General features: G+C 42.6%; 5 protein-coding genes across 18 annotated transcripts; 1 reads left to right on the top strand and 4 right to left on the bottom strand.

Moving 5' to 3' along the window:
- Positions 1-16,408: 16,408 nt before the first annotated feature.
- On the bottom strand, positions 16,409-82,139 carry LOC121867202 (protein amalgam-like). Of its 12 annotated transcripts, XM_042367016.1 has the most exons (17): positions 81,751-82,138; positions 56,692-56,724; positions 48,759-48,797; positions 39,124-39,147; positions 32,093-32,248; positions 31,421-31,500; positions 30,848-30,989; positions 28,025-28,146; positions 27,512-27,653; positions 26,669-26,840; positions 26,272-26,394; positions 24,642-24,744; positions 23,207-23,399; positions 21,978-22,178; positions 18,389-18,521; positions 18,071-18,083; positions 16,410-17,118 (listed from the first exon to the last, which is right to left on the bottom strand). In XM_042367016.1, the coding sequence occupies exons 1-15, from the start codon at positions 81,785-81,787 to the stop codon at positions 18,400-18,402; spliced, it is 1,689 nt and encodes a 562-aa protein (XP_042222950.1). In that variant the 5' UTR covers positions 81,788-82,138; the 3' UTR covers positions 16,410-17,118; positions 18,071-18,083; positions 18,389-18,399. The 12 variants fall into 12 exon arrangements, with proteins under 12 accessions (XP_042222960.1, XP_042222950.1, XP_042222949.1 ...); XM_042367015.1 differs by lacking the exon at positions 18,071-18,083 and having other exon boundaries at positions 16,411-17,118; XM_042367026.1 differs by lacking the exons at positions 18,071-18,083; positions 21,978-22,178 and having other exon boundaries at positions 16,409-17,118; positions 81,751-82,139.
- A 7,074-nt stretch (positions 82,140-89,213) lies between these two features.
- LOC121867200 (beta-1,3-galactosyltransferase 9-like) lies at positions 89,214-96,111 on the top strand. Its single transcript, XM_042367012.1, has 8 exons — positions 89,214-89,459; positions 90,138-90,246; positions 90,499-90,777; positions 90,912-91,130; positions 92,047-92,157; positions 93,301-93,457; positions 93,930-94,055; positions 94,318-96,111. The coding sequence occupies exons 1-8, from the start codon at positions 89,411-89,413 to the stop codon at positions 94,624-94,626; spliced, it is 1,359 nt and encodes a 452-aa protein (XP_042222946.1). The 5' UTR covers positions 89,214-89,410; the 3' UTR covers positions 94,627-96,111.
- Positions 96,112-96,578: 467 nt separating this feature from the next.
- LOC121867201 (beta-1,3-galactosyltransferase 5-like) lies at positions 96,579-115,055 on the bottom strand. 2 transcript variants are annotated; one of them, XM_042367014.1, is made up of 6 exons: positions 113,233-115,055; positions 107,628-107,746; positions 106,646-106,873; positions 103,911-104,021; positions 103,575-103,797; positions 96,579-100,958 (listed from the first exon to the last, which is right to left on the bottom strand). In XM_042367014.1, the coding sequence occupies exons 2-6, from the start codon at positions 107,735-107,737 to the stop codon at positions 100,629-100,631; spliced, it is 1,002 nt and encodes a 333-aa protein (XP_042222948.1). In that variant the 5' UTR covers positions 107,738-107,746; positions 113,233-115,055; the 3' UTR covers positions 96,579-100,628. The 2 variants fall into 2 exon arrangements, with proteins under 2 accessions (XP_042222948.1, XP_042222947.1); XM_042367013.1 differs by lacking the exon at positions 113,233-115,055 and adding an exon at positions 111,466-112,563.
- Positions 115,056-115,109: 54 nt separating this feature from the next.
- On the bottom strand, positions 115,110-125,865 carry LOC121867199 (prostaglandin reductase 1-like). The gene is made up of 9 exons (XM_042367011.1): positions 125,726-125,865; positions 121,799-121,912; positions 120,691-120,793; positions 119,953-120,135; positions 118,586-118,704; positions 118,173-118,324; positions 117,625-117,751; positions 116,332-116,450; positions 115,110-116,042 (listed from the first exon to the last, which is right to left on the bottom strand). Exons 2-9 carry the CDS (start codon positions 121,902-121,904, stop codon positions 115,932-115,934), a joined length of 1,020 nt encoding a protein of 339 aa, XP_042222945.1. The 5' UTR covers positions 121,905-121,912; positions 125,726-125,865; the 3' UTR covers positions 115,110-115,931.
- Positions 125,866-127,235: 1,370 nt separating this feature from the next.
- On the bottom strand, positions 127,236-249,910 carry LOC121867198 (protein APCDD1-like). Of its 2 annotated transcripts, none has more exons than XM_042367009.1 (8): positions 249,836-249,910; positions 248,931-249,345; positions 238,340-238,496; positions 152,854-153,057; positions 151,938-152,022; positions 149,225-149,521; positions 132,946-133,112; positions 127,236-132,398 (listed from the first exon to the last, which is right to left on the bottom strand). In XM_042367009.1, the coding sequence occupies exons 2-8, from the start codon at positions 248,956-248,958 to the stop codon at positions 131,822-131,824; spliced, it is 1,515 nt and encodes a 504-aa protein (XP_042222943.1). In that variant the 5' UTR covers positions 248,959-249,345; positions 249,836-249,910; the 3' UTR covers positions 127,236-131,821. The 2 variants fall into 2 exon arrangements, with proteins under 2 accessions (XP_042222943.1, XP_042222942.1); XM_042367008.1 differs by having other exon boundaries at positions 248,931-249,423; positions 249,836-249,905.
- Between the last annotated feature and the right edge of the window lie 8,261 nt (positions 249,911-258,171).

Genomic DNA, 258,171 nt, shown 5'->3' with positions numbered 1-258,171 from the left:
TACCAGGTGCACCTGTGACGCTCCAGGTACTGCCTCAGACCTCCCAGGTACACCGCTAACCTGCTCCATGGTACACCTCTGACACTCCCAGGTACACCTCTGACTCTCCAAGGTACACCTCCGACACTCCCAGGTACACCTCCGACACTCCTAGGTACACTTCTTACACTCCTAGGTACACCTCCAGACACTCCCAGGTACACCTCTGACACTCCCAGGTACACCTCTGACACTCCCAAGGTACACCTCCTAGCACTCCCAGGTACACCTCTGATATTCCAGGTACACTTCGATACTCCCAGGTACACCTTTGACACTCCCAGGTACTCCACTGACGGCACTCACTGGTACCTCTGACACTCCCAGGTGCACCTCCGATGCTCCCAGGTACACCTCCGATACTCCCCAGGTACACCTCAGACACTCAGCAGGTTCACCTCTGACACTCCCTGGTTCATCTCTCTGACACTCCCTGGTACCTCTGACACTCCAGGTACACCTCCTGACATTTCCAGGTACAACTCCGACACTCAGGTACACATCCTGACACTCCAGGTACACCTCTAACACTCCCTGGTATACCTGTGATATGCTCCCAGGTACACATCCGACACACCTAGGTACACCTCTGACACTCCCAGGTACACGTCTTACACTCCTGGTTTCTCTGAACTCTCAGACCTCCCAGGTACCTCAGACACTCCCAGGTACACCTCTGACACTCCCAGATACACCTTTGACACTCCCCAGGTACACCTGACATTCCCAGGTACACCTCTGACCTCCCAGGTACACCTCTGACGCTCTCAGGTACACCTCAGACACTCCCAGGTACACCGCTAACACTCCCAGGTACACCTCTGGCCTCCCAGGTACACCTCTGACTCTCCCAGGTACACCTCCGACACTCCCAGGTACACCTTCGACCCTCCAGGTACGCGGCTGTCAGACTCCCAAATTTTTACCTCTGACCTCCCAGGTACACCTCTGAAGCACTCCAATTGCCTCTGACACTCCAGGTACCTCCCAGGCCTCCCAGGTACACCTCTGACCTCCCAGGTACACCTCTGGCACTCCCAGGTACACCACTGATATTCCCAGGTACGCGATACTCCCAGGTACTCCTCGACACTCCAGATTGCTCCATTGACACTCACTGGTACCTGACCTCCCAATTTTAAAACACTCAGGAATTGCCCTCGGACACTCTCAGGAACACCTCCGACCTCCCAGGTACACCTCAGCACTTCCAGGTACACCTCTGACACTCTCAGGAACACCAATGACACTCCCAGGTACACCTCTGACACTCCCAGGTACTCCTTTGACGCTCCCAGGTACACCTCTGACACTTAGGTACACCGCTGACACTCCCAGGTACACCGCTGACACTGCACGGTACACACCTCAGACACTGCCAGGTATACCTCAGACACTCCAGGTACAGCTGAGACACTTGCTCCAGGTACACCTCAGACACTCCAGGTGCCTGTGACCTCCCAAGTGCACCTCCTGACTCCCAGGCACACCTCGGCACTCCAGGTACACCTGTGACACTCAGGTACATCTCGACAGCACCAGGTACACCTCTGGCTCACCCAGGTACACCTCCGACACTCCCAGGTACCTCCGACACTCCCAAGGTACACTTCTCACACTCCAGGTACACCTCTGACACTCCAGGTACACCTCTGACACTCCAGGTACCTCTGGCTTCTCCCAGGTGCTCCACTGGCTTCCCTGGTACACCTCTGACACTCCCAGAGTACACCTCTGACACTCCCAGGTACACCTCTGACACTCCCAAAATTGCTCCTTTGACGCTCCCAGGTACACCTCTGACACTTCCAGGTACGCTGGCCTCCCAGGTACACGCTGACACTGCACGGTACACCTCAGACACTGCCAGGTATACCTCAGACTCCAGTACAGCTCAGACACTCCCAGGTACACCTCAGACACTCCCAATTTTCTTGACATCCCAAGTGCACCTCGGCACTCCCAGGCACACACTCTGACACTCCAGGTACACCTGTGACACTCAGAGAATTCCGACACTCCAGGTACACCTCTGACTCACCCAGGTACACCTCCGACACTCCCAGGTACCTCCGACACTCCCAGGTACACTTCTCACACTCCCAGGTACACCTCTGACACTCCCAGGTACCTCTGACACTCCCAAGGTACCCTCCTGACACTCCCAGGTGCTCCACTGACATTCCCTAGTACACCTCTGACACTCCCAGGTACACCTCTGACACTCCCAAGGTACACCTACAACACTCCCAGGTACTCCTTTGACGCTCCCAGGTACCTCTGACACTTCCAGGTACACCATGACACTCCCAAATTTACACCGCTGACAGCACTGCACAGTACACCTCAGACACTGCCAGGTATGCCTCAGACACTCCAGATTTGCAGCTCAGACACTCCAGGTACACCTCAAGACACTCCCAGGTACACCTTTTGACATTCCCAGGTACACCTCTGACACTCCCAGTTACACCTCTGACACTCCAGGTACACCTCTGACACTCCAGGTACACCTCTGTCACTCCCAAAATTTCTTAGACCTCCCAAGGTCACCTCCTGACATTTCCCAGGTACTCCTCTGACACTCCCAGGTACACCTCAGACACTCCCAGGTACACCTGACACTCCCAGGTACACCCCAGACACTCCCAGGTACACCTCTGACACTCCCAGGTACACCCCAGACACTCCCAGGTACACCTCCCCAGCCTCCCAGGTACGCTAGACACTCCCAGGTACACCTCTGACCTCAGGAACACCTCCGCTCCAAGGTACACCTCTGACAGTTCCAGGTTCCTCTGACACTCCCAGGCACAATGACCTCCCAAGGTACACCTCTGACACTCCCAGGTACACCACTGACACTACCAGGTACACCTCTGAAGCACTCCCAGGTACTCCTTTGACGCTCCCAGGTACTCCTCTGACACTCCAGGTACCTCCCAGGTACACTGACACTGCCAGTACACCTCAGACACTGCCAAGTATACCTTAGATACTCCCAGGTACAACAGACTCTCCCAGGTACACACCTCAGACACTCCAGGTGCACCTGTGACCTCCCAAGTGCACCTCTGACACTCCCAGGCACACCTCTGACACTCCCAAGGTAAACCTCAAGACACTCCCAGGTACAACGCTGACACTCCCAGGTACACTTCTCCACACTCCCAGGTACACCTCTACAGCACTCCCAGGTACACACCTCTGACACTCCAGGTACACCTCCTGACCTCCCAGGTACTCCACTGACATTCCCTGGTACACCTCTGACACTCAGGTACCACCTCGGACACTCCCAGGTACCTCCTGACTCACCCAGGTACACCTCCAACACTCCCAGGTACTTCTCACACTCCCAGGTACACCTCTGACACTCCCAGGTACACCTCAGACACTCCTAGATACACCGCTAACACTCCCAGGTACACCTCTGACACTCGCCAGGTACACCTCCGACACTCCCAGGTACACCTCTGACTCACCCAGGTATACCTCCGACACTCCCAGGTACACCTCCGACACTCCCAGGTACACTTCTCACACTCCCAGGTACACCTCTGACACTCCCCGTTACACCTCTGACACTCCCTGGTACACCTCAGACCTCCCATGTACACCTCTGACACTTCAGGTACACCTTTGACACTCCCAGGTACTCCACTGGCCTCCCTGGGTACTCATCTGAAGTACTCCCAGGTACCTCTGACACTCCCAGGTACACCTCTGACACTCCCAGGTGCACCCCTGACCTCCCAGGTACCTCAGACACTCCCAGGTACCCCTGGCACTCCCAGGTACACCGCTGACACTCCCAGGTACACCCTTGACACTCTCAGGTACACCCCATACACGCACAGATACACCTCCCCAACACTCCAGATTTCCTCTGACACTCCAGAATTGCTCCTCTGACACCTTTTGGTACACCTCAGGCCTCCAGGTACACCCCAGACACTCCCAGGTACACCCCAGACACTCCCAGGTACACATCGGCCTCCAGATACACCTCCTGACACTCTCCAGGAACACCTCCGACACTCCAGGTACACACCTCAGACTGCTCCAAGTACACCTCTGACACTCCAAGGTACGCCACTGACACTCCCAGGTACCTCTGATACTCCCAGGTATACCTCTGACACTCCCAGTTACACCCCTGACACTCCCAGGTACACCCTGACACTCCATATACACCTCTGATGCTCCCAGGTACACTACTGACCTCCCAGGTACACCTCCGATACTCCCAGGTACACCTCCGATAGTCCCAGGTACGCCACTGACACTCCCAGGTACTCCTCCTGACCTCCCTGGAACACCTCTGACCTCCCAATTGCTCCTCTGACACTCCCCAGTTACACCCCTGACTCCCAGGTACACCTCTGACACTCCAAATTTACACCACTGACACTACCAGGTACACCTCTGACACTTCCAGGTACTCCTTTGATGCTCCAGGTACTCTTCTGACACTCCCAGGTACACCTCTGACACTGCCAGGTACCTCACACACTGCCAGGTACACCTCAGACACTCCCAGGTACAGCTCAGACACTCCCAGGTACACCTCAGACACTACCAGGTGCCTGTGACACTCAGGTACACCTCAGACCTCCCAGGTACACCGCTAGCACTCCATAGTGCACCTCCCTGGCCTCCCAGGTACACCTCTGACTCTCCAAAATTGCACCTCCGACACTCCCAGGTACCTCCGACACTCCTAGGTACACTTCTTACACTCTAGGTACACCTCTGAAACACTCCAGGTACACCTCTGACACTCCCAGGTACACCTCTGACACTCCCAGGTACACCTCTGGCACTCCCAGATACACCTCTGACATTCCCAGGTACACTTCCGATACTCCCAGGTACACAGCCTCCCCATGTACTCCACTGACACTCACTGGTACACCTCGGCACTCCCAGGTGCACCTCCGATACTCCCAGGTACACCTCCGATACTCCCAGGTACACCTCAGACACTCAGCGGTTCACTCTGACACTCCTGGTTCATCTGACACTCCCTGGTACACCTCACAGCCTCCCAGGTACACCTCTGACATTCCAGGTACAGCTCCGACACTCACTTGAGTACACATCTGACACTCCAGATTTGCACCTCTAACACTCCTGGGTATACCTGTGATGCTCCCAGGTACACATCCGACACTCCTAATTTTACCTCTGACACTCCCAGGTACACGTCTTACACTCCTGGTTCTCCTCTGGCACTCCAGGTACACCTCAGACACTCCCAGGTACACCTCAGACACTCCCAGGTACACCTCTGACACTCCAGGTACACCTTTGACACTCCCAGGTACACCCCTGACATTCCCAGGTACACCTCGGCCTCCCAGGTACACCTCTGACGCTCTCAGGTACACCTCAGACACTCCCAGGTACACACTTTAACACTCCCAGGTACCTCTGACCTCCCAGGTACCTCTGACTCTCCAGGTACCTCCGACACTCCAGGGGCACCTCGACCCTCCCAGGTACACTTGTCAGACTCCCAGGTACACCTCTGACACTCCAGGTGCCTCTGACCTCCCAGGTGCACCTCCGGTACTCCCAGGTACCTCCGATACTCCCAGGTACACCTCAGACACTCCTTGGTTCACCTCTGACACTCCCTGGTTCATCTCTGACCTCCCTGTTGCACCTCTGACACTCCCAGGTACACCTCTGACATTCCAAATTTTAGCTCCGACACTCCCGCAGGTACACATCCTGACACTCCCAGGTACCTCTAACACTCCCTGGTATGCCATAATGATACTCCCGATACACATCCGACACTCCTAGTACACCTCTGACACTCCAATTTTGCATCTTACACTCACTGGTTCTCCTCTGGCGCTCCAGGTACACTCAGAACACTCCCAGGTACACCTCAGACACTCCCAGTGCACCTCACAGCCTCCCAGGTACACCTTTGGCCTCCCAGGTACACTGGCATTTCCCAGGTACACCTCTGAGCACTCCCAGGTACACCTCTGACGCTCTCAGGTACACCTCAGACACTCCCAGGTACACCGCTAACTCCCCAGGTACACTCGGCTTCCCAGGTACACCTCTGACTCTCCCAGGTACACCTCCAAGCCTCCCAGGTACACCTCCGACCCTCCCAAGGTACACTTGTCAGACTCCCAGGTACCTCTGACACTCCAGGTACACCTCCTGACACTCCCAGGTACACCTCACAGCACTCCACAGGTACACCTCAGCACTCCAGGTACACCTCTGACACTCCCAGGGCTCTGACACTCCCAGGTATACCTCTGACACCAGAGTACACCTCTGGCACTCCCAGGTACACCACTGATATTCCCAGGTACACTTACGATACTCAGGTACTCCTCACGGCCTCCCAGGTACTCCGGTGACACTCACTGGTACACCCCTGACCTCCAGGTACACCAAAACACTCCCAGGTACCCTCCCGGACACTCTCAGGAACACCTCCGATTCTCCCCAGGTGCACCTCTGACACTTCCAGGTACACCTCCTGACACTCTCAGGAACACCAATGAGCACTCCAAGGTACACCTCTGACACTCCCAGGCACTCCTTTGACGCTCCCAGGTACACCTCTGACACTTCCAGGTACACCACGCTGACACTCCCAGGTACACCGCTGACACTGCGGTACACCTCCAGACACTGCCAGGTATACCTCCAGACACTCCCAGGTACAGCTCAGACACTCCAGGTACACCTCAGACACTCCCAGGTGCACCTGTGACACTCCCAGTGCACCTCCTGACACTTCAGGTACACCTCCTGACCCCCCAGGAACAGCAACACTCCAGTACACCTCTGACACTCCCAGGCACTCCTTTGACGCTCCATTTTACCTCTGACACTTCAGGTACACCGCTGACACTCCCAGGTACACCGCTGACACTGCACGGTACACCTCAGACACTGCCAGGTATACCTCAGACACTCCCAGGTACAGCTCAGACACTCCCAGGTACACCTCAGACACTCCCAGGTGCACCTGTGACAAGTGCCTCTGACACTCCCAGGCACACCTCTGACCCTCCAGGTACACCTGCCCAGGCACTCAAGTACATCTCCCGACGCTACTCCAGGTACACCTCCTGACTCACCCAGGTACCTCCGACACTCCCAGGTACACCTCCGACACTCCAGGTACACTTTCACACTCCCAGGTACACCTCTGACACTCCCCGGTACACCTCTGACACTCCCAGGTACACCTCTGACACTCCCAGGTGCTCCGCGGCATTCCCTGGTACACCTCTGACACTCCCAGGTACACCTGACACTCCCAGGTACACCTCTGACACTCCCAGGTACTCGCTGACGCTCCCAGGTACACCTCTGACACTTCCAGGTACACCGCTGACACTCCAGGTACACCGCTGACACTGCACGGTACACCTCAGACACTGCCAGGTATACCTCCAGACACTCCCCAGGTACAGCTCAGACACTCCAGGTACCTCAGACCTCCCAGGTACACCTCTGACGCGACAGGTACACCTCTGACACTCCCAGATTCACCTCTGACATTCCCAGGTACTCTCACAGGCCTCCCAGGTACCACCCCAGACACTCCCAGGTACACCTCTGACACTCCCAGGTACACCCCAGACACTCCCAGGTACACCTCTGACACTCTCAGGAACACCTCCTCTGACACTCCAGGTACACCTCTGACAGTTCCAGGTTCACCTCTGACACTCCCAGGCACACCAATGACACTCCAGGTACACCTCTGACACTCCCAGGTACACCATTGACACTACCAGGTACACCTCAGCACTCCAGATTGCTCGCTGACCTCCCAGGTACTCCTCTGACACTCCCAGGTACATCTCTGACACTTCCAGGTACGCTGACACTCCCAGGTACACGCTGACACTGCCCGGTACACCTCAGACACTGCCAAGTATACCTTAGATACTCCCAGGTGCAGCTCAGACTCTCAGGTGCACCTCAGACACTCCCAGATTGCACCTGTGACACTCCAAGTACACCTCTGACACTCCCAGGCACACCTCTGACACTCCCAAATTAAGCCTCAGACACTCCCAGGTACAACGCTGACACTCCCAGGTACACTTCTCACACACTCCCAGGTACACCTCTGACACTCCCAGGTACACCTCTGACACTCCCAGGTACACCTCTGACACTCCCAGGTACTCACTGACATTCCCTGGTACCTCTGACACTCCCAGGTACACCTCGGACACTCCAAGGTACACCTCTGACACTCCCAGGTACACCTCAGACACTCCCAGGTGCACCTGAAGCACTCCCAATTGCACCTCTGACACTCCCAGACACACCTCTGACACTCCCAAGCACACCTCTGACTTGCTCCAGGTACACCTCAGACACTCCAGGTACACCGCTAGCACTCCCAGGTACACCTCTGACACTCCAGGTACCTCCTGACACTCCCAGGTACACCTCTGACTCACCCAGGTGCACCTCCGACCTCCCAGGGACTGCTCCAGGTACACCTCAGACACTCCCAGGTGCCTGTGACACTCCCAAGTGCACCTCTGACACTCCCAGGCACACCTCTGACACTCCCAGGTAAACCTCAGGCACTCCCAGGTACAACGCTGGCTTGCTCCCAGGTACACTTCTCACACACTCCCAAATTTTTACCTCTGACACTCCCAGGTACACCTCTACAACCTCCAGAGTACACACACAACCTCCCAGAATTGCTCCACTGACATTCCCTGGTACCTCTGGCCTCCCAGGTACACCTCTGACACTCCCAGGTACACCTCCCCAACCTCCCAGGTACTCCTTTGACGCTCCTAGGTACACCTCAGCACTTCCAGGTACACCATGGCCTCCCAGGTACACCGCTGACACTGCACGGTACACCTCAGACACTGCCAGGTATACCTCAGACACTCCCAGGTGATGCAAGCTCAGACACTCCCAGGTACCTCAGGCACTCCCAGGTACACCTCTGACATTCCCAGGTACACCTCTGACCTCCCAGATTCACCTCTGACGCATTCCAGGTACTCCTCTGACACTCCAGGTACACCCCCAGACACTCCCAGGTACACCTCTGACACTCCCAGGTACACCCCAGACACTCCCAGGTACACCTCCATGCTCTCAGGAACACCTCTGACACTCCCAGGTACACCTCTGACAGTTCAAGGTTCACCTCTGACACTCCAGGCACACCAATGACACTCCCAGGTACACCTCGACCTCCCAGGTACACCATTATTTTCTAGGTACACCTCTGACACTCCAGGTACTCCTTTGACGCTCCCAGGTACTCCTCGGCCTCCAAGGTACATCTGACACTTCCAGGTACACCGCTGACCTCCCAGGTACACCGCTGACTGCCAGTACACCTCAGACACTGCCAAGTATACCTTAGATACTCCCAGGTGCAGCTCAGACTCTCCCAGGTACACCTCAGACCTCCCAAGATGTGACCCGACTGCCAAGCCGATCAATGGTGAAGAGGATAAAAGTACACTACAAGTAAAAGTTCACTATTCTCCAACACCATATTTGCCTTCGTTACATTACAGTATCACTAACAAATCAGGAAAGTACCTGTCAAAACTTTAAAGAAATAAGGCAGCTCCTCTCCCTTACACCTTTATCTAAAATCTTTGCAACAAAAATCAATAACCGTTTCATAATTTTCTGTGACAGGTGTGCAAGCTATATGAATTTTTAGTACATGCCTATACAATGTACTGTACTGTACAACATTTTCCATTTCAGTTCTGAAATGTCAACACTAAACAATTGTACCAAACTCTGTTCAACTTCTTTGTATGTTCTGGACAAAGTGGTCATGTCTGTGTATCCAAATCATATCGGCTAGACTATAATTAGTATTAAATTGGGCTAATAATGATATTATACATTACAAAAATTAAGATGCATAACCACAAAAAAGATAAATTTTTCAATACAAAGTTTGCTCAGTGAAAACTACATTTCATCATTATATATTGATTGAAATTTGTTGTGATATCTAATACAACATATAAACATTGAATGTTCAGCATATTTTCAACATCCAAAAGACAATTTAAGTAAGATTTTCTTTTTCTTCTCTGCCAACAACCCAAAGTTGAAAGAGAGAGAGAAGGAATTTAGTGATATTCCACCAAAATTTTTTGGGTGGCTGTGTCAGAGGAGAAAGATTTCTCAACTACCCTGTAATTCAATAATGTTCACCAACCAGACGTGCCACAGCCCTCGGTTCCTATTTCAGTAGCCAGGTGCACGATGCCTTACAGCTCTCCAGAAATACTTATACAACAAACTTTGCAAAATCCACTTATGAAAACATAACACATTTAACTGTACAGTATGTCAAAATACATACCATCCTTTTGTAGTCATGTAAATATCATAATTAATAATACTGTATATGAAAAGGATACAGGACTACTTAATTTTGTTGAGCCATTGTATGATGTGTATCATTATACAGTATACTACACCACCATGAGGCCTTTCATTTATACAAAGGAAGATCTAGCATTTCAGATTTTGAGGAGGTGCAAAACTCGAGGTACTAATAAGGCAGGAACCCAAAGGTCCCCTAAGAATTTACTTAAGTTCAAAGCAGCAAATTAACCAGTATATTGGAATCTCCATTTGGTTTAAAATTATGGGAGGTTACTTTGCCATTTATAGAACAAACCCACCAATTATAATTCTTAAAACTGCCATGCAATTGAGCGAGTATAAGTGATTTATACTTATGGGTATTTGCAAGAAACTTTGTTTATTGACCATTGCAGACAGCTGTACTCGGTGCTTTTTTTGTCGCAGTACTGTACTGTACTATAAAATATTTCTAATGTACAGGAAACAGTGTTCTCACATTACATTCACTACACATTTTTATTATGACTAATAACCATTCATTAACAATTTCTGTCAACTTAACTACCTGTTACAAATTACTTCCCTTATGATTTATTCGTCAGTTATTGTACTTCTGTCTCTGATCACCTTATAACTATTCACCAAAGATATGGGATCTTTTTTTTTTAAGATTTGTATGTCAAATATGTTCTCCATTGTTGGTCATCAAACTTATCCACTCAGTAATAAGTAATACATCTGCACCATTTTAACAATCAGCTTCCTAATGCACTGTTTATGAGACTGTTCAAAGTCATTGCACACCTGCACCTGAACAAAGGACGTAAATGAAAGTCTGACGCCTGGAGTTTTAATCACCCTCTTCCATTGACTGGGGTCATCGTGTTTACAACCAGTTTTAAAAAAGTTTGAGTCACAAAAGACATCACACTACTGTGAAGTGCTTGACAGGGAGGTGTGGCAATAAAATTAACTAATTCCAATATTATTAGTTAATTTTACTGCCACACTTCCCTATCAAACACTGTAGTGCAGTCCTTTATGACTTAAATTTTTTAAAACTCGGGTTGTAAACATGACGACCCCAGTCAATGGAAGAGGGTGATTATAACTTCCGGTGTGAGACTGACACACTATGATGTCAGAGGAACTTCATACTTCTTCAGCAAGAAATTAAAGAATTAAACCTCCCAGGAACTGAACTCTTGTCTTGCCAGGACAGTGCATTTATCATCACACATTGGACGAAATTGTACTCGTATCACCTGCACTCATTGCCAAGCAGTCTTTAGTTCATATGGGACTAGGCAGGGTAGTCACTCCACCACACAACATACAGCTGCTCACTGGACATTTAGAGCAATGCCTGTGTTGATGCTTTCAATGTTTGTATAGTGTCAATGATCTATCAAAAGATAATACATTGAAGGTTTGAATTTTAATGATTGCATAGCACTGTTGTTGAAAGGTACTCAGGAACAAAGTAGAAGACAGATGAATTGAGATCAACTTGAGTACTTTACTGTACTGTATGACTTGCAGCAGAAATTATCACAAAGAGTTCCTTAAAATTATAAATTTTCTGAAACTCCATATGAAAGTACACTGTACTGTACATGCATTACAAGGGAAAATGTAATCTAAAAGATAAATTGCATAAAGAGTTGTAGTGTGTCCAAGTAGCACAATACAGTATGTTGAAACAACAATCAACACCACCCCCCCCCATACAAATATAAAAAATTTGAATACTTTGGGTGAAATTGCAAATGGAATAACGGTTAGTGTCAATCTGTTTTGCATCACAGTCAGATACCTACTTTTACTTTTATCCTCTTCACCACTGATCAGCTCCTTAGCCACTTGTGAGAAGGTGAATCAAGCAACAAAACTAGTAGGTCTTATAATAAGGTCATTTAGATATCTGGATGGTCCGTCCCTCGTCACAATCTTCAAAAGTGAGGTGCTTCCCTGTCTGGAGTACTGTCACCCCATCTGGTCAGATAATGCACTAAATTATAGAAACCTCATAAGAATAATTGTTTTGTAAAGCTATACTGGATGAATTATACAGGTACAGTAATTCCAATATGCAGCAGATAATAAATCCCTCATTTTTGAGTCCGCAGAACACACAGATTTGTGTGCAGCAGCAAACTGAGATTTTGTAAAATTATCTTGTGCAATATACATTTTCTTGCGGTGATTATGAAATATATACATAATATTTAATCATCCACATTCTTACGGAGTAATTTTACACTCACAGTGACAGAATGCATTTTCTTTCTATCACTAGATTCTCTCTCTCTAATCTATACCAGTCATCTATGTATCGACAAGAGGGATCCAGTTTACTAACCTTGTGCCACGTCATAAAAGTTTTTGTAACTTCAGCAATGAACATATCATATGCACAATCCTACAGTAATCCTCCACAGAGATAAGTTGCATACAAATATTCAAATCTTGCATAGTTTGTACTCTCATATACTGTATAATCTTTATTTTATTATCACTAATTGAAAACCTATCAAATCTATGAGAAATTTTATCATGCTGTTTACAACTTCTACAGTATACCTGTATGTAACGTATTCAGCTAAGATGTCTTTACTTATATAAATAAACTCAAGCTGACTGATATGTCATGAGTGGTTCTTTTTACATTAAATGGACGGGGACAAATTTTTACATTCAGATGAAAAGACACCATTAGCCAAGTAGCTGTAATTGATTCAAGTATGTGACACTGAGTTTCCAAAGCACACCTAACGTCACCCAAACCAAACCTAAACTACCCTAAGATGGTGTGATTAGGATTCAGTTAGATGGTTGGCCAACAAAGCAATTAATTGACGACTTTATCAGCTATTCTTGGTCAAATTGCCTTGCTGTTTATAATTGTTGTATACCTGCACTGTCTAGGTACATTGGAACCTTTATACTGTACTGTACAGTACCTCCACAGTCTATGTACAGTCTCGTTTAAGATTCTTCGTACACTGCTGGAAACAGCTGGCAACTCGAAGCCATTTGTTTACTATAGTACATAGTATAATATAATATGAAACAACAAAGCCCAACCATTAATTAAGCAACAGGGAACGACCTCGAGTTGCCAGCTATCTCCAGCAGTGTTCGAAGAATCTTGAACAAGAATGTACAACATATACAGTACAGTACCTGCATTGTCTACACACATGCTGAACTGTATGCCTGCACAGTCAATAGATTCCAAACCAATTGTAAACCAGTGTGATGATTTTACCGAGTAATATTAATCATAATTATTGTTACTACTGTATTATAATTTTTTGCCATACTTTGAAATAGGGTTACCATATTTGAACACTCAATAAAGGGGACACTTTGCTGAAGGGGAGTGAGGTATTTGTACAAGACTATCTACTAACTTTCACTCTATTAATGCTATACTGTATACTGTACCCTGTAATAAATTATATACCCCTGTACTGTATGCTGCAGTATAAGCATCCTCTAATTTGGTGCTTGGCTTTACAAATTATTCTGTCAATTTTGCTGATGAGCTCTATCCTCAAACTGCTTTCTTGTGCTTGTCAGAGTCCACAGGAGTTTGTAAATGATTTGCATCTTTATTTGCCACAGAGAACTAAGTACAGTATACCAGGTCTACATACCAAGCACTCGGCTTCCCATTTTTTCTACCATTTCGTAAACACTTGAATTTTGTCTTCAGTTCTGCAGTGTATTTACTTTCATTTTGGCATTGCATTTACGAATAACAAAATAAAGTATCAGGGTTCAGGTACATTCAGGAGCCGGTGCATGCCCAGTACTTGCCAACAGTGCATAACAGAGACGTGATCGATCGCTCAAGCAGCTAATGAGCCGATGTTTTGGTGAAGAGGGCAAAAGAAAAGGAAAAGTAATCAGAGACGTGACCAATCGCCCAAGATGCTAACGAGCCGATTAGTGGTGAAGAGGATAAAAGTAAATAAAGATCTCTTGAAGAAACACTACTGTGCACAGTACAAACTCAGATAAAACACTGAAATTAGGACCGTGGCTGAGCCAGGGAGAAGGCTTTGGAAAATCATACCTGTCCAGGACAGAAACTAAACGGTACAGTAAACTAGACAAGCCCTGAACCAATAATTAACACACGCTCTCTCTCTCTTCGTTGGTCAACGCTCTCTTTCTCCCAAGAACTAATGAATATTTTATTTCTAATTTTATATGGTCAATTTCACATAGAAAACCTCTGTGGAAAAATAATAAGGGCAAAATCCCAGACGTTTTAAGATATTTAAAAATTTCTCCTGGATGGAGATTTAAGGACCAAAAAGGAGGTCAGGTCCAGGGAAATATATATGTATGGTAACCCTACCTTGAAAGACATCAATAAAATCTCTGATAAGTTTTTAAAGGCAGAAAGTTACAGACTCTAGCTGATGGACACTTTCCAGCTGAGTGCAAAATTTTCTGCTGCCATACTACACACATACCAGTCTTACCTTTGAACCAACACTAAATTGAACGTATAGCATCACTGCAACATCAGTTTAATTGTCAAATAATGTCATGTAAAAACTTGATGCAGTGATCAAGTGAAGGCCTTTATACTCATCACAAACAAAACATTACCAGCTTCTGGACTTGATGTTTTCTCTTAGGAAATTCTAATATTCTCAAGTCTTTTTCATGAAGATATTAGTAATTAAGTATTGTAATTAATTCCAGCAGACCATGACAAGAAACAAGAACATTCTCATGAGCTTGATATAATGGTACATACAATCTCACTTTCTTCTTTTGATCATTTGAGTTCCAGTTTATAAAGCATATTTTAGATACCGTAGATTATTTACATATCATTTTCATTCACTTATGTCTTCAATATGCCCTGTAATATTTGAAAAATTATTATTGTTAATAACTTTGCTTAATATAACAGTCAAAAAAGTTTTTTCAATATTCGTTTAAGGGCAGTTTTCTTCTTTAAATTAGTACCAATATCAATTCACTAATTCACTGTATATATTCCCCCTTCTGGAGACACTTTAACAGGATTCACACAAGTGAGAATGTTCACAAATGTTTAGTTTCTTACAAAAAACATTACAACCCAAGTGATCACACTCTCTGGCAGCATATTATCCTTCATCTTGCAACAGATTTAAATTTGTGTGTACAGTAAACCCCCAATATAACAGGGGGAAGGACGATCTGTTAAAGCTGAAATAACAATAAACTCAATCCATTATATACCAACATAGTTTGAAGTGACCAACACTTACCATCACCACTCACCAACACTTGCCATCACCACAAACACTCGCCACCACCACAAACACTCGCCACCACCACAAACACTCGCCACCACCACAATCACTCGCCGTTACCACCACAATCACTCGCCGTTACCACCACAAACACTCGCCACCACCACCACCACAAACACTACCACCACCACCACATACACTCACCGCCACCACCACCACCACCACCACTGCACCACAACACACACCACTTCGCAGCACCACCACACAAACACTCGCCACCGCCACCACACAAACACCACCATCAACACTCACCGCCACCACCACCGCCACCACAAACACACCAACCACTCGCCACCACCACCACTCGCCACCACCACCACAACACTCAGCCACCACCACCACAAACACGCCACCACCACCACCACCATACACACTCTCGACCACCACCACCACAAACACTCGCCGCCACCACTCACGACCACCACAAACACTCACTGCCACCACCACCACAAACATTCACCACCACCCACCACCACCACCACAAACACTCGCCCCACCACCACCACAAACACTGCCACCACCACCACCACCATTAGCACTCACCACCACCACTCGCCACCACCACCACCACCACAAACACTCGCCACCACCACAAACACTCACCAGAACCACCACAAACACTCACCACCACCACAAACACTCCCCACTACCACTCGCCACCAACATTCACCACCACTCACCTTCACCGCCAACACTCCCCATTAACAACACCACCACCACCACCACCACCACTCACCATCAACATTCACCACTCCCCTTCACTGCTAACACTCACCACTACCACCATCACCACTAACACTCACCATCAACACTCACCATCACCACCAACACTCACCACCATCACCAACCACCATCACCAACACTCACCATCAACACAAACACTCACCACCAATGCTCATAACTACCAGGGTAATTATTTCTGATAATTTGGATATGAATGAACCCAAGTCCATTATTTTTTTACTTTAATGGGCCCGAGTCCGTAATATCTATATGAACCTAGTCCGAATGGGTCAGTGTCCGTTAAAGCCGAGATCTGTCATATCGCGGTTGTACTGTACTGGATTTACACATGAAGTCCAAATAAGTTTCATTCCTTTATTGTGACACGTAAACATGACTTCCAAATCATTTTATTTCTGTAAGTGTTAAGTTCAAATGAGTGGAATTTTTTATAAGCCAAGTCCAGTAAGTGTGATCCCTTAAATGTGACATCCAAATGAGTATGATTTCTCCTTTAACATGGCATCCTAAACTCATTCACTAGGGATGGTCTCCCAGAGGTAGTGAGTCAGGCAATTGGGAGATCTCCTGCATCTCCAGTAATGTACATTTCTAAGCCGGGGATGAAAACAATTCTTCTCACAGCCTGAAAATAAATGTAATATGTTATACTTATCACTGATTTAATGCATATTACTGAGTTTATAATATAAATATTTCTATAATTGTTTATATATATATTGTATAGGGGTTCAATTCTTAAAGGATCATACAATGAATATTCTTAGTAACTGACGATCTAAGAATATACCTTACTGGTTGAATCAAACTAAAAGACAAATGAGAAATACAAAAATATCACCAGAATTAAACCAAGGTTCATCCTTAAAGCGCACATACTCATGCACGCACGCGCACACACAAACCCTGGGTGATTACTGATTACACTAATACTCAACCAAAAAAACTAATCAGAGATAAGAGGTGATTAGAATTTTCACTTAATACAGTACAGTACAACTATGTCTTTGTCTATGTACAGATACAGTACTGTAGAGGAATAAAACATGCCATTTTATTCTATTACAGCTGCTAACAATTTAATGTCCTCTTCAACGCTTCTATGTCTGCAGCTGAATACTATACAGCAGGGTATATGAATTTCTTGTAACTTATCAACATACAACTACACAGTCTAAGATGAGACAGAAGCCTGGTCTCCTTGTGAGAGTGGAGTCTGGATGCCACCAAGCCATCACCCACCCTCAAAGGGAATAGTTAAGGCACAATGGTAAGTACTATTTCTGCCACTCATGGAGTCTCTTCTAATGAAATGACAAGAGAATTTTTTAACATGTACGGTCTCTGTTGGTACTGGTGTTGGAAAATTATCCCACATCATATCACCATCTCATTTACTGTATACATGTATGTCAGCATAAACAACTAAAACTTTCAACAATTCAGAATTCTGAAATCAATACTTTAATAGTGTAATCAACAAAATATCAGTATACATGTGTAGTTAGAATTATCCATTCCTTTAGTAGGTATAAAGTATCTATACTTAAACTAAAATCTATACTGTAATTGCTTACTTCTGTACTCACCCTAAGATGCGTGAAAAGAGAGAGGAGCATTACAGTCCAGTATTTATATATATTACAAGAAGAATTTGTATACACTGTACAATGATTTTTTTTCATCTGCAACATTAATAAAAAACTTAATCATGAATAACATGCTAATTTAACAAATGACTTAAAAACTATTCATAAACATTTTAAACATTGATATACTTACTGTACAGTACTGCATAAACTTCCAAATCAAAACATTATTACCTGAACAAACAATTCTTTTAAGAGACTAAACTTTCAGAAAAATCTTTAATTCCAAGAAAATTTTACACTCACCTCATAGCAAATTATAAGAAAAAACAGGATAGACTAATGGCTGTGACGAAGGCCACCATCTGAGCGCGCTTCTCCGCAGGTGTGAGAGTAAAGGTGAATGCTCCTGATGAGTCATCCTGTACAGCCATAGTCTCTGTTAGGCAAATAATAATAGTAGTAGTAGTAATAACACTACTACTATTACTACTACACGTACTACTAATAATAATACTGTAATAAATATTTGTCATCAACAATAATACAGTACCCTCTGGTGTAATCTCACTTCTATCTTATGGACTAAGAGATAGTATATACAGTGCACTGTATTTTGTGATTATATGTCTGTATGTAGTGTACAGTAATAATTATTTCAACTGTGGATGCAAAGTCCCTCTTTCTATGAGTGCTCTGTACCACATGCCTCCTATGCGAGAATAAAATTGAAGTATTTCCAGCGAGTTAAGGCTGCAACCATAAGAAATGCACAAACTGTATAGTATTGCAAAAATCATTAACGACTTGTGCATGGGGTCCCCTCTCTATTTAACAAAATCATCTGGCATTAACCAAATAAAATACTAAAAGTGGCATCCCTGTAGTGACGTGGTTAATGTATTTATATGTATTACTACAGACATCTTAAGTGACCTTAACATTTTGTGTTTTTCCATTTTTTTGTAGAAATTGGGGCACCATAGGAATGTTAGGGATATTGCAGGTATTGTGAAAGTGACAGTAGGTCCCATAGGGATAGTATGGATACAGCACACTGTATACTAAGCCTACGGTACACAAGGCAGCATAGCCGGTAATGCACTCAACCGCATTCGCAGCTTAGGGAAGTGAATGTGGCTCAAATGTAACATGATTGTATTTTTCTATGAAAATTAAACCCCCAAAAATATCCCACTTCATCTGTGTACAGCTAAGGACTACAGTGAAACATTACAGGACGATCTCTGTCAGCTTCAGGAATGGTTAAGGGGAATGGCTGTTAAAATTCCACATTACAAATGGATCTATCCCCCACCACATCCCAAGGAGGAAGGAGCACTTTTCAATTACAATACTAAAACTTCTGACCTCACCATTACATAACACAGATTTTAAGAACTGCATCCACCTGATGATCATTCATTAAACAAATGTTTGACTTTTTCCAGGTAACAGCTTACTCCAGGCACCATACTCATTAGTATCAACTTGTCAATGGAAGTTCATATCTACTCATAAGAGGATTCATTACCCTTACTGATGGCATATAAGACACATTTGTATGTTATTTCAAGAAAATCTAGGCTTATTTACAATGAAATGTATATAGCATGCTAAATAGTGCCGTGTTAAAATACATGCGAAACCTTGTGCTTCATGTTACCACATACGCAGTGTTGTACGCGTCAACCAAAAAAAGTGGCGCCGCCAGCGTCAGCATAAACGGCCGAGAAATTTGATGCCATCAGCATCGGCGTTATTGATTTCATAAATTGAAGCCGTTAACGTCAGCGTCAACACCTAGCATCAATGAGCTTTCAGTGACGTACAAATGCAGGCCCAAAACGCATATTCTCCTGTGTATGGGAGTAACATATGCAAAATAAAAAATATTCATTAATTTTTAATCATTTATTATGATAAATATTATATTTTAATTATTCATTTGTTCCCCCTCAAGAATACTAGCATCTCAAAATTCTTGTCGCTCATTCTGCTGCGCTTGGGCCTCAAGACGTCCTTGCCCATGGAGAACATGCACTCCACGGCAGCACTAGAGGGGATGGAGGTGTTGTATTTGATGAACAACTCCCTCATGGCCTTGTTGGGGAAGGTGTCCTTGTCGAAAGTTTTTTTCAAAAGTTTCTCCCCCAGGAAATGCCTGAAAAGGTCACTGTCTTTTTCATTCTTGCAAGTCATGGTCTTTGTTGTCTCCCTCACTGCTGCTACTGCTCTCAGTCTCGTGCACGGACTTCTCCACCAACCTGGACAGTTGGTTGGTGGCCTTTTTCCTGATGAACAAATTGACGCTTGACGCTCCACTCGGGTGACAAGTTGACTGTGTCACCCGTAGCGTCAAAAAATTGATGGCATCAGCGTCAACAAAAAGTTGCCGCTGTCCATTGACGGCGTTAAATTAATGGTGTCAACGTACAACACTGCACATACAGTACACGAAGACAAGTCTCGTGCACTAAAATATGAATAGTGCAGGAAAACACTACTGTACTGGCAGCACTCGGCAGCATCTGAGGGACTATAAAAAATGGAATGACGGTCAAACCTATAAAGAAATTTAAGAAAAAAAAAAGCTTCATATCCAAATAAAACTCACTGTAATGGAACACCTTATGACCAAATCACTATAATCTACTATTCCTGTCTGCCCCCGTAGCCTAAAAAAGAAAAACTGTGAACCTTTCAATTAAAATGTTTTCCTGGTGAGTGATTCTCTAGCTTTTGTAAATACTGTACTGTACTGCACTGTATAGCAGTCAGTTTGACTTCATTTATCGGACTCCAGTCATAACCATCAAATTGCATAATTCAGGATTACAAGTTTATGGAGTTTAATTAAATGTAAGAAGCATTATTTTCATCCAGATATTCTATTTCTTGTCATTATAAAAGAATACATTTTAACCCTTTTCACCTGACTAATCCAATTTTTGCAACAAAACTTGAAAATAATGACCAATGTCCTCCCTACATTCAGCAGTAGTACCAGTTTCATGTTATTTAAGATATTACTGAAGCAACTCCCTTGTGTAAAAAATGTGATGTTGATAGTCATATTTACCTAGAGGCCATACTGAGGGAAGGAGGCCAGTGGACTGTGTCATTCCTTATTGCCTAGTAAAGGTACAGCCAATAAAAAATTATCAACCACTCTGCCATGCATAACTATATGATACACCATAAGAAAACTGTACACATATACCTGTGGTTACCGGCATTAGTTGGTTGTCATATATCATTTTCTATTCCACTGACCTTGGGGTGGTTGATACTTATTTTACTGCACTACCTTCATTCCAAATCATCTGTCTTTTAGGCAATTGCAATGTTAGGTTCAAATTAACCTACTACCCATCATAATGTGAAATACATTTCACAGTTTATTTCTTGCTGGATATTTTTACAATATCCTAATCTAACATTAAGCATGAAAAGTTAGTAGTCAGTATGATGGTTAAGTATGCGGCATAAAGCTCCTACTGTGTTGACAAAGATTCACATGCAGAATGACAGACTGACTAGCATATACAGTACTGTGTAATTTTGAAGGCTGCATGACTGGTTAACACAACATGAGCGTCGAGTGAAATATGATTGTTAATTACAAGTACGAAAGATTAATGTGCAAAGAGACTGGCCCTACATACCAACATGCAACATGCTGTACACACATATACCATTATGGAACCTTGCATGTAGGGTGATGGGTCTTGATATAGTGTGACAGACCAAAGTAGTGTGTGAAAACATTATATCCACTATGACAGATCACCATGCAACAAGGAAGACTGAAGACCATCCTTTAGATTTTACCGAGAGACTTACTAAAGCTCCTGGTAAGAGATAACGTGAGTTGAACTACCACTGTCACTACCTGCATTCGGAACCTTCTTTTTGTGGACTTGCTCCCCCTCAGTCACACTGCCCATCATCCTGCTGGGGTCATCGGAACTGTCTGCATCATCTACACCAGACATGGGTGTCGCCTGGGACTCATTCACCCCGACGACCTCTGAAACCACGCCCTGAAGTAGATCGATGACGAGGATTGTGTCCTTCTCCTCAGCTTGATCACCTTCAGGGGAGTAAGTGATGGCTAGGAAACAAAGGACTCATGCAATACATGGAACACAAAATATGTGCTGTTTGAGCATGCTAACTAAATGTTAAGTCAACAACAGATTGGTAGAGACGAAGTAGTAAGCCTTTACTTTGGACAGCTATATTAATCCAGTAAACATTCAAGACAGTAATGAAGCCTTTTTCATAATCCATGTACTGTATTACTTATCAGCAACTTAGAAATCAATAAAAAAACATGCAAGATTTTTAGAAAGATAAACACTTCAACATTTATGTTGAGGACACTTTTTTGGCACTCCATAAATAAGCTTTACTTGCATATTACATCCTGAACCTCTAGAAATATGAATGAGTGAATTAGACATCATAATCATCAATTTACTACCATTTTCCCGGTCATAGTATTTCCACCTTTGCTAAATCGAACAAAATTGACAATTGTTAACAAACTTACTCAGCTAATGCAAATGTCACAGATGAATCTAAACTTGAAGACAGCCATCAAACGTCTTCTTATGCTTCACCAAGAGATGATTAATGATAAATATAGGGAGGCTAAATAAAGCTATTTGGACTGTAGATTGTACACAATGTAGGGTCTAAGGACAGACAATGAACAGATGATGGATGATGAACAGATAATGGATGATTGACAAATGATGAATTACGGACAGATGATGGGCAACAGACAGACAGGTGGTGATGAACAAACAACAGACAGATGAGAAACAACATAGAGCAAACCAAAATGATAATGATATAGCTTTAGTGTCAAAAGGTATCTTAGCTAATAAAAGTTATATTGTATCCATAATTCCATGTGCAGTATCAACAAAGCTCAACATTCATGATCATCAGAACAGAATGAAAGAACAGATGACAACACACAAAATATCTACATGTTGTACAAAGGCTAAATTAAAATGGAAAAAATATCGGTTAAGAGTCTCCATTTACATACAGGAAGATGCAAGTCCATTTATCAAGTTTGTCCTCCATCTCAAACACCAATTCACTTACTTGGATCAAACGTGGTAAAGGTGAATGTTTCGTTGTTATCACACTCGCCAAACTCATTCTTAGCAGTAACTTGTACAGAATAAGAAGCTCCTGGTTCTAACTGGTTGAAGGTGTGGCTCATGGAGTGGTAGATGGAGGAGGAGGTTGTGCCAGGAACTGTGAAGTTCACCCACTGTTCCTCCATGCCACTCTCCTGAAGGAAGGATCGATTGATAAGATCAGATAGAAATACTGTACCCCCTATAGTATACATTCTACATGCTGTTGCCTATAATCTAAAATCATGGGGGTGATGTCCGAGGTTGTGCGCTAAAGGAAAATTACTACAGGTATATCTTACTATAATAATGGGTTAGGTTCCTTGAAAACCATTTAAGTGAATATTTGTATGTTGAGTAACAGCATATGGAAAAAACAGGGTTAAGTTCACCAATGACAAATAACTCCAATATCATGCCTAAAAATAATGAACTTGATTCACAAACAACAGAAATGTACCCAACTTCAGTACTGTAATAATAATAATAATTACTTTATGGAACCATATTTGTATAAAGAAGACTAGCTTTCATATATTGTAGTGAGAAAGAGGTATAAGAATAGAATATTTGTACAGTACAGTACAGTACAAGCGAATATTCATAGTGAACATTCATATACCGAGGGATACATGTGCAGTATTCATCTTTCTTTTTTTTAACAAAGATGACAGAGAAATTAACACAAGAGGAAAGAGTCTCTTTAATATTCATGTGTGAAAGCCAGAAGCTACACATCATTCAGTTGCAAACAGATTCAATTGAAAACACCCATATGCCTGATTTGGGGGCACCAGTCTCCTGCAACAGTCTCTTGCTCACCCTCCCTGACTTATCAGTACAGTATTTGAAAGGCACTGTTAGATAACCAGGGTTGATAACCTTGCAAATATTCTATAACTAATGCAGCCAATAACCAAGTTGATGGCCAAACTACATAATTTAAAGTATTTATGCTTTGGGTGAAAGGTACAGTTGTGTACAGAAAAAGGATAACAGTTTTGACAACTGTGGCCTAGTCCTCTGCCTCACCATAGTTAAGTTGGGGAGCCATAACTCTGAATAGTAAAGACAGAAATTACGGATTATCAAACCAACCAGACATATTTTTATGGCACACCCATACACTAAATTTGAATCAAATTAAGTATCACAGGAGTCAATGTGTTAGGTTGAAGTTCACCAGCACTGGCATGCATTCAGGTACATTCAAGAGCCTGTACTGTACATGCCCAGTACTTGCCAATAGTGCATAACAGAAATGAACAACTGACTGGCTTGAAAGCTAATAAACAGAAAAAATAAACACCAATAAGTAAACACACACACAACTGCCTGCCAAATTTTCATACACTAAAAGGATGAGATAAATTAATTCCTCTCTCTCTCTGACTTACATTTCTATAAGCAACATTGTAGGACAGGATGGGGGCGTAACTCTCCACTTGCCACACAAGGGTGTAATTCGTTTCCATCTTGCCCTGGTTGGAGCTGGTGAACCTGCACCATATACATGACATTAATAAACATCAAACTGGTCCATCAATAGCTGTTCTGTCCACCTGAAGAATTCTGTGATCACATTATAGTTACAAGTGTTTTAAAATAATGGAGTTTAAGAAGCCATCTCACACACCCCTTTAGAACAATGATAACCCCCAGTAACTGTACAATGAATTAACCCAGTGAAGAAAATATCTTAAGTAAGATGACCTAGTCCCTTGAGCTCGATGACTTAATCCATTGAGGATGATGAAAGAATCCAAAAAGTAAAATGACTTAATCCAAAAAGAATGACAACCCATTGAGTACAGATTTAATATTCTGAGTTTGATGACTTAATCTATCAAGTACAAAGATGTAATCTATTGAGTATGAAGTCCTAACCTTTGAATATGATGACCAATTCCTGTAAGATAACATTATTTTGCTTTATCCTCTTCACCACTGATCGGCTCGTTAGCCACTTGGGCAGTCGGTCACGTCTCATTATGCACTGTTAGCAAGTAGCTACTAGGCATGTACTGGCTCCAGATTGTATCTGTACCTGCACCAGTGTTGATCAAGTCTAGCTTTGAATGAGCTCACACTCGGTGCTGTCACAATGCTCCCTGGCAGATTGTTCCAAGATTTCACAACCCTCACTCCAAAAAAAATTGCAGTAATAGTTTTTTGATCTTGTGGCTTCTTCAACCTTAAGTTGTGACCCCCTAGTGGGGAAGGTGTCCACTAGCTCCAGGTATGAACATTTTACTGAATAATGTCCTCCAAGGTGTCTATAAACTTCAATTACGACACACCTCTTCCTCGGTTCTCAACCTGTCAACATTGTGGTGGTGATCTCCTGGCACACCTTCAGTCCAGCTACCATGCGCTAAGTTTCTTGTGAATTAATTTCTCTCGAGTTTAAGGACGTGTTAACCTTAAGACAACTTATTTATGTTAACTTGTGTCCTACTTGTGTGCTTTTGCCATTGATTCGTAATATCCTGGACAGTGATCCTGCACTACCTCAGTCAAGACCATCAGTGTTCATTTGATATTACTTTGTACATTTATTAACTTAACTTTTGTGTAATTTTCCTTAGTGTAACTTTATATAGTACAAAGTACTTGTATATTAATATTAAGTATAGCAGTTAGAAATTACCTACATGTTTAACTACCCCCATTCGTGATACAGTATCTGAGTCTATTGACATTACAATATAATATTTATGGTAAACATTTTCATGGGAATGCTAAATATTTGTTCTCGAATAGAACTTATATTAATTTTTTAATTCCTTCCTCTTCACCACTGTGAGTATAATACTGTTTTTGTTTAAGAGTATCTTTATAACTGCTGTTTATATCTTAAATTGTTAACTATAACTTCTACCTTGAGACAATAGCATAAATTGAGTTGAGCTGAGTTACTCAGGTTTGGTTTGTGATTTATATCATGATGCTTTTTAATGTAACTTTTTCCTACATTCTCAAGAACACCCTGAAGGCCTTCCCCCACAAAACTGCCAACATTCTCACCTGACGGGTTTTGGTCGTCCTGAGAGACGGATGACAGTGGAGGAGTTACCCATCATGTTGGTGGCATTGCAGGTGTAGTCACCAAAATCATCGAGATTTACGTGATCAAACTGCAGCGAATACCTGCAAGATGTGACAAGCTGCAGTACATGATTGTAAAGAAAGGAAGATTGTGATTTCTTGTGACAACAGACAAGTCAAGAGATTAAAAATAAAGTATTTTCTTGTAACAGTAGGCAAGGAAAATACTTATAATGGGTGAAATGATACTTATAGAAACAAACTTATAAGTAGCATGTATGTGAGACAAATTATATATACATTTGTAACCATTGTGTGTGTGTGTGTGTGTTACATTATCATGGCAGATTACACAACACAACACTCAAGATCTCACCGCATCTTTGGGTTGACAGTTCTAATAAGCCTGAGAGGGTCAACAGGAATGTCTCCTACCCGGTACCACTTGACCTGGGGTGGTGGTTCAGCATCCACATAGCAGGCAAGAGTGGCATCGTAAGTCACACCCGAGAATACCTCCTCATTCTCAGCCCAAACCTTCGGGGGATCTGTTCAAAATACTGTACATAGAGACTTATAGATAAAGATACATAAAAAATATACATATTGTACTGTACATGCACACAGGAAATACAAAAATGAGAACATACTCGGTAATTGAGTACGGTAAGTACAACATCAACAAATACTCTTTTCCATAAAAAAGGGAAGTGCTCAGCTTTAAAGCACTCAATATCAGAGAAGGTACTTTATGTAAGATAAAGTATGCAATATAAGATAGAGTACGCAACGTTAGAAAAAGTGCTCATCATGAAGTACTAAATATCAGAGAAAATACACTACTGAATATCAGAAAAAATACTCAATACCATAGAAAGTACCCGGTACTGAATAATATAGAACAAGTACTCAATAACAGAATATTACAACATTTTGGGGGGAATAGTTATACAGAATTGAGAGAAAAGTAGTCAAAAACAAAGTACTGTGCTCAATAATGTAAACTCGATAATCGATACAGGACTAAAAAATTACAGAAAAGTAAGTAAATATTATGGAAAAAAGTATTCAAGCCCAAGGGAAAAAGTACTCAATCAAGGAAGAGTTTTTCCCAGAGTTAGGGAAAATACTCATGAGTAGGGATAAAAGTTTTCATTACAGTATACAGTACTTTATTTCATCCTCTTTGCACTCAAGAAATAGGAAAAACTGTACTCACGCATGACACTTAGGGTGACAGTAGCAGTAGCAGGCTTGCCCACTCCATTATTTGCCATACACATATACATGCCATTGTCTTCAGGCACCACTTCATCTAGTGTCAGGCTGGCTCCATGTGCTGGCCCGGGCAGATTACCTCCCTGTGGGTAAATTTATTAGACAGTAACCAGGTGTTTTAATGGGAATGTTATACTGTATCTGCCCAAAAGCCCATTACTTTACAGGTAGATAGATATATAGATGGATAGAGTTGTACAGTAGCAATAAAAAGAAATGGTTATCCCTATTTGATAAAAAAAAAGTATAGTGTGTTTTAAGGTTTAAATGAATATCCCTATTAAGCATAAGACATGCCCCCCCCCCCATCACACACACTAACCTAACCTGCCCTGCCCTAATCTAACTTGCCTTATACCGCTCCACCCTAATCTAACCTAACTTATCTTACCCAACTTTAACCTAACCTAAATTAACATTACTTGTAGGTCTGGCAGTCAGTGTTCCGCCTCACCTTACGACTCCAGGTCACCTTGGGTGTGGGGTTGCCAGAGGCCTGACAGCTGAGAGTGATAGCACCACCCATCTTGACAGTCACAGTGCTGCGGTTGTTGATAGGGTATACTGACGGTGGCACTGTAAGGGTACAACAGTAGAGGTATAACTGCAAAAGGGTACTACTAGAGATACAACTGTAGGGGTATAACAGTTGGGTATTTGTACAGTATAATACTGGACTAAAGGTGAAAGATACATAAAAGATCATTTACGAAACTTTGTGATGGATGGTTTTGCTTGAGCTAAAGCAGTGCAGAAGATGTCAAAATGGAAGAGATTTAGTTTGATAAGTAAAACTTTGTACAGTTCCTGCTGTCCCTAAACATGTATAGTTGCTTCCATTTGTAACAGGGGGTACAGTGGCTGACATGTTTTGTGAAATATGGCACCATCGTAGTAAAACTAGTAGAATGGGCCGAACTAACCCTCACTATAGTAACCAGACCAAGGATGCTAAATAAGCAGTCCCTCCTCTTTATGTGAATGTGTGGATGTCCTTCCATGATTATAGCTTTAATATAAATTACCAAGTAGAACATCATCAACTCCTATCTGTTCATTCTGTTGTCTGGTAGGCAGTGGTGCCACATCTCAAAAAACACAACAGCAACTGTACCAGTTATAAATGGAAGCAACTGTACATTATTGTACTTAATACAGTATACCATAATCCCATTCATTTACATTGATCTGACTTCTGGTTATGATTGTACTTATCAACAGATGTTTCTAAGTTCTCTTTTACATTCTCTGAGAAAGTTAAGTGACTTAGAGAATTATCTGAATGTTGTCTGGGGCTCCAACACTGTACAGTAATTACAACCACACTCTTGAATCCTAGAGTTACAGCTAATACCATAATAACATTATCAAAAATTCCCTTCCCCCTTTGAAGGAGTAACCAGGGCTGTGGAGTCGGAGTCGGAGTCGAGGAGTCGGAGGAAATTTCGGCTTGTGGAGTCGGAGTCGGTAAAATTGTCCAGACTCCGACTCCGACTGAAGCTATTCTGTTCCTAAGAACAAATATATGAACTCAGGCATAATCATTGCAGTGATTCCACTGATCCCACTAATTTTCTTAAATTATTAAAAGAATTTATTTCCATTTTATAAGCATTATTATGAATTTATTGTAGCAGGCACAGTATAGCACTATAATTTTGGACGATAGTCTCTTCTTTACCATTTGAAATTTTGAATTATATCAAATTTTGTTTCGTTGAAAACTGCACAGAGGCTCTCAGCTACAAAACAATTAGCTACAACCTGTTTTTGGTGAGATTAAGGCAAATTTAATTTAATAACTTAATCATGTAAGGTTTATCCATTTTCCTTAATAAGGTATTCATTTCTTTAATGTACATAAATATATAACTTTACTTTAAAAGGAATTGTAGGATCATCATTTAGATCCACATCAGATTATGAGCTTAAACAAAATTCATATGCTGAGATCGAACTTTTAGATATACATGTAAATGGTGTTTTCTAGTTAATATCTTGAATTCTTAATAAATTTATTTTTCTTTTGATTGAAACTTTGAAAGTCAAGCCTATCATCTTTTTGTAGTTCTTAAATATCGTCCAGATCATTAATAAAGCTGTAGCAGTATAGCCACGGTGTTTTACTTTTTACCTATGCAGGTTACAACATACAAATTACAATTAGGATGGTAGAAATAGTTGTTACAAATAGGCCAAGGAGTCGGAGTCGGAAGCATAAAAATTTGAGGAGTCGGAGTCGAAGGTTTTGTCTTCGACTCCACAGCCCTGGTACCTATACTGAAATTTTGAACAAAATCCATTTTTTGGCCGAAAATGACAAAAATTGTAAGTCTAAAGCCTTAAAGGATTTTTGGCCAAAAATACGTTTTCTCTCTGAACTAAAATTTAATGTGCCTAACTATTTAAGTACATCCAGAATAATACACAAGCACCAAGAAATGACCTCGAAAACCCATAAGTGGCGAGTAATTAGCATTGCAAAAGTAATTAAAATATTCTAAAAATCATTTGAACATTTTCTAAAAGCCATTTGAACAAGTTATAATCAAGATATCAAATTTTGGTTAACAGATCCTTAAGCAGCACATTCAGGAGTACCTATACTGAAATTTTGAACAAAATCCATTTTTTGGCCGAAAATGACAAAAATTGTAAGTCTAAAGCCTTAAAGGATTTTTGGCCAAAAATACGTTTTCTCTCTGAACTAAAATTTAATGTGCCTAACTATTTAAGTACATCCAGAATAATACACAAGCACCAAGAAATGACCTCGAAAACCCATAAGTGGCGAGTAATTAGCATTGCAAAAGTAATTAAAATATTCTAAAAATCATTTGAACATTTTCTAAAAGCCATTTGAACAAGTTATAATCAAGATATCAAATTTTGGTTAACAGATCCTTAAGCAGCACATTCAGGAGTACCTATACTGAAATTTTGAACAAAATCCATTTTTTGGCCGAAATGACGAAAATTGTAAGTCTAAAGCCTTAAAGGATTTTTGGCCAAAAATACGTTTTCTCTCTGAACTAAAATTTAATGTGCCTAACTATTTAAGTACATCCAGAATAATACACAAGCACCAAGAAATGACCTCGAAAACCCATAAGTGGCGAGTAATTAGCATTGCAAAAGTAATTAAAATATTCTAAAAATCATTTGAACATTTTCTAAAAGCCATTTGAACAAGTTATAATCAAGATATCAAATTTTGGTTAACAGATCCTTAAGCAGCACATTGAGTACCTGGTAACACACCTCATGAATGACCAACCTTTGACAGTGAGGGTGTGACTGAGGGTACGGGGTGGCTGGGTGGCAATCTCACAAGTGTAGATACCCTGGTGGTCTGGCTGCACCTGCGACAGTGTGAGGGAGGTGCCATTCCGCCCCAACCGATGATCCTGCGACACTGCCTGAGGACACCAAAACAAAGTCTGATCAGGACATCCCAAAATAATACAGTACTGATAAATTAACCATTAGAACTATAAATAACAGTTTCTTAGTTCATACGACAGACATAGTTTCTTTATAAACAAACATGTTGGACCTGGTTACCATGAAAATTATCAAAGGTGAATGTGAATTTCTTGACAGCTAAAGATGAAAGAGACGTTTATAGAACTTGCTCTTTTATTAAAGAAATGGGGGAAAACCTGCCTCTCTCACTATCTAATCAAAACTTCCTTTATATTAACTTTCTCATCCAGAAAATGCTTCAACACCAAAGAAATGAAGAAACCAAGAGCTGTAACACCCTGAAAACCAAAATATAAGAGGTTTATGGCCCAAGAGCTGTAGAATCCGAGTCGGACAGAGGAAGAAAAGTTTTAGTAGGAAATACCTGGAGAAGGGGACCCTCAGGCTGCTTCTTCAGGACCCACAGCGTCTCTACTCCACGACGCCAGCTGAGGCTGATGGTTCCTGCGGGAAGAAACATAGGATGTATGGGAAACTTGTGAGGAGGTGACGAGGAGGAAGTTGGTTGGAGTTTTGTGAAATTTTGGGGGGTGATCAACCATCATTCATGTTATTATTATTAATATTATTACACAATCTAGAAAACCATTTCCCTTGAAGGTGAAGGTTGGTCATTGACTCTTCTTTCATTTGGTATCATTCAATTTCTCTAATACCTGTAATTAAAACAGATGTGTTCTGCTGTGGTGTTCCTCTTTCACGACACAGCCCCTGAGAGTTTGACCTGGTTCCACCTGGTTTAGCTTCTGTCACTACACACTTAACCAACATCATCCATCACCAACAAGCCTCTCCCCTAAAAAATATCACACGCCGCCATGTTATCCACTCGTTCACGCACACCGCTGTTTTCCTGGATGTTCAATCTATTCATTACTAGGTCATCCTTCACCCCCATCCTTCCCCATGTGCCTCGGTTCTCTTGCCTCTAATTTGTTTCTTCCTCTTGTATTCCGAGTCCATGTTCGCACTTGCATGTTAGTGTTGGACTCCAGGATTCATTGCACGTACGTACGCACACACGCACACTACTCACCCAGGTTATGTACATCACAGGGCAACAACACAGGGTCGCCCACCATCACAGCCAAGGTTTGACTGGTGGAGGTGATCGTTGGTAAGGTCTCCTCTGGGTCCAGGGTGTCATGGTAGTAGTCATCACCCCACGGTGACCCCGAGTGACTCAATGACACTGGAAGAGGAAGAAAAATGAGGTTGTTCATCGAGAAGTGAGAGATACCATGAAATAAGTTTTAAGCGTAAAAAGATATAGGGTTGTGTAATACTTTTATAAGTGGGGAGTTTAACGAGTCGTTAATACAGCATTTTGAAATTAAAATGGGGTTGTGAAATATATTTTTAAATAGGCAGTTTAATGAACAGTTTAGTATAATTTAAGACGATTTCATTCAGCTTTGGGAAACCTCAAGGAGTAGAAGGGTTTAACATTTTTTTTAATTAAACATGTTAATTACATAGGATTCTCACTAATTAGTTAAATACGATAATTACTTATTCTTATGAATCCGTATACAAGTACAATTCCAGAACGACGCATCAGCCACACTATAGCGACTTCACCCTAACACAACCAACACCACCACACATTCACCAGTCTGGGCCGTGTACACCAAAAGGCAAAATCCACATTTGCAGGCATGAGGTGCAATAATTGGCCCTTGCCATAGTGATGTCAGCGAGGTATCCGTCCAGGAATGGCCTGGGTTTGGCTAAGTTCAGCATAGAGCTACGTTATATTTTGTAAGAATAGATTGACAGTTTTAATTATTTTAAGGTGATGATGTCTTTGGTTAAAGCGATGAACCAATTAGTGCATGCCAGTCCCTCATACACGTGGATTTTGTTCAAATGGTTCCAGTATGGCAGTCAAGTGTGTGCCCACGACTGTTGCCATGGAGGGTAAGTAACACCACTCCAGAGTCATCCGTCACCCCTAATAATTAAACCCTTCAAGTGGTGCATACACACCATAATGGTGTCATGGCAGAGACAAGGCCAAAACAAATAAATCCTGCTTTATTCCTGCCAGTGTGGGTGTTCCTAGTTGGCACCACTAAGGTATAATGGCGCCAAGTGCTGAGAAAATGGATGTGTTCCACGCCCTTTGCTTCACCAGGCAAACACAGCCACTTCCACGATCGACCAATCAGGTGGCTCTCATTCCATGACCTCGTGGATCTAAAGTGGTTTGACTAACAGCCATTTTTCCTGGTTTACAAATCGGGTGACTCCATCTACATGATGTCATAAGTGTATACGCCATGTGACTAGATATTTATCACGTTCTTACACGGAAAAATATTTATCAGATCATCAGTATATGTCAGACGAACGCAAGAAAATGCCCCAAACGTCGTTTTTAAGCCGATTAACGGCATTTACAGTATTTTACATACTTTGATTTTTTTTTAAATATTGTCACACCCGAGGATGACTGGTCCTCGATTACACTGTACTTACATACAGCCATACACACATACATACACAACTACATACATACATCAAGCAATCCCTACATTGAATAAATGACAAATTTCAGTTGGAGGGTTAAGGTGACAGTAGCGACATTCTTTTGTTTTACTAAGTTGAATTAGAAATTCCCTCCCTTCCCTCCTTCCCCTCATCCCTCTCCCCTCCTCTTGACAGCTGTCGTGTGCCGTCATTCATCTCACTGTCACTCGTCTCTTCCTGTTTAATGGCCGCGTTAATTATACTGTTACTGCTTTTGTTTACGCTGTTACTGTGGCCTTTGTTACCGTTAAAACTATGATACTGTTGTTACTGTTAATGCTGTCTTGCTGTTGCTCCGTTGACGCCGTTACTATGACTTGTTAGCTTACTGTTAACGCCGTCTAACTACTGTACTATTTACGACTTGCAATGTGATATTCACGACCACTAATATATATTTACTCCCCCATAGGTCACATTTAAGACCTTTAAAATCATATTCACGACCCCTAAATTCTACTTTCATATTCACGACCTCTAAAATCCTCCTGAAGCGTCACTCCCTCATCAGTCACTTGCCACGTCACCTTCATCACCAGTTATGTCATCTTCTCTACACCTCCCATTCGCCGTTTTTTTTTTTCTATGCATTAATCTTCGTTTCACATTTACTTAAGTTTTACTGCTAGTTTTCTGTTTGGATAAATTCTATTGAAGCTTTTTTAATGCCACTGAAAATTCCATTGGTTAAAATTCCGTCGGACTTAATCCCAGGGAACATAAATCCATATTACAATATTTAACTAACCAGAAAATCACAAACTTAATCTAACCAAAATATAAAATTATCTCGCGGGGATTTTGTATATAAAGAAATTTCATTGGTTCGTTTCCACTACAGTAATTAAAGTTCATGTAGCTATATATTGTTATTTTATCTTCCTTCACACTAACCTTCCAACCTACCAAGAGGAAATAGCTAAATTAACACAAGTACTAGGGGAGGGAGAGAGAGAGAGAGAGAGAGAGAGAGAGAGAGAGAGAGAGAGAGAGTGAGTGTCATAGTATCTCTCTTGGCAAAGTTTGAGTAATATAAACCTTGCACACGTGTCATGTCAACAAAACCAACCACACAAGACAAATACGTCCCATACGACCTTCAAAACTCCCTCTTCGACCTCCAACACTTCCTTTACCACCTCCAACACTTCCCCTACGATCACCAACACTTCTCCTACCACCTCCAACATTTCCCTACCACATCTAATACTTCTACTACCTCCAACACTTCCCCTACGACCTCCAACACTCCCCTACGACCTCCAACACTTCCCCTACGACCTCCAACACTTCCCCTACGACCACCAACACACCCATACTACCACCAACACTTCCCCTACCACCTCCAACACTCCTCTACGACATCAAACACATCCCCTACTACGACCACCACCACCACCACCACCCTTACCACCACCAACACCTCTCCTACCACCACCAACACACGTGGGCGAACTCTACACAGTGTATAGGTGGACTTGCTACCTCGTGACCTTCGTTGGATAGCATCTTCTTGACCCTGCTGTCACGATAGAGTTAAATTTCGCGCCCCAAAAAAAACTTGGCGGGAAAGATTAAAGAGGTTGAAAAAGCCCAGGAATCGTAATGCTAATTTATGTAATCGAGTGAAGGAGGAAGAGGAGGGGAAGAAATGAAGATAGGGAAGAAGAGGAAGAAGGGGGGGCGAGGAGGAAGAAGGGGAGGAAGAGGGGAAGAAGAGGAAGAAGGGGGGCGAGGAGGAAGAAGGGGGCGAGGAGGAAGAAGGGGCGAGGAGGAAGAAGGGGGACGAGGAGGAAGAAGGGCGAGGAGGAAGAGGGGGAAGAGGAGGAAGAAGGGGGAAAAGGAGGAAGAACGAAAGACTAGAATAACCAGGACTAGAGAATGTTTAGAGGAGATGAAAAGAACAGAAATTAAACGAGAAATGACGGAGATAAACAATAAGGGCAGATGAAGAGGGAAGAACAGAAGAGACACTAATTTAGGATTGTGAAGAGAAGATAGATAGGAAGGAAAGCATAAATTAAACCGTAAAGGGTAAAAAGCGAGACGAAAAAATAAGGATGGAAGGAAAAGGAAATATACAAAGGAGAATACGAGAGAACTGGAAAGAGAGATAGAGACCGACAGATAATGAAAGACAAAATACCAAAGAAAATAAGACTGGTGTAGAGACGGAAGGAGGGGGAGAGGGAGGAGGGAGGAGAGAGAGAGAGAGAGAGGAGGAGAGAGAGAGAGAGAGAGAGAGAGGAGAGAGAGAGAGAGAGAGAGAGTAGTATTCCTACCCTTTTCTACCTGCTGTTGTGTCACCCTAAGACGTGTGGGCGGTTTGCACGTTTAGTAAGAAGTGTTGAGGGAGGGAGGAAGGAAGGGCGAAGGAAGGGGTGGGGAGGGAAGGACAAATGCTGTGTAGAGGGGAGGGGAGGGGAGGGTGTGTGAAAGGGAGGGGAGGGTGGAAGGAAAGGAGGGAGGGTGTGGAAAGGGAGGAGGGGTAAGTGAAAGGGAGGGAGGGGTGAATGGAGGGAGGGGTGGAGAGGGAGGGAGGGGGGGAGAGGGAGGGAGGTGGAAAGGGAGGGAGGGTGTAAAAGAGGAGGGAGAGAGGGTGTGTGAGAGGGAGGAGGGGTGTGTGGAGGAGGGAGGGTGTGAGAGGAGGAGGGGTGTAGGGTGCAGGGTGGGTACACAGTCACCACAAAACCGGAGTAGTTAGATATTATTAGTGGTGCAACCTGGCGACCACCACCACCACTACCACCACTACTGCTACCACCACCACTGCCACCACCACTACTGCCACCACCACCACCACACTACTACCACCACTACTGTTACCAATTAATTACTGCCACCACCAATTACTGCTACCACCACTACTGCCACCACCACCACCACCACCACCACACCACCATCACACCACCACCACCACCTCACTGCCACCACCACCACTGCCACCACCACCACTGCCACCACCACCACTGCCACCACCACCACCACTGCCACCACCACCACTGCCTCACCACCACTGCCACCACCACCACTCACCACACCACTGCCACCACCACCACTGCCACCACCACCACCACTGCCACCATCACCACTGCCACCACCACACCACCACCACTGCCACCACCACCACTACTGCTACCATCACTACTGCCACCACCACCACCACTACTGCCACCACCACCACTACTGTCACCACCACCACTACTGCCACCACCACCACTGCCACCACCACTACCACCAATACCTCCCCTCCCAGTACTCTATATAACAGGCCTATACAACAGCATCTCCTCTCCCTTCCACTAAGCACCTCGAGTCCTCAGTGTCTGGTAGCCTTCCTTGTTGACAGTGTGACCCTAACCTAACCTAACGTGGCTCCCTCTATCCTCGTCGTCCTCTGATGTACCGGATAAGAAAGGGAGAGATGATAGCTAAGGAGGGGAAAGAGATAAAGAAGAGGGAGAGGAAGATCAAGTAGTAGACATGAAGAAAAATGGAAGATGATGAAGAAGAGGAAGGAAGTGATGTAGGAGGAAGGGATGAAGTGGAAGAAGAGAAGATGACGATCAAGAAGCACAGGAAGATGGAGAAATAAAGGAATAGGAAGAAGCTGAAATAGAGAAAAAGAATTAGAAACATAAGTAAACGAGGAAAGGAGGAAGATGATGATGGTGGAGTGATGAAGTAACAGAAAAATATATATGTGTGTGTGTGTGTGTGTGTGTGTGTGTGTGTACGAAAAGACATTTATATCGCGTCTGGGGCCATAAAAATCAAGTGTCAAGCCAATTTTAAAACGTCAGAGATGAAAACATGTAAAAAGGACAATCTGGTGCGCTGAGAAAATATAAAATAGAACATAAATGAATCTTCGTGTTTACATGTGTGAATTGGCCTCTCTCTCTCTCTCTCTCTCTCTCTCTCTCACACACACACACACACACACACACACACACCAAAAAAACAGTATCGTGGCAACTCCGAACCACTGATCCGAAACGTCACCCACAGAGATTTCTTTCCTAACCTAAACTCACGGTAAATAAAATGAACTTAGAGAAGGTGTGAGAATGAGAACAGCCAGTCCGCGACAAATAACCTGGGCCAGGGATTATAAGGGGAGATCCTTCTTTTCACCAACACAATCTCAGGTCCTAAGCTACTGTACCTACAAGTCCACCGCCCCGATAAAATCCTGATATATCTCACGCCATATATAGAAGACTCGTCTATATAGGTTAGATCCGGCTTCCATGGTACTGAATGTATGTCATCCTTACTCCACCTCTAACCCTACAGAATATCCTACAAAAGTAAATATAATATCCTAGACTAAACTTAGAAAATTAATTCACCAGTACTAACACATCCTATACCAAATATCCTAACATTGAGATATCCTACAATAAGTACAATACTCGCATCCATCAATCCTAGGATTCTTGAGAGAGAGAGAGAGAGAGAGAGAGAGAGAGAGAGAGAGAGAGAGAGAGAGAGAGAGAGAGAGAGAGAGAGAGGTCAGCTGCAACGAGTATGACGTCATCCTCCCACACGTTCACACACAATAAACCCAACAAGATACTTAATAAAAATGCTCTAACTCTTCACTGTTGATAACCATTGTGTGACGCTACCCACACCACCACTCTATGCACACATATTTACGGCCACTGCACTTGTACACACAGACACACACACTTGTAGTTAAGTATGTGAACTAATGTCTACAGAACCACCTGTACGTAACACTATATATTTAGTGAGTGTGAATCATTATTTACAGTACTATATTATTGTACAATTTATCGTGGTAACTATCGTGTACAGAACTACCCCTGGGAACAGAATTGTATACTTCATGAGTTTTTACCTACTGCAGTACTTCAAATCACTTCTACAGTACGTACTTCCTAACATAACCCAAGTCGTCACACACAGTACCAAACCAACTTCATTCATGTCCCCTATGGTCGAAATACATCATAATTCCTCGCACTTCTTGTCTGTTGTCATCGCTGTCCACGTTAGGTTAGGTTAGACTTAGGTTAGGTTAGGTTTTCTTCACACATGTTTCCATTTTCTTCTTATCTAGAGTGTACTAAGTCTAGCTTGAATATAGGTCACGGGTCAATTATATTACACTACAGGTCACACTAGCGGATGCAGGGGGGGAGAGGAGGTCACGGCACCCGACTCGTGCAACCCAAGGTCATTTATGTGGATCTGACGTCACATATCCCCTAGTATGTGGATATATTGTGAGTCATGCGAGTCAGTTAGGTCTATACAAGCTGGTAGTGATGTGGTTATATTACTGGTACTGACTCACAAGATTATACTACTGGTACTGACTCACAATATTATACGACTGATACTGACTCACAAGATTATACTACTGGTACTGACTCACAAGATTATACTACTGGTACTGACTCACAAGATTATACTACTGGTACTGACTCACAATATTATACTACTGATACTGACTCGCACAAGATTATACTATTGGTACTGACTCATAGAACAAACTCTTACCATCAGAGAGGTGACTCCCAGAAACTGAAAGAAACAGAATAAGGAAAAAATATTATTAACAACAAACAGAAAAAAACCAACAGTAAAACGGGAGGGACGCGAGCCACCCAGAGCAACAGTAAGTTAAGGAACAGTGAAAATATTGAATAATAAAACGGAAACAAACTTGCAATATGAGATTAAAATATTATAGAAAGAAGGAAGAATAAAATAGAAGTAAAAATAGGGGAGATTAATAGAAAACACGGAAGAAAGATGGAATAGATAAAATTGATAATATAATGTGAAAAAAAATGAAAAAATGCATAATAAAGATGGAATTAATATAATGTATAAGATATAAGAATGAAAAGGCAAAATATAATAAATATTAGTATATGGAAGTAGAAGAATGTCAGGATAATGTAGATTAAATGATGAAAAATATGGATGGAGAGAAAAGCTAAATAAAGTAGGTAGTAAGGTAATAAAATAAGTAGAAGGAAGTAAAGGAAAATAAAGTCGATAAATATAAAGAATAATGGAAAAAAGGTAAAACTAATAAAAATATACATTAAATTAAAACACAGGTAAAACACAAGTAAATATTATGTAAATACGTAAAAAATTAAGCGAATGAATAACTGTTTTATTATTATTGTTGTTATTATTATTATTATTATTATTATTATTATTGTTGTTGTTGTTGCTGTTTTTTGTTATTGTTAGAGTTGCTGTTATTATAAATTAAATATCGATTATTATTATTATTATTATTATTATTATTATTATTGAAAGGGAGAAAACTAGCCATACATATAAACAAACATTGGTGGACTAGAAATTCTCACTAATATTATGAAATACACACACACACACACATACTGTATACATATTACATCCACACCCACACACTCTCCCACACGTAGACTCTCCCGCACGTACGCACTCCCACACGTCCACCCTCTCACATACATACACCCTCTCACATACGTACACCCTCTCGCATACACTCACCCACACAAGGGGTTAGCGTGACCAGTCAATCCACAGTGAGACCAGCAAATTAAACAAGCAGCGGAAATGGAAGGTTAAATTCATACAATTATCGCCAGAAAAACTTCCTTTACATACTGGGGTCAGGAGAAGCGTGTGAACCTAAGTCTGAGCGTATGTATGTATGTAAGATCATGATTATGTAAAATTAAATCGTTCTAGCTAGTTATTTTCCCACACAACAGCACACAGTAACAAATTCATTCACCCTTCATAGGACCCGACGTCTCCAATAGGTTTAAAAATTATTCACCTGTCACGTCCGTCACACCAACCCTTACACTGGGCCTCGCATTCCTATAAAAACAAAGGGAACAAAAACACAATCAACTGGGCCGTAAATCTAACCCTGTGGGAAGCGCGGGAAAAGTGTGGTACGTGGCGTCACAACAATAGCACGTGACCTGGTGTTTTTGTTTACATCCGGTGTGTGCGCTCCACTCCCGCCCTCACTCTACCTTGTATACCTGCTGTAGCAATAATTATTACAGGATAGTGATAATAAAGTAGAGTATATGATAATAATAATAACAATACAGAAGAAAAACAATCAATAATAATACTGTATCAACAAAAATAATACTTCAGGAAATTTTTAGGCACGTAGCAAGATCAATGGCAGGGTAAACACACACAGACACTCGGTATAGGGTATACACGTGAGAATGGTCTGGGTACGTACACAAATTTAATGGCATGCAGTAGAATGATTGGTAAAAACAGCCTGAGAACGTTAAGAGTTGAGGACTGTGGCCGCCAACCCCCAGATAATGAAGACAGTAGAACGATTGATGAAGTAGAATGATAATGTTAATATTAATGTCTGTGCTGTACCATAAATAGGGCGCCTGGTGAATGATCCCTTCCACCCCTTATACACATGCTTGTTGAACTGACGCCAGACGAGCCTTCCCTGTACCTAACACTCATGGAAGAAGCTACGCCAGACTAACGTTCGACACTCCTATGCTTCCGTGTATGCATTGACGGATAAATAATTTGTTTTATTTCATCTTTATATTACCCCTATGTAATTTCAAAAGCTAATTAAGCACACTATTACACCTGAAAAAATTATACGTTAAAAATCAATGCGGTATTACCTTAGCGCGCACACATACGCACACCATGTACACATACTAGTGGATGCGTCAATAATGGCGTGTGTGTATGCACGGTTTTACTCGACAACATGCACGGTATAACCCGGTTCAAGTCTACGCACTGTAAAAAACAGACAATTTCATTTTACTGCTGCATAAACTATATCACCTGGACACTCCTGATTCGTCAACACCACCAACAGTTTGACGTTTATTGGTCGGCATTATAAAACATCTTGGCGATCATTGGCTGCCATACCTATCTCCTTGATAATGACTGGCCAGCCATATGAAGAGACTGATGGTCATTGGTCGGCAATACGTGCATATTAGTACTGATTGAACGAAAATTTAAGCACCTTGACACTGATTGGGCAACAGTATAGACTTCTTGACATTGATTGGGCAGGATTAAAGAGTTCTTGACAATGATTGGCCAACAGTATAATATTCTTGACATTGATTGGCCAACAGTATAAAGTTCTTGACATTGATTGGCCAACAGTATAGAGTTCTTGACGTTGATTGGCCAACAGTATAGAGCTCTTGACGTGGATTGGGCAAGATTAAAGAGTTCTTGACGCTGATTGGCCAACAGTATAAAGTTCTTGACATTGATTGGCCAACAGTATAGAGTTCTTGACGTGGATTGGGCAGCACAGAATAAACCTTAAAGTAAAATCACACAGGAACAATATCCCCCAATGATCCTGATGCGTGACGTCATCAGAGGTATTCCTGAACATAAGAAATACCACACCACACAATGACCTCTTCCTTCCTCTTCTCCTCCCCCTTTCTTCCTCTTCCCTTTCTTCCTCCTCTCCTCTTCCTTTTCTCCTCCGCTTTCCTTATCAATCTTCTCCATTTCCCTTTTCCTCCTACTTCCCCTAATCCTTCCCTTAGTCCTCCTCCTCTGCTCCTCCTCCTCCACCCACCTACTAGGTAAGTAAGTCTTCCTCTATAAATCCATCAGCCACCGTCCGCTCACTCATCAGATTCTATCAACTGGCTAGCGTGTGGTCTCTCTCTCTCTCTCTCTCTCTCTCTCTCTCTCTCTCTCTCTCTCTCTCTCTCTCTCTCATGATCCTATTTTCCAGTTTTTCTCCCTTTTCCACATAATTCCCCTTCCCACCGGAACTCCCTCCTTCCCTTCCATCAAGTGTCTGTTAATGATGGAGTGTTTTTTTTGTGTGTGTGTGTGTGCGCGTGTGTGTGTGTGTGTGTTTCATACATACAGACGAACAGAAACCGGAACAGATTAAAAGAGGGCGGTGCCTCCCCCTCCTTATATATAAACTCCCTCTTGTCGGGAGGGGAGGAGAACGAGGAAGGGAGAGAAGGAGGGAGAGAAGGAAGGAGGGAGAGAAGGGAGGAGGGAGAGAGAAGGAGGGAGGAGAGAAGGAGGAGGGGGGGAGGGAGGGGAGGAGGGGGGAAGGGGAGAGAGAAGGAGGGAGAGAGAAGGGAGGAGGGTGAGAGGAGGAGGAAGGGAGAGGGGGGGTGGAAATATTAGGATGATGGCGGTAGGGGAGTGAGACAGTCCCCCCCCCACTCACTACCCAAGGGCCAAGGAGACTTTTAATCAAGTTAAGGGACTGACCACCACCACCGCCTCCCTCAGTTAAGATAAGATCCTATCGGGGTAATCACCAATAACTCCTGATTTAAATCCTAAGGCCTTTGACCTTCTCTTCCTCCTGTACCGCCATTTGGATTCACAAAACTTCCTAAGATTTTCCCCCCACTACATAACTACAGTAATTTAGAACCAATCTTACCTAACTCATACGACACAGATGGATTCTCAATGATTCGTATATTTTCGCTTTGTAATTTAACCCTCAATAAAGAACGTATCAAGTTAGGGTAGTAGAGTCTCAGGGGAATTTCGACGACATGTTGACAGTCTTCTTGGGTTACGTGAGTCAATGTGAGGAGTCATTACTTCACCAGTCAAGGGATAGGGGGGGGATTAAACCCAAGAGCCTTTGAGAATCTGTCCTCATGTCGTAGTTTAAGTGAGTCAGATGCGGTCTCGTGTTTCCAGTTAAAGTGGTAAATTTTGACGTAAGAAACTTTGATAAGCAGTTCTTGTTTCGTAAATAAAGAAAGACCGTAAAATATATCTTTATATAATTTAAGGAGGAAAATTTAACGTATGGGCCTTTGAGAATTCAGACCCGTGTTGTTACTTCCTTATACAACAATTATGACATTCAACAACAACAAAAAATCGAGAAACTACTGATAAAACTGGATAATTAATGGGCAGATCAAGATATCATGCTTGATTCCACAGTACATGCTATTAAGCCGCTATTTCCCCATTGAATATTTATAACACTTAAATAATAAATTGTGCCATATAAAGTTACAAATAGCCTAAAATTTTAAGCTGATTTTCTTTAAAGGGTAACATTAATATTTTGCTTCGTGGACAACTGTGTATGATTCTTGCTGTTCATATTGTCGTCTTTCTCTCTCTCTCTCTCTCCCTCTCATTTCCCCTTCAAATTCTCTCCCCCACGTTTCTCACCTCTCCCTCCCTCTCTCCCACCAGCATTATCCTCACCACCACCCCTCCCAAAATCACCACCACCACTACCATCTCTTTCCAACCACTATCACCACCAAAAATATCCCCCGACTTCCTCATGCCATCACTACCGCCCCCCTCCTCCCTTATACCCCCCTGAACATTCCTGGAATTAGATCAAGTCTCGTTATTAATAATAGTTTCCCCGGAGTATTACATAATAGGAACTATGGCGAGCCGACCGTGTGAGAGAGAGAGAGAGAGAGAGAGAGAGAGAGAGAGAGAGAGAGAGAGAGAGAGAGAGATTATAACACAACCAGAGTCCATGTTCCTTGCTATTTGCTTTAATAACTTCATTGACAAGATTGGAGTACAATTTTGCCTCATCGAAGTAGTTGAGCCAATTTTTAAGAACCAATTGAAGACCCTGGGCCACTGTGTACTGCCAGGAAGAGCGGCGAGTCTACACATAAAGTAGTGACGACTTCTTTACACGGTACAAAATTGGTCCTACTCGTTAATGTTACCTCGCAGATTAAATAATGTTGGACAGGTGAGCTTTGGGAACACAGTGTCAGGGTGTCTTTAATTTCGCCATGACCACACACACCTGTCTGCCGCGTCACTTCCTTATGATAATCTCTCTCAGCTCCTAACTACAGGAACGGCTGAAACGGAAGGAGGGAGCGTGAGTGCGAGAGGCTGGAGGGAGGGAGGGAGCGTGAGTGCGAGAGGCTGGAGGGGGAGGAGGGAGCGTGAGTGAGAGGCTGGAGGGAGGGAGGGAGGGAGCGTGGGAGGAGGAGGCTGAGGGGGGAGGGAGGGAGCAGGCTGGAGGGAGAGATGGAGCGTGAGGCGAGAGGCTGGAGGGAGAGGGAGGAGGAGGAGGGAGCGTGAGTGCAGAGGCTGAGGGAGAGAGGGGCCGTGAGTGCGAGAGGCTGGAGGGAAGGAGGGAGCGTGAAGGCGAGAGGCTGGAGGGAGAGAGGGAGGGTGCATGGGTTAGAGGTTGGGGAGATAGTGGGTGATAAAATGGGAGAGGGCGGATGAGGGGTTGGGGAGAGAGTAGGGTGATGAGCTGGGAGGGGGTGGGTGAGAGGCTGGGGTGATAAAGTGGGGAGAGAAAAAAGAGGGAGAGTGAAGGTGAGATGCCAGTAAAGCTCTCAGTTTATTGCCAACAATATTATGGTTATGACAATCTCCCCTCTCCTATGCCCCCCCCCCCCCCCCTTCACCCTTTCCTCCTACCTCCCTCCTTCCATCTCCCTCACCCACTCTCTCCCAGGAATAGTGAGAAGGAGACCCTGAACACATCACCAACACACATCTTGTCCCCCAACAGATCTTTCTCTCAGTGACCATCGTAAACACCCCCGTCACAAGTAGTGTTTTGTCTTCTGTGGTTTTCATCTTCTTGTCAGTGTTGTTGTGTTGTGAGGGCCGCTTGTGCCAGGACTCTTTATTTTACCTAATGAAAGATTTATTGATGTGTTTATAATTATTACTCCTACTGACGAAGGCCCCAGCGGTGGTGCGTGAGTAGAGTGGACAGTGAGTGCCAGCTTTAAATGCAGATGAGGTATATATTTGGCCTGGACAAGCCTTAGAGCGCTTTCATTTGGGGATCAAGAGGTCAAAGGTGAAAGGTCATCACTCAATATGCAAGATTGTCGTCATAAGTTAATAGACGGTGAGAGATCCGGTGTCCCTACTAGTTATTCATATATTAACTTCTTCAGTGTGTGTGTGTCAAGGGGACGGTCGCCACTCAAACTCCTGATATTTTGGGAAGGGATTTTCATGTAAGTTTGTTTTGGCTCACAGGACAAAAGCTGTCAAGAAGCAAGGAAAACAAAGAGCGTAAACTTGGGACTATTTTTTCAGTGTCTCTACAAGGAGGCGTCACCATCTTATATACTGTGGTTCTTCAGAGACTGCGGGGTTATATAAAGTATTCACCGTGAAACAAAATTTGAGACAGCCTAATATAGCCAAAACCTAACCTAACCAAGATATCATCGATTTACTTTGTTTTATTTGGGTTAGGTTAGGTTTGATTGGGTTAGGTAAGGTTAGGTTACAAAAAGTTTCGTTAGGTAAAGTTAAGTCAGGTTAGGTTAAACCAGATTAAGTTAAAGGCCTTTAAAACGTAGTGCTGCAGGAGAGGGTTAAAAAAATAACCTACAGTATAATGAAAACAAAAATGAGGAAATGCTAAATTACCTAAAACGACGAGAAAACACTTTGAAATTTACAGAATAAGAAAAGTGAGACAATTTGAGCGGGTTATTAGGGGTGAGGAGATAATGGGTCGAGATTATTAAATGGTTGAAATTGTGAAGTAGGAGGACCAGGGGTGGAAGACAGAGATTGGGACAGATGAACGGGATAACAAGATGTGTGGGCTCCGGAAAGATACATAATGTGGGAGGAGTGAAAGACGAAATATACTCTCTCTCTCTCTCTCTCTCTCTCTCTCAGTATCACCATGGAGGTAACACAGCCCAGAGAGAGAGGAAGGGAATGTCGTGATATTTCAGACTGCCACTTCAGGTCTTGTTACCCTGGCCTGCCACACCTCAGGGAATGTTCACGAGAGAGAGAGAGAGAGAGAGAGAGAGAGAGAGAGAGAGAGAGAGAGAGTACTTCCTCCACTCAAAGACCAGCCCCCCCCCCCTCTACTACACCAGCTGGCTAAATAGGGGGTACACTCGTCTTTCTCTCAAACACACCAGGATCAGTGACCAGCCTGGCTATGGTCGGGTTAGTCGGGGGTATATTGGCATGACCTCTGACCCTGTAGGAGAGTAAAGGAATGAAAGTAACTCCCAGGAACTAAATAAGATTCTTCAGGGAGGCGAGACAATGTGCCTACAAGAGTGTTCCAATATTCTGTAGTTTCAGCCCTGTTATCATTGTTGTTGTTTACTTTGTATGTGTGTTAGTCGGAGTAAATAAACTTGTTTCTTGTTTGTCTTGTATCTATTTTTTTCCTGGTTAAATAAACAGTGAACTCGATAACTAATCTGCCACGGTTACTTATCTCCTGCCAGAGGATACGAGATGACAGGACCTAATGTATCTACAGTAGCTGACGGAGCAGTCAAGAAGCTCGAGCAACTACCTCTACCACCATGGTCTTCCATCCACCATCGTCACTACCCATCACCACCACTCGCCACCGCCGCCACCATCACCACTACCACCACCATGATACACCCAGAAGACATCCCCTATGACTCGTTCTAAACCAAAAATTCACAGAGGACGCCATTGCTTCCCCTCGGCCATACTTGTGGGTGTATTCAGCAGCCATTAGTGTTAATACCGGGCCCCCACACACACCCTCAAAAGACCCCCTACGCACACACACACACACACACACACACACACACACACACGTACGTACACGTTTTTCCACGTTTATATAACATGATAGAAGATAGCGTTACGATATCAGAAAATGAACAACTTAAGAGGGTACCTAACCTAACCTAACCCAACCTAACGATCATTAACCCGTAAACGAGATAAAACAGCACACTCCCTTGCCCTATAGGAAACAAGTATACCCACTAACCCTTTAAGTACTTGCTGAACTCGGCACTGGCAGCTAAACTTAGGTTGTGTTCTCAGTATTCGTCAGTGTTCATGGTGTGGGCCCGGTGACGTCATCCAACTGGTAAATATTAGTGCAATTGTTTGACAAGTTTGAGGGGTGAGGCAAAGGGGGAGGAGTAGGTAGGAGGATGAAAGGGAGGAGGGGGAAGGATAGGTAGGAGGGGGAAGGATAGGTAGGAAGGGTAGGCGAGGGGAAGTAATGGTTAATGGGACACACACACACACACACATAGGTAAGAATCCTTCGAGACAGATAAAAAGGAAAGGAGAATGGGAAAAAAAGAACCGAAAGGAACAGAGACAAAAGAAGGGATAGTGGAGGGAATGAGATAAGAAGGGGAAGTCGAGAGAATTGGGAAGTAAGAAGGAGGAAGGGAGAGACAAGGACGGAAATGCAAAAAAGAAAGGAAGGGAAAAGAATGGAGAAGTAGACAGAAATAATTAGAAAGACCAGAGAGAGAGAGAGAGAGAGAGAGAGAGAGAGAGAGAGAGAGAACATATCTGCTGCTGAAGACTGAGGAAAATGGGAAGGAACGATAATAGTGACAACATACAAGAGAAGAGAGGAAGTGAGCAAGACGGAAGGAAAAGAAACAAATATGAAGAGGAAAGGAACCAAGCAAGCATGGAAGAGAAACAAGAAGGAAGGAAGGAAGTGAGGAAAGAACCAAGGGAGGAAGGAAGGAAGGAAGAAGGAGGAGAGACATAGAGAGGAAGTGACTGAGAGCAACAGCATCAAGCAGGGTCGACCAGCTGGGCTCAAGAGCTATTGTTGGTAATACTGCCATTTCCTCTCCCCTCCCTTTCTCAGTCATGCACCCCCATTCCCTGTTCCCTATAGCGTACACCAAACACCACCTCACCACCACTACCACCACCACTATCATCCTCCACTAGTCATAAACAAACAGGTGATAGCTATTATTACATGATCAACATAATAACAACCCACGTCACAATCTTAACGACCCGACAAATAGTTAAGATGAATCACGCACGACTTAAATGTTTGTAAAGGAGCCGAAATTTGTGGACGACTTGTAGAAGATAAAATAATTCGGTGAGTTTTGTTTATCTTGGCGGTGTTTACTGTACGTGATACTAAAGCGTTACTACTGACGAACGTTAGTCTGGCGTACGAATGTGTCATTGTGGGGGTGAACGGAAGGCTGGCGAATGTTAGTCTGGCGTAGCTTCTGTAACTGTATCATTGTGGGGGAGGAGTAAAAGCTGGCGAACGTTCGTCAGAGAGGAAGAAGGCAACAGCACCAAACACTGTTGATGACAGCTCATGCTGGCGATGCGTTGCTCGTGCTGGCGTAATTGCAAGTTACATCAATACATACCGTGTTGGCTGCCAGAGTCTGACGTCACACTTGACTCACCTGAGGAGGAGAAATACAAAGTTTAAATGTGATGTACTGTAACTCTTGTCGCTGTATTATGTAATCTTGTAATATACTGTAATTCTTTGTAATATAGAATAACAGCCCAACAAAACCACCATCCTGTACGGAGTTACCTCACTACAGTTCACCAGTCGGCAACATTACATAAAAATTCAATGAAAAACAATTTGCTTAATTTTTCAGTGTCTACTAAACTAAAGCCAAATGTTTACAAATAAATATTCAATAATTGTTTTGTCTGGTGTGGCAACTGAACTGAGGAGGGACCAACACACACAAAACACACACAACCGCATCCAGCCCATACGTGCACGAACTGATCGCTATAAGAACAGCCCAGTCCCAACCATTGTAAAAATTATCAATAACTTGTAATAGACCAGTGTATTCACTCCCAGTAAACACTACTCCTTGCACTGTCACTATGTTGAAATGCACTGTAGTTTGAGCTTTTCTCCATCTAGTTATCATATATCTTATTTATATCACTTATGTTATTTGTATATTATTTGTAATTCGAAACCCATTCCCCAAATATGTAACTGTATATTTTGAGCCTTCTGGCTGCCAAGCTCTTTCAATAAACCGTTAATTTTTATTATTATTATTATTACACACACACACACACACACAATGCACGTAATTAATTATCAATTTTTATCACTCTCGTACACCATTTCCCATGAAGACGGTGGGTGAGCAAAAAATAAAAATAAATAAAATAAATAAAGAATGAATGAATGAATAAATAAATAATAAAAAATATATAAGACTCCCCCTTTATTATTCATCATTCATCCATACACCCAGTTGTAAAATAATTATAGGCCTATAAATCTGGATGAGAGAGAGAGAGAGAGGGAGAGAGAGAGAGAGATATTTCAGTAAACTGCACCAATAAGAAATAAAAGACTTATTAAACCACCTTAAGTCGCACACCGGGATAACTAATCTCTTTAATCACAAACAACAACAACAACAAAAAATGAAGAAGAAAATCAAAAGGAAAGATGAAGAAAAATGAAAAAGCTGATCAGTGGATATATTCAAAGGTTTATTTAAATGTAAGTGTATCAGCTGATCTGTTTGGGTACCTACACCACCTGCTACTGAGAGAGAGAGAGAGAGAGAGAGAGAGAGAGAGAGAGAGAGAGAGAGAGAGAGAGAGAGAGAGAGAGAGAGAGAGAGAGTCAAACGCTCAGAGAAACAACAGATTGATACCGTCACACACACACACACACAAAACAATCTCAACAATATATTAAAACACCTGTATAAACTAAAACACCTGTAGGACTTAATACTTAATAAATAAATAATACCTGAGTAAGGGCGGGGGCAGAGTGCCACAGTTTACGAGCAAGAAAGGAACATGGCGAGATAAAGCTCAAGTGGGGCTATTTTCCGACTCTGGGTAGTGCGACGCTCAGCCTTATACACTGAACCCCAGCATGTTGTTGTGTTTTTCCCCCCTCCTCCTCACAATACCCGTCTCTAGGGCACTTCCGGGTTGTGATCAGATGGGTGAAAATAACCAGCTTTATAAGGAAATTCTATAAGGTGTTTGAAGTAATCCTCTCAAATTCCAGACTTCTAGAAAAACGTACCATTATTTTTTACTTAGTTTGGCTGCCGTCTTAAGTGTTGTAAAAGTATATAACTAAACTAGTTAAGTAAACGTTCACAGGTCATAGCTTGAGGGAGACAGAGTGATGGATCTTGAGACTCCATCTTTGTGTCTGAAAGTAAGTGAGCCACGTACTGTAGAAGGAGGGAGGGAGGAGGGAGGAGGGGAGGAGGGAGGGAGGGAGGGAGGAGGGAGGGTACTTACAGTAGGAACGTTTAAGGATCGTAAGGAAGGAGGGGCACAGGGGGAATGGGGGCGTGAGGAAGGGATGAGAGGGGGGACGGGGATGAGGGGATGAAGGGGGATGTGGGGAAGGGGAGGAGAGGGGGGATGTGGGAAGGGGAGGAGAGGGGGATGCGGTGAAGGGGAGGATAGGGGGACGAAGGGAGGGGAACGTGGGGAGGGGAACGTGGGGAGGGGGGCGAGGGGCGAGGGGAAAGGGACATTGGAAGGGGAACGTGGGGAAGAGGGACTACCAGAACGACCACGAGAACGACTACCAGAACGACAGGAACGACGACATGTTGGCAGAGGATGTCACCATTTGGGCCGGCAGAGGCAAGATAGTGTTAAGAGTTGAGTACCTCCAAACTGGTTCATAAAGTGTACTTCAGGCACTTACTGAGGGAAAGGTAGAGATGGGGGGGGTGGAAGAGAAGAGAAGAGTAGAGTAGAGTAGTAGAGAGAGTAGTAGAGAGAGAGAGAGAGAGAGAGAGAGAGAGAGAGAGTGCGCTTGGTCCTCCGGTATTATGGTGAATAAAATCATGCATTGCTCTCCGTAACAACAAAAATAACATCATCTTTGTGTGTTTACAGTCATGAGGCGCGACAGAGACCTAAGCGCTATAGACCAACTGATAAATCAACGTTACTTTGATCCCTTGTTTATTCCGTCTGTTTATTTCTGTTAACTTACAAACGACGCGAAGAAATATTAAAAAAAAAATATTTCACCTTATATTGTTGATTAGACTTGATGTTTTTGTTAATTTAATTGTTCTTAATCTCTTGAGTACGCTGGTTGATTACCTTGAGTTTACGATGATATTGTACTCGAGGAATTAGGTCATCGTACTCCAGGGGTTAAAGCAGTTTTATCAAGGGGTTAACTCACCATCCTCAAGGGGTTAAATCATGTCCTCAGGGGGGTTAAGCATCGTACTCAAGGGGTTAAATCATCGTACTTATTGGAGTAATACTCTACATAACACAAAGTCCTAAAATTAATCATATTTTTCCTTCATGTATTATTTATCAACTTAGCCAAAGGAGTAACAACAACAAAAACTTAATTCATATCTTTGGTCTAAACTAAAAGAGATCATTAGCTAGTTGGTCAAACACACCTCAAAACACCCGACACATGTTTAGTGATTTTATACTTCTACCCATGTACCCTACTATTTACAAAACCATAATCTATAATCCAGCGCCACTCATATGTATAATCACGCGAAGTTTTAAGTCACAGATACGATTTACCTCTCTATAATCCAGAGCCACTCATACGTATAATCACGCGATGTCTTAATACTGTCACAGATTTACTTCCCTATAATCCTATGATAGTCTTTTAGTTTGCCTTAGTTTACTGTGTTTAACTGAACTGATTGGTCACAAATACACACGGAGACTCGAGAGCCCACATATGCCGGGTCAGCTAGTGCGGTGACAAATGGCGAAGAGGATAAAGTAAATAAACAATATCTGGTCTACTAAATATTAATTGAAGTCAAAATGATTGAAGTCAAGACCCCATAACCTGACAGACGCTCTATGATCACGTGATATGTGTTGTGGTCTCGTCAGCAGTTATTTTTTGGATGACAACTCAGTCCTTGTCGAATTGCAACCCCGAGTAACTTTTATATATCAAGTCAGTCAGGAAATTATGTACTGTACACAAAAACAGACACTATTGCATATTATTTATTATGGCGAAACGTGGATAGCATGTACTAGATATGTTGTTTAAAAATGTCATATATTAGGTTGGGTCGACACGATGCGGGGAACTCCTCTACCGACTGCGGCCGACTGTAAACACACTGTGACGTTATCGCGAGAGAACCGATTCAGGTGACCGCTTTAAAGTGGGTCAGAACCTACACACAGGCAGGGAGTAACAGATCCACGGAACAACTGCCAAGAAATGAAGGAGGTTTGAGGAGGGAATAAATATATTGATATAAGTTATCCCTTTTAATGGCTTGTCGGTCTTTGAAGCCTGTAAGATACTGTGACTTGTGTAAAAATAATTAAAGGTTTATTGACAATTACATCAGTCATAAGTTGATGATATACAAATGATATAAGAGGTACATATAAAATGCATACAAGGGAGACGGTTGTGTGTGTGTACGTATATTCAGCTCTGTAAAAAGTACGCATGTCTACATAGGTGTAAGTTGGCTAGTGTGTGTGTGTGTACGGATACAAGTGTACATTAAGCTTTTTTCACAAATACTCCCCAAGGGTGACTGGGTAACCCCGTTTGACCTGACCTGGTTCCAATCTCCGTACACTAGGCCAGGTTGTCGATTCCTCACCGCCCGTAACACTAACACTGCCACTCGGACCTGATCTCACACCTCTGGCCTCTACAAACGCCATGTCAAGGAGACCATTATAAATTGCCTCAAATGCCATAACCATCTGGTCATTGTATACATTGTCTTCTAGCAGGTTACTCTGTGATTTTATCGGTGCCAAAAGCCAGAGGTGTAATAAGAACGCCTGCACGAGCAATCCTCTGGTGACTAGGCCAGACTATACGTTCGTCAGCCCTCCTTCCACCCCACAATGACATACTTATAGTTAATACGCCAGACTAACGTTCGCTAGTCTTTCCTCCACCCCACAATGACCCACTTCTGGAAACTATACTACTAACATTGGCCAGGCATCTGCTCACTCTGGCGCTCTCTTACGGCGGGAACATCATTAAAAAGTCAACATGAAACACACAGGAAGAGGACCTACTTACTACCCGTCAGCAGAGTGTAAACAAAAACATCAACAACATAACAAATGTCTTCTGATAAATCTTGACAGTAAAATTATAGTGTTTACCGGAGATTATTATATGTCTATGTTGTACACTAGAAGAGGGCGTGTGTTGGCGACCTCTCAACTCTTATTTAACATCATCAGGACATTTTAGGACATATTCTCTCAGGTGTAACGCAATTTAGCTTAGAAACCCGTCAACAGGTAGAGTCTTTGTGGTGGTTGGTGATTGATCGTTCCGCTTTGTCCCACTTCTTTCTGACTCGCTAATATTCATGCGTCATTTGTGCGTCATGCGTCATTTGTTTCCACTGTATGAGAATGTGACCACAGTACTAATTTACTTAAGCAACTCTACATAATTCATTCTCTAATACTGAATTACTCTCTTAACTGGGGTTGTTAAGAGTGCATCTGACGGACTCGCTAAGCTACGATACAAAGTTGGTTTCTCTAATAATCTTACGTTAATTCTTCCTCTTAAATGAGTAAGAGTAAATTGCAGCTCTCTCTTACACACACACAAAGTAACATGACCTCTCGTTCCTCATCCCTGACGTCAAGACTTCACAAGCAGCCATTGTCCTGCCAGCAAGAACTATACACACACACACACACACACACACTGTCATGTTAAGTGTGTGTTTGTGTGTGTGTGTGTGTGTTTCATCACTAAACAAAACCAGAGAATTAATTATACTTGTGTACGGAAAGCTAGTGGTGTGCGGCGGTGGTGTTGGCCAAGTGGATTCATCACTCGGCTCCTGTCCTAAGAGTCGTTGGTTCAAGCTTGGGACGCCCCCTATAGTCCACCCAGCTGTAAATGTATACAGAGGTGAAGCCGGTCGAGTTCCTTAGTTTGTTGTATCTACACTGTACTTGCCTGGCCCTGGAGCCTTGATACCCACTTTTACTTTTTTTCTCATAATGTCAATAGATGAATAAGAATTCCTCATATTAATGTATATATCATGAATGAATGAGTTGATGTGTATGGTTGACTTTGAATGAATGAGTTGATGTGTATGGTTGACTTTGAATGAATGAGTTGATGTGTATGGTTGACTTTGAATGAATGAGTTGATGTGTATGGTTGACTTTGAATGAATGAAGAATGGTCAGTATCAATGAGTGCGTATGAAAACCACAAATGAATAAGTTTGCGCACGTGAATGAATGTATAAGTGAGTGAGTTTTGATATGTGTACATTAAGAGGGGCATGAGAGAGCCGAGTAAATGGTTCACACTCACGCACACTATTTCAGTACTAGTGTCTGTTCGTATGAGTCTGTTTAACTGTCTACGTCTCTGTCTGTCTGTTTGTCTTCTAAACATTTTACACCATTAATCAGAAGGACGAGATTGGTATTTGAATGACACTTAATATCCCCATCTTTAACAGTTAACAGCTATTAAATCTCAGTTCATTCTTAAGGGCCTAATAGTAAAGGTCAATTGAGCGTGAAGCCTTGGCTGGTCAGGAGGTTTGGTAAGATTGTTCTAGATTCGGGTAAGGAGGTGAATGAGATCTGGTCGGGGTATATGTGTGTGTGTGTGTGTACCGTCAGTTCTGTCTTCTGGTTGTACCTGGTCTGGTGCCTGTTGGGGTACGTGGGGGTACAGTGGCCTTCAAGATGACACTAAGGTACGTATTGTGTATCCTGTATCGTAAGGCCAGTAACAGTGTGAAGGTCTGCCCAGCCTCTTCTCTCGGTCCCATTTCACCTACTGGAGATAAGTCTACTAACGACCCCGAGGACGAAGATTTTTATCATGGATATTTGTATAACCTTTTTTTCCAGGAGACTTTTGTGCCAAACTAAATCAAAGGTGCCAGTGTTAACCAATGGAAAAGTTCAATTGGTTCTGGAGTAATCAAATGCCGGGTCTAGTGCCAAATAGTTGATTGGTTCTGTCTCCGAAATTTCACCAGTGACTGACAGCAGCGATACTGTCTCTTACACGACCTTCACACCTTTTCCCACAGGGCAAATCACCCACACTATGTCAGGCAGTCTTGGTAAAGTACAACAACAGGGTGTGCTAGTTGGTCCTCTTGGTGAGCTTGTGAGGCCTCTAGATTTTATCCGTATCCAGTTATGTTAAGGATGTGGTGCATATCTTCCTGTCCAGCTGTTACCTCGTACAGCCTCGATGCGGCTAGCACAGATGGTCAGGGAGGAAAGGCAGCCACACCACCACCACAGCCACCACCAAAATGAGGAGCGAGTAAATCAGCTCTTTCTGAGTTGCAGCTGCAGCAGTTCCTTTGTGGAAGTTTAGTGAGCTCTGGAGAGTAACTTTGGCGGTGTTTAACAGGAGACCAACAGAAAATAACGCCATCAGTTTCTCCTAATTTTGTCTTGGCATTTGCTTCCCACTGAGAGATGGCCCAGTGGTGTACTTGTTCTAGTCACCGACGTACTCACTGCTGTACTCGTCGTTTCATTCACCAATATCTAATCCATGAGGGTTCTTGTTATGTGTATGAACCGATAACTTCTGTACTTCACCTCAACTAAGTACAGTAATTTAGCATCAATCACCTCTTGATATATAAAATCAAACTGATTAAATACGAGTTTTTGTCCCACACCGATGATGGACGATGTATCCAAGATAAGTAAATAATTTCATTTATAAATACAAAAACGGACATCAAGTACTCGAATACGTGACTTACGTAAGGTGGACATTGGCAGGAATGATGATGTCACTTGAATCACCATACGGAGGCAGGGAAATAATCTTCCCGTTTATTCCAATTCATCAACAAGTTATAATGTAACGTTAATAGTCAATTATTTTAAAGTATTTACAAATCAATTACGTTTTCATATATACAGTACTTACTCTTAATTGTGTTTTTGTATTGTAATAAATAAAAATTAATTCAATTTTGTTTTAATGTACAATCAAACCAACACACACTTGACTATTTTATGTCATTGTGAGTTAGTTAAGGCATCAAAATAAAATTATTATAGCCCAAATTATTAGTTAAGTAAATAAAATTAAATCAATAAAAACTCGAATCAATATACTGTATTTCACTCAATAAAATAACAAACACGTCATCGTAATTATTCTCTTCACTTAAAGCACACCAATAAAACTCTTAACTTTAAATACCAGATTAATCTCGTTTTAGTTGAAACAGCCCACTCGGGTAAATTAATAGAGAATACCTGTTCGTTAATTCGTAAGAGGCCACCAGATTAAACACTACATACCATAATCTGTCAGCATATTGGCGCTAGCAGAGGCTGAAATAAGAAAGAGTGATACATTAACTAGAGTTAATATATGTATATATGTATGTATGTATGTGTGTGTGTGTGTGTGTGTGGTTAATTATCAGCCAAGACGGGAACTCAACAACCACACCAGTACCCATAAACAATATCTACAAGAATAAGAGACAGGTGGCAATTACCGCGGGACTTTGCTGCTGTCCAAATCTGGTAACATCCTCCCGCGAGTCCTCAACAGACCTAAAGAGAGAAACTTTTTCCCAGTATCTTATGTGACTTTAGTCCACCCACAGTACCACTGACATGACCTCTCCTGCCCGTCAGATACAGAAGTAAAGAACAGCTCCGTGACTTGAGCATGGCCTTCATTGACCTTACTAAAGCCTTTGAGTCAACATGGAAACCCTCGTTTTGGTTGCCCACCAAAATTTATCGCCAATATCAAGCAACTCCAAGGTGGCATGTGGGGCAGTGTCCTTCATAATCTCACCCAGTTGGATTTCTCTCCCACCTAAACAGGGTAAAGCAGGGAAGAATACTGGTACTAACTCCCTTCAATTTTCTTGGCTGCCTTCCTTATCCACTCCAGTGCCAATCTAGCCGGTGTGGTGAGCATCCAATACCGGATGAAGGGTCTCTTCAACACAAGACGACTCCAGGCAAAGACAGAGGTGTTGGATTCCATCACCTAACTCCAATACGCAGACCTCACCCTCGTCACTCTTACTGAATACGATCTACAGGAGATCCTGCGCACCTAGTCGGTTACATATGCACACGACTACCTTAAGGTCCAACCACGCCCCACCATCTATCCATGTTAACGAGATCACCCTCCCCAACGTTAACCATTTCCAGTACCTTGATTCCCACCTGTCCATCACAGCAGACATCGATGAAGAGATCCAACATTGCATCAGATGTGTCTCGAGCCTTTGGCAAACTGTGTAACCATGTCATCAGCTGCATAGATATCAGTGGTCCTTCCCATCCTGCTGTATGGCAGCGAGACATGAGTTACATACAGGAGACGCCTCGAAGTACATGAGAACTTTCACCAACCTATTCTACGTTCCATCCTCCGCGTCTGCTGCGAAGACAAGAGAACAAATGCCAGTATTCTTGGTGACACCAACTGTAGGAGTATCGAGGCTGACATTAAAAGATGAACAATTCATTGGACCAGTCATGTTACTCGCATGGACGACAGTTACATAAAGAACAGCAAACGTAACGTTGGCGGGCTACGAAAAGGGTACAGGGACAGTCTTAAGACAAACCTGAAAAAGTTATCAAATCGACTCCCACGTGGGTGACGATCACTCCACACTGTAACGTTTGGATGATCATCACAAGAGTTGTAAAATTTTCGAGTTAGTTCGACTGCATACTGAGGCGAACAAGCACCAGCCTCTCATACTACTTCGGAGCCCACTAACGAAATGTGACGTAACTTATAGCTCATATTATTGTGCCATCCCTGGATGATCGTCACCTTGATTCTGAGTGACAGCAAGTGGTTTCTAGTATTAGTAGTGCGTGCGTGCGCAAGTGTGTGTGTGTGTGTGTGTGTGTGTGTGTGTGTGTGTGTGTGTGTGTGTGTGTGTGTCGCCCGCTTTGGTCCTGCCAGACACACTATAACTCAACAGTGAATCAACAAAGCGAGAATTTCCTCCACATTTCACCGTAAAACACTTGTACCCAAAGATCAGGCAACGTGTCACCAATCTGTTTTTTGTCAAATCTAATTCGTGCAAAGAACATTTACAACAAACAGCAAAACTGATAAAATTATGAAATAAACAATACAACATCCAATAAGTATATAGGAAACAATTTATAAACGAATAATAAAAAAAAATAGGTTTCGAGTCCTGAAGGAGGGTCTTGGCGAGTCTTGCCAGAAAGCAGTAAACTCCACCAAATTGGTATTTCCTACTTACTCAAATTGCTGCACCCCCGTCTCCCTTAAGCCATGAGTCTAGATTCTCAAATATTCGGAAGTCTAGTTTTTCAGCCAAATACTCAACCATTCATAAGTCTCACCCTCCACTCCCCTCCTCACAGCCGTAATAGTTAAGGGAACGTATCTAGTTACGATAGATTTTCCTCGACACCTGGCAGATCTAAGAACGCATCTACCAGGCTGCCATAAAGCTTCACATTATCCAAACATCCGATTACATCCTAAAAAAAAAAGAAAGTCCCACTGGCTGCCCAAGTGCCCATCCCAACTCGACCCTTAACAGAACGTCTCAGTTAAGTCTCACAGACCCTCACCAACGCCACAACCGCTACAGAAATTTGTAAACAAAAACACCCATACACCATAGCCCTCACCCGTGACTCAGCATTACCGTGGCTGAGGAGGGGGTGCTGCAGTAGTTACTCGGGTCGTCACGCAGAACGCAAGAACTTGAGGCGGGGACGATCCATCTTCATCCCGGAGGTAAACTGGAGCTCAAAGGCGACTCTGTTGGTGTGATGCTGTGAATGGCGATGACTTACAGCCCCGTCCCGCCACACTGAGTGAATAACGCCCGTGATGATTGTCCTCGTTAGCACCGCTCTGTCATGGTAACCTATGTTTATGTGTCGCGTTCGTGGGCTCCTCATCCGGCTTGAATCCAGCACAGGGACGACTTCTAGCCTCTCGAGAATCAGCCTTGAATCCGTTTTTACAGCAACTGGCTACATAAACTCAGGTCATAAGTGTGTTCGTAAACTTACATAATGCTGCATTTTTTATTACTCTCTCTCTCTCACGAATATACGTGAAGAAAAAATTAATGACCAGCTAAGACCAATACTTTAGCTTCCATGAATAACGTGGGGAGAGATAGATAAATAAATACAGAGAGAGAGAGAGATTTCGTACACTCATTCTATCGTCCTCTTTTTACTCTAATTTCACAAAATTGTTAAATGACCAGCGGGTGTGTGACGCCCCCACCTGCAGCCCTGACCTCGCCCTTCCCTCTCTCTCTCGCTGCGTGGGGGTAAATATGACTCTCTCTCTCTCTCTCTCTCTCTCTCTCTCTCTCTCTCTCTCTCAATGAAGGAAATGCCTTTTTTTTTATTTTACTTACACTGTATTACACATTCACATGGGGTGAGCTGATCGAGTAAATAAATTGCTCACCACCTAACTAAACCTCAGTTGTGAATAGGTACGTAACTTTACAGCTGAAGAAAAAGAATGTGATCAAGTGCAGTGTCGGTCAGTTTGTCTCTATGTGTATGGAAAGAAGACGTAGTTTACAGTGTGTTGTATTCCCGCGTTTGTTTCTGATGGTGATAAGTTTCCGAGAGTCATTTTCCTCTTAATTAAAAATGGAACGAAACCAACTTTTTTTTTCGTACACGTTTTAAATACGAAACACAATAATCATCTTCTCTTTCTACACACACACAGACAGACAGACACACCATCGAATCGTCTTTAAACCCAAGAAGTAAGACCCGAAGAAGCACTGAAGACTTACAAGACCAAAACAACAGCCTGAAGACACACCTGGTGAAATGAACAACACATGATGGGCAGACTAACGGGTCACTCTTAGCCTCTTGAGCTCGATGACAACCCCTCTTAATACAGTCAAATACCCCTCGTATCAAATGCCTTCCTTCAGTTCAATATCAGTCCTACAATGACCTAATCTCAATATTGTACTCTAGGGGTTAAAATAAATCACATAAGAGTCAAAGTAATTGTGCGTAAGTCTGGTGGTAAGATTCCCCAGTTAAACACGGTCATGGCCTCGGCTTGATGACTTCCCCTGTACATAATCTACCAACTAGGGAGATGATCTGACGGTATATTTCACCCTCAAGTTCCTCTCCTGGATGTCGGGTGTAATTCAGACACTCTCCCCACTCGCTCATAACCCGGGACGATATACTTCAATACACTTCTCTGGTTTAAAGGACAACAATATGAAGAGGAAATACCACCAGTAATCCAAGAAGATCAAGACAGTTTCCCTCATCACTTGGAAGACCACAGCGTCGGTTTACAGAGGCACATCGAGTGTTTACGAGGTAGACGCTTGTATGGGAAAACAAGACAGTAAATACCGATGTCAATAAGAAGAAAAAAACAGGAAAAACAAAATAAAAATACCGTAGATAGTTTATAAAAGGTGATCTGTGCGTTCTAATGTAACTATCCTACAACCACCATCAGTCAAAGGCAGAGTAAACTTTTTGTTTGCGACTTCCTCCCACTTCCAACGACACTCACCAGCTCAGCTCAGCCTACCTCGGATTTTTACCTCGTCCTCCAGCTGAGAGTTAAGGTTCAAGGAGCAACACCTGACTCTGAGGGTGAGGTGTTTTACTGCCATCACAGCTAGCCCCCCCCCCCCCACCCTGGCGGCTCGGGGTGGCATCATGTATTAGGACGAGATGTGTTCATGTAATGGGGAATCTCTCTCTCTCTCTCTCTCTCTCTCTCTCTCTCTCTCTCTCTCTCTCTCTCTCTCTCTCTCTCTCTCTCTCTCTCTCGTGATGCTTCCTTTTATAGTCGAAGTGAGAGGAGAGGAAGTGTAGAGAGGAGAGGAAAGGAGAGAAGATAACTGGGGAACAGAAAGCGGAAGTGGAAGAGGAGGAAAAGGGAGGAGTTACAAGTAAGAAGATTAGAGACGATGAGACACACACACAGACTGACAGGTGGAGGAGGGGAAGGTGAGAAGATTGAAGACGATAAGAGACAGAAAGACAGAGAAGGGTGGAGAAAGAAGACAGGAAATGAAGGAAAGGGGAAGAGAAGGTGGGAGGAAGAGAGGAAGGAAGAGGGGGAAGGAAGGGTGGAGAAAGGGGGGGAGGGAAGGGTGGAAGGGGTAGAGGAGAGTGGAGAAGGGGAGGGGAGGGGGAAGAGAAAAGGGAGTGGGGAAGGGGAGAGGGAGGGAGGGGGAGGGCAGCTGTCCAATAAGGGAGCGCCAGCACTAGGTCGTAATTCAGGGTGATGAGGGAGTGAGTGTGTGTGTGTCAGGGTGTGGGCGACCAAGGGTAATTGCCCCGACCAGTGTGTTTATATATGTGTGTGTGTGTGTGTGTGTGTGTGTGTGTGTGTGTGCTCTCTCTCTAACTCTGTGTGTGTGTGTGTGTGTGTGTGTGTGTGTTTTTCTCCTCTCTCTCTCTGACTGTGTGTGCTTCTTCTCCTCTCTCTCTGACTCTGTGTGTGTTTGTGTGTGTATTAAGTCAAGATCGTGTGCACGTAACAGCTGTTCCTTTATCACATACATTATAATCCATTCATGACGAATCCTATGGAAGTCCTTTATAAAGACTTGGGATATATTAGTACACCGATTCGCTAATCACCATTAACCTAATCTTCACAATCTAGAAAATCACAAATTATCACGATCACACACTCGATCCAAACACCATCACAATCGTCACCCTTCCAATCATTCACAATCATTACAATCATTCACAATCGTGTCATTAACTCAAGAGGTACACACGGGAGGATAAACTACTTCTCTTTCCACCAATAAAATACTTCGTGACGGCAATTTATGACATCACGGACTGGACGAGGTTCAGTCATGTCAGTAAGTTATGACTATCAAAGGAAAGAACGAGGTGTGGCATAAACTGGCGTATCTGCAGTTTATGACAAGGGCAGGGCGAACTGTCATTAACTGTCATTTCAGTAGTTTATGATTTGAAGAGGTGTGTGTGTGTGCTCGTCGTCTACTGAGTCTCTCTCTCTCTCTCTCTCTCTCTCTCTCTCTGACCTAACTCATAAGCTGTTGGTCAGGTCATTAGGTCACATTAATGGACGGGCCAGCTGCTACCGACACCATGTCAATTTGTCTGTCTGTCTGTCTGCTTGTGTTTGTCTCTGAGTGGCTGTCTATATGCAATTCTCGTAAATCATTTGTGAGAATTCCTTACCCCCCCCCCCATACAGTACCATACATAGTGCCAACACGAACAATCTGTAGCGCCTGGCGTAAACCTACTCTAACATTAAAGACCCGTGGATGGAAGCTACTCTAGAGTATCGTTCGCCACCCTTCTGCCAGCATGAGCGATCAAGTAGTGGTCGAGATGGGGGGAGGGGGAACTCTTGACGATGTTATTCATGGTTGTGTGGGTTCGAATCTCTCTCCATCACGGTACGATTAACAGCTGTCGCAGGATGTAGGAGTGGTCTAATAGGGTCCTTCTCAGATCCTTCATCACCTCCTGGGGCTTAGCACTCAAAAGGCTTCTATCCTGACCTTTTCATCCTCCAGTAACTGGGGGATCTAAGAACACTGGCCAACTTGAACAGCAAAAATTACGTTAAAAATGGCATCAAAATTACACTGACTATACTTTAACTAAACACGTTCACATGGCACCAATCCATCCATCCATTCAACCATCTATCTACAGTAGCTGAGGCACACCCAAGGAAAGAAGGAAGGAAGGAAGGAAAGAGGGAAGGGGACAGGTGGGGGAGAAAGGGAGGAAAAGGGAATGGGGAAGGGAAGGGAGGAGTAAAGTGCCGAGCTAATGTAAACCTTTATGTGAACTGAACTGAATAAAAAATATATATGTCCCTCTATCAATTAATCTATATAGAGTAGTTGAGGTACGCGAGAGGAGGGAAGGAAGGGGGCCCAGGACAGGTGGATGGAGAGAGGGAGGGTGGAGGAGGGAGGGGGGGGGAGGGAGGCAGGCGGGAACTAAGTACCAGGGGGCCCCAAACCTTATTTGTTGACAGCGACGATGCAGGAAGTTAGAGATTAACGTGCCAGATTGTTGACTGCCGACCCGTGGCCCCTTGATGCCCGTTCTGCTTCTGCTGCTTGCCTCCCCACCTGTTGGTTCTGTGAGGGTGTCTGTTGGTTCTGTGAGGGTGTCTGTTGGTCTGTGAGGGTGTCTGTTGGTCTGTGAGGGTGTCTGTTGGTCTGTGAGGGTGTCTGTTGGTCTGTGAGGGTGTCTGTTGGTCTGTGAGGGTGTCTGTTGGTTTGTGAGGGTGTCTGTTGGTCTGTGAGGGTGTCTGTTGGTCTGTGAGGGTGTCTGTTGGTCTATAAAGGTGTTCGTTGGTCTCTATAAGGAACAGTAATACCTAACACCCTTGAGGAGGCAGGAGTCGCGAGCTGGTTACACACTATACAGTATTAAACATCGTCAGTTAATCATTATGTTCTTCTGCGTTAAATAATCGCCGGGCAGCATGAAGTCCAAAAGGCCATAACTTTATACATTAACGACAATTGTACACATTGTTTGCCAGGTGCCTTCAAGAGAGCTGCAACACTCGAAAAGAATAATAATAATGTTGCTCACTGTCTTCGGGTTGTTCCTGTTCTCAAAGGTTCAAAAGGGCACATCGGGCCCCTGTTGAAAGAGGACCGTAAGGAAATCAGGGCCTTGCTTCTAGAAACTGCAAGGATAAAATCGGGCCCCCTGTTCTCAAAGGTTCAAAAATGGGTAAATCTGGCCCCTATTCTCAAAGATTCATAAAGGCAAATCGGGCCCCTGTTGAAAGAGAATCGTAAGGAAATCGAGACCCCGTTCCTCGAGATTACAAGGATGTATCGGGTCCTGGAGGCTGGCAGCACAGAACAGAGGCGGAACTGCTAAGAGTCGGCCAGTGGCTTCACATACAATCTCGGGCCAGCTCACGAGACCAACTCCGGGCAAACACCTTAAGCCCAGCGTCTCTCTCTCTCTCTCACTACTCTCTCTCCTCTCTCTCTCCAACAAATTTCACCCAAGTCGCTTCAAACACATACCGGAGATATTTCTGCTAATGGGCAAACACACAAACAGCAACAGACGGGGACGGGGCGGGGTGGGGACGGGGCGGGGTGGGGACGGGGAGGGGTGGGGACGGGGAGGGGTGAGGACGGGGAGGGGTGGGGACGGGTTAATAAGGTGACACATGCTATTGCTTTGTTCTGTGTCTGTGTCCGAGTGTGTATTATTTATGTATTGATCAGTGTGTGTGTGTGTGTGTACAAGTATGTGTTCTCTCTCTCTCTTTCTGTTGACACATATACCAACGTAAACGTTTATGTCTGTCTGTCTATGTCTGTATGTATGTATGCGTAAAAGCACTCGTCTGGGCGTGTGTGTTTGTTTGGGAACACTAAACAAACTTCCTGGTGATTTTAAGCTTTTGTCTCCCTGCCAAACAACCTTCACATAGTAAACAAACAAAACTACAACCCTCTCAATAAGTAAACAAACAACCCTTTCGACAAACAAACAAACACACACACACACACTTTACACGAGGCGGGGATAAAAGGAACCACGTCAATCATGCTTGGTTTAAATATAAGTAAAAGTAACTAAATTAAAGTAAGAATCGTATTAAAGTAGTAAATAAGTAAAGAATAAAGTATGCAGTATAAGTATTTAAACCTTTTAAATACCATATAAAGTATCAAAATATAAAAATATTAATCATTTAAGTATTACAGTAACGAAGAATCAAAGTTATCAAAAGTATTAAAAGTAGTGAAAAGTTAAAAGATTTAGAGCAACAAAAGTTTGTCAAATATAATGGGTTTTAAGTCTTATTGAAGTCTTAAAAGATAGTTAAAAGTATTCAAGCATTATGAATGTCAACAAATTTACGATAACAAACTATTAAAGGTATTATTATAGTGTGAAAAGTATTAAATCACGTGTCATGTTAAGTTCTGTATTGACGGGTGAAGCTTTAAGTGAGAGAGAGAGAGAGAGAGAGAGAGAGAGAGAGAGAGAGAGAGAGAGAGGACAGACAAGACGACAGACACACAGAACTTACAGCTACAGGATGAAAGTAAATGAAAAAGTCTTACTAATAGTGGCGAGGTGGCTGAGCAGTCATAACACTCACCTCCCACCTAAACCAACAGTCATCGGTTCGATTTTCTTGGCCGGCCAAAGAACTAGGCTCCCCCCGTCGACCCAGCTGCAGAATGGGTACCTACGAGTATTTTCACAGCACGGTGCCGGGATCATTCTCCTTATGTACCGAAGATTTAATTTTTAGTGTTACGTCCACACAGCCTCTGACAGGCCATTAAGCCCCTGGGGTACACTTTTACTACTAGTCTACGGCGGTCCAGGCAGCGATGTCGTGAGGCTACAACACAACACTGGTGATTTACAGCGTATACTGGTAAACTAGTAATTTAAGCTGTAAACACGAAGAGCGTACAATGTAAACACTCTTAACTCCGTGTGTGTGTGTGTGTGTGTGTCGCCTCCCTTACACAACATCACTAACTAGTTAACACATTTACTCCCTCCTGTGTAGTGAGGGTAGCGGACTATCTCACCTGTCACACAGTATTACTTCATTGTTGTTAAACGGAGGAACACAGTCCGTATTATGTCATTTTTATACCCCATTTATAAAAATAATACACACGTCATATTCTATATTTTGTAACTGTTGGACTTAACTCGTTATACACACCATAAATATACATTCATCAAGACACAATACAATACATACAGTATATAAACTATTTATATACGACAGGTTTGGGTTTAACTTGGTCTTCGAATAACTTAAACCCCGAAAAAACAGGAAACAGAAATATAATTAAAACACCCACGAAATAAGCTAAACCCCTGACCATTCAATCTGCCTTTTGTTTACAATGTAGTGGTCGTTTGTACTCCGATATCATCATGGCAGCAGGTACAATATCCCCAGAAGTAAACCCTACTATACTCATTGAATTCCAGTTTCTCGTCACATATCCAAAAAAAAAAATATACGGTTCTGAATCATTGTATCTGGAAGGTTATATATCACCTAGACACACACACACACACACACACACACACACACACACACACACACACACACACACACACACACACACACACACACACACACACACACACACACACACCTATAAATTCTGCAATGTTGTTTTAAATACCTGACGCCTTGGTTCATCGAGGGTTGTCAAGACCACACTCGAGCATTACCTATGGGAAAAACAATTATAAGTATATAGGAATAATTACCTTCACTGATTTAAGTATATAGAAAATAATATCGATATAAAGTAAAGGAGGAATATATGAACTATGTGTGTGTGTGTGTGTGTGTGTGTGTGTGTGTGTCCCTTATATTTTCTCCGTCTTACTCTGTTTTCCTCTTACTTTGTCTATCTACGTCTCCTATAATTACCTCATTCTCTCTCTCTCTCTCTCTCCTACTTCCATCATCATCGTGTGGGGTAGGGGAGGGGAGGGATCTCATAACTTCTGTTGACAAGACGAGTGTCCTCAATCCTCACCCTGCTCACCCTCAAAACTTTAACATTCGCTCTCTGTCTATGTAGCTCCTATAAATACCTTGGAATTAATGTTCATTCAAACTTCACCGGCGACATCTTGTGCCAAATTTCAAAAGCCAATCAAACCTCTCAGATCCCTAGTTGGTAAAAGCTATGGCACTCAACATTGCTATATTCATTACCTTCTATTTTTTCATTCGCTTTGTAACTGACTATCACACCTTGCATCTTATTACGCTTCTTTACAAACAACTACACATCATATAGGACGCCCAAAATTTACTAGAATTGTAAAGATGAAGACAGAACTCAGGCTGCCATCTTTATACACGAAGAAGAATGGCTCTCCCGCTTACCCTGACTTGACATTCCAGTTAAGTAACCCCTGACCGTCTCTACAACCTCCCCACAAAGTATCTCGTCAGGGTTCAAGCTAAAAGTACCAACCCTTCCCTGTAAGGCTTCTAGTCCTATTGATCCTTCGCCAGATGTACAAGATGTTATTCATTACGCACCTGTTAGTAGTATAAGCAGATGTTAAACAGTGAATTACCCAGATGCATAACAAATGAAAATACAGACTGTAACTTTGGCCTATCTAATGCAGTTATTAAAAGAGCTTCAAGTTAAGATCATAACTGATTTTTGGAAAACCTAAAGAAAAATACACATCCACCTGGCAGTTATAGCATTACCAAATATGACGAATGTGGCGGCCAGCACAAGAACACAACTAGACAAAGAGTTGTAACCACAGATCCAGAATTAGGTGAGGATACAGGCGCCTCTGGCAACTTAGTGAGGCTGTCATACCAAAACACACGGCATGAAAACTTTATGACAAACCTTAGACCCATTTTCTTGATCATTATATCATAGAATGTGACACTGGCAGAGGCTTCAGACCACCTGTATATTAATGTCATAAATTATTTAAATGCTTCACTGAATCAGGTGTTCTTGAAGCTACCCTGACATCTTACCCTAAATTACCTCTTCCACAATGATTTTTCGGTGGGTATTATGACACTAACGAGAAGGACCAATTTTATTATCTCCTGTGTATGAAAATCTGGCCTGCGTGGCACTGAACAATGACAGCATCCTCAGTGCCAAGACCTGACTGAACCACTCGGATTAGCCAAAACTGTGCTTCAGTCTTATCAAGAACGATAAACTAACTAACCTTACCACCTCTCTCTCTCATTCCCACCCTTCTCTCTTTCTTATTCCTACCCCTCTCTCTTTCTCTTTCCTTTCCACTTACAATTACTCTATACCCTCTCCTAGACTCCTACAACACCCCCCCCCCTCTCTCCCTCACCCCACCTCCCTCATGCCCACACAAAGAGTATCCAAGAAGCCTCACCACACCGGCTGACGTAAGAATACACTACACGACGTCACAGCCCAGTGTTAGAACCCCCAATATTTGTCTTGGTAGAGTCGAAGTCTGCTAATGGCCAATGTTTACTATATGTCTTGATATCAATGTCGGATCTATCTAAAGTGAGCAGTGTGTGTGTCTTTCTCTCTCTTGAATTACTATTATTAATATTATCATTATTATTGTTGGCACCGTCGTTATTACTGTGATTGGCATTGTTATTGATTTTATTTATATTAACTCACACACAAAGAGCCTGGAGACACACACACACACATGCACTCTTAAAGGTCACTCAGTCAGAAGTAAGAGGCAAAGTTTATCCCTCAGGAGGTTGGCTGGTACTGGGGAGATAACACAGTCTGGTGATCCTTACTCATCCATCTCAAAGCTTCCTATCCGTGACTCTTATCTCCTAACTACTGATAAGAGAGTCTAGTTACGGTAAAGTCTCAAGAGGTATTTAACGTAATATACGCCACCAATTTTGTAGTAGTAGCGGAAGTAAGTCATTATGTTCCCAGATCTTTAGTCAGGAGGAAAATTTAACACACAGGAAATTGAGAATCCATCTTTATGTCGTAGATTAGGAGAGTCAGTCAGATGCGTTCTAAGAGCCTCAGTTTAGGGGAAAATTTAACGTAAGGGCCTTTGAGAATTCGCCTGTTTTATCGCGAGTCAAGAGAGTTAATTTGTTACGTTCTCGGATCTTTAATTAAGGGGTAAACTTAACGTATGAATCCTCCAAAATCTGGAAACCGAGAATTCTAGGGACTTTTGGAGAGTCGACGAGATCCTCTGACCGTTCCATATCCACCAATGACATTATCGTTTCTGTCCGCCCCAGGATAAAACTGAAATGTGATTGGGGAATATCGGTCAAGTCTCCGCCAATCATCTATGTTTCCAACAACCCAAGGATAAAGATGAACGGTAATTGGTGGATATCACTCGTCTCCACCAATCACCAGTCCTGCATATAAGGTGTAATAACGACTTTCTTCCTGTAAACACGAGTAAATTTTTTTTAATTATCTATCATTACAGGAGGTGTCGGTGGTACAGTGGCATCGGGTTTTCCTCTCAACACCATGACTTGGGTTCGATCCCTCCTTTGGTAAAGTGTGAGGATGGTGTTGTTCAATGTGACTATCCAACCATGGCAGAATATCTCCAGTAGTTTCTCCCTTTAACAAAACCAGTTATCTACAATTGACATAACTATCTAGAATAAATATAACCAGCAATTACTCACCCACCCATCCACCCACCAAATCCCAATTCCTATCCTCAAAACCTAACTAACACTACAACATCATCAGTATACAATACCCCCCCCCCTTACATCCGCCACACCATCGCTCAGTCTTGCCTCCTTCATATCAGTGTTGGTCCGTTCATACTTGCAATAAATAACGATGGTGACAACACACGCCCCTGACGCACTCCTCTAGTTATTTTCAGATCACTCACTCACTCACGCCTCCGTCAGCTGGTTCACATGAGCTGCCTCCAACATAAAGACTCGTGACAGCTTTCAATAAACTTCCGCGTCGCTTATAACATAAAAGATCATCATATTTCTCAGGTCTCCTTATATTGATCTTAACTTTAACCTAATACTTTAATTTTAAGGTAACTAGCTTTAAACTAATCCTTAATCTAATCTCGTCTAAACCTAAACCTTAACTTAAATTTCGTCCCCGAATTTGTACTAAGTGAACGAATCTATTTAAGGTCGAATCTCAGTGTATCTCTGTCTCCTAACTGGTACAAACTGAACGTATAAGGAAAGACACAGTTCAGTCTTGATATCTATTCATAAACGCCATCTTAACTCGACACTTACGACGAAGCTTCATCAACATGAACCTTTCTGAATCCAAGCTCGAGACGCTCCTAAGAACACGTTAAGAACACTATTATGGAAACACTGCATAATCTTAATTTTTATGGTATGGTCGCCCCCGTGATGAAGACGAGCGCTGATTGGTGTTTATCACTTCAAGTCTCCACCAACCACAACCCTTCGCGTTGTTCCTCCTCCTGCCTAGCCCCCCCCTCCCGAGTCCTTCCCTTCCCTTCTCTCTTTCTCATACTGTTTCTTTCCTAACCTCCCTCCCTCCTTTACCTCCCTCAATCTACCCATCATCTCCCTATCTTTTTCGCTCTTTCCGTTTCTTTCCCAACCTCCCTAAATATCTATCCCATTCTCTTAATTTATCCCATCTTCTGTTCATTCTTTCGCACCCCCCTCCCTCCATTCTTTCCCTCCCTTTCTTTCCCACTCAATGTCCCTTTCTTTCTCATCCTCACTCACTTCCTCCATCCCTCCCTCTCTATCATCATCCCCCCTCCCCCCATGTGAACCAACTGGGACAGAAGAATCAACAAACGCCAGCTGAGTGGTTCTTTGTTCACAGCGGCTCCCAACAAACCCCCATACCACCGGACCCCCCACACCACCTGACTCCCCATGCCACCTGACTCCCCATACCACCTGACTCCCCATACCACCTGACTCCCCATACCACCGGACTCCCCATACCACCGGACTCCCCATACCACCTCCCTGCCTCAGGTAAACAACTGTAATTATGTTGCCTTACTTCATTTTCCAAGAGCGATTTTACCTTTCTAGCCTTCTGGGGTAGCCAATCAACGCAGAGCATGCCCGCAAACGAGTGGATTTTGCTTGTTAAGTGTCCTACGTGCGTCAAAGGGTATTCTTTAGCCCTTGAAGTGTGCGTGATGGAATTTTACCTGAGCAGTCATGACCAAGGTGCCTTACTGCGTTAATTAACCATTTAGTATCGACGTTACACACGCTCCTTGTTGCTTCTGTCTGTCTGTGAGTTTTTAGTTGCCTGTCCGTCTGTCTATCTATTTGCCTGTCTCGGTCCTTTTTACTCATTTTATGTGTCTTCTCTAATCACATAATGCCTATCTGCCTGTCTTTCTTTATACGCTTGGTCTAGGAAATTCTAGATGCAGTGGCAGAATCAATACAATACGTCTGAATGTCAATGTCTGTCTTAAAATAAACACAGCCAGTTCACTGTTAAGAGGAATCAATAGTTAGTGTTGTAACCTTTGTAATGCTAGCGTGACATTCTCTATTTTACCTTGTGTACTGCGACTCTCTCTCTCTCTCCCTCAACCTAACCAAACGCTAACCCAACTTAACCCCTCAGGTAGCGTTAGGGTGTTTAATCATCAGGTAAAATAAGTTGGGGGGGGGGGAGGATCTAATCATCAGGTGGTCCCGGATTTCTTCTGGTGTGATGTTCCCTCGTCATAACAATGCTCCCAAGTATCTACCGTGTTTATTCCTGTAGCCTCGTATAAAACCAACATTACCCCGACCACACACACACTGTACCAACACACAAGGGAAGAGTTGCCATATACCGTGCCAACACTTTAACCCGGAATGTCAACACACACACACCTACATTTTGGTCTTTGCCTGACAGGGGGCCAAGCTTGCCAAAAACGGGCTTGGCCAGAAGTTACTATAGGCTGCACTGGTCTGGGACGAAAGATAGCTGGCCAATATTAGGTCTGGCGAAATGTTACTAAAGTTAGGGCCAAAATGGCTAAAAATCATTAAGGGCCGAGATGGCCAAGGAAGGGCCTGGCCAAAGGTGAGAACATTACTCTCTGTCACTTTCTACACTAGCCCTGTGCAAGTTGAACACACACACACACACACACACACACACACACACACACACACCTGACGACGTGTTTGGATCTTTAATTCACTCATAAGTATAAACACAAAGGTGAACGCCCCTACATCCTCCCTCTCTTCAGTACAACACACCTGAAGGAGACGTTTACTGCCACCTAACACTCTTCCCCGGGAGTGTTAACTACTTCCAACACCCATGTGACGTTACTTACAGGAAACAGAACAAAAGAGATGAAAGGAGGAAGAAGAAAGAAGGAAAAAGACAGAAGCAAGAATGAAAAGGAAGGGAAAAAGGAAGCAAAAGATGAAAGAAGTAAAGAAAGCAGGAACATGCAAGAAAGTAAAAAAAAGAACGAAGAAATTATGAAAAACAAGAATTTTTTTGAAAACAATGAGAAGAAAAAGTTATTAAAAAGAAAACAATAATAAAGAAAGGAGTAAGAGAGAATAAGGCGAAGTAGTAGTTCCCTCCCCACAAACAGTAGGACAAATACAGTGCTTTGACACACCCACCCACCTGGGGCCTTTACCTGCACGCTTACACACTCGCCTAAAAAAATACAACAATAAAAATAAGGGAGGAGGAGATTAAATAACCAATCTTATTTTACCTTGAGATTAACCATCCTTAAGTTACCCTAACCTAACCTTACCTAAGTAACCCTAACCTAACCTAACCTTACCTAAGTTAACCAAACCTAAGTTAACCAAATTTAACCTCACTTAACCTAACTTATTTTAGGGACCACGTGAAGATTAAACACTCCATCTTAATTCACCTTAAAATTAATCACCCTTAAGCTTATTTAACCTAACCTAACGCCATAAAGTAACATTATGGTGTTTAATCATCAGATGATATAATCTAGGTTGACTAATCTTCATGTAATCAACAAATATATCATCAGTCTACCTTTAATTCATGTCCTAATTACATCAACCTAAAGTAACACACAAAGGTAAGTTAACATATTGAAAAGCACAACACCTTTCATGACTGACTTTCTGAGAGATGCTTTTTTCCTCCTTCCAGCCAGCATGTATAAGAACCCTGCAATCGTACCCTACCCTGTCCTGCCCTGTCTCCCCACACAGCTATAACCATCTCAGTGACCTTTCTCTTTACTTAAGTTAATGAATATCAAGAAGTGCATGACACCAGCGGCCAGCCACACACTGTAGCATATTAAATTTTCGGGGAAATATTAATTAGTGTTATGAGGTTTATGTATGAACAAGTGACAACAACAAAAGTAATAGCGATGATGATGATGATGATGATGATAATAATAATAATAATAATAATAATAATAATAATAATAATAATACCGTACTCTGCACTCCGTTGAAACAGTCAACTTCGAACGCTCTTGAACTTCCGATTCTGGATGTATCAACGGACTTACAGTACATGTCTATACTAATACTAAACGGGTCGCCAGTGAAGACGCCGAGCTGTGTTCCTGAAGGCTTTTACTTATATTTTTATCCTTTTACGAGAATTGGTATTTACATTTGCTTGTAATACCCAAAGTCCTAAACTAATCAAGCCGACATTGTGAGGTGTACAAAACGCACCCAAGTGTCGCATCAGTCAAGCTTTGGCCCCCACGTACACAAAAATTACTAAGAGGAGAATGTGGTGAGGGTGACGCACGCCAGCTGCCAACTAGTATTTGTGAGTTGGTGGAGGGGCAGAGAGGGAGTGTGTGTACCGCTGCTGCCTTGGCATCAGTTCATCTCTACTCTGTTTATGTCTCATAATGCCACTCAAACATCTCTTCAACCACACGAAAATTATTTACCAGATGTGGCTAAACAGATGATTCAGGATCAGTGTTACCCTAACGAGGTCAAAGTTACGAACCAGATGTGACTAAACGAGTGATTCTGGATCAGTGTTGCTTATAAGGCCAGTAATTTATCTGAATAACACTCATGTCTTTCAAAATTCTGTTCACTTCTTAGGCCTCACTTTTAACAAACGGCTCACGCGCAAATGCATATTACTAACGTATAGATTAGCACCTCCAATTCACTTAACATAATGAAGTACCTATCAGGTAGATCATAGGGAGCCTTGTACCCGTACGATAGCTTAACCTTGGGGTGCGGTAGGTATTGCTTGCAGATGCATGCTGTATGCATAGGCAAGCAATACCTGACTATAAACTGACAGTCGGTGTTGGATCTCGTGACTTGAGGTGGAGTACCGCACCCCAAGGTTAACCTATCGTACGGGTACAAGGCGGCAAGGAAAAGTAAGACCTCTCACCCCGCTTGTAGAGCATTGGCCCTTGCGGGGATAAATTCCCTTTCCGCCTACTAACACAACAAAATGAGGTCTCGCTTACCGAGATCAACCACCTGGTATCCACCAACATCCCCCCTTGGGAAGCCACGTGACCATTTGTCTCCACTGAGCGGCCCCCAAGGAAGCAGCAGACCCTCCTCTCCCTCCCCCAGGAGGGATATACATATAAGATTCTTTGAACTCCTCCTGTCGTTTCGTGACCAAATGCGTCTTTTCAGACGGGTCCAAGACTGGTACTAGCGTCAGTGCAGGTATTTGGTAATAAAACTAGGATTCGAGATATCGCCTGCCAGACCTCATTATTTTCAGCTGAGTTGTCTGCTATAGAGAAGGCCATTTAGATAACGCGAACAGCTGTGATAGAGAAAGATTTGTTATTTTCTCAGATTCAATGTCAGCTCCTCAGGTAATTAAAAGCGGCTAAACAAATTAATGAAATACAGGACAGCATTAACAACAAACTTCACTCAACTGGTAAAAGCATCTGCTTGGTTTGGGTGTCCGGATATTACAACATTGCAGGCAATGAAAGGACAGACCGGTTAGCCAAATCCATGTTGGAACTCGAGGGTACCGCAGGAGGAGCACCCAGCATGGGAGCTACTGCGGTCTCTCTCCCTCAGTAAACTTACAGTGAAATGATAAACAATGACAAGACAAGTGGATCGAGCTAAACCTCTATTTTACAGTGAAGCCCAACACTGAACACTGGTCCACGGGAGACAGGGACAACAGGAGGAAAGAAATTGCACCTACACGGCTGAGAATGAATGCCACCTTCATTCCTCACTTGGGACCTTAGATCGAACAATCCTTCCTACCGCAGTGTACTATATACCGCAACTATTTACCAGAAATAGCTAAAAGAATGATTCCAGATCAGTGTTGCCATAAAGAGGTCAACAATATATATCTTTGATCTTTGGCGCGGGACGACACGAGGATCTGATCTCTCTTATCTGATCTCTCTCTCACCTTTTTATTGGTAAAAGAAAATTGCGTTGACACAGAAACGAAATTTAAGACTGAATTTCGAGTTTTGTCATAAAGAAGTTAAAACAAATTAACAATATTCTAGAATACTGACATAAATAAGAAGATTAAACTAAATATAAAAAGGTGTTCAGTGGAAGACTTTGGTGAAATATTAACAAAGAAATCTAAACTATTAAGTAATTTCTGGTGAGAGAGAGAGAGAGAGAGAGAGAGAATAATCGTGAATACTGATAAACAAAATCAATAAATATCTTCTTTTAACACCCCCACCACCTACCCACACAGACAGATGCTGGGGATTAAAGAAAAAGAGAAAAATGAGAAACAAAAGACACAGATAAAAAGGAAGAAATACCAAAAACATAAACACTGACAAACACAAACAGTAAACAAGCCATGGTTACACACACACACACACACACACACACACACACACACACACACACACACTACAAGATGCGCCCCCCCACCCCCCTTACTCCGAGAAATGTCACCCTTATACCGGGAAGTGGCAGTGTTGGTTGGTGGTGGAGGTAGTTGTGGTAGTGTGGTGGAGAAGTTGGTGGACACGTGTGTTGGAGGAGCTGGGGGTGGTTAAGTAGACCCTCTCCCTCTTGGTGGAGTTGTTTCTCGAGTGTTGAAGTAGAGAGAGAGAGAGAGAGAGAGAGAGAGAGAGAGAGAGATTGAAGTGGTGTGTGTGTGTGTGTGTTCTGTTTATCCCTAACGATGCTTTATTATATCAGAACCGATATTAACTGTAGGATCTCTCTCTCTCTCTCTCTCTCTCTCTCTCTCCATTACACATTACTTAATATGAGAGTGACAGTTTTATTATCTCGAATAAGCAGACAAGAGGGTTTGGGTGTACATGTTGACCAATCAGCAGTCAACATGTGTGCCCCAGCCAATCAGCAGCTAACACGTGCATGCCCCAGCCAATCAGCAGCCTACATGTATGCCCCAGCCAATCAGCATTCATTAAGTTTAAACCCCAGCCAATCAGTAGCAAACAAGTTAATTGTCAACCAATGAGCAGCCAAAACGTGTATGGCCCAACCAATCAACAACCAAGACATACCGGATATTACCCAGCCAGTCAGCAGCCAAAACGTATATTCCATAGCCAATCAGCAAACCTAACCTAACCAATCAGCAGGCGAAACGTATACTACTACTACTAATAATAATACTTACTAAATTAACAATAATAATAATGGCACTGATTACGGACACGGACGGACGGACAAGATCACTACAAATCAACCTGTGGCACTCAAACAACAACCACAACAAAGAACAACACCAGAACACCTCAGGGTTATACTACACATCAGATATAACCACAGACAGGGGTAGAAAGGGAAGGATATAACGTGGTATACCCTCAAAAATAATGTAATATATTCATGAGACTTCTGCAACTATACGAGGGGACGGGGGAGGAATAGGGGAATAGGGAGGAAGGGAGGAATAGGGGGGAATAGGGGAATAGGGGGAGGAAGGGGGAGGAGGTAGGGAGGAAGGGGAAGGGGAGGGAAGGGGGGAGGAGTAGGGGAGGGGAAGAGGGAGGAGTAGGGGAGGGAAGGGGGAATAGGGGAGGGAAGGGGGAGGAGTAGGGGAGGGAAAGGGGGAGGAACAGGGGAGGGGAAGAGGGAGGGAGGGGGGAAAGGTATGGTGACGAAATTGTATCTGGACTCTTAACTAAACTCTTTCTCGTATCACCAGGTTAAGTTAGGTTACGTTAGGCTAGGTTAGGTTAGATTAGATTAGGCTAGGTTAGGCTAGATTAGATTAGATTAGGCTAGGTTAGGTTAGGCTTGGTTAGGCTAGATTAGATTAGCGTTAACTCACTTTCACAACTATTTTTTTTACTTGTTTTTGTGACAATTCATTTTAGAGAAAGTATAACGAATAATTGGAAAATTTTGGGGTTAGAACTGACCTTTTAAGCGAGTTAGTTAATATACGCCCTTACATCACCAGTTGGGTTGAGAGATTAAACACGAACTTCTGAGAATCCATTTAGGGTCGCAGTTTAATTTCAGTTGATATGCAAATGTTCGTAAATCCAAATCGCGGTCAATACATAACACTTACACACACACTTACACACTTACCCACACACACACACATAGTCCAAATTCAGTAAGATTCGTAAAATGAATAAATCTCCTAAGTAAAGATGTAATAACGTACCTACGATTTGGGTTGACTTAAAAATAACGTACATAAATAACGTACAGACATTCTAAAATAATCTGTACGTTAATTTTACCTGATTTTATAAGAATGTGATAAGTTAAGGTAGAGTCTCAGTGCAGTTTTGGTGTCATTCTTTAGCGATATATTTTTGTTTCTTTTGTTAAGATTTACTTGTACGTAAATTTAAAAACCTCAAAGGGGACCCAACGACTCTTTACCCAAGGACCTCAAGAACCCCAGAGCCACCGCTGGAGAGGAGGAGGAGGAAGAGCTGAGAGGAAGAGGCGGGAGGAGGGTGGGTGGGTGGAAACCGGCAGGAATCGAACTTACGAATCCTTGAGAATGTACAGTAGTATCCTGAAGAGCACTCATCATCCCTGCACCCCCTTCAGGTCCCGGATGTACCCATTGAGCTGGACTTCGATCGAGGAACAAATTAATACAAGTCACGTGACGCTCTGTTGTTATTGATTAACTTTGAGGGTCATAATTAGTTGGGTATTTTGCTGTTTAGAATAATTAATCTCATTCCCACGGTGGAAATGAAATACCGGATAACATTTAACTAGAAATATCAGTTTAGAAGTAGTAATAATAATAAAAACAAATGAACAACGGGAATGGTGCAGACTCTAATGATAGTTGTTGAGATGACTTGACAAAGACGCGACGCCCTGATACCTGCACGAGCCATCAAAAGAGCCTGGCGATCCCCTTTCCCCACATGACACACTTATAGAAGCTACGCCAGACGAACGTTCACCAGCCTTCCCTCCACCCCAAAATGACACACTTATAGAAGCTACGCCAGACGAACGTTCACCAGCCTTCCCTCCACCCCACAATGACACACTTATAGAAGCTACGCCAGACAAACGTTCACCAGCCTTCCCTCCACCCCACAATGACACACTTATAGAAGCTACGCCAGACAAACGTTCACCAGCCTTCCCTCCACCCCACAATGACACACTTATAGAAGCTACACCAGACGAACGTTCACCAGCCTTCCCTCCACCCCACAATGACACACTTATAGAAGCTACACCAGACAAACGTTCACCAGCCTTCCCTCCACCCCACAATGACACACTTATAGAAGCTACGCCAGACAAACGTTCACCAGCCTTCTACCAACAGTGGCGATCTTAAGACTACAGCAACACTTTAAGGTCGTCTGGTGGCAAGTGTTGAACAGTGGAGGGATCATACACAGATTACTGGCCTCTCCTTCCCTCGGCATGGCCACTTCTAGGTAGGGTGGCCATTAGGTAAATATTCTAGTCCCATATACACAGCTGAGAGAGAGAGATGCTGGTGGGTAAAGTCAGAGAATATATCACAGCTACATCGTCTCGTCACACACCCAGCCTCTCTTTCTCTCAAATCTTCCTAAATGGTTCGACTCTCCCACGTTACTAAATGGTTAGTTTATTCTGGGTCGTGACCACCTGACCTACCACCTTCACCCACTGAGAATGTTTACTCAGTGGGTGCGACACATCGAGACTGTGTGTGTGTGTGTGTATAATTTTCATTCTTATTATTATTATTTATTGTTGTTATCACTCTTATTACCGGTGTTATATCATCATCATCATCATCATCATCATCATCATCATCATCATCATCATTACTAGAAGAAATTTATAGAATATGCATATGACAATTAGCATCAGTAGAGAATTCTGGGTTTTATTTCACCAAAACAAAATGTTTCTGGAGCAATGGAAGAGGAGGGTGGTGGAAGAGATAGGAGAGGAGGGAGGCGATGGAGGAGTTGCAAGGTGATGGTGGAGGAAGAGGAGGGTGTTGGAGGAGAAGGTGGTTGAGGAAGAGGAGTGTTGGAGGAGAAGGTGGTTGAGGAAGAGGAGTGTTGGAGGAGAAGGTGGTTGAGGAAGAGGAGTGTTGGAGGAGGAAGAGGAGTGTGGAGGACGAGGAAGGTGATGGAGGACGAGGAAGATGTTGGAGGAGGAGGAAGGTGATGGAGGACGAGGAAGATGGTGAAGAGTGAGATGATGGAGGAGGAAGAGGATGGGCACATCTCACACGTCAAGTGGCACATCCTCCCAAGACGATGACTTCACGTCCACCTTCTGGACCTATGACCTTTCTCTTCACCACCTGCCTCCACCATCACCACCACCTGCACCCACCTCCACCACCACCTGCATCCACCATCACCACCTGCACCCACCACCACCACCACCTGCACCCACCACCATCATCACCTGCACCCACCACCACCTGCACCCACCACCACCACCTGCACCCACCACCACCTGCACCCACCACCACCACCACCCATATCATCCGGCAGTGGGCATGTAGACGAGTTCCGGTAAATCATTTGCTTCCGTTATTTTGCCGTCACTTCTGGTGGGCCGGTTACTACTGGTTACGTTAGTCAGTTTCCGGTTACGTAAAAAGGTGCGTTTGTTTTAGCCGGCAGCGATATTGTCTTTACCGGTTGTTTATTGTATTGTAGGCTTTTGCCGGTTCTATAAAGATCTAGGCTATTTTACCGGTGGTTATTGTCTTTACCGGCCCCTAAATTAAGACTTTTCTTACCGATAACTACAATGTATTTACCGGTTATTTAAGCATTTGGGCTATTTCCTGGTACCACATACTCCTTTACCGGTTCTGTAAGAGGTTCATGTTTTACCGGTACCACTGCTGTCTTTACCAGTTCTACGAGTCGTTTGGCTCTTGTACCGGCAGGTAAAATGTCACTACCGGTACAATTACTACCTTTACCGGTAATATGTGTTTTCCTATTAAGAATTTAGGCTATCTCACCGGAAAAGATACTATCTCAAATCGGTTCTATAAAATATTAGCTTATTTTCCCGACAATTTAACGGATAGGATTTTCCGGTTAATTTCACTGACAGATACCAACTCTAAGTAACCGGATATTTAACCAATAATACTACTGAATTAATCGTTATCGAAGGAAGAGACGTTTACAGGTTAATCTCGTTTCAGTTTTGTATCCGGATAAATGCATTACTATTAGTATTTAACAAATAAACTATCGAAGTTAAAATACGCGCTTTTAATATGGTTAAATTAAGGAGTTACGATACATTATAACATCGCCTCAACATTTTTAACATTTTTCGTAATCTGGTTATCCATTGACGTTAAGCTTTTAGATATATAACACGAGCAGCAATTTCAGAAAAAAGCTACGGTACAAAGCTTAATTCAGGTTTCAAGCTTTTTAAGTTATAGTGAATATCTTACAGTACAGCGTTAATGGGTAAATAAATTATAAAAAAGTTACTGACAAGATCAATAACGGCTGTAACAGTTATCGTCTTAAGAAATAGTTTATAATATTATTTGGCTTCTGTTACTCCCCGGGATAACACCTTAATGGTCTACGGTTAAGGTGTAGAAGAGGGTGACCACCAGAAGGAATCGTCCGAATTGGTTGAAATTTTTTCTACACACTAATATGATAATATTAAACACAAAAATGGAAACGACAATGCATAGAACCTAATAGAACCTGACCTAACATACCCATAGGTTGGGTTTGTTAGATAAAGTAGCAGTAAAGTGTTGACGTTGTAATGTAAAGTGGCAGTAAAGTGTTGACGTTTTAATATAAAGTGGCAGTAAAGTGTTGACGTTGTTGTGTAAAGTGGCAGTAAAGTGTTGACGGTGTGATGTAAAGTGGCAGTAAAGTGTTGACGGTGTTATGCAAAGTGGCAGTAAAGTGTTGACGGTGTTATGTAAAGTGGCAGTAAAGTGTTGACGTTGCAATATAAAGTGGCAATTAAGTTAGAAATTACACTTGTCCACCAAAAAAATATAAATAAAATAATATATATATATATATATATATATATATATATATATATATATATATATATATATATATATATATATATATCGATAAAATCACACAGGAAAAAGGGAAACAATGGAGCACCTTAGCTTTCGTCTTTATTCAAGACATCTTCAGAGGCAACTGGATTACATGGACCGAGAGGGGCTTAAGTACACAGGGTGACCTGACATCGCTCTCGTAAAGTGTTAAAACGACTGATCGTTCCTTGTTAGCCAATACACTATTATTATTCGTCAATAAACAATAATGCCAATAAAGTTTCTTTCACTAATACTATTACTACATATACACTGTAAAGACGCATAAAACAACACTTACCGTAACAACAGAAGATGATGAGCGTTGTACGAAACATCTTGAAGTTCCGACACAAAATTTCGTCCAAGTAAAAATTCAAACCCAGAAAATACTTATAATCTTTGCTGTATTAACCACCAAACATTTGACACGTGAAGTTCGATGCCCATACGCGCTGGCAAGCATATGTACTCACAAGACATTCATGCTTCCTGGAATTCATCAATAAATGACAAGATCACTCGAGGATTATCATCAAGAAACTGGAGACGCGATGGAGGATTAAGATAAGGAATTTAAAGTGGATTGTGGTTGTTTATGCGGAGCTGACGCGTGTGTGGAGAACTGGTGTAGGAGACGCAGCGTCCATACCCTACAACGTCCGGCTCGCTACTGGCTCCCTCCCCGCGTGTCTGCACTGTATGTTGGGGTTGGGGGCTGTTGGCCAATAACAATATTGCGTAGGTCAGTTCACTCGCTTACCTACTGCGATTTACCACAGTTTTGGGGTCAGTTTTGGCGTATCCAGGTTAAGGTAAAACATCAAGAAAAACCTACAGCGCAGAACTAGATTTTAAGGACTTTGCTATAGTATCCGCTTAGAGCAGTAGTTCTCAACCTGGGGGCCATGGCCCCCAAGGGAGCCACGGCGAGCTGTTATAAATTGTACGTTTCCAAATAATGTTGGGAATCTGAATTAAACAAAACTTGTATTACTTATTTTGACTTGGCAGAAGAGAATTTTCATTCTTTTTTTGTCATTTGGTTTAATCATAACGACAATACAATTTTAATATTTACATACTCTGGTGCTATTTTTTTTTTTTTACTGATTATTTAAGATGTCACAGGTCCAGTCCCTGTCTGTGTGACAGGCGCTGGACCAAGCTGCTGAACTGACTTGTTCAGTACGTGTCCGTGTGTCATCCCTTTGCAAGTGGTGATAGGACCGAATAATCTCAGTCTGGCCTGAGATCCCATCACGAAAACAGTGGAGGCCACGAGGATGTTGAAAATCCCTCAAGGGAGGAATGGAGTAAAAAAGGTTGAGAACCACTGACCTAATATAACCTTGATCTAACATAACCTTGATCTAACATAACCTTGATCTAACATAACCTTGATCTAACATAACCTTGATCTAACATAACCTAGATCTAAAATAACATTAACCTAAAATAACCTTAACCTAAAATAGCCTTAACCTAACCTTATCTGATATTGTCTTAACATAACCTTAACTTGACCTTTAACCAACTATAACATTAACAGACTATAAAATTCACCTAACATAGCCTTAAACAAACCTTAATTTACATTTTATGTAATATAACTTATCCCAACATAAAGTTAACCTAATGTAACCTTAACCTAACGTAACATGACCTTAACCTAACCTAACCAATTATACGGTTACTTCGTGGTTAAATATTATTATGGCCAAGGTCTGGGATAACATTAAACGGAACACCTTAAAATTAGCCACCCCAGCTTATTTCATCTGAAGATCGGGCATCCCAGCTTATTTCACCTGAAGATTAGGGATCCCACATTATTTCACCTGATACACACCCCCAGCTTATTTCACCTGATGATTAAACAAGCTAACCTAACAAAACCTAACCTAACCTAACCTAACCTTACCTAACTTAACTAACTGTAACCTAACCTCACCTAAACTAACACAAATTCTAACTTGGGTTTCGTTTCTGCTTTTTCGTGGTTACGTTGATCGCTACCATCGCTTTATTCTCGAGTGCTGCTAAACCACTGCTGTTTCCTGCAATTTACAGTCACACTCGACCTTGTTTCTCTGACAGCCAGTACTCGGTGGTTGGTCTTGGGGAAGTACTGGCATATTTTTGGAGTACAATTAATTGGAAGTTGTGGTATTCTGTAATAGAGATATACCATATTTACTATTGCTGTGTGAGTCAGTACCAGTAGTATAACACCACCACCACCAGCTTCTTGTAGTGTGAGTCAGTACCAGTAGTATAACACCACCACCACCAGCTTGTTGTAGTGTGAGTCAGTACCAGTAGTATAACACCACCACCACCAGCTTGTTGTAGTGTGAGTCAGTACCAGTAGTATAACACCACCACCACCAGCTTGTTGTAGTGTGAGTCAGTACCAGTAGTATAACCATATCGTTACCAGATTGATATATATATACCTGTACCTAATTAGCTCATAATCAGGAAGGCCACAGCAGTCAGTGATTCACCTGTCCGATCATTACAGGTGTGTAAGGCAAGTGAGGGCAGTACACGTTCACCACGCATACGATCGCTACACCCAGCCTACACGATCGCTACACCCGCTACACCCAGCCTACACGATCGCTACACCCGCTACACCCAGCCTACACGATCGCTACACCCGCTACACCCAGCCTACACGATCGCAACACCCGCTACACCCAGCCTACACGATCGCTACACCCGCTACACCCAGCCTACACGATCGCTACACCCAGCCTTAGCCGCCGTCATAAAACGATATACTGTACATCTCGCTCGTGCCGTTGAGAGATATACTGCCCACTGGAGAGAGATATCTGCACGAGACACTAGTGAGAGATACTGACCACTATTAAGAGACATTCGCACCAAACAGTAACATGAGACATATTAGTAGACGTAGTGAGAGATAATAACCACTGGTGAGAGACAATGATGCAAAATACTGACAATATGAGATAATAATGAGAGATAGTGGGAAAGACAGTGGTGAGAAATACAAGTGGGATACTGATGAGAGATATGAACTTATGGTGAGACTTTATTCATGGTGATAGAGAGATATTTATCTATCTATCTATCTATCTATCACACTTTTTCCAAATATAATCATCCGTTGAGCCTAAATTGCAGGTTGAAGTGCCGGCAAGAATGAATCCGTGCAACACAGATCAGCTAAACTACCCACGTCATTAATTAGATCGTTAATGGGTAAACTAACAAGGCCAGGAGTGTTGCGAGTGTCAGTAACAGTGTATAAGTGTTGTGTTGTGAGTGCCATTAACAGTGTGTGTGGTGTTACAGTGTGGCGGCAGTGACGGACATTAACAGGAATGGACAAGAAGAAGCATTAGTTATTTCTTCTCCAGCTGCTGACCAATCACCCTGTTCTTCAACCATCTGGCCATCTTCCTTACCACCACGTCTACCACACACCACCTGCACCAATATCTCCCTCTCAGGTGCGTTTACCATACACCACAACCACCATACACCACCACCATAGGTATAAGTCTACCATACACATACATACTTCCCCCACCATACACCAACACCACACGGGTGAAATTCTTCCCCATTAGATATTTTATTTTTTGGTTATTCATACAATTAAGTTACACCTGAATTCTTCTATACCTTCAAGACATGATTCTTGTTGTTGTTTACTTTGTATCTGTAATAACCTGACTGAATAAACTGTTCTTTGCTGCCATCTAATATATTCTGGGTTAGGTTAGGTAAATAAACAGATATATTTCATTTACAGACTCCGTCGGTTTGGTAGCATCCCGACTCAAATGCTCGCGGTCAACACACGCTCCTTAAGGTACCAGCCAATGAAAACCCGAGTAGGATGTGCCTCGTTAACGTGATTGTTCTAGTTAGCGGCGTATGTAAGGGGTATTCATTGGTCAATTGAGGGATCCACTGACACTGTCCACTACGTCAACAGCCAATCAACTCACTTCAAATCGATGTACTGAGTTCCGCCTTTTTGTTTGTCCTTTAAGGTTCATTCAAGGCATTAGTTTACTTCACCTAGTGGATGCCTATATAATATACGGTATATAAGGCACAGTGGCTGTTTGTTTTTATGTCTGTTCGCTATATACGGCTAGTATTTTAAAGATAGCCACTTGAAATTTGGCTTGGAGATGAGCATGCACCCCAGAAGTGTCCTGAAGGTGGAACTTTAGGGGGTTGGTCTCAGTGGTCGGCCCCGCACTACCAACGATGACTCTCTTGTATAAATGGGGGGACCTGAATTTGATATCGTAGTTGATGTAGTGTAGATGATGGCGTAGTTAATACAGTATAGATCAGGGGTATATGCGGCCGGCTGAGTGGCGTCTAAATTTCGGGCTATGTGGCCGGTAAGATTGTTATTATTCCTTATATTTTGGGTGAAAATAAAAGGCAGGCATAATAAGGAAATAATCGAGAAACGACTCTCCGATTTCGATTGGCCGATATGTTCGAAAATTGATATTTCATTGGCTTAAATTTCTGTGGTGGAGGCCTAATGTGGATTTATCTTATAATTTCAGCGGGAATTAATCAAGGCTTTGTCTGCATTTTTTTGTAATTAATCCGATTAATACGTGGTTACATGCAGCTAGATATTCTAATGTATCTTTACAAAATATCTAACTAGGCTAGTGATTAATGCTATTATTTCAATGCTGAAAATAAAAGCTATGTTTAGTCTTAAATATCGGTGCTGTTTATAAAAATTTTCTGACAATAAAATATAGGTTTGCATTTCTGATTTTACATTCAATTTTGTGGAACGCAGCGCTGACATCTCTCGGCCGATCACTGATTACTTGTACCATTATGTGGCCGACTAGTGTATAAACGTCGCGGATCCCTGGTGTAGATTATAGTGTAGAACTGTAGATGATAGTAAAGTTGATGGCGTAGTATAAAGGATAGTATAGTCACGGACATAAGTTATGAGCTGACGACTTAAAACAACAAACCCCAACTTTTTCAGGACAAAACGATACATTTCATTCAGAATAAAATATTTTCCCTAGGGTCGAGGAAGCTAGCCCAATTTTCCTGGCCAACGCGTATGACTTAAACCAGACTGTCCCACCTAAGAAAATCTCCGAGAAGTTCCTTAAAATCTCGCATAATGAACGTTTTAGGTAAGTCACTTTAGTATACGTCTGAAAACTTCACTATAATTAACTGCCGAACAAATAAAGACACCTGAGAAGTCCCTTATCTTCCTACAGGTTCATCAACACCGCGGGTGGCAAGGTGAACCTGGCGACCCCGACAGTGAACCCCATCCCGGAGCAGGTCATCTGGCGACACCACCTGGACAAGGGACAGGTGTGTAATACCACCCAGCCCTTCATCCTGGCAGTAGTCCCCTCGGCACCTGGAAACAGGGAGAGGAGGCACCTGATAAGGGTCACTTGGGGTAACCTTGCTTTCTACAAACACACACAGCTCAGGTGAGAGGGTCAGGTGAGGGGACCAGGTGGAATGAGCGACAAAGACAATGTGAGCTCGACCAAAACCACACAGGGACGGCAAATGGGGGGTGACTAAAGTGTGTACTGTATGTTATTGTTTATGTATGCTTATGTGGCTGTGTAAGTGTATGTAGTAGAGTGTATGTTTTATCTAAGTTTATGTGACAGTATATGTTTGTGACTGCATTTATGTACTGTAACTCACCAATTCTCACCACTACTTCACCATTTTGTCCAATATCTCACCAATTCTAACCACCATGTCACCAATTTAACTATCATATCACCAATATCACCACCACCTCATTAATATAAGACTTACCTCCCGCGTCGTCGTCTTCTGCAGGAGGAATATCCAGAAGACCACTTCCCGCCCTTCGTGTTGGGTCCGGCGTACATAGTTGGTGGCGCCGCCCTCAGGAGACTACTGCAATACGCTCCACACACTCCCTTCCCGTGGCTGGAGGACGTGTTCCTTACTGGCCCCGTCGCCCACGCTGCAGGGGTGAAACACATCCAAGCGAGGAAAATCTGCACCATGACGCCCTCGACAGACATCATGGGTGGAGAACAAGTCTTCCTTATAGAGTCGAGGATCACCAATTGGAAGTACGCTTAGCATGGTTCAAGGGTCAGGCACAGTCAGGGACAAACGTTTGCTCCCTGTGGTGAAACTGAGTCACGGGAATGAGTCTCCGAACTGACTTAAACCTGACTGTTTCGTCTCATTTGGGGTCGATACTATTTCATTTGGGGTCCATACTGCTTCATTTGGGTTCGATACTGCTTCATTTAGGATCGATACTGCTTCGGTTTGGGAGGGAGCGAACCTTTTGACCTTGACTGTACTTGAGGTTCCTGCTTGAGGGTAGAAATATTTGGGATCAGAGTTCATTCACAAACCCACATAAAAAATATATATATTACAGTATACTGACTGGTGGACATTTTAAACACAGAATAAGAGAAGAACAAACATTCCATAATCAACTGAAGAATCTCCACCCCAGTTTATTTCACGTAAAAATTAACCACCCCAACACTTAACCTAACCTAACCTAACTTGAGATATAATAGAAAGCCAGAGTTTTTTAAAGTTCAATTTATTAGGTTAAGTGTGTGTGTGTGTGTGTGTGTGTGTGTGTGTGTGTGTGTGTGTGTGTGTGTGTGTGTGTGTGTGGTTCAAAACCTCGTAAATATTGTATTGTTATTAATGCAATAAATTTCTTATCATAGTTAATTACTATTTTTATTGTCGTTTTAAATATTATATTGTTACGTTGAAAACTAACACAAAATAACCTCCACTGATTGGTCTTCCCTCCCGTGACGTCAAAGTAAAATAACGTGTGCTTATAGGTGATGAAGACGTCAGTATAAATAAACAATACCAAACACAAAACACATAAACAAAAACAAAAACTAAGAGTATGAGAAACACAAAAAGAACAAACGAACAAAAATAAAAAAAATATTATAGAAGTAATTTGACATCCATTAGTAACTAAGAGTAAAGGAAAAAATAGACGTTAGATGAAAAAGCCGAATGCAACAATAACTACGGTAACACGTGTAGTGTACACCTGTTATCATTATACACACAGGTGTTTGACAAACTATGGATATCTGACATGAACCGGTTCGGTTTACCTGCCTCGCCACGTTGTGTGAGTGGGACTTTACAGAAAATTTCTATAACATATAACTCCTATCTTACCTTGGGAATATCTTAAAATAGGCCGAGGAAATTCACAGTTTCCCCTAATATTATTTTGAGACCCTTTCTCGTCTTGAAGTCAACTGTGTATTTAATGTTTACTGTTTATATGAGCGCCAAAAGACAACATTTCATGGGCAAAAAACTCCTGCCTTCCATACACACGAATAATCAGCAACTTTAGAATATTTTTTTTTTACAGATAATAATAAATTTTTCTTACGTTTCGAATATCCCACAAAAAATAACAAGTAAAAATATTTTAAATTTTCGTAACATCAGTTTAGCGATTTGGTCTTATTACTTTCCACACACAAGAACAACGTACAAGTTACTGCTAACCTGGAAAACTTTCACAGAGGGGAGGGGCAGCTCGGCCAATCACAATGATGTCATGGTAGAAACAGCCAATCACAATGATGTCATGGTAAAAACAACCAATCAGCAATCGTCAACTAATGAAATCCTGGGAGAAAAGCTGCGCAAAGATAAAACAAAATGACTAAGTATGCGCAGCGCTTCCCCTCCGTGTACAGCAGTCGGCAATACAGACACAGTACCTTTGTGTAGTGTGTTGGGTGTAACTAGGTGTAGGTACTCCCTAGCGTCAAGTGTATAATATTAAACTAGCCAAGTGTATATAATCCCCTTGTGCATTATAACTGTGTCCAAAGCATCTCCAGCGGATGTAGATAAGAGAACACAGCTTGGGGAGGGGGTGAGTGCACATGTCATTCTCTCGCCTCTGCACCATCATGGCACTGTGGCATAGACGAGGTGAGTCACATATATGGGCAGTAAATTTTAATATATGTGACCTAAGTGGAAGATATATATTATTATGTTTGTGTATATAGAGTACATATGTGTTAACACTAAATTGGGATTATTACCGATTAAGCCTTAAAAAAAAAACTGAATTTTTCCCGAATAGGCATCATATTTTATTTGTATTGTAACTTAACGGAAATTAATTGGAACACGGTAAAATTTGGTGTGTGTGTGTGTGTGTGTGTGTGTGTGTGTGTGTGTGTGTGTGTGTGTGTGTGTTTTCGATGAACATGTCATATTTTGTGTCCGTGTTCGTGTATTGATAGAATATACGATTTGTATACACACACACACACACGCACACATACATTAGCGGACATCTGTATTGTTTCCAGATAAGACTAGTTTGCTTTTCCATAATAATCCCTTGTGATAAGAGAGAGAAATGAAAAGCAAGGAAATCAGAGATAAGCCATTATTAAAAAAAAAATTATATCCCGTGCAGTAAGATTTTTGAGTATGTACCCTGTATGTACCTAATTACGCTACAACACAAAACTGAAGGAATCTCTCTCTAGTACCCCGTTACTAAGAACAAACTGGTGCTATCTGGAAACAATACAGATGTCCACGAATGTGTGTGTGTGTGTGTATGTACTATAATACATTCTTACACATTAACAGGAAGACATGTCCGGCCAGTGTGGACAACGGTACTGAGTGCTCTGTTGTTGTTCCTGGTTGCTTTTCTGTTGGTTCACCATTCACAAAAAATCCACAACAGCTCTAACAGGTGAGAGGTGGTGATGGGGAGGGGGAAAACAGGAACCTACCTGATTGAATGAATCTCTCTCTCTCTCTCTCTCTCTCTCTCTCACTGATAATTCACTTCCTCACTGATTCATGTATTTACTCACGCACTGAAAGGAAATTCTACCTGACCTGTCTTCCTGTTACTTATAAACTTGTGTCTTCCTGTGTACATATATATTACTATAAGTTTAAGTTCAGGGGTTCAGATTTGCCAAAGACACACATATTTCAGACTACTATACTTTAGAGGTTCAGCGGAAGACCAACCGGACCCATTAGAACCCAAGGTGGTGAGGAACTACCTGGAGGAGGAGGCAACAGAGGAAGGCGAGAACGAAAAGGCAGAGAAGGACCTGATCAGAGTCAACAGACATCAGATAACAGTTCAGGGCGACCGAGAGACAGATGATGGCATTCAAGAGACAGAAGACAACATCCATGGACACACACCACAACCTGTCTCACTCCTCACCACCGTCTACGACCCCCTCAGCCACCCAGACCGCTTTCGGTGAGACTTTTCTGTGTTAAAATAAAGACTTAACAATCTGTCCATCTGTCAATCTATTTAACAATTCATATATACAGTTTATCAGTTATATATCCATCTCACGATCTATTCACATATCTCTCATCTACCGACAGTTTCATTCACTCTCGTAAGCAGCTGAATTTGACTGGCCCCAAGACCAACCTGATCCCTGAACAGGTGAGGTGGCGCCACGACCTCACCCACGTGTGCCCTAAGAGTGACCGGCCCTTTATTCTGGCCCTCGTGGTCTCTGCCCTGAAGGAGACAGAGCGTCGAGCATTCGTTAGAGCCACCTGGGGCAACCCCGTCTGGTATCCCCACTCTAGGCTGCGGTGAGTCACTTGACGCTGCTGCAGGAGGATGTCTCACATATGTCAAAATAGCAACTACACTGTAATAGGAGGGGGAGGGTAGGTTAAGGTATGAATGTTTTAAGAATTCTAGATAGGTCTGATTTGCTTAGGTTCGGTTCATTTAGTTTTGTTTAGGTTGGGTGAATTTACGATAAGGAAGGTTAAGATCAACTAAGTTAGGTTTTGTTCGGTTAAGTTAAGTTAGGTTCCATTAAGTAAAGTTAGGGTTTGTACTTACATGTACTGTATAAGTACCTCTGTTAAGTAAGCGTTAATGATCAGAAGTAGTCTACCTGTAGTATAATTTCTAAAGTACAAATTGTAGGATCACCTAGGTAAGATATGTAACTGCAACTTAAACAGTTCACAAACAATGTCCACCTACACATTACAAGCTGCCTGTATATGATACTACAGTACTTTAAAACTATTGTTTATTCCAACATCGTTTTGACAAACTGTGAGATTCGATAGTTTTATCTACAGGCTAATATATTTTTTTCATCTCCGTCGGTGAAATATATCAGACTAACATTTAAATAGATGGTTCATTGCCTCCACCTCTTGTTTATCTTACGTTAAACATGAAAACTCCCGTGATGGAGGGTATACATGGTCTTGTAAGAGAAGTTACTGACGATGCCACGGGAGGTGTGACCTAGTTGAAATCTCCCATCTTCAAAACACCCCCTAGCTATGTGCAATTCATCAGCCTGTATGTATTTTGCATTTACCAATTGAAGATCTCTCTCTTTCTCTTTTTCACACACACACACACACACATGCCATTAGAATTTATATACGAGTGTACACCACAGCAAGTCAATCAACATCAATTGTGGAGTTCTGGGGTCATGCCAGGATACCAAAATAAATTGCATTTGTTTCATAAAAGAGCGGTGTTCGTGTTGGGAGAGACACTGGACTCTGCCTTACAAGATGCCGTTGACCAAGAGGCAGCCATACACAATGACATCATCCAGTACACCTTCATCGACTCCTACGCGTAAGTGTTTCCTCCTTTTAGAAAAAATTGCACGGTAAAGGTTAATTTCGTGATAGTTTCTGCGCTCAATATGCAAATTTATTTTAATAGTCATTAACTTTACAAGAATGCAATCAACACTTTGAAAACAAAAACACGAATAATAGGTTAAATATTTCCAGTACAAGTTTAAATTAATCCAAATTAACAATATTAAAATTTACACACACAAATAGGAACATTAAAATGTTATACAGTATTGAATACAGTATTGCTATCTTGATCTTTCTCTGAATTAAACAAGTAAGATATATTTACTATTTAGTATCAAGATTTATCCTTTAAATTATAAGTAAAAAGCATCTAAGAAAATATATAAAAATAAGAAATAAAGTACAGTGCAGTATATTAATGATTATTGTGTACGAATTTGTGTGTGTGTGTGTGTGTTACGGCTGTGATTTTTCGTCGTTTATTCAATACATTAATATATTTTAAAACTTGTGACTGGTGTTTGTCTACCATGATGGACGATGGTGGGTGTTTGTCTACCATGATGGACGATGGTGGGTGTTTGTCTACCATGATGGACGATGGTGGGTGTTTGTCTACCATGATGGACGATGGTGGGTGTTTGTCTACCATGATGGACGATAGTGGGTGTTTGTCTACCATGATGGACGATGGTGGGTGTTTGTCTACCATGATGGACGATGGTGGGTGTTTGTCTACCATGATGGACGATGGTGGGTGTTTGTCTACCATGATGGACGATGGTGGGTGTTTGTCTACCATGATGGACGATGGTGGGTGTTTGTCTACCATGATGGACGATGGTGGGTGTTTGTTTACTATGATGGATGATGATTGGCAATTGGCTGCTCAAGTCCCAAACACTCCTGCCATCACACACACATACCGCAGCAGCTCAACCTAGCCTGTTTAGTATACCAAACCTTAACTTAACCTCAACCTAACCTCACTTAACCTGGGATTTGATTTAACCTAACTTAACCTGAACTTTGACCTCAGCTATCTTAACCTGAACTTTGACTTAACCTATCGAACCCAAACTAAAACATCACAGTGGGTGAGGACGGACTTTGCTTAATTTTATCGTCTCCCTAACTTGAGGTATGTCAGAACTACTTCATCTCCTTCCAGGAATCTGACGTACAAGACGTTGTCGCTGCTGACGTGGTCGGCTTCCCATTGCCCAGATGTGCCCTTCGTTGCCAAGATTGATGACGATGTCATGGTCAACCCCTTTCACTTGTGGACTTTCTTCAAGGAGCAACTAAACAATCCACCCGAGCCCAAGGTATATAATACCAAGGGGTCCCCAACAATATCACCATCTTTAAATCCCAATTCTATTTTTCATTTTGACCACTTTCCAGTTCACTAGCCATTTTTGGCAGTTGGTCTGTTCTTTCTTATGACACTTATTGTCCAGCGTTAGAACAGGAGGAAACTGGATATCCAAACAAGACCTACGATGCTTGGTAGGGTCACACTGAATAACGCCCTTCTCATAATATGAGAAGGAATATTATCTGTCCTGGGCTGGGATTGAATACAGGACACTATCTGAGAGATACTTGCTTTACTGCTGTACCACCAACACTGACAATTTGTGCTGTATGTAAGAGGATAAATTTGAAGGAGACCTTCATGGCTAAACTACATATCTAATTATTTTACTGGTGATGTTTGTAGGGACTTCAATTCCTCAAGGCACAGTACAGGATGGCATATGCTGGTGCATACTAAGGTAGTTCTTGTTATTGCAGGGTGTGAAGGAAGGAGACGAGGTGATGGAGGTCCCTGCTGGAGCCAACAAGGCCACCACCTACATCTATGGCCGCTACGACCCTGTCCCCTACCCTCTGCGTTCTACCAAGTGGGCCGTCTCCAAAGTCAGTGACTCTCTATTTGGGTCTGTCATCTACCCATTAAATAATTTTCGCCGATGTGATTCCTCCTAGATGGAAGCAGATAACCCTAGAAGTTTTATGTTTCCTGAATGCTCTGTAGACCTTTCTTGATGGTTTCTTGATGGGCGTCCCAGAATTTCCAAAATTTGCATAGGTCATCCTGTGCTTGAAGATAGTACTCCAAGTTTACATGGATCTGTTTTTCTAATTTTTTTATTTGTCTCCCAACTGCCCTGTACTGTAGGTGGAGTACCCAGAGAAGTCCTTTCCTCCCTTCGTACATGGTCCAGCGTACGTAGTAGGAAGCGCGGCCGTACAGCAGCTGCTGAAGTACGCCCCCTACGTGCCTTTCGTCAAACTGGAGGATGTCTACACCACCGGCCTTGTCGCTCATGCCGCCGGGGTGAAACACGTCCAGATTAATGGAGTCATAAATACCTTCGTCATTAATCACAAACTCTTCAACGGCACCCAAGCCTTCCTGGAGGAGACCAGCCTGAATACAAAGAAGAAGGCTTGGGATGGCATTCTTCAGTATGCCCCTCACAATTAGTGATTGACATGACATTATGGACTCCAGTTTGCCCTTTGTTATTACTGTACTGACTAATTCCCCACGTTGTCAGGTTTGTTTTTGAGGCAAAGCTCTTAGTTTATGTCAGTGCCTGCACTCTCATCTACACTTTTAGATATTGCCTCCGGTATTCTTTCCCCAACTTGTATGTATGTATGTTTATTTGTTTTTCTTTATTTTTTGGGGCAAATCTAAAAAGAAACAATGAAGTCCATACCCCCAAAGTTCCCTTAGTATGCTTGCAAATTTTTTCTTGGACACACACAGGCTTTTATTATTAGAGATTATTGCAATGGCATACTTCAACATGACCTTCATCTTTAGGTAGGAGAGGCATACTAGTCTCAAGAATGTCCTTTAAGACTAAGAAGGCTTGTAGAAAAAAGTAGCCAGGAAAATTTTTACCTTCAAGACGTAAAGACCACCACGAACAATGGTGACCATGACAGTGGCCATTAGACCATAACGGAAGCACTGTGGTACCTACACCCAATAGGATATAACAGGAGATGTTTTTGAGACGAGAACAAATCCCTCACCTGGAAAACCCCCTGATAGTCAGTCAATATGAGGAAGATGGGCATTGAACTAACACAGACAAAAATCCCTATGAAATTTTCAAACCAAAGTATTATTTAATTTAAAAAATAATTATAGAATAAAAATAAACCCTCGCCAGTAGTTTGGAAAGTAATTTGAAAAGAATAAGATAAACCTTTCTCAGCAATGTGTAAAATGTAGTTTTAGGGAAATAAGAAATGGGTGAAAGTAGATGAGACACTTTGGTCATATAATTAGGGATGAGGTGATAATAACCAAAATATTAATGAGCAAAGTCAAGGGGGAGGAGGGGTCAGGGGAAGGCAGAGACTGGGAAGGATGAATGAAGTTAAAAACTGGATCCCCAGAGATGTACAAAACCTTAGAGGATTGGCAGAAACAGCCCAAGAATGTTTAGACTGAAGGAATGTGACCGAGAACCCTTAGATATGAGAACGGTACTCTGATTGATTGATTGATTGTGGTGACAAACTTGTGTGTCTGCATTTTCAACTCTTGTAGTTTCTACTTGCTATGGTTATTTGTGTTTAGTGATGCAAGATGAGGGTGTAGAAAGCTGTAGATGATTATGATGGGGTTTAGTGGCTGCTGGGAACGTTCTACTGATAGTTGGGTGAAAACACCAACGTCATCAAATTCTTTCACATTAAGATAAATTCTGTATCTGTAATTATATTTTTAATTCAACTTATTAATCAATTTATTACATCTAGGTTAAGACACCAAATCAGGAAATCTCTCGCCTTGAGTACAATTGCATATGTACAGTATTCTTAACTTTATATTTGTACTTGTATTTATTAATGCATAATACTATAACCATATGGGAATTACTGTACCTGCACTGTATAGCTACTTAAGTCTGTCCTTGTATTAATATTTCAGAATAAAACTTATAACTAAGTCAGGAGTGTTATGACATCAGCTACAGTGAGAAGAACTGTTGCGACATCAAAAAATAGCTAAACATAACCTTAATTTAATTCAACCTAACCTAACCAACCAAACATTATCACAGCTCATTTAATCTACACAAACAAACCAAACTTAACCTCTTGATACCAACGTTGTACAAATGAGGAACTCCAATGTACAGTTAAGTGTGATGTAATATTCCCCATGAACCATTCTCCTCCATTTCCACTTCATTAAATACTCACAATAGTACTGCACACGTACCAGAAAGTGGCAAATGAATTTTGTTCTTATATCGCTAACATGAAAACAACTGACACTGTTGACGTCTTGGTCTTTCACCAAATGATGACAAAAATATAAATGAATTTTTAACTTAATCACTAAAGAAGCTATTAGATAATGGGAACTTTGGATCACATTTTTCAAATAAATGACTTGGTGAAATACAGTAGTACAGTCCAGTAGTTTATTGTTTATACAGTATAACATTACTGTACTTACAGAGTACGAGTATTTAGTTTCCTTTTCTCCTATGTTGAAAAGAGGATTATTTAATGAAAATACCTGTACAGACATTTTCTAAATACATGATTGGTGGCACATTTTAGTTTATGAGTAATGAGACACCATATAGTATAGAAAAAACAGTATACAGTTATCATTCCATAACTTAGAGAAGTTCTTAAATTTCTATGAAGGAAATTTTTAATATATACAGTACAGTACAGTACAGTACAGTACCTGTATCTGCATTTACAAAGCCTTAAAAAATTTCCATACCTGCACACACATGATATTTCCTGATATTTAAAAAAAAATAATAAAAAAAATGGGGGGGGGAGGGTAATAATAAATCTTTGAAATGTATATGAAGTTCCTTAATTAACACAATTTAAGACTACTGTATATGGTTTCAATAGTCCTAGCAGATAATACAGTACAGTACAGTACCATTATAATATAAACTAGAATAGAATACTGTACTGTATAAATACAAAATAATACTGACTAAAATTATAAATAAATACAGGACTATACAGTTGGGTATTAGAATTATTTATCTTAACAACAACACCACATATTATAAATATTATAGCTACACTACACAAAAAATTAGACAAATATGTAATCTCTTACTTTTCTTGTTGTTCTAATAAATTCAGCTACTATACCTGAATTTTCTAAGCCATTAATTACAGTAATATTATTTTGTGCTTGTATTAAAAATTATACTGAATATTTTTTTATTTTTTTATTTTTTTTTACCCTTATCCTCTTCGCCACTGATTGGTTCGTGAGCTGCTTGGGCAGTCAGTCATGTCTCTTATATGCACTGTTGGCAAATACTGGGCATACACTGGCTCTTGAATAAATTGGAACCTGCTCCAGTGTTGGTCAAGTCTGGCCTTGAATGAGCTCACACTCGGTGCCATCACAACACTCTACAGCAGATTGTTTCAACAGTTCACAATTCTCACTTTAAGCTTATTATGTTTTTCCATTCTTAATCTGCTGTCTTATATTACTGATGGTATCTTGATTATGTCTATCAAGAGAGAGTTAAGTACATTATACAGTATCTAAACCATTTCATTGGTCTGCTGTTCCCTCAAATAAGAGACTTAAAAACAAATGTAGTTCATCAATGCAAGAAGTAGGAACATAGCCCTATTCTATTTTGAAAAAAAATAATATAAAGGATTAAATTTACATGATGGTAACAACATAATGACTTTCTATATGGGATTGTTTTCCAGATTTTATATGCTCCTCTATAAATGTTCACTATATAAAATAGCACAAATGTGTCACAAAGTAAAGTAGCAGCTATCTACTAGACCTTTGCCAAATTTGTTAGTCTTGAGGGAGTGATGCAGTACTTCTGCAGTTGACCAACTTAACTGCTACTGGTCACAGAAACTTACATTTACTTTATTGACATGAAATATAATCATTGTGTAAATCAGCTTCAGGGTCGTGCTTTACATTTGCTCGCATGGCAAATAAAGGAATTTATCACAGTTGATCTTAATCATAACAATACAGTACAGTACCAACATAAATATTTTGTTGGAAATATACAATCAAAAATATTTTTCTTAGTTTTCATACTAGGATATTTATTTTTTGGTTAAGAAATTTTCATCAGCCTGGTTGTTGTACAGGCTTCTTCTTACCATTAAAATATCTGCCATACACTGTATCTTCTTTTTTTTTTTTGAGAGTAAGATTTTACCACTCTTCAGTGTTAAAGTACTTAACATTTTATTTATACAGTTAATCCACTGAGTGGTAGAGGCTTCTCTTAGTTGAATAAATTTGTCTGGCATTAGCCAAAGTAAAATACCGAAGTGTGACACTATTCCTTAAAGGGTTAATAGTAATAGTATTGAAAAATAGTATTGAAAAATAATATTTTGATTTGTCATTGTAAACAAACAGACAATTCTATTTCTATATTTAAATTTGATACTGGTGCTGGGTAAAGATCACCAAGACCTGATCACTGACATATCACAAATACAGTATGCCTTAATTTGACCCAATGAGTCCATAAACTGATGCAATTACTCGTACATTACTACAGTATACAGGAACCTATTTAAAAGATAAATAAAGAAAAGGGGTATCTATACAGATCTATACTGGGTGTAAACCTTGCCTCCTGGACACCAGCTATGAAGGTACTGTATAATAAAACCTCAATTGGATCAAAAAAGGAGTCAAAACTTGCCCCTGATACAGCCTCACACTACATGACCGTGCTTTCTGTTTCACTCACATTTCAGTTTTCAGTTGGAAAATCTTACTGAGAATGGTGGTACAGGTATCAATGTTTTCTCCCAAGGAAAGTGGATATGTGGCCAGTGTGATAGTCCAGATTATCAACCATCATATTGGATACTGTCTCTTGCAGATGAAATATGTGACTGGTTGGTTCGATTGTATCGTATCATTGATTCATTTGTAGGTAAAAAATAAGTCACAAAAAGGACAAAACCTAATCTTACGTAAACTAACTTTATTTAGGCTTTTTAAAAAACAGAAGAAAAATTTTTATTTCCTGTGACAGTTTTCCAAGTCAAAATCATGGCTAAAGTAAAAAATAAGGTACAGTAATTTTGTTTTCCTAGTGATGGTGGTGATAGTCAAAATTTGTCAAAATGGCATTGACATTTTGTGAAGCATGTAAGCTACATGTAAAACCCCACTCCGGAGGTAACCTAATATAAGAATCTCTTCTGGCAAGTGTTCAATCACTGTGTTGCTTCACTATGAACATAACAGAGGTGTGACTTTTTTTGGAACCACCATGTTCTGTATACTGTATTTTGATATCGATTAATTAGTTTTTCTATATATTTGTGGCGAAAAGTCACCTGTCATAATTTCAAATTTCCGAGGTGGGCTACCAGTTACAAGTACTGTACTCGTACAAAACTGAAAACAAATCAACTGTACAAACATCATTTCCAGCCTGTATCTCCGGCAGACACCCACCAACACTACAACACATCAGGAGAACTCTAATGCTCCTCGACCTTCTGAGATTCATGCAGTAAATCTTTATCGTAGTCTGTATTCATACAGTATATGAAGTCATTGTATAAACAAATATTAAAGCCATGGCCTTAAAACCCTCCAGCTAAACCACAAAGGGTCCAACCAAAAATATCCAACAATCTATATTCCTTGAGCGCTGTACTGTACAACAGTAATGAGAGTATCTGTCACCACTTGTCCTGGATTAATCCCCTGCCCAGGATAGATGTAAAAATGGTGTTATCCGGTGTGACCCTACCAAACATTGCAGTTTTTCTATGGGTACTCCGATTATCTCTTGTATTAACATTGGGCATTGGAATAATAAAATTCATAACAAAAAACAGACGAATGGCCCGAATGGAGAGTAAACTGAGAAGTGGTGCAATGATAACAAATAAATGAGATACAAGGAAGGAAACAACACTACAAAGATCAAGTTTGCTGCAGCTGGAATGACCCAGGCATTGACGGGCAGCAGATCTAAACAGGCAAAGCAAACTATTGTCACCATTAAGTATGAACAGTATTTAGTAGCTCTTAAGAAAATTAAGATTACTACAGTACAGCTTAAACACAAATACCTTTTGCATGACAAACAATCTTCTAAAACAATGTGGCTCCCTCCACAACTGCATGATAAGAATCTTGAATCAACTTGTGTCCTGTAGCAAGTTATTGCATTGGCACATTATGTTCTCTCAGTCCAAGGATACCTTATTTAACATTCATAATTCACTTTGCCAGAATTCACTTTAGACTCATTATGAAGATTTTCCAACTGTGGGTAACGAAGGATGAGGACCTAAACACAGCTATCTGGGATTACTTTTTATGAAATTTAGCCTTCAACATGGAAGAAAATGTCTACAAGAACAGGGACACAGACGATACAATATACGCAGTACAGTGCAGAAAATGGAGAAAGTCACTTTATATTCCCTTGTTAACTAAGACTATCACTTTTTCTTCTTCAGAAGTTTGGTTATTCTGGAGTACTTGATGATCCCCGCCCAGGCATTCTTCTTGTTCTTCTCGCTGGCGCCGGGGTAGAAGGCCACCTTCCCTTTATACAACTGTCTTGATAATTTCTTGGTGTAGAGGATCTTCTCAACCTGGATGTGCTCAACACCTGCTGCATGGGCGACGAGGCCAGTAAGGAACACATCCTCCAGCCACAGGAAAGGAACGTAGGAGGAGTAGACAAGGAGGCGATCTATAGAATTGCGACCTATGATGTAGGCAGGACCCAACATGAAGGGTGGGAAGCGCGAGGGAGGGAACTCCTCCTGTGTCAGAAACAAGGAAGTGAATTACCGTATTTCTAAACACGGCCGCAATAAAATGTATATTATTTTTATTTAGTATTATTTTCATTAACATAGTTTTTATTATTACTACTGATATTATTATATCTTGTTTTGTTATCATAATTTTTATATTTAGTATTATTATTAATAATATTATTATAAGTAGTAGTAGTAGTACAGGTAGTATCATATTATTATTACAGTACTGTCCTATTAACTAGCTGGGGTATCCGGATTTGTTTCTGAGGGGTAGTTATCATCTACACTACAGTATATTGATTTCATTATCTACATTACATCAACAACACTATCATTAACACTAAATTAACTACAGTACCATTTACACTACATCCACTATACTAGCTACTCTAGACCAATTGCACTAACATCTACATTACACCAACTACAGTAGAAGTCCAAAAATCCGGACTGCTTGGGGATTGGGTCGGTCAGGATTTTCGGATTTTCCGGATTCTCAGGCAGTACTTTTAAAATTCAAATTTCAGGAGATATAAAGAAGAAATGAACAGGTACATTTTGATAGTTTATTCATTAGCAAATATAGCATGCTTCATTTATTAAAACAAGCAGTTTTAAAGATAAAGCTGTGAATTCTAAAATTTTATTCTTTGCCTTTTTTATATTATAAATTGTAGACTTTCCAATGTCGTATGTTTGCATTAGAACAGTATTGCTCACACCACGTTCTAGTTTCTTAATTATTTCAAGTTTGTCACTCAATTTCAACGTGTTCTTTTTTCTCTTCACACAACAAAGTTTATCTACTTTAGGAGCCATTATTATGGGCTTGTACAGTACTCTGTAAATGGAAAGAGGACTCAAAATTACATACGTTGTCACAGTTTGATTGCTCGTTTTAAAGTGGTGACCACGTGGTCGCTTGTTGTTGCTGTGCAGCTGTGGCGCTCATGCATGCACACATACACACAAAAGCCAGCTACAAAAAAACAAAAAAAAATAGAGTTTGAGTTTTCGAAAAGTCCAGATTCTCAGGTGGTCCGGATTTCTGGCATCCGGATTTTTGGACTTTTACTGTAAATTGTAACTTTAAGGTGGGGAATCAACCCTTGTGGAGCCAATCCCCTCCCCCAATTTAGACGTGTTTTTTATGCGAGAGTTCCACATTTGTGAGTGAGGGTCAGCCCCCCAAATCCCACCTTTCTGACACTTCTGGGGTGCATGTGCATCCCCCCCTACCAAATTGCAGCTGTCTATATTCAAAACTGTAGGCAGAGATCGTGAACAAACACACACTATTTGATTGAAACTTCATGACTACTATTACTATTAATGATATTATTATTCATTACTAAAAATAAAAAAAATAAAAAAATTTTAGGCTTATGTGAAGACTAGCCTCTTTCACATGATGATTAAACAACTTAATTCTACCTGAGGGAGTCAGATAAAATAGTGTTAGGGTGGTTAATCATAAGATGAAATAAGCTGGGACCTAATCATTATGTCATCCCCCCCTCCAATAAAAAAACAAAGTTAAAAAAAAATTCAAAGTTTTGAAAGAATTTAGACCACAACTGTATATTGAAATAATGAATATTATTTAGTTGTGTGATATGTGGTGAGTAAATGATATAGTTTTAATGAGGTGAATGCAGATGGAAAGACATAACTGGGCACAAAGCTCCAGACATAACAAAATATGCAGCTGTAGCCTCACTATACACCAACATATTTGCTACACAACATACTGTATTATTATTTTCCATATAATCCAGCTACTGCTACTTCCCACACACACCCACATCTACACCCACACATCCACACCCATCCACAAACACCCACTCACACACAAAGCAAAACATTACATCAAGCTCTTATACCACGCATGATCATGAAATTTGCCTAATCTGGGAAACCTGATGTGGGGAGGTGGGGTTTTGGGGCTATGGCACAGTGATTCATGTATTGGTAGAGAGATTCATGTGTGGGTGATAGTATTTATAATACAGTAGTACTGTAACAGGTGTACAGTACAGATACAGTAATTTTTATATGGATTCAGTATCATGTAAGTGGTGCCTTAACCTATTCAGAACCACCAGTACAAGTACAGATTGAGTTAAATTTGTACAGAATTAGGTATAATATACAAGTTTAGGTATGAAGTATAGGTACCGGGGAAACTTCCTCTTACCAAGTTTACCTTGGACCAATTACTTGGTAAGATGATACAAAAATAATGATACTCCTGGTGTTATAGATGCACTGTGAGCAGTTCAAGCACTCAACTCAGAATGGTCAATACTACTCCCCAAACTGGCAAGTTATAATGACTGCAGTAAGTCAGTCATATCCCAAAAATTAAAATGTAAAAAAAAAAAAAAAATGGCTGCTAACATTCACTGGCACCAGAGGGACAATTGTCCATGGAAACTGGTGAGTGGAACTTTGGGGCATAGATGGTTAGATTCTGGCCATGATGGTCAGACTGTAGGAGTGGTGGGGAATGAGTCCCTATTTGATGGTTTCTGAGTTGACACATTGCTATAAGTACCCTTCCCAGAACAAAAACAAAAATAAAAAAAGGGAAAAAACGACAAACACACAACTTGCCTTACTAACAGCCCACTTGCCGTTCCTGAGAGCCGGTGAATTGGACCTCAAATGTCCATGAATAGCGCTGAGTGATTTGTTCTTAGTTACATGCGTCTGTAAGTAAGCGACTAGATGTAAGGGATTGACAACTACATCGTCATCAATCTTAGCGATGAAGGGAGTGTCGAGGCACCAGTTCTTCACCCATGACAACATCGAGATGGTCTTATAGGTCAAATTCCTGCAAAGGGGGTCAGCTGGTAATGGTGAAGGATGGCAGAGAGGACAGAGAAGATATGTACACGTCAAAGAACTATTACTGTACCCATAAAGGTTAGAAAGGCATCACTGTACCTGTAAGTGTCTAAAAAATCGTTCTGGATTATATCATGGTGAGCGTCCATCTCTAAGTTGACTTCATCCTGTAGTGTAAAGTTGTCGGTGGCCCCCAGGACGAAGATGGCCCTGTAGGTGACACCAAAACCTCAGCCACCTCACGCCAATCTCTCTCACCAAATTTAGTTGATGACTAATGTATGAACTAGTCTAGAATCATGCCCTGAAAGACCTTATTAATTGAAGCACAGGAATACATTATAACATCAACATATTTCTCTCATTCTTGAATATAACTTATCTCCCTATCACAGGTTAACTATATACTAACCTGACACATATACCCCTTTTTCTTAGTTTAACTGTATATTTACATGTAATTCGTTGCTCATTTGTCTTCTGTCATTATTTTTTCCCATATTTATTAATCCAATTACCTGTATAGTGTTTTTTGGACCCCCTTATGAGCGAGAAACTGGTCTGTTTTTATTACATCTCTTTGACATGTTTCTCTAGTATTATGTATACTTACACACACACACACAGGATGATAAGCAGGAAGCAGACACCCTAAATGAATACAGTACTTCCTTCATACACGAGAAACTGGATAACATGCAAGTACTAAGGAGGATACATACTGGACCTTATGGCTGAAAATGAGTAAAGAGAGATAACAGTCACAGTCAAGAAAAAGAAAACCAGCCTGAAGAATTCAAAGTGGACAGAGTATAGATCAAGCTGATAAAAGGGGTAGTTAAGCAGATATGCAATGCATTAAGAATAATATTCAGAAAATCACTGGGTCAAGGAAATTTATCAAGTTACAGGAAGTCAGCCAGGATCAATCCAAGAAGAGTAGACAGAGTGAAGCAGAAATTTTTAGGCCAAACTCTTTGAATAAAATCTGAGGGATGCCGTCACCATCCAACACTGGACACAGCACAGATGTCTGACAAATTTGCTAACATTCCTTGAAATGGTAATACAGTATCTAATATACTATAGGACTAGGCATGTGTCTGTCTGTCTGTCTGTCTGTCTGTCTGTCTGTTTGTGTGTGTGTGTGCCTGTTCTGGGAAGCCAAAACGGCACAATCGTTTTTCATCAAACTTGGTGGAAAAATCCCAACAAATTCGTAGAGTGGAACAAACCTGGTCCCATGTCGATGGTCTCTTTAGGAAGGCATTAATTAACAATTTTATTTACGATGGAAAACGATGCAAGTCTACGGACTTGGCGCACCTTAATTAGCCATGCAAGTCTACGGACTTGGCGCACCCTCATTCGCTGTACGCTGTTACGAGCATTAAAACTTTCACAAGGGCACGAATGGCCCGCGATCACTTGTAGCTACTATAAGAGTCCAGATTTACCAGTGGCTGTGTTGTACATGGATTTTGTCTAAGGCGTTCAAAAAAGTTCCACACACACACACACTTAACCTCTAAGATCCAGGCACATGACACAAGAGACAAAATATTGGGATGGGTCAAAAATATATTGAGCCATGTAAATTAGTTTGCATAGTAGATGATACAAAAATTTATGGGAATGTCAGGAAAACATTCATTCATGCAAAATGAGTTGAGTCAACTTATCAGGTGGTCACACGACTGACCAATGCTTTTAGAAATAACAAGATATAAGACTGCATGTAGGGCAAAATAAACCCAAACATAGCTACTCTAGAAAGAACACTTTCCTGGCACCTATGATAAAGAATAGATCTAAACATCGTGATAAACCAATCACTGACAGCAGCACAGCAGGTGGTGTGGAGGCAGTGGTGAAGAAAATCAACCAAACTCTAGGGATCATACATTGAACCTTTTAAAGTCAAAATAAGAAAATACTCTCTAAACTCTATAGGTCTCTTGCATGTTCCCAAACTGTAAACAAGCATGGAGACCACACCTTCAAAAAGATAAACATCAGTAGAAAATGTGTAACACAGAGTGCCTAGAATTATTCCTGAAATATGTCATCTCAATAATCCAAGTAGTAGACTGATGGTTTTGGAACTGAAAACTCTTCAAAAATGACACGACAGGGCAGACCTCAAGGATATTTAAAATCCTGAAAGGGATCAAAGACGTAAACCCAGATCACTTCTTTAAAATGTCAAACGATACAAACACAATTCACAGCTTCAAGAGCTCGCCAAATTGTAACACAAAACTAAATAAGGAAGTACTTCTTCACTCAGTGCATGGAAAACTTATGAAATAGTCTACTATAGTATTTCCATGCTAACCTGGCCCATAAGCCACGCCCCTTTTCTATACTAATACCCGGTTGGTTCATAGAAAAATTTAACTAAATATGTTCACAATTGGTAAAGAGACTTGTTATTATCTAAACTAATGTTAAATATCGGGACTATCAAAATGCAAATGATTTCAAGGCATTAGCACTTCAGAGAGGATGTTAGAAAATTTTAAATATTATCATAAAAGGTCGATATAAATACGCACTTATATAAACGCAGTCCGGAGGGAGGTAAAACGCTCAGGGAAACCAATCAGCTATTTGTAGCTATGGACAATGGGCGTGGTTACAGGCTAGCTTAGTGTGGAAAGGGTATACGTAGTTGAAGTTGTGGAAGTGAGAACAATACTAGTAGTTGGTTTCAAAACAGTCCTGGGCAAGACCATCATGATATATGGGGGGAACGTATACAGACCAACTTTCTTCCTCCCCTTAGCTGTGGTGGCTGTCAGATAAATACTGCATAATGGAAGACCACTAACCGCATCTTGGTGTAAGGATAAAGGCCAGGATGGGCCCAGGTGTTCCTGATGCCTTCTCTCTCTTTGAAGTGGTGGACGGCAGAGGGCACAATAGCCAGGACGAAGGGGTTGCTACCATTACACACAGGGTCCACCTCCTCCATTAGATCTTCCAGCCAATTCACCTCATCAGGGATGGGATTGATGGTCGGCCCAGTCAAATTGATGTCTTCTCTCACCTTGATGAACCTGGGAGTGGACCACTGGGGTGAGAGGGAGGGAGGGAAGGAGGGAGGGATCTCTCTCTCAGGGAAGCTACATACTGTATTGACAGGATAGCGTCATTTAACCCTAACATAAAAATCTAAACTGATGAAAAAAATTATTTGTTTTAGGTCATTATTTCGTGAAGTGTATAGAAAAAATATTATATATCAGAAGGTATGTCATTATATATTTAAATATAATCAACCTCTGACAACAAAATTTAAAGCAGGAATTCTAAATTTTGGAGAGATTACATCCCGTCAATGAGTAAAAAACTACCCATGCCCAACAAACTGACCAACCAGAGTAGAGCACACTCAGTAATAATACCTGCACACAAAACAAAAAACCATCATGATTGGTTACTTATGAATGATGTAGTGATTGACTTTGCTATGTACTGAGGCTGTGAGTAACTGACATCTCAAATAGAAGAGTCTGACAGGTGAAGACTTATCTGTAGGAGAACCTGACTTATGAAGACTTATCTGTAGGAGAACCTGACTTATGAAGACTTATCTGTAGGAGAACCTGACTTATGAAGACTTATCTGTAGGAGAACCTGACTTATGAAGACTTATCTGTAGGAGAACCTGACTTATAAAGACTTATCTGTAGGAGAACCTGACTTATGAAGACTTATCTGTAGGAGAACCTGACTTATAAAGACTTATCTGTAGGAGAACCTGACTTATGAAGACTTATCTGTAGGAGAACCTGACTTATGAAGACTTACTTATAAGATAGTTGGATGGGCCTGAGGCGTGGTTTACTTTGTAGTAAGATGCAGATGATCACGATAAACGCCAGCATACACACAGACAGCCCCGTCAGAATCCGTAACATCACTATTGTCTGCCAACAACAAAGAGTTAACAGCAACGCCACTCAGCCAATCAACCATTGACACCCCCACCACTGTAGACACATAACGTAATGCATCACGTGATTTCGTGATCGCCGCCAACTTGAGGAACAAGAAATACCGTAATTCGGTAAAATTGGAGTTTTGTCAGCAATGGGGAAGTTTTGTATAGGTTCAAACTATTCTAATCATTCAGAAAGAGAAAAAAATTAGAAGTTTCTATGGTATACCAGCTGTTATTGTTCATTATGATAAAAAAAAATAAAAAATTAAGCCAGAAACGACGAGAAAAGTGACTGTCCAAAATTTGAACAACAATCAATACACCAGTTAAACACAACAATGCTAGAGTATGCAGCGATCATTTTGTTACTGGTAAGGAGTCTCTTCATATACTTCATATGGCATTTTCTGATGTAAAAGGCATTACAGTTTGGCCATGAAAGTTTTTTAGCTTTTAAGGATTCAAAACATGCAATCCTCACACAAACTTATTCAAATCTTTTTTAACCTTAAATAAACCCATGAGAGAAATTAAAATTTCTAGTTGATGTATGAATTACGATATGAAAATGAAAGACAGCACTTGCCCATATTTTAATATTCTCATCTGCTCTAAGGTTGAGAAATGAGGTGCAAAACTGTGTATAAATCAGAATAACACTGTGATAATATGCAAAGTGGAGTGTGAGTGAAAGACAGATTGGAGCAGATAGACAGAAGGTGAGAGAGCAAGGCCCATTTTACATTTGCTTCCACGATGTTTTTAAGGAGACATTAACTGTAAAACTGTGTATAAGATCATGAATAAAAAGCCACTGAATAATATGCAGGGCAGGGAGAGAGAATGAAAGACAGAAGGGAAAAAAGGAGACAACACAACAAGTAAAGAAAAAGAAACAAAAAGAAGAAAAAAGAATACAGGTAATGACAAAGAAGAGAGAAGGGGGTGGAAATGTGAATGTTTCATTGATGACAGCAACGTGCAAATATTTCTTGGCACACAGGTGACCCTCCTCTCAGTGTTCATTATCTTGGCTTAGAGAATTTGTGAGGTGTGGGAGCAGTCACCTGTCTGATATCCCAAGCTGTGCCCTGTGGGTACACCCTCAACCCATGAAGAACATCCTATGCCCTTGAAGAACATCTTATGCTTTTGAAGAACATCTTATGCCCTTGAAGAACACCCTTTGCCTCTGAACACCCTATGTTCCTAACAAATACCTTATGCCCTTGAAGAGTACCCTATGACCCTGAAAAACATCACATGCCCTAGAAGAGCACTCTATGCCCTTGAAGAATATTCTAAGCACTTGAGAGCACACACTATGCTCTTGAAAAACATCCCATGACCTTTAGGAGCACACTATACCCCTGAAGAACATCATATGCCCTTGAAGAATATTCTATGCCCCTGAAGAACACCTTCTATTCCTGAAGAACATCGTAAGGCTCTGAAACACATCTTATACCCCCTTAAAGAATGTCTTATGCCCCTGGAGAAAATTCTATGCCCCTGAAGAACCTCCTAAGACCTTATTAATCTGCACTACCTTGAAAAATAAATCATAAATATTATATATGCTTTACTCTGTTAATACAGTATTAAACATGCCTAAAATATTATTCAATTGATATCTTAAAATCAAATTAGTTTCCTCAAACCATTTTTAATCAAATTACCAAAAATATATCGATTACAGGAAGAATTTGGTGATTGGTATACTGTACTGAGAAGTTTACATTTATGTTTTAGTTAGTTTTTCAATGTAAATTATACCAACAAATTATGGGAAGCATATTTGTGATTTAACTCACAATATAACTAGAATACAGAATCCAATCCTTTACATATATTATATATATCTATACAAAATGAATGATGACTAGGTTTAATCAGACTAACATAGCCTACAGTAAAGAGTTCAGATTACCATTAAATGCTCAATAAACTGAACTGTGCCATAATTCAGTATTGCAAGGTATCATTTTAAACAGCTGTTAAATTACATATTTCCAGCTATTATTAAAAATAATTATGATAATAATACAGGTAATAAGGAAGAAAAGGAGAGCATAAGGTTAGATTTCCCCCAGTACTGTATCTTCCGCTACTATGGGTATAGTAATCATATACATCTATCGTGGATATTAATCACTTTCACTTTCTATATTACTGTACTGTACCAATTTCTAGGTAAAGGAGGAGGAAGCATCTCTCCAAGTGTTTAACAATACTGTATGGCCCTAAAGCTTACCTGGCAAAATAATGATGATGGTGTGGCTTCCCAACCCAGACGACTGATTTCCTTTCTTTTGTGATATGCTGGAAACCTGTGCATGTTAAATCTGATCTATTGCTGCATCCAAATGCACAACATTCCGGCATAATGTAAAAAAAAATCACTTATCAATCCATCCAAAGTAATGGTCACATGTTAACTGATGTGCGCAAATGGCAACAAAGTGGAGTCCAGTGACCATATTATCTCATTTCCCGGGACCCTTCATGTTGCTCTCAGTATATAGAAATTCTAGATTAGGTTAGGCTGTTTAATATTTCCGTTCATATGGAAAGGTTGCTGGAAAGGATTTGTCAAAAGTACAATCACCAACATTGCAATTTCTCCACCAAATTTGGTTCATCTTTAAGGTTTTGTAAACAAATTTTTCAGTAGATGCTTTGTGTTAGGTGGCTGGTTAACCTGGGCCCCTTGTTCTGAACTGTTACAATTATATCACACAGCATAAAAAATAAAATATTATGTACAAATAGATAAACAACTTGTTAGAGAAATAGGTGTATACGTACATAGAAATATTGACGAACACAGATACAGATTCAAACAGACAGCTAAATAGATAGATAGACTCAAAGACACAGAGATATAGAAAAAGATAGATAGATGGATTTAAATAAATAGAAACGTACAGTAGTTTTTGTTTGGCTACTAACCTATTTCATTCACTTCTACCTACTGTATAACTCTTAAATACCTCCAGGAATATTTGACACTTTTAACTGGCATTCCACTCCACCCTCTCAAATACTGCCCAGCAATAGATGTATTTTCTCTATCTTTCCACTTGTATATCTAACCAACCATATTCTGGTTCACTGAGTTTATACTGTACACTAACATCTCCTGAACACAGTCAACATTTTGGATGCTTAACATAGTGAGTATTGCCCCATACAAAATATGATTACACACAGATTGATTTGTTGTGTTGACATAAGTATATTATCATCTAGGCGGCCAGGTATCCAAATATTAATTTTTAATTATATTCTTTTGTTTGTGGAATTCAATAAATTATTTGGCCCTGAAAATTTTTTTTTAATTTATTTGTGTATTATCATCTCCATAATCCTGGCACGACGAAGTTAGTTACAGTCTAACTTTTCTGAATCTGGAAAAGATATAAATAACCCAACCTGTCCTAACTTAGCATAATATAACCTCACCTGACCCAACCAAACCTACAGTGATGTCCTCTAATTTAAACTAATCTAACCTACAGCTACCATGGGTGGAGTAAGTCACGCCCTCCTTGTGGAAATGGTAAAATCTCCACCATTTTGGGTAGATGAGGCTAGGTTAGAAAATTCACAATAATATTCCAACAGTTTGTTGGGTGGGGATGTCTACAGTCGTTCCAGGACCTTCTAGTTTAAACGAGTTTAAACATGTAAACGGGGCCTTACTTTTACTTTCAGAAGTGTGGGGAGTAAGAAGATGAATGACACTAAACGTAGATAGTGGCACTACATGGAGAGAGAAGCACTCTATAGAGAGAGTGGTACTGGCGGCTCCTGATGCCTTGCTTATCTGATACTGTACTACGGTAGATCATAACTCATAGCAACCAGCTGGACCACCCAAATGAATACTTATCTCTCACAGATAAACAGGTGTTGATAACACAATCATATTAGTTGATATTAAGCAACTGGGCAAAGATCGTGGTGTTTCAGGTAACCAAGAAGGGTGTTTGAGGAGACCAAGAGTTTATAGTCTTGGGTAAATCAGGTGACCAAGAGGTTATGGTCTTGGGTGTTTCAAGTGACCAAGAGGTTATAGTCTTGGGTATTTGAGGAGACCAAGATCTTAGGTAGTCTTGTCTGTCTCAGGTTTTCAAAAGTCTTTGGGTATCTCAGATTTTAACATTTAAAAAATATGGAAATTTTAAAATGTATTCTGCTTCTATACCTTGCTGGATGTTCATGGAAACTGAACCTTAATAAATATGAACCAATAAATAAATAGGAGATAAATAAGGAGGTTCTGTGGTTTGAGGTGAACTACCACGTAAATCAATCTTTATAAATTTTAATAAGAAACAAGAATAAAGCATTCTACATTATGTTCCATTTAAGTGGAACCATAATGAATAATCATTAATTAAATTTTTTGCAAGTTTGAGGGTTAATTAGCAGCACCATTATATAAAGACAGCTGCATGGTGAAGTTGTCTAAAATTAAAATGACTGGATCTGGTAACCTAGCGAATGGGTAATAAAGATTGAAAAGGTTATTAGTACTTTCATTACAACATGTGCTTGATAAGTTCATGAAGTTTATTCAACAAAGTTTCACTCATTTTTAATTTGGATAACAACTTCATCTTGCACTTGTCTTTGGATAACCGCATTATCTTTAATTAACACTCAAAAATACTAAAGAAACTAATTATTCATAATTTCATATGGTTTCATTAAAATGGAAAACCCTTAACAATACTGTAATTAATTATATAAACACTATTAACAAATTAGAAAACAATAGGCTGATAATATATAAGATTGATGAAGATACTTACCATTAAAATACAATGACATACTGTACAATGTCAAGGTCCCTTTATGAGAATACCTCAAATATGATTGAAAAATGTTTCTATTTACACCACAGCTTCCCACCTTCTGTATTTAAGATATTTTTACAGTATACTGTACAGTTCCTAATTTTACTCAGGTTTTCTTCATTATGTTAGGTTTTGGTAATGTTTGGTTTGGTCTACTGTTCCTGCACTGTCAATAAGAGATGAGGAAATTTTGGCAATGCCATTCTCCCATGCTTGCAAACACCACTGCTTCCCACCACACAATTGTCTCTGGTTTATTTGTGTTTATATACTTTAGGTAATTTTTACAATAAACATAATAATGATTGGGTATTTTTTTAATATTTCACCCAAGAACTTAACAATAATTAATTTGAACAAAGAAGTTTGTGAAGACACTAGCAGTCAGAAGAGCTGCTCTGCAGACATGACCTGCAGACATGACCTGCATTATCTATGCTAAGGGAACTCACTGAAGTTGTAATGTGTTTCACTGTTGTATTGCTATCTAATAAGAACGTAAGAATGGAGGAAACTGTAGCAGGCCTATTGGCCCATATTGGGAAGTCCCGTTTACACTCAACCCGTCGCTCATATATCCATCCAACCTATGTAAACGGGGCCTTACTTTTATTTTCAGAAGTGTGGGGAGTAAGATGAATGACACTAAATTGTGACACTAAACGTAGATAGTGGCACTACATGGAGAGAGAAGCACTCTATAGAGAGAGTGGTACTGGCGGCTCCTGATGCCTTGCTTATCTGATACTGTACTACGGTAGATCGTAACTCATAGCAACCAGCTGGACCACCCAAATGAATACTTATCTCTCACAGATAAACAGGTATTGATAACACATTCATATTAGCTGAAATTAAGCAGCTGGGCAAGGATCGTGGTGTTTCAGGTAACCAAGAAGGGTGTTTGAGGAGACCAAGAGTTTATAGTCTTGGGTAAATCAGGTGACCAAGAGGTTATGTTCTTGGGTGTTTCAAGGGACCAAGAGGTTATAGTCTTGGGTGTTTGAGGAGACCAAGATCTTAGGTAGTCTTGTCTGTCTCAGGTTTTCAAAAGTCTTTGGGTATCTCAGATTTTAACATTTAAAAAATATGGAAATTTTAAAATGTATTCTGTTTCTATACCTTGCTGGATGTTCATGGAAACTGAACCTTAATAAATATGAACCAATAAATAAATAGGAGACAAATAAGGAGGTTCTGTGGTTTGAGGTGAACTACCACGTAAATCAATCTTTATAAATTTTAATAAGAAACAAGAATAAAGCATTCTACATTATGTTCCATTTAAGTGGAACCATAATGAATAATCATTAATTAAATTTTTTGCAAGTTTGAGGGTTAATTAGCAGCACCATTATATAAAGACAGCTGCATGGTGAAGTTGTCTAAAATTAAAATGACTGGATCTGGTAACCTAGCGAATGGGTAATAAAGATTGAAAAGGTTATTAGTACTTTCATTACAACATGTGCTTGATAAGTTCATGAAGTTTATTCAACAAAGTTTCACTCATTTTTAATTTGGATAACAACTTCATCTTGCACTTGTCTTTGGATAACCGCATTATCTTTAATTAACACTCAAAAATACTAAAGAAACTAATTATTCATAATTTCATATGGTTTCATTAAAATGGAAAACCCTTAACAATACTGTAATTAATTATATAAACACTATTAACAAATTAGAAAACAATAGGCTGATAATATATAAGATTGATGGTAAGATACTTACCATTAAAATACAATGACATACTGTACAATGTCAAGGTCCCTTTATGAGAATACCTCAAATATGATTGAAAAATGTTTCTATTTACACCACAGCTTCCCACCTTCTGTATTTAAGATATTTTTACAGTATACTGTACAGTTCCTAATTTTACTCAGGTTTTCTTCATTATGTTAGGTTTTGGTAATGTTTGGTTTGGTCTACTGTTCCTGCACTGTCAATAAGAGATGAGGAAATTTTGGCAATGCCATTCTCCCATGCTTGCAAACACCACTGCTTCCCACCACACAATTGTCTCTGGTTTATTTGTGTTTATATACTTTAGGTAATTTTTACAATAAACATAATAATGATTGGGTATTTTTTTAATATTTCACCCAAGAACTTAACAATAATTAATTTGAACAAAGAAGTTTGTGAAGACACTAGCAGTCAGAAGAGCTGCTCTGCAGACATGACCTGCAGACATGACCTGCATTATCTATGCTAAGGGAACTCACTGAAGTTGTAATGTGTTTCACTGTTGTATTGCTATCTAATAAGAACGTAAGAATGGAGGAAACTGTAGCAGGCCTATTGGCCCATATTGGGAAGTCCCGTTTACACTCAACCCCTGTCGCTCATATATCCATCCAACCTATGTTTGAAGCTATCCAGCATATTAGAGTTAATGATGATGTTTGGTAACTTGTTCCACTCATCCACTACTCTATTTCCAAAGCAATGTTTACCTATCTCAAGCCTAAATCTAAATTTGTCTAATTTAAAACCATTGCTACGAGTTCACTCCTGGTTGGATAGTTTGAGTACCTTTATTTTAACATCTTTGTTTAGCCCTGAGTTCCATTTATACACCTTGATCATATCGCTCCTCACTGTACTCATCTTAAGGGAGTGCAAATTAAGATGCTTTAACGGTTTAACCTGTCTCTGTACTCAAGGTTTCTAATGCCTGCGATTAGTCTTGTCATTCTCCTCTGAAGCCCTCTTCAGTGTTTCCTCACAAGATCATACACAAAGAAAATAAGGAAAACAATTACCTTGGATATAGTACATAATTGGAGTTTTTAAGGTGGTTTGATGTTGGTGTGTGAACTGTTAACATTGGTGTCATTCTATGCTAGCCTCCCACCATGGTAAGTTCTATTTGGGATAATGTTGAGAAAATTATGGCCAATACTCATGTGTTATATTCCTTGGTACCATCTTACTTTAGATGGACAAACAGAACTGGCAAGGAGAGTAAGTTTCAACACCCTCATTTGCCATTTTTAAGTTATTTGTCTGACTTTAAAATTATTTTTATGTCTTTTGGCTGACAAATTTTGCCCTAGAACCTAAGCCCCACATTTACAGTACATTAGGTTTTTGAAAATTGTATTCACATACAGTAGTGGAGTTTTGTTTAAAATACATTTTTCAGGAATGCATTCATAACAATAAGTGGGAACCCCCTGTACTGTGTGGGAAAACTTGGTCACTATTACTTAGGATGGTTTTGCTTCATAATTTTATAAAATTTTTGACACTGCTAATATGTACTGTAGGTGCGACATAAGACATCAGCTTGTAAGATCAAGGTTTTACTACAGCCTTACCAAAGTTCTCCCCATCAAAGAGGCCAATGAAGGCAATTGGCATCTTGTCAAATCCCTGAACAACTGTCTCTCTGTACTTAAGCTTGCCCTGTAAAGAGAATATACGAATTACAGTACAATTGAAAATTTTAAATCACTTAAGATTTCTACATACCTTGTACAGGGTACTGCACTTTTAGTATATTAATAATTGGTAAACATTTATATAATAAATAAAAATTAATTGCATATGTACAATCATCCAACGATGTGATGTCACAGTTTCTGGGACATTTAAATAAGAAAGTGGTATCTGGCAACTACCAAACTCAATTATTTTTGCTTTTATTTTTTTGAGGTGCAAAGCAATTTTGTGAAAGAGTAACAGATTCACTTACCTCTTGTATCCATTGTATCATCTGCTTGAAACCCTCAGATGAGCGATCCTTCCAGCGGAAAACTAAAAATCCCTCGACCTTTAGTTCTTTCCATATTAAAGTAGCTTCGCTGAATGGACCTATAAAATTTTAAAACATAAATTACAGTAGAATAGTTTTTTTTACACTACGTATCTTAAATAATGTACTATAATAACATGGACATTTTAATTTAACTGCTATAGGTTCAATAATATGATTTTCTTTTGTACTATAATGAGAATTTATTGCAGTCACAGTGTGAATAATGTACATTGTTGAAACCGTGCTCGAGGTAAACTCCACAGTACTGTACAGTAATTAAATATATTTCACTCATCAGGAGCCAGAAAGTGATGAAAACTACAAATTATACGTAGTGCATTATTAGTGATTGCTCCTAGTGGCTATAATTTAATGATAGTGAGATGCTCAATGTACACTGTCCTCAGATCATGTCATGAAAAAAAATAAATAAAATGAGTAATACAGGTATATACTGTAGACATCTCACCCCTATAAATAAACTAAAAAACATTATGTCCAAATTTCAGGTTCCTAGAAGGCAAACAAATGGAGCAACCACTGAGTAACCCACTTTTGGAACTTGTATCCCCTGGGTTTTATGTCACCTGGAGATTGATTGGGGGGTTATACTGTACTATAATTTTCCTTAGTTTTATTTGAGGGAGACTGAGGTGAATATCCAATACTTAAACAGTTTCCATCTGTTAATTCTATGCTGGGTGAGAATTTCTTGGATTTGAACATTAATCAGCAGAAAATGATATCTAGACTTAGAATCTGTCAGCATTACCAAAAAATAGATTTTTCCTTTGGGAATCTTTAACTCTCAAGTCCTAACCATGTATGGAGGATGTTTGGCTATGACTGTCCTACTCAGCCTAGCTACATATGCTGTACAAACTTATTATTCCCACCCCACTTCGAAAGTTACCATTTATCACCAGAAGACACACATTACCCTCAAAGTTTCACAATTGTTGCCAGGGTGACAGAGAGAAGCATGACCTCATGACAATGGCCCAAATTATCTTATTGAAGCATAATGGGCCTCCTGTATACTATAAATAATGAAAGTTTCTCTTGCTTTTGACTCTTTGTGTCTTTTAACATAACGTAAGATGAATTAATAAGGTCAAAGTTGTTTATTTTAGGAAAAAAAGCTGTAGGATAAGGGTGACTGCACAATGTTACCTGGGCTATGACAAAAGGGGTTAAATAAAGGCAGATCTTCAAATATCTAGAACCTACTATTCAGGGAGCCAGGAGAATATATGTCCTTGCTGTCATCATTGTATGTGGAGATAGCACCACATACCGCCACTCGGCCATAATTTGCCATGAAGGGCAGTGCCTCAGCAGTAAACTGTCCACCAACCTAAAAATAAATACTCCATTATGTTAAAGAACACTAATTATACTGTATATGAAGCACATGCATGGAGCAAACATGTTAAGAAAACATAGGCTTTGAGTACGTATTTTGTCTCAATTAACAAAATGTAAGAACAAGGAGTGGAATAACACATAGCTACCCAAAGAAACATTCTTTTGAGTCACTATACCAGTCAACTATAAAGTGCAAATACATCCTAAAGTCAGTAGTCAATTAAAAAGTCAATGATCTGTTTTCTTGGCCACACAAACGGATGCCATGCCTCAATCCTCTGTTTTTCTTTAAAAATTAGTTATGTATCTTAGGTAATATTTCAAATACCTGTATACAAAATTATTTGATCTTTCCCATACATTCCCAGTCTTTCTATCTCTTTTACATTTTATTTAGTATCTAAACTTACATTGTCAAAGAAACAATTGATCTTCTCGGGAGCTGCCTGGCTGAGAGCCTCCCCAATATTTGTTGTCTTGTAGTTGAAAGCATAGTCAGCCCCAAGTTCCTTGACCCAGGCAACCTTTTCATCAGAGCCAGCAAAAGCAATCACTTTACATCCTAGGGATAAATATAAATAAATCAGCACTTCCAAGATAACAATCTTCTCCACAACAAAACTACAACTTTATGACACTTTTTTGTCACCACCTTAATAGATCACATACAGTATGGTTAACCAATATTTTTAGAGTTTTGGATGAAAAGCTTTGGTCATGTATGCAATGATGAGCTTTTGAAGAGAGAAAACTAATTAGAATAATTAGAGTTACAGTAAGTGTCCTGTTAACTCCTCTCTATGTATTTTATCTTTGTTCTAACCTTTGATCTTGGCTATTTGCACCACAGCACTACCCACAGCTCCAGCAGCTCCATTTACGAGCACAGTGTTCCCTTCTTTAGGCTGGCAAAGCTCCAGAAATCCAAAATATGCAGTATTTCTAAGTGAAAAATTGTGACATGCTGTTAACATACTATTACACATAAATTATCTAAGATTATGATACAGTATTTATGTGTACAGTAGAACTTCAAAAATCTGTTGTGGTGTAGCACTCAAAGTCAGTGATTGGCCAAAATGCTGAATAATCAAGACTGCACTTGTGAAGGAGAGGAGTTTTAGAGATTGAATAGTACCTAAGGTGAACATTGATGGCTTGAACATCCTGTGCAAATGATAACAAATAACAGAATTTCAATACTGTATCTCTTCTGGTACATTTGAATTGACACAAATATTAATGATAAGCAATATACAATGAAAAATGGGTAGTTAAAGAGGATGACATAAGAAGACCCAATTGAGCTGAAATAGCAATGGTTAAATGTATGTGTAATGTGACATTAAGAGATAAGAAACCCTGTTTATAGCTAAGAGGGCAGCTGGGTATTGAGAATATTGATGAGGTTTTCCATAGAGAGAGGGTGAGATGGTTTGGGGATGTTGAAAGAATGGAGGAGATCAATTGGGACAAGAGATGCATGAGTTTGAATGTGGAGGGGAGGAGAACTAGTGGTAAGCCAAGAATGACATTGAAGATGTTGTGAGTTATGACTTACGAGATAATCACCTGATGAGAGAGGCTACAAGAGACTGTGTAGCCTGGAGAGTTATCATCACGTAATCACAGCTAACCCATACAAGTGTGGAGAGCGGCCATAAAACAATGATGATGATGATGAAATAGAATGTAACTAGTTCGTTTAACAAGGTTTATATTTAGGCTTAGTTCAAATTACAGTAATTGGAACTATGTATTTGCAATGGGCAAGGAATTGTAATGGCCATGATGCGAGAGGTATAGTAATGAAGTTCTACTGTACATGAAAAATTTTTGCCATAAATATTGTAATTCCAATATTCCAAAGGATTACAGTAAGTGCCAAGAACTAGTGACATACATCGAATGATTCATTATACAATATCAAAGAGGGTGGTAAAACTAATTTTAAATTTACAGAACATCTCAAAATTGGATCTTAAGGAGAAAAAATAAACATTGCCACCACAGTAGACAATCATCTTGCCCATTGGATATGCCAGGAACAAAGAAGGGCAGCTGAGTCGCCCCATTATTACATTATACAAGTTCCTTATGAGGGGTGTTGATCATACAATAAAATCTGATTTATTCTGCATGAAATTTGTACTCAACTTATACAACAAGTAAAACTTACTCTACACTTACCCAGGCATGCCCACAAGGCCAACACAAAGACTTATTGGAAGGGTCCCCATATCTGGTAATGGCCACATCCATTTGTCATCAGGCTGCAGTTTATCGGATGGAATATGAGTGTGTGTCCGCCAACCACTGTAGACCACCATACAAGATCCAACTGGCCACTGAGGATTTTTGCTTTCTATTACCCTAAAAATGTGTAAAAAAAAAAAAAAATGGGTACGGGTAACTGAAATACGAAATTGATTTTGTAGCTTAGGGGAAGAGACAAGTTATTTGTAATACTGTACTTGTGGAGGCACAACTTACTGTAAATAGAAAATTGTCCCTAATTTATCAACAATGATTCATCACAATAAGACAAACAGAACTGGTAATGGTGTTTCTTTCTGCTTTTACAACTACTGTACAGTAAGTAAACTGTAAATATAAAAAGGACTGTAAAAATGTTTGTCCAGGTTTTACAAGTATCTTCCCACCCAGTTGCTTGTACAGTACATATAACATTGGAAGAATGCCAGTGTTGTCTCCTGATAGGCACAACTCGATGATGAAATGCACTCAGTTTCTGGCCAATGAATATGCTGTAATAACGAGTCTCTTCTGTAATTCAAAATACTGTACCAACCACGGCGTGTATTATAGAGAATCGAGGTCAAGATTCAAATGTCTGTGATGTGTTGTGTAGAATCACCAGAAACAGAACAACTCTCATAACTCTAAACTACACAATTTGTAACTGACCTTGCCACCTGAGAGCCATACATAGTGGAGTTGAGTGGGATCTGCCGGGCCATGTACCTCATGTAGGGATCCACACTAAGATACTCTGCTTCTACCACCACATCTGACGATTGACAAGGCATTATTTGAGATGCTGTTCTGTACTTATATATACTAGAAGCTCACTAATTTGGTCTCCACTAATTTGAAATACTGTACCAGCCAGTTAGTTCATACATTTTTCGTGAGGGCAAAATATCTGAATATTTAGAAAACTTTTCAAGCCAACTATACAAATTATTTGAAATTTGTATGAAATCTACCCACTCTATTATGTAAAAAATAATATCATACTGTATATACAGTACTCACAAACTTGTTAGATACTGCAGAATACAGAAGACAATTGCTTGACAGAGCAACACTGACTATAATGAGCATGAGAACAGGAAATAAAAACCGACTTTCAAATGATCACAATCGTTTTAAGGTAAATTAAAGAGGAAAATAACAAATCTTATTAACGTCTCATATTACTTTACAAAATTATGTGGTGAAATAAAAAAGGATGAATGAAAGCTTTGAGCTACTCCAGATATTAGGACTACAGAATCAATACTTCAGTTAAAAATAAATAGGTTAAGCTCCTTAAACTGGAAAAAAATTAAGGACTTGTCTGAGAAGTTGATCCATTTTGCAAATATTCAACTATGAACTTGCAATATGAACAAACATAAAGAGGAAACCGTTTGAAACACAACTTAATACTGTATAAAGAATAAAGAGCAACAAACATTAGGACTGCCGTCAAAAAAGAGGACACATTGTGAGGCAGCAAATTTGATGGCCCTTGGGATAGTTGTATAAGTGGAAAACATTACAAATTTCTTAAATGACCAAGAAAATTAACCCTGTCAGCCAATATGTCACAAGCCAATGTGTACTCGTAAGTATAAATAAACAGATACAAAACATGAGAAAACTGTCAGCATGAACAATCTTTATCATGAAATAATTTGTTATGCTGCCCCAAGCCATTAATTACTATTACTGTGCAGTGTTTGGAATTCTGAAAGCAATTAACTTAGCTTTAATGAATTATTTATGATAGAAAAGAGCTCTCTCTCACCTCCATCAGCACATGGTGGCAGCTCCTCCTCTAGACAAGAAAAGTCTTCCACGGTGGGCTTTCCCTTAGGCCGCCTCACCAGCTGCCATACTCTGCTCATCACCATGATGCTGCCTGCGAATATAAGCTTATATTCACAAACTAGTGACAGACGAACAATGCTCCTGGCTGAAATATTGTTATTATTATTGTTTTGGTCATCTGGGGAATCTTAGGAATTTAGGTTAGGTTAGATATAGTACATGGGTTCTGTGGTTAGGTTGGTTAGGATAGGTTAGGCAAGATTCAAAACACGTCTAAAACAGTCGGAAAAACAAAGATGGCCGAAACGATAATGTTAATGAAATATTTATGGATCACGTGAAGGTCAGCATTACTGTGTTCAGTCACCAGGTGAAATAAGCCGGGATGCCTAATCTTCACATGATCCATATTTACTAACTGGCAATACTGGTACTATATATATTACCAAAAATTATGAGAAGCTGTATGTTGGCAAATTCACAGAAACATTTTCTAAAGGAACGAATAAAACTGGACCTTAAAAGTAGGATACAATTTGATATGACTTCAAAATTCAAGTTTTATATAAGTTCAGGAAAACAAAATAAAACAAGATACCTGTGCATACATACCAAGCAGGTCTACGTGAACTCCAAGCTTATAATATTAACATTTCCGTATCTGCATCACCTAGAGAAGTTCAGTCCGCAGTCACCATGACAAAGTACCTTATCTAATTCTATGTTTAGCTACAATATTTCTCACCATATAAGATGTGCCATTTCAAAAAAAAATTAATAAAAATAATAATAAATAAATAAATAAACCTTAGTGTTTCCTCTAGATGTAAATAATGTCCCTTTATGGAAAATAATCCAGAAAAAGTTGATCTGGAAGTACAGTTAGATGTTTTGATGTCATAGCCACCATAGTCATTGAGGTTGGAACTTAAGTCCTTCTTGCCACTTATCTGCTACAGGTATTTTGTGATATCAATTTGTAGTTTCAACCAACCACAGCTCTCGAGTTGAGCAATGTTTTTTTTCCGATGATTTAGGCAATTTTAAGACACTTTTCTTCTGTGACGTTTGCCTCGCAAATGACTTATATATACCAGGGAGGTCCAGGGAGTTGGAGTCCCCCAGTTATGGGGTTGGGTTAGGTAATTTTAGGTAATTTACGAGGGAAACATCATTGAAGAAAAGAGTAAAATTGTAGATTACAGCAACCAAAGATTTTGATAACAACAAAACAAAACAAATTTTTCCGAAGGTTTTTGAGGCGATTGGTTCAAATCTGGGGTTCTTGGTGGGGGAGAGCCAAAACGAGTGATGTGTGGAAGAAGCGAATTCCAAAATTGTCCAAATCGCAACAAGAAAACACCAGAAGAACACATTATGCAACAGAAATTCTGTGATTTATGAAAATAGTAGAAATAATAGTTCTATTGATTGAGTGTTCTGAATTCCCAGTACTCTGTGCTTACTAACCTATACAATACAGTGATCCCTCTGTTAACGAACTCAATCCGTTCCAGAAGGTCGTTCGTTAACCGAAAAGTTCGTTAACCGAAACCATTGTTTCAATGGGTTTTTGGGTAATTGGTTCCAGCTCACCAAAAATTTCCTAAATTCAACAAAAATGGTAGAAAAGTTCACTTACTTTGAGGTGTGTATGTAGAAGGCTCCTGGATGATGATGATGATGATGATGATGATGGGATTTAGAATGGGGGTGGAGGAGAAGGAAGAAGAGAAGGCATTGGGGTAGAAGATAAGTGACCCCATGGCACCATTTCACCCATAAAATTTTAGCTCTCTTGATGTAATTCAAGATTATTTTCTTTAAATCAACACTGCACTGCATTATATATTGTCAATATGTAAAATATATTTCAAAATGACCAATAATTTGCCTGGAAACACAGAAAAAAAGCATTTAGTTGAAGAGAGTCTCAAGCAAGATGTTACCTCCAGTGAAAACAGAGAGAGACTAACTCCTGTTTGCTGTGTTAAGAGGCTGGATGCCGCGCATTAAACTAGTCACTTTACCTTCAGTTATGTTCAATAATTGTTAAAATGACTAAAAAATTGAATATTAAACTTTTAAAATTATTGAATAGTATAAACTTCTTGATATTTACTAAAATATTAAGGAATTTAAGCCCTAGAACCGATTTATGTATTGGCGGACTGATATTAAAGCTGGTTGCCCGGTCATTGCAAGTGAAAACATGTTGAGGTCGGTTCGTAAGAACTTCGTTAACCGAATTTTTTTTCGTTAACCGAATTGAAGATCCTTATGGAAGGCAGTTCGTTAATCGAAATTACGTTAACCGAGGTGTTCGTTAAACGAGGGGTCACTGTATAACCAAACTAAACCTAACTAATCCCTTAGCCGAGCCCCCAGACGCGATGTTATAACCCAGAGTCACGTGGTCAGCCTCCACAAGAATATAAATAGCCATTACATTATTTCTTACCTTACTCCATGTCAGGGTCGGAGTCTCGGGGCAGAATGAGCCAGTAATATTGCAGTAAACAGCAACCACAGAATTCCTGATATCCCAAAAGAGTGATTTCAGATAAAAACCTAACCTAACCAATCGCATCAAAAACCCCCAAAAAATATTGAATTTTTTGTCAGATTCTTTGGTTGCTGTAATCAGCAATTTTACCAAGAAAGGTATCTTAAAATTGTCTAAGCCAGCGGAAAAATAAAACACAATGCTCAACTCGAGAGCCGTGGTTGGTGAAAACTACAAATTGACTGAAAATTAATAATGATACAATATCCAATACACTACTGTTTAAGTCTGTACCTTCATTAGACACAAATGAATCGGATCTGTAGCATCTTTGTGGGTATTTTTGCGTTTACACATTCCACATTCCTACCACTAATCTATTATCATATTCTAATAAGACGTCTAATTATAAGATAATTTTCATTTATTACATTACCGTCGCAAATGTATAATTACGGAGATAGCATATCCAAAATTTTCTCTATTTTCTTCCATTAATCTTCCTCCATTATCGCCTACCTCACCTCTCACACTGGTGTCTCCTTCATAAATCATCACGCCCATGCGTTCCCGTACACGCCACGCGACCAATCAAAAGCTCAATCAAAATCGATTTTTATTTTGGGGCTCTCATATTTCGAAATTCACATTCATTTCCGACCATGGAAGTCTGCGATGGGTGTCACTTCAATTATATGGAGCTGATTTAGAGTCTTGGGGGGAAAAAACGAAGAAACTATAGCATTTTTTCCATCGCATGGTGTTCTTCCAACCTCAGTAAAGTGTCTTAAGTGCAAGACTGAATGTAAATATCACAAAGACCAACATATGTGGCGTTGTGTAAGAATCTAAGAATCCAACGACGAACAAGAACCAGGCCAATAAGGTAAGAAATAAGTGATTCCATCATATGGTGAGTCAGTTAGGTTAGGTTAGGTTAGGTTGGTTAGGTTAGGTTAGGTTAGGTTAGGTTAGGTTGGTTTGGTTTTTGTTTTCTAGTGTGTTTTGGTGTATTTTTTATTCGCTTAGCCATTATTTTTTTTCGAAAAACGTCCCACTAAAAAAAAAATCGATAAAAAAAGGCCAATTTACGAAGGAAATGAAGGTCATATTCCGTTGAAACACAAAAATACACTAGAAAATACATATTTTTTACTTTCTAACAGAGTGGGAGGTGGAAGTGTAAATTTACCTCTTTGTGTAGGTGTTACAGCAGTACAATCAAATGCAATATAGGTAAGAACCTAACAGATAAAGGTGTAGATAACATATCGTGGACTTCTTATATAACTACTTCTACTGGCTCTCATCACAACCTCTTAATTAAATGAAAAATATTGCGAACTAAAACTTTATATGAAAACCATATATGCCAAACGGGAAAAAGAAATTACTTACCTATTCTCCTCCGTGATATATGAAGAGGTAATCCTTCCAATAACTTTAAAGAAGCAGTTACAGGACAGACTGTCTAACGAGGGAACTACACACACTCGCCTGATGTGAACGAACCCATTGAACTGTTAAGGACGCGACAAAACCAGGGTTGCCAACTCGGATTTTCAAATGTCGCTAGGCTGGTACCTAAAAGTAGCTAAATGTCTCTAAATCTTCCATGGAAAGTCGCTAGCTATTATTCCCCCCCTTCAGTAATTTGATGCAAATTATATTTTCATAATGCCGACTATAATGGACGGAGTATAAATAAAATGCATTATGTAAAAATAAAAATATTATTTTTTTTAAAGCTTAATGTGCACACTTACCTATTATTCAATAGTAATTGCATCCCAGTCCTCTCCGTAGTCGTCGGCAGTGTGAACAACTGTAGAGCTGGAAGCATGTGAAGTGCTTGGTTCAGGTTCTCTTGTAACTGTATGCCTCCACAGTCCCTATCTTTCTTAAAATATCACTAGGAAGTTCATAACTTGCACAACAGGTGTTCTGTCTTTTTAACCCATACTTTATTGTAAGAATTGCCTTTAATGTCGATAGTTTCATTTTGTTGCGCAATTTTGATTTCACAAAGTTCATATTACTAAATGTGCGCTCTACATCTGCGTTTGAATGCGGAAGAGATAAGGCAGCGAGTGTAATTTCAGCCAGATCATGGTAAGGGTTTTCACCTGTCGCATCTCTGTAATTTGCCACTTCTGACCACAATTTTAGGGTGTTAGATGCATGGACGGGCTGACATCAAGTGATCAGGAAATAGACGTGTCCCTCCTTCTGTACCACGACCCGTTGAAATGCATTAAACTTTTCTTATTATTTATTGTCCCTGTAACCCCGTTGCTATATATTATGGCTCGAAATTAGGAAAACTGAGTTTACATGGACAGTCCAAAAGTATCCAGAAAGTCGCTAGATTTCTGTGGCTATCTCTAGATTTGAGACAAGTCGCAAATCGCTCTAAAATGTCGCTAGAAAAAAACAAAAAAACTCTAGATCTAGCTACAAAGTCGCTAAGTTGGCAACTCTGGACAAAACTTGTTCCCGATGCCTGGTATACTGTACAACCAACTGGTATGCATGAGTGAACTAGCTCGGTGGGTAGTTTAATCCTCCCATTTAATGAGATTGTTCTTCATAGGTCCAGTGTTAGTACAAAAGGAAACTGGAATAACTTGAGAAAACCTGCCAAGATAAGAACCTTCTCAGATATAATAAGAGTCTCAAGGAATGTAGTCGTGACAATTCATCACCTAAAAACCACAAGACTCCTTCAACCCTTTACAAAAAGTCTATCCGTCTATTCATTATCATATTCCATGTTTGTTTACAAGCTGTTGTAAATACTTACGTTTACATAGCCCTTTTTATTTCTGGAATTTTCTTAAGCAATTATTATGATGCAAATTCAACGGAAAATGAGTGAAAAAATTTGGACAAGGTTCAAGAAAACAACTTTCAGTTTTAAATTTATTCAATACACGTGTTCAGCTTTCGATAAAGTTGTCTACTTGCTGTTAAATAAGCTGTATAAGCCAAGTGTTCTCCACCATTTACCTCATCACTTTACTTCACTCTTGCTTATCGAAAACTCGTGAATAATGAGGTTAACCTTTAGAAGAGTGTACGAGACAAGAGGACACAACACTAAATTGTACTTGAAAACTAAATGACATGAAAGAAGTTTGGCCGAATTAGGTAATGATGGAGCCGCCTGGCTTACGGGTGTTTACCAGCTTTAAACGAACTACCGTTACAGGTACGTCATACCCACAAGAATCCAATAGGATTAATCGACACTATCAATTTAGTGGTACTCATGTATGTAGTAAAATTACACGAGACGTTTAATATCAGCAAAAAAGTTTTCATTTTACGACCTACTACAACACAATAACACTAGATGATGCTTACTTTCTCCTGAACTCCATGGAAGAGCGTCCAAATTGACTCCATGACGATGGCTATAAGCAGCTGGAGTTGACAGGAACAAATTAACTGGTATTTTTTACGTCTTTAATGCTGTGTCTCCTACAAAAATCCTACAAATGATTATTGGTGGGATGTCCTGATATGAGGCCTAGATTTACTGCACTGTTAAAGTAGAAAAAAGTATGAGATGTTTATATCAAATAATAACTCTAATTCATATCTCACGTTAAACAGAGCTGTTATTGTGACAATGTATACAGTAAGTTTTCTAAGTACTCTACTAATAATACCAGTATCATGGATTTGACCGATCGATAATAAGCATTTTTGGGGGGGATGAACCACACTTAAATCTGGGTTGAGTTTCTCCATTTTATAATAACAATTTTGGCATCTGATAGACAAATGACAGACACTGACAATCAACTGCTTAGATTCAACATCTAGCCTTGCTATAATTGTAGTAACATATGTCATACGTAATTTTAAAAATGTATTCGCCATAATACTGTAACTGTTGTTGAGAATGCGACACAGGAGCTCATGCAGGGTGTAGGACTTCTGTCTGTGTCTAGTTAAAGAGCTGCTACTGTAACGAAGGCCTTAAACTGTAACTGGGGGTTGGAGTACTATACTGTAATAGGTGAAGGTACGATCAAGCACATAATTATCATACAGTACAAAGTTGAGGTTAGAGTATTAATTGGGAGTAAGAATGCTATCTGGTGGAGTACCGAGAGTACGAATTTAAGACTAAAGTACTCGAAGGTTGTAAAAAAGTAAGAAAAGAGGTTTGGGAACAAAGAGGAAGAGAGGGAAGGAGTTCTGCTTGACAGCCTCTCACACCAATACAGTATGTGGATCAAGTAACAAATAAATGAACATAAACCAAGAAAAGCCAGATAAAAGTGTTAGGTAGAAATAGTTATTATCACACTATAAATAGGTAGGCGGAATACTTAAACACTGCAGATACAAAGAAACTATGGCATAAAGGATAAATCTGAGTACAGTATATAGCCTTCGACAATATTACAGTTAGATCTACAGAACTACTAACACATCACCACATACCTAACAGCGTAGTTAATGTATTTGTTCCTTTCAATTCCTTATTTGGTTCATTTTTCTTCAGTGTACAGCTTCAGCAATATTCATTTAGTGGAGAAGAAAACTTGGTGGTGATAAACATTCAACCGGACATACTGTTGTAGGTCACAAGATGCCTCAGACCCCCAAACCACGAACTTTACATCTACTGCTATAAACTCTGCCAGGTAATGAACACAAAAACATTTTGACTAGATTCTGCATTACTTAGATCAAGAGTGGTAGCTTGGTGTGAGCCAGAGAATAAGGAGTGCTTATGCCAACCTCGGCAAAAAAAAATTTCCTTGTCCTTGATTATCTTTTTAAACCGGAGCTTCTAATAAGTGAGAGGGTGTTCTATCGAATAATAATGAAAATTTGCCATTAACTTGAAAATAATTTGTGCGCAAAACTTACTAAGTCTGAACAAAAAACTCGATTATGTGTTCCCATAACTGCAGGAAACTTTCATCTTTATTTCCTTACTTGCTAAACACCGAAAAGCGACGACATAAAACATGGACATATTTACATGCACCCCTCCTGGACAATGCTGGAACGGTGAAGTATTCATGAACCAATATGATGTAGCTCAGGTCGCAAAACAACTCTACATATATTCCCTCTTTTCAGACGCCGCCATCGCAGAGAGTAAGAACCATGAGCGAGGGATTTGCGCCAGGTAGATCTTGCGACGAAATGAGTACAGGAACTGGTTTGAAGTGCAAAGTTCTTAACTAACATTTAACACTATAATATAATACACTTATAATCCACTTTTTACACATATAATCTACAGATCTACACATTAAGTAAATATTCATAAACTAAGAGCTAATCGGTGCTCACTCAGCGGCACCAGAGGGAGATACTCAGCCAACTCTGAAACGCGCAGCAGAGGACTCACTTATCCCTCAATCATATCATCCTAACCTACAAAGTTTCTTACAACACAAATTCAGCTACACTCTTACGGTGTAACTGCACTCTACAGCTGCCTAAAGTATAAAGTAAGTTACAATATATACAAGGAAACCTAATTATACTTGCAAATCATAAAGTACTAATAGTGATAATGTTAGGGTTGATTTAGTAAAGTCATTGGTATGGACGCCGTGTTTTAATATGAGGCTGAGGTAGGCGGTTCAGGGTGTAGGTTGCTGTGGGTCAGTCACGGCCAAGACGGGCACACCGAGTCATCTGGCCCAGAGTAAACCAACGCATTTTAGGAAACCTGTTGTTGTTTTTATTTCATGAGATACCAGATCTTTAAGTAGTCTTCTGAGAATGGTGAAAAATGTATTACTGAGTTCTTGTTGATATGTACGACTATTTCAGTAATATATTTCACTGGATAATTTTAAAATTGAGTTGAAGTTTACTGCAGACCATACAATATTAATATACCCTAAAATATAATTCTAAGAAGCGTCAATATCTTGCCTCTTTATCTCACCCAAATAATGCCTGCAGGACAGTCACCATTAAACTGTTCACTCCCAAACTATAAATTCAGTTCATAAATTTGTTAGGCAATCGAAATTTCACACAAACATTTCTATATTTTCGCTGCTTTATAAAGTATTGAAAAGCATTTATGCCAATCACTTTTCTTTCTCTTTATCTGACAAGTTCTATACACAAAGTTATATGCATATACCTAGATCACGCGCACCTACAGTGATTTACTTGCACAAAGTTATATATTATGAGAGTATAAGCCTCTTACTAAAGAAACCAATATGCTAAGTAAATATACAACCAACTGGATGATGCATATATGTGTAAGTCATAAATTGAACACACGATATAACACCAAACGCCTTCAATATCCTAGTTAAAATAATAATAAAATGCTTACTATTTAACTTGTCAAACCTTTTGGGCGGAAAGAAGGGATTAATGTTTTGTTTAGATCTCAATAAACAGCACACGAGGACATGGGTGTAATGGACATGATGGCTTGAGTGGCTTACACTCGCGTTCAGCAATACTGTATAATAATAGTTGATTTGTCTCTCTGTAACTCAAACCATAATGAATCCGTAATCCATTAACTAATATGGCATCATGTACTCCATTACTGATCATTAGTATCCAAACTCGTCTCTATAGATACCGAGTTGTGCACCTAGATAAGACTTTCCTATTTATGGGAACTCGCTGCCGAAAATAGATATGCTCAATAGTCCAAGTTAAACCTGTGTGTGTGTGTGTGTGTGTGTGTGTGTGTGTGTGTGTGTGTGTGTGTGTGTGTGTGTGTGTTGTCACTCAACTCTATCTCCGCTGGTGTTGTGTGCTGGGAAGGTGAAGTTTAGTGAAGTTTAAACCCACGTACAACCTCTCCAAGATCTTTGAACGTGACTCAGAGCTAATGATACTGTACTTATCAATGGCAAACTAAGCACATGCAGGGTGTTAGTCAAATCAATACATCAAATCTGTGGCTGGACGATTTCATATGTAAAATTTAATCATCTGAAAATATATGAAGAACTTTCGTTACTGGGAAGCTAGAGTAACATTTACCAAATCGTCTACATCTTAAAGCTAATACACCAATTACATGTAATTCTATGTTCTTGTACAGCTAAATGGAATGTTAAAACAAAATGGGACAGAAAAAATAAAAAAAATATACAAGTGCTCTTGAGGCAGATGTTAAAATGTACTGTTGTATGTATTAATATAGGTAAAGAGCATGAGCTTCAAATATATTACAACATTTAAGTTTGTTTAAAGCTTATGGAGGGTGCATCGCCGTGCGTCGACAACGAGTCTACGGTACAGTACACTGTTTTGGCGAACATTAGTGGACAATGTTTTCACAAACAGCAAACCGAGTGAAATCTAATATTAACGAATTCTACATCTACAATTAACTGATCGCTATAATAGTCACATAATCGCAAAGTTCAAATACAATATATTTGATCTTAGGATGGGCTTGAAACTTTCTCGTTTTCTATAATAGCCCATTTTTTATCTTTGTGGGTAACCAAAGAAATTTCACTCTCCCTCTCAGGGTTTCCAGGTAAGCGCCAACAGGACCAAGAGCGCGACAATTATGGGTTTGGTGTAAGTAAGAGAGGCAGCAGAGGAGGCGACACGAGCCCCCACCATAGGTCGGAGAGAGTTATCTTGTTCATGGGTGTTGTAGTGTCTGCAGCTGATGAGAGTTGGTCCCCAGCTGGTGGGTCGAGGGGTGTCGCCCAACTGCCGGGGAGTGGTGGCCGTTTGTCCCAGCATCAGCCACATACCGCCCGTCTCATCCACACCCGTTCGGATAATCTCCTTCTCGACGACTGGCACCCGCACGCCCACAGCCTTACACCCTCCTGTCGACGTCACATCTTGCGATTTCTTGGGGGTCCACTTCCCCGGTCGCCCGCACTCCTTTCCTTTGTAGGAGTTGAGGGCGCTGGCCAAATCAGCGTCTTCTGGTGTCAGTACAAGGCGGCTGACGGTAAAGTCATGGGCGTAAGGGGCGGGCGTGGCGTGGGCGTAGGTACCGGTGGCGTGGAGGGTGAAGGAAGGGCGGGAACACTCTGGGTCATGGTAGTAGCGTAGAGTCATTGACCACTCCTGACGAGCCGGGCTGAGGGGGGACACAACGTGGAGATCAACAACCATTTACATCAGATTATCATTAACACACTTTAACACATTTTACTTCTATATCCATCTTTTTGCTCTCTCACTTTAATCATTATTCCCATGGTCAGTGTATGAGGGAAATTCAGGCAATCGTCCTTTCTTAAACCCGAGTCACAACTCATGCCACTTCTAATCATGCCAAGGCTACTCCGTGCAACTTTATGTTAGTCGAACTCTTCAATCATAATTTACCTCCTGCATTTCTCACACTGCTTGACTATGGAACTCTCTTCTCTCTCACAAGATTTCTGTCCACCTACAACATTTTAAATGTAGGGCGCACACACACACACACACACACACACACACACACACACACACACACACACACACACACACACACACCTTAACGCACATCTAAACATATACTTTCACCTCCTGTATCCATATTGTGTATTTATTCTTCACCGATAATTCTAAAACAGATCAACTACCACATCTAAGATTCTTTACACACATAAGAAGTGACAGAGTGGAAGTTTGTTTACCTGAAGAGGAGGTGGCGAGTGAGGAACATGCCGTAGGGTCGCGTCTCACACCTCGGGGAGGCCCAGGCGCCCGCCAGCACCAGAGGCAGGGCGGGGCCAGCGTGCAGGTGGGCGGGGCTACGCTCGTTGCTCCGCCCCACCGCCCCACACACTCCACAATCACTTGCCTGTAAGACACCACACCGTCAACACTGTTGCTGCTGCTATTGGTCTACGTAACATCATGGAAAGAGGCACCTACTCCAGTTTAATAACTATTTCTACACAATTATTACATTAATTTTTAAAGAAAGGCATACTTCCATTCAAAATATATATATATATATATATATATATATATATATATATATATATATATATATATATATATATATATATATATATATATATATATATATATCGTCGAAAACAAAACAATATTCATAGTCTATGGTACATGTATTGCCGTTACATATAATTAACGATGACAAATAAAGCGTGTCACAATTAAGAGGCAAATACCATTAACATTAAACCACAGGCAATGTTACGTTTCACACTGTCACGTATGGGAGGCCCCCGCCGCCGCCACCACACCTTCCTCTGGCCCTCTCTCCTCCACCCCAGGCTTAGGGACCCCTCACTACACACAATGACACCATACCAAGGATTAACCCACCATACCAAGGATTAACCCACCATACCAAGAATTAACCCACCATCCTCAGTCTCAAGGCAGTAACTTCTAACTCTGGTAACATAATCCATAAACACTTGGTCATAACAAGCAGTAATTCTCATTCCTTCAGTAAGTATATAAGCTTCCATATATATAGATCATTAATAAAGCGAGAACAGCACGAGCAAGCGTCTTGATATCACCCTTCCCCGTCGGGTTTGCTTTGATCTGAAGGCGGATAAGGGAACGGGTAATGTCTGTCCGCATGACTTGGGGAGAAGTCAAGGTCGATCCAACACTATGATCTGTTATCCGAATTCACTAACCGATCCGACATTCTGATTCAATATCCGATCATAAATACAATCAATAATTTATAGGGTTAAAATAAGATGTGTAGACTCACTCTCTCTCGATGGTAATAAGCACACAAACACTACCATACACACACACATACAATAACAAAACATGATGACTTCTAACTCTATATAGCAACCAGCAACGCCAAATGTCTTTCTTCTCTCTCTCTCTTTTCCTCTCTCACTCTCCCCCTCTCTCATGACGGGTCCCAGGTGCGAGTATAACCCCAGGACTAACATACGCTATACCCTAAGCGTTGTCCGGCAAGATATATGGTGTATAATATCACACTTTACATTCCCGGGTATATTGTGTATCAAATTCCCCTTCACCTTCCCCCTTTGTATTTTGCATATAATGATCGACTCCCGATGCTCCACGACCTCACGACTATGTATGTATGTGTAATGAAAAGGGCATAGTATAGTCCAAAAAAAAAATATATACATATGTGTAGATAGATACATGCAGGCATACACGCGTTATACACAAATACAAGGGAGCACACGTGTATACAGGGATATGGTTATGAAGTCACTCTGTTTTAGATACTACTACTACTACTACTACTACTACTACTACTACTACTACTACTACTACGCTTTTATCAACACGTACTTTAGATACCAATTCTCATTATAATCAGCAGGTACAGTACTTTTACAACACACCCCCGGAATTTTGTGTGTGTGTGTGTGTGTGTGTGTGTGTGTGTGTGTGTGTGTGTGTACAATTTCACTTATTTTCATTATTTCTTTTATCATCAAGTGTTTAAGACTCGAGGAAATGTCTGTCTGTCTGTCTGTCTGTCTGTCTGTCTGTCTATCTGTCTGTCTGTCTGTCTGTCTGTCTGTCTACTAGTATGTATATCTTTCTTTCTTTTTTATATATGTCTCTTTCTCGTCTCCTCTAATCCCCTCTTCGCCTCTCCTCCCTACAGCCCCGGGGGGAGGGAGGGAGTGGGGGTGAGGTGTGAGGTGAGGAGGTGTGAGGGGGTGAGGAGGTGTGAGGGAGGTTGAGTTATGGTTTAGTTGTGTTTTACTGGTGGCCTCCCAGCCCTCCCAGCTGTTGTCATTGCTTCCCTCTCTCCCCTCCCTCATTCCTCCCTTCCCCTAACTCTCCCCCTCATATCTCTCCTCTTTTCCTTTCCCTCATTCCCCTTCCCTTCATTTTCCTTTACCATCCTTTCTCATCTTCTCCCCTCATTCCCGCATTCCTTCCCTTCACCTGCCCTTCCTTCATCATCTCCTTTCCTGTATTCTTCCTTCCCACTACCCTCCCCCTATCCTCCCACCTCCCCCTCTTCCCTCTCATCCGCTCTTCTCCATCCCGTTCCTTTCCCCCATTCTAAAACTGGTTATGAAAGGGAGTGTGGGGAATGAAGAATAACTGCAAGGGGGCGTGGGGAGGAAAGGGCTCAGCAGGGCGTGGGGAAGAGGCATAACAAGGGCGTGGGGAAGAATAACAAGAGGCGTGGGGAAAAACAACAAGGGCGTGGGGAAGAATAACAAGGGGCGTGGGAAGAATAACAGAGGCGTGGGGAATGAAGAAAAAAGGGGCGTGGGGAAGAATAACAAGGGGCGTGGCATCTCAAGCACAATTGTATCATTTTAATTTGTGTATTTAGGGCAGGGCAGGCCAGAGGAGGAGGAGGGAGGAGGAAGGGGGAGGAGAGGTGGAGGAGGAGGAGGAGGAGGAAGGGGGAGAGGTGGAGGAAGAGGAGGTAGGGGCAGGAGGTCATCAGGGAGAGGTGGAGGAAGAGGAGGTAGGGGCAGGAGGTCATCAGATTCAAGCAACTAAGTGAGGCTGCTTATGTTGTGGTGTGGCCCAGCTGGCTCAACCCTGATTATTTTGTGAGGGGAGTGAGGGGGAGGTGAGGTAGGGAGAGAAGATAATGGGAGGGAGGGAGGACAAGTGGAAGGAAGGAAGGAAGAAAGAAGGTGGAAGGTGTGTGAGAAGGAAGAGAGAAGGGGTGGGAAGGAGGGAGGGAATAGACGTGGATATAAAAATGGATAGCTAATGAGAGAGGCCATGAGAACACACACACACACACACACACACACACACACACACACACACACACACACACACACGACAAACCAGAGATTAGCGCTGGACGACACAAGAGCTCAACAACAGGACACACACACACACACACACACTACACAGGTCGTGCCGGGTGTCATAAATTCCCAGAGGTTCCCCATGGGGACCCCGCTGACCCACACTCACTAACAGGCCGCAGTGAGGCGACGGAGGAGAACCAGACCCACGGCCCACGATCCTAACATACCCATATTGAGGCTGGAGAGGAGAGCCAGATCTATTCGACTCATGACGAGTCATAACCCCAAACAAACAACTCACAACACAACCCAAACCCTACGGCCCATGGTTCACGGCTCTCATAACGCCTGGTGTAGACGAGGAACTGAGATTAATTGTTGTTGTAATTTGAGTTAAAGAAGATGTCAGTTTAGTTCCAATTATTAATTTACACTCACTGACTGTGTGTGTGTGTGTGTGTGTGTGTGTGTGTGTGTGTGTGTGTGTGGGTGTGAACACATTGTGACCCACGTGACGTATCTGTCTGTGTTTTTTTCTTTTAATACCAAGTTTTCTTTCATTTCATCAGCATTGACCCAATTCTCAGCTGTAACTGTTTGTCTTTCTGTACCAACAACCTACAAATAAAATATCTCATTAATACATAAAAATCCTGAGACGTAAGGAAATGTAATCACCTTAATGTTAATTAAAATCATAATAAAGTATGGAGAGAAGGACCCGGCCATGAAGCCTTAAGGGAGAAGCGAGAGAGCATCGCTGAGAATGTAAACAAACTCTGAAATCCCGAATTCTCGGCATTTTAGAAGACAATTCTCAAGGACATACAGGTACAAGTTAATTCTCAGACTATATTATAAATTATATTTTCTTCTTACTTGGTGACGTTATTAACCATTTAGAGGGCAGAGTATCCCTTAGGTATTTTTATTCTGGTTAACTCCAGACGATTTTATTCAGCTGAGGGGAGCCCCTGTCCGCTAAACACACGTGAATTACACGAAAGCCCTTGGGAACTTCGTGTTTTCTTCTTTCCTTGTGGTTATCAGCATATATATATATATATATATATATATATATATATATATATATATATATATATATATATATATATATATATATATATATATTTATATATATATATATATATATGTATATATATATATATATATATATACCGTAAAAACCGATAAACAAAAATGAATTTATCAACCAATAGGAATCCGGAACCTGGAAGATGATGAATCATGTTTCCCGCCGGAAGTAAACACAATAGTTAAATAAGCCACGGTGTAAATATCAAAACAATCATATAGACTCAAACAACACACAAATTGTAGTGGACGTTGTTGGGTCGATTATTTTCCTCTCGGTTATCAACACAAACTCCCGAAACCAAACCTGTTAGCTGAGGTATAAGGTAGGTGGGTGGGTGAGTGGCATAGCATTCTCCTGTTCTTGGATATTTGGTAAAGTTTCCTGATATTTTACAGGGTAAAACTTTCCTTCTTCATGAAAGAGAGAACATAAATTATTTGGGACAACAGATAAACCGAAACAAGATGAATAATAATAACAATAATAACAATAATAACAATAATAATACAGTAATAATAATAATAATAATAATAATAATAATAGTAATAATAATAATAACAAAACGAGCAGTAGGGCAGTAATGTGGACAGTAGTCTGACCCTCGTGTACTGCCTGACACTTCCTCCCGCCCTGAAACTTTCTTCCGGTCACTGCCGGTGGTTATTAGAGGAGGAAGGACGTGGCATAGAAGAGGCGTGGTCTTGGGGGAAGGGGCGTATAGTGTAGCCTGGGGAGGAAGGGGAGAAGTGTAACAGAGGACGAGATGGTGAAGAGAGGAGACGCCATTTACCTCCCCACATTTCCATCAGGTGTTAAAGACCCTACCCCTCACCCCCACCCCCTCCCTCTACACAACCCCTCACCCCCTCCTTCTACACAACCCCACCCTACACAACTCACCACTGCAACCTCTACCACTCCCTGTCTCAAGTGGATTATGCCTCGCCATCTGTGTTTGTTTACCCTGAGCCAGACAACTGTTGCTACCTGTCAGTCACGAAGGAGGGGGCAGGGGAGGGGGTCGTCTTGTTGTCGAGTTCCTCCTTAAGCTTCCGACATTTCTACAACTACTGTGCTGAGGTTAGTCTGTCTTCGGGGACCAGCTGAGGATTTATCTACAGGTAGTCATTGGTCCTTGGAAACTTTGGGGGAAATGAGTGTAATTTGCTGGAGTTTTCGTTGCTGGTGGATGGTGTAAGAAAATAACAATAGTTTCCTGGAAAATATTCAACAGAATGAAATCTATAGAAAAGTTATTGAGAGCTTGTTGACACGGAGAAGAATGTCACAGATTTTGGGGAAAGAAATTAATGAAAAAATAACTTTGTCTTGAAGGAAATTTCTGAGGGAATTTTTCCTTTAATAGTAGCTAACCATCAGATAGTTAGTGGGTAGTTTAGGATATGAATCAAAGTTGAATAATAATAAAAAATTAAAAAGTTCCGACCAAAATTCTAAAGAAAAACATGAAACAAAAAATAATAAAAAAGAGACAAAAGATCCAACCTAAAATTCTAAAACAAAAATAAAAATACCAAATATACAAGACGGTAGAAATAAAATTAAGAATCAAGTCAAACAACAACAGTACCTCGGGAAAGACAAAAGAAATACTACGCTCTCTGCCGCATTTGACCTCTTGACCTCCAGCTGTGACCTTGACCTTTGACAAGAGATTAATCTGATCATAATCTTGAGAGAGAGAGAGAGAGAGAGAGAGAGAGAGAGAGAGAGAGAGAGAGAGAGAGAGAGAGAGAGAGAGAGAGAGAGAGAGAGAAACCATAAAAATATGAGGAAAAAAGAAAGACGAAAGACTGTAAATAGAACAAGGAGAAGAATACACAGAGGAAGAACAAGTTTTTAACGTGTTAGAAACATGAGATAACTCGTTAATGAGTGCGGGAAGTATCATTTTCTAGGCAGAGATGATACAACACTCGCCTCCTTACTCGATCGTCCCCGGGTTCGAGTCCTATACAGCCGGCTATTTAGAGGAGCACCCCAAAGTCGACCCAGCTGCAGAATGGGTAGCTGACTCACGTGTATGAGCTTGAAAATATATAGCGAAAAAAAGGAAAATATTTAGGTAAAATATATAAGCATGGGAGGAAATATAAATAATATGGGGAAGGGAAGGAGGAAAGAGGGGAGAGGGAAGAAGGAGGAGGAGAGAGGAGGAGGAGGAGGAGGGAGGAGGAGGAGGAGGAGGAGAGGAGGAGGAGGAGGAGGAGGAGAAGGAAGGAGGAGGGAGGAGGAGGAGGAGAGGAGGAGGAGGAGGAGAAGGAGAAGGGAGGAGAGGAGGAGAGGAGGAGGAGGAGGAGGGGGAGGACGAGGAAGAAGGAGGAGGAGGAGGAGGCCCACATCAGAGGTAGGCAGCCCCAGGGTGCCTCAGACCACGCTGACGAACCTCACCTGGTGTGTGTGTGTGTGTGTGTGTGTGTGTGTAGGGGAGAGAGGAAGAGCAGGGCAGGGCAAGGAGGGTGCATGAATGGGGGTGTAAAAAGGAGTGTGGAGCGGGGCAAAACGGGTCGGGACAAGGAAGGAAAGGTACTACAAATGGGAGGTTGGGGGCGGGGGCGGGGCGGGGGCGGGGCGGGGCGGGGCGGGGCGGGGCGGCCTTATAGGTGTACACAGCAGGGGAGCCCGTCACCCTCGCGTCACAACTCGTCTTTATTCTTCTCAAAAGTTTAAGCCCAAAAACAACAACATTTTTACCCAAACGACAACAAATAAAATTATAGAAAATGATGATGATGATGATGATGATGATGATGATGATGTGGAGAGGATTATCACCATTATGACTTGTAATTACTACTATAAACATTACTAGCATCTTATCATTATTATTACTATTAGTTATTATAATCATTAATATAATAATAGCCGGTATTATTATGTGTATTACTACTATCATTATATTATTTAAAACAAAAATTATATCTCGTAATTTCTTAACTGTCGATGATGTAATAAACTCTTGGACAATTCAGTAGTTAAGCGCTTAATGACCACAGTTTTTAAAGCGCACAGTAATAACATCGTAACATCAACATTACCATTACATAAACATAAATACATAAACATACACCGCACATACATAAATATACACACCGCACATACATAAGTTACATTACGACTGGCCCTTTGAGAGAGAGAGAGAGAGAGAGAGAGAGAGATTACTACACCCCTTATTACAGCATCCCACATCTTAGGCTATAACATTCCTCTAATATTACCCCTTATACTTATACTTATTCCTTATACTTACCCTTACTTTGTTTATACGTTCATTACTATATACCTCTTGTCTTTATTACTAGTATTATTGACCATATACATCTCTCTCTCTCGATCACATCTCCCCACACACACACACACACACACACACACACACACACACACACACACACACTCTACTCACTATGCCACTTTACTCACTACATTAATCATTCTTCATATGACCGTCACTATACCACCATCACCAATAGCATCATCAACATCACCACCACTATCACCATCCCTACCACCATCCGCACCATCGTTCCATATCACCACCATCGCCCCACCAGCAACACCTTCACCACCATCTCTCCTCCACCACTATAAGCCTTCTCCATCACAACCACCTGTCGTATAGCCACCACACCCCCTCTTCCATTATCAATTCTTCTCCCACCTCCCACTCTCCTACTTCCCACTCTCCTCCCTCCCACTACCCACACTGTCCCTCCCTCTCACGACCCACTCTCCCTCTCTCCTTCCCTCCCTCTCACCCATTCCCTCCCTCTCATCCACTTCTCATGCACCCTCATTATCTACCACAACATAACTTACCTCACATCATCTTCTCATTTTCCTATTACTGTTAATTAAAAAGTACGAGATAAATCACCTACAACACACCACAAAAACATAAGCTCCATCAAGTTAAAATTAATGTACTTGAACTTTACAAAGAACCTACATCGATGATATCATTATGGCGTGACCTTTGACCTTATTGTGTTGGGTCTTGTACCGAGTGGACGTGTCGGGCATATAGGTTCTCTCGGCGTAGGGACTACAGCTTTACCGCTATATGAACTAGTCTGTGTCTCCTACTCCTCATCTGCACACCTTCCTGGACTTGTGGATGACAGCTAGATACCGTTTCTAATCTTTTCTTTTTCTTTCCTGTTTTCTGTAATTCAACATTCATTCCCTTCGTGTGAATTGCAAACTATTTTGTTTCTCGTTATAATCGCAAACTTACTTTTTGTAGTAAGAATCGCAAACTTTTTTTTGTCGTAAGACGCGCAAACTATCCCTTTTTTTATTGTATGAATTGCACACTAACCTCTTTGTTATTGTCGTATAAGAATAACAAATTACGTCACGTCCAGATATCGTCCACTGGCAAACGTGGAGGCACAAATATGTAATCTCGCTCAGTGTTTATTCCTTGCAGTATCTAACTTGCTGGGGGCAATTCAGCTGCACGGAGAGGAATGTAAAAAAAGAATCTATACTTTTATTTTTCTTACTATGGCGTGTGGCCTTGACCGTCCCCAAACTGCACTAGGCTAGGGAGGAAGGCAGCAGCAGGGAGGTAATGAACACACATATAAACAGTTCATAGATATACATAAAGAATAGAATGTATACTAGATCATCCTTCCAATAGCGTAGTCCCTCCCTTGTGTTTACCCGGGGAGATGGCTCTGACGTATCGTTCATCTGGGATCAAACACCCACGGAGTGATTTTTACCTCTCGCTGATTTCCGTATCGTACACAGTAGGTAAACTATCGTAATGACTTGATAATGTTATTGTAATGTTTATGAGTGAATTACCATCATTTCGAGTATTCAATTGGTGGGGATATTAGTATTTTTGTTCATAAAGTTATCGTAATGAAGTGTGAACATTATTAAATGCTAATATATTGCACCTAAATTTTTAAGATTTCGATGTAGACAAATCAGTAGATTTTTTAGATAGGGCAGATTAGCAGGTGTGGAGGGAAGGTGAGTCAGGTGTGGAGGGAAGGTGAGTCAGGTGTGAAGGAAAGGTGAGTCAGGTGTGGAGGAAAGGCGAGACAAGTTTGGGAGGGAAGATGAACCCAACCCAACTTAAATCTAACCCAACCTAATCTATCCTTGGTATATAACGAAGGTTCAGTAGAGCTGCATTACAAAATACGTCCATTGGTACAGTTCTTAAGAGGGTACAGGGGGTTACAGACAATGAATGAGGATAACTTTTATTTTTTGGCGTCAGACCATCAGCTGTGACTTGTGACCTTTGGCATGAATGTTTGAGTTTGGTGTTTTTTGTTCTCTACTCTTTGTGTTTTAATGTTCGTTTAGAGTCAAGTTTCTCCATGAGTCGTGTCCCGGATGAAGTGAAGTTTACAAACACACAGGGAGACGGCCAGACATTGTTCCTGCCACCGTTAAAACAGGTTGGCAGCCCTATCTACTTCTGCCATCGTTAAAAAAGTTTGGCAGCCCGATCCATTTCTGCCACCAACAAAAAGATGGTATCTCTGCTGTTGTAACAAGAAAAAATAGTACTGTGTGGGTAATAAAAACAGGTTAGTGGCCTTAAATGCTACTTCCATCAGTATAAGAAAATTGGTATGCTTAACTGCGGCCAACACCTGGCAGAACCCTCGACCACCAGAGGCAGATAATCAGGTACCAAAAAGTTGGTATGCCAGGCATGGAGGCATCATGGTGGCCCCCCGGGGAGGGACCTGGCGAGGCTGCTCCATGGCGGGCAGTGTGCTGGCGGGAACCATCCATCACCGCGTCAACTCGCCCCAGGACTCCGCGACTTACCCAGCCTCCTGCCGCGACGCCTGCAGTGCCGCAGCCACACACGCTACGCCCGCCCCGGGGGTATTTAACTTCTCTCTATAACCAAAACAAATATAGAAGGAAAGTCTCCGAGGTGTATTTAGCGCAAAGATGGCTAGACCGCTTAATGTACCGTTTCAACTTGTTACCAACATCACTGGGACTCAAGTGGGGGTCCCTGAGACAGAATACATCAAGATTATTATTTTTTTTTTTACGGTACATCATACTGTAGCGGGTATGCTGGCTCGTGGGGCCCGGGACGATCAGACACACAGTAAACGCCGTAGAAAGCAAGACAAGGGATGAGGAAATTGAAGATGTAAAAAGACCTCTAACTGGATCCCTTATGTTACGGCACAATAATGAAGGGGGAAAAGGCGTCGAAAATTGTATTGAAAACTGTACAGGAATTAATGTGTTTTCTTAATCTAATGTAAGAATCTTCTCAGTTATCGGGCGGTGTTCGGTACAGTACTTCCACCTCTATATCTTTCTGTTCTCTTAAGTTATTCAGTACCCATTAAGAACCACTCTCTCTCGTACACAGGACTTCTGCTGGTGTGTTCCTGACTGGGGTAACAAGCACGATCTGAGCCAGTGTATTCTGATGACCTCCCGCAGGACACACACACACACACACACACAAGGTTCTGGCAGTATCTACACCGGTGAATTTTTCCCTGTAAACAGAACCTGGCGAAGGGTGAATTTAGCTACACTTCACCTTCGTCAGTTTCACTTTGCCTGTTCTTGTCAGGTGTGTCTTCTGCAGTAGTGATCCGAGTCGTCCTAAACACTTGTGGGGAGAGTGAGATATTCCCCGGGTGAGAAAGAGGACGTGTTTCCCCAGACGTTTACGATCAGGCCACGTCACTCCGGAGTTCTTGTGGGCGACAACAAAACCCCCATGACCGTTGCCGACACTTCCTGGTGGTGTATGGTTCACGCATGCGCACTGGCTTAACTATGCCCAGTACCACAACAAACACCTGATAGAAATAATACAAAATCGTTTCTTAGTGATGTGTGAAAAAAAATAAAGGAAAATACCAAAATAAGAGTCAATTTAAGATATTTTCGTGGTCTCCTGGTAAGCGTTGAGGGTGACCGCAACACCCACTAAGCACGCTGTGGTGAGGAAGGACCAACCACAAAGCGGCCAGCCCACCCACCCACCCGCCCACCCAACACACATATACGTCTCTTTATGCCGCGGTAAAGTTTATGTCGAATATATTTCTTCAGTAATAAAAGATGACCAACTCTCCCACCTACACCGTCCACGAATATATATGTCCTATTACGGTCTTGTTAAGTTCATGTCAAATTCACTTTCACAATACAACAATTTTAGTCATTGGTATTGTAATTCTTTGAGATTATTTTTGTTAAAGAATTTCAGGTGTACATAGCAATTTAATATTTATTAGTTGGCCACAAATTCAATACTAATAAAAAGTTACAAATTTCAGAGAATCGATTGACCATTTTTTCCAAATATGACTCTTAATTCTTTCACTCCCCCACCCACCAACACACACACAATCACCCACCCACACCCGCAAAGCCACCCACCCACCTACACCCACACAAGAGAACACCCAAGAGGTATTTTCAGATCCACGTTGTGTACAAGACGACACCTCCACAAGACGTTAAGATGTTAAGTCTAAATTATGGCTAAAATCCCACAAGCTGTTACAGAGAAACTTTAAGCCCAACACCTCAAACTACAGGACCTATTACCTGTAACTTGGAGATCCAAATTATGGTTCCGTGTTACAGGATTATTGAAAGTACAGTATGTGAGGAGAGATAAGGAGCAGGCAGGCGTGTGTGTGTGTGTGTGTGTGTGTGTGTGTATGTGTGTGTGTGTGTGTGTGTGTGTGTGTGTGTGTGTGTGTGTATGTATATTTATATACCAGATGAGAAATACGTATATATATAGAACCAGATTGAACTTAGGATTTATTGAAGACAATCCTTCCATACAGTGGGTCGTTTCCTTTCCTTTAAGTGGCAGAGACAGTGACGGGTTCCCTACAGTCCTCTTGTTCACTTCCTCCCTCCCTCCCTCTCTTAGGACTGCCCTCCTCTACTAGGTTGCCCTCCTCTCCCTCCATATTTTTCAGGGCAACAGTAAGAAACAATTGACGGTTTAAATCCTCTCTCTCTCTCTCTCTCTCTCTCTTATTCCAATATTCTGTTTCCGTAAAGGTTATAGTTTCCCTCCCCTCCTTGCCTTCCTTATCCTTCCTCCCCTTATGGCTAGCCCTCCCTCCCTCCCTCCTCCCTCCCCTCCCTCCCTTCTAGGCACAACAAAGCAGAGTTCATCATACAAACTTAGACTGTAGTCCCTCCATCCAACACTAGCCCACCATCACCTGGCCCACCTCAGCATAGCCACCTCAGCATAAGCCCCATCATTACTCTACACCACCTACTCTTGGCCCCTCAAACCCACCGTACACCTGTGCCCCCGACACCCTCTACATACCCACATATATAGGTACTTTTTAACAGGTCAAGAAATAAATGTCCTCTCAGTCAGTCCTCATGTGAGGATTATAGTGAAGAAAATACAAACACACATACATTCATACTTTCATACATACATACATAGCACACACACACACACACACACACATATGAAATATAGAACTAAAATATCTCTCTCTCTCTCTCTCTCTCTCTCTCTCTCTCTCTCTCTCTCTCTCTCTCTCACCCACCAGGTTCCAGCGGTTGATCTTTGTGTGTCCGGCCCTCACAAAGACCTTTTTTGTCTGGTGTTCTGCCAAATAAATAAAGAGATTCAAACACCCATCATGACGGAAAGGAGACCCCGTGTGTGTTATGGAAGGGGATGGTTGATAGCGTCCCATGGGGTGCTTCCCTCCCTCACTCCCTCCCATCTACAGTATATAACTATTGGTGGTATTAAGGGTGAAGGGTGAGAGAGGACGTTTAGGTTCCAAGACGCACCATCCTCCCTCCCCTTCCCTTCCCTTCGTCCCTCCCTTTCCGTTCTTTCCTCCCTTTCCCTTCCTCCCTCCCTTTCCCTTCCTTCCTCCCTCCCTTTCCCTTACTTCCTCCCTTTCCCTTTCTCCCTCCATCCCTCCCTTTCTCCCTCCACCCCTTCCTTCCTCCCTCCCTTTCTCCCTCCACCCCTTCTTTCCTTCCTCCCTCCCCTTCCTTACCTCCCCTGACAGCAGTGAGTTGCCAGATGACACACATGACACAACAATTGACACACACACACACGACACAACAGTCACGTGTCACTCAAATGCTACAGACAGTATATACAAGGTGGGGTCCGATACAGGATGTCAGAATGAACACTGTGACTCCTGTTGTCTCGGTTGGGTTGTCAAATTCCTTCGTCCGTTGTGTCATATTGTCTAGCCCCAAAAAATTGTGCAGATACTTTTTTTTTTGTAGCGAGTTTACAAAAGTGACTTATATTAAACAGATCCAATGAATAGAACGAGATATTTCACAGATTATTTTTTACAGATATAATTAATGCTTAGAATCTTTAATAACAAATAATAATAATAATAATAATAATAATAATAATAATAATAATAATAATAATACCTGTAATAATGATGATGATGATGTTTAATAAGGTATAAAGCGTTCTGTTAATCTCAAGAGGTGGAAATGTTAATATCATCCTTGTTAACACCTGTCGTCAACATTTAACTCACACCTGTCGACTAATAACATCTGAGAAACAGGTGTTATCTCACACAGATTATGTTATGTTTATTATGAAAAGTTGACAAGTAATTGATCTTTTTGTTAATGTTGACCTAAATCTCAAACCGTGTCAAAAATTATCATTCGGTAATTACTAAACTTAATCTTCAAAATCAAAACGATAAAAAAAAATGAAGAAAATTAAGAAAAAAAATTGGTATAAGACTGAGTATTTTATTTTCCATCCATTCAACGTCGTTATATTTTATTTATGGGGATTTTATTCTTTATGTAAATCTGTCTCAGAGTCGTAAACACACACACACACAACGGAACTTTAAGCCTTATATTCCTCAACATCTGTACAATTCCCTCCCCAAAGGCTCAAAATATTTCTCTCTCTCTCTCTCTCACACTTCCCAGATCGACTTGAGTTTGCCGCGTCGGTCTACAGATTTATACTGATATAAATGTATGGACAGACGACCCGTATAAGGACAGGGACGCCCCACCACACGCCCCACGGGTCATAAATAGTCAGGAGTGTACATTACCAGGTGCTTAGACCAGGTCACTACCTGTTCACCTCCCCGGTAGCTGATGTGTCCATTCATCACTCACGTGGTCGGTGTGTGCGTGTGTGTGTACAAGAACCCAGACGCGCATACACACACATAAACACAGTTCCAATTATTCATCAAAACCCTTCAATGAATGAGATACCCAAGACGAACACACACACACACACACACACACAAGCTTCCCTATATGCATAATAACGACCAAAACAATCAGAAAATGTTAGGTGTTTATCCAGAATCATACACGTAAAAATCACACTAATTTCCGCTTCGTATTTTTTTTATTTGTTTTTTTTTTTCTGCTGGGAAATATAAAGCTAAACCAGTTATTATCATATCATTATTATTTCTTCATTCATACACGTCTCATCCTGGTATAGTACACGGTAGGGTGGTTGGGCATCAGGTACAGGTTAGCGATAGGTGGGATTAGGTGGTCCTCTGGTTATTAGTATTCATCAGCTAGTGGGTTAACTCCTCCTCCTCCTCCTCCTCCACTTTGGCTGGAGTACAGAGACTGAATGGCATCCAAAAAGTTACTAGTGCACAAGTAATGACTGACTGGTGTACAAGGAGTGACTGGTGTACAAGGAGTGACTGGGATACAAAGCTTGACTGGTATACAAGTAGAGAGAACTCAGTCGTTTACTCTGGCTAAGAATCAAACCGAGGACCCATCGTTTGTGAGGCGAACACACCCCCCACTGAGCCACTAATACATTGAATAGTATAGAAGAAAAAGAGTCTCAGACAACTTTGGTGAGTCTGACAACACAACAAAGCCTAGTGGTGAGAGTTGCAGGAGTCTACCTCAACCTATACCTCAGGTCGAAGAGGGTGAAGCGGCGCGACGCCCCCCGGAGAGCGACGTAGAGGGCTCGACCCCCCTTGGTGCCCCCCTGCTATTAGACACGTAGAGGTAACCCTTTCTCCTACTACCCCTTCCTCTCCTCTCCTTCTCCTCCTCTGCTCCTTCCCCTTTTATCCCTCCTTCTCCTTCCCCTACCCCCATTTTCCTTCTCTTCCTCTCCTTTTTCCCTTTTCCCCCCCTCCTTCTCCTCCTCTCCCGCCATGTCCAGCACCCTCTTGCATCCACCGCCATCACCGTAAAGAAGGGACTGACGACTTACCCATCGCTTACCTAGAGCAAAAATTCTGGCAATAACAAGTACGTTACTGGGGAAAAAATATCAATCAGTTCCCCAGCCACACGAGTAGAGCCACGGTGCCACATGAGCAAGGGAGGCACGGTAGGTGGTAACATTACACCTGGAGGTCACTGTACATACTCAACTTATTTAATACACCCATCAGAAAAATGCTCAAACACCATCCTAAATCACTACACTTCTTACGAGGGCAGTTGGGGGGTTTACAACAAGCACGGTTATGAGGGCAGACAGGTAGTTAGGGGTGGTAATGAGGGTAGACAGGTATACGGTAGTTAGGGGTCACATCTAACAACACTACACAGGCTGGCAACAAGATCAAGATTTTACCCCTGGGATAAAAACTCAGTTTATTCTAATTTGGTAAAATATATCAGAACAAGTGAAGAGACAAACATGAGGCTCTCACGACTCAGAGATGACGAGACGAGAGATACGACGACGGGAGAGGATGACAGACACATTCTTAAGAGAGGGAGCCAAGTGGTGGACTGAAACTAATAGGTGTAAGTGAAGAGACGTCATGGGTGGAGGATTAAGTAGGTCATGTCCTTACCTAACCTCTCGAGTATGTCAGAGACCTTTAAAAAACAAAAACAAAACAAGTCTACTGTGCAGGCTCTCTCTCTCTGTTCTCTGGTTTTCTCTCACTCGTGTAGATAGACTTAGAGCAGTACATCTGAAGAAACAAACCAAATAAAATCTATCCACGGCGCTACATTCACTCAGATAAGGACGTGAAGAACTTGTAGTATTAGCAGCCCCCCCATCAGGAGGAGGAATAAGATACTCACGTATTTGACGTTCAAGAGAGGTGGCTGGTAACCCGTAGGGCGGTAGAGGTCCTGCTTGGAGAAATCCGTGTGTATGTCACCCAAGAAGAGTTCCTTCCGGGCGCCCATCATGGAGGAGGAGGAAGAGCCGCCCTGGGTGCCCTTCTGCGAGTGCTTGGGGGCCGTGAGCTCCACCCTCACCAGCTGGAGTTCGTGCCAGGCGGCCCCTAGATTCCTGCCGCAGTCGTCGTCCTCCATCACCTCGTTATTGGTCTCCGTGTAGGCCAGGACCGTGTGAGGCTTGTGAGGCTTCCAGGGCTGAGGGCACAGAGGTGGTGTATAGTGATAGTGACAAGACGAGGCACAGGGAAGACATAAACAAGGATCTTAAAGGGATAAATAACGGATCACTTGAAGATTAGCTACCCCAGCTTAATTTACCTTAACATTAACCTAACCTAACTGGTGAATGAGAGAGAGAGAGGGAGAGAGATAACAGCTAATATTTAAATCCAAAACCCATGCAGCTAAACACGTGTACCATTCACTTAGGCAAAATATACATGAATCCTACAATCTTCGCCCACGACCAAAATAACACGATTAAGAGACAAAAAAAAGAAAGGCGTTTTAATTGATGTCTCTATATTGTCACGTTTTAATTGATGCCTCTATATCGTCACTAACTGATGCCTCTATATCGTCACGTTTTAATTGACGTCTCTATATCGTCACTAATTGAAGCCTCTATATCGTCACGTTTTAATTGATGCCTCTCTGTCGTCACTGTGTGGATCACCAAAACACACCTATACGAACACCTGCATTATAATGAGGTCACCTGTAAAATATGTAGATCATGTGAAGATTAGTCCCCCCCCCCTCCTAGCTTATTACCTCACCTGCAAACACCCTAACGCTAATTGGAGGAGGGGGGGTTAGGTTAGCATTGGGGTGTTTAATCAGCAGGTAAAATAGATTAGATTAAATTAGGCTAGGTTAGGTTAAGTTAGGTTACCGAGGAGGGGGGGGATTAATCAGCAGGTGAAATAAATGGGGGTGTCTAATTGTCATGTAATCATGAGAGAGAGAGAGAGAGAGACCATGCATTTGATAAATGTTCCTTATAAGCATTTTCTCTCTCGTCGATAGTGCTTTGTTTTTCCCATGAGGGAGAGAGAAAGAGTTTAGTATCAGCCTTTCCCGACGCTCTAGACTACCGTCGTGTTGCATCTTGAGTCATGGAGGTGAAGCTAAAATTCCTACATAGTGGTAAAGACAAGAAAAAAAATCCACGTGCGAACCTTTGAGAATCAGAACAGGTTAGTATCGGTTTTAAGGTTCTAATTTACGTCTGAATTTGATCGATCGTATAATTTTCTTAAGTAATTCACGCACCACTAAAAAGAGGAGTTGACGGATATACGGTTTTTCATCTCAAGAAAATCGTGTGTGAGGGAGAGAGGCAGACTGACCCAGGCAACATACCAGGGATGTAAAAATACACACAAAAACAGTACTCGGTAACCTCAGTCATCAATCATGCGAATGCCAATTAGTGAAATATTCTTGAAATGTTGAGAGGCAGCGTTGGTCACAGGCTATGACGGACCCTTCTGGTGAATGTTAATGATGGATGAGAGAGAGAGAGAGAGAGAGTCAGTTAACAGTCACTGACACACTGCACGCGTCCCCACCTCATTCACTCCCACAACCATTTCACTAGACCTCAGAAACTGTCATCCTGCCAGTACCAACAGTGTGTGGCAGGTGTCACAAGGTGTGTCTGCGTACAGTGGGTATATTTATGTAAGACTAGCAGAACAAATCCCTTATCTGTAAACTCTACGTGACCTTTCACTCGGACAAAATCAACACAGCAGCAGAACATTGAAAAATCGCTAAATCAGTCTGTGGTTTAGTGTAGTAGCCTAACATGCTCTGGTTCCTGCCCGTGGGAGACCCTAGTCCACCCAGCTGTAAATGGTCACCTAACTATATAGCCGGGGAAGTGAAGGCGGTCCAGCAAGGTGCCAGTTAAATTACCTCCTTGGGTACAGGAAGCTTAGTAGTCAAGTTTCCGTACTGCCGGACTAACATCACCCAGCCACCCCTTTAATAAACTGCCCAGGTCCATAAATCTGTTTGTAGAGACAACCATGGGTTTATCTGGGGCCAAATCTAATCACGAGTGTTGATGTTGTGGTATGTGGCCAGCGACCTTCTCATACCTGGGTGATGGCCTGTAATAATACACGTCCTGTAACAACCTGCACACACCTGCTATACTTCAAGATGATAAAGGCAAATATGAAGGCACGACACCCAACTTATTTTGTTGAAGAAAAAAGACAAGGACAAACGGGTACAGTACCCGTATAGAACAAGAACACAATGACACTGTTTCGTACGGGTAACAATTATGTCTTATACAAGTTGATGAGTTATTTTATCAGCTCATAAGTGATAAGACACTGTTATGGACCCCTGTGTGTGTGTGTGTGTGTGTGTGTGTGTGTGTGTGTGTGTGTGTGTGTGTGTGTAAAAATAAGTCATGCTAACTCTGAACTCCTAAAGTGACCCTTAAACAGGTACAAAACTTCAGATGGTTTAAGGATCTCTCTCTTTCTCTTACACACAGAGGTTCCACAAATAGTATCGCGCCAACTACTGAACCCCAGAATGAAACCCAGAGAGAGAGAGAGAGAGAGAGAGAGAGGCAGGTGCATCTTACCTTGATGACTTTGCCGGGGCAGGAGGCGTTGACGGCGGCAGCAACGAGGGCGGCGTCACGGTGTGTATGGCTCACTACCTCCACCCTGCGGAGAACAGTGTTTTACAGGGTGTGGAGGGTGGTTCAGGGCATGAGGGGTATTACAGGGCGTGGAGAGGTGTCTGGGGCGTGGAGGGGTGTCTGGGGCGTGGAGGGGTGTCACAGGGCGTGAGGGTTACAGGGCGTGGAGGGGTGTCTGGGGCGTGGAGGGGAGTTACAGGGCGTGGAGGGGTTACAGGGCGTGGAGTGGTACAGGGCGTGAAGGGGTTACAGGGCGGAGGAGTGTTACAGGGCGTGGAGGTGTTACAGGGCGTGGAGGGGTGTTACTTGACAGGAATGGATGTTACACCGCCTCATCTCACCCAGAAGAAAAGAGAGAGAGAGAGAGAGAGAGAGAGAGAGGATCAAACAGCTTAACCCCTCTCTAAGGACTCAGGGAGTGAGTAAGGCTAAGGGTAAAAAGGGAAGGGGGTACACATCATCCACCCAAGGGACGAGGGGTTCAGGGCCAAGGTCAAGGTCAGGTCATACAAAATCATCGACATTTCACACATGACTAAAACAGGAACTTTAAGTATATAAGTATTTCATTAGCAAACAACTCTTATTAAATGTCAGGAAAATGCAGATAAAAAATAAAGGATATTATTGATTACACAACTAATTTATGATGTAACCAACAAAGGGAAATAGAATAGCCCAATTGACTACAGAATTTTCCCATAAAAGTACAAAAAATAAAAATAAAATAAAATAAAATTAATTAAAATAACCAAAAAATAAAAAAAATATAAAAAAAAATCTGATAAAATAACTAAAAAATTAAACAAAAAACAAAATTAAATAACAACTCAGTATTATTTGCCGTGTATCTTACCTAGAGACGATGTACTCAGCTTCGGTGCCTCCCGGAGTAACCCAGGAGGGACGACCGAGAGTAAGGTGGCCGTGAGCGGAGAGGGTGTAGGTGGGGTGAGCACAGGAGGCATCACGGTACAGGTGGAGAGCCAGGTGGAAGGACTTATCATGGTGGAAGGTATAGGAACGCAGCACATGTCGGGGACCGGGTCGAGACTCACACCTGGAACGGGACAATCATTAGCACCTTATATTAGTAGTAGTTACACCTCCAGGGTCATGATAGTGCTATAATTATGACCAGTAAATACCACAACTACGTCATAATACACAATGCATAAAAAAAAGCACACATAAATAGTATTAACAAGGTGATTAGAATTTTGGATCTCATATGGCGATTAGGCACCCCATGCAGTTTATTTCACCTCATGATTAATTAAACACCTTAACTCTAAATGGAAGGTTAGGTTAGGTTAGGTTAGGTTAGGGTGTTTAATCATCAAGCGACTGAAGCAAGGGTGCCTATTCTTCATGAGATCTCAAATATTAAAACCTATCTAAATGTCTAAATTATTCTAAAAGTTTTCTCTATGGTAAGAAGATCAAAGACGTAATACCTTAACAAACAGACAAAAAATTACACATAACATCAATTAATGCTCGCGTCACTTACATTAACTCGCCAGTATTAAGTTCTCACACAGTCACCTTCCATATTATAAACTTAATATCCTCGGCTTTTACAGAGGTCGGTTATATACCATTCCTTAGTGCTTCAGTATGTCAACGCACACACACACACACACACACACATGTACATTGCTCCCTCGATAAATAAGACACGACCATAATATATATATATATATATATATATATATATATATATATATATATATATATATATATATATATATATATATATATATATATATATATATATATATATATATATATATATATATATATATATCAATTACAAACCTTAATAATATACTTGTCTCTCCTAAATTTCTATCTCATTATTATTTTTTTAATAGCGTATAGATCAAGTATTTAATAGCTCTAACTCGCAAACAATGGGATATTAATTAAAACAAAATAATTAATGATTTTAGTTTTTATTTTAGTCAGCCTTAAAATATGCCTTACTGACCCGTTTTCTATGGTACAGTACTCAACTGAGATTCACGTCACCTAACCTCGTCATTGTTACTGAAAGCGATCACTTTCGTGAGAAACTCTATGAAACACTTTTATGTCCTAGATGGTTGAGTTGAGATGCACACAACCACATAATTGGGCCATTAAGTTGCCGAAGAACCAATTAAATCGTAGTAAACGTCAGGATGATGTGTGTGTAAGGGTGGAGGTAAGGGGGGGAAGGCAGAGAGGCTGAGGAAGATTGGCGACGCGGTAGGGGGGTTTGTGTTACGGTCTGCAGGTTAATTGGCGATTGGCGCTTATTTGGCGGCGGCAGAGAATTGACTTGGTTGTTTTTATTTCTCAGCATGGATTAGTATACAAAAATAGTAATAGCCTACCTATACAAATGACTGGATCACCTGAAGATTAGACACCCCAGTTTATTTTACCTGATGATTAACCATCCTAAGGCTAACCTAACCTAACCTAACCTAACCATCCTAAGGCTAACCTAACATAAACAAATGGACAAATAAATAGTTTAATATATATAACTCATTAACTATATGGACAGTTGAACACATAAATCAACAGTGAACTTGTCGCCTCAGCTGTTCAGTAAATCATGTAAACTGTGTTAAGATAAATAGTGGGGAATATATCGGTGTGTTTACTGAGTAGAAAACACATAAACGTATACTACTACCACCGCTATCACCACCACTACTACCACTACTACCACCACCACTACTACCACTACTACCACAACCACCACCACCACTACTACCACCACCACCACCACACCACCACCACCACTACCACAACCACCACCACCTACCTACCACCACTACCACTACCACCACCACTACCACTATCACCACCCTACTACCACCACCACTACCACTACACCACTACCACTATCACCACCACCACCACTACCACTATCCCACCCACCACCCACCACCACTACCACCATCACCACCACCACTACCACTACACCACCACTACTACTATACCACCACCACCACCCACTATCACCACCACCACCACTACTACTACCACTACCACTATCACCACCACTGCCACTATCACCACTACTACCACTATCACTACCATTACCACAACCTCGACCATCATCACAGTCACCACCACAACTACCCCCACTACCACCACCACCACCACAGGGGTCGCTCACCAGGGGTCCCACGCACTCCACTGTCTCATAATTTATCTGTTGACCGAACCACTCACAAAAGGTTGGGGGTTCACCTGTCCTCCAATTAAGATGTACACATACTGTACACCTTGGTGAATGTTAATGGTACGTGAGTGTGGTGGTGAGTGGTAGGTGAGTGTGGTGGTGAGTGGTAGGTGAGTGTGGTGGTGAGTGGTAGGTGAGTGTGGTGGTGAGTGGTTGGAGAGGGAAGTGCAGGTGGCTGGCTCTTCAACACGATCTTGTGGCAGGTAAACTGTTCACCCACACTCAGGTGCCTACATCAGGTGCCTCACAGCCACTCTACCTGGCCCTGAGACACAGCAACCACATAGCATCGTGTAGTCTCTTCACGGACGAATATCTTCAAACATGTTATGAGTAAAAAATAAAATAATTCCGCTAAAAACGTATACCATTTTTAATCTATTGGCGAGATGATTTAAATTATCCTGGCCAGACTTCACGCTATACAGGGATGGCTGGTAAACACACACACACACACACACACACACACACACACACACACACACACACACACACACACACACACACACACACACACACACACACACGCACACACACACACATCATCTTGTACCTCAGCAGATGTTTTGACGGTCAGGGGAGATGTGTGTGATGTTTAGATATTTACATCAGCTGATTCTACGGCTTTAGTCTTCACCTCTAGCGGAGATGTCAAGGTGAGAGGACAAGACTTAGTGTGACATCCACCTATCAGAACACCAGCCTGGGGGGGGGGAGGTGGGTTAGCGGTGCCACTGGTAAGGTAAAACTTACAATGCATGCCACCCAACCAAGCACTGTGTCAGGTGTCGCCAACAAACACGTGAAAACGCCACATGAATAATGAATTAAAACAACAACATAAAACTCCCCCATAAAAACCCAAACAACAAAACATAACAGACCTAAAACACAGCTCCCGGGGTGAAGGGCTGAGCTAACATGACTTTAGAATGGCCGTCATGTCATCGTCGTGAACCCTAAAGGAATCCAAACTCATAATAACACGACTTCCCAAAATATATGCAGATCCGTCGCCAAACATCCATTACTTACACTACCTGGTCACATTCCTCACGATACTTAACGAGTGATGACCTATTTTGGTGGCTCGTTGGGACGATCATACCTGGACTGGACTTTTCTTAACAAGCACATGAGAAATTCCCTAGCAAGTAGTGAGGAGGTTTTACAAATGCTTCATATTGCATACCGGGAAAAGTTGACTGTCTGGACCCGTGGAGAATGACGTGCAACAGTTTCGAGGTAATACCACACGTAGTTCGTTACGCGGGTGTGAGTTGGGGGAATGTTAGGGCAGCGGTGGTGACGAGGACGTGAGACAGACGGCACACAGCCAACCAGCGACAACAGACGACACACAAACAGCCAATAAGATCATTTTAGTTGTTCCTTTATCCATAGAATCCTCGCTGAAGGTCTCATAACTCTCGTGGAGGTGATGAAAAATGGGCAAGAATTATACATTGGTACCCCCTAAAGTGGCTGTCAATAACCAGGAAGAAAACGGGGGTGTCAATTTCAGCAGGACTGGAAGGCATCAACTCTGGTTATGATAGGTGTTAGTGTACTGTACTCCCCTTACCTCCCCCTCCTCTCCCCATTCCTCCCAACTAGTCCCTTCCCGCCTCCCCATCACCGATCACTCTCAGCTCCCCCTCCTCCTGCAGCCACTTGAGGCCGTCAGCACGATGATTATAGCACCAATAAGACTGACAATGTGATGACGACTAATATGGATGATACCCCCCCCCCCAGGTAAGGCTCAGAATGGTGACCAAGGCGGCATGATTCTGATGGTGGTGGTGACAGGACCTCCCCGTATTAGGTAACTAGTGGGAGACAAGAGGCAGGGAGGGGGAGGAGGAGGTCATGGTATTCACTCCTGTACGAAAGACTCGGCTGTGAGCTGCGTCAGGAGGTACTACTTCACTACAACGTCAACAATGAATGCTAAACGGCCCCTAATGGTAGATGTGAAAGACACCATTATCCTCACACCTTCAACACCACGTCTCTCTCTCTCTCTCTCTCTCTCTCTCTCTCTCTACCCCCTGCTTCGTAAGTAAATATTAACTTACACTTAGGATATAACAGGTGCTCCTTTGTATTAAGTTTGTGTTTAATTAGACACTCAGTGAACATACCTTCGCCCCTCCACCTGGTCCACCACATCCGTCCGGTTCTAGTGAGGGTAAGAAACACGATGGCCACTATACCACCGGGCGGGTTACACCTTGGGCCACACCTGGACGAGTTACTCTCCATACTAATTGGCCTATCTACTAAATTCCGCCCACTTTTGGCTTCCTTAGCAACCGTTTCAGTTCCAGGAATTTGATTGGATGCTGCGTGGTTACTATGTGAGGTATGTCGTCATATCGGTATATTTACGTCCATTTTTTTTTCTTGTGATGTTTAATGTATGACAAAAATTCCAACATATTTACACTTAAAAAAAAAGAGACCATAAATCAACTGATGTAACGTCATGACTCCCTTAGCAACCAACAACTAATCACCTTTTACGAATAGTCAAGGTTGCCAAGGAAGCCAAAATGTGGGCGGAGTTTGAGTCGATGGGTCGTTTGTTTACCTTAACACAGACTTACGAGTTTGTTACTGGACCGAAAATGACAGACCGACTGCACTAAAAATATCGACTGCGTGACCTGATAAGATAAGGACACTAGAATCATAATTAAGGGGCAGATATACCTGTCTCCTGCCATGGATGATCGCTACTCCAGGCAGAAAGCGGGAGAACGTTCGTCAGTGTAGGAGGAACGCCAGGCATTATTTAAAGTCTGATCCTGGGGTTTGTTTTACTCTCTCAACATCCCTCTTTACCTCGTTCTTAACCCCCACAGTGACATCCAAGAGAGAGAGAGAGAGAGAGAGAGAGAGAGAGAGAGATACTGACCGCCATCTATTGGGAAAAATCGTCAGCCTCCACTTTCTCTCCTCGTTACCGGGTTAACCTAGATCTGACGGCGCTGTAGTTCCCCTTCCTGTTTACCTGCAGGGGGCCCGGGTGACTCTCTGAGGACTCCGGGTGACTCTCTGGGGGCCCCGAGTGATTCTCTGGGGCCCCCGACTTGCTCCTAAAACCTCGTGTGTCGTACGTATCCCCGCGTCAGGAAGTAATTTATCGTACAAATAAACCCGATAAGTAAGAGAGCTCTCGTGTAACAGGGTCCACAGCTACCGCTACCCTTCCCTCCCTCCCTCCACTCACCGCCAATGGGGGCAGTCACTTAAAAATCCTATCATGTTTTTTCCCTCGAGGTTTTGATAGCGGTGAAGATAGCCTGTGGTTGGTGGCTTAAACCTCCCCCCCCCCCACCCACACTTAAAATTGATATCTTGCTGGTAACTTGTTTCTTGACTATGATTTTGATAGCGGTTAAGATAGCCTGTGGTTAGTGGGCTCAAATTATTGTTACTTAAAACTGCTGTCCTATTTACCTTTCCAGTTTCAGTAAGAGAAGATAGCTAATGGTTTAGTCACCGATATCATGTTTCTCAATAAAAGTGATATATTATTCTCATTTTCTACACATTTTAATTGTTTTTGATGTCAACTTAAAATAATAACCTCGTTTTCTTTCCCGCCAACTCAGATCGGCCCAGTGAGGGAAGATATCCTGCCCATCTTAAAAGCGGTACTAAAAAATGGCGCCATAACTCATAATTTAAATTCATTATATCTCAGAATTAATCTCTTCCTTGCCTCATATGTCATCGGTAGCTAATAAATATCGGCATCGAGTCCATTGTAAGCTTAGATGTGTATATCGGCGGCTATAAAAATATCGGCATCAAGCCAATTTTTAGTTCGGAAGCCACCAAGTTCGACACCGTGTCCATTTTTAGATTAGCAGTCGCATATATCGGTGCTTTGCCCATCTTGAGATCGGTAGACTTGCCGTTCAGTAACATTCCTTCCTATCTTAAGATTGGGAGCACTGAGGGCCCCTTCCTGTAACCAACTTGGGACACCACCACCCAAGAACTTATTTTGTACAATGATTAGGTTAGGTTAATATATACACGACCTGTACTGGAGTGGTCGTCACCTACTAGACGACCTGCACTGTAGTGGTCGTCACATACTAGACGACCTGTACTGTAGTGGTCGTCACCTACTAGACGACCTGTACTGTAGTGGTCGTCACCTACTAGACGACCTGTACTGTAGTGGTCGTCACCTACTAGACGACCTGTACTGGAGTGGTCGTCACATACTAGATGACCTGTACTGGAGTGGTCGTCGAGGGAATACTTTTGAGGTGAAAATTCCTTGCCTCACCGAGAGATTTATTCACTCCTTGCTTGACGCTGGACAATTTATTCTCTACAGGTAGTCGGCAGTAGGTGAGTGAAGGGCGGCGGTGGCACATGGTCGTCTGGCCAGCGTCCAACACCTCTAGCAAGCTGTGGCCCCGATTTGGCCAACTGGTGTAGTGACGACATGGCCAGCTGGTGTAGTCACGACTCGGCCATCTGGTGTAGTCATGACCTGACCAGCTGGTGTAGTGACAACATGACCAGCTGGTTTAGACATGACTTGGCCACCTGGTGTGACCACGAACTAACTAACTGGGGACAGGTGCCGTAAATGAGACACCGAGAAACTGGTTACATTAACACGAGAGAGAGAGAGAGAGAGAGAGAGAGAGAGAGAGAGAGAGAGAGAGAGAATGTGCAAATTATCAGTAGAGTCTTTACCCATTATCACCACCATTTTATACCAGCGCCATCATGAACCGAACCACATAAGATGCACCACAAAACACCCTTGCATTTACCAGAGGAATTCAAAATTATATGAATCCCTTTTGATAATTTGCCTCACTCAGCCCAATATAGACGACACTTTTGGATACGAATGTTGAGAGAGGCAGTGACAAGTGGTAAGTGCAGGTCTGGGCTCTCTTTAATCCTGGGATGAAACGGACACATTCTAAGGGAGAGGGGGAAGGGAGAACGATAAACACCCTGAACGTATAAGGAGAGAACTTCCCTTGTAAACAGTGAGGTGGGACTTTGATGTGTGTGTGTGTGTGTGTGTGTGTGTGTGTGTGTGTGTGTGTGTGTGTGTGTTGATGTCTGCTCATGGTTTATATAAAGAAGGAAAGACGGAAAAAAGAGAAGGAAGAAGGGGAGGAAGGAGGAGAGAAAAGTTGAAGGAAAAAAATTGTCACATGGATAGAAATAAGGAAAATAGGGAAAAGGTCAAACAGAGGAAGAAGAAAAATAAGGAAATGTAAAGAACGAGAACATAAAGAGAACGAAAAACAAGATACGAAACTGCAAGAAGATGAAGAGAGGGAAGAGAAGGAGGAAGAGAACAAAATATATAGAACCAGAACAACCATAAACAAACTAAAACATCAACATAACCAAGACCACGCGTAGACAAGACACCATGAACACAACACACACATAACAAGACCCTCACCAGGACCTGTCAGGCAGTAAACAGTCGAGAGCTTAAAGTTTTACGGGGGTCAGTCAGAGGATCACCAAGGAGCATGTTAACTCGACGAAGGGCCTGCCAGGGAGGGTGTTTACTGACGAAGGGCCTGCCAGGGAGGGTGTTACTGACGGAGGCACAGTAAAACTAGACCTCTGTTTGATAATGTTTATATGTAGGATGTGTGTGTGTGTGTGTGTGTGTGTGTGTGTGTGTGTGTGTGTGTGTGTGTGATTAAAAAACACCCATCAGAACAATACAAATCCTACCTAACAAAGATGGAACAAATGAACACACACACCGATAGATATAAGAACAGCACCATCCCATCTATTGTTAAAATATTAAACAACTCCTGATTTATGTACTGTACAGCCCTGTAAATGTATTCAATGCACATTATATCATTATGTCTAAATCAAATGTAAGTCTGTATATTTTCAGCCACCGGCTGCAACTCTATTAATAAACCGTTTATTATTATTATTATTATTATTATTATTATTATTATTATTATTATTACACACACACACACATAACAAGAGAAAGAGAAAGAATAATAGTAAAAAAAATAAAATATTGCAACAATAATGAAAAAGACACAAGGGGCGGCAGGCAGGGTGGTGGTGGTGACGCTGCCTCAACACAACACACGAGGTCACCATTGGACAGGGAATGGCATGAATCCTTTCCACAGTTGTACAGGAGGAGGAAGGGGCGGTGCTGCTGGGACGAGGGAATGACAGACTGAGAAGGGATAGATATTGTCTACCAGGGTGATAGACTGAGCTGTAGATATCGTCAAATGCGGTGACAGACTGAAGCTCCAAGTACAGTCAACAGGGGTGATAGCCTGACTGAAAATAAAATCCCACGTTCTAGGCATACAGTTAGTTCCTTATAGTTCGTGTGTGTGTGTGTGTGTGTGTGTGTGTGTGTGTGTGTGTGTGTGTGTGTGTGTGTGTGTGTGTGTGTGTGTGTAAACCTCGCCTTGAAAAATTAGTGAACATCAGTATAGCTCATCAGTGCTTTGGCCACCTTGGCTGACCGGGGTAGTGAGAAGGAGGGGGAGGTCACGGGAGGGGGGTAAAGGAACTGGGCGTGCGTTTAGGGGTGACTGCGGGCGTGGGCGTGGCTGTAGGCATCCATGAGGGCAAGAAAGTGGGTGTGGATGCAAGTTGAGGTGTGAGACTGAGTCAGTTTGTGTATGGGCGTCAGTATAACTGCGGTGGTGGTGGATATGGGCGTCAGTGTGGCTGTTGGGGGTGATATGGGCGTCAGTGTGGCTGTAGTGAGTGGATATGGGCGTGATGTGGCTGTTGAGGTGATATGGCCTCAGTGTGGCTGTAGTGAAGTGGATATGGGCGCCAGTGTGGCTGCTGGAGGTGGATATGGGCGTCAATGTGGCTGTAGTGAGTGGATATGGGCGTCAGTGTGGCTGTTGAGGTGGATATGGGTGTCAGTGTGGCTGTAGTGGGTAGGTATGGGCGTCAGTGTGGCTGTTGAGGTGGATATGGGCGTCAGTGTGGCTGTAGTGGGTGTGGCTGTAGTGGGTGTGGCTGTAGTGGGTAGGTATGGGCGTGGGTGTGTCAACAACTGTTAGTCCTCCTTTTTTGTATTATTGGCTGAAGAAAACGTCAATTAAGCCTCCTAGTAGGTCCAGGGCCTCTTGTTGACACAGTCCCTCCCGTCCACCCCTCACCATCACCACACTGTCGCCACTTCACGACATCTCACCCTCTTACACCACCACCATCACCACACTGTCACCACTTCACCACGTGTCACCCTCTTACACCACCAATGTATTCTAGGTGTATAATGAAAGGGGTGATAAAACAGGTGGTGGGGAATAAAGGGAGAAGAGGAAGAGGAGGAGAGAGAGTGTGTGCGTGTGTGTGTGTGTGTGTGTGTCGTGGGGTGACGCAGGGAGGAGCGCTTGTTTACCAAGGTGTCAATGCAACTGACACCATGCCATTTTCTCCTCCACATTACCGCCCCAACGCCCAGCACTCAGTCAGGCCCACTCCTCTGTCTACCGCCCTCTCTCTCTCTCTCTCTCTCTCATACTTTTTGTTCCAGGTTTTTTCTTTCTTTCAGATTCATGACGTTACATCCAGGTTGATGACGACACACAAGACCTCAAAGTTTACGTTAATATATCTAAAAATAATCAAGACCAAACGAAATGAAAAACAAAATAACTCAAATATATTTCTACGTCAAAAAATCTGAAATTCTAAATGTTTACAGCGAAAAACTCAGAGTCAAATCGGTCGAAACCTAACCCAACCCAACCTAACCTAACCTAACCTAACCTAACCTAACCCAACCCAACCTATACCACTTCAAAACACAATATTTACAATAGGAACCAAAGACTATTTTTTTTTTATCTCACTCATAAAAAATAAAGTTGGAGGAGCACTTCACTGCCTCAAGGAACAACTCGAACTTGTATCTCCAGTGCCTAGAAAAATCCCGAGTTTTAGTGTTACGTATCTTACCGAGCCAATGGTCCGCACCTACTGTATATGGCGGCTCATACTTACAGCAAACCTTGACTATATATTTTTTTCTTTCCTTTTACCTCATCTCGTTCACTGCCAGAGGGGTGAGGTGTCTAGGAAGGAAGGGGGGAGGGAGGGAAGGGCGGGGGGGAGGGAAGGGAGGGAGGAGGAGGGAGGCGTAAGCTTCTACAAATTTCCTGCCTCCGCTTTTGGTTGGTTGTAAAATATAGTTGTTTATGTTTACTACGGTGGTGAGGCGGCCCACTCTGAGGTTATGACATACACACACACATACACACACACACACACACACACACACACACACACACATACACACACACACACACACCTCCCAGAGTCTCAGTCACACCACGGGTAATAAACACGTTGATCCTTCACAGCCAAGCAGCCTAGCACCCTCTGGCAGTCTGGCACCTCCTTACCCTCCCTGACACCTCCAACACTCCCTAGTATTCTCTGGCCCTTCATGTGAGGTTTAACTCCAGCTGACCCTCCCCTGTGATAAATCAACACACACACACACACACACACACAAACAAAACCGAGTAATTGTTATCTTCCGTAGTTCGTGTTCTGGTCACTGGATGATTGACTGGCGCTGATCGGGATACACACACACACACACACACGTTAATGGCGTCGTCAGGCAGGTGGCAGCTCTCCGACCCCTCTGATTGGCTGAAACACATCACAACGTAGCACAAACAAAAGACTAATGGCGTCGGCACCTGGCGAGCTCCATCGGTGCAATGGTTTAGTTTTTGTGTTTCACCTGATTTGAGGAAGATGGTTTAACTCTCTGAAGAAGAAAGTTAAACCCTTTGAAAATTATGATTAACCCTTTGAGGTCAATGGTTTAATAGTTTGAGTACTACAGATTAAACCATTATACTCAAAGGGTTAATACGTCGTCCTGAAAGGGTTAAACTGTCTTCCTCAAAGAGTTAAACCATCGTCCTCAAAGGGTTAAACCATCGTCCTCAAAGGGTTAAACCGTCGTCCTCAAAGGGTTAAACCATGGTCCTCAAAGGGTTAAATCACAACCCTCAGAGAGTTAACCCTTTGAGTAAGATGACTTAACCCTTTGATTACATTATTTTTAACCCTTTTAGGATAGAACGTGACCTGAAGTATAAATTAATTTGTGGCATCTTCTAAAGGCACTGTACATCCCAAATATTCTTTACCGTCTAAACTATTTTCTTCACCTTATACTAAACGATCTAGTAACAAAGCTTCACCTCACGTACTAACTTTCCCCTTTGTAATCCATTAAATACTAAGAATTCCCGCCCCCCTTCGAGTTATTGCTTGAAATAATAGATCTTACTCAGGTTATCTCTTACTACAAAGAATCATCTTACTGTCTTAAGTATCAAGTAGCTGTTGGTCTGGCCGTGGGGAGTTGGCCTGGCCGTGGGGAGTTGGCCTGGCCGTGGGGAGTTGGTCTGGCCGTGGGGAGTTGGCCTGGCCGTGGTGGTGGGTGTGTGGTCGGTAGCGCCGCGGTGGGTGGCCTGAGTGACGGGTCCTTCCTTGCCTGCGGTCACACCCACCTCCTCCCACTATTCTGTCACTTTTTACTCATTCTTCGTTTATTTTCCTCTACCGCATATTTGGCGTCTATCGCGCTCTCTCTCTCTCGTTCATTTTCCCGCCTTTCCGCCTATTTTACTTATTCTTCATATATTTTCCCTTTTTCCTTTTGTTTTACGTTTTGTCTGTAGTTTTCCTTTGTTCGTTTTCCTCCTTTCATATATCACGCCTCGTTTACTCAATTTCCCTCGTTAATTCTTCATTCCCATAATCACACACGTCATTATTATATATTTTTCATTACTTTGTGGTTCCAGCGGCGTTGTCAAGGTTTTTTTTTAATTTATTTAATCTCACACATTTCCATTAACAAAAACAAAAAATATTAATAAAACTTGATTCGTGGATAAACAACAACGTCTCAAGAGTTAGATTAGGTTAGGAATGAGTACCAATGACCAGTACAGGTATACGTTCTTCAACCCCGAACCAGATAGTACTACCTTAAGGGATTCTGAATTCACTAAGGGTAACTAATTCAGCTGCTCATTCGTAAACAATGTATCCCTCCCAAGATTGGTGAAACGTCAAATAGCGAAAACCAGGAAAACACAGGTAATTAACAAGGAATATAGCGAGGAGGGGGGAGGGGGGAGGGGGGAGAAACAAATGATGCCTCGTAAATCATGGTCAAAAATAACAAATAATTAACCTCACACTCGACGCCCAGCGAGGTGTGAGCTTTAGAACGACAATATAATAACAAACATTATCCGAAGTCACCGCGCGTGTGTGTGTGTGTGTGTGTGTGTGTGTGTGTGTGTGTGTGTGTACTGACGTTGACGTTAAAAGCGTGTCCATGTATAGACAGGAGACGTTTAAAGGAGGTCTACAAACGTATAGGAAATAAAAATATGTTTTTGTGTACGTCAACGTTAATAATGTCTGCGTATGTGTATATGTTAATAGCGTGTGTGTGTGTGACCCTAAAGGTGGCACCTAAACCAAGTACTGCCGGTAGAAATCATCTGGGTTGGTGAGATATACATCCACCCAACCTCGCGTGTCACTACCAGTGTTGACACCACCTGTCAGCCGTCCAGCGTGTCACTACCAGTGTTGACACCACCTGTCAGCCGTCCAGCGTGTCACTACCAGTGTTGACACCACCTGTCAGCCGTCCAGCGTGTCACTACCAGTGTTGACACCACCTGTCAGCCGTCCAGTGTGTCACTACCAGTGTTGACACCACCTGTCAGCCGTCCACCAGTGTTGACGTGTCACTACCAGTGTTGACACCACTTCCAGCGTGTCACTACCAGTGTTGACACCACTTGCCAGCCGTCCAGCGTGTCACTACCAGTGTTGACACCACCTGTCAGCCGTCCAGTGTGTCACTACCAGTGTTGACACCATCTGTCAGCCGTCCAGTGTGTCTGACACCTGCCACCGGAGAATGTACTGTACCTCTAAGCACACCTAATATCACCAGGTCAGGGTGCTGGCGGTCAAGCCTCACCTGTCCCCTGGTCCACAGGTGGTCATCACCGGGGCTGTATATTAGTTTCTCAACTTCTGTCACCGGGTGAGTAACTACCCTAACGCTACCTGGGGGGCGGGGAGGGGGGTAAGATGGGCTACATTAGGTTAGGGTAGCTGTAGGGTGGCTAACCTTTAAGTGAAATAAACTAGGGTGTCTTAATGTTCATACGAGGACTGTAGAAAACAAATCGTTTTCCCACTTGCTCTCCGCCCTTAACTAACCCCATACACCTCCACTTTGTAACATACACAGTAACTTGGTCCCGAGTAATATATCTTAACAAACACACATGAAGAGTTTATCGCATAACAAGCCTCGGTAATGATGCACATAACGATGGCGGTTCAACGAGTCTACAAAAAAAAGAGACAGTAATTTGCCTCTCACAAGTGTATCAACCACGAGCTGTCACGCCTGGTTCTGCAAATATTATGTTTATGTCCGTCCATAAATAAGAAGACTAATGCCCTGACTTACGCGTGTTGTTGGCCACGTTTGATTCATATATATTAAAATAAAAACAACTTCGTGTACACCTGTCTTAACTTAACCTCACCTCAACTATCATAACTTACGAGATGGAACTGCAGGGCGTCCTTTGGCTAGCCAGGTGGATTGTTTCACACCCGCAGCTGCATCAAGACAAAGGTAAACTACCTCTTTTAGCCTCAGCCGCCTCCCAATTTGACTCCCATCACCAGCTGCACCACAATGTTAACGTTGGATTTCCCAAGAACAGGAAGCATGTGTCCGCAGCTCTGCCTCACTACTAGAAAATACGGGACAGCCTCGCCATCGTCGACAGCCTGGTTCACAAAGGAGCTCGCCTCACCAACCCAGCCTCAGCCTGTCGCGCCGTCTCGTCCTATCCCGACTTCACGACTCGAACCGAGGTATCGAAGCGACGAAGCAGAGAGAAGAGCAGACAGTCTGGTGGCCTGACATTGCGAGAGACTATCACCAATACCGTTCAGGCCTGAGATGCTTGCCAGATGATGCTGCCATCGCAGACGGAGCCGATGATGCACGACCCACCCTAGGGTTTACGAAGCTTCAAACTCAAACATTCAAATATTCAATATCCATATACCTCTAGGTCGGTGTCTGATAACTCTCGACCACGACTGTACACATTACTTTAAGAACCATAATATACATGTTAGCAAGGACAGGTTGTAGAGCGGCACGTAGGGCCAAGCGTCACTAAGGCATAATATACAGCTGTGAATAACCCAACAAGAGTGACTGACTGCACTGACCCCACCAGCTGCTGGCATCCATCTCCCCGATGCAGCAGCCAAGTACGGACATATTTCCTTATCTCTCGCTACAATGCTCTCGTTTAGCGCTCTCTGTAGATGCTCTGTCTGACAATTATCGTGCACCAGGAGAAAATTATTGTGTTTGACCTCAATTACCACAAAGTGTCGTACAAAAGGTTAAAGTTATCGTATTTTAAGTCTTTAGTGTCGGCAAAACTTACTAACAGTGCTTACACTCTCTGTCCCACAGGGTAAAGGGCACCTGTGAGAGCTTTTAGACACATGTCCCTACTGTAGGTGTTGTCTTCTAATGTGTGAGTAACTTGCAGAAAAAGTGATGTGTGTGTGTGTGTGTGTGTGTGTGTGTGTGTGTGTGTGTGTGTGTGTGTGTGTGTGTGTGTGTGTGTGTGTGAGCGTTTGTTTTTGTTGTTGTCGAGTTCAGAAATTGAGGTCACTGTTTTGTGTATGTAGTGAGACTCATAGCTCTGATGGGTGCACACGGAGAGAGAGAGAGAGAGAGAGAGAGAGAGAGAGAGAGAGAGAGAGAGAGAGAGAGAGAGAGAGAGAGAGAGAGAGATATCACAACACAACCACACAATTTTCCACAACTCACATAAAAATTCAAACATAAATCCCAAAATCAGTACCTAAAAACCTAACTACTACCTAAACTACCTCACCTCTAGGTACAAACAAACCAACATGGCGTCAAAAGTTTCTCCAAGACTCTACTGTGTCAAGATGCGTTTTCTTACCCCCAACTTAAGGTGAACTCCTGAACTCACGAACGCTTGAGAATGCGGACACAACAGCGACCCTAGAGGGAGCTACGAGACTCGTCAACAGATGCTTAGATAAACTTCAAGGTCCTCCTACTTCAATATATGACCAGGTAATGGCCCTCCCTCCCCCCTCTCCCTCCCTCTCTCTCTCTCTCTCCCGCCCACCCTCCCTCCCCCATTACGATACTCTCCCTTCTCCCTCATTCTCTCCTACCATGATACTCTACTTTCTCCTACCATGATACTCTCCTCTCCTCACTCCCAGCACTATACTCTCCTCTTCCTCTCTCACCCCCACCCTTTTCCCTCTCCCTCATTTGCACAACCTGAAAGTGGTGTGGTGGGGATGGCAAGAGGATTAGCAGGAGCAGTAACAGTAGCAGCAACAGGAACAACAGTAGCAACAGTAGTAGTAGCAGTAGCGAGGCGACACCCGTCCGCTATCTGCCACCTCCTACAGCCTCGCCCCGCCGTAATTGACTCTAAAAGCCGCACATTAATTCCTGCCTCGTCAGGATAAAGTGTTGTGGGCTGAACTGACGCAGGTCACATCTGTAGAGGCTATAAGGCAGGTGTGTGGGGAGGAGGGGGATCTACAGGTGTGTGGGGAAGAGGGAAATAACAGGTGAGTAAAATTGAACCAAGGGACATGTGTGTGTGTGTGTGTGTGTGTGACGGGGAGAAGCAGGTGTGGGGTACAGGACGGGACTGCCAAGGACACACCTGTAACTATGACAGGAGTGCACAGGTAGGAAGGACAACATCAGGTGTGCGGAGACGTGAAGCAGCTACATATGAAGAAGGGGAAGCCAGCCAGGTATAGGTAAGGAGGAGGAATGCTTGATGATGTAGCAGGGATAACACACACACACACACACACACACACACACACACACACACACACACACACACACACACACACACACACACACACACACACACACAACCTACTCCATTATTACCTTTGAACCTAAATACTTATAGATGGTTGTCGAGGGGATAAATAAATAATAATAATAATAATAATAATAAGAATAATAATAATAACTCGAACACGCAAAGTAAACAATGGAAGGTAAACACACAGACGAACACATGACAGCTCCTCCCGAACAATGAAAGAGACGAAAAACTGGAGTGTCAACAAACAGAGAAGCGGCCCCGCCCTCCTTACACACACACACACACACACACACACACACACACACACACTAACCTCAATGAACAATTATATTTTAAAGTTCAAAACTGTTTTCTCTTTTATGTTGTTTACAAAGAATTTCTGAGCCATTACCTTATCTTGGATTACCTTAAAGATAAATCCCTTCAGATCATTTCACCTTAAGATTAACTTAACCTAACGCTAACCTAACCTAACCTATCCAAACCTAACCTAACCATAAAAATAAACACAAGCAAAACAGCTGATCAAACTAAAGACAAAAAAAACCATATACACAAATGGACAGACAAGCAGACAATTTCTCACCGCACATATTAAACCCAAAACCTAAAACCGGACTTAGGGGTAAAAACCAACTTTGCGGAAGAGGAAAAAAAAACCTAATGACATTCCTTTGTATTGTTGTTATTTAAAGGTGGTTCTTATAAGCTGAAAATCCGTGTTATTAATCCGGGCTGCCGCCATAAATATACGGTATACTGTATAACACAACCAAGCGGAGTAGCCAATTACCTGGGAGGACGGTATGGGATAGAGGGTAGGAGTTGTGGGATAGAGGATAGGGCCGTGGGATAAAGGGTAGGAGTTGTGGGATAGAGGAATGGAAGGTAAAACACACAGACAGACACATGACAGCTCCTCCTGAACAATGAAAAGAGACGAAAACTGGAGGTCAACAAACAGAGAAGCGGCCCCAGCCCCTCCCCACACACACACACACACACACACACACACACACACACACACACACACACACACACACACACACACACACACACACTAACCTCAATGAACAATTATATTTTAAAGTTCAAAACTGTTTTCTTTTATGTTGTTTACAAAGAATTTCTGAGCCATTACCTTATCTTGGAATACCTTAAAGATAAATCCCTTCAGTTCATTTCACCTTAAGATTAACCTAACCTAACCTAACCTAACCTAACCTAACCTAACCTAACCTATCCAAACCTAACCTAACCATAAAAATAAACACAAGCAAACAGCTGATCAAACTAAACGCAAAACAAACCATAAACACAAATGGACAGACAAGCAGACAATTTCTCACCGCACATATTAAACCCAAAACCTAAAACCGGACATAGGGGTAAAATCCAACTTTGCGGAAGAGGAAAAAAAAACCTAATGACATTCCTTTGTGTTGTTGTTATTTAAAGGTGGTTCTTATAAGCTGAAAATCCGTGTTATTAATCCGGGCTGCCGCCATAAATATACGGTACACTGTATAACACAACCAAGCGGAGTAGCCAATTACCTGGGAGGACGGTATGGGATAGAGGGTAGGAGTTGTGGGATAGAAGATAGGGCCGTGGGATAAAGGGTAGGAGTCGTGGGATAGAAGATAGGGCCGTGGGATAAAGGTAGGAGTTGTGGATAAAGATAGGGTCAGGATAGAGGGGAGTTGTGGGGATAGAAGATAGGGGCTGTGGGATAGAGGATAGGGCCGTGGATAGAGGAGGCCGGACAAAGGGTAGGAGTTAGACAGAAGATAGGCCGTGGGATAGAGGGTAGAGTTAGGATAGAAGATAGGCCGTGGGATAGAGTGATAGGCCGGGATAGAGGGGAGGGCTGGATAAAGGTAGAGTTGTGGGGATAGAAGATAGGCCGTGGATAGAGGGTAGGAGCTAGGGGATAGAGAACTCATATTTCGGAAATAATTTACGTTAAGTTTTGGGGGATACAACACTTCGCCATTATCCTAAGTACCACTGGTTCGATGTCAGCACCCATAGTCTACCCAACTGTAAAGGGACCAGAATAGGAATGCCAATTAACGTAAGAATCTTTGATATAATTAATACTGACAAAAACCTCAAATCTACGACATAAAATCAAACAATCAGAAGATAAATTACTAATCTTTTGAGAATCTTAGTTACGCACCATAGGTAGTGAGATACGGTAGAAGGGAGGGGGGAGGGGGGGGGAGGGGGGACAGACAGACGGTGAGTACAAAGGCGGTGTGGGATATGGGGCGGTAATTTCACACACAGTTGATATCTGTTATCATCAAGCTCTTTCGTGGCACTTATCACCCCCCTCACGGTGCCCGGAGGTGGTGCCAGGTTAACCCTCCCCCCCCCCCCCCCACGCCCCTCTCGTTTTATTTCTGTCCCTCTGTCTCTCTCTCTCAATCTTGTTCCCTCTTTTGATCTTTTTTTTCTCTCGTTTTCCCTGTCTGTCTGTTTGTCTCTCTCTATATATATCAATCATACTCTCTCTTCATTTATCTTTACTCCTTTTGTGTTTCTTTTTATTCCTTAACACAACCAGACAAAAAATTTTCAACAAGTTTATGAATATTTTGAAAGCATATTATTACTGGAGATAGTCTACTAATATTTATAACAACAACAACAAAAATAATAACAACAATACCGAAACAATGACATCAATAAACTTAACCTAATCTAACTTAACCTAACCCATCCCAACCTAACCTAACCCAACCCAACCTAACCCAACCTAACCTAACGTAACCTAACCAATATAAAGTGTCTCTTGGGGAGGTGTGACCATACCCCTCCTGCCAGCCCTTGTAAGGATCTGCCAGGCTGTTCCTACTCGCTATAGACTCCTACACGGGGCCTCAATCGCAGCCATGGTTGATCAGGGACGTTAATGAGAGCCTTATCCGACAACACCCGAGTCCGTACGTCTGTCCGTCCGTTCGTGTATCGCCTCTACAAATCATAGTGTCTACTGGTCTCTTGCATACATTTTGATAGTTCACTTTTATTATTATTACCGTTATTATTACTTACACACCCATTTTTAACGTCAATTTCTCTGTTTTTACTTATTATTTTACTCATAGTTTAATGTTTCTTACGTCAAAACATATCATTAGTTTAGAAATTGGATTTTTTTAAAGCCAGGTGGTCAAGATCACTCATAAGACAACAAATCCCTGTACACGAGGCCCCCCACAAGCACCACCGCCGCTTATAAACATGCCCAAAACTGTCGACAGATGGCGCCACCTACCTCAACACACCATGACCGAAATAAACACAAGAGACAAAAGTGTATTTCCTCTTCTCACACCCTCGAGAGACAACGGGAGACGAATCACAATGGTGGCAGGAGAGACTTTTTGTGGAGACCTGAAGGTGAAGATGGCTGTGACAGGGAAGGAGGGAGGGGCTGACGGGGGCAAGCGTCGTCTTCAGGGGGGCGCTGACTCAATGCAGGAAATACTTCAGGAATGGGAAGGCAGATGTGTGAGAGAGAGAGAGAGAGAGAGAGAGAGAGAGAGAGAGAGAGAGAGAGAGATCACAGAACTACTATTACAACTCCCATTGTTCTTTTCCTGAGTAGTCAATACCAAAAATATTCTCCAACGTGCATAAAAAAACACAACACACACACACACAACAAAGTGCTCCTCTGGGGAAAAATGTGTTTTACGAGACGGGTCAATCCCTTACGATAATCCTGCCAATACTAAATTGTGTTTACTGTGAAAATAGACCTTCCCTGAGGTGTGTACTCATATAGGTGATACACACACACACACACACACATAGAGGTACGTGTACAGTATAAATATATTTTTGACTGTTCATCATAGCAATTTTATCCTGTGTTAACCTTTCTTAGTCTAACAATTTAACCAACCAAAAACTACACACACACACACACACACACACACACACACACACACACACACACACACACACACACACACACACAGCACCAACACTCCATCATCCACAGATACAAGTAGCCGTGTATATGTGTGTGTGTGTGTGCCGCCAGTGACCCACCTTGTGTGACGCCTCATATATCCTTCCCTGCCATCATTGTCTTTTTTTCCTTCCACTAACATTCTCTCTCTCTCTCTCTACCTCCCTCAATGTGTCGTTGTTTCTCCCCTGCACAAACGCTCTCTCTCATTCTCTTTCTCCTATCTCTCATTTTCTCTCTCTCTTTCTCCTGTTGTCGCTTTTTTACTTCTCTGACTCTCTTCCCTCCCCCGACGTAGTCACGCACAATTAAATTGGATTGTGGCATTGGGTACATGGAGCTGGGTAGATGTGTGTGTGTGTGTGTGTGTGTGTGTGTGTGTGTGTGTGTGTGTGTGTGTGTGTGTGTTAGCCTTGTTCTCCCTTGCCTGCCATCACCTATGCCCTGTGTCGGGGAAAGTTAAACATGGCTGCTTCTGGTTCTTGATGGGGATGGGGGAATGGGGTGGGGAAGGGGTGGGTGATGGGGGTTGATGATGAGGTGGGTGGGGAAGGGGTGGGGTGATGGATCCTCTTGATGACGATATGAGGGGAGCAAGAAGGGTTGATGACAAATACCACCACCCCCTCATGATAAAACCCATCACCTCATGAGAATTTCTAGACCCATCCTGTAGTCGTATTGAGAATTCTCGGTATTTTCTCCTGGTAATAAACGCCCACCAATACCTTTTACATTATGAGAATTACTTTACCTGTAAGGGGCCAAAATCTACCTGTACTGATGTGACTGATTGAGCCCTGTTAATTAAATCTGACGAAGAGAGAGAGAGAGAGAGAGAGAGAGAAAGAGAGAGAGAGAGAGAGAGAGAGAGAGAGAGAGAGAGAGAGAGAGAGAGAGAGAGAGAGAGAGAGAGAATCTAGAAGAGACAGAGAGAGATAACAATGAGAGAGGTTATGTACAATAAGTGACAGCGATGATTGCCTCCCCAAAAAAGTATCTGACTGGCTGAGTTTATGCTTTTAACTACCATGAAACACAGAGATTAACGACCCTATTGCATCGTTTGAAGTTTACTCACCCCGAGATATAAATAAATATATATAAAATAGCTATTGCACCATATTTAACGACGATATATCTAAGGTGTTAAGTGTTTTGTGACGATACTTGTGAAATATGAAAGTAAACATCTGATGAACTAGACAAAAAAAATAGAAAACTAAACATCTTGAAATAGGTTGAAAAATGTGAAACTAAACATCCAAATAGACCAAAATCCAAACATAAACATCAATTAAACATCTCATGAAATAGACAAAACATATAAACGTAAACATATCACCAACATCGTAGACCATACACGACAACATCACCATCAACCTTCTGCAGGAGCGTGTGTGTGTGTGTGTGTGTGTGTGTGTGTGTGTGTGTGTGTGTGTGTGTGTGTGTGTGTACAAGGGAGGTGTTGGAGCAGGTTATGGCCGATCTCCTGCTGCGCCTCCCTCATTACACACTCCTTACACAATGAAACAAATCACTCGCAAATTACCGGATGTTTTGAAGAATATGTCGACTCTCTCTCTCTCTCTCTCTCTCTCTCTCGTTTCTCTCCCTCTCCTCACCTCACCTCTCCTACCCTTCCCTCCTTCCTTCCTTTCCCCTCAGTGAGCAATAATGAGCGGTGATGAGGCGGTCTGGGTGAACGAGGTGAGGGGAAATGAAGAGAATTAGGAAGGAAGGGGGAATCAGTGAGAGAGAGAGAGAGAGAGAGAGAGAGGAGAGAGAGAGAGAGAGAGAGAGAGAGAGAGAGAGAGAGAGAGATTTTAGTACCACTTCTCCCCTCACTATACCCTCACCTTCCTGTTCACCCAACGAAAACGGCTATACCTCTCCCATCTTCCTCCTTCTCTTCCCTTCCTCCTCCTCCTTCTCCCTCCTCATCAACAGTCCAGCTGTGCAAAATGACAAAACCAACTTGACCGATGCTCTCCCTTTCTCTCCCTCCCTCCTCTCTCCTTCTACCCCTTCCTCTTCTTCCCCCCTTCCTCTTCTTCCTTCCTCCACCCTCTCTCTTTCCCCATCTACGAATTCAGCTTATGTAAGATTACAAAACCATTGTGTGATGCTCCTCCTTCCTTCCTCCTTCACCAACCCTCGCTCCTCTTCATGTTTACAGAGGCAACAAGTCCTGGCTGAAGACTATACACGGTGGCCGAGGACTTACTGTAGTGTAGTAGCGTCTTTAGGTAGTTACTGTCGTCCTTGTTCTGTTGGGGTGATGAGGTGGTTCATCAGCTGTTAAGGTCATGGGTGATTAATGCCGTTGTTTTTGGTTAAAGGATCTTGGGTGGTTAATGACTTAGTTAAGATTTTGCGTGGTACTTTAATATGTATACAAACTATACACACACACACACACACACACACACACACACACACACACACACACACAGACCAATTAATCATCTTATTTGCTTCTGAGTCTATGAAGTCATCAAGAATAACACCTACAGCTCAGCCAAGAGGTTGTCAGGGCGATAACTCTTACGCAATGACCTCCTCTGCGTCCTGTTCAGCTGTGGTGTTCGTGTTTTGTTCTTTAATGGCGTCAAACAATGTTATCTAAAGTCTTCTAAGATGAAAGACGTCTACACATCATTCCCCGAGTACTTATCTTCTTTCACTACACATAAAACACTCACGCTGTTTTATAAGTACTGTTTACACTTACAAGACCGTTTCCGTCAAGAGCATCCTGCGAGGCACTTACGCCCCCTAGAGATGGTCTTATCCGAATTATGGCGTCAATTAGCCAGTGTGTTTACCTTTCTCTCTCGAGCGAGGAATGTTTTCTCGCCAGGAGTGTCAGCTGACTTTCAAGTATTTTGGCGCGAAATATGACCACGAATAAGGCACTGAACTTATATCAAACCCTGAACCAACCATACGAGCTCTCTCTCTCTCTCTGCACTAGCTTACATAATACCATCGTGTTAAGTGTATTATGAAACGTGAATGAATAATGCGTCGGCACTTGGCTAGACAGGCGTTCCTTTATGGGGGCCCACAGTCGAGCAGGCACGCGTACATATACACACCACCTCAGGCAAGTTTACGAGTGGTGCTAAATGATGATGGATGGAACAAGATTTTAAATGTCTCCAGGCTGTGTCACGAGGCGATAAGACAGTGTGGACTACGTGAGGTCTTACTTAACTCTTACCACTGATCTAAGAGTTACTATAAACACTAACATAACTTCTGACTCTTAATTCCTTACCACAAAAAAAAAATAAAAATAAATACAAAAATAACTATGAAATATTAATAAATATACAAATGGAACAAATAAAAATTAGATGACTATAAACTAAATAAGTAGAATAAATAAAAAATAAAAAAATAAAGTGCCGTAACGAAATATACAAACAGACAGATAGAAAAAATTGGGTCATAGACATCTAGGTGTGTGTGTGTGTGTGTGTGTACAGTAATTACGGGAAGAGGGTAATAATTATGTTGATCTGGTAAGGAACGGTCGGTCGGTCGGTCGGTCGGTCGGTCAGTCAGTCCTTCGCTGGGGGCTTAATGGATCAGCGGCGTCTATTTGAGGGGACTGACCTTAATGATCATTTTGAGAGAGAGAGAGAGAGAGAGAGAGAGAGAGACAGACTTACCTACCTTGTTAAAATCTTACATTACACAACATCAAACCAGAAGACGGAAACTAAACCTCCCTAACTTAACTAAACACAACACGGATAAGGAGTTACCACCCAACACCTGACGAAGTAATACCTAATCACCTGAGAATGTAAACAAAGAGAAGAAGAAAATGGGAAGAAAGCAAAACACACAACAAACGAATGGGTGAATTTAGAGGCACAATAAAGAGAGTTAGAGAAAGAGAGAAAAAGAGATAGAGTTTAATGAAGGTTGGAATATGTAAACACGACCAAGAGGCAACAGAGACCACTGCCACCTGGAGTATTTCTTCTGTACTAATCAGATACCATGCAGAAGGCCAGCTTGTGTTGTCTGCCCCTCCACAACCCTCCCTCCTTTCCTTCTTCCTTATGCACTGCTTTCCTCCCTCCACACAATTCCATCCTTCCCTCCACACCCTTCCCCTTTTCCCTTCACACCCCTTCCTTCTTCCCTTTACTCCCTTCCTACCACACCCCTCCCTCCCTCCCTCCTTCCCTCCCACATCACCCTCTAAGTCTTCCTTCACTTCCCCCCCTCTTCCTCCCTTCCTCAGTCTTATCTCCCTTTACCCAAGAAAGTAATGGGGAGAGTAAATGGAGGAGGGGTGATGGGAAGGGGTAGTGGGGAGAGGTAATGGAGGAGGGGTGATGGGAAGGGGTAGTGGGGAGAGGTAGAAGAAGGAGGACTCAACACCTCTCACTACTCAGGGAAAGGAAGGGTGGGAGAGGAGTAAGGGGAAGAAGGAGGAGGGGAGGAGGGGAGGAGGAGGAGGAAGGAAAAGAAGAGAAGAAGAAGGAGGAGTAGGAGGGAGGGGGAATCACGCCTCACCACTAATTGCAGGTGATGTCGCCCTGCCCAGCCTGGACAATGACGGACCCAGGTAAAGGGGCAAGGTAGGGTAAGGTAGAAGGGGTAGGTGGAAGGAGTAAGGGTAGAAGGTGGGGGTTATAGGGGTAGGGGTTGGAGGCAGTTGAGAGGGTAGGGGCTGGAGAGGAAGCTGGAGGGGTAGGGTGGAGAGGGTGGTTAGGGGTGGAGGGGTAGGGTGGAGAGGGGGTATGGGTAGAAGGGTAGGGCAGAGGATAGGGTGGAGAAAAGTGCTTCCCCCCCCTCCCCCCGCCATGATAGCATCTGGCGGGGGGACGATTCTTATACCTGGCCAGACCTGCTGAAAAATGGAGGCTTTTATACCACCAGAATAAATTATGAATGGATCGATTAATCATGAGTGATGGCACAAGGAAGGCATTAACGAGGCATTATTATTTTTTCCTTCACTTATTGTCTCGTCCGTCTGGAGAAAGAGAGAGAGAGAGAGAGAGAGAGAGAGAGAGAGAGAGAGAGAGAGAGAGAGAGAGAGAGAGAGAGAGAGAGAGAGAGAGTGTGTGTGTGTGTGTGTGTGTGTGTGTATGTTGATTCTCTTTTCTTGACTAATCCCTTTAAAAATTTCAAAAGATCCACCACCTCTTGGTTCTCTTCTCTTATTAATTACAAATCTAAAAGAGGATTATATTTTTATTCGTCGATTTTCGTCATATTTATCCCATGGTCACTCCCTTCCTCAGCTCCTCTCCTCCCACCCAGTGATCACCTGATAGGCTGGCCAAGCGTCACGTTACAGGGGGCCCGTGTGTAAAGTTGGCCTGTGGAAGTGATCTAATGACGGCGGCAAAGTTTCGGCTTTATATCCGCCAAACTGTCCACCATCTTTGTTTTTTATTTTGACTATGTGAGACAAACCCATTTTCGTATTCTCGGTTTAGAAAAAAAAAATCTTTCGAGTCTTTGTGAATCTTTTGTCCTATGGTCGTTACTGAGGTTTGTTTTTTCCCAAGTAAATATTTAGCGATACTTTGTCCTTAATACTGAACTGAAGGCACTATTTTCCTAATTTTCAAACGAGTTCATTCATTTTTCCCGTTTCTTGGATGAGGTGTCTATCCGGTACAGCTATACAATGAATTACGGTTAAAATTCGATTCGTTTTTAGAAGTACTTAATATACGTAGGCTACATCGAGTAATAAATGACATTAAATTTAGAGTTAGCGCCAATGAGTCTTATTTCACTCAGTTAACATGTTCATTATCAATTACTCCCATGACTGCGGTAAGCATATATTATAGCTTTGCATGACAGTGATTCATACTGATGCCATATAGCAGCTGAGGAGAGATTAGTCTCCTATCCCCACTTCATATCTTGGCGCCATCCTCAAACTTACACACCAGGGTTTCCTCACTTCAACCATTATCTACCTTTGTTTAGATAGGATTTAACGCATTACTAAATAAGAGAGAGAAATAGTTCGGATGATCTTGAAACGTAATCCGGTGCGACATCTCAAGTGGAGGAGGCGGGGCAAGATAAATGAGGCATGAATGCATTTGTTTTCTCGCCTGTCTTAATCCCACGCCCCCTTCACACCTCGCGGGCCTCGGCATCTGAGTTGCCTACCCATTCCAACCACAACAAAACAATCCTTTATCGTAAATATTCAGAGCTTAACAAATATTTCACTCCCCTAAAACAAAAAACAAATAAACTTTCATCAGCAGTATATAGAACAGTGGATGAAATATGACTAACTACCGGAGAAAAATAAATAATTACTTAAAGACGAAGCTGTGACAATATCGTGCGGGCTGCAACACGATCCCCCGCAGCTCCGCCACGTAAGGTTTCCAAAAACTAAAATGCGACCAAAAGATCCCACGCATGGTTGAAGTTTAGGACCTACGTAGGATTGGGTTCTTCTTTACTACGATTATAATGGAGTGTTCGGGTAAAATTTCATAGATATAAGTCATGATTCTAAACTTTATGAGCGCTGACTGGACGTGTGTGTGGGAGGCAGGGAAGTGAGATACGTATATAAGAAGTCTCTCGGGATACAACTTAATCATATATAAAGTTAAATATTAAAGTTAAATTTCTAATGGAGAATAAACTTTATACAGAGATTCATTATACAAAATGGTGAAAAGTAATTAATGGTGTTTGTTATTTGCTGTAAGATGTTATTTAGTTTCAGATGTCACAAACACAACAAACATACAGACAGAGAGACACAGATAAATATTAAACGACACAAACATACAAGAATAATTAGATTTCCTTCACATCTCTTCCCTCCTACATCATTCTATCATCTCTCTCTCTCCTCTCCCCTTTCTTCTTCTCCCCTTCCTCACTCCTAACTTTCTCTCCCCACCCCAAACCTTTCTTTTCTCTCCTCCCCCTCCTTCCTCCTATCCTCTCTCCACTTCTCCTTCTCCCTATCCTCTCTCCCCTCACCCCTATCCAAAACCTGGCATTTTAAACCCCGCAAAACCACTAAAAACCAAACACGACCATAAAACAAAACCACAAAACCCATTACTACAAAAAAACACCACCACTTAAACCCAACGTCCGCACAATGACTCGCAAAGCTTCAAGAATGACCAATAAAACCACAACTACGACCATTAAAAACCACAACTTCGACCATTAAAAACCACCCAAACCACAAAACCATTACATCGAGCCTAAAAATCACCCGTAGGACTACCATTACCACCACAACGACCATAAAAACCAATCAGACGACCCTGAAAACTATAAAAAAAACACCACCACCACCACAACGACTTACACGCCGCCCGCTCCCTAGTCGTCATTTCAAGGGTGTGAGGCTCCTCCATTGGTACGAAGGGAGGGGGGTAAAGGGGGGAAGGGAGGGAGAGGGAAAGGAGGGAGGGAGGGAGAAAGAGTGGGGTGTAGGGTGTAAGGCAATGAGGGATATTAGGTATTAGGTGTTAGGCAGTGAGGTAGGGGGTGTAAAGTACAAGGGAGAGTGAGGAATACTCGCTGTAGGTGTAAGGGAAATGTTTACTAGATAGGGTGTTAAGTATTAGGAGAAACACTGAGATATACTAGGTGTAGAAGGTGTATCGTATGCAAGCAGTGTGTGTGTGTGTGTGTTGGGTGTAGGGGAAGTGTAGTGTAGGTGTGACAGTCTGTGTACATTGACTATATATATTTTTACATATACCTGAACTGTCTATGTATATTTTCTGTATACTTTCTCTCTCTCTCTCTCTCTCCGACCATCCACCTCACCTATCCATCTATCTATCCATCCAGCCATCTAACCCGTTCGAAACTGTACTGAAACCCTCTATGAGACTCCGAAGCCTCACCCATCCAGCCTCATCCATACTCTAGGTTGTCATACAAACAGATGGGTGTTGTGTATAGAGACTTTTGTTCGTGTGTGTACAACAACATGGACACACACACACAGATACTGACAGTGGTGGTGGTGTTTGGTTTCGCGTCTGTGTGTGTGTGTGTGTGTGTGTGTGATTATACCCTGCAGCCCTTGTCTATTTCAGGGGTTTCGGGTGTAAGATGAGTTTGTTTGTTTGTTTGTTTTTTTTGGATGTTTGTTTTTTTGGTGATCCGTTGCTTCTCTATTATTGGTGTTTGTTCGGATTGATGTTTGTTCGGATTGATGTTTGCTTGTTTGTTTTTGTATGGTGGTGGTTGATTTTGATTTTTCTTGTTGGATTATCATGTCAGTATACACCGTGTACACATGTCAGCATACACCGTGCACACATGTATACGTTGTTAGGGTCGTAGCTCAGCTGTTTTTCCCCTGTGATGTATCATCGTCGGGGCAGCGACCGGGCGCCTGGCATAGCACTATCATGACCCCAACCCTCATTATTATGCCACCCACGTCACGCAGGAGGCTGTCACGACCTGTCGCGTCTGTCAGTGCTCCCATCACTCTTAATATGAAGCTAACTTATCCTACATCGTCCAGCATCACGTTGGCTTCTGCTTCTTGTGAGTATGTTGATCATGTGGACACAACTGTTGGCGTGTTGTTATAATACTTGTGGTAATAATAACAATCATAAATAATACCACTATTAACAACAACAACAACAACGACAACAACGAGTATCAACGACAACGAGTATCAATAATAATAATAATAATAATAATAATAATAATAATAATAATAATAATAATAATAATAATAATAATAATAATAATAATAATAATAATAATAATAATATACCATAAGAAAAGCTTTAAAAAAATCCTTATTTACTAGTGTGTCCAAATTTCAGCTTCCAACCTCAAAAACTGCCTGAAATATCGCTTGGACAAAAACAAACAAACAGTAATCACTGAGTACTCCCCTCGGGGCACAAGCTTCGCGCGGCACCTGGATACGGAATGGGGAAAGGGGGTGAGGACTGAGGAGACTATGGAGGTACAGCCCTCTCAACACACCAGTTCACTACATACAAACAGTGTGTGACAAAGCCCACTCGGCCAGATCACATCACAACATCAACAGTGTCACGATCGCTTACAAAGTGAGCTGCCACACACACACTACTCAAACACACGTCAACAGCCTCTGTGTGTGTGTGTGTGTGTGTGTGTGTGTGTGTCATATGCAGCGGCACCACGAACTCAACACAGCATAAACAAACAATGGGTGCGGTGTCAACAAAGTGCAGTGCCACGAATACCTCAAACACAACATGGACGGGCAGGCAGGGCAGCAGGTGTGGGGTCGAGACAGAGTACAGTGCCACCTCAGTTACTCATCATCAATAGCCAGCAGAGGTAACAACATGACCTCACTTCAGGATCAAGAAACACGTAGACGCCAGGATGGGAGAGCAGGGGGATAGACTTCAACACAGCACCGTCAGCACCACCATCAGTAGCAACAGGGATATCAGAAGCAACAACAAAAACAGCACCAGCAGCGAGGGGCAGTAGATGCATCAGTGCCTGCCTGCTAGCTCTCTCGGGTACGCCAGATAAGATCTCTTGTGTTCCGCTGCACGCAGACGATGATGCCACACCACAACAACACCACCACCACCACACCACCACCACCACACCACCCCCTGCCAGCCTCTGACACCCAGGACACGTGTGGTGGCTCCCAGGCGACGAGGGTTGTTGATCTTTCTTAATAAGTTGTGTCTATCACTTAACAACTCAAGACGTGTACTGTGGCTGGTAGGAAGGAGAGTGCTTGATAACTGAGAACACGAGGATTGGATAAAATGGACATAGAGCATTTGATAAAAATAAAGTAAGATGACAAAATAAAGTAAATAAGGCATGTTGATGAACGAAATGAGTTGAAAGTTTAAAGTACGGCGGGAAGGTTATTCAGAAACAAGGAATGGATAATGATGACAGAAATATGTGATAAAGTACAGAGAGAGAGAGAGACGGGACAAAGAGTAATAACAACAACACAAAAATATATAAACCGTGTCAGTGTTACACATGCAAGATATCACGGTATTTTTATCTCCCAAGCGCCTCGTCCGTCTTGACTGACATTGCTTCGCTGACACCACCACCCGGGGGCTGACTGTGTTTGCCTCCTGACCTCCAACACGCTCATTAACCATCGAGTAAACACACACACACACACACACACACACACACACACACACACACACACAGAAAATACGCATCTGATTATCATACACACGAAGCCTTATGATGTGTTGAACAATGCGAGTGACACAACACATCTACAGCAGGAGTGAGAGCCGGGCAGTCAGGAGTGGTAATGGTAGAGTAGTTATCGCCTCGGTCCTGCGGTGTGCCAACGTGACAAAGATTAGAATACTTGTAACTGCAATAGAAATGTGTGTGTGTGTGTGTGTGTGCGCAAATAAGTAGATATGTGGCATTTACACACACCCACACCTACTTACCCCCCACACACACACACCTCTACACCATGATTCCACTCGACATACACTCATTCTTATCTACAGACACGGAGGACGATCAACACCCAACTGGACCGGTAACACACAGCGACCTGGACACCTTACATGAGATCACCTCCCCCTCCCCTTCCCCCCCTCCCCCGACACGGTGTTCAGGTACGCTTGAGGGAGCCAGGTAGGAGAGAGAGAGAACCCACCTTCATAGCGGGTGACATTGGCTCGGGTACTGTGGATTATCGTAGAGATGTTTAGTAAATTTCTTCTTCTTCTTCTTCTTCACCACCACAACTACCATCATCAGGACGATAGTGACCACATTTACCACCACCATTATCGTCACCACAACTATAACCATCCACCACTTGTACCACCAATCACCACATCTTCACACACACACACACACACACACACACACACACACACACACACAATACATTCACCAATAAGCAAAAAATGACAAAAAGTAAAAAAAAAATACCAACATATGAAAAACTAAAGAGAATTAGTAAATAAATAAAATAATAACAATAAACACATAATAAAGAAGCCGAAAACAGATAAATAACAACAAAGAAACACATAGATAAATGAATAAGACTTAACAAAAGATTAATAATATGATAGACACAAGTTATATAAATACTAATATAATCAAGATGCAGATATGGGCGTGACGAGAGCCATCAATGGGCGTGGGCGGGACTAAGGGACCACACGGACTCGGTATCTCCCTAGGGGTGCCTCCATTTCCTAGGGGGGGGGGAGGGAGGGGGAGAGAGGAAGAGTAAGGGCGGAGGGTCACTAGTTGATCTGGGGCCCTGATAATTCTCCCTTTACTCCCCTTACCCCTGACCCTTATCCCTAACCAGCACTCAACCAGCCGCAGGGTATAATCCACGCGTATGAGGGTTTGCCGTGTGGTGATTGGTTCTTGTCTTTACGATGTCCATTTGTTATTACGCCTGGTTGTACCCGCGTCGTAGTTCATGTTGTATCAATGGTTATGTTCATGTTATTATACCTACGTCTTATTTATGTGAGGGATGCAGATCAAATGAAGATTAGCACCCCAGATTATTTCGCCTTACGATTAAAGACCCTAACCTAATCTAACCTAATCTAACCTAACCTAATCTCCTTAGGTATAACGTAAGTGTTTTTATTCAGGTGCAATAAGCTAGGGTGTCTAATCTTCAAGTGACACACACACACACACACACACACACACTAACATCATGGCAGAACAAGAACCAACCAGCGCAATGCCATACCCGCAAACGCGTGGATTCCGTCAAAACTGCAGTAGTCGCTGAGGCTGCACATCCCGGCGTGTCCTTCCCCTCAATAACCTCTCATATATACCCCGCCAGCACCCCCTCCGTCAGAAGAAGATCTGTGGAGGTTATGGTCCCGTCTCTATAAATAAAGGTCTTATCTTAGCTGATGATCGGAGATAGAGATATTACCCAAGACAATTCCATCTCGGAGGAAGAGGAGGAGGGGGAAGAAGAGTAAGGAGAGGAGGAAGAAGAAGAGAAGAAAGGGGAGGAGCAAGAGGAAGATGAGGAAGAGAAGGACTTGGAGGACGGAGAAAAAAAGGAAGAGGCGGAGGAGCACGAGGAATAAAAAGAAAAAGAAGGAGAAGAGAAGGAGGAGGCAGGAGAGAGGAGAAGTCGATGGTCACGGTAGCAGCATGTGGGGAGGACATTATATAGAAGGAAAATCCACGCGTATAAGGGTATAATGTAAGGTGATTGGTCCTTGATTCCTTGCCCATACTAACTGGCCCTCCCCAATGCCATGACGTCAGCAAGGATAGATTCTATTCCTGGGTTAGGTTAGGTTAGGCAGGGTAAAGGTAGGATGAGGTTAGGTTAGGTCAGGGTAGGGTGGGTTAGGTTAGGTTAGGTCAGGGTAGGGTGGGTTAGGTTAGGTTAGGTCAGGGTAGGGTGGGTTAGCATTAGATTAGGGTAAGGTAGAATTAGGTTAGGTTAAGTTAATATTAGGTTAGGGAACGATAGGTTAAGCAAGGATATGTTAGGTTAAGTTAGGATTGGATTGGTTAGATTAGGTTAGGTTAGGTTAGGTTAGGTTAGGTTAGGTTAGGTTAGGATTGGTTAGATTAGGTTAATGCTAAGAGTTGTTAATCTTCTCGTGAATTAAGAATATCTAGAGAATCAAAACAAAACGATAATAACAGTGATGGAAAAACAAAAACACCAAAAAAATACACATAATAAGAATAACAACGAAAATACAACAACAAAAATAATAATAAGAGTAACAAGACGAAATAAAAAATAAAATAGAATAATTAAACATCAAAGAGACAAGAGAAAAATGTCCATTAGTTGAACACTTTGCATTCCTTACGACAGAGAAAGAAGAAGTTAATAACGAATGGAGAGATAAGGTGATAGACAGATAAAGATGAAAAGGACGATAATTTAACTGATGTGTGTGAGAGAGTGAAAAAATAAACACGAACCATCAGAGCCCCAGTTACTTTTGATCACGAGAGAGAGAGAGAGAGAGAGAGAGAGAGAGAGAGAGAGAGAGAGAGAGAGAGAGAGAGAGAGAGAGAGAGAGAGAGAGAGAGTGACATGCCTGCACATTCCTACCCAAAAACACTGCCCCTTGTTCGGATGTAAGCTGAGAAACCCAGTCAGCTTCGGCTTCTATACACATTTCCTCCCTCTCATCCTGTAGCCTCTATCTGATAATATCTGAGGTGGGAAGGAAGAAGGCGAAGGGAGAGGAGGAGGGAGGAGGAGGAGGAGGAGGAGTGGAGGAGGAGGAGGAGGAGGAGTGAGGAGGGAGGAGGAGAGTCGCCAGGATAACGCCACTATCTGCCGGGGATCGTCTGGTGGTGGTGGTGGTCCAGGCAGGAAGGGAAGTAGGAGGAGGCCAGGGTGAGGTACTGGTGATGTTAGTCTAGATAAGTGATAGCAAGTAACCCAGGGGACGTGTCGCCTTGACGGGGGGCTGTGGCAGGAGGAGAAGAGGAGGAGGGGGATGAGGGGGATGAGGGGGAGGAACAGGATGATGGAGAAGGGAGAGATGATGAAGGATGATGGAAAGAAAGAAAGAGAGGGAGGGAAGAGGAGATGAAGAACGAGGAGGAGGAGAATGATCTTACGCCTCTCTCTCTCTCTCTCTCTCTCTCTCTCTCTCTCTCTCTCTCTCTCTCTCTCTCACACACACACACACGCAGGTACTGGGCATGTACAGGTTTTTTAATTGTTATTTACAATGATGCTACTACATAAACTCTGCCAATCTGAGAGTTAAACCGGCTAGAAGGAGATAGGGAGAGTGGGGCGGGATAGGGTGGGGCAAACGGGGCGGGTCGGGGGTAGAAGGCAGCAGGTGTGCAGTCAACAACACCCATCTGATAGTATTGGCGACCCACCCCTGTCACACACACACACACACACACACACACACACACACACACACACACACACACACACCATTAATTCACATTCTATATCTGTCCTAAGAGTCACTAGTTCGATCCCAGCTGTATATGAATACCTCCTAACTTTACAATTTGGGGAAGCGAAGGCAGTCGAGTACAGTGCCTCCTGACCTTGTGTACCGAAGGCTTAGTCTGGCTGTCCCAAAAGGGTAGTCAAGCCCTATGGGACCCAATTTGACAGTTAAAGGTACAAGTATGCTAACTCCAATAAGGTGACGGTGTGATAACAGAGACAATTAAGATAACAATGATAACACTATCCATGCGTGATAACATCTAACTTGTTCACTGTTATTCCGACGTGATGACAGTATGATAACGTGATAACAGTGATTCCTACGTGGGTATATATATATGATAACAGCATTGACCATCAAGATAACAGCAACTACCACGTGGTGATGACAATAAGATAACAGTACTAGCGCTAACCCTCAACAGCAACTCCCACGTGATAACAAGAAGATAACACCACTGACCATCAAGATAACAGCAACTACCACGTGGTGATGACAATAAGATAACAGTACTAGCGCTAACCCTCAACAGCAACTCCCACGTGATAACAAGAAGATAACACCACTGACCATCAAGATAACAGCAACTACCACGTGGTGATGACAATAAGATAACAGTACTAGCGCTAACCCTCAACAGCAACTCCCACGTGATAACAATAAGATAACACCACTGACCACCAAGATAACAGCAACTTCCACATGATAACACTAAAACCACTGACCATCAAGATAACACAACGACAATAACATCAACTAGATAAATTAATACTTGTCGTCGTCATCTTCGTCAGCCACTAGCCCAGGGTCTGTACTCTCCTCCCTGTTATCTTGTGTTATCTCTCGCGTGTTCAGGGGTGGTAGCCATTAAACAAGTAGTGTTATCTTAGTTGTCTATGCCGGCTAGAGTTACAACCGGCTGTTGATTTATCCGGCTCGTTACGCCCCCCCCCTCCCCCATCCACCTGTATATAACTTTAAAAAGCCTCATTAGTGGTTTGGGGATCACCTGAAGATTAGACACCCTGACCCTTATCTATGGGGGGTTAGGTTAGGTTGATCTTCAGGTGATCTTATTTTGCATTGTTGAGTGGTCGATGGTGAGAGAGAGAGAGAGAGAGAGAGAGAGAGAGAGAGAGAGAGAGAGAGAGAGAGAGAGAGTGTACAGTACACCGCCTCACCTGTCATCCTCCGTCACCCTCACCTGGCACTACTGTCAACATTATCAACCAAAATCAACCTTTATCACCTAATTCGACTCTTAACGACATACACTCCCCAACACCCTCCCTCTACACCTTACTTCCCTTCACACTCTTCATCTACACCATCACATTCCACACTCTCCCTCTAGTCTACACCCACACCCTCCCTCTACACCACCACACCCTCCTCTAGCCTCACACCCACACCCTCTCTCTCTTCTCACCACCACACTCTCCTCTAGTCTACACCACCTCCTCCTCTAGTCTACACCCACACTCTCCCTCTAGTCTACACCCACCCTCCTCTACACCACCACACCTCCCTCTAGTCCCACACCCACACCCTCCCTCTAGTCTACACCCACACCCTCCTCTGGCCACCACCACACCCTCCCTCTAGTCTGCTACACCCACACCCTCCCTCTACAATCTCACCACACCCTCCCTCTAGCCTCACACACCCACACCCCTCCCTCTACACCACCACACCCTCCCTCTAGGCCTACACCCACACCTCCCCCTACACCACCACACTCTCCCCTCTAGTTCGTAATTCACACCCTCCCTCTATATTACTCACTACAGCCTCCCTCTAGTCTACACCCACACCTCCACACCTCCACACCCCCAAGGATACCCGGACTTGTAACCTGCCACACACACACACACACACACACACACACACACACACACACACACACACACACACACACACACACACACACACACACACACCTGACTCCCAGCACCACTAAGAGGGCAGATGCTGGATGGGGTCTTTACTTGTAGATGGAGAGTTGATTCCTTTGGTGAAGGGAGGGTGGAGGGAAGGTTGGGGAGGGGGAGGGAGGGAGGGGGGAGGGGGAAGGGGAGGAGGGAAGGGCTGGGGAGGGGGAGGGAGGGGAGGGGGAAGGGCATAGTGGGTAATGGGTTTATTCTTTGGTTTATTCTCTGTAAAGTGTTTTATTCTTCGTAAACACACACACACACACACACACACACACACGAACTTCAGTGCCACAGCCAAGGTTCAAAGAGCAGCTCAGGTCAAGAAACAGTCTAGGTCAAGGAAGGAGTAGGTCAGGTCAGCACTAATTTACTCCCCACTTATACCCAGTCATCGAAAAATAATACCCAGATTTTCCCACACTTACATAATAATAATAACCTGGGTATTCTTCCTTGACGGCCCTGTACCCACACCTGTCAGATGCCCTCACTAACCTGGCTGTGCTGTTTATCGAGTTTGTTGTTTACATTCACAGGTGGGGGCGAGTCAGGTTAATTGTCAAGGCATGCAGATTTAATGAGAAGGCGCCAGCATATCAGATTTTACGATAAGAGTTAATTGATTTTAATGTGGTAAAGGATTAATTCTTTCCAGTGTGTAAAATTAAAAGGTTTAATTTTATTCGATTCTTAAGTGTTATTTTTTTTTCATTGTGTAAGAGTAAGGTTTATTTTTTTTTAATGTTTGTGATTATTGTTATTATTATATTTATTTAACGTTCACTCATTACACCACAGCGTTTTGGTACAGATATAATAAGCGTATTTACCACCACCTCGTCCTAGGTTCAGATCACCAGCTCGGGACAGATGTGAGAAGGATATTTGTTCTTATCCAGCCACTGTCACCCTACCAAATATCGAAGATTAACCGCCCAAACTAAGTGATCAAATAATAAATAAATAAACACTAATAATAAAAAAATAAATAAATAAATAAATTACAGGTATGAAAAATATTAACCAAAATTTTCCACGCTAAAAAAAAAAACTTTATTTCTATTTTTTTTAATTAGATCCCAACAACTTTTTCTCAACTACTCTACTTGTATACCTGACCCTCCCTCCCTCCCTCCCTCCTTCCTTCTCCTTTTGTTTCTTCCTCCTCATCTCCTTCCTCCTCCTCCTCCTCCTCGTCCTTTGATCCATACCTTTGTAAGCTCCGTCCGCCGCTTCTCCACCCCCCTCCCTCCACTCCCACCCCCCACCTTTCTCACTCCCCCTCCCATCCCCTCTCTCCCACCTCATTAAACCCACATTTCCACCAACTAATGAACTATATTTTACCTGATAACTTACCACTGGAACAGATCTTACCTGAGATAAAAGTCGGATGGACAAAAATCACCCTAATTATAAGTTGTTTTAAGTCATAATGCGCTGTTTGGTCAGGTTAGGTTAGGTTAGGGTAGGGTAGGCAGGTCAGGTTAGGTCAGGTTAGGGTAGGGTAGGGTAGGTAGGTCAGGTCAGGTTAGGTCAGGTTAGGTAGGGTATAGGTGCAGGTGGGTCAGGGTAGGGTAGGTAGGTCAGGTAAGGCAGGGTAGGCAGGGTAGGGTAGGTCAGGGTAAGGCAGGGTAGGGTAGGTAGGGTAGGTCAGGGTAAGGCAGGGTAGGGGCAGGGTAGGGTAGGTCAGGGTAAGGCAGGGTAGGGCAGGGTAGGGTAGGTCAGGTTAGGTCAGGTCAGGTGATCCTCTGTGGCCCGACAGGTGTGGTACTCTACGTGACAATGGGCGGACCTGAGGCATGTATGGGCGTGTACTCCGTGTATGAGTGTGGGCGGGGGCAGATAACAGCGGGGGAGGGGGGAAGGGGGGAGGTTCCGTCAAGGGTGTGGGTGAATCTACTTGAGAACTAGTGTGAAGGAGGAACGGACGTGATGGAGGAAGAGGGGAAGGAAGGGGGGCGTGATGGAGGAGGAATAGGAGCGAGGGAGAGTGATGGAGGGAGAATGGGAAGGAAGAGGCGTGATGGGGGAGGAGTGTGAAGGATTAAGGAGTAATGGGAAGGTGGAACAGGCGTAATGGAGAGGGAAGGAGGGGCGTGATGGAGGAAGGGAGGGAAGGAGGGACGAGGAGCAGCATGAAAGAAGAGGAATAAGGGATAAAGGAGAACGAGGAAGTAAGGAGGTGGAGGTTAAAGGGAAACAAATAAAAGAAGAAGAAGAAGAAGAAGAGGAGGGCCGTCCTTCTTGAGGTTCGTCGCCAGAAGAGGCAGCCTGAAGTGCCCTGATGGCTGGCAAGTCATCTCTTCAAAGGTAATTCTGGCCCTTAGACCGCGGGCCTTATGAGACACGACGCCTGGAGGACACCTACACTACCCACCTACACCTCCACACACCCCCACACCACCACCACCACCACCACCACAAACTACCCAGCAACAGTGCTAACGACCCTGGCGCACACATACACAACCGGAGCTCTAATGAGGGGAGATTGTGTTGTGGCCAATGCTATGACAGTCCCTTCAAAACACCCCTCCCCCTCCCCCCCCCCCACCTCTCTGTCCAGCTCACCAACACACTCCATCTATCATTCTATCTTCCTGCTATCACAACCCCCTACTCCTTCACCCCACCCTCATTAACCTCTCACCCTTTTCACCCCACCTCACAACCCCTACCCTTCACCCCACCCTCACAACCCCTACTCTCCCCCACTCTAACCCCTCCTCCCCCACCCTCTGGTCACACCATATATAAATAATGATATGAGAGGTAGTTAATACGGATGTTCTGTGTGTGTGTGTGTGTGTGGTGTGTGTGTGTGTGTGTGTGTGTGTGTGTGTGTGTGTGAATCAACTCCAAGACTGAAGTCTCCCCCTCTCTTCCCAGCCTCTCCTCCTCCCCACCTCTTCCCTACTCCTCCCCCTCCCTCCCGTAGATCCCTAGCGTGCAGTAAATATCATCTTGGCGACACTACCAAAACAACCCTTCACGTTAACTCCCCTCCCTCCAGCTACGAGAGGGAGGGAGGGAGGGAGGGAGGGAGGGAGGGATACAAGAACAGTAAATAGCTGAGGTACATATGTGGTAGAGAAAGAACGTAGGGAGGAAGTATGAAGAGGAGGAGAAGAAAGAAGGAGGAGGACGAGAAGAAAGGAGAAGATAGAAGAGGTAGGAGTAAAAAGAGAGATGGAGGAAATGTGAATGAATAGCAGGAGAGAGAAAGGGAGATAAAAGAAGGCGAGGCAAGGAAGGGTGAAGAGAGAGGGGGGGAGAATACGGTGCCAAGGGGTGCCAGTCTAGGGGGAGGGGGGTGCCAAAAAGGGAGGAGAGGGTGTCAGGATAGGAGGAGGGTGTTACAGGCTTGGGGAGGGATAGACAGGCTAGAAGGAAGAGGGAGTACCAGGCTAGATGGGTGAGGGAGTGCCAGACAAGAGGGGGGTAGTGCCATACTGGAGGGACCGCAAACTAGGGGTTAACACGGTGCGGCGGGTCACTCACAGCTACTACAAGGTCATCACGCGCCCATTAATGTAGTTTACGAGGTCATGAATGGAGTACCGTGGGAGAGTGCGGGAGGAGGCGGCTGACGGAGGTGTGACCCTACTGATGCGGTACCAAGGTGGTGTAGCGAGCGGGAACTTAATGTATATTTTGTACATGACCGAAGCGTTGCCAGTAATATGCAGGGGCCTATTAGGACAGAGGCCCTTTTAGACTGGGGCCTATTAGGACAGAGGCCCTTTTAGACTGGACCCATTAGTACTGGAGCCCATTTTGATCAGTCACAGGTCGAGTTTCCACAGATGAAGTTATATTCTGAAATTAATAGACGTTCACACACACACACACACACACACACACACACACACACACAGAATCAAGTCAATTAGGTAATTTTACTGAAGTCTACTGATCCACCTGTACACGATGGATCACTACATAACACCATCCAGCATGCCAATATGTGACGTGTTAACAATAATAATACCATAACATTACAAAGAAACAGATTATAGCGTAATTATATGGAAAGAACAGATTATAAAGACGTGTATCAATAACAGCTAAAAGAATACAAAAGTGGAAGAAAGGAATAAACGAGGAGGAACAAAACTGTGAATAAATACCACGAGATAATATTAATAAAGTGCAATGGTAGAGAGTAATTAAACAGGTATATTATAAGACACAGGTGAGGTGGGGTGGGGTGGGGTGGGTGTATGGGTGGGGAGGGTGTGTGGGTGGGATGGGGTGGGGTGGGTGGGTGTACAAAGGAGTCATCTCAGGGGAAGGAGCATGAAGGAGGCTGTCAAAGGAAGGGTGGTGGGGTGAGGGAGAAGGAGGTGGTGGGGTGAGGGAGGAGAAAGGGGGCACTGAGGTGAGGGAGGAAGAAGGGACGGACGCTGAGGTGAAGAAGGTCAGCATGTATAAGACAGACAAAATCCTGGTCTTCCTGTCCACCTGTCCCAGTGACTCCCCTCCTGTCTATCGTAGGACGGGACATGAGGGGGGGGAGAGAGGGGGAATAAGAAGGGTGTCTCTCTAGGTGTAATTGGGAGGAGAAAGAAGAAAGGGGAGATGGAAGAGGAGGAAAATACGTCAAGAGATGGTTGGAGGAAGAGGATATGAGAGAGAGAGAGAGAGAGAGAGAGAGAGAGAGAGAGAGATGCACGTAGGTTTCAAGGTATAGTGCATAAATCATGGTGAACAGACCCACCCACCCACCACCCACATACGCCCGTTCTACATTACACTCTCAAGCTCACAAACACCTGATCAGACTTGCAGATGTGTGGCGGTGGCGTAGACTGTCAGGCGGGCAGGTATAGTGGAGGGGCAGAGCTAATAAGCCGCTCCCGCCCGTCGATTACTGTGACGTAGAGTGATCCGCGTGGTTGTCCTCCGCTGATTGGTCAACGTGGGAAACACCAACTCACTGAAATATAACGCCATTCGTCGATCGTTGGTGACGTATATAATTCTGATTGGTCCAAATTTATAGTACGGTGTTTGTTGATTATTACTCGCTGATTCTGGTCATTAGTTTTGCGAATTACTGTAGATGTCAGACTGAACGGTATATTTTGGTTTAGATCAGTTTGAGTTACTGATGATAAAATAAGCATAATCTAAGAACATATAACTAAAATTTTTGTCTGAAACATGACGTTGCATATAATAATAATAATAATAATAATAATAATAATAATAATAATAATAATAATAATAATGGTAATAATAATAATAAAAATAACAATAATAATAAAAATAAAAATAATAATAATAATAATAATAAATAATAATAATAATAAAAATAATAATAATAATAATAATAATAATAATAATAATAATAATAATAATAATAATAATAATGGTAATAATAATAATAAAAATAACAATAATAATAATAATAATAAATAATAATAATAATAATAAAAATAATAATAATAATAATAATAATAATAATAATAATAATAATAATAATAAAAATAATAATAATAATAATAATAATAATAATAATAATAATAATAATAATAATAATAATAATGATAATAATAATAATAAATTATAATAATAATATCACTAACCTTAATAAAAATAAACATTACACTGGCCATCAGATGAACATACAGTACCTAGACAGTTGACCCGGTCCAATTAGCCGTGGGTGTGGTGCTGTACTCTGGTAGTTAATTATAAGGCTCTGACTCTTGAAGAATAATATAAGGCTCCTGGAGACTTATATTAATTTGTTATCGGTATCATGTCCTCTTTTGTTAGTTCCGTGTGTGTGTGTGAGAGAGAGAGAGAGAGAGAGAGAGAGAGAGAGAGAGAGAGAGAGATGGCAACGTGAACTTTATCTAGTTTGCTTCATCTTGCTTAAACGACCCCCTGTCACCACCACCACCACCACTCCGACACCACCACTACTACCCCCACCATTATCACCACCAACACTACCAACACCACCAATACTACCTACACCACCAAAAACCACTACCACTCATCACCATTACCAACAACACCACCACTACCCCCACCTCTACTACCACCACCACCACCACCACTACCATCACCACCACCACCACCACTACCCCCACCCCTACTACCACCACCACCGCTGCCATGCGCCACCACCACCACTACCCACCCCTACTGCCACCGCCACCACCACTACCATCGCACCACCACCACCACCACCACCACCCTACTGCCACCACCACCACCACTACCATCACCACCACCACCACCACTACCCCCACCCTACTACCACCACCACCACTGCATCACCACCACCACCACCCTGCCCCCACACGCACCACCACCACCACTACCATCACCACCACCACCACCACCACCACCCCTACTACCACCACTACCCACTACCATCACCACCCGCGGCTGGCCACAAACTCGCCTGCGTACAGGTTGTGATTGGGACGACACACAAAGTACATTGGGACAGGAGCTGGACGGCACAGACTGAGGGAGGAAGAGGTTTTGGAGGGGAAGGAGGTGTTTTTGGAGGGTAGGTAAGAAGGAGAAGAGGTGGTGTGGTTTTGGAGAGGGTAGGTAGAAGAGGAGGGAGGAAGTGTTTTGGAGGGATGAAGTGTTTTGGAGGGGGATGAAGTGTTTTGGAGGAGGGGGTGAGAAGTGTTTGGAGGGTGATGAAATTTTGGAGGAGGGAAGAATGATGACAAACAACAGGAGAGAGTAAAGCAATATTTCCTAACAGCCGAGACACCAGAAAGCCGTGTGAGTGAGGGAAGGGAAGGAAGGAGAGAGTTTCTCTCAACAAAGTCTGATGAGAGAAAGAAAAGAGAACTACACAAGAGAATTGTACTGGAGGATGGAAGGAGAGGTGGGAGGGGGACTAGTGACAGGAGGTTGAGGAGGGAGGAGGAGGGAGATGAGGAGGAAGGGAAAGGGGGAAGGAGGGAAGGGGAGGAGGAGTCGCCGATGTGTACACAGAGCGTCGAGGGTCCAATTTTTCAGCGGGTGATAGAGACAGTCTTGTTAGCGTAACCTGTTGGCGAGTGTCCTCCTGATGGGGTAGCAGCAGGAGGAGGAGGACCAGTACCACCACCACCATCAGGAGGAAGGTTCGAGTGGAATTTACGACCCTTTCATGCTTTTGTAACTTAATATATATTTTTTTCCACCTCTTCATTCTTAAGTACATTCATCTTCAAATAGAACATTCATGAATCCATTAGAGAAATTTTCCCCCTAAAAGCCAAGAACCGCTGAATCATTATGACTATCTACGTCTGTACATCCATAAAAGACATTGTATAAAAAAGGCAACAATAATCTGAATGCTCCAGTGATAAAAGCCAAATATGCTAAAAAAAGGGGGAGGGGGGGAGGAGGAGGGGGCCGAGGGGGAGTAGGGGGAGTAAAAGTGAGTGAGTGCTGGTGGGAGCCGAGGCGGTGGAGAGGAGTGTCAAATATCCTAATGAAACTTTAATGGCTATCCACCAGCTAGTGCAGTCTCTCTTGTCCGGTAAGAAACCCGAGGTAACCTTTTTAACACACACACACACACACACACACACACACACACACACACTCTCTCTCTCTCTCTCTCTCTCTCTCTCTCTCTCTCCATTCACTTTTGCCAGAGACGAGGGGACGACAAGGGCATTGAGAAAGAGAGAGAGAGCGAGAGAGAGAGAGAGAGTTAATATATACCACACAGGAAGGAGAGGGGGGGAGGCTTCAATAAACACACACACACACACAGTATAATAATTATGTCAGCCAATAAGAACACTCATGGCTCCTGAAGGTGTAGTCTGTGTAGATATATGTCAACGAACTAAACCCATGATCCCCGCCCCCCATGACACAGGAGGACATATACTCTACACCCACACCACTAATACACCACATACACTACCACTATTACGCCTACCACACACACTACCACTATTATCACACCTACTACCACACAACCACATTGTTTACTACCTCCTTAACCTGCAGAATCGCCACCCCTCTCCCCTCGCCCATCACCCCCTCCCCCCCAAGGATCTCTCTCACCTCATTACCCGGTGATTGGTGAGAGGTCCTATGAGATCCTAGTGGGTTAAGGACACACATCATCCTTTATAGGACTTGTTGCACAATGGGTAGGATCCCCAGGAAAGCAATTGGATGGAGTGCAATAATTATTCGGGCGAGGTACAGTGTGTGTGTGTGTGTTAATTCACCTGTACATTAACCATCGTAACGCTAACCTAACCTAACCCAACCCAAACCTAACCCCTCACTCACCAGGTACAGCGTTAGGGTGTTTAATCTTCAGGTGATCACGGAAGAGTATTGTTGACACGCGCCGTCCAGCTTGTCACAAGGCATGGTGTTAGGTTGTGACGGCGGGGAGGTGTCAAGTATATACTGTCGTGTACTGATGCTGTGTGGCGGTGGCGAGTGTCTTTTGTTTCCTAGTTTTCTGTTTATGTATCTTTTTTAGTCTTGTTTATGTATTTTTAGTCCGGTTTATGTATCGTTTTTAGTCTTCTTTATGTATTTTTTTTAGTCCGGTTTATGTATCTTTTTTTAGTCATGTTTATTATTCTATAAAAGTTACTCGGATACAGATACAGGTCCGGGTACAGGTACAGGTCCGGGTACAGGTACAGGTCCGGGTACAGGTACAGGTCCGGGTACAGGTACAGGTCGAGGTACAGGTACAGGTCCGGGTACAGAGTACAGGTCAGGTACATGATACAGGTCAGGTACATGATACAGGTCAGGTACATGATACAGGTCGGGTACAGGTACAGGTCAGGTACAGGTACAGGTCGGGTACATGATACAGGTCCGGGTACATGATACAGGTCGGTGCGATACAGGTCGGGGTGCAGGTACAGGTCGGGTACATGATACAGGTCGGGTACAGGTACAGATCAATTTACATGATACAGGCAGGTACATGATACAGGTCCGGGTACATGATACAGGTCAGGTACATGATACAGGTCCGGGTACATGATACAGGTGGGTACAGGTACAGGTCAGGTACAGGTACAGGTCAGGTACAGGCTGCAGGACTATAACAGACCATAATCACTACTCAATGCCAGCCTGCATTACTGCATTCGCCACACACACAAACACACACACACACACACACACACACACACACACACACACACACACACTATATATACATACACAAGCACATTACATATATACGTAGGCACCCACACATACTGTATACATACACCTACACCCACTACACACATACAACACTTAAAAACACACATATGCACACACTCACATACACTACGGATAACCATACACACATATATAAACACACACACACTCACACATATATATATACATACACACACAAACACACATACACAAACAAACACACATACACAAACAAACACACATACACAAACAAACACACATACACAAACACACAAAAACATACATACACAAACAAACACACATACACAAACAAACACACATATATCAGAATAAGAACCACACATCTTTAAATAGTTAATATTATATAAATTAGCACTTATACAATATCAAGTGGGACAGGGGGAGAGGAAGGGGAGGGAGGGAGAGAGGGAGGAGAAAGAGGTGGGGAGAGGGAGAGAGTTCTTCATAGAGTAAATTCTTCTTATTCAGATTTATTCCATAAGTTAGTAGGCCTGAAGAAATTGATTCCAAGTCTTCGTTTTCTTTTACCGTGAGGAATATTTTTTTTTTTCTTCTAAAATATATTATAGAAGGTGGTGTGGTGTGGTGTGGTGTGGTTTGGTGTGGTGTGGTGTGGCGTGGTGCAGTGCAGTGCGGTGCGGTGTGGTGTGGTGTGGCGTGGCGTGGTGTGGTGTGGTGTTGCGTGGTGGTGTGGCGCGGTGTGGTGTGGTGTGGCGTGGTGTGGTGTGGTGTGGCGTGGTGCAGTGCGGTGTGGTGTGGTGTGGTGTGGTGTGGCGTGGTGTGGCGTGGTGTGGTGATGTGAGTTACCAAGTGTTGTTATTTTACCGACGTTTTTTTTCTTTTATATCCAGTTCACAAAGGTGTGTATGGATTATAGTGTATACGTTTAGAGAATAGTACACATACGCACATACATACATGAACAGGGATAAACAAACACACACTTTCAAACATTCCCCCACATACACACACATTCAAAATCAGATTACAAACTTGATTTCACTCTTACAACATCATTTACGTCCAGTTACAACCTTGCACACAACCAGCATACATACAACACCCTCTACAACCACCCACAACCAAGAAACGACATCACAACACCTCTGCAGCCACTCACAACCACCTTCACAACCACACCGCCACTGGTAAGACTCCTGACATCAACCCTCTCTCTCTCTCCGTCGTGGTATCGTGGGAACTCCTCTCTGTCTACCTCATCACCCACGACGTAAACTCGACCACAAATGACGCCCCGAATTTTATCACTTCATCGTATCTTTCTGGTTAGGTTAGGTTAGGTTTTTTTATCGAAGTCTACATGCTGACAATATTTCCAGTGTTACCCAGCGAACACTCTACAGTACATCTTATTAACATTCACCATTTTACCTTAATTAATCCGAACCTGAGGCCATAATGACTCTCGGTGCCTCCACCTCCTTCCCTCCCTCTACAACACTCCCACCCTCCAAAACCCAGCCCTCCACCTCTCCCTTCCTCCCTCTCCAACACCCACCCCTACTCTCTCCAACACTCCCAGCCTCTAAACCCACCCTTCCCTCCACCTCTCCAACACCCCTCCCTCTTCCCCTACAACACTCCCAAGGGTAAACCTGTCATGATACACTCACACACCATTAGTGAAATCAATGCACTCAACCCACTGGAGAGTTTATCGCCTAGAAATCACATCTGACACGAATGGACGAGCGGTATCAATTGCTGTTTGTGTCTATCTCCCCTACACCCTCCAAGTGCCTCCCTCACTACCTGAACTTTCGGTCGGGGATTATGAGAGAGAGAGAGAGAGAGAAAGAGAGAGAGAGAGAGACCAATAAGCATAACCACAACAGCCGCGCTACATCCCCCACCCCCCCTCCTCCCCTACAACCTAAAACACAACAACAACAATAATATTTCCGGCGCACTGTTTACATTCTGGGAGGCCGTGTCATAACTCGCATCCAGCCTTCACCTTGCTTTTACGGTACCTCATCCAGGGCGGCTCTCCCCTCCCCCCTCTCGTTCCCCCTCCGTCACTTTTCCTCCCCTCTTCTCTCTCCGTCAATTCCCTCCTTCCATTTCCTCTCCTGTGTCCTTTTATCTCCCTTCCTCCCTCCGTCTCCTCCCCCTCCCTCTTCTCCCCTCACTCCCTCCTTTCCTCCCTCCCCCCTCCTCCCTCCTCCTTCGCGCCTGATTGACCCACCCCAATTTATAGATAATAAACCTTTTCCTTATCTTTCCCACAGCTGCAGACGGGAGCTGGAGAGAGAGAGAGAGAGAAGTGGGTGCAGCATCACGCCCACGGTGCAACAGGGCCCGTGCTAGTCAGGTCGTTGTTTATATGCCATTGATACACACAACACCCAAGGGCAGAGTCTGACCGCCCCCCATCCCCCCTCCCACACATACACAGCTGGACGCCTCCCCTCCCCCCTCTTTCCCCTCCCTCTATCACCCCTCCTGACATTCTGGATTGGCTACGCGAAGTGTATACATGAACAAGGACACAGACGATGTAGATCTAGAGAGAGAGAGAGAGAGAGAGGGCAATGCTTGAAGGAGATTTGTCCAGGCAGGATGTTTTGTCGAGGGTATGTAGCGTAAACATTATCTCTCAGTAAACACAGTAAACGCCTTGCAATAAACACACTCAAAGGCTTAACACCTTACCGATGTTTATCTCAGGGACACCTACTGTACACTAACCTCCTCCCCTCCCACTTCCCTCCCACCTACCCAGCAAGAACACCGAAGGCAAACGACATCCACACCTAACCAAACCTAACCAGTAACTGAACACCACCACCTCAACGACAACCCACTTCAATATTACCCAAGTCAACGACACCCAGAGCAAAAAACGCCCACCACAACAGCAAGTAAAATATATATTGGACCTGTCTCTAATATATCTGATAAGTCCTTTGCCACAATATAAATGACAACACCGATATATAATAATAATAATAATAATAATAATAATAATAATAATAATAATAATAATAATAATAATAATAATAATAATAATAATAATAATAATAATAATAATAATAATAATAATAATAAGGGGAATTCCCAACCATACCAATTGCTCCAAAGACGAGACAAACGAACAAAAGGACACAAAATACTCTTACAGAAGCCATGAATAATACCATTCTTCCTCAGCCCGCAGTAGAGGTAATCCAAATGACCTCGAAATAACTTCACAGGATAGATAGATACATACATACATACATAGTTACATACAGACAAACATACGTACATACATACATACACACATATATGAACACCAACAACATACTGTACAAATTCTGGCCATGGCATCAAGAGCCACCACTCAATCTATCTCAATTATCATATATATAAAACACACGCACACACACACACACACACACACACACAGTGGTTAGTATGGTAATAAATTCGAAACAAACATGTGTGGTGTAAGTTGAAACTTCTTCACTGTCAGAATTCTCGGCAAAAAATTAAATAAAAATAAAAATAAAAATAAAAAATAAAATAAAAATAAATACATTATGCGTGGTGGTGAGGTGGTGGTGGGGCGGCTGACGGTGGTGGTGGTGGGGCGGCTAACGGTGGTGGTGGGGCGGCTGACGGTGGTGGTGGGCGGCTGACGGTGGTGGTGAGGCGGCTGACGGTGGTGGTGGGGGGCGGCTGACGGTGGTGGTGGGGCGGCTGACGGTGGTGGTGGGGCGGCTGGCGGTGGTGGTGGGGCGGCTGACGGTGGTGGTGGGGCGGCTGACGGTGGTGGTGGGGCGGTGGTGGTGGTGGGGCGGTGACGGTGGTGGTGGGGCGGGACGGTGGTGGTGGGGGCGGTGGGGTGGGTGGTGGGCGGCTGACGGTGGTGGTGGGGCGGCTGGCGGTGGTAGTGGTGCGGCTGACGGTGGTGGTGGGGCGGCTGACGGTGTGGTGGGCGGCTGACGGTGGTGGGTGGGGCGTGACGGTGGTGGTGGGGCGGCTGAGTGGTGGTGGGGCGGCTGCGGTGGTGGTGAGGCGGCTGACGGTGGTGGTGGGGCGGCGGCGGTGGTGGTGGGGCGGCTGACGGTGTGGTGGTGGGGCGGCTGGCGGTGGTGGTGGGGCTGACGGTGGTGGTGGGGCGGCTGACGGTGGTGGTGGGGCGGCTGACGGTGGTGGTGGGGCGGCTGACGGTGGTGGTGGGGCGGCTGACGGTGGTGGTGAGGCGGCTGACGGTGGTGGTGAGGCGGCTGACGGTGGTGGTGGGGCGGCTGGCGGTGGTAGTGGTGCGGCTGACGGTGGTGGTGGGGCGGCTGACGGTGATGGTGGGGCGGCTGACGGTGGTGGTGGGGCGGCTGACGGTGTGGTGGGGCGGCTGACGGTGGTGGTAGGGCGGCTGACGGTGGTGGTGGGGGGAGGTGGTGGTGGGGCGGCTGACGGTGGTGGGGGCAGCTGACGGTGGTGGTGGGGCAGCTGACGGTGGTGGTGGGGCGGCTGACGGTGGTGGTGGGGCGGCTGACGGTGGTGGTGGGGCGGCTGACGGTGTGGTGGTGGGGCGGCTGACGGTGGTGGTGGGGCGGCTGACGGTGGTGGTGGGGCGGCTGACGGTGTGGCTGACGGTGTTCACAGGTGAGGTAATGTATGTGCATTAATCTCGGTGACGCTGACAACACGGCGGCGCTCACCACCCTACCCTCCCCTCCCTCCCTCACCCCTCCTCCCTCCCTCACCCTCCTCCCTCCTTACCCTCACCCCTCCCTCACCCTCACTCATACCCAGAAATATTAACGCTAGACAAATTTTCTTTGAACGACGAGACGGAAAGAGAGAGAGGGAGGAGGACACACAATTAAATAATTCTTAGACCCACGAGTAAAACAGTCACTTGGGGTACAACAACTCGCTGTGACCTAATATGGCGTTAAATTTGTACTGAGACTCTAGCCAGCCTAATAAAACACATCTCCCCACCACACGTCACGGGGAAATGATCGTCAGACTTATGAAGCTTTGAGAATACCTGCCCGGGGGTCAGTGGGTCAGAGGATGTCTTAATGGCCTCAACCTAACCTAACCTAACCTAACCTAACTAAACCTAACTTAACTAAACATAATACAATAATTTAACCCCGTTCTATGAGGCCCTAATGGTTTATGTTAATTTCGGGGTCAGGTAGATCTGGGGTCTATCATTACAGGGGTCCACATGACAGCAACAACAATAACAACACCGATAACAACATCAACTTACCGTCCATTCTTAGTCAACTCAACAACTGGTCAGGCTCTGCAACACTCACCTGCAATACAATTAACACATCAGTTACCTACATGAGAGTAATTACCTGCATACATCAGACAATACAATAAACTGCGGCGCTGGTTCCTTGTTTAAGGTGTTCCAGCTGCCGGGATTATTATGTACTAGCGATTTCAGGTCAATAATAATAATAATAATAATAATAATAATAACAAGTACTAATATTATTATTCTCAACATTAAAATCATATAACGTTACCGTATCACAACACCAATCTCCCTAAGACCCCAAGTTACTGCGGCCCTCACAGCCACACACAGCAGGGGGGAGGACCCACAGAATACGGGGGTTCCTGGACCTTTCCTTCACTTACTACGGCCGCTGATCACAGATAAATAAACACACACACACACACACACACACACTCCCTTGTCCCCAATATTAACGCTCACTGGTAGTACATGATAACCCACTCAAGAGACCTAAAATGTATGTTCTCAAATTCACATTCTCATATCTCTCTCTCTCTCTGTCTTTCTGTCTCACACACACACACACTCACACACACTCTGGTTACAAAACAGACCGCCATTCAAGGAGACTTCGGTCAAGAAAAATGAATCAGTCTCGATGTCACAAAGATTACACGATACTCATCACCCGAGATGGCGCCAGGAATGTAGTGTGAAGCAAAAACAAAAAAAGATAAGATAAAAAGAGAGTAAAAAACATGACTGGTTTTCTTGTTGTTCAGTCGTTAAGATTCTGATGGAGTCAATCAAGTATCGAGCTCACGAACTATTTTTTTTTGTAGTTGATAATTATTAAAGATACGGAAATAATTTTAGCGTAAATGATGATGTTTTTGTGACGAATTTGTGATGTTATTGTACACTGTCTCTACCTGCGACTGATACTTAATGATTTACAGAACAAAACTGATACGTTATCTGTGCGGGTTACAAGTTGACGCAGTAATAATTTACTGGGCACGGTATAGAGACCCCTTCAGGAGGAGATGTGTTCCTACGTCAGCGTGGGTCCTGCCTTCGTATCTACCACATCTTCTTACACAGTGTAGGGACACTCAGAGACGAAGCTCAGCCCCCGGAGGAATTGTGTTAAATCACCTCTCACACCCAGCCAGGGGGTGTACTATAGGCCGCTCCCCACCCACGGCAGCGTCCAGCCCTCCGAACACATTCACTCTTGGGGAAAGAATATGAAAAAAAACTCGATTTCCATCCCTCTGTGGTGAGGCACTACGTCGATGGTGACAGCGTCAAGCTCCGTGACAAGTGGGCAAGTCTTCATACATACCTCCGTCATTGGTCAGTACAACTAACATGTAGACTTTGAAGGTTCAAGAAACAGATATCCGTTCAGGTTCCATTTGTACACAAAGAAAATATTATGAACCGAAGCATCGCGAAGAGCTGGAGTGCGAACCCTCGAGATAATGACCCACTGTCTGAGTCCCTGTCAGAGGCACCAGAAGAGAACGACTCAAGTGTAAGACTCCAACGATAATAAACCTTCACAAACCTCCCACCATGAACCACAACACAGCGGGGATTCCAGTGTAAAGTTTCGAGATATTGAAACCTCTCTCGAACCACACGCAACCTCAAGAGACTCGAGTATATCAAGCTTCATGAAACCCCGCCCCTGAAACCCAGACGAGACGAAATACACCTCCGTGCTGATGCCTGTGTACACATTCTTAAGACACAAATAAATTAAACTTCCTCTAACATCTAGGCACGAGAAGAAAACTCCTTACGTTAGAGTCTCAGTGCACTTTAGATGACATTATGGCTGCCAACATGTGTCACTGCTTGAATGAACCAGTTAGACACGCTTTCACGTCTCCACTTTGAGGGTAAATTTAACATAGAAACTTTTGAGAATCTGAGACGAGGCAGCCATGACGTCCCCCTGGCTCACCGCCCCCCAGGAGAGGACCAGATAACCCCCGGGTCCTAATCCTGAGTGACGGAAGACTCGTGATAAGTGGAAAATGTCCGGGACGACCCTGGCGGCGTGGGAGTTGAGGGAATATCACTTGGCCAGAGTGAGTTAGCTTTGGGTTATCATCTCAAGGTTGTTTATTGTGTGGTGGTGGCGGGTGTGAGGCCACGAGAAGTAGGAGTTAATGGGTAAAGAGGAAGATGATATACCAGAGTAAAGCAAGTGGAAGTAAAAATGATGATGATGATGGTAGTGAGAGAAATGGTTTTAACAGTTGGCGGTGAAATGGTAATAAGTAATTATTTCACTTGGGATATAACTAACCACTGTGAAGTATATAAACCGTTACTCTCTCTCTCTCTCTCTCTCTCTCTCTCTCTCTCACACACACACACACACACACACACAGACGCTTCATTTTTCACCCAATTCCTCTTCTCACTATAGTATTACCCCGAGTGAACCAATCAACGTTGCGTTCTGTCATACTACAATAATTACAACTACAACCACCACCAACACATACACTACAATACTGACACCTACAACTACCACAACCGATAACAACCCTCCTCCTCCTCCACAAGCAGAAGAGAGAGAGAGAGAGAGAGAGAGAGAGAGAGACGTGTGAGACAGAGATAAAGCAGCACAGGAGGGTCAACATGATAAGGTGGGATCAGTGGTCAGTAATGAACTTTCCTTTCCCTCTATTGAAAAGGACTGATCGAGGGAGAGGGGGTGTAGGGAGGAGGAGGAGGAGGAAGGAGGTCTCTGGACAGGCTGGTGGATGGAGTGGTGGTGGTGGATGAGGTGGTTGGTGGGGTGGTTGATGGGTGTGTGGTGGATGGGGTGTGGTGGTGGTGGTGGTGGTGGTGGTGGTGGTGGTGGTTGGGGTGGTGGTGGTGGTGGTGGTGGTGGTGTGGTGGGTGGGTGGTGGTGGTGGTGGTGGTGGTGGTGGTGGTGGTGGTGGTGGTGGTGGTGTTGGTGGGTGGGGTGTGGTTGGTGGTGGTGGTGGTGGTGGTGGTGGTGAGGGACCCCATCCATCCACCATAATTCCCTCCCTGAGTTTTCCTTCACTCTACTGAAAGGTTTGGTTAGTTTAGGTTAGACCAATTACAAAAATGGAGACCTGCAATTTAGGACAGGGAGGGTGAGGAGAGGAGAGAGAGGGAGGAGGGAGGGCAGAGGGCAATTTCCTTCTCACTACTGGTTGGAAGTTTTTGGCTGCCAGGGAGAAGAGGGGAGAGGGGGAGGAGGAGAGGGACGGGGAGGGGGGAGGGGAGAGAGGGAGGTATCCTGAAGAAGGGTGAGGATTCCAGCAGTGTTTCGGCCTCACGACGATCACTCAAATCCTTAAAAGAATTTGTGGGTTAGGTTAGGTTAGGTAAGGTTAGATTACGTTAGGTTAAGGTTAGATTACGTTAGGTTAAGGTTAGATTAGGTTAGGTTAGGGTTAGGTTAGGTTAGGTTTTTGTTGTCGTTCGTAGTTGTTTCTCTTCTATATACATAATAAACTTGATATGGGTGTTAATATTGCCCCATTACCTTGAAATTAATGGGTTTAATATATTCCCTTAATTATCATATATCTACTACTTACAATAACCAGGAATTAATAAAGCAACAGTAACGACAAACTACCTTGATACCCCCATTAAGTTTACTACAAAAAATAAGTCTTTCATCTCTCCACACTTCACTACAAAAAAAGATCTACTAATATTTGTAGAATTTTACTGAACCGTTCCTAACACAATCCCGATAGAGAAGTAGGTATTTGTAAACGTGTTGTTTCTTTAACCCGGAGATAACATCCAAGGGGTTCATCTCACACCGAGTAATATACCTTGTCTTAACACCTCAGGCTAACCAAACAGAAGGTGCCAAGCCAAGCAATCCTGAAGTGACACACACACACACACACACACACACACACACACACACACACACACACACACACACACACACACACACACTTGTAATAATCCCCATGGTATTTCTCACGGCAGATCTAAGTTAAAGACACACACACACACACACACACACACACACACACACACACACACACACACACACACACACACACACACAAAACATCCACCACCACCACAAAATATAAAAACAATCCACGCAGAAGGTGGTTTACTCCTGAAGCAGACCACACCGGAGGAGTTTCTTGCAGCTTGTGGGGGAAACACATTGAGGCACTGTACCCCAAAGCTGCAGTATTCTAATGGCGGGTTCTAAAAGCGAGTTATGGTAAGGCATCTGAGGTGGTCCCTTGAAGAACTATGAGAACCATCTGTGGGGAGGGGAGGGGAGCCACCTGTCCACTGAAGAACTATGAGCCACCTGCTGCTTTACCCCTCTGCAGAGACTTAAACAGCTGGTCTCCCTAAAAAAAATGATTCCAAACTATTGTTCTCAATGAAGAGTCTATGAGATCCGTCTGTTTTCCAAGGCAGTATGGTGTATGTTACAGTATGGTGTATATCAGTGTGGTGTATGTCTTTTGTATACCGGTGTGGTGTATATGCCAAACATTCCCTGAAGAAAAAAACCCTGAGAGGAACCAGCCGCACGCCTCAAGAACGCCAGGTAAACGAGGGCCTTAGATCATCCAGGTCTCTGTCAAGGCTTACAGTGGGATGAATACCCTCTCTGTGAAGGTCCGTCAGGAGGGGGCGGAGGGGAGGGGAGGGGGCGGAGGGGAGGGGGCGCAGGGGAGGGGAGGGGGGCGCTTCGGTGAATTAGCATACACATGGCTTGAGATCTACTTAGCAATGCGGAACACATCTTTACATCCTTTTAGTCATGGGGGAACATGGCCTTCAGGTATCCTCAAGAATGCCACATAAGTCGCCGGAATCCTCTTAGTAATACCAAGTAGGTCTTCTGTCGCGTGGGTCGTAAATCCCAGATGTAGTTTGTAATGCCGACAGATACTGGGATAATGATGCTTGTGGCTCTGAATACTGCGCCATCCTTTACCACGCTAATTGGTCTTTTGTATGAGTCTATTTAACATGTACGTATTTACAACTTAATATCTGATTCCCTGATTTTCAATGACTTTTTGGTTTGATTATTTGAAGGTTGGACATTCTAGCTCATTTCTCCTGAAGACTAACCACCTTAACACTAACCTAACCTAACCTAACCTAACCTTACCTTACCTAACCTAACCTAACCTAACCTTACCTTACCTAACCTAACCTAACCTAACCTAACCTAACCTATAAAAGTCCCATACATAACTAATACACTATAGTAAGCCCATACATTAGTGTTTCATTAATAACTAAGAAGAACGTTTTAATTCATTTACCTTTGCCAGTCATCAGGTGTTAATTACTAATCATCATCTCCAGGTAATAATAATAATAATCAGGTGTTGAGAGCGTCATCAGATGGTTGATATAAACTTGTGTGTGTGTGTGTGTGTGTGTGTGTGTGTGTGTGTGTGTGTGTGTGTGTGTGTGTGTGTGTGTGTGTGTGTGTGTGTGTGTGTGTGTGTGTGTGTGACCTCTGGCAGTCGCTTCCTTAAGACTCACATTAATTAAGAAATTCAGGTGAGAGAAATAGCTGTACATCCCTCTGATAATAAACTCAACCTCACGAGACACCTGCTTTGATCTATTATTTAAAGGGTCTATTAAGGTGACTATTAATTAACTACAGGTGTATCTATGTTCCCTCTATAGACTCGAGGTTAATTGCCACTGATGTTAAAATATGTTTTGTTATTTTATTCCTATGAGTTGATTATCTTTTAGTATAATATTTATTGTTATTCTATTCTCACAAGTTTTATTCTCTATCTTTTATTTTTATGAGTTTATCACATTTTTTTTTCTACGAGATTATTACGATTTATTCTCCTATTTCCCTAAGTTTATTCTCCATTATTACATATTATTTTTTTATTTCCACAACTGAATTTCCTCTTTTTTTCTCTATATCCAAAAGTTTATTACCGTCTGGTCTTTCTACCAGTTAGGTTAGGTTAGGTTAGGTTAGGTTAGGTCAGGTTAGATTAGGTTAGGTTAGGTTATTACATATTATTATAATTCTCTCTTTCTACGTATTTATTTAGTTTATGCTTCATGTTGTTACCGACGCGTGTGACAGGTGGTGTGAGGCGAGAGATGTTTTTACGTATGAAGGAACCACGTGTTGGAAGGAAGGCCTGAGGAACACCGGCAGCGAGGACTGATCACCACACCTGGAGGAGGAGGAATAGAGGAGGGGAAGATGGTGACGGAGGAGGGCTAGTGGTGGAGGAGGAGGAGGAGAAGGAGGAGGAGGAGGAGGGGGAGGAGGAGGGGAGGAGGAGGAGGAGGAGAGGAGGAGGAGGAGGAGGGAGGAGGAGGAGGGGAGGAGGAGGGGAGGGGAGGAGGGAGAGGAGGAGGAGGAGGAGGAGGGGAGGAGGGGGAGACGATGGGGAGGTGGTGGAGGAGGAGAGGGGAGGAGGAGGAGGAGGAGGGGGAAGTTGGTAGACGATGGGGAGGTGGTGGAGGAGGGAGAGGGGAGGAGGTGGCAGAAGAGGAGGATGTGGAAGAATACTATATGCAGAAAAAGTTAAGAATAATAATTATATCAGGATAACAATGAGGTTAGGTTAGGTTAAGTTTAGGTTAAGGTCAGGTTAGGTTAGGTTAGCGTCAGAGTGTTTATTCATTAGGTGAAATAAGGTAAAATATCTAATTGCACAGGTGATCCGAAACGTCTACCCTGCACCCCGTAACACCAACATGCTTACAAAACACAAGTACTCTTTTTTTTACGGGGGGATGGCGGTGAATACAAAAAATATACACATATAAAAAAGAGGCCGATTTTTCCCCCCCTTGATATTAAATTATAGAACAGTAACAAACAAACACACAGCGGGTAACACAAACATCCCCTAATGCGGGGTTGGAGGTGAACAACATTTTAAAGAGAGTCAATTTTAATGCTTTGTTTGGTGACGTCATCATGGAGGCGATGCTTTAACATTTAGATATGACAAACAACAACGACACTAAAACTAACACACCAGACAGCACTACCCACACCTTTAATTAACTCATAAACAACAATCAAGATACAGGTAGATACTTCAGAGTAACAACAAGACACTGACACATATAGAATCCTTGTATCCGTCATTATCTCGCGTCATCTCTCATCCAATGGACGCCAAGACAGATAGACTCACAGCGAAATTGGACGCAGTTTAGACGCAGTTTATGGTGTTAAGTGAGACAACAAAGCGACGACTTCTCACTGAGGTACCACCAACGTGTGGATGGTAACTCACAATACGCGGTGTCAGGTTGAGTGGTGCACCTCACTACCTCTTTTGTCAACACAACCTTGGCTTTACTCACCCACCACTGCCTTTATGTGGCCACCGGAGAGGGATGAGGGGGGTGGAGAGGGATGGGGGGGAGGGTGAGGGGTGAGAGGGGCGCCACACTCCACGCGAGGGCCAGGCTGTGGTGACGAAGAAAGGGAGAGAGGGAGGGAGAGGGATGTTTACTTACTCTGTATTGTGACAACTTTACTGTTTATCCCAAGTGACGGAGACAAGCTTAAGTGTGTCCTCATTATGACACTTATAAACGAGTTCTTCAACATGTTAAGTATAAAACACTGTCTCATATGTACACGGAGAGATCTTGTGAAACGCTGTCCATAGATGTGAAGAAAATACTACTTATACTTTACTTGTCATACTTCACATGTTCTACCAGTGACTCATGTTAAAGTTACTTATACTTTATAGTGAACAAAACCACATATATACGATGCAGGTGATTTTTTTCCATATTCATAAATAAAACGGAAAAGAGGCTGATAATTTTAATAACAAACGAAAACAAAAGGCAAAGTAATTAATAAAAACTCAAAAACTAAAATAATAAAAATCGCCAAAAAGCCAAATAATTAACAAAAACGCAAAAAAAACCAATAGTTAATTAAAAACACAAAAAAAAGGCTCAACAATTAAGAAGACAGAGAGATAGTGAAACAGATAAAGAGGAAGAACAAACAACAAATAGATAAAGGAAATGTTTACCACCCAATAACCATTAAGTAACGAGTCATTATATTACCCTTCTCTCTCTCTCTCCTTTCCACCCTCTTCCCTTCCTCTGTCTCTCCTTTCCCCCATCCTCCCTCTGCCTCCTTTCCTTCCTTCCTTTACCCTCCCTCTTTTCCTTCCTCCTTCCCTCTCTCTCTCCTTACCTCCCTCACCCCCCCCTCTTCCTTCCTCCTCCCATTTTCCCACCCTCCCTCTGCCTCTTACCGGCCATTGTGTTGGTATCTTGTGTTTACAGATCTTAAGGAGGGCGAGGCGGAGTAGCCATCCTGAGGGGCGCCTCTCTGATGGCCCTTCACACATATTTTCACTCGCTGGATTTGTTTGAAGGTTCTGAAGGAGATTCTTCGGTGGGAAGCTCTTGAGGACCTGGCTTTTTGTTTACGTCTCGGGAGCAGATGGCTGGCTGACGTGGAGCTGACGTGGGGGCTAGTGTCGTCAGGAGGTGGTGGGAGGGTGGGAACCTTGGCACTATCTTAAAATTGGAAGAGTGGAGACGTAACAGATCGCTGGCTGACTGGGATGACGAAGAGCTAACGAGGAGCTAGTATCGTCAGGAGGTGGTGGTGGTAGTAGGCGGGGGGGGGGGGTGTATGGGTCATCTAAGCACCGCCTTATTAGAGGAGTGAAGACGTCTATGCCCCGTGAGATGTATTATTGTATATACAGTATCTCCCTAAATCAGTGTATGATGACCAGAACTAGAATCAGTTTAGTTAAGTCTCATCCACCATTACAAACACAGTCAGACCTCGTACGTGTATGGTAATTGAAGCTACACGTGATGGGTCTCTCATACAAAGTGAACTTAATCTAAATACAACACTGTTATCCTTATATCCAAAGCTATTACCTATACTGATGTACTCCTATCAGTGTATAAGTAATATAGGGAAACTCCAGGTACTATCGTATAAGGAGTAGTTACTAATATCCAACTGATTAAACTGACCATCTGTAGAAAATTTGATGCTATGGAACCACAAAACACGGAGTCTAACCTAACCTACACTACACTACACTAACTGGGAGTGTAAATTGGCACTTAAGACTATGACCCAAGATGCAAATGAATGATCTCTTAGTATGTGCTCGTGGGGCTAACTGCCAATTACTAGCGATGGTAATTAGGTGGAGTAAGTAATAAAGCGGAGGAGTTAAAAAGAGACGAATTAAAGCAGTGATCTACCTGAGTATAAGACCTTCCTCCCACTCCCTCACACCCAGTATAAGACCTTCCTCATCCCTCACACCTCCCTTACACTTAGATACGATCTCTCTCTCACACACACACACAGGACCAAGCCAGGTGGATGATTATAATTTTTAACCGTGTGGATGATGAGGCAGTGGATGATTAAGCGATTAAGAGTTAAATTGTTAATACTTATACCGTGTGTGGCTGCTGCAGCACGTGTGTGTGTGTGTGTGTGTGTGTGTGTGTGTGTGTGTGTGTGTGTGTGTGTGTGTGTGTGTGTGTGTGTGGAGAGAGAGAGAGAGAGAGAGAGAGAGAGATGTGTTGATATCTCTTAAGCTATCAGATATGTACACATTGACAAGAGGAGGAGGAGGAGGAGGAGAAGGAGGAAGAGGAAAAAGAAGAAAAGAGGAGGAACAGGAGGCGAACGAAGAGTAACAATATCATTAAAGAAGAAGAAAATATGGAAGAGGAGGAAGACGAATAAGAAGAGCAGTAGAAGGATGCATAAGAGGAGAAGAAGAATTAGGAAAGTGAAAAAGGGATAAAGAGGAAGTAAGAGAAGTAAGAGAAGAATGCAAAAAGACGAATACGAATAGAGGAAAGCGGAAGAAGTATAGGAAGAGGAAGAAGGGGAGAAGAGGAAGAGATCTTTCTTTCCTCACTTCCTCGTAGCCTTGCACTTCCCTTCCTCTCCACCGTTTCACCCGAGTCAAATGAGTCGCTCCAGTGAGTCAGGACAGAGTCACTTGCCGGGATTGACCACTACGAATCGAGTGAGTCAAATGAATCAAGAGTTTCTAACCCCGGAAACACCATGACTGTTATGATGAGTCGATTGAGTCACTCCCGTCACTATTATGATGAGTCAGATAAATCACGCTTAAAGTCACTCCCCCAGGTCACACGACTCTGGCCCAGGACTCTAGGACCATTATTTATAGAGCCATCAAATCCCCGTCGCCCCAGTGTCAGGTGTCACCCAGAAGCCTCGACGAGCAGTGAAGTGAGGCTGAGGTGAGGTGATCCTGAGGTGATGTGAGGTGAGGTAAAGCAGAGGTGAAGTGAGGTGAAGCTGAGTTAAGGTGAGGTGAAGCTGGTACGTACCGCACAAAACTCCAACATCCTCACCCTCCTTCAGCCACTACGAGACAACGTTACGTACCCCTACAAGAAACCAACCAACACCTTCAGGTCTGCTCATCATGGGATCAAAACCACATTAAGCTTCTTAAAAGACAACCGAGAGGAACCTACGGACCAGGCTTCACACACACAATCTTCTCCCTCCTTCACTGGACACATGAGAAGGCGCCCAAGTGAAAGAAGAGACAAATAAGATGGGAGAAATGGCTTTGAAACTGTACTGAGATACCCCCAAACACACACACACACTGAGAACTCCCCCACACCCACACATAAGAGTTGAGATTTCTGGGTCTTGGGTAACTGGAAGGGGATTTGTGAGATGGTAAAGGCAGATCCCGACCTGAGCCTACACAACACAACGCCACTCTACCCCAAAGGCTTCAAGGAGGATCTCTTACACATTCCTGGGTTCTGATGGTCGACGGGAGGAGACAAAGAGTTTTAAGCCATTCTTCAGTAACGGGGCGCTGGCTGTGGGTGACTACAGGACTACATCCGGTTTATGATAATTTTCTAGAAGTGGAAATAACAACAATAATCAACTGTGGATTTAATTCAACAAGGAGTAGATTACGTTCGTGAGGGTGAGGCATTCCTGACAAAGAATTACTATATTGAACAACAGCTGTGGTTTTGCTTTGGTAGTCACAACTGGATACACCTAAAGGACGCAGTGTGACTCAGTGTGACTTAGTGTGAGACTGAACAAATACCAGAAAAAAAGCAACACCTATTAATACAAGGGGAAGACTCATAACTAGTTCACTTCACAGCCGCATTGGTGTTAGTGCTAGGGGTTGTGCAGTGTTGAACCCGAGGTGTGAGAGAGCCAGGGGGGGGAGGGAGGAGAGAGGAGTTCACAGAATTTATTAAATGGTGATAGAAATTAATATGCAAAGAACCAAACCTAACCTAACCTAACCAACTAAAAATATTCTGACAAGGTGGTAAAACTGTTATAGATACTTAATGGAAAAATAAGACTCACCTGATGATTAGCCCACCTCAGCTTATTTCACCTGATAATTAAACACCCTAACGCCAAGTCGGGAGGTTAGGTTAGGTTAAGTTTGGGTTTTTAATCAAATGAAATAAACTAGTGCTTAATTTTCAGGTGATCGCCCCAAAAGGAAACACCTGTAGACGAACCATACAACGTAAATGTATCCTGACGTAGGTAAAGTCATTAAGAAGACCATAAACTCGCCGTGCCCCCCCACCCCAGCTGCGCCGCCTTCACTATACTAACTGCAGTACCACCACACACGAGAGAGAGAGAGAGAGAGAGAGAGAGAGAGAGAGAGAGAGAGAGAGACACACACACACACACACTCCAAAAATCTTAAATATACACAAAGTAGCGCAGTTTACGCATGGACACGCTCGCTCGGTCTTGTCACCAGCAGCAGGAGGGGGGGGGGGGGGGGTGTGAAGGAAGGGGAAGGAGGGGCAGATGAGTTGACGCAAGCAGCCTGTGTGATGTTTGTAGCACTTGTGTACCCTGTCATGTTCCTCCCTGCCACACCCTGTTACCTCCCTCTCCCTGTCACAGCCAGTATAGCCGCCATCTTTCCTTACCACACCCTGTCACCCACCTCCATACCACACCCTTCATCACCCACCTCCATGCCACACCCTTCATCACCCACCTCCATACCACACCCACCCCATACCACACCCTTCATCACCCACCATACCACACCCTTCATCACCACCCACCTCACCCATTCCATACCCACCCTTCATCACCCACCTCCATACCACACCCCATCATCATCACCCACCTCCATACCACACCCTGTCACCCACCTATTTAGCGTAACAGTCACCCGTCAGTGCTTAAAATATTATGAAGTTATACATAATGATTATTTAAAGAACTAATGACTCGATGTTGGCACGATACACACACACACACACACACACACACACACACACACACACACACACACACACACACACACACACACACACACACACACACACACACTGATCCCTCGTCAGGTTGTCTGGTATTCAATGCAATTTATATTTAATGTAAGTTTATTCTCTGGCAGGTTGACGTCCCAGGGTGTTATTGGTGACCCTGAGAGAGAGAGAGAGAGAGAGAGAGAGAGAGAGAGAGAGAGAGAGAGAGGTGAGAGGTGAAAGTGTAAGGTCTCTCTCTCTCTCTTAACAGATAGAGACATTCAACCAATCTGATCACCACATTTCTATATATCTGACCAACTATCAATCACACAACCATCCACCAACCATCCACCAACCAGCCAACCACCCACCCACCAACCATCCACCACCAACCAACCATCCACCCACCCCAACCATCCACCCCCCACCAACCATCCACCCACCCAACCATCCACCAACCATCCACCCACCACCATTCCACCATCCACCCCCCACCCATAACCATCCACCACCCCCAACCATCCATCCACCACCCCTAACCATCCACCCACCCAACCATCCACCCACCCGCCCACTTAACCATCCAACCATCCACCCGCGCCACCCAACCAGCCACTCAGGCAGGAAGGGAGGGCTGGAGCGGCATCAGGTGACAGTGACACTATCTGGGACGGACAAAGACGACTCTGGCCTGTGACGTCACCACACCTACCACCACCAATACCACCACTACAACTACCACCACCACCACTACTCACCACCACTACCACCACCACCACCACCACCACTACAACTACCACCACCACCACCACTACAACTACCACCACCACCACTACCACCACAACTACCACCTACCACCACCTCCTCTGTCGCCTGCCTCTTCCCCAATGCCACGTCCCGATATCCCGGATAATGTCACGCCCCCATGTTCCACCCGATATTTGTCTCTATACCCCCAGCCGATACATCATCTCCAAACCCCAGCCGATACCACGTCTCGATACTCCAGTCAATACCATCCCTTGACACCGTGGCCGATACCACAACCCGATACCCAGGATAACCCTACTCTCCCGATTTTACGCGTCTGATATTATTCTGATACCAACCAATCTTACGCTCCTATATCACAACCCGATATCCATGTTCAATATTTACACAACACCATACCCGATACCACCCGATATGGCCGCCGATACCACACCCCTAAAGTACCTCTTCCATCTCCCCGGACTAATTACAGCGCCCGATACCACAACCAGAAGCAGGTGTGTTAAATCTGTGGCCGATATGGCAACCCGATACCACGAAAACACCACCCGATAACTACTTTGCCTTGGAGCTGTTCGTTACTACCCGATCGTTTGGGTTTCTCTCGTTTTCTATAGGATCCGATATCAATGTCTAAGCCTGATATTGACACCGATAACAACCGATAACTAATATTCCCCTGATACCTTTACAATCCGATAATTAACCCCTTTATAGTGATACTGCTAGACTGAAGGCCTTGTTATAACGAAGTCGAAAGGGGAGGGGGGGGGGAGGGGGAATGTAATGCGGACCTCGTTATACCGAAGCGTGAGAGAGTTGTGGTGAGGGTTAAGTGGTGTTTATAACGTGTAAAACCTCACTATAAGGGACACATATGTATAACCTCTCTAGTTTCGGGTCTTGAATTGATATTTAGGAAGTACGACTCTGTTGGTATGTATACATGGGAACACACACACACACACACACACACACACACACACACACATAAACCCCACTACTTCAGGTGCTAAGATTACAGGTGAGGTAAGACAAACCATCAGTAATAACACTATCGCCCCGCCAACAGGTGCACTCAGAGCGTAATTGTCTATATAATTCTGCGTTTGATTACAGCCAGTGATTGTTGTATAATGGCTGTCTCTTATTCTCCCTGGCGCCGGGGGAAGGGGGGAGGGGGAGGGTAGAGGGAGGGAAAAGGGGGGGGGGTTCAGGGTGGTCTGGCATCTGAATAGTTATCTTCCAATCAGAGGCATAAATACTAAAACTCAACCAATTAGAACGCAGCATGACCTAAGGTTGTTAAAATTAATTAGTAAAGTTAACCTGTATACTCTCAACCAATCAGAATGCAGAAAGACACAATTCATGGTAGTGGTGCATGGTGGTAGAAGTGGTAGTGGTGGTGCTGGGTGTGTTGCTAGTAGACATGGTGGTGGTGGTGGTGATAGTAGAGGTGGTGGTGGAAGTAGAGATGGTAGTGGTGGTGGTGGTGGTAGTAGAGGTGGTGGTAGAGGTAGTGGGTGTGGTAGAGGTGGTGGTAGTAACGGTAGTGGTTGTAGTAGAGGTGGTGGTAGTGTGGTGTGGTAGAGGTGGTGGGTAGTGGTAGTGGTGGTGGTAAGGGTGGTGGTAGTGGGTGTAGGAAGGTGGTGGTAGTGGTGTGGTGTGGTAAGGTAGTGGTGTGGTAGAGTGGTGGTAGTTGGGTGTGGTAGAGGTGGTGGTAGTAGTAGTGGGTGGTGGAGAGTGTGGTAGAGGTGTGGTGAGGTGGTGGTAGGGGTGTGTAGAGTGTGTGGAAGGTGGTGTAGAGGGTGGTGGTAGAGGTGGTGGTGTGGGTGTGGTAGAGGTGGTGGGTGTGGTAGAGGTGGTGGTAGTGGGTGTGGTAGAGGTGGTGGGTGTGGTAGAGGTGGTGGTAGAGGGTGTGGTAGAGGTGGTGGGTGTGGTAGAGGTGTGTGGTTCAGGTACAGTGGTGCTAACAGGAGACTATATCATCCTCAGGGACTGGCTGTATAATCCTCCTCCTACCTTCTCTCCTACCAGTAAATGTGATCCTTCAACAGCGGAAGGAAGGAGGAGAGGAAAGAGGAGGAGAGGAAGAAGGAGGAGGAGGAGGAAAGGGAGAAGGAGGAGGAGGAGGAGGAATAGAAGAAGGAAGAGGATGATGAGGAGAAGGAGAAGAATGAGGAATAGAACAAGGAAGAGAAGGAGGAAAAAGGAAGAGACACTGACTTTGAGAGACACTGGACCTACACTGACTGTATGGAGAGTCAAAATAGAAAGCAATGTCATACAGATTCCAGAAAGTGAACACGCAAAAGAGAAAATTAAATGTGTGTGTGTGTGTGTGTGTGTGTGTGTGTGTGTGTGTGTGTGTGTGTGTGTAGCTCCGTCTATGCCTTGGGTCTACAATTCGTGGCTGGAGGGGACGTAGTTGCGTTGCGTGTGATGGAGTGTGTAGCCGTGAGAGCCATGTATATAGTTATCCATCTACAGTATACGTGGCTCGATTGCGTGTGTACTGACGTGGGTACCAATGGGGACAATCTCTTTAAGGCCAAATGTTCATAATCGAGTCGTGTTGTGTAGGCGTATATTAGGTAAGTGAGGACCGCTGGATACCCCACACCTACCGACCGACCACACGAGTCATATTAATGAGGTATTAATTAACCCAGTGACACACACACCAACCCCGCTACATCAGACCCTGTCCTCGGCTCACCTCACTAAAACCTACTAACATCACCCAAAACCCACGACGAATACCCGCTACACCTCAACACCCTCTGGCGAAGATGTTGAGGAGTGCAGTCAGGTGTGTGGGCGTGACGGTATCCAAGTGAAAGGGGTCATGGACGGGAGAGACAGTTCGACAGGACCATAGAGTGGCCGACAAGTGAGGGCCACCTAAAACCTCAAGACAACATTTTTGCATTAATCTTTATTTCTTTTTTCTTAGGGGTGAAGGAGGGGAGGGGGGTATGTCTCGTCTTACACCCCTCAACGATGGATCATAGGAGGCCAAGTCTCATGACCTGCCTGCCTGGTCTACCCACTTTGGATAAGTGCTTACGCAATGGTGTGTGTGTGTGTGTGTGTGTGTGTGTGTGTGTGTGTGTGTGTGTTTTGTCTATGTGCGAGTGGACGTGTGTATATATAGCTGTGTGTACGGGCGTGTGTGTGTACTGTACATCTTCATCTCTCAGCGGGAGTCAAAAAGATTTACAAACACCATTTTAATAGATTCCGACACTCCTCTAACACGTGCCGGGGCCAATACACCCTAACCCCCACCTTCCTCACCACATAATAAGTTCCAAGTGTTTGCAAGAAAAAGTTAAAATTTACGCAGTTCATTATGCAGGAACGTAAACACACGCACACGCACACACACACACACACACGCACACACACACACACACACACACACACACACACACACACACAGTAGCCTAAAATAGGTCGCGGGTTAACGATGTTGGTAGCTCCTGTGTGCTGGTGAGTTATAAAAAATTCAAAACAAAATTGTTAACATCATGTGTCATTATTTTACCATCTCTCTCTCTCTCTCTCTCTCTCTCTCTCTCTCTCTCTCTCTCGGAGACGGTCCTCCTCAAGTGGTGGTGACATCACGAGTCTCAAGTGCCTGGTCATCATGGCACTGAGGCCCACACACACACACACACACACACACACACACACACACACACACACACACACACACACACACAAAAGACTCGCTGCCGAGTCACTATCACGACAATTTTCTCACCAAAAATTATAAGGGTGAGGTGACAGACCCTGGGTTACTGTCCGCACCAACACCCTCCTGTAGTAGTAACTGACGGAGAGGCTGAAGCAGAGGCCACGTATACAGGTGACAACTCCACCACAACAGACAACCACACACACACACACACAATCATCATTCCTTACCCCTAATCACTCCCCTATAAAACACAGATAACAAACCACAAACACTAAAACAAACACCAACAACAAACAAACAAACAGACTCCAATATAAAATCCCAAAACGTTAAAATAAAAATCAACCTAAAGACGAGATTTTTCACTAGTTTCATCATCTTACTTAATGGTGTTCGAACCCACATACCGGAGTCAGTGTCAACGAAGGGATTACACCATCACTCCACCAATGCCATACCAACTGGGCACCGCCTCTCTTGGATCCGTATATAAGGCTTGAGTCTTATAGAAATAGGAATTCACGGTATAAGGCTCAGGTGATGTTTAATGAGTCTATAGTTTATAAACATGGCTGTCATGACCATTAATAAGACTTCATAGTTCATACATCAGACGAGAGAGAGAGAGAGAGAGAGAGAGAGAGAGAGAGACCGTCATTAACATAATCTAACTCAAGATACATACATGTAAGACTCATACAGGTAAGATACATACAGACGAGAGATACATACAGGTGAGATACACATACAGATGAGATACACATACAGGTAAGAGATACATACTACACAGTGGATACATACATAGCTAACAAGGTAAACAAGGGCTTGAGCTAATCATCTGGGTCAGCCAAATAGCCGAGGCAGCCAGATCACGTGTTGGCACCCCTCTACCTTATATGGCGACCCAGTGCCACGCTGTGTTTTGCCTCCACACACACACACACACCCACACACACACACACACACACACACACACACACACACATACACACATACACACATACACACACACACACACACACACACACACACACACCGCCATGAACACTATCAACGACACATATAATGAGTCATCCATCACTTAAGCGGGGCGGCAGTATGTACAGCCACCCACCTGTCAGCGGGCGACGTTCTGCCACCCACACCCTGCCATCCACGTCACCCATCACTCACCATAGCCGCCCACACCACCCTCACACCCACTGTCATCCCGACCACCCACATACACACACACACACACACACACAGCAGGAAGTAATAAACCATTGTCCGTTTTCTGTGTGGAGTTTACCCCCATTTTCTATGCGTAATAATTAAATAGGCTCCTGTCCTAATGGGCCCCAATCTAACCATGATTGGGGCCCATTAGGTTAAGCTGCATGGGGTTAGATTAGGTTAAGGTTTCAGTAAAGGTGTGTGTGTGTGTGTGTGTGTGTGTGTGTGTGACCTTACGACAGGGTGTGATTTGTGCCCTTAATACAGTATATGAAAAGTGGCAGAGCAGATGGCATTAAGTGTCGGGGAAGTGGTGAGGGGTGGCAGGTAGGGGTAGTGGCAGGTAAGGGTAGTGGCAGGTAGTAGTAGTAGCAGGTAGTAGTAGTAGCAGGTAGTAGCAGTAGCAGGCAGGGGGAGTAGCTGGTAGTGGTGGGGTTAAGAGCAGCCACTAACACCCTGCTGAAATAAACCTCATTACGTGACCACCAAATATGAGGGTAATGTGAGAATAATGAATGGTTACGGTAACAAGAGAAAGGGGTGGTTGGAGGGCCTGGTTGGTGAGGGTGGTGAGGGAGGGGGCCTGGTTGGTGAAGGAGGGTGAGGAGGGGGCCTGGTTGGTGAGGGGGTGGTGGGGAGGGCCTGGTTGGTGAGGGGTGGTGGGGGAGGGGCCTGGTTGGTGAGGTACTGCTTTACCTCAGGGGAACGAGATCATCGGCCCCTAAGCCAACAACAGTCACAGATATGGACTATGAGGCAATAGTCACTGAATGCCGCTTAACTGTGGCTTAACTAACTCACCTATGGTAGTTACTTTTGTATTAGGATAGATAGGTAATAAAATGGTGGCGAAGGTGTGCCTATAAAGGGAGGTTGGAGGCCACGTTCAAATAAAATAGTAGTAGTAATAGTAGTAGTAGTAGTAGTAGTAGTAGTAGTAGTATAATAGTAGCAATTGTAGAAGTAGTATTCGTAGTATTAATAGCAATAATAACAACAGCCTAGGTCAGGTTAGGTTAGGTTAGGTTAGGTTAGGTTACCATTAGGAAGGTTAACATAAAGGTGAAATAAGCCGAGGGGGAACTAATCTATATAGTCAGAGATAAACACTAACCCAGGTGCACACAGCTGACATAAACAACAACAACCACAAATATAAAAAACAAAACTGAGATATTACCTTTACAAATGTGTGTGTGTGTGTGTGTGTGTGTGTGTGTGTGTGCCAGGGGAGAGGAGAGGAGAGGTGTGTCTGAGTGGGAGGAGTAGCAGCAGCAAAAATACTTGGAACAGACCAGCAGTAAACAGTAATTCTCCTCAGATCGCGGCGACGGAGGTGGTGAAGGTGGCGGCGTTAACGAAAACTCATAATTCCCGGTTTGAATCATCCAAATCCTGCACGCACTGTATAGTTTCTTATCCATTCTCACGGTTCATTAAACACTGCCCACCCCACCCACCGCCCTCACCCACCACCCACGACCCGTCCACACCCACCAAAAACTTGAGATATATACGAAGTGATTCTTATGACTTCAACTCTTTTGGAGGAGGAGAGTTTGATGATACGTCTTCGGTCAGCAGGTTATAATATAGTCAAGTGTGTGTATGTGTGTGTGTGTGTGTGTGTGTGTGTGTGTGTGTGTGTGTGTGTGTGTGTGTGTTATTCGGGACGAGGTATCGAGGTCGTGGTGTCGTGGTTCATGAGGTGGGGAGGAGGAGACGTGGGAGGGAGTCGTTTTTCTGTTTTGTTTGTTTTGTGGGGGTGGGGGGTGGGGGGTGTGGGAGTGGGGATTTGGAAATGGGGGTGTAGGGAGGGGAAGGGTGGGAGAGGGTAATGAACTACTTAGCTGCGGCCAATTCCTCTCATTTGTTAGATCTATCCTCCCCCTTCCCTCCCTCCCTTCCCTTCCCTTCTGTCCCCATTCCTTTTCAACTCAAAGGGTTTGTTTACGATGCCAGTATTTTGTCCCCCCACGGTAAGATGGTCGCCAAAGCTCTCTCCACACACACACACACACACACACACACACACACACACACACACACACACACACACACACACACGAGCTACATAAATACATTACTGAACAATCCAAATAACTAAAACATAGAAATTCCTGATTTTTTTCCTTCTCGCCCGGTGCTCAACGCTCCACCGTCTCCTCTATTCGCGCGCGTGTTTGTGCTCTGTTTTTGTGGCCACTCCCAACACTCCGCTGAAAGCCGCCGGAGGACGCACTTCATTACCTTCAAATCCATTTATTAATTTTTACTCTAGGACGCCGCTCCAAGGCCATTTTCTCTCTTAAAAGGAAGAGCGGATAAATATGTGTGACGTGTTTTGTTGCCACGATATGGATGAGGCTGGTGGTGAAAAGGTTTGGTTTGGTTGTTGGTAAAGCTGGCGGGGACGACAGGCAGCACCTCTCGTCTTGATCCCTCAAGATAAACTCAACTGGCGGCCACATGAAACGTCAGCCAATTTCGTTATCAAGTATACGGCGTGATAGCCACTTCGTAGACTTGATAACAGGTCTTCTCGCAATACGATAAATAAAGCGGGTTGATGGAGGTGATAGCAGTGGTGTCAGTCTACCAGAGATAGTGAGACATCTCAATTCTGGATAAGTAGTAATAATCTGTAATGTAACACAGATAACTTTTAAAACATAAGCAAACTCAACAAGCATAGGTTCTGGGTTTTTTTTAATGGACGTTCTTCGTTAACAAACCTCAACAGGATTTTTCAAGAGGGTTGATTAACTCTTCAGGAGTGTGGCGTGGGTCGTACCTCAGGGCAGGGTTCCTTAATGCGGCTGAGTGTTGCACCCCGTCAAAATACGACTCAGACGTCTGACTTTAGTTGGCTATACACACCTCACAGTCTCTCGTAAAACCTTTATTTACGAGCTGCTCTCACAAGGGCCTCAGTTGTGTGTGTCTGAGTGCCGATGTGTGGTATACGTCTCCCGCCATCTTAAAGCACAATCAACGGTGTCAGTAAATCATTTTGTACGCTCGTAGTACCAGGCGTTGTGTGGCTCGTTCTGAACACACACACACACACACACACACACACACACACACACAAACACACACACACACACACACACATCATGTACAAATATCTTTTTACGTCCTGGAGTAAATCCCAAATAACAATAATAACAAAAACAACAAAAACAACAACAACAACAACAACAACAACAATAATAATAGACTCAGGCGGCCACACAGATGGTTGGCGTCGAGGGTTACAGCTATAATTTCTCTTGTTTCCATTACCATGCCACCGATAAAGTATTTCCCTCCAAGACTGCTTTTCCCTCGTTGTGTTATCATATCTTCTTCTTCCTCTCTTTTCCCAACCTCTTTATCCTCTCTCTTCCTCCTCCTCATCTCCTTCACACCCCCTCTCCAACCACTTCCCCCCACCGCCATACACTCTCTTGCCCCCCCACCAACACTCTTTTCCTCCCGACCCCCACCCCCTCTCTTCTCTCAACCCCCACCCCCTCACCAAACGTCGGTAGAATCAGTAGCCTTATCATCACTTCCCCTCATTCTACAGTACCTCACCCCCACCCCCTCATTATCTCCCTCATCATCATTTTCCACCTTCCTCACCACTCCCTCGTACCCCTCCTCCTCCTCCTCCTCCTTCTCTTATCAGTTGAGGCTGTTATTATCTCCATTATAGTCCTTCACTTTAGCTCTGTGTGTGTGTGTGTGTGTGTGTGTGTGTGTGTGTGTGTGTGTGTGTGTGTGTGTGTGTTTCTCACTACACGCGTAAGGTACAAAAGTTAGATAGCTACCGAACTTCTCAAAATACACTGTGATACAAATAATAATAATAATAATAATAATAATAATAATAATAATAATAATAATAATAATAATAATATAATAATAATAATAAAAAACAATAAAAATAGCAACAACAACAACGACAACAATAACAATACAAATTATAAGCAATAACATGAAAGACAATGATAATAATAGCAATAATAATACCAATGATGATAATAATAATGATAATAATAACAAGACCCAAAACAGAAGACGCACAATAACAACAACTAATACACACAACTTGATAACAATGATAAAGCTTACAGAAAGAGGGAGAGGAAATAAGATAACGAAGAGGGCATAGAGGAAAGAAGATAAGGAAAGAGGAAGGAGGGGAGGGAGGGAGGGAAGGAGGAGGGAAGGGAGGAAGACCAGGGGGTAGGTGGTAAGGAGTGGAAGGAAGGGAAGGAAGGAGAAAAAGATTGAAGGAGGGAAGGGGAAGGAAGGGAAGGAAGGGAGGGGTGGCGTACAATTTATAAGATTTACAGAATCAATGAAGACAATTGAGTATATGAGGGATAAATTGCAGGAGGAGGAGGAGGAAGAGGAGAAGAAGAAGAGAAGGGCGAGAAGAAAAATAGGAGGAGGAGGAGAGGAGGAGGACGAGAAGAAAAAGAAGAAGAGAAGGAGGAGAAGAGGAGGAGGAGGTATAGGAGGTACCAGCCTGACGACACACACCTACAATAACACCGTCAATCATAATCACTGACGGACAAGAGTGACGTCTGGTGACTGTCATCCTCCACCAGTAGAGAGAGAGAGAGAGAGAGAGAGAGAGAGAGAGAGAGAGAGACCCATGAATTTATCACAAGAAAAACTCAAGAAAAAGAATAAAATAAAATACCAATAAACTACAAATTAAAAGCAGCTTCATTTATTTTTTTTATTTTTTTCTTACTTTTCCTTAAATTTCCTACATTGTTTTAACTTCTAGGTAAACTAAACACACAAAAAAACACACACACACACACACACACACACACACACACCTGACCACCAAGAACGCGGAAAAAAAACCCCCCAGAGACGATCAACTTCCCGAGTCTTTAAATATTCTACAAGTTAATTATTTCCCCTCTCGTGACTGGTGCTTAAGACAAAGTTATCTAATTAAAGTCGAGTCACACTGTCAATCTTACCCCATCATGGACGTTAGTTTCTATGATTTGTTTAGCAGCTTAAAGGTCAACCAGGTAAAGACACGTTGACCAGTACAGCAGTTGACCAGTACAGTAGTTGACCAGTACAGCAGTTGACCAGTACAGCAGTTGACCAGTACAGTAGTTGACCAGTACAACAGTTGACCAGTACAGCAGTTGACCAGTACAGTAGTTGACCAGTTGGCCAGTACAGCAGTACAGCAGTTGACCAGTACAGTAGTTGACCAGTACAGCAGTTGACCAGTACAACAGTTGACCAGTACAGCAGTTGACCAGTACAGCAGTTGACCAGTACAGCAGTTGACCAGTACAGCAGTTGACCAGTACAGCAGTTGACCAGTACAGCAATTCAGAGGCAAAACATATCTCAACAAACCACAAACAAAACAAACAAAATATCTCGTATCAGCAAACAACAAACAATATACCTTAACTCAACAAACAAGACACAAACAATACAATTATCTCCACAAACCACAAACATGTCGGGGGGAGAGACGAAGAGTGCAATTGTATCCTGACAATATCATTACTTGAAGCATCCTCAGTGAGAAGTAACCACAAACACAAGGCGACATAACAGCACCAAGACGTCACAGCAACCCCCCCCTTTCCTCCAACGTCAACTACTACCACCACCACCACTGCAACAACCGCCATTACCACCACAACCACAACTATTAATAAGACGGTACACCATGGTAGCACACACACACACACACACACACACACACACACACACACACACACACACACACACACACACACACCTGCCACAACAGACACACACACACACGCACCCTAACTCTCCCCACACAAACCTGACAGACACATACATACACACAGGCATACCCAGCGTGCCCGGCATGACCACACATCATGCCCGCTACATCTCCTCCTCCTCTAGGGGTTAACGAAAGACATTTGGACTCGGGTTTAACGAGATATAGGGATATGAACGAAGGGAACTCGAGAGCTTAACGAGAAAGACCAATTTATACAGATGAGGTTAACGAACTCCTGGATATCAAAGGTCAAAACGAGAGAGGTCCATAGATTACGAGAGTTTAACGAACTGGATCGTTTATCATTCATACGCAGATTTATCTTCCACAGTTAACGAGAATTTTGCACACAATTAATTAACGAACAAGTCGACAGTAGATCTCGGAAGCCATCTTGTCCGCCTTCAACTATCATCAATCAAACGATGAATTTCTCATTCGTTAATTTAAGTTTCGTTCGTCATTTACATAATCTTATTTTAGTCAGCTTGTATATTTTTTTTCAATATCCTTTATCAACTTGTCTCTTGATTTAATTTATTTTGTTTTTTATTTATATTTTTGGCAAAGAAATTGTATTATTATTATTATTACTATTATTATTATTATTATTATTATTATTATTATTATTATTATTATTATTATTATTATTATTATTCACCAAATGGATTCAAATCAACATTTGTTTACGAAGAACTTTATTCTTCATTCTTATTCTTACTTAACCTTTATTACTTGCATTTACCCAACGAAACTTATCTTTTATTTTCAACTACCAAACTGACCTAACCAAATTTAATGAACAAACTACTATTAATTTTGTCTATTCACATTTTCATAATCAAACAAACACAATTATCTTCACGTTTTCTCTATTTTTTTAAACATAATACGTTTTCTATGCCGATTTTTATTTATCAAACAAACTTATGTTACAAATCACTACTAAGCTGCCAAGAGAGAGAGAGAGAGAGAGAGAGAGAGAGAGAGAGAGAGAGAGAGAGAGAGAGACTGGCGTGTACTTGAGCTAGCTTTAACGAAACATGTGATGATCTCAAGGATAGCGTCCAGATACAGCCGAGGTAAACTTTATTGCTCGTTTAAATGTTCAACGTGTGCTATCAGATACACCGGCCACAGAGAGAGAGAGAGAGAGAGAGAGAGAGAGAGAGAGAGAGAGAGAGAGAGAGAGAGAGAACGCATAATGTAACGGGTAGGTTTCAACTTTTTCTCAATTCGTATAGACAAACAAACATATTTACAGACAGAAAGGAAATTAGAAACAGACAGACACAGGCAGCCAAAACCACACATCAAGACAGGAGTTGATAAAAAAAGACAGCCAAGCAGAAACACTCAGACAGACAGCACCCACGTCAAAACCTGGTGGGCGACAGCTACGCACCTTGCTGCTTGCTCGCTGTCGTACACTGGAGTAATTTATAACCCCGTCCTATAAAGCTCGGCCGTACTCAGTGTTTACCAGCAGGCGGGTGTGTGTGTGTGTGTGTGTGTGTCTGTGTGTGTGTGTGTTTTTACCGTTGATAATGCGGCTCGCGTCATAAATTGTGTGCACCCCTCTCCTAGGTGACAATTATTCTATCTGTGTCTCAAGCCTTCATAGAATATCCCAACTTTGTGTTTATTAAAGAAAAGAAAAAAATTCCTCAGTTCAACATCGAAGAAATTTTACCTTTGGAATATACTAATGCAAATAATACATTTTCTGAGTGATGTTTATATAATCAACGTCTCTGCATCATAGAATATCAAGATTTTGTGTTGAATGCCAAATAAAGGTCTCAATACACACTATATATTAAGCCTTCAGTACACACAAACAGACGCTCAACAACCTTCATTTCATCAACTGTAAAAAAAAAAAGGTACCCACTCACAGCTTGGTCGACTGTAGGTGCCCCGGGCTTGAATTACAGACTCTTAGTAAAGGAGAAGAGCTCTTGTGTTTAATGCACCCGACGCCCCCTCGTATATATGTACACACTAACTCGGTAAACCACAAAGGTACCCGGTATATGTCCAGACGTTATTAAAAGTGAACGAGGGGGTGAATTATAAACACATAAACCCCTTCCTTACTTTACTAAACCATTAAACATGAAGAGATAAACCCAGACTCCCTTTCCATGTCCTCTCCCATCACCTTTCCTCCTTCCTCCCTCTCTCCCAACCCAAGTACCATCAGGAAGGAACTTACCTCTCCCGTACCGTTCCTTCCCTCAGGTGGGGATGAGAGCTTTACCCCTTCCCTCCCTCAGGTGAAGATAGAGGTGGCCGCCCGCCTTCCCCCCTCACCCCACCCCACCCCACCCTTCTCTCTCACCTGGCTGGCAGACGAGAGGAGGCATCTGTCAGCATCCACCATAACCCTGCCGGTGGTGGAGGTGCTCCCCTCCCCCACCCACTCGCGTCACTCCCTCCCGCCGCCTGACACAATTGACACACACAATTGCTTACTGTTTATAATGTCGGAGGTAAATTGGCGAAGCCGCGGGTAAACTGCGAGGAAACTGACCACGTCTAGGAGAGGAGAGGAGGGGAGGGGAGGGTGTACGGTACTTGAAAGAGGAGAGGAGAGGAAGACGACATGACCCTCACCTTCCCCCTCCCTGACCCCTCCCCCCCCCCACACACCCCCATCAGCATGGAGTGTGCCTAAGCGTCACTCACCACCAGGTAGTCCCCCCCACCCTTTGATGGATATTTTGAGGGGGTAGGGGAGGAGGGAGGAGAGGGGAGGGACATGTGGGGTCCAGTGTTTGAGGCACCGACTGACACCACTAACACTCTCTCTCTCTCTCTCTCTCTCTCTCTCTCTCTCTCTCTCTCTCTCTCTCTCTCAATATATATATATATATATATATATATATATATATATATATATATATATATATATATATATATATATATATATATATATATATATATATATATATATATATCAGTTTAGTTTCTCTCTTCGTATCTCTTAAGTTTCTCTAATTATCACTTTCGTTCTCTCTGTGTCTATCTATCTATCTATCTATCTATCTATCTATATCTACCTATCTACATTTATCTTTCTACTCGTTATCACTCTTTCTTTATTTAACTTCCCCAGAGCCCAGCCATAACAGACCCCAGTTATAATAAGCCGACATCAACAGAAGCCGCGATACTAATGGTCAGCTTACAGTAGGTTAATGTCCCCCTCACCTAACCCCCTCCCCCCTTATACTCTCAACATTCTCCTCTAATCAGCCCCTCCTTCCCCTCAACATCCACCCCCTCCTTCCTCAACATCCACCCCCCACACCCTCCTTTCCCCAACATCCACCTCCTTCCCTCAACATCCACCCCCACACCTCCTTCCCTCAACATCCACCCCCACACCTCCTTCCCCTCAACATCCACCTCCTTCCCTCAACATCCAATTTCACACCTCCTTCCTCAACATCCACCCCCCAACATCCACCCCACACCTCCTTCCCCTCAACATCCACCCTCAACATCCACCCCCACACCTCCTTCCTCAACATCCACCCCTCCTTTCCCCAACATCCACCCCTACACCTTCCTCAACATCCACCCCCTCCTTCCTCAACATCCACACCTTCCTTCCTCAACATCCACCCTCTTCCTTAACATCCACCCTCCTTCCTCAACATCCACCCTCCTTCCTCAACATCCACCCTCAACATCCAATTCTCCTTCCTCAACATCCACCCCCCTCCTTTCCTCAACATCCACCCTCCTTCTCAACATCCACCTCCTTCCCCTCAACATCCACGCCCCCTCCTTCAACAATCTATCCATCGCGTCTCTCACCTCAACTCCTTCTTTTTAGTCATCAATTACGACTCTCACACAAACAGATTCTTCTTCTCTCACTTGCCTCTGTCGTCAGATCACTCCCTCCCTAACCTAACCTAAGCCACGTGGCTCTGGTTAAGTTGTGTGTTTATATACAGAAGGAAAGATTATACTCCGCCTCATCTGTCCATCGTCGGTATAGTTTCTGGATCACCTTGAAGATTAGACACCTTAGTTTATTTTTCACCTGAGCATTGGCGACCCTTATAGAAACCTAATTTGATCTAATGCTAATCTGACGTATTCTAGTCTAACCTAACCTAACACAAAGCTAATTTATTCTAACCTAACCTTACCTAAAACAAACCTAATCTGATCTAACACTAATCTAATCCAGTCTAACCTAACCTAACCTTACCTAAAACAAACCTAATCTGATCTAACACTAATCTAATCCAGTCTAACCTAACCTAACCTTACCTAAAACAAACCTAATCTGATCTAACACTAATCTAATCTAGTCTAACCTAACGTAACCTTACCTAAAACAAACCTAATCTGATCTAACACTAATCTAATCTTGTCTAACCTAACCTAACCTTACCTAAAACAAACCTTATCTGATCTAACACTAATCTAACCTAATCTAGTCTAACTTAACCTAACCTAATACTAACCTAATCTAACACTAACACTAACCTAACCTAACACCAATAACCAAAGACTCAGATATTTTCTTTTCTTTAATCATAATATTTCTTTCAACTCTCTATATTTCTCTTATTCCCCTTTGTTATCATATTTTCCTACTTTCCTTCGTTATCATCTTCTACTCCTAAACCCATAACTAAATATCTCACAGATTTAATTCTTCCCTTCCTCTTCTCTTCTTTATCAATATCTTATCCATCCAACCTATTATCGCTCCGTGTTTCCCATTTCCCTTCATTATCATCTACACCTCCTCGTCCATATACACAAATAGCTCCAGGAAACATAAACTCCCTCATTTAATCTCCCATCCATCACCAGGTCAGCTATATGCCTCAATTCGCTCCCCACAAATCATTATTTATAATTCCACAAAACACATATCGCTGACTGCCTCACACTCTCTCAACCTATCAACACATTATTCCTATGTATGACCCACCAGTGACTCATCGTCGAGAGAGAGAGAGAGAGAGAGAGAGAGAGAGAGAGAGAGAGAGAGAGAGTAGATGAGTTTGAGTTTTAAGAGGGTTCAAGACACACACACACACACACACACACACACACACACATTGCCTCTGGGCACCTCCCCAAATAAGCACTGCTGGACTCTCTACCTGTGTGAATTAATGACGGGAAAGTTTGTTTGAGGCAGAAAGGCGGGAAACTGACTGGGGGCGAGATAAAATGACACGACTCCACCACACCACATGACCATATATGAGAATAAAGTTTATTTACATTTGTTATTTGAGAGAGAGAGGCGAGTGTGTGTGTGTGTGTGTGTGTGTGTGTGTGTGTGTGTGTGTGTGTGTGTGTGTGTGTGTGTGTGTGTGTGTGTGTGTGTGTGTGTGTGTGTGTGTGTGTGTAATTTATACTGCAATATTGTTAAGATATGTGTGTGTGTAATTTATACTGCAATATTGTTAAGATATAATACATTTACCTTTACACCATCACCTGCATCCACACTACCACCTACACCCTGACTACACCCAGTGGAGGCCGGGTGGAGGAAGTGTAGTCAACCTCCACAAACATTTGGTTCCTGATGATTGGACAACCAAGCCTGTGAGGAATGTGGTGATGATGGTGGTGATGATGGTGATATTGGTGGTGTGGTGGTGGTCATCGTTCTAATGATGTTGATAATGGTGGTGATGATGATGGTGGTGATAATGGTGGTGGTGGTGATAATGGTGGTGATGACCGGGAGAAGGCATTAATGGTAGAAGCAGTAGTAGTGGTGATCGAGGAGCCATTAATGGGTATAGTGGCACACGACGTTATCCTGCACCACAACCACACCATTAATAATTACATTCAAAACAATAACCAACACCTTATGACTATTCTTTCCCTGACGATAGAATTATTTTCCTTTTCTCTCAGACGTCAGCTTGAACCACAGTCATCTCGGTTCATTCATAAACAAAAATACTAAAGTGTTTATTGTTAGTTTGCAATGGCGAGGCAACATGTAAACAGCGAGCGTCCACTGCTAATTGATGACTGAGATGAAGGGTGTGGCGGCAGTCTTTGTGACGAAGAGGAGGAGGGAGGTGGGAGGAGGGGGGTGGGAGGGAGGGGAGGGGGAGGGGAGGTGGGGGAGGGGGAGGGGGGAGGGGGAGGGGGGGGGAGGGAGGGGAGGTGGGGGGAGGGGGGAGGGGGAGGGAGGGGGAGGTGGGGGAGGGGGGTGGGAGGACGTGGGAGGAGGAGGGAGAGGGCCGACCAGTGTGTATTTCCATGTATTCGTTCGTGTTCTTTGATGGCTAAAATGATTCTTCTACTTATGCTGACGTGAATGACAACTAAATTATCATAATATTAATAAAGACAGTTTGTGTAACGGGTAAAAATATGGAGTTAACTTATATTCTTCATTGAAAAGACATTATGAAGGAAACGAAATGGTAGATTACTCGAGTAATATTTTCACGTAACATATATTCCCTTTTCTGTTTCTGTCTCCTTGTGAGTCTACTGTTCCCGGATTTATAGACAGAGGTACGTGTATGTGTCTCCTCATTCACACAAGATTAACTCAACTTTTTTTTTCAGTACAGCGCAAAGATAAACCCTTATTACCTAAAGTACAGAGCAAATTACTAACTCAGAAAGACAGCATCCTCGGTAAACTTTTCAATGACGTTATAATAGCGGGAAGGAGTGACGCTAACGATGATGTGGTCGAGGTGTCATCTATTACCAACAAGAGGGTGTTTACGAGTGCCTCCATAATGCAGGCAAATAAGGGACGGTGGGGTGCTAGGGGCTCCTGCAGCGTGGCCCTAAAGAGGAGGGTGATATCACGGGGCGGTTCAATCAGGTGAGTGGCGGGCGTGAGGAGGAGCCGAGTGATATCACCACCGTGTTGAACCCCCTCCCCTCCCCATCTCCTGCCCTCTCTCTGACCCTCCCTTTCATCAACTATCCTCCTTCCTTCCCACCCCTATCCTCTCCCTAATCCTCCTCCTTCCCTCCCTCTCACCTACTATCCTACCATCCTCCCTCCCACTCCTCCTAGCCTCCTCCCTCCTAAATGAATAAGTAAACACTGTATATGAAGGAATTAACAAACAAATGAACAACACAGAGAGCAAACACGTCATCCTATCCAAAGGAGAAAAAAAATTATATAAAAAATAACTCAAAATAAGAAAAAAAATATAAATGATAGATAGACAGAAAGACAGATGGATGTTCAGTAAAATAGACACACACGTCTCTAAATGGTTCAGCTTGTACACAGACAACGCAGGTATACCGTGTACATAGATGGGGGCAAGCATACGGTATATAGACAATTACCAACGTATACCTATATAGACAAGTGAGGGTATACTAACAGTGGTAAAGAGTAAGGCAATTCGACCCAGGAACATCCAACAGAGCCATCAGGTACTGTACGTGTTACCAGTAAACATTTTGTGCAGGACGTAACATCACAGACGTGGTTTACCGCCTCACACGGCCACGTCGGCATCACAAAAGACGTTCTACAGTGACCTCGAGCGCTTCAACATGTCCCCAGCGACGCCCACTCATTAGGGATGTTAGCATAGGACATAAGCGTCTCGGGGATGTCCCATAGCGTCGTGGTCACCTCCGGGATGTTCTGCAGTGATATCTCCAGCGATGGCGTAACCCCAGGGATGTCTTCGGGTGATATCAACGCCTCATGAATACCTTTCAAAGGTCAACGACTTAATTAAGAATGTTTTGCAACTCTACCGGCGCAGCAGGGAACCTAGATCAGTGATGCCTGTGTCTTAAATAACGTCAGTCCCTTAAGTCGATAGCGAAATTGACGTCATTCGAATCACCCACCAGAGTTCAGACGTAAATCCTTCAGGGGACATCTTTAGGGTTGTTGTCCATGTGTCAGGGATAGTTTACGGAGTCACTGGCTAACTGGTGTTATGTTGACACGGCGATGACGCTGAGAGATGAACTGCAGCATCAGGGACGCCTCTCTCGTATCCTTCAGACAGTAATACTCGAGAAATGTCTTACACAGACTATACGATGTTTCGGGTGTTACATAACGTCGACAACTTGGGGGATGATCTTAGCCACCAACGTCGACACCTTAGGAGATAGTTTTCAAAGGCGTCGACACTCCGAGGAAGATCTATATCGACGTCGACAGTCACCCTCACGAGATGGTTTTCACACCGACGCCCCGAGGAGGTTGTCCCAGACCCACCCAGACTCGTCCCCATGAGCGGGTCTGCCTGGCGTGTGGGTCCTCGAGCATGTGGGCAGAGGATCATGGGGTGGCGCTGTGTGATTCAGACGCCTTGTTTACCCGTCCTCCCGGGATGAAGTCGACGTGTTGGATAATCCCCAGAAGATGTAGAGGATTATGGGATTACCTTAACAACCTGATGATGAGAAATCCCTTCTCTCTCTCTCTCACACACACACACACACAGTACCAACCTCTCTTTCTCACTCTTCTTTCAGTAAACCTTTCTAAACACGTTCTGTTCTTCCATCTAATAAGCAAAGATTCAGACAACTTTAACAGCAAATCAACCCACTTTTGTCTGATCAATATATGACATTAAAGAACATATAAAAATCTACTGATATAATAGTCTATCTTTTTGGGTCACTTTCCTGAGACGACGATAGGGGTGACGGTGGCGCTGGTGTCGACTTAGAGCAGGAAGCACTTGGGCTTATCCGGGTCACTACAGCCACTGGCAGCTAGAACACGTAAATTACCAATAGGTGAAAAGCCCCACACCTATGGCTCTATATCAGAACTTTGGGACATACACTCAGAATATTGCTGCTGCTGCTGCTGCTATTACTACTATACTGTTTGTGGTGTTGACGTACGAATAAAAGATTACATACCAAATGATACCACTAAGACGATTCTCAAACAGACGACTGACGATTAAACCTAACCTAACCTAACCTAACCTAACCTAACCTAACCTAACCTAACCTAACCTAACCTAATCGCCTAAATGGGATGACAAAAATCGCATAAAGCAAACCATCGACCTACAGTGCCATTTCCACGAAGCATTGAAAAAGACAACACTCATTATTTAGCACCATTCAACTTGCACATCCAGGAATCCCAAATCAATCACATGAACCGAGCTAACGCGTACTGTACCGCCGCTTCCTCATCACTGTGTAAACATGACCTGAAGCTGGATGGGTGCACGAGTCATTACCCCGCCGAAGGAAACAGATTTTTATTCCAAACCCTGTCAGAGTCTGGAAGCATCACCGTTACCGTAAAGTGATCAGGCTTTAGGGAGGGACCATTAAAGTAAACACACAGGGGGGTTACTGGGGGTGAGATATCTTGACAATTATACGCTTGTTAGGGTGTCCACAAAAACTGGCTTGGTGCGTCCGTCTTCCTCGTCAGCCCTGGGAGTAAATTAGGCACGCGTCTGCCCCGACCATGAAGACAGGCCACGCTGACGAACACCTCTACCACACCCAGCTACTGACGGGCCACACGTACCAGCTACTGACGGGCCACACGTACCAGCTACTGACGGGCCACACGTACCAGCTACTGAAGGGCCACACGCAATGCTTACCGAAGGCCACACGTACCAGCTACTGAAGGCCACACGTACCAGCTACTGAAGGCCACACGTACCAGCTACTGACGGGCCTCACTCATCAGCTACTGAAGGGCCACACATTAGCTACTGATGGCCACACGTACCAGCCACTGAAGGCCACGCACCAGCCACTGAAGGCCACACGTACTAGCTACTGAAGGCCACCACTGCACCAGCCACTGAGAAGGCCACACGTACCAGCTACTGACGGGCCTCACTCACCACCTACTGAAGGGCCACACGTACCAGCTACTGACGGGCCACACGTACCAGCTACTGACGGGCCACACTGGATGAAGGGATCAGGTGAAGGGGACGGGCTGAGACGAACGGCAGATAAGTAACGGTAAGTTCTCGCTTCTTGACTTCTGCCCCCATTACCCATTCCCTTCCTCCTCTACCTCTCCCTCCCAACCCCCCCTCCCTCACTCACCAATCCCCCTCATTCCCCACTCATCTTCTTCACCTCTTTCCTCCTCACACCTACCTTCATTCCGTCCCTCCTCCTTGGGCCTCACCTGACACCTGCCACCATCTGTGGTGTGTTATCGCGACGACAAAAAACTGGCAGCTGAGGAGGCATACCTGCACCACTGACACACGTCCCCTGTAGACCTCTTCTTTCCTCCTTCTTCCCCTACCTCTCCCTTATTTCCTCCTCCTCCTTTAAACCTTCTCCTACTCCCCATGTGGTACGGGGAGATCAGGGTCAAGAATCCACTAACTGGTCACCTAACAGATTTGCCCCGCACGAGGATTAGTTTATTGGGTTCATGCTCCTAAGAGGTCGTGTCAGGTCAAGGGTTCAAAGCTGACAAGATACTGTGTGTGTGTGTGTGTGTGTGTGTGTGTGTGTGTCTAGGCCCCCAAAAAATTCGTGTCAGGACAATTTTCACCCCTAAATATGACCCCATGAAAACAGTGCATCACCCATCGAGAACAGAACCCAGACCCTTCCGATATAATAATAAAAAAATATATATATAAAAACTAGACACCCCAGCGTATACCAATTTACGATTAACCACTTTAACGATAACCTAACCTAACCATCACAGGTAACATTAGGTTGTTTAATCATCAGGTAAAATAAACTAAGGGTGCCTAATCTTCACATCAGTAACAACTTTAACATAAGAAACACAAAATTTCTTTACTACCCCTTTAAACACATGACAACACTACCAACAAAACACTTAAAAGACAACACCAACAAATATCCCAGGTGTAAAAATAAAACCACATTAAAGACAAAACAATTAGTGAGATTTACCTGCTGGAGACCCACTTGCCCCGTAGGTCAGGAGGCATAGGGGCGGAGAGTCGTGGGCGGTGAGAGGCCTGGTGGAGGAGGGCGGCACAGGTAGGGAGAGCGGCGTCATGGACCAAGTTATTAACCAGGTGAGACTCGCACGCCCCGACCACACACGCTGACCCGGGGAGATGACGCACCATTAACATTAAAACACTGAACGTAATAACATTTAAATAGTACAAATTAAACATCGTATACTAGTGTTAAATGAGTACTGTAAACATCTCAAGTTCTCTCATACGTTAAACATCTTACTACACTATAATTAAATGTTTATATTGCGTTATTATCAAGTTAAATCTAAACATATACTAGTAAACATCTTTCATTAGTTAAATATACATGTTGAATACCTTTAATTCTTCACTTATATATAAATACACACAATAAGCAAGGCACACACACACACACACACACACACACACACACACACACACACACACACACACACACACACACACACACACTTACCCACAAACGACACCTAACTTCGGAAATAATCTTGACCATAGAGTAAACAATTATAATACTACCTCGCCACAAATCTTGCTCACAAAACTATAATTTTATCCACAAAGAGAGAGAGAGAGAGAGAGAGACGTCCCATGACGTGAGGAGGAACGGAGAGGAAGATGTACGCACCGTCGTTGTGGTCGAGTCTTACCTTATATTAAGTAGGGATTTTAGACCTGTAATGACTGTGTGGATTAGCTGTGTCATGCGCTGTTTCATTCATATGAGCCAAGTCACGTTGGGAATGAGAATGCAAAGGCAAGCTTTTTGTGTGTGTGTGTGTGTGTGTGTGTGTGTGTGTGTGTGTGTGTGTTTAGGTTAGGTTGGGTTAGCTTTACGGTGTTAAATCATCAGATGCAACACGCTGGGGTGTCTAATCTTCAGGTGATCCGATATGACTACAAAACATAGGCTCAAACCACAGTAAGGTAATACACCCAAAAAGGTTCCTCATTAACCACCCAAGATCCGGTTAACCAGTCCTTCTAATGACCTCAGTCCCAATTAAATCCCGAAGGAGTGACTGACTGTGTGCACAATCCTATAAGACACCTTTTGAGGCGTCCCAATTAAACAAGGTGTGTTACATAAGGTGTGCGAACAGGTAGAGGGGATCCAGGCTGAGAGAGAGAGAGAGAGAGAGAGAGAGAGAGAGAGAGAGAGAGAGAGAGACGCCATAACTGACCCCGCCATCTACAGTGAAACCCCCATATTACGGACTTTCCATAATAGTTCGTTAAATAGAGGTTTCACTATATATACAACATCTTAAAGGAATATTTCACTATGAGATCTAACGTCCTTTTAAACATTCCTCCAATAGCGGATCAGATCAAAAGGAATTCTGACCACAGTGGCGGATCCTTTTACCGCGGAGGACAAATAATGAGTGTAAAGCGAGGGACCAGACGCGCTGGGGCCCCATCTATGGTAAATAAGTATAGTCTTAGGCTGTCATGTCACGATCTACAGAACAAAAAAAAACGACTCGGCGGTGAGGGTTTGAAGCTGACTTGTCTCTCTGCGTGGAAATTGAGGCGGGCACATGATATATAATGTACTGTGAGGCTTTACCGACGGGGTGTTTCAGACTTGTGTGTGTGTGTGTGTGTATGTGTGTGTGTGTGTGTGTTGTGTCTCTCTCTTAGGATGTAATTCGATTAAAGAGAAACAAAAAGATGATTTTTTTATCATTATAATTAATGTATATACTGTAGGTGTGTGCGTGTGTGTTAATGACAGATAAATAACATTGGATCACATGAAGATTACACACTCCCATTTTACTTCACCTGATTATTAAAACACATCATTGCTAACCTAACCTAACCTAACCTAACCTACCCTACACTAACCTACCCTACCCTAACCTAATATTCAGTGATCCAAAAAATTCTCCGATTCTAGTTTTGCACCTAAAGAACTTACTTGGGAGGGAGGGGGGGGGTGAAGGGACAGGTGTGTGAATAGGGACAGGTGTGTGAATAGGGACAGTAGTGAGAATAGGGATAGGTGTAAGAATAGGGACAGATGTATGACTAGAAACTTGTGTGGTCAACCAAACATCAGTATGCACGGCTGTAGACTATAAACACACTTTATCTGAACTAACAATGGTGGTGTAAAGACAAGCCTTAATTCAAGCTGGTTTTATAGAGAAGGTCTGTGTTATTTACAGCTTTGAGTTATCTTAACATACGTCCCATAACATTTTACAAACAGGAGGAGAAGTGATATTTAGAAAACAAATATAAAGACAGTTGTGCCGATTATGTTCGATGACGGAATGGGGTGGAAGGGGAGGAGGGGGTCAAGTGAAGATTAACCCCCTTCAGATTAGTTTACTAGATAAGATTAACCAACTCTAATCTAATCTAATTTCACTGTTAAGATTAAGCACCCTAAAAGAATAATCTATCATAACCTAATTCAACTAATTTAACCTGACTCCCCCAAGTGGTGTTAGGGTGAGAGAGAGAGAGAGAGAGAGAGAGAGAGAGAGAGAGAGAGAGAGAGAGAGAGAGAGAGAGAGAGAGAGAGAGAGAGAGAGAGCACACAATTGTCTTTTAAAGGAGCAAATCATTCTACTCTTCCCCCACCCCCACACTACCCTGCCAACCTCTCTGATCATGTATGACGTATAATAATTGCGCATTGTTTTGGCTCTATGAATTAATTACGTCACAGTGATTGAGTATACTGATTAAACAAAGCATATAAGACATACTCTTCAAACACCCAATAGTGAGTTAGTATAATAGTTATCCAAGACGTATCTACACTGTCTTATTCTTAAAACGTATGTCTATATATGAACCGGGGAGTAATCCAACGTATGTCTTAACCATCCATCATTAAATGCTTGGATTACTCTGACGTCACTCACCCAGGGTTACCAACTACACAATTTAGTTATGTAGTGACCGACAGCATATAGCTATTAGGTGCCATATACTGTGAAGTAAAGACCACCGGGGGATCAAATATGCCTTAAAGGAGTGAGTGAGGGGCTGGCAAGATCCTATATATGGTTACTTATTGAGGTAAATCTTAAAGACTTCATTCACCCAAAAACACTGACCGAACATAGATGGTTAGAGTGTGTGTGTGTGTGTGTGTGTGTGTGTGTGTGTGTGTGTGTGTGTGTTGTTACGTTAGCAGCGGTAGGAGGGATGAAGTGGGTGGCTGTGTGTGTGTTCCTCCCTCCCTCTGACTGTCCTTCCTTCCTTTCCCACTTCTCAACCTATTTCCTTCTCCCTCAATCGCGTTCCCTCCCTCCCTCCTCACATCTCTCCCTACCTACCTCCTCGTGTCGTGATGCCACTCACTACCCTTGACACGTGTCAGTGACCTCGTCTGACCTGTCACCAACGATCATAACAGCGCTGGAGGCTGATGTTGACGCCCAGTGTGTGTCGCCATGTTCCAAGTTAACCACGAATGATAGGAAGGTATTCAGATACACTTGGGTACGCGACTGTGTGTGTGTGTGTGTGTGTGTGTGTGTGTGTGTGTGTGTGTTTGAGTTCGAGTGTGTGAGTGTGTGTGTGTGTGTGTGTGTGTGTGTGTGTGTGTGTGTGTGTGTGTGTGTGTGTGTGTGTGTGTGTGTGTGTGTGTGTGTTTGAGTTCGAGTGTGTGAGTGAATGAATGTTTCAGAGTGTGTGGGGGAAATGAAGGAGGGAGGAGGGCGAAGGGAGAAGGAAGAGGAAGGAGGGAAGGAAGGAAGAGGAAGGAGGGAAGGAAGGAAGGAGGAAGGAAGGAAGAGGAAGGAGGGAAGGAAGGAAGAAGGAAGAAGGGAGATGGGAGGTGTGGGTGGGTCCAGTATATGATCCTGGCCGCAGATGCTCCCACACGCTCCCCCCGACGCCCACTCATCACGCTCCTGCCTCTACTATACCCGTCACTGTCAGGGTAATTACTTCCCTAGAGCTCCATCATCATCATTATCATCATCATCAAGAAGGAAATAGATTGTGACTCGAGTTTGATGAATCCAGTTGTCGGGTTCCATAAACAGTTTAAAAAAAAAGTAACCCAATGATCGGGATTCCTCTTCGTAATAGACGCCAGCCGTTAAAGTTCGGATATCGTAAAGTTCGGATATCGTAAAGTCCGGATATCGTAAAATCCGGATATCCTAAAGTTAGGATATCGTAACGTTATCCTCAGCCATTCGAAGTGATTAACGATAGAATACTGTGACGGTACCTTCTACAATATATAAACGGGGGATGAGTATCAGCTTTTAAGAGTTTTAATAGTTAGTGTCCAGTACAGTACCCTAAGGAGGCTTGATGTGCTATTGGTACACACACACACACACACACACACACACACACACACAGAACTTAACACTCGTCTATATCTGACTAAAGACACAAATTCTAATAAATTCATAAGCTAACATTTCCCCTTAAGATCAAAAGACGTGTATATTCAACTGGTTCGATTAATCCACGTAAACAGAACTGAACCACAACACCACCACAAAGATGCACCGAGATTTTACATCGAAATACAGAAAAGTCTCTCGTATTTCCACTTAAGATGACAAAAAAAATCACTTAAGAATCTTTCCATGAACCCTAGCCGCATGCAGTCTCGTATTTCCACTTAAGATGGCAAAAAATCACTTAAGTATCTCTCCATGATCCCTGACCGCAGTCTCTCAACCGTCCAGTGCCTGCAATAACACGTACCAATTCATCACTTTATTTTTTTTTTTTATAATTCTCACCAAACAAGCCCATGATCCACCAAGCATCACTCAACCTCAATCCTCATTCATACCGTGACGCATTATATCACACATCACTGCCCGCTGACATCTGCTGACATTACTGTTCACTGTTATCTCTTGACATTACTGTTCACTGACATTCTGCTCACTGACCTCTGCTGACTTACTGTTCACTGACTTCTGCTAACACTTCCCTCTCCCTCCCCTAAACGGATCTGACTTTTCATTCTCCTTCCTTTCCTTTATTCTGACCCTCTTCCTTTATTCTCCTCCCTTTTTTATTGCCTCTCCTTCAGTTTATTCTCTTTCCCTCCTCCTCTTCCTCCCCTGTTCAATTCTTCCAAACATCGTCTATTTCCTAATCTTTATATTGTTTCCATTCTCTGTTTTCCTTTCCTCACTCTTTATCGACTCCTGCACTCACTCCCTCTCCTCTGATGCTCCTGTTTCCCTCCATCTGCCCTCACTTCCCTCCCTCTCTCCTCACTTCTCTCTCTCGACGCCTCTGCATTACTCTCCCCTCCCTCCTTCCTGGTCCCCCCACACACCACTAAGCTCCCACCGAGTCTCACGGGGAGATAATGTCAACAATGCCAGCTTTCGATTGTTTCCAAACACCGAGCTCACGTCTAAATCACCTAATTGGCACCTGAGGGTCGTATATAAAGGACCAGGTGGCGGCGGGGACGGCTGTAATTCCTGCCCGGCCATCAAAGCGTTCTGGTCGACCGCCCTGCCAATGTTCCTCAACCACAAGGTACATAGTCTTCAGTGGGCACCGTCGTATATTTTTCAGGGTCTCCGGGTGGTGCAGGCTTACGGCACAACGAATTGCTCTAGTGTTGACGCAGTAAAATACCTCTGGGTAGGTACAGTACTGGCCTAGAGAGTGGTGCCATACCTCAAGTGGCACTATCTAAAACAGCTCTTCTAGTGGTGACACAATGAATACCTACGATGGCACTATTAACTCCTCTCTACTGATAAGATACCTTAACTAACTCACCTAACACCAATTTAGAACACGGAAAAACTCCCTCTGGTACTGTTAGCTAATTACAACCAACTTTCTTTATAGTGTGGGGACATCCGGCGACACTACCAGCGAACGCCAGGCGAAGAAAAAGATAAAAAAAAAAGTCAACCATCCACATCTGCACAGTACATGACTCACCCAACACAAAAAAATGGGAAACCGTGTGGAGTGAGGGGGGGGGGTGGTTAACTAACTAGAGGCGAACAATAAGAGCTCATCTAAAATACTAATCTGTGGGTGGGACATTCTCGTGCTCTCCAAAACACTAACCAATATTCCCTTACACGTTAATAGTAATACTAATAATAACAATAATAACAACATATCCAGCGCCATAATCAAGCACCCTACACTGCACCAATATAAACATGACTCGGGGCAAAAGAAACTCTGAACGCCGTAACACAATAAACTATAAAACGTACAGCATTAACCTCAAGTTACAAATTAATCTAATATCACAGAAAATAGACTTGAACCAGGTAGGTTTATATTAATGTATATGGAAAAACTACCACGGCAAATGGTGGTCTGGACTAAGCCGGCCAAGTTAGACACCTCTTAAATTATTATTCTAACTGGACATATTAAAATATATCCACTGGATCACTTACACAACACAAGATGATGGGTGAGGGAAGGGAAGGGAAAGTATAATCGAAATGCTTTTGATATTCGAAAAACAAAGACATCCAAAATCCAATCCCCAATCAGGTGTGGGATAATCGCCATCTTTGAGAACCTGTGAGGAAGATGTTATCTCTCGAACACTCCTAAGTTTATACCTGTTCCTGGCGCCTCCCTCACCTTTACCTGGACGTGATCACGTATATTGGCTCTTAATTAATCTCTATAACCAGTCGTTGGTGTTGTAATGTTATGGCCGCGCTTCAACAAGGTCAAAAAAACACTAGTCCACCAACTACTGATCAGATATTTTACCTAACCTAACCTATACCAAACCTTACGCAACCCAACCAAACCTAACCTCACCTAAAACCATAAGCAACCAAACCTACCCATCCTAAAAGTCTCCAGGGACTATAAAACACAATATAACTTACTACCAGGTACTAGATTCTCTCCAGATGTGTAGCAGGATAAAGTCATCTCGGAAGCAGGTTAACGTCATTTAGCAAGCCATCTCCGTGTCGTAACTTATAAACGAGACTCCAGCTTATCACCCCCCGAAAAATGTTTACTGTTATTTTTATCATTATTACAATTATTATTTTTATTATTATTGTTTATATTATTATTACTGTTTTATTATTGTTATTATTATTATTATTATTATTATTATTATCATAGTAAGGACAGGAAATGTTAAATCTCTGAAAATACGAAACGACCTAACTATTGGATTTCGGCGACGAACACGACTCATTCTAAGACACACACACACACCTTCAGTCAGGCTACAGACGGGGAAGACAGCGAGAACTTCCAAAACAAGGTGTTGGTGGCGCAGTAACGAGGGGATGGTTCACCACAATTGGATTCTCTTCCTCGGGACCTGATGATTAGCTGTGACAGGGTGTGTCATAGATCGTGCGCCATAGGAGAAGTAACATGGGAAGAAAAGGGAGAGAGAAGAGAATATGGGAAGGAAAGGAAGAGGAAGGAGGAAACGAGAGGAAAATGAGAGAGGAAGGTAACACTGAGGAGGAAAAAGGAAGAGGGGGTAAAGGAAGAGGAGGTAGAGAAAAAGGAGTAAGATGAGGAAGAGGAAGAAAGGGGATAAGAAGAGGAGGAGATTGCAGGTTCTGATTGTGCAAGATTCATCCAGTGAGCAGAGAGAGAGAGAGAGAGAGAGAGAGAGAGAGCGAGAGAGAGAGAGAGAGAGAGAGAGAGAGAGAGAGAGATGATCCTGTCCAGAGATGTAGTAGTTATGTAGTTATTCAAAGGCCATCACCACCACCACCACTACCACCAACACCACTACCACCACTACCACCGACCAACAGACAGACAGCTGCATGTAGTATTATCCTCACTCACGCCAGTAGGTCATGGCTGGTCACTCCTCAAACCTCCACAGTAATCCGGCTTTCCCTATAACATCATCCATCACAACATCTCTGAATATGTTAAGAGCTTGCCTGGGTGTATGTAAGACGAGGCAAACTCACACTGATGATCGTTACGAGTGTATGTATGTATGTATGTATGTATGTATGTATGTATGTATGTATGTATGTATGTATGTTACTCGTTTTAGTATCATCTTATTTGTCTGTTTAATCATTTTCTTCTGTCCTTCTTAATATATTCCCAAATACAATAAGTTACACGGTATTTAACTAAGGGACACAGAAAAATAAAATACCAATACGAGAGAAATAAAATGCATAAATATATAACTTAAATGAGCCAAATTAAATAAAACTGAAAAAAAAATTAATAAGGTAAACACAATTAATTAGTCCTACAATTACACAAGTGCACAGGAACAGCAGATGAGCACAGCGTCAACATGGTACTATCACTTAACATCAAATTCTACATCTTCAGCTTTCCAATACCATCTCATCCCCCCCCCCCCACCTCCTCCCGGTGTAAACAAACGATTCACTAAAACACATCGTTAACACCCAAGACTTAACCTTTATCCTAACTACTCAAACGTTATTTAATTCTATTTGTATTAATATCAGTGTGATTTTCTTCTTCCCCGTTAACAAGACAGGTACGGTGGTGACGGTGAGTGGGGTAGAGTGGTGAAAGTGAGTGGGGTGGGGTGGTGAAAGTGAGTGGGGTGGGGTGGTGAAAGTGAGTGGGGTGGGGTGGTGAAGGTAAGTGGACAAAGCTTGTGTAGTTCCAGGTCAGCCCGCCGCCACACCAATGATATCATGATCGACGGTGTTTTGTGGTCTCCCAACTGGTTTTGTGTGTGTGTGTGTGTTTACGTTACTCATCACAATACAGTTTTATCACTACACTATATCTGTTTAACTTGTCTTGTGAGTGTTATCAATACATTACACTTTTTCTCATTACTATTTTTATAAGAATATCGTTGGCAATTATCTTACTCTGGTCTATATTGTCCGTTTAATTCAATTTCCACCACCAGTTGTATAAAGGTGGATTTTCTCATGTTGTTTTTAAGCTGTGGTTGCAAAAAAGGTCACAGAATCCTTATTTATTAAATCTGTAAACTTGTTAAATGAAGCCGTGGTGATCCTCTTCCTGGTCTGAATGCATTAGCCACTAAAATATATTTTTTTTATGTATGTAGAGCTCAACCCAATTCATATTTACTTATTAATACAAGAGGGAATTTATAGGAATTATACAAAATGGGAAATTATCTCAAATCTGGAACAAAGATACTCAGTTACGTATATATACATGTAAAACTGCATATATAAACCACGCATGTATAAAACTTAATTCGCTCATACAAACACACACAACCCACGCATGTATATAAAATTAATTCACTCACACAAACACACAACCCACGCATGTATATAAAATTAATTCACTCACACAAACACACACAACCCACGCATGTATATAAAATAATCGCTCACACACACACAACCCACGCGTATAACAAACCCTTCACACATCTTCACAAACACACAACGTTCGCGACTCTTCCATAAAGCATATCGGGGAGAAAAAAATACATTCATACAATAATCACAATTCACAATGAGTCGCCCTTGCCTCTCAAACACAACCAACTTTTAGCTGTAAAGGCGAACATCATTTTCACTGGCATTTTAAGCTACACCAGACAGAGATTTGACGTTCAGAAAGATGCTACCAGCGTGGTCTGAATTTCACCGAAGCGTTTGTAAACAGCAACCAAATATAGCGAAAACATAAACACAAATATATAAATAAACCAGTTTCTCATCAATAAATACTCGAGAATTATAAACCAACGTATATATATATATATATATATATATATATATATATATATATATATATATATATATATATATATATATATATATATATATATATATATATATATATATATATATATATATATATATATATATACTTTTTTTTTTATGAATAAAAATATTCAGGGAGAGAACTCAGACAAAAATCGTCAAATGTATTCACCGACGCGTCCCGTTGCCAAAGATTGTCAGCGTGATTAGTTTTAAGGAAGAATTCTGGTGATAAATATTTTTGTGCCTCAAGTATTTAATGGTGAAGAAGGAAAATTTACCGTAGAGTAAATATATATATGTAGTTTTTAATGCTTTGTTTCGGGGTAGAGAAGGATGAAGGAAGGAGAGGGAAAGGGGGAGGGTTGTATTGGGTAGAAAAGAGACGAATAACATAACTCACCGAGACAAAAACAAACTGAGGTGATGGTTTTTCTATACATATTACTACACTCAGTGTGTGTGTGTGTGTGTGTGTGTGGACTGGCTATCTTCACTACCATTACTGAGACACGACAACCTACGGATAAGCTGACAGATACCACCGTTAGTACACACAAGCCGGATAATCAACAAAGGAAGCGGAAAGCGGTAACGGAAGGGTAGAACAGAAAGGATAATAAAAAAGAAATTTCAATGAAAACAAGACTCATTTGAATCATAACCTGGAAATAAACAGATCACATTGAAGATCAGCCTCAAGAATATTTCACCTGAAGATTACACACCCTAACGCTACCTAGGGATGGTTAGGTTAAGTTAGGTGTTTAATTATGAGGTGAAATCAGCTGGGGGAGGAGGATTAATATTCACGTGATCTGATTTTACTGGAGCATCACTCACCCATAATGAGGACAGCCAGGTAGCCCATGGTGGAGGGTGAGGGTACACGGACCGAACTTGACAGGGCGAGTCTGCTGGGGTATAGGCTTTATGATGTAAACCTGATGAGACAGATCTGACGGGGCTTGGTCTGACCTGACGGGGCGGAGCTGACAGGGACCACCAACGTCTCACCCGCGTGTGTGTGTGTGTGTGTGTGTTGGTCGCTCACACCAGCAGAGGGTCTACCACACTCACTGAAACACAAGTCTCCCCGCACCACCTACATCCTTCCTTCACTCTTCTTCTGTTCTCTTCTTCACCTACACTGTCACGGGTCCTCAGTCCGGGTAATTGTGATGATATGACTATTTTTAAACACTTCGGTTCATCACTGCGTCGAGGGGGTTTCTATACTGGTGACTCACGTACTTTGCTGAATGTTAAATTTCAAGCCGTGTGTTATGTGTATACGTATCTTATTATTGTTTTAATTTATATATTTTTATTAATTCTGGTTGAGGGGCGACACTAGATAACCTCATGTTTTATAAATATATTAAATAAATAATATACAAAGATAAGGCTCGAAAATAGATTTGGGAAATAAATTATTGAGGATATTATTTATAAAACCAAAGAGAGGCTAAGTGATTTTATATGTAAGTGAAAATTAACAATTCAGTCTTCAAGACAATTACCAGTAACTTATTGTTACGAGTAGGTGGTAAGTCCTAATTGGTGACTAATATAACAGAACTCTTGTCTTAAAAATTCGTTGTATCAGTCTGCTAAAGACCTATCAACATTAATCATTTACAGCATTAAAAGAGACAAGTGTCACTATTGCTGACCATTAACATCGGTAACCGCATAACACAACATATAGCACCAGCTGTAGTGACTACTGCTCCGCCAGCACTCACACGTTCCCTCCCTCCAGTCACACGGGGCCCCGCAATGGACTGTCACAGCCCTGTGTTCACTAAATGACAAACACCGTAACACTGAGTCCTTCCCACTTACTCAAGCGCTCCGCCAGATTCTCGAGTAGATCGTGAGGCTCAGCCACTAGGAGGAGGCAGCGTGCAGCCTCCCTAGGAACGTTTACTCGTACCTCGCAGCGAGTCGCTCATCTGGCGGACCAATCAGAGGTGAGCGCGGGAGGGGTGAATGAGTGCCAAGCAGGGAGGGCGTTGTTGATAAACTATATGGGTGTAGCACGCCACGTTTGACTTAACACTCTTCTGCTCTATCGCAAATATTATTTTCTGCGCTTATATAACTAACTACAGTATTTTAATTTATACTGCATGTAGACTAATGTGCTGAGTCGTACATGGCAGTATATTATACTATCAAAGGTAAATTGAATAACTAAAAAAGACTAAATTAAGAATAATGCACATCCGGATATTACGACTACCATTCGAAATTACACGATATAAAAGCGAAAATTTTCCTTCAAGATAATCAAAATTTTCTTAATGTTCAAAGGTATTTTTTTTAAGATGACCCTTAATAAAGAATATAAAGAAATTAAAAATTATTAAATTCACTAAAGTTATTTGAAACAAACAAAAATTTAATTTGCAAAACCAGAAAAACTTCAATACAAGCAAGTTACTAAACAACAAAATTAATCCTACTTATTACACGTAGTTATGCAATAGACTGCATTTTTACAGCATCATAAAAATTACATGTTTAAATAAAATATAAAAGTTCCTATATTTACAAAAAGTTGGTCTAAGTGTGTAAAAGCATGATGAAAGCAGTGTAATGTATAAATTGTTTATACATTATCTAAATAACAATTAACCCCTTGAGTATTATGAATTAATCCCGTTCACTATCATGAATTAACCCCATGAGTACTATTAATTAACCCCTTGAGTATTATGAATTAACCCTTTGAGTATTAGCATTTAACATAGACTAATGAATATGAAGCCTCAAACTACAAGTGTCTTGTGCGATAACATGAGGAAGACTAACCAAATATCATAGAACAGTACACTCGGTACAGACAATATATACAAGGTGAGGTCCGGTGGATGTCAAAATGAACACTGTGACTCCTGTTGTCTCGGTAGAGTTGTCAAAATCCTTCGTCTGTTGTGTCATATTGTCTAGCAAAAAAAAAATCAAGATATTTTTTTGTAGCGAGTGTACACATGCTAGCTATGGTCCAAATATATATACCTTTAATAAGACAACAGTAATGAGGTTGGTATTTACATTAAAGCGACTTAGTATAGTAACCGACCCATCCAACGACTGAAATGGGTTTTTACATTACATACTTAGCATGACGGCCCGATTGACAGGCGAGTTAGGGGAGGAGGAGATAAAGATTCTATGCTTCAGCTTACGTCACATACCATGCAAGACAGGTAATTTATACAGCTATTTGCCAGGCTCATATTACAGGTAACGAAGTCATTTATATCCCAACCATGACATGAGTACAGAGCGGAATCATCTGTGACGCTCACGTTTACCTCCAAAGTCATGACGTTTTAGCCTAAGTTATATTCGAATTATGAGACGACTGGCGGGGTAGAATCAAAACACTCAAAACAAACACGGGATTAACATGACTCGGCCTGTTGTATGACATGCCAAAATTCAGCCCAGTTACGTGTCAAGAGTTGAAAGCTAAAACGCTCAATGACTTTTTTTCGGATACAAGTGAAAATGAACTAAATCTTGTCACTGCGTGGAGCTGTTTACACCAGATATAGTACAATAAAAATACATATAAAAGTATGAAACGCAAATTGTTGACGTCTTCCGTAAACAAGTATATAAAAAAATTACAAGACCATAACACCATTCACTTAAAATTTGCATCGCAATCGAAATCCAAACATTTATAACACACAGTCTTCAGTCACTTAAAGTGTGATGCCTTTACACAAATAGTCTATATTTGTTGTAATAGTGAACCACACTCATGTGTAAGTAAAGAGGGGGATTATCTGGAGACTTGGCAGTAGCTCACTGAAGTCCGCCAAATTTAAAGTGTCAATCCCTCTGGCGCGGGACAGTTATGGTGGGCTTGTTTTTACCGCGGTAAATTTAGTGTAGTATGCCTTTACAAGTGTTGGCGTTGGGAGAAGTAATGACCTGCGTTACTGAATTTACACTATCAAACTGTTACAGTGAGACTAGTTGTCATCATTTAAAGGTTGTATATTGTACTTGGATAATTAAGAAACCCTTATCAGAAGACAAACTCCCTTAACAGGTAGGCAACGCGACCCAGCCACATAGATATTCAATTACCTCTCTTCGGTATATAAGCTTGTGCTAACCTCATTCTACCTTCTAAATTTCGTTAGTCGACACGTTCTAAATAGCCCCCCTAACGAGTTCATTGAACACAACACTACAATCATTCCATCGCTCGCATGTAACCTTATACCACACACACACTTGGACGTAAAGCGATATCGATAAAAGTTTATTTAAGTCACCAAAAAGTATCCGTAATAAGTTCTAGTTTGTTTATGTAGCCGTCGAAGATCAATAAAAATCAGATAAACAATTTTTAACTCAGAAACTTAGATACGAACAGTTCATCTTACCCTTTATGAATGTTTCTCTGCGTGAGCGTACCTGTCCACTATACTGTATAGTATGAGTCTGCGTACTTGTAAAAAGTGTTACTCTGGCTGCTTCAGATAGTTTTAGTATTTTCTAAATTTATTTTTCACTCATTATGACTGTGGTCGCCAACTCTCAGACAGGAGGATGACACTGATGGACTCATTGGTGACAAACACGTCGCAGGTACGAACAATCAGAACGAGATAATAATAATAATAATAACAGGACATGAAGCCTAAGTGGCATGTATTAAGATCGATGTACAAGTTTAGTACCATTCAGAAAACAAAATGAAATTATGTAAATGTCAAACCAAACCTATTCAACATTAAACTAACATAAATCTAACCCAATTCAACAAATATAGTTAAATACAAAGCTCAGCAGAACAAACCCTAGTGTACTTACAGAGTAATCTCGTTTAGTCTACCTTTATACATATCTCAATGAGGACAGGTTACCCACCGTCACTAAATGTAAACAATAAAAAAATATTGCATGAGTGACATGTTTACCAACCACTGGCCATGCTTACTAGTATGCGGGCAGCGTTTGCACGTATCAGGTTGCAGTCTATACAGTATATTCACTGTCAAGCATGAGTCAATCAACTTTACCTACTGATACCTGTCAGTGACATTGCAGCACATTGTAAATATCCGATAACTTTATTTACAATAAATAATAGCGTTTACGTTTCATCGTTAATGATACAGATAGCGTAAAGAACTAAAATGTATGAGCAGCGTTTTCAAACTAGTTGGTAAACTGAACCGCAACTTGCGTCACCACTTAACTTTTTTACTTTCCCTTCATGCCAATGTGGTATTTGGCGCGAAATCACGTTACCCGATACTGCCAGTAAGATTAAATACAGCATATGGATCAAGTATCTTGATGTTGCAAAACGCTGTCCAATCATGTAGTATTAATGTTACCTAAAAGGTGCGACAGGAGTAGTCAGCAGAAGTTTATACAATGACAATACATGACATTGCCGTCTCGTAAGATGAATGCATGCATTCGAACACGTTGTGGAGGCGTCCGGCGGGCGTGTTATGTCGGGAACCATTTGTTTATTTCGTGTTGATGCGTCAACATTAAGCTGTCATGCTGACATATCATTATGAATCTCCAAAGCAATATAACATTTAATTTGGAATTTTCTCTCGAATCTATACATAACAATTATACATCACCAAACAATCACAAAGGAAATGTGACAGGCAATCGAGAGGCTTCTCACACCCACGTGTACGTATTTGCATGCGAGGATCCTCTTTCCTCGCTTTAGGGATATTTTTATTTAGAAACTTTAACGAAAGAGCAGGTACACAAACAGCTGGAACATATCACGGTCTGACATTTGTAAGTAAAGCAAAAGAAATATGACTTTAAATAATACGAGTCACACCTTAACTAAGAGATAATGCATTACACAGAAGACGATAGTAGCTGACAACTCTTTCAGATCCTCTGTTTTTTCTAAGGGTTTCACTTTGCCAGGATGAAAAGGGATGGTCCTTTACCTCCTTATATTAAATATACTTATGATGTTTAATGGAACTACGCACCGTACAGTACCTATGGTTTAATGTTGCCATTATATGTCCTTGTTTTACTGCCTTGTCCCGTTGTCCGGGAAAGGTCTGTCAGGACACATAACTGTCCTGTGTTTGACCGACCCTTGAACACGGACTCGAAAAAAACGCAAATCATCCAAGTTTACCATAGTGACTCCGTCTATAACTATTGTTTCGGCGAGTTAATCACAACCCAATAATGCCTGCATAAAAGGTTACTACAGCCCTGGTACTGGCTTTCAATCTATTTTGGCTTAAAACGATACACTGTACAGTGTACAGTCGGGGTAAAAAATTCGCTCCCTCCCAAAATGAAGCAGCATCGACCCCAAACAAGATACAAGTCAGGTTAAGTCAGTTCGGAGACTCATTTCCGTGACTCAGTTTCACCACAGGGAACCAACTTTGCCCGCGACTGTACCTGATCTAACTAATGTACACAATAAATGGTCTTCGCGTGTAAGATCACTGGGTTCGTTGTTCGATACATAATATACATTCAGTGTTACCAGTATAAGAGTTCCTCATATAACCATCAAGAGTGCTGAAGGCTTAAACACAAGACCAGTGTTATGAGCAAGAATGCCCGAGTCAAAGCATTTTAAGTGTCACCAACTACAAATCCGGCAAAACCAAAAACATTATTCCAGTCAGTTTAGACAAAAACAATACTAGCGTTACCAACTACTAGTCTGAAAAAAAAAATCGTAGTGTTACCAGCTACCACTTCATGACCAAAAAACAAAAAGAAACTCATGTGTTACCAACTACCTGCCTTTATGACAAAAAAAAATATTACGGTACGTGATGCTTACTCTATTTTTTTTTTACAAATTAACAATACATTGCCAGGGTATCAACAACCATCTATCTTAAGACGCCACAAAAAAATCACTATTCAACTAACTTAAAACTGAAACATGGCCACAACCATTGGAGATATAAGCGATCACTCACAGACCCTCATTGGATTACATAGATAGGTGTTATGAGTGACAACAACCAGTACCGCTCCATCACTGCGCCCCTTCTCATCCTTGGGGGATCCACCAGCGGTGCACGAAAAAATTCCCAAGTAGAAAATCTCACTAAAGCACATCCTATACCCCGGAATAAACAGTTCAAATTTTTTCCTGTTCGAGCTACTTTTGGTTATACTAAAACTAGGGTTAGGTTAAATTAGATTAGAGTTTGTCTTTTAACCATGTATGGGACTCAGTTATGTTGATTTGGTGAGGAGTTTTAGGACTTTATGAAAATTAAGTTAGCTCTCGATTTTCTCTCTGGCTATAGTAATAAAAAGAAATGGTGTTAAATGGGTGAGACGAGAGGGTTAACCATGAGTAACACAACAACAAAAAATCTTTAGTGACAAGTGCCTAGACCACTTGTCTTCGATTTCGTTCCCGAAATTTACGTGTAAATCTTAGTAAAATCAGTTACACAACTATAAGAGCCAACGATTAATGCAAAGCCTTATAAATTACCAATTTTCGTTGACCCTAACTGGTTCCCAAATATATCAAAATTCATTTTAAATGTTTTATATCTGTTAAAACTCACACCTTCCTCGCGACACGTAATATAACGTATGTCAACAAGGTGAGTGCGCTGACGTGACCCAAGACTGGTGACAGTGTGAGGTGGCGCCACCGGCTGGAGGTCCGGCTGTAACGTGTGCCTCCACTAACCAAACACCATTTGTACTGTACCAACATGAGCGAATCATTACACTGGATGATAATGCTGTCACCGCAAGCTGTTTTGATATTTTTTGTTGTTGCTTTGGTTTGGGTATTTTGCAGTTTAAGGTCGTCTTATATCAAGTTGATTTCCATACGCGAAAATAAAATATCCTTTCACAAAGAGCGTAAACTTAGGAAGAAATAGATGAGCTCTTCATATAGGACGTGCTACGGTCTTGTAACCAAATGACAAATTTGGGGGCAAATAGTAAATAATTTAAGGCTGTACTCGACACGAACCAAACAAATCATTTTTTTAAACAAACAAAAAGCGCTCGGAGAAATAAAATGGGGCAAACAATCAGCAGGTATTGTATGTTTGTCTCTAAAGCACATGGCTCTATTTTCAAGGATACCATTTAAATTCAAGGACTGATCACTTTCTTGGTATTTTCAATGACCTTGGACAGTTTTCTCAATAAGTTTAAGAAGATTCAAGGAACGGACGAACCCTTTCGATAGTATAGAGAACAAGCGAAAGAATATTCACTACTGTACTTGTATTAAATGCGTTAAGGCTATCAATAATGTATTCGTATGTCTGAAATAAAAAAAAACACATTTAGTGCTTATTTTCCATGGAATGTTGAATACAAATTACCCGGTATTATTTTAATTTCGGTCATCCGGGGAATTTCAGGAATTTAACTATTGGAATCAGTAGTTTAGAAAATTCTATAACACTTCTTCTATGACGTTTCCCTAGCAAACAACTTACATATGCCGGGGAGGGGGGGGGGGGCGGAGCCCCACCAGTTAAGAGGTTAGGTCAGGTCATTTAAGAGGGAAACGTCATAGAATAAAATTAATGTATCTTGTTAGAATTGTCTAAAGTTCTAAGAGAAGACTGACCATGCCAAACCTAACTAAGCCTAACTTCCTTACCTTTGTCATGTGTCGTCCGTGATAAACCAAACGTGTTCATATTCACACAGTGACAGTCTGCATCACTCTTTGGACACTTGACGTAGTCTTCCAGAACATATTGGCCTTGGAAATGTCAATAACAGCGGCGTCATTTACAAAAAAAAAACACTTTGAATGGTATGCCAATCTGAGATAATATCACCCTTCCACCAGCGAAGCACTTTTGTCCCCAACCACTGTTACCACTGTACTAACTACCAATTCAATTTCACAAGTCCTGAGCTGCGCCTTCGCGGGGTGAAATGGAAGTCGAAAACACCAGGAAAATATAAATTTGCAAACGGAAACGTAAAAGAATGAAGTATTATTTTGGGGATATATATATATATATATATATATATATATATATATATATATATATATATATATATATATATATATATATATATATATATATATATATATATATATATATATATATATATATAATGGTGATATCCTAAAAACATCTTTGTTACCGTATATCCTCGAGTGTATATGGTGGAGTTCCGTCTGCTATTTTAAGTAATTTGTTAGCACTTCACTGCATTTTTTTTTTTAGTTTAAAATAATTTTCCATTAAAGTTATGCTAGTCATTATCTATAACTTTCATTAATTTATAGTCAGATGGGGGTAACAAAAATTACCACTACCTTAGGCTTACGTAAAATCATTCATATGTAAATAGATTAATTTGAAGTTCAAAAAACTTTAAAATTTCTCAAAACTACACTTCTGAGTCTTTTTCATTTTACTTCCAGATGCCTTAAATAAGGTGTAGCTATTGATTAAGTATCCCTCACTATAGGAAAGGGTTAGGTTCCTTGAAAACCTTTTGGATAGCAAATAATATATTAAATGGGAAAATTAGGATTACATTCCTGAATGAGAAAATCCTACTACAGCTAAAAAAAAATTAAATTGGTTCATTAACAAACACCACAGTATTGTACCTGTATTATACCTAAGAAAACTAATTTTGTTCACAAACAAAAAACAACAATCCAGTATTATAGCGTGGACAGAAGACTTTCTACATGACCGCAAGCAGTGTGTGGTGATTAATGGCACGAAATCGTCATCCGTACCTGTCACAAGTGGGGTACCACAGGGCAGTGTATTGGGCCCGCTGTTGTTTGTTTGTTTCATAAATGACATGCCTGACGTTGTGCACTCCTCCATACAAATGTTTGCTGATGACACCAAGTTATTTCGGGAAATTAAGAACCAAGCAGACTGTGAAGAGCTGCAGAAGGACCTCTGTGGGCTCCAGGAATGGTCGAAGAAATGGCTGCCGAGATTCAATGTCACGAAGTGTAAGAGGATGCACCTGAGGAGTATCATATGTCCCAACGGGATGAAGAAACTGCACTAGTTGAGACTGAATGTGAGAAGGACCTAGGTGTGTATGT

Source organism: Homarus americanus, unplaced genomic scaffold, assembly GCF_018991925.1.
Source record: "Homarus americanus isolate GMGI-L3 unplaced genomic scaffold, GMGI_Hamer_2.0 scaffold6317, whole genome shotgun sequence".
NCBI lineage: Eukaryota > Metazoa > Arthropoda > Malacostraca > Decapoda > Nephropidae > Homarus > Homarus americanus.
Note: the sequence above shows the minus strand (reverse complement) of the source record. Positions and strands in the feature narration are given on the sequence as shown.

Coding starts and splice junctions, on each gene's coding strand:
- LOC121867201 (XM_042367014.1), bottom strand. CDS start 107,737: ATGTTACGGATTCTGACGGGGCTGTCTGTGTGTATGCTGGCGTTTATC. Junction 106,874..107,627: donor CCCATCCAACTATCTTATAA/GTAAGTCTTCAT, acceptor GTCCACTCCCAG/GTTCATCAAGGTGAGAGAAG. Junction 104,022..106,645: donor TATCCTTACACCAAGATGCG/GTTAGTGGTCTT, acceptor TGTCACCTACAG/GGCCATCTTCGTCCTGGGGG.
- LOC121867199 (XM_042367011.1), bottom strand. CDS start 121,904: ATGGTGATGAGCAGAGTATGGCAGCTGGTGAGGCGGCCTAAGGGAAAG. Junction 120,136..120,690: donor TATGGCTCTCAGGTGGCAAG/GTCAGTTACAAA, acceptor ACACATTTTTAG/GGTAATAGAAAGCAAAAATC. Junction 118,705..119,952: donor GGCCTTGTGGGCATGCCTGG/GTAAGTGTAGAG, acceptor TTTTTCACTTAG/AAATACTGCATATTTTGGAT.
- LOC121867202 (XM_042367016.1), bottom strand. CDS start 81,787: ATGTTTCGTACAACGCTCATCATCTTCTGTTGTTACG. Junction 30,990..31,420: donor CTGAGGGTCCCCTTCTCCAG/GTATTTCCTACT, acceptor TGGTGTCCTCAG/GCAGTGTCGCAGGATCATCG. Junction 18,522..21,977: donor AAAGAAGGTTCCGAATGCAG/GTAGTGACAGTG, acceptor TTTGCCTAACAG/AGACTATGGCTGTACAGGAT.
- LOC121867198 (XM_042367009.1), bottom strand. CDS start 248,958: ATGGGCTACCTGGCTGTCCTCATTATGG. Junction 152,023..152,853: donor GCTGAGTACATCGTCTCTAG/GTAAGATACACG, acceptor TGTTCTCCGCAG/GGTGGAGGTAGTGAGCCATA. Junction 132,399..132,945: donor ACTCGCCACCTCCTCTTCAG/GTAAACAAACTT, acceptor GTCCCCCCTCAG/CCCGGCTCGTCAGGAGTGGT.
- LOC121867200 (XM_042367012.1), top strand. CDS start 89,411: ATGTCATTCTCTCGCCTCTGCACCATCATGGCACTGTGGCATAGACGA. Junction 90,778..90,911: donor AGCCACCCAGACCGCTTTCG/GTGAGACTTTTC, acceptor ATCTACCGACAG/TTTCATTCACTCTCGTAAGC. Junction 92,158..93,300: donor ACCTTCATCGACTCCTACGC/GTAAGTGTTTCC, acceptor ATCTCCTTCCAG/GAATCTGACGTACAAGACGT.